This window comes from Chionomys nivalis, chromosome 8 (assembly GCF_950005125.1).
Source record: "Chionomys nivalis chromosome 8, mChiNiv1.1, whole genome shotgun sequence".
Lineage (NCBI taxonomy): Eukaryota > Metazoa > Chordata > Mammalia > Rodentia > Cricetidae > Chionomys > Chionomys nivalis.
This window is the reverse complement of record NC_080093.1, coordinates 57902194-58188622: the sequence shown is the minus strand read 5'-3', so window position 1 is coordinate 58188622 and position 286429 is coordinate 57902194. Positions and strand designations below refer to the sequence as shown.

Here is a 286429-nt window from a genome sequence, read left to right as displayed (position 1 = left end):
CTTGGCATCACCACTCACTGCACACCTTTACAGCCTCATGCTCTGGTCTCTTCTCTCTCTCCCTCCTCATCCCTATGTGGCATCTTCCATCAAAGGCATAGGGCCCTACAATCATCTGCTAGAGGACAGAGCTCAGCCATAGGCTCAGCATAAGCTCAACATGGCAACTGACCAGAACTGACACCATCTCGAGCTATGGACTCACATAACCTCTTCTTCATGACATTTCTCAGTCTCACAACTTCCCCTGCCTCCTCTCCAGGCTAGAACATATGGGCTTGGGTCATTCCTTGGCTCTCTAACATTAGATCACAGCCGGCTATGGATGCTCACAGCCAGACAAAATGCTGACTGGCCGTCCACAGAGCACGGTGGCATCTGGACACATGCTGGCACAGGCACTCTACTCTTACCCCTGTGTGGTGCCCTGAGGCTCACCCAGCTATTTGCAAAGTTGATATTGGCTAGGACGCATCAGCCAATCAGGATCATCAGGCAGCCCCCTCTAAGACCAAAACCCAATAACCTTGACTATGACCTCTGTGCTGTGAGTGTGCAGTCTCTCAGCCACGTGGAGTGATTTTAGGTGGGAGAACTCATCAACCAGCGCCAGGGACAGTTTGCACGATTCTTTCCTGTCCAACTTTACATGCTGGACATTTCTCCAATAGCAGTAGTCTCAGGGGTATAGTCATTTCCTTGAGAAATATAAACACGTCAAGTTCAAGGCTCTGTAGTGTGAGTTGACCTCCATTTATGAAGCCATTTATGGGAAGAGGCCAGCAAAGACTCCACAGACTATCTCACTTAAACCTCCAAAAAGTAAGTCTCCCCTTTTCCACCAATGCCTTCACTGGAGCCCCCAGATTCAATAAAGTTCTTGTTAAGGGTTGATCCCGGGATCCCCCAACATTGCCTCCCACCCACAACAGCAGGAGAGACCCTGAGTACTGGCCTCTGAGTCACTGGTGCCTCCTGAAACCCCTTCCAGTCTAAGAACAGGCTGGCGTAGCCCATTACAGAAGGCAGAGGTGACACAAGGTGACTCCTGACACTATGTCTCGTGAGATGATATTGCTGTCATCTTGTTCACTGGACCGGTCACACTGGAGCCACTGAGTAAGAGTCCCTCCTTTGACAGAACCACGTGTGGCCCCTTATCAGGCTTCAAGTCTTCCCAGCACAGGCACCGGACATGGTGAAGTAGAGACCTCCCAGCTCCACTGCTCTAGGGCACACCTGCACCCTTGTGAGCCAGAGAGCCACAGAAAATAATGGCTGCGGGTGTGGGTAATTTGTTACATAGCAGCTGCTCCTGCACCACGGCATGCAAGGCCTAAGGTGCAGTGCTTTGGATGAGAGACTAGAGAAGTCATCTTAGCAAGGTTTTGTTCTCTTGTGCCAAAGCGGCTGGGCTTTCCCAACATAAGCCAGCTGCTGCACAGCTCCCTTCCTTCCTACTGCAAAAGAGGAGAGGCCGGCAGAGGCCAGCAGAGGCCAGCAGAGGCCAGCAGAGGTCAGCAGGAGAAGCCGCCAAACCTCACAGCCTGGCCAGGCAGGTGAGTGGTCCCATTCCACTGTGGCCACACACAGCTGGAGTCAGTTCCCAGGCTACTGGTGACAAAGCAGCATTCTCGGTGGGCTTCCTGGGATGTTCACTCCTATTTTTCCCTCCTTCCCTGTGGCAGCCTTAGGCAGTTTCCTATCGACAAACTAAGCCTGCTCTGAAAGTTAGGCCTTAATTCAGCGTGGGGAAGGGGACTCTCGAAGCATTTAACACGGCAGCTTCAGCTGGCGCTCCATTTAGAGGACGCTTATTGTAATAACACGGAGATGTTTCTTCAAGGGTGTTTGACAGGCAGTCTCTAGAGGCCATCTTCCCACATCAGTATTTTTCCCCCGCCTAGAAAAGAAGATACATGGTAGTTATGTCTTTACTGTAGCAGAGGAAGATTTACTTTCTTAATAATCGAGACCCTGATGCAGCTAGGCCTTGCAGCACGCTGCAGTTAACGCTTGCGTTTGTGGTGCTGTTCCGTCGTGAGGGTTTAATTGACAACTTGAGATTTGCCATTGCGCAGACATGAAACATCTGGGAAGCTTGAGAGACACGTGTTTTTACAGCCTTAAGGCTACTCGCAATTTGATAAGCATAATAAGATATGGATGATCTAAATGCTTAAGCATTTAATTACTAGGAAATGGAAGATGTTTTGTTTTGTGTTGTGTGGCTTATCCTTTCATAAGTTTTCGTTTAAGCATCTGGGAACAGAAGCCAACTTTCCGTCTTTGCCTGGCTCCACTGTCACCCTCTCCTTAAAGAGCAGTGCACAGCACACTCCAGGAAAACAGGATTCTGCCCTATGCTTCCAAAGCCTTGAACAAAATCTCCCGAGGCCTGTGGCAACCTCCACTTCACCATGGCCCTGAGAGCATCCACCGTCAGTAGTAAGGGAGCTTCTCTTCTCCTCCTTAAACCCCAGAGCGGTAATAGTGTGGCATGAGCAGTCAAAGGCCTCTGCATGGAGGAGACAAGGCTGCAGGCACAACCAGGAGATGCCCAGTGTGGGGAAACCAGGCATCTCTGGGTCCAGAGAGTGAGAGCCGATCTTCCCCATCGAGTACCAGCCTCGGCTTCACTCTTGATTTTTAAAAGTTCAGGATATAAAAATCCAATGGCAATGTAAGTTTTTAAATGTCTTTATATTTACATCCACAGATGTATCATTTGGCAAAAGTGTACCTGTGTGTCTACAACACAGTACAGACGTGAACCCTGCCTTTCCCTTCCCTACTGTCTTACACGCCCACTTCTCCTTTCTAATGCTACTCCCTCCATCCCTTTCTGACCTCTCACCTCCCCCAGAGAGCCCTTGGTAGAAGTGGCATGTAAATTTGTCACAGACCTTCCAACATGAGTGCCTGACTATTCAGGCAAAGGCACATTTAGAGGGGCTTCTTCCTTGTTAATTCTAGGAATCATGAGCCTGGCGAGCGCATTTTTCCGAGACTTACCTTTCTCTCCTAATAGCCCATGTGGCATTCCATTTTTAGTGTTAGGGTATCTCTTTGTCAAACTCTGCCCAGGATCCATGGACAGACACAGGCTGCACGCATAGGATTTCATTCTAGAATGCAGATTCCCAGCAGGGTTACCTACATCAGCGTGTGCGCTGTCATTGTCGACAACTGTTATAAGCTAGAGCAACATTACAAAGTGACTCCAACCTGTCAGGCCAACACATGAACCCCACCACTGTCAGATATGGCAACAGCCACCCCAGCCACCTCCAATACCATCCTTGGCTCTTGATAGGGCAGGAATGAACTCTGGCCCAAATGCCCAAGCACCACATTCCTCCTTTATCCCAGAATCTGAGACTTGTGAGCCTCACCAAACAAACCCCCAAAAAGCTTCCAGCTCTGACCACTGTAGTCTGCTGATGGTTCGACAGGATCACCACTGTCCACTTGGAGCTGGTACCTCTGGATATCCCCTGGGGCTTCCACACTGGGCCTCCCTCCCAGGCAAGCCTCTTCTGGAACTTGCATACATGACGCTTACTACCTGGTGTTTTCCCAGGTGGAAGGAAAAGGATGGTTCCAGAACCTCTGGGCCAACACTATGCAGTGAGAGCCGCTGAGTGAGCCAATCCAGGCTCAGAGAGGCTTGCCAGGTGTTGGCAACCAGGAAGAGGAAGACCCAGGAACTGTGATGGCCCATGGAGGAGGGCAAGGGCTGTCGGTCAGAGCAAGCTGAAGGGAAAGAGGAAAGAAGAGAGGTGGCCCAGCTGTGGCATTCTGACCTCCAAGCACAACTCCCCCAGCACACAGGGATACCACAGAATGGCTGCTCTGCCACTGCCTACCCCTGAACAGCAGGGAAGGCAGTCACGAGTCCTCCTGACACAACCAAGGGCTTCGGACCTGTGACCCCAACACCGCGCCATCACCCTGATCCATTCCAGGGAAGGTTTTCCATGCATGACCCTGAACCTGCACTTATATTTAAAAGTGGTTATTTTCTCCCCCAATGAAGTCAACAAGCAAGCACAGGCTGCGTGGGGAGGTCCCCACAGAGCCCAATATGGGGAGCAGGTAACAACTTCCCTGTCGCGTCTCTACCTCGTCCCGCAAGGATGACACGCGACACACTGGAGCTCTTCTTGCTAAGCAGTTTATTCAGGACCTTGTTAACAATTGTAAAATCTCTCTCTCTCTGGGCAAACCTCTCCCAGCCCTTAAGTAGGCATGGGCAACCAACCCCAGATTGCCAGGTGGGCACTGCCCATAGGTCCACGCATACGCAAGCAGCTGACAATCATTGCGTGATAATAGCATAAGTCAGGCCTAGTTGATATTAGGAGTTGATTATCACAGAGAGCACTCGCTTTTGGGATCGCGGAGGGCGGGAGCCAGCACCATCAGGTGCGACTCCACGCAGCTCTCTACACATAGCCATCAGGTGTGACTCCACACGGCTCTCTACACCTCCCGACACTGGTGTGGCTTCTGATGACTCACAGGGACACAGGATCTCACAAACGCAAACCTTGGGAAGACACTCAGCAATGTAGGGTCACCAGAGCTCATGATTCAGGCTGCCAGAGAGAACCTGGTCCTCACATAAACCCTAGGGGTCCTGACGCTAGATACTCGCTCAACATCAGTTCAGAGCACAGGTGGAGAAACAGCTGCTGAGATGTCACCCAGCCAGATCTCAGTGGATATGGATGCTTCCAAGCCACAGACAGGCCAGATGAAGTATCTAGCCTCTACTCCAGCACAGCAAGAGGCCCTGAGGCTTCTTCTTCTGTGCCCTGAATACACTGCCCGGCACAGGCAGAAAAAGAAGGCATGTGTCACCAAAAGCTCTGGATTTTATGACAGGTGAGATAATTCACCCCACACTCGGGACAGCACAGAGCTCCTGGCAGGCAGTGGAAGCGCATCACAACCGCAAGGCCTCCTGCCACTGTCCAGCCCCATGTGGCTCTCAGACAAGCCCACCGTTATCCTGTCACCAAAGAGTCGTGTTGACTCCTCTTCTTGGGTAAAAGTCAATGTTGTCTGGTTTTAAAATATTTGGCATTGGAAGGCGTAAAATGGCGCCAACCTCCATTGGAAACCATGTTCTCCTTGGGCCCCCTGTGTACCTCAAAAAAACAGGACAAGGAACTTGAGAAATGGCTTAGTCGTTAAGAACACTTGTTTCTCTTGTAGAGGATCCAGACTCAGTTTCCAGCACCTACACAGTGACTCACAACAAGCACGGACAAGAGCAGGGGATCCCCCTCCCCCCACATCAGAGAGAGAAACCAAAGGACAAGCATATAACACTTCGGAATCAACACCCAGGGACAGTGATCCCAAGCACAGCCAACTACCTCAGCTCCTCTCTGTTCCCAACCCCTGCTCAAGCATTCCTTGATGCTTCCTAGGAACTAGCGTTGGCGTCATAGCCTCAGGAGGTCAGTGCCTCTCTTGGAAAGCAGGGCTGTAAGTCAAGGACTTTCAAAACATATATACTAAGGGGTCAAGGGTCAGGCATGGAAGTACAGGCCTGCAACCCCAGCACTAGGGAGGCTGAGGCAGCAATATCTTGAGTTTGTGATCAACCTGAGCTACATATCAAAACCATGTCTAAAAAAATTTTTTAAGATAATAATAAATAAAACAAAAACATAAACAATACAGGGATTTGGACAGATCTGTTTCCCTGCCACCTTCCTTCAGAAGCAGGACACACTTCGGAAACCTGGATGCCACCCTGACTTCCAGCACGAGACAGCCTAGTGAAAAGTCATGAACACAGGGAGACTGTCTTGTTGGGCCCCAGGGCCCAGATGAGCTGGAGTAACTGAGCTACCTCTCCTCAGGCTCTAAGGACAGCAGGGGATGTCACAGTCAGCTTCTTCAGCAGGGCCTGTCCTGGGCAGGGACAATAATACCTCCTGAAGCTGGGTGCTCCATTTTTCTACGCATCTGGGTGTAGCAAGCTGCCTTTGCCTTCCTTCCCCATCTGGCACCTGGAGGTGTGGCAGGCTCAGGGGATGTTTTGGAAGACAGGCCTATTTACCACAGAAAGCACAGCCGGGCTTTCAGACATGCACGCTGCACACAAATGCTCAAACCACAGGGGAGGATCAATTAGGAACGTGTCTCGTACCTGAGAAAATAAGGGGGTGGTGGGAGCTGTCACTCTTGTTTTAGAACGAAGGATGCCTAGAGGAGAATCATAGTGAATGTCACCCATGTTGGGGACATGAAGGGGAGAGGGTAAAGTTTGGTGGTCACCTTCCTCCATACTGTGACAGACACGGGGATTTTTCTGATCACACTCAGGACCCAAGTGTCTGCATAAATTGCTCATGTAGATGCAGTGGTCTCCACTAGGTCTGGAGAGACAGCTCAGTCAGTAAAGTGCTTACCATGGAAGCATGAGACCTGAGTTCAATACCCAGAACCCACATAAAAAGCCACATGTCACAGCATGCCTGCAATTCCAGCACTGGAGAGGCCAAGGCATGGGGGGAACCCCAGGGCCTCCTGGTCAGTCAATTTAGCCAATCTGGTGAGCTGCAAGTTCAGGGAGAGAGCCTGTCTCAAATAACAAAGTAGAGAACAATTGAAGAAGATAGCTAATGTCAGCCTCTGGCCTCCACACGCCTGCATGCATAAACACGCACTCACACACACACACGCCACACACCATGCACGTACGTGTACACAAACACAATAGCTCTAGATATTCCAAGATGGCCCAGGATTTGGACTACGCTCTGCAAGCATGCCTGGATATGCAGCTCCTCCTGTCCCTGCTCTGCCCATCTTGGTGAGCCACCAGGGAGACAGCCACCTTAGCCAGCCCCAGCGGAGAACCAAGAACATACCTTGCTGGGAAGGATGCCCAGGTTCTGGGTCAGGCAGCTTTGGTCATGGATAGCTTCAGCACCATCATTTCAGGGCCAGGCCAATCCAGTCCCCCACTTCCCAAGTTACCCTTTCTCTCACGTGGGCTCCAATTCTAGGGATCTCCCTGGGAGCCTTGCCCTGGCTCTGGTCAGGGCTCCTCACACCAGCACTCTGGACTGTTTCACAGAGCTTTTGATTATTATTCTACTGTGTGACCCAAGGCAAGATGGGGAGAAAAGGGTTTATTTCATTGTAGCTTACAGTTTGTCATGAAGGGAAGTCAGGGCAGAGACTCAAGGCAGGGATCGGAAGGCAAGAGCCGGAGCAGAGGCCATGGAGGAATGCTGATTACTGACTTGCTCTCTGACTTGGTTTTTAATACAACTCAGGCCCACCTTCTAAGGACTATCACTTCCCACAGTGGGACTGGCCCTCCCACATCAAACATCAATCAAGAAAATGGCCCATAAACTTACCTAAAGGCCAGTCTGATGGAGACATGTCCTCACTTAAGGCTCCCTCTTCCCAGATAAACTCTAGCTTGTAACAAGTTAACAAAAACATAACCATCACAGCTCTCCAGGTCTCTGACACAAGACAGCCTGACCCGAGTGGAAACCACAGATGACTGGCCAGTCTCAAGCTAGCCACCCTCTACCATACACCCCCACTCTGCCTGTGACCAAGAGGCCCCTGGTGTGGCTGCTGCCCCCAGCAGAAGGAGTATGAAAGCTTTCCTGGGAAGAAGTGGAGCTGGCCACCTCCACGCATCTCACGCGCAAGCCGCCTGGGGTGTTTGGTCCAACCTGATCACACATGCCTCCCTAAAACAGATGCTCTTGAGAAGCAGCAGGTGTCAGGACCAGCTGGAGGACCGTGGAGGCATCTGCCACTCATCCACTGCTCCTCAGGAACCCTTGTCTGAAGGACTCGCCACTGATGAACCCCCAAGTCAGGCAACAGTAAATGAAAATAACCACAGGCCTCGTGTGCTCATCCCTTTAAGGCAGCAGTGGCAGAGCCAGCAGACGGCATAGAGCAGAGCTGGGGAGGGGGGACTTTCCTCTGCAGGCACCTGCTCTCACGGCCCTTCCCTTACCAATGGGTGACGCTGGTCTAGCATTCCACACCTGGATGAACTCCAGCTGTGACGGATGAAGAATGCAGAAGCTGCACACAGGAGGATCCACTGGCTGACCTGCTGTACACATCTACTCAGAAAGTTCTAGAAGACACAGTCCATCAAAATGAGAAATAAAGTCAGAGCAAGAAAGAGAGGGGAGTCGGTAAAGTGTCAGACACAGGAGAGAAGCAAAACTTAAAAAAAAAAAATCCAGAAAGGTGGGGTGAGGAACATCCTCAGGCAAGGGCCAGGGTGGAGCAGGAAGCTGAAAAACTCAGAAAAGCCTCAACCAAATAAAACACACATTGGCCTCACAAGCGCTACATGGCAGCTCCAAGGAGCTCAGTTCCCCTGAAAGGTCACTGAGTAAGTATCTGGGACATTGTTACCTTAGAATGTGATATAATTTTTCTAACTATGCTTTGGTTAAGCAGCTAAGGCTAAATTTAAGTAGAATGGACCCAGGTCAAAACGGCAGGCAGGCTTGCTGTTGTGGCATCAAACCAGCGGCTGGATGGAATTTGAAAAGGTTTTCACCGTGCTGCAGGAATCAACAAACTGGGATTAGTGCAAGGTGATGCAGTATATGGGGATAAAGATGGGAAAGAGGCCGTAAGAATCTTTCTGGGAAATTTATAATGACAGAATATTCCGCATTAAGAGAGCCTTAGACCCGACTACAAGATCTTGTCTTAGGAACAGGGGGTCAAAATAGGAGGAGGATGAATTCTACCTTGAGCCTCATCTGAAAGCCATTATTCAGGAATGAAAGGGTAAGACCAGGCAAAGGAATCTCGTAGTTGAGATCTATGTGTGGCTGGTCTCAGGTCATTCTTAGGAACTTAATTTTCTGAACCCCAATTTAAGAATTATTTGCTTTGAGTTTGCATCCAGAACCCTTCTTCCTTCTGCCCCCTTTCCTCTTTGGGCACATAACACCATCCAGCTCAGTCTGTCTGGCGCTGGGGGCAAATCCTCAGGGCAAGTAGGCAGGCGAGACTTCCTTTGTCTCTCCAGCCTGCCTGCATCAAGCAAGGTAAGGCCTTTGTTTACAAACTACCCAACCTGCACGGAGATCTGATCTAGGCACCAGGAGAGACAGCAGCGGGGTGAGTTTGTGACCTGACTGGCGGCAGCGGAAGCAGCCCTGGACAGGGAACTCTGAAGTTCCTCATCCCCCACCCTATACTCCCTGGGTTCCCTGCAGGGGCTCTACAGCCTGCATACTGCCTCTCTCTTCTTGTCCCACCCAGTTTGCATCCAGAACCCTTCTTCCTTCTGCCCCCTTTCCTCTTTGGGCACATAACACCATCCAGCTCAGTCTGTCTGGCACTGGGGGCAAATCCTCGGGGCAAGTAGGCAGGCGAGACTTCCTTTGTCTCTCCAGCCTGCCTGCATCAAGCAAGGTAAGGCCTTTGTTTACAAACTACCCAACCTGCACGGAGATCTGATCTTGGCACCAGGAGAGCCATCAGTGGGAGAGCTAATCTTGGTACCAGGAGAGCCGTCTTTGTGCAAGGAGATCTGATATTGGTACCAGGAGAGACATCACTGGAGCACCAGGAGAGCTATCACTGCAGGGTGCCATCACTGGGAAAGTACATCAGTAGGCAAGGAGACCTGATCCGGTAAAAGAAGATCCATAGGGGAGCATTCGGAGAAAGAGATGGGCAGGCGCCAATGCAAGAATTCACCCAACAATCTGAAAAACTATATGAAACCACCAGAACCCAGCAACCTCACAACAGGAGGACATGAACACCTTAATCATGAAGAAGTAGATAAAATTGACTTTATGAAAGTGATTGACGCCCTTAAACAGCATGTAAAAAATGCCCTTATAGAAATGGATGAGAAGTATAACAGAAAGTTTGAAGAATTGAGTAAATCAGTGAATGATACCCTAGGAAACCAAGGAAAAACAATCAAACAAATAATGGAAACAGTTCAAGACTTAAAAACTGAAATGGAGGCAAAGAAGAAAACACAAACAGAAGGCCAGCTGGACAGGGAAAATCTAGGTAAACGAATAGAGACTACAGAAACAAGCATAACCAACAGAATACAAGAGATAGAAGAAAGAATCTCAGATTCTGAAGATACCATAGAGAAAATAAACACGCTGATCAAAGAAAACAGCAAGGCCAACAAATTCTCATCACAAAACATTCAGGAAATATGGGACACAATAAAAAGACCAAACCTAAGAATAATAGGAATAGAAGAAGGAGAAGAAGCGCAGCTCAACGGTCCAGAAAATATATTTAATAAAATTATAGAAGAAAACTTTCCCAACCTAAAGAAAGATATACCTATGAAGGTTCAAGAAGCATACAGAACACCGAATAGGCTGGATCAAAAAAAAACATCCTCTCGCCATATAATAATCAAAACACAAAGCATACAGAATAAAGAAAGAATACTAAGAGCAGCAAAGGAAAAAGGCCAAGTTACTTATAAAGGTAAACCTATCAGACTTACACCTGACTTCTCTATGGAAACCATGAAAGCCAGAAGGTCCTGGATAGATGTACTGCAGAAACTAAGAGACCATGGATGCAAGCCCAGACTACTATACCCAGCCAAGCTTTCGTTCACTATAAATGGAGAAAACAAAATTTTCCAGGATAAAAACAAATTTAAACAATACGTAGCCACAAATCCAGCCTTACAGAAAGTAATAGAAGGAAAATCACTAATCAAGGAGTCCAACAATGACCACAGTAACTCAGACATCTAGAAACCCTTTACCAGCACATCTCAAAGAAGGGAAACACACAAAATCTACTACTAAAAAAAAATGACCGGAGTTAACAACCACTGGTCATTAATATCACTTAATGTCAATGGACTCAACTCACCTATAAAAAGGCACAGACTAAGAGATTGGATACGAAAACAGGATCCAACATTCTGCTGTTTACAAGAAACACACCTCAACCACAAAGACAGGCACCTACTCAGAGTAAAGGGCTGGGATAAGGCTTACCAAGTAAATGGACCTAGGAAACAAGCAGGTGTGGCCATACTAATTTCTAACAAAGTTGACTTCAAACTTAAATCAATCAGAAGAGATGGAGAGGGACATTTTCTACTCATAACAGGAACAATTCATCAGGATGAAATCTCAATCCTGAATATCTATGCCCCTAATATAAAAGCACCCACGTACGTAAAAGAAACATTGTTAAAACTCAAGGCAGCCATCAAACCGCACACATTAATAGTAGGAGACTTTAATACTCCTCTCTCACCAATGGACAGGTCAAGTAGACAGAAACCTAACAGAGAAATAAGAGAATTAATGGAGGTAATGAATCAAATGGACTTAACAGACATCTATAGAATATTCCACCCAAATAGGAAAGAATATACCTTCTTCTCTGCAGCTCATGGAACCTTCTCAAAAATCGACCACATACTCGGTAACAAAGCAAACATTCACAGTTACAAAAAAATATTAATAACCACCTGTATCTTATCAGATCACCATGGATTAAAGCTAGAATTCAGCAACAATGCTACCCCCAGAAAGCCTACAAACTCATGGAAACTGAATAGTCAACTACTGAACCATACCTGGATTAAGGAAGAAATAAAGAAAGAAATCAAAGTCTTCCTTGAAGACAATGAAAATAAAGAAACAACATACTCAAACCTATGGGACACTATGAAAGCAGTCCTGAGAGGAAAGTTCATAGCACTAACTGCCCACTTAAAGAAAACAGAGAAAGCACACATTGGAGACTTAACAGCCCACCTGAAAGCTCTAGAAAAAAAAGAAGCAGACTCACCTAGAAGGGGTAGAAGACTGGAAATAATCAAACTGAGGGCTGAAATCAACAAAATAGAGACACAGAAAACAATTGAAAGAATCAATAAATCAAAAAGCTGGTTCCTGGAGAAAATCAACAAGATTGATAAACCCCTATCCAAACTAATCAAACGGCAGAGAGAGAATTTGCAAATTAATAAGATCAGAAATGAAAAGGGAGACATAACCACAGACACAGAGGAAATTCAGAGAATCATTAGATCTTACTACAAAAGCCTGTATGCCACAAAACTGGAAAATGTAAAAGAAATGGACACTTTTTTAGATAAATACCATATACCAAAGTTAAACCAGGACCAGGTGAACAACCTAAGTAGACCTGTTAGTCGTGAAGAATTAGAAGCAGTTATCAAAAACCTCCCTTCCAAAAAAAGTCCAGGACCAGATGGTTTCAATGCGGAATTCTACCAGAACTTCCAAGAAGACCTAATACCTATACTCCTTAAGGTATTTCACAATATAGAAACAGAAGAGTCATTGCCAAATTCCTTTTATGAAGCTACAGTAACTCTGATACCAAAACCACACAAAGACCCAACCAAGAAAGAAAATTACAGGCCAATCTCACTCATGAACATCGACGCAAAAATCCTCAACAAAATTCTGGCAAACCGATTCCAAGAACACATTAGAAAAATTATCCATTATGATCAAGTAGGCTTCATACCAGAGATGCAGGGCTGGTTTAACATACGCAAATCTATCAATGTAATCCATCATATAAATAAACTGAAAGAAAAAAACCATATGATGGTTTCATTAGACGCTGAAAAAGCATTTGACAAAATTCAACATCCCTTTATGATAAAAGTCTTGGAGAGATTAGGGATACAAGGGTCATACCTAAATTTAATTAAAGCTATATACAGCAAGCCGACAGCTAATATCAAATTAAATGGAGAGAAACTTAAAGCCATCCCACTAAAATCAGGAACACGCCAAGGCTGTCCACTCTCTCCATACCTCTTCAATATAGTTCTCGAAGTTTTAGCAATAGCAATAAGACAACATAAGGGGATAAAGGGGATTCAAATTGGAAAGGAAGAAGTTAAACTTGCATTATTTGCAGATGATATGATAGTGTACATGAGCGACCCCAAAAACTCCACCAAAGAACTCCTACAGCTGATAAACGCCTTTAGTAATGTGGCAGGATACAAGATCAACTCCAAAAAATCAGTCGCCCTCTTATACACAAAGGATATGGAAGCAGAGAGGGAAATAAGAGAATCATCACCTTTCACGATAGCCACAAAAAGCATAAACTATCTTGGGGTAACTCTAACCAAGGAAGTGAAAGATCTATTTGACAAGAACTTTAAGGCATTGAAGAAAGAAATTGAAGAGGATACCAGAAAATGGAAGGATCTCCCTTGCTCCTGGATTGGGAGGATCAACATAGTAAAAATGGCAATTCTACCAAGGGCAATTTATAGATTCAATGCAATCCCCATTAAAATCCCATCAAAATTCTTCACAGATCTTGAAAGAACAATAATCAACTTTATATGGAGAAACAAAAAACCCAGGATAGCCAAAACAATCTTATATAATAAAGGAACTTCTGGAGGCATTACCATCCCTGACTTCAAACTCTATTACAGAGCTACAGTAATGAAAACAGCGTGGTACTGGCATAAAAACAGAGCAGTCGACCAATGGAATCGTATAGAAGACCCGGATTTTAACCCACAAACCTATGAACAACTAATTTTCGATAAAGGAGCTAAAAGTATACAATGGAAGAAAGAAAGCATCTTCAACAAATGGTGCTGGCACAATTGGATGTCAACCTGTAGAAGAATGAAAATAGACCCATATCTATCACCATGCACAAAACTCAAGTCCAAATGGATCAAAGACCTCAATATCAATCTGAACACACTGAACCTGATAGAAGAGAAAATGGGAAGTACCCTACAACATATGGGCACAGGAGATCGCTTCCTATGTATAACCCCAGCAGCACAGACATTAAGGGCAACATTGAATAAATGGGACCTCCTGAAACTGAGAAGCTTCTGTAAAGCAAAGGACACTGTCATTAAGACAAAAAGGCAGCCTACTGACTGGGAGAAGATCTTCACCAACCCCGCTACAGACAAAGGTCTGATCTCCAAAATATATAAAGAACTCAAGAAACTAGACTTTAAAAGGATAATTAACCCAATTAAAAAATGGGGCACTGAACTGAACAGAGAATTCTCATCAGAAGAAGTTAAAATGGCCAAAAGATACTTAAGGTCATGCTCAACCTCCTTAGCGATCAGAGAAATGCAAATCAAAACAACTTTGAGATATCATCTTACACCTGTCAGAATGGCTAAAATCAAAAACACCAAGGATAGCCTTTGCTGGAGAGGTTGTGGAGAAAGGGGTACCCTCATCCATTGCTGGTGGGACTGCAAACTTGTGCAACCACTTTGGAAATCAGTGTGGCGGTTTCTCAGAAAAATTGGGATCAACCTACCCCTGGACCCAACAATAGCACTCTTGGGAATATACCCAAGAGATGCCCTAGCATATGACAAAAGCATTTGTCCAACTATGTTCATAGCAGCATTATTTGTAATAGCCAGAACCTGGAAGCAACCTAGATGCCCTTCAATAGAAGAATGGATGAAGAAAGTGTGGAATATATATACATTAGAGTACTACTCTGCGGTAAAAAACAATGACTTCTCAAATTTTGCATGCAAATGGATGGAAATAGAAAATACGATCCTGAGTGAGGTAACCCAGACCCAAAAAGAAGATCATGGGATGTACTCACTCATAATTGGTTTCTAGCCATGGATAGGGGCCACTGAGTCTATAATTTGTGATCCTAAAGAAGCTAAACAAGAGGGTAAACCCAAGGAAAAACATATAGATATCCTCCCACCTATGGGAAATAGACAAGATTGATGGGCAAAAAATGGGAATCTTGGGGGGTGGGGTGGGATGGGGATGAGGGGAGATGGGGAGAGAAAAGTGTGAAGGAGAGGATGAGGGGAACTGGGGGAATCGGGGTGATTGGGGGTAAAGGAAGGTTGGATGGGGGAGCAGGGAAACTCATACCTTAGTTAAGGGAGCCACCAAAGGGTTGGCAAGAGACTTGAACCTGGAATGGCTACCAGAAGCCCAGGGCAATGTCCCCAGTTAGTTCATTGGGGCACCTGAGGATAGGGAACCTGAAATGAACCTATCCTATAATCATACTGATGAATATCTTGCATATCGCCATAGAACCTTCATCTAGCGATGGATGGAGATAGAGACAGAGACCCACACTGGAGCACCGGACTGAGCTCCCAAGGTTATAATGAGGAGCAGAAGGAGAGAGAACATGAACAAGGAAGTCAGGACCATGAGGGGTGCACCCAACCACTGAGACAGGGGGGCCGATTTATTGGGAGCTCACCAAGGCCAGCTGGACTGCTACTGAAAAAAACATGGGATAAAACCGGACTCTCTTAATGTGGTGGACAATGAGAGCTGACGAGAGGCCAAGGAGAATGGCACAGGAACTTTCATCTGGCGATGGATCGAGAGAGAGACAGAGACCCAATTTGGATCAACCGTCTGAGCTCTTAAGGTCCAAATGAGGAGCAGAAGGAGGGAGAACATGAGCAAGGAAATCAGGACCACGAGGGGTGCACCCACCCACTGTGACAGTGGAACTGATCTATTGGGAGCTCTCCAAGGCCAGCTGGACTGGGACTGAATAAGCATGGGTTGAAACTGGACTCTCTGAACAAGGCGGACAATGAAGCCTGATGAGAAGCCAAGGACAATGGCACTAGGTTTCGATCCTAATACATGAACTGGCTTTGTGGGAGCGTAGCCTGTTTGGATGCTCACCTTCCTGGACCTAGATAGAAGTGGGAGGACCTTGGTCTTCATGTAGAGCAGGGAATTTGGACTGCTCTTCAGTATCGAGAGGGAGGGGGAGTGGACTAGGGGGAGGAGAAGTGGAGTGGGGATAGGGGGAGGGGAGCGGGGGGAGGGGGCAATATGTGGGAGGAGGGGGAGGGAAATGGGAAACGGGGAGCAGTTGGAAATTTTAAGTAAAAAAAAAAGGAATTATTTGCTTTGTAGATGTATTTCTATAATAATCTATATAATATATAGTATTATATATACATACATGTATATGTATATATGTGTGTGTGTTGAGATCATTTTTAAAGTAGAATGGCCATTCACAAAGACATCTAGAAAGACGGCCACTACTATAGGGTTAGCAATTTGTAAAAGGTAGCTTAAATATCCAATCACAGGCATAACCCTGTGAATTTCACAATATCTTGGGGTAGGCAAGGGGTCTGTCTCAGGAGCCATTGTAACTTAAATATGCTTTTTATTGCATAAGATTTTGGAATCCCTCAAACAGAATCCAAGGAAATCCTCTGGGTAGGGCGTCCCTTTCCCTGTCCCCTACCTCGTGACACTTGTCTTCTCAGGGACAACTCTCAGACCTGAGGTATTGATCACTCTGCCCAGTCCCAACCACATGGTCATTGCATCCTTAATGACAAGTTGATTGTGTGTCTTTGAACGCCATGTGTGTCAGGATGTTAACTCACGGATCAGGAATGTCCATCCCCACTGAACACCTGGAGGTCAGAAGCTCGTGGCTGATGACCAAATCTTGCTTTACACTGAGCTGGTGAGAGTTCCCCAAGTGCTAATGTCCCCAGATAGACTCTATTCGTGGACCATGGCCCCCTCCAGAAACTGAGATGGAAGCCCACACGTGCAATGAGACAACCACAATCTCCATGTTGCATGCTCTGGATGACTTTAATCTCCATTCGACACATGGCAACGGCCGCTGTCTCTGGGGAACTAGCGGCAAATTTCATCAGTCTCTTGATATTTCCCTGAGTATTTCCTTGCTATTTTCCTCTCTTTGTCTCCATTTTTTTATAACATGATACATGACTTCTGAAACTGAAAGCTATTTCCAAGGATATGTTCAACTTACATCCTGAGAAACTGTGCCACAGTAGGAACCACCGCTAGGGGACCCTGACACAGGGTTCAGCCTCCTTCAGGGAAGCTCTAGACTTTGTGAGATGTTGGGGAACTCGATCTGGTCTTGGGAAAGTGGAGCAAATGATCAGAAACCATCGTGTTGGACTGAGGATGCAGTCGGTAGAGTGCTTGCCCAGAGTGCATGAAGACCTGGACCACACCCTCTGCATCACTTAATCCAGATGTGCAAGGCTGGCTGTAAGCACGGCACTCAGGAGGGGCAGGCAGGAAGATTAGAAATTCAAGGACATTCTTGGCTACAAAAGTCCTGTCTCAAAAACTTAAAATTTACAAAAACATCACTGTCTCTCCCCACTGAGGGCAGAAAGCACTGGGCTTTACCAGCATTGAGGGTGTTCCAAAACAGGCCTGAAGTTCACTGTCCCTGACATCCCAGGGTCCCATGGGAACCTGTCCCCACCTCAGACTTTCACAGAGTCCAAGACAACCACAGGGATCTTTCTCAGGCAACATAGGGACAACCATCTTTGATCTCCAACAGATAACAAATTGAGATTGCAGGTCTCTTCCTGACATAGCTACTCTGGAGAGTCTCAGAGCAGCCTGGGATCTGCGTTGGGACACTGCCCCCTGTGGCCGCTACAGCAAACAGTACTGCTCCTCCCACCTCCCTCAATGGAGCTGGCCAGCCCCTGGGGAACCCTTCCTCAGAGACCCCCTTGGGTTATAGGACAGGACAGCCCCCTTGCTCCAGGAGCTTGGACACCAAGCACCATGCACCGTGCCTTTCCCCAGGACCTGCAGGGTTGAGGCAGATGAGGGAGGGTGATGCTGGGGTGGTGCGACCTCACCCAGCACTACACACGCGCACGTACACACACGTACACACACATACACACACATACATACACACACACTGCCCTCACCCTCACCTTGCCTCCCCATAAGCAGCCCATGGAGGGAAGTGGAGTATAGAGTGGATGTGTCAACTGACTAGTTAGTGAACTCCTACCCACACCCCACCCACAGGGATAATCACCAAAGTCAAGGAAGAAAGTTTCTTTGCCGGCCAACCTGAGAACCCCCTTCCTCTCCTATTTTCCCAAGTCTCTGAATGACCCTACCTCCCCTTCACTGACAGTAAACTGCAAGCAAGTTTTAAATTAAAAAAAAAAATTAAGAAACTGGCACCAACAAGCATGGACATAGTTCCTGTACTTCTGGGAATGAAATGGCTATACAGCAGCAAAGTCACCCCAAGTTAGAGGCCAAGGTGAAGCTCGTGAGGAGGTGTCGCTCGCACAAGCAAGCCAGGTGCTGGTGACCTGAAATTTAAAGAGGAGGGCTTAGTCACTTTTCCTTGGACAATGTAGACCTGTCCTCTGAAGTTAGCAAAAAACCACCCTTGCTTGTTTGCCACTTTAAAACATCAAATTCACACAGGTCACACTGCCTCCCGGGCTGGTACCCACTAAATTCAGCTGAACGGTCATCTGAAGCCAAGCAAAATGAAGAGCCACTCTCCAAGCTGGAGGTGCACAGCCCCACAGTGGCAGACATCTGAACCCATACTGGGGAGAGGCTCATATCAGAGGGCTTGCCTGAACCTGCCTGGGTTTCGGGGCCCTTCCTGCCATTCCAGGACCTTCTGGAAATGACAGTGGGCCTTCCTATGTTTCTGTCAACAGGCACCTCCAGCTGGAATGGCAGGAACGCTGGGCTCCACTGGGACAGCACTCAGGACGGACTGCAGCACCTAACTGCTAGATTAAAGGAGTGACGCTGCCCCACCCCCACCAGTCAGAAGCTCTGTGGCCAGCTGAGTCCTTTCCCATGGCCAGATCCTACTGATATCTGAGAGAGACAACCAGACACTGCCAGTGAAGTCTAACCAGTTACCCTCAGGGAACCCAGGGGTGGGGAGGATGGGGATTACCTGGGAAGAGGCCATGGTGCTGCCTCTCACTCTGTAGCTGGCCTAGAGCAAGCTCAATTCATCTTGTTTGTGACAGTTTGAGGCTCAGCAAAGCCATAGAAGCTGGAGATGATATTTTGAGGGGTCACCTCACCAAGGTCTGCCCACTCACCTTGGCTCCAGGCCAAGGGTCCCCACGTAAAGGTTTGGCAAGGAACCAAGCGAGTGTGTGCAAAGGCTTCGTCAACTGTCAAGAACTAAATAAATGCTGGGGTTGTTATTTCTTGCCAAGTTCCCCACCTGGGTTCTCTAATTGCCAAGCACTCCTGAGCAGAGCAGATCTGGACACCAGGGCTCATTAGGAATTCCAGGCGATTCCATGTCTTTTGCTGACCTCTGCATTAATTCTTGCCCCTTTCTCCCCTCATTAAATCCTATTCCTGAAGCTGGCATTAGCTCCCTAGTCTCTCCCCTGATTAAATAATGACCAGGGATCACTCATTTTAGGTGTTCCCCACCTTCATGACACCACCAACCTGAGGCACCCATCTGCGGATGTGTCTGCTGTTGTGGGTGCTGGCTGGCCTGGCAGATGTCACTAAACCACCTCTGCAATATCTTCAGGCGGATGCCAATTTTTTTTTTAAGCTTGCAGCTTTCGTGGGGGAGGAAGCTATACTTCTATAAATAATTAGGTTGGGATTTGATCTCCCCTGCAGTAAAAGGACACTAATGAACCCATTCTGTCAGCAGAGTTTTTATCTTGAAGGTTGGGATGGTTTGAGATGCTCTTCACTGAAAGCCATGGGAGCCTTGTTCTGGGGTCTGCCTAGGACCCTGCCTCCGCATTAGCCCTCTGCTGGTTAGCCAACTAGTGTTTACTAAGTAGCCCTTCCCAGTCCCTGGTCTGGCCTCTTTGAGTGTTTCCTGGCCTGGATTAGAAGTTCCAGCTCGAATTTCTTGCAGGTACAAACACAAATCATTTACAAAAGCAGTATTTGTAAATAATCAACAACCCAATTCAAATACAGGCAAAGGACTTGAGCATCCCATTTGACAAAGAAGGTTGTGCACAAATGGTGAATGAGCACATGAAAGATGCCCCAGGCCACCAACCTCCAGCTGATCAAAAGGACAGTGTGGTCCTGCTTCCCACTGTCAGATGGTCACGGCCAAAAGGTGGGAAATGGTAAGTCTGTGGGAAGATAAAGAGAAAATGAAACCTTGTGTACTGCCAGGGAAGTAAAATGGGATGGCCAGCGTGGAAAAAACACAACCCTTCAGAAAATTAAGAAGAGGGTTTGGGAGGTGGCTCAATGGGTAAAGGGTGTGCTGTGCAAACATTAAGAACCTGAGTTCAGATCCCCCACACCCACATAAAAAGTCTGCCATGGCACATATCTGTGATCCCAGTTCAGGAACTGGAGACAGAAGGACCCTGAGGATTGAGGGTAGCCAGTCTAGCCAATCAGTGAGAGACCTTGCCTCAAAAAAATGAGGTGGAGGGGGCTAGAAAGATGGCTCAGAGGTTAAGAGCACCGGCTCTTCCAGAGGTTGTGAGTTCAGTTCCCAGCAACCACAGGGTGGCTCACTACCATCTACAATAAGATCTGGTGCCCTCTTCTGGCATGCAGGCAGAACACTGCATACATAAAAAATAAATCTTTTTAAAAAAATAAAATAAGGTGGAGTGTAATAAAGGACAACACCTGACGTCAGCCCTGGCCTCTACCATATGCACATGTGAGCACGCACACGTATGCACCCCCCGCCCCACACATTGAAAACACAACTACGTTATGATCCAGAAATCCTATTTCTGGTCAGACACCCCAAAGAATTGAAAGTAGGACCAGGGGTGTTGTACAGTCGTTAGAGCACTTGCTGGGCTTGAACATGCCCCTTGGTTCAAATCCCCAATTCTGAAGAGGAAGAATAAAAAGACCTGAAAACAGACTGAGCCACATAGTTGTAAACCTTGTGCACAGTACTGTCATTCACGGCCCAAGTACCCACCAGTAGGTAAGTGACAGGCAGACAGATAAGGAACATGTTGCTTTGCTCGGTTCAGATTGTCATAACAAAATGCCATGAATTCAGTGGCTTACAAACAACAGCTCTGGAGGCGGAGGTGTCCGAGATCAAGCCACTAACCGTTCGACAGCCAGTGGGCCTGCTGCCTGCTTCACGGGTGGCACTTTCCCACTGTCTTCCCACAGAGGAAGACACAAGTGAGTTTCAAGCGATGAAGCAGGGCACAAACCACATCCACAAGGTCTTGGTCCTTGTGGCTTAACTGCCCCTGCAGGCTCAGTCTCTCAACACTAGCGCCTGGGGATCAGGTCTCAGGGAGACACCAACCCTCAGGTCTATATATGACTGTATATTCCCTGTATATGTCCATGCAACATTGCATTAGGCGGCCTTAGAAAGGAACGAAATTCTGATGTTCGAATGACCCTGGAAGACACGATGCTGAGTGATGTTTGCCAAAGTCAGGGATTCTCCTCAACTACGAACTTTGTTACCAAAAACTGCCCCATGTCACTTACGGTCCGGGAGTTCTAGAACTGCGCATGATGGATTCAAGTCCTGCCCTCACCAATGCATGCCATGTTGTTGCAAGGGCCTGGGAAGAGATGGCTCCAGGCTTCTCAGAACGCTAAGGATAAATCGGGCCATGAGTCACCAGAGATTGGTGTGTTAGTCGGGCTTTCGTTGCTGTGACAAAATGCCTTAAGTAAACAATTTCAAGAAAGGAAATATCGTTTGGGCTCACAATTTCAGAGGGTTCTATCCTCGGTCACTTGGCTCCACTGTTTCTGGGCTGTGGGCCACATAGGGTGAAGCAGAACAGCTCACCTCATGGTGGTCAGGAAAGAGAAATCAGGGGGGAAAGGGGGCCAGTGACAAGCAAGGTACACCCTTCAAAGTCAAATCCCAGCAAACTTCTTCCTCCAGTCAGGCCAGACCCCCTAATGCATCCAGCTGTGAACTGAGTAGTTCACCCCCATGAAATCAGTGCCTTCCTGAAGCAATCGCCTTTCAACAGCGCCACCTGCTGGTCATCAAGCCTAAGCAAAGGTACTTGCTGGGCACACTGTATCCTCAACCCATAACAGTTAATCATAATAATCAAACAAATATATTAAATATGCATCAGTGGAGATAACAGGAAGCTGGTTCATTAGAAGAATCAAAGAGAGGGATGGTCAAAGGGTGGACCTGCAATGACAGAGACAGTTGTCATTCAAATACTAGTCTCTCTGGGGTCCTTTAGGGAAGCAGATTTTCCTAGCATGCACAGTGGCATCCTGGGTCTTCCTTAGGAGGAGAAACCAGACCAGATGCTCTGGAGATTCCTTGAAGTTCTATAAAGAGAGGTCCACTCCAAGCCTCCTGCTAGAACTGCACATTCCAGCAGTAACTATTTGGATGGAAGCCTCACTCCGGCTCCTGTCATCCATATATCCAAAGAGTCTGGGATGTTTGGATGCAAGCCTCACCCCAGCCCCTGGCATCCATATACCCAGAGTCTGGAATGTTCAGGTGGAAGTTCCATTCTAAGCCCCACTCCCTTGGAGTTGTCTCAGTCCAGATTCGCCCCTGAAAAGGCCCTCCAAACAATGACACCTCCCCAGAGATGCTCAAGACCACTCCCACAGGGTACTTAAACGGCCACCCAGAGAACAAGCACATGGTTTTCCAGTCTTCCTTTCCTGACTCCTCTCTGGGGGGCTGGAAAGCCATCCAGGAGTGTTTGTATCCATTAAACCTGGGCTTTTTCTAATTTGATTTGGTCTGATTTGGATTATTGCATTGGTAGTGAGGCTTATTGGGGTGCAGAAATTTTTCAGTAAGCCCTGGCTACATATGGCCACTTTGTTTCCATTCAAACAAATTACAACTGAATAAAATAGCGTTTAACCAGGTCCCAGGAGTCTTGTTTCAAGTCCTCAACAGCTGTGTTGGGCTAGCAGCACACACTGAGCTGCACAGAGACCTCTCACAGAAGGCAGTTCTTCCATGGGGCTCTGCAGCGCCTCAGGACCACATAATCCCAGCCTGTGTGGTCAAGGTCATCTGGAGAAGAGGTGGGTTCAGGTCTCCTCAGCATCTCTAGGGCACTGAGGAGTCCCAAAGGCAGGAAGCAACACAGAAAGGTCACCCTCCTGCCCAAGGATAGGCTCCTGGGATGGACCCAATTGGAAGCAGCAAATTGGGTCTCTGGCATGCTGGTCTCCCGGGAAGGTGAAAGGCAAGTTCATAAGGCTGGCTAGAGAGAAGAGCACTGTTGTTCTCCTGGCGAGTACTCTCAGGTGACAGAAATCCATGTTTAGTCATTTAAACCTCCAGTCTCATACACATAAGGCCTAGCACTGACCTTTGGCCTCCTAACGCCTTCATAATTGCTTTTATTGTTATGCCAGAATTTTATCTCAGTTGAGCGTTTCTTTTTTTGCACCCTATTAAAAGTGTTAATAAGCTGCATTTAAGACCTTACCTCACAATTATGTTGAATAGGCTGAATAAATCAACACTGGCTCTTAGTCCATTTAAGGGGGAAAAGTGAACTGCTGTGAACTTAAATATTTTAAAAGTCAGAGCTGATGAACATATTAATGCTGTCCAAAATTAGCTTGCTTAATTTACGGTGACAAACAGGAGGCCAGTCCCTGCAGAGCCAGGGGGAGTGGAGGAAGAAGCACCAGAAGGCGGGAACAGCCAGCAAAATGCATTTGGCAGAAGGCTTCTTGGAGCTTAATGGGTTCCTGGTCCATGGTGTCTCCTTAATTACACTCCAAATTCAGATGAGAGATGAGAAACCCCCTTTCGTGTGTCTGTGTGTAGGGTGGAGAGGGTGCCTCCTGCAACCCAGGCTAGTCTTGAGTTTGCTCTGTAGCCAAAGACGACCTTGAGCGCCTGCTCCTCCTATGCCTGCTACCAGAGTGCTGGAATGACAGTCCTGCACCACCACACTAACCTGAGAAGCAGCATCTTCAAAGCCCCTGGCAAGAGCTGGAGAGATGGTTCAGAGGGTAAGAAAGCCTGCGGCACCAACATGAAGACATGAGTTTGGATTCCATGAACTGCACAAAAGACAAGCACAGCCAGGTGTGCAGCCTGTAACTCCAGCACGTGGTAGGGGGTCAGGGGTGGCAGAAATAGGAAGATCACTGGGGCTTACTGACAGCCAGCCTAGGAGTCAATCAAAGGGATATGGCAGGGAATGATAAAACAGGACACCTGACATCCTTCTCTGGCCTCTGCAGGAGTGTACACACAGATGCAGGCCACACCCATGCACACATACTTGTACACATGCACCACACATATAAATACCATGCTTACACACAATAACAACAATAATAAATAAAAGCCTCTGGCAAGGGTTTCCATGGGAGCCATGCAGCTCTGGACATTCTGCCAGCACTTTACGAAGCTCAACTCATTCTCGACCATTCTCCTCTCTCTTCCCACTAATACGGTAGAATGCGCCTTGAGAGTAAAATCCAAATGGACTCCAAGACCAAATGGCTAACATACTTGGCCTGCCACATCTTTAGTGCAGAGCTCAACAGGCCAAAGTTGAGGAGCTGGGGAGATTTCTTAATGGATAAAGTGCTTGCTGTGCAAACATGAGGACCTGAGTTCGGATTGCCAACACCCATGTCAAAGCTGAGCATGGTGACGTATATATAACCCTAAAACCCTGTGCAGAAGAGACAAAGACAGGAGGACCCTGAAGCTTACTGTCTAATGTAGCTAAAATGGTGACCTCTGGGTTCAGTGAACAACTATCTTAAAAAAAAAATAAGGCAGAGAGTAATAGATAAAGACAGTGTAAACCTCTGGCCTCTATATGTGCACACACAAATGGGCAGGTACCTAGGTACATACATAGGCATACATCAAACACACATGAGGGGGGAGGGGGCATAGTTGGAGACTGGATAAGTAGCCCAGTGGCAGAGAGCTTGCCTAGTGTGGCAGTTAATCCTCATTGTCAACTCAACTGGATTTAGAATTATCTAGAAAACACAATTCAGGGTATGTATGCAGGAGGAGGAACAGAGAAAGCAGGAGGAGCAGAGGGAGGAGCAGGAGGAAGAGGAGGAAGAAGAGAAGGACCAAGAAGAGGAGTAGGAGGAGAAGAGGAGCAGGAGGAGTAGAAGGAGCAGGGGGAGGAGCAGGAGAAAGAGCAGCAGGAGGAGGAGGAACATGAGGAGGAGCAGGGGGAACAGGGGAAGGAGCAAGAGAAGGAGGGAGAGAAAGAAATCTGAGCAATAGCACTTGTCTCTCCTCTCCCCGACAACAGGAGCAGTGTGACCAGCTGCCTCATTTCTGCTGCCCTGCCTTCTGTTATGGTGACTACACATCCAAACTGAGTAAAAATAAAGCCTGCCTTCCTTAAGCTGCTTTATTCGGGCATTTTATCATAGCAATGAGGAAAGTAACCAAAAATAACTAGCATGTACAAGACCCCAGGTTTCAGCCCCAACATAGCACAAAAGGTCAGAGTCAGGTCCAGGGTGCAGGAGCTCAGTGCGAGAGTGTTAACCTGGCACTTGAAAACCCTGGGAGATTCCCTTCACTACAAAAGCTGGCACTAGGTTCAATCTCCAACACCAAAGAAAAACTAAATAAACCAGAGTGGCTGGCTCCAGGCTGTGGGGAAGGGATACCAGGCACAGGCCTGCCCATGGGGTGGGTCCCATACTCTCACCTGGTGAGGATCTCCAACTCTGAGTAACTTGACTAAGAGGATGGGGTGTTGGGGGGATGTGGTGGGAGGTGATAAGGGGGAGAACACAGATGATGACAGTGCATGCCTGATACAGGCCGGGGCTGTGGAGCTTTTGGACAGAGGGACAACTGGATACACTGTAACAGGCATGTGTCCCATCCCCTCCTCGAAGCTGACACTCATAGGAAAAAAAACAGCTTAGTTGTTTCTTTGTAAATGTCAGTATTTTGAGATATATAACATAGTCCTTAATTATGTCACTGGTTAATGGGGTCTTTGTTTAGTTTTATTCTGAAACAGTTTCAACAATATGTAACCCTGGCTGGCCTTATACTCACCATCCTCCTCCTGCCTCAGTCTCTCAAGAGCTGGGATAACGATATGAACCACCATGCGAATCTCCTTCATTTTAATACAGAAAACAATATGTGAGCAAGTTCCTGTAGAGCAAAAACAGTGTTCTGAGAAGCTCATCACTTTTCTCCAGGACAAGGACCGTTTCTGAGACATAAGACAGACAGAGAGGATCCACTCTGAGAGGTGTGACTAAGCTCTGCCCAGCAGGGGGAGTTAAAGTCAAGCGTGCAATTTTTTCCCAGCAACTATTTCACAGCAGCAGTAAGGTGCCATTAACAAGGTCCAGGAAGCTTCCATACCTGTACTAGATCTCTCACCCCTCCTAAGTTCAGAGGCAAAGACCTTTGCCATCAACTACAGGACCCAAGAGCTACAGGGGAGGGAGGGGAAGATGTGGGACCCCTAGAAATCCTCTACCTTCAGCACAGGTCAACAGTCATCTAACAATGACAGCATGCACAACTCTAGGCTGCCATTCCACTTCAGCATTCTGTAAATGTACTCAAATTGCTTATGTATTGTTATTTATTTTATTTATGGAGTCTCGATTTTCCAAGTACATTATTCTCTCCTGACTCTAATATATGAGTTTGAAATGACAAGCGTTGCAACATTCAACATAAAATGAGTTCTGAATTAGAGATGTGAGTCTTCAGATGTGGGGATAGAAATGTCCAGAAAGCCATTTGAAGTCTGCGTATTTAAAATGTCAAATAATAGAGAGGGTTAGTGGAATTTAATGAGTTACGGCCTCATGTTCCTTAAAATAGTTTCTGCCACAGAAAGGCTACTCAGACTGTAAAGCCCCCAGGGAGGAGAGTCTTGCATGCCCACACCATGAACACTGCCTATTTCTTTCTTTTTTATTTATTTATTAAAGATTTCTGTCTCCTCCAAGCCACCGCCTCCCATTTCCCTCCCCCTCCCCCAACCAACTCCCCCTCCCTCAGCAGCCCAAAGAGCAGTCAGGGTTCCCTGCCTTGTGGGAAGTCCAAGGATCTCTCACCTCCTTCCAGGTCTAGTAAGGTGAGCATCCAAACAGCCTATTTCTAACTACAGGCTTTCAAACTGTTCACTGGTCACATCTAACCACGGGTAACTCAGGTGACCTGGCCAGTCACTCAAAAAGGTCTTGCTCAGTTCCCAGGGCAGCCTCTGGCCCATGATTCCCAAAAGGTCTGCTCCTATGTTCTAGGACATTTGTAGCCCTGGAGAGAGAGTCACTACTAGGCAGGAGGATGAGTGCACACTAGGGGACAGCTGGCCTGCCTACGAGTGTAGCGGGTCCCCAGAAGCATGCTGGAAAGAAATCTAAACAAACCAAGCAGTCCACCAAGAGAGTGACCAGGTGCTAAAACAAAAGGTGACCTGGGGCTTTTCAGTTCTGGGCTTAAGAACATGGCATTCGGTCTTACCCAAGAATGTGTGGAACTAACCCAAGTTGGTCCTGTTGCCCTGAGGGACAGAATATGTGTGGCTTTTCCAAGCAGTCAGGGCCACTGGCCAGTCCCGATGTGTTCAGGTCCCCCCAAGGCTCCCTCATACAAGCTTTCTCAAAATAATTTCCCAAGCAAATGATGGTGCTACACACGACAGACAGGCAGCGGGAGTCGAGTGCTGCAGGACTCTGAGCAATGACTTTGCTCCAGCACCATCCAGCCCATGTCCCTGGCAGTACTGAACAGATCCCTAAGGGACTGGGACTCATTCTGAACCAAGGGTAACATATTGTGCCACACCGTCTCCTTGTCTACACTCCGCAGGCACTCCCTTAATGTTGGTCCACCAGAGTATACAGGGAATGCACAGCTGACAGACCAACAGGCAGATCCACGGGAAGTGTATACATACATGTCCACAAGGAATAACTCGTTTTGCAGAGCTTTGGGAACACTTCTCTTGGAAAAGTCGCTGTCATCTCTGTGGAAACCTGTGAAGCCGTGATTCTTCCCTTTGAAATGGGAGTTGACTTCTGCACAGAATGACCTTGCTCCATTTCCCCTCTACCTGGAGACCTTGGAGTCTTGACAGCCACTCTCTGTTCTAGCAGTAAAATTTACACAGAGTCAATCCCATAAAATTGCCTGATACCAGACCACGTAGGAATTTCTACAGAAGACAGGCACTGAGTGGGAAGAAAGTAAGCCCCACCTTTGCTAACTAACAAATCTGGATGTCCCCCAAAGCTGGTTATCACCAAAGAGATTAGATAAAGAGAATGGGTGAAGCCAGGATCCATGGGTATTTAGTAACTTTATCTAATCATTTGGATTGCCAGATACTTCCTCTTGAACGCTGGCTTTTCCTGGGTCGGGTCACCTGTTCCTGTTCTGGGGTACTACTTTGTCAGGTTTTACCTGCCCTCTTTGTGATTTTGATATGCATACTGTCATTGTCCTTGCCTATGGAATTTTCCAACTAAGTATGTAAAAAACTAGAAACCTCGAGGAGATCAGCCCTTACTCTTCTTTCTTCTTATTCTTCTCCAGGTCCTTTCACTTCGCTTTCTCCCCTCGCATGAAAAATAAAGAACACAGAGGTAACATATTAAAAAAAAAAAAAAAAAAAAAAAAAACCTCAGATCCTCCTGAGCCCTGAGGGGGTATTGAGGCTGATACTCAAGGCCCCCACACCCCATTGCCCACTATGAAGTAGAAGATTGTTCAAGGTTTGGAAACACTCAGCCTGAGGCCAGAGGTAAGAAGCCTGTTATCCAAGCAGAGCTTCCTAGAGGCCAGGAGCATGGCTGGAAAATCCAGGAACCCAAAGACCAGATGCTTGGGCCAGGCTCAGTGCTAGGAGACCCAGGGCACAATCCAATCCTGCAGGTGAGAGCAGAGGGTCCCCACCACTCCACCCAATAGGAAGGTGCTCCTTCAGTGTCTCTCTTGGTTGCTACAATCTAGACAGAGCTTGCTCACTGTGGCCTTGCCCTGGAATTGGCCATCTCGCACTACCTCAGGCCACAAGACGTCCCATTCTCAGGACTCCTCATGCTTAGTTTTGGCCTTAGTGAAGGATCCAATCCTGCACTGCAGCTCTGCACAGGTGGGGCCTTGAGAACTATAATTCTATCAATTTCACCTGCAATTTGGTAAATCGGCTTTGAGACAGTCTGGTGTAACCCAGGGGCCTCAAACTCACTATGAATCGAGGGTAGTTTCGAGCTCCTGATCCTCCTGCTTCCACCTGAGTGCTGGGATTACAGATGTGTAACATCATGCCCGGTTTATGTGATGTGGAGATCAAAGGGCCTTATGCATGCCAAACAAGCATATTACTAACTGAGCTAGCGCCTAGCCCATAGCTTCTTTTTAAATGTTTATTATTTATACTCATGTGTGTGTGTGCAAGTCTGTGTGTAAATACGCACATGAGTCCAGATGTCCGTGGAAGTCAGAGGCATTAGGTCCCCTGGAGCTGGAGTTTCAGGGTACTGTGAGCGGCCCACAGCTTCTTTCCTCTTTAACAGACCTTTCTCTAGTGCCAAGGCGAAAGAAAACTTCTAAACCTTTTGTTACAGAGCCTTTTGGAAAACTCACTAATGGCACATTTCTGTCTATCTAGGAACTCTAGAGGAAACTAGATTCCTCTTAACAAATGAAACCCAGATGGAATATTTAGCGTTTCTTTAGAGGCCACAGCAGTGGGGAAATGTAGCTCAGTGTTCAGGATCCCCAGTCCAGTTCCCAGTGCACAACTGTGTGCCCTTTCCCCAGCTCATCAGACGTCTCAGAATCCAACAAATCCAATAAACAGTGAGCATCTTGTTCCTTTTTTCTTGCAGGGGCAGCCAAATGACTCACACCTGAAACAACAGACGCTAAGGAGGAAGAATATGAAGGCAAGCCCAAAGTCACAGCAGTACTGCATCTCACTTCAGGCCTCCTGTTCATCTTGCAGATAAATTAGTTTTAAAAAAAAAGTTACCTTGGGGGGAAAAAAAATCCTCTTAAAATGAGATACAAGAGCGCCACCCTGTGGTGAGTCTCTTTCATCATCTCTGTGTTTCCTACCACGGTCAGTATTTTCCTTCTAACAAGGTCACATGTAGCAGCACGTCACCCACAAAGTGCATGTAGCATCTGAAAAGGGGAGCCTCTCTGAGGCAACCCTGACACCCCAACCAAGGAAACTTGGTGAAGGCGGAGGAGTGCCTAACTGGAAGGTCCAGGGTAAGGGGTCTCAGAAGAGGCAGGTGCCAAGCTTCAGGGACAGCTTCTTCCTGGTTTAGGCCTGGTCTTCACTAGGAACCCAGGAAGTGTTGCGGCCCTGATCACTGGTCACTGACCTGGAAGAATAGGGACAGATCCTAACGGAGAACAAGGGTACTGGGAAGCCCTGAGCTGTTGTTGCTTCTGTGTCCTCTGCAATAGAGCGGGCCAGAACTTGATGCTGGTTGATATACTGGTGAAACCTGAGTGCCTAGCTGTCCCTTGAAGGTGCCCCACTAACAACCAAGCCCACAAAGATGGACAAAGTCCAGAACAAAAAAGTTGACTGGTGGTAGTGTTTTGTTTTTTTTTTTTTTGGTCTTTTTGTTTTGGCAAAACAACATCATACTATTTATTACAGGTATTACAGGTGTGCCTTTTATCCCCGCTGACAAAAATCACTTTGATTCTGCATTGCTACGCTGAGAATTAACATGTAATATAGTCATTAAACATAACAGCATCATTTTTGGGTCAGTAGTATTGTGCCCTTGTTGTTTCCCCAAGGTCTCAGCTTCATGAGTTAAAGTCTTGATGTCTCCCCAAGTTACTGGCTTACTCTTCTTCTTAGGACGCCTCCTCTTGATGAGTTTGTCATCTACCTTCAGTTGCTTCGTTTGTCCAGTGGTCTCTGGGATGCTCTCCTGGCTGGATGCCTCAGGACGGGAAGAGCCACCTGGCACTTCGCTCGTTTTATCGGGGCCACCAGGCACTGGCGGAGTATCAGAAGGTCCTGAAGGTACTTGGTATGGATTATTTGGAGAAGAACGGGGTCCTGGTGTGGGATATGATCCTGCAGGGGCAGTATATGGTGCTGGTGGTCCCCAGGCTTCCGGTGGCACAGTACCCCATGGAACAGGCAGTGCTCCTGACACTGGAGGAAGAGCTGTGGGATGCTGCCCTCCCATTCCTGATGCCCAAAGTCCAGAAGACACAGATCCCCGTGGACCTAAAGAACCAGCTGCAGCTGGATCTGTGGGTGCACCATATGGCTTAGGTAGCTCTGGAAAGGGCATATTTGGTGTAGCATATGGCCCTGTGGGACCAGGGCCCCGTATAGCAGGGGCTGGATAAGGACCACTAGGTTGGGGACATGAGGGTCCAGGAGGAAGAAAGGATGCTGGGGTTCCTGGTGGTGGTCCAGTTGGAGGAATGGAGGGATATATTCCTGTTGGTGCTGGTCGAAAAGGCAAAGCAGAGGGTGCTGCACTTAGTGGTAGTCCAGACAGCACAGCTGGTGGAGCACTTAGGTTACTCCGAGGGCCGGAACCTAGCCAGCCTTGAGGAGCTGGGCCAGCTTTTATGTTGCTCACATATGCCAACAAAAATTCATCTGACATTCTCCCAGCAGGACCTAAACCTGAAGCATGACGCATAGTGGTGATGAATCCGAAGAGACAGGCAATGGAGAAACGACCTGAGCAAGCTGACGCTTAAATCTGCTTCATAAAGGAAACTTTGTCCTAAACAAAACAAAACAAAACAAAACAACTGGTTGGTTAGATCCCATTTTGAACCTTTAGTTGTCTGGCTACTTTTCCAAAATGAAGAAAAGGCCTGGGAAAGGCTCAAGTGGTGGAGACTGGATGGCTGAGACAGAGAAAGGAGGGGCCAGTCTGTAGGGAATGGGGTAAGGACAACATCTACAGAGCAGTAGTATGGAGAGAGATGGTTCTAGAAATGTCTCCACTGTTGATTCTGGAAAATAGTCTTATAAACTGATTTTAAAGAAGTAACCTAGTAAAATTCTAGTAGAGGGGCTGGAGAGATGGCTCAGTGGTTAAGAGCATTGCCTGCTCTTCCAAAGGTCTTGAGTTCAATTCCCGGCAACCACATGGTGGCTCACAACCATCTGTAAAGAGGTCTGGTGCCCTCTTCTGGCCTTCAGGCATACAGAAAGAATATTGTATACATAATAAATAAATATTTAAAAAAAAAAATTCTAGTAGAGTGGAAATCCCCAAATTAAGAAAGAAGAACATTTACAAAAAAAACTAATGTTGGTTTCTTCCTGACTGGTGAGAAAGTAAATTATTTCCACTTGTGATCAGGAAGTACAAGACTGGGAGCCAATGTCACTACTCCTTCTTGGCATCATAGAAGTCCCAGCTAATAGAAGCTAAAAGAATACAGAAGGGAAGGAAAACGTAGGGAGATGAACAAAGGAAACAAAGTCTCTATTCCAATTATTCGGCTGTCTGTGTGGAAAATTGCAACGAATGGACAACAGAAACACCTCCCGGAAGATATAAGTGATCATAGCCAGGCTGCACGAAAGAGTCACCACACAAAATCCCATGCCTTTCTGTGTACCAGTCCTACAAGAGTGCATAAGCACCAAAAGGGTTAACATCAGAATTCCGGAATCATAAAAACAGAGCAAAGTCAGAGGTTCGACACTACCTAACTTCAAATAAGTCTATATAGTGACAAAAGGCAAGACAGCATTATACTAAATAAATATAAACAATGGGATGAAATAGTCCAGAATTAGGCTCACACAAGATCCTTTGACAAAGGAGCTAAGACATAGCAATGGTACAAAGAAAGCCTATTTCACAAAAGGTGCTGAAATCCCCAGATGTCCACAGACCAAAATCAAGTAACTCAGCCAAATATGGACTCCTCTCACAAAAGTAGATCAAACAGATTACAGGTATAATAAACACAGAATATTTAAAAAGAAAAAAAAAATAGACAAGACCTTTGTGACCTCAGGTTTGGCAATGAGCTTTTTAGACACAATACCAAAACCACAGTTGTGGAAGGAAAACTAAGCTGGAGTTCTCTAAAATGCAAAGCTTCTACTATGTGAAAACCTGTCAAAGATGGAAAGAAATGGTCGGACTGTCCAAGAGACAAAATATACAGTGTACTGCCGTTGTCCTGGATTATCACCACTCCCTAGGAGGGGAAGGTAAGCCCCTATTGCTAAAGATACCATGCACTGAAGATAGCTGTTCAGAAACTAATTCCAGAGATCCCTGACCTAGAAATGACCTAAATGTCCCCTCGTTGAGGGCTAGCTTTCATGGTACAAGAAGACACTGTGCAAGCTTCCAAAGGAGGGAGTTAACCAACAGTCCTACCCAGCTGTGACACTTATGAACCACATCGATGACCAGCACGTCACAATACCCTATGGGTACAATAGTGGCACATAAACCTTGGCAGTAACCAGTAGCTCTCTAACTGGACTCATTCAAAGAGAAAGAAATGAGGCCTGGTACTGGAAACCTAGCCAACTACTCAAGTACCTGTGAAGTTATAGATATTGGAGGAGAATCTACAACCACAAATTTACTAAACCACAATAATCCCTAACAATAATCTAAACATTTGTCTGTTTTTATACCCAAAGGTAAGTGTAGTCTTCAACCATCATCAAGGAAACTTCTGTTTGCAACAGAGTTCACTACAGAAAAGCACAACCAATCAAAATGCAGTTGTAGAGCCCAGTCCCAGTGAATTTATGTACAAAACACTCCTGCACCTAAGGCTCAGAGAACATTGTAGAAGAGAGGGCAGAAAGACCGTAAGAACCAGATGATCAGGAAGTTTGTTGGCTATAAGAGCGTGTCTTCTGGCAATATCAGAAGCTACACCCGTAACGTTTCACCAACGTGACTTCCCAAACATGAGTTGAAAAAGGACAGCACCAATGGACATGCCAAAGTGGACAGGGAAAAGCCCACAAAGCCCCAACCCTACACAAAGAACTAGAGGCAGCTGAGGAAAGCTGGCAATGGGAGAGGTTGTCTTCCCTAGGGAAGGGCACACTAACTGGTTGTCTAGTGCCAAATGGTCAGCCCTGAAAACATATATGCAGGTAGCATCATATTATATTAGGAATATATATCTATACACATACATACATACAATAGCAATTAGTTTAAAAGGAGGTCATAAACTTGAGGGAGAGTGGGAAAGGGTACATGGGAGGGTTTGAGGGAGAAGAGTTGCAATTATAATCTCAAAAATTAAATAAAATAATACCTCTGGTAAAGAGTTAGTGTCAACAATCACAAGGAGCCCAGAGAAAGAAGGGTGTTACTGGCTATTCAGCTACTCTAACAAATTGCCCATGACTTTCATGACTTTCAGCAACAGAAGTGTGCTCTTCCTCAGCTCAGGATATCAGACGTTCACAAGCAGCCTCACTGTGGGCTTGGCTAGGCTTCTTCCAGGAGGTTCTAAGGTCCTTCCTTCAGCCTTCTAGCCACAGAGACAACTAGACTACACCACTGTGGTAGCACCAGGAGTCTCCATTTCACCTGCTCCGCTGTTTTTCTCCCTTTGCCTCTACAATAAGATCACTTTCCAGGGTACCCGGGGTTAGAGATAACCAGGTCATCATCTCAAGACCATCAACTTGGACTGAAGAGATGGCTCAGCAGTTAACTGAACCCTGGCTGCTCTTCCAGAGCAGCCTCTACAAGAACTAGACAGATGTGATACACAGACATAATGCAAACAAAATACCCATATGCATAATAAATAAATTAATTTTAAATATCTCTCAGTTTGATTATATTCAAAACCTCATGTGCCAATGAGGTCGCACTCACAGTTCAGGGAATGGAAGCATTGATACATCAGCTTCAACAGTCAGCACTGGAAAAGGGTTAGCCTATGGAGAAATGGTATATCAGATCACAAGGAGGCATAATGGGGCCTAAGGCTCCCTGGCTGGCTTCAACGTCTAGGTAAGGTTTAGAGGTGCTCTCACATTTCATGAGGAATCATGGGAAGTTTCACTAACAGCAGTTTTGGACAGATGCTGGGGTTGTGTTGTTGTTTTGGTTTCCCAGTGTAACCTTGGCTGTACTGGAACTCACTCTGTAGACCAGGCTGCCTACCTCTGCTGGGAGGAAAGGTGTGTGCCACCACTTCCCAGCTTGATGCTGGGTTCTTACAGTGACTCCTGCAGATGGTTGACAGGAAGGCTGAGGAGAGACAGGTATCACTAAAAAAAAGTCAGTCAGACATTCTAGCTCAGAGAGAAGCTAGGGCAGAAGCTGCCAGATAGGCTCTGTCTCCCCAGAGAACCAGTGGGCTTGGCTTCTGCTTCTCAGCTCAGACCAAAAGGCTTAGCCAATCTAAGTCTCCTGCTTCAGCGGAACAGGGGACACTATGCCTTCCCCTCTAAGTTGAGACTTGATTTCCACATCAAAATAGTAATAAACCACAAGGAGTACAAGGGGCATGGTTTTCCAAGGACATGGGTTACACTTATCAAAACCAGTCACAAACAAGCTGCCTGGCCAAGGACAGCTGGGTCTCCTTGTGAAGACCTAAGCCCCAAAGTCTCATCCTTGAACCAGACACAGAACAATCAGCCATGCCTCAGAGGCAGTCGCGACATTTTCCCTGGAACCCCAAAGGGCAGAGACATGGTCTGCTTTGTGAGGACAACTGGGCCAGGTCATCTGTCAAGGATGACACACACACACACCTGCCCTCCTTCCACTCACTTTTCTCTCCCTTTTCTTTCCTCCCACTCCCCCATCTCCGGCAGCAGGTGAGGGCCAAGGCCAAAGGTCAGGGACAGGGTATGTCTATAGCTTAGATGCATCCTATTGACCTCACTGCCCCCCCAAAGGCTGATAAAAGGTTTCTGTCCAGGATCTTACAGTGGGTTTGCTAATGTGTTCAGATTCTGCCAGCTTACAGGGGTTTCTGATCTTGAGGAATTTCTGTTCCCAGGATTTTTTTTGTGAAAACAGAATTCCAATCATCTCCACCCATCCATTACCTTCGTCTCCTTCAGGATTTCAAGGTGGCACTGAGCTGTTTCCCCTGTCTCGACCAGCAGAGGGCAGAAGTTCCCTGATGAGGAAAGCACCAGCTGCCAGCTTTGTGCTTAGGGAAGCTCCTCCAAGGGCTGGATCAGGCATCTGGTACTTCTATGGAGATACATACATATATACATACATACATGGACTGGGGACCCATAAATGATTCCCACCTCTCTGAAGCTCAATAACAAAATATCTCTCACTGAGGCCACAAATAAGGTTTACGTAGAATTTTAGTTTACTTTCTGGTGCCCTCCTACCTCCTTCTGCTAGGCTATACCTGTTACTCCTAACTACTTATGATGAGAAGCTAGTTCAGAAACGTTAGAGAGGCACTGGTGGCACACACTTGTGTGTTAGCATATACCTGTGTGGTGGTACACACCTGCAATCCCAGCATTGGGAAGACAGAGGCAGGAAGGGTTGGGAGTTCAACAGCATCCAGGACTACAGAGTCCAAGGTCAGACTGGCCCACGTGAGAGTAACAAGAGAGGGGAAAGAAGGGTGAGTCTGGTGGAACAGAAGCTTCAATTCCCGACTTTGTTGGGATCCTGGCATTGCCCACGAGGGAGACACCCTCTATATTCACCTAGTTCTTGCATGGGAGTGTGGTGGTGGGAACTGCTGCTTCAGCTGGACACTCAGATTAGGGTAAGTCCCAGGAGCTTCTGTCAAGTTCATAAGACCAAGTCGCCTGGACATCCACTGTGTTAGTTCTAAAGGCTCTGAGGAAAGGGCATGGGGCCACCGTGGGGTTAAGTTTTGAAGAACACATTCTTGCATACCTGTCTCTTCCTTGTTCTGGATGGGTGGGAGACTCTGAGTCACTAGGCTTGGTGTGGGTTCTGTTCCTGATGGTGGCATGTTTCTCAAGGTGACTCATGGGGTAGATGGCAGGTGCTTATATGAAGAGGGTGCCCTAAAAGGGCTTTCCACAGAGCAAGCAATCAGAGCTAAGGCAGAAGAGAGAAGCCTGTGCACTGGGGCTCTCCTCACAGCAGCCCTCACTCCCCAGATCACATCAATCAAGCTGACATTTCCTCCCACGAGAAGATGAGACAACGCACATTGTTAAGGAGCTCTGATGTACAAAGAGCTTTTCCCAATATACAGGATTCCTAAGTTACTAAGATAAATGGGGGAAGATTTGACATTTATTGTGCATAATTTAAGTTCAAATAGGTTCCCAGTGAAGAAAAATTGCAAGTTGCTGAGCTGGGTCTGTGCCTTCAGCTCCATGCCTTCTGCTGCCATGCCAGGTCTGCACTGCGCTCAAGCTGCCTTCATCTTATAATTCAGAGAACAAAGCCGTATTGCAGAATATTGGGAAGCTGTATTTTTATTTTTGAAATTAAGTTATGCCCGTCTGTGAATTTTTTTTTTTCAGAAAAGCACTTAAAATGAGCAAGTGTTTTCCTCTCACTTTAAAATACGGAATTCAAATTTTTTTTTTAAAAAAAATGCATCATACCGGGCATTGGTGGCGCACGCCTTTAATCCCAGCACTCAGGAGGCAGAGGCAGGTGGATCTCTGTGAGTTTGAGGCCAGCCTGGTCTACAAGAGCTAGTTCCAGGACAGGCTCCAAAGCTACAGAAAAACCCTGTCTCGGGGGAAAAAAAAAAAAAAAAAAAAGGTATCTATCAAATTTAGAGAGGAAAAATTTTCCCAAGCCTCTAGGCCAGCCTCCCAGAGTCCTGCTGTGCATGGATTCGATGAAGTGTGAGCTCTGCTCCTAATTCAGGGCCTGTTCTGTTGCTTCAAAATATGAACAGAGATGCACCTGAATACTCGTGTATCAACTCAGAGTGAACAAACCAAGCTGCACCCTACTATGTCAGCAAGGACAGGAGGTCTCAGCACTCTGCTTCCCTTTCAGATATGGCAGGAACAGCACCATGGAGGGCAGCAGATGCACTGCCATAGGCTAACACCATGGCCTTGGGAGTTCCTGAGTTAATGCAGGTAAGAGGTAAGGCAAGAGCTTTCTACTGACACCAGGACTTATGGAACTCTATGCTGAGTCTCCATTCCTAGGTAGGAAGCTAGGGTGTGGGGAGAGGTCTGCAGTAAGTGCCTGATTCATACTCCAAGCTCTTCAATGGCCTCTAACTTGCCAACGACATACATGTATAGATACCAGAACATCTTGAAAATCCAATGAGTACACATTAGGTAATGTACCTGCTTCTGACACCTTGGGTGACACCTAGAGATTCCAAAAGTGTCACTGGACTCTGGCCAAAAGCAATCTCAGGAATTCCAGGCAAGCAGACTGGCAACTGGGTTAACAACCCCAGCAGAGTATAATTGTCCCAGGACTCCTGCCTCTCCCTGTCCCCAAGGCTTCTCTATGCTCACCCATTCTCTTCTCCAAGTTCCTGACCAGCCCCAAGGAGCTCCAAAGTCTGAATCAGCATGGTAGCTTATACTGAAGCTGATGTAGGCATATAGCTGTGTGAGTCAACCAAGTTTCTACAGCCGTGATTAGGTCATGCTTCTCCCACTCAATTCCTATTATCAGGGTTATCAAAAAGCCTTGGAAACCAAACCCTTTAAGAAACTGGAGACTCCTGCTAACCATGATCCTCCCTGCTGACCTGCTCTGGCTACCTGACTGCCCAGAACAAGGACTCAGACCAAGGTAGCAGCAGCCCGGGAGCTTCACCCTCTACAAGACAGGAGTGTTGCAGGGGCCTCAACTTCCTCCTCCAGGTTCTATTTCCTGCAGCGGAAGCCTCTTGGAGGGTGTTCCCCTGCGCGTGCGTGTGTGGGTGGAGCCAGTTCCTTATGTCTCCATGCTGTTCCCCAAAGGAGACAGTCTCATCTGAATGACACCCACTCCACTCCTACTTCAGACACTGAACTTTCCATGCCTAAAGTTAGTTACATCACCACCTCTGTCCTCTCATTCCTTCCTCAACCCCTATCACCCATCAAGCTCACTGATGTGTCGCCGTCCCCCTCCCCCCATAGCCTCAGCACCTACCTTTCTGGCTAAAGCCCGTATCTCCACTCTTTGCTGAGCTCCCGTGGACTCCCTCCTGTCCCACTCCTTACACAAGACAGATACAGCTCAAAGACGGCCTGCTCCTGATGGACTCTGAGCTCCTGTGCACAGAACTGCATCAGTCTCACTCAACAAAGTATCTGTTCCATTCACTACCTACAGATGCTGTGAAGACATTAAGACCAGAGAAGGCAGGGGCTAGAGCACAGTAACTTAAGGTCTCTAAGGCATGACCCACAGTTCTCATGAGGACAGGACCAACTGAGAGAGGAGGACAGCAGAGACAACAGAAGGAAGTGGGGATAGAGTGGGGGTGGGGAACAAAGGCAGGTACCATCTTACTCCATATTAAAGTAAGCAGTCAAAAATGATGAGGCTGGAGATGGCTCAGGGGTTAAGAGCACTTGCTGCTCTTCCATAGGTCCTGATTTGTTTCCCAGCACCCACAACAGGCAAATCATAACTTCCTGTAACTCCAACACCAGAGGATCCAACATCCTCTTCTGGCCTTAGCACAGACATACATAAATTTAAAAAAAAAATTATATTTGCGGCTGGGCGGTGCTAGTGCAAGCCTTTAATCCCAGCACTCAGGAGAAAGAGGCAGGAGGATCTCTGGGAGTTCGAGGCCAGCCTGATCTATAGAGACAGTTTCAGGACAGTCAGGACTGTTACACACAGAAACGCTGTCTCAAAAAACAAAAACAAAAAAATAATTAAATTTGGCCTTTTATGTTGAGACACAGGGTAGAGGAGGGAGCCTCAACTGAGAAAATGCCTCCATAAGACCTGGCTGTAGGCAAGTCTGTTGGATATTTTCTTAATTAGTGATTGATGGAGAAGGGTCCAGCAGGTTGTAGGTGGGGCCACCTCTGGGCTGGTGATACCGGGTTCTACAAGGAAGCAGGCTGAGCAAGCCATGATGAGCAAGTCAATGCGCAACATCCCTCGATGACCTCTACATCAGCTCTTGCTTTCAAGTTCCTACCTGTTTGAGTTCCTGCCATGACTTCCTTTAATGATGGGCTATAATGTGGAGTTAAGTCAAGTAACCCCACCCGAACTTGCTTTTGGTCATGGTGTTTCATCACAGCAATAGTAACCCTAAGATAGTGGTTCAAGTCTTTAAACCCAACACTTGGGAGGCAAAGGCAGAGGAGTCTCTTGAGTTTGAGGCCAACCTTGTCTAGAGAGTTCCAGGTCGACCTAGGCTACATGGTAAGGCCCTGTCTCAAACAAAGAAAAAATTTCAATTAATTTGCCTTTTAAAAAAGAAAATAAAACGATCAAAGTCAAACCCATCCAAAGTCACTGTAAGGAGTCTAACCCCAATGACAGCAACAACACAAAGGTCAAACTGTGACCCAACACTTTAAAACAAACCACAAGAGCTAGTTCAGCACTAAAATCTGCTCTTCAACACCTAGTGATCTGTGACTACACCAATGGTCACAGTGCAGCTATGCAGAAGGGACTCTGAGATCTGGGTAAGGATAGTCCATTTAAGAGGGGAGGAAGTTGAGGTTCTGAGATGTGATCTTCACAGAGTCTGTCTGGTATCTAAATCTCCGCTCACTGTCACAGTGCTGCATCCAAGATAGAGCTTGAGCTGGGGAGGGATGCACAGAGCAGCAAGAGCCTGCTCTCCAGATTCTTCAGATAGAATGTGCAGAAGCTATGTGTGCCAGCTGCAAAAACGGAGTGACACCCACTCTTCCCTACTGCACTTCAGTGATGTCAGGCTGATAGCAATAAGGGTGGTAGTGATGGCTATCTCCTCCTGGTACTCGCCCTCCCCTTGAGCCTTCTCCTCCCTCTTCTTTATACTCAAGAGTTCATTTCACAATACACATTGCCCATCACTAATTATGAGCGCAGCTACCTACAAGTCTGCCCATTCTGTCTACCATTCTTCATAAAGATGCAGGCCAGGCCCGACGGTGGTGGTGCACACCTTTAATCCCAGCACTGGGGAGGCAGAGGCAGGTGGATCTCTGAGTTCGAGGCCAGCATGGACTACAGAGTGAGTTCCAGGACAGCCAGGGCTATTAAAGAGAGAAATCTTGTCTCAGAAAAAAAGATAAATAAAAATAAAAACAAACAAACAAACAAAAACAGAACAAAAGATGCAGCCCAGGGCACATGGACACACATCTGACAGTGGGAGCCATTTTAACTTTTGCATGTTTTAGACAAGCAGCTACAATTTGGCAGAGTGGAATGTTTCACAACCCTGGTGTTACTTGAAATATCCATGCTCTACATGGAGTCGGAAAGCACTTAACTTAGGCCCCAGATCTGCAAGCAGTCTCCTTGCAAGGCTTGGAATTCCTTCCTCATTCCCTTTGGTTGCCCAGGGTCAGCTCCTCCCCAGCATGTCCTCCCAGGATTATACGTGTGCTCTCAACAATCCTGAAGCTCTGGGGTGTCACCTGCCACTATTCCCACACCCTCAATGCCCACGTCCCCCCTCTTATTCTTTCTTCTCCAATTGTCTCACATACCCAGACACCTGCAGCTCATTTCCTCCTCCTACTTACCGCAGTTTCTTTCAGAAGCAGCCCTAGGTGTTGCTGACAGTAGGCACTGTTCCATCATGACTCTTCCTAACTCACAGCCAGAGTCAGCCATTTCATCAGAATCCACCTCCTAAAAATGGCTTCCTGTTCTGTCCCCTTGCCCCTACCTCCTATGACTAGCCTTCCTCGGCCATTTTCTCCGGTTTCTTGCTGCCCCTTAAACAAGTTAGGTGTGGTGGAGGCCAGCCTCAGGTTACATGACAAGACCCTAACCAACGTGCATGTGTGTGTGTGTGTGTGTGTGTGTGTGTGTGTGAGAGAGAGAGAGAGAGAGAGAGAGAGAGAGAGAGAGAGAGAGAAGGAGGAGGAGGAGGAGGAGGAGGAGGAGGAGGAGGAGGAGGAGGAGGAGGAGGGAGACTGAGACTGCATAAGGATAAGTTCAAAGAACGAAAGAAGAAAAGGTCAAGGTGGACCTGCGTGTGCACTGGCTGTTTCCACTTTTAGCAGCTGCCCAGGACTTTGCAGGGCTTGCATTCTTGTCTCCTCCAGATGCTCTCTTAAGACGCCAGCTCTCCTGTTCCTATATCCTTTCCCCCCTTCGCTGCTGTATTTCTCTGTGCTCTACCTGACTGTCCCCATGTTTTTCCTATTGTCTCTTCTCCACTGAGAAGTAAGCTTCACCAGGACGGAGGAATCAACTCTACACAAGCAGCACTCCAGGCAAGACAGAGAGAACAGGCAAGAGCCTGCTAAAAAGGCAGATCAGCATTTGTGGAGAATGCTCTGATTTGGAACAACTGCCCTCTAGTGGTGCAATACGCCCACTGCCAACCTCACAGTATCTATGAAAATTGATTTCGAATACGTCAAGCCCACCAGCGAATAACACTTCTGTATGCTAGAAAAACCACACCCACAAATAAAGCAAAAGACGACAACGGCTCCATGGGGCTATACTGCGAGATCAAGGACCCTCTGAAGGTGCACTCTCATGCTAACGGTGCGCAAAAGCTAAGAAAGATCCTGGGGCAAGAAAGCGTGGGAGATGGGCAAAATTACGCACTCAGGTGCTGGGCTCCAGATGCTGGAAGACTCAGAGGCCCCGCCTGCCCACGGCCGAGCGCTCTCTATTGGCAGATTCACGGAGGTACCGCGTTCCCGTTGGTTCAGCAGTGGGAAGGGTCCGGGCCTACCAGCAGCGAGTCCAGCCGGCCGCAGAAGCCAAATCTGAAGCCCTTAAAGACGCAGGGGTGTCGCGTCCTGGCCCTTAACACAATTCGAGAAGGCCGCCTGTACCTGTCGGCGGACTATTCCAAGACACTCTTTCCACGGCCCGCAGCGGCTATGCGGTTCCAGCCTCGAGACGGCTCGCGCAGACGCAGTAGGCGCACGGTGCGCCCCCGGCAGCCCCCGCGGCACTGGCCGTCGGAGGAGGCGGAGGGGGATGACGTCATCCAGCGGGGCGACGGGCATTGGGCGCCATTTTGAAAAGGGAAAAAATTCCCTCCCCGGCGGCGGCGGCGGCAGCGGCGGCGGCAGCGGCGGCGGCGGCCGGGGCTGAGCGCTCGGAGCGCCTCGGTCGGCCGCGCTCGGCTGGGCGCGTCCCGCCCGCTCCATGGCAGGTGAGGGCCGTGCGCGAGCGGGCGGGTGGACGGACGGCGGTGGGACGGGGCGGGGCCGGCCTGACGGGCGCGCTCTGTTGCAGGAGCCGGAGGAGGCGGCTGCCCGGCGGGCGGCAACGACTTCCAGTGGTGCTTCTCGCAAGTGAAGGGCGCTGTCGACGAGGACGTGGCGGAAGGTGAGGTCCGACCGAGACCCGGGCGCAAGGTCACTCTCGGCCGCCGGCCCTGATGTGGCGGCCTTTGCCCGCCTGGCCGGCGCTGTCCTGGGAGACCCTCTGCCGGCCAGTCGGCCGGCGGCTGAAGAGAGGAAGGGGCGGCCGTGGGGAGCCGGCTGGGGACGCCTGCGTGGGGAGAAACTGCAGTGGAGGCCCGCTCGCGGGTCTGTTGGGGAGACGGCACTGGACGCTAGTCTCGGGAGGCTGTGGGGAGATGGCCATGGACGCCGACCTCGGGGGTCAGTGGGCAGATGGCCGTGGAGGCCAGCCTCGGAAGGCTGTGGGGAATCCGAGGAGGTAAGGCGGGAGACACAGATCAAGGCATGCGGGGTAAGGTAGGCTTGTGGCCACAGGTCTCTGGAGTCTAGGGTGTACAACTGTCTTGATCGCAGGCCCCCAGACACTGTAGGGAGACAGGGCTGTAGACACTGAAATTGAGCTAGGAGTTGGTATTATAGGATGAGATGAGGCCCATTGGGGCGGGTGGGGGGAGCGGGTAATGGTCCTTAGTCTTGAGGCCCTGTGAGGTGAATCAGGTCTCAGACACTGATGTAGGGGCCCATGTACTATAAAAGGGGACCATGGACTCTGTTCTCATTGACGCTTGTACAGGGAAAAGGAGATCCATGCAGGGAGGGTTATTGGTCTGGGCCCCTTCAGTGTGAGCCTGAACTGTGAGACACTGGCTGCTCCGGGTGCTCTCCCCAGTGGGCCTAGGTTTGCCAGGCTGCCCGATCCTGTCTCGGGCAAGATAGACACTGGTCTTGAGCAAGAGGGACTTACTTGGCCATGAGGTCTCCTGAAGCTCTGCAGTAGTGGCGTTCCACTGCTCAGTGTTTTCTCTTCCTCCACTGCTCTTTCAAAGTCACTTCCCCAGACTGCGTTCTAAATTTTTGTTTTAGTTTGTTTGGTTGAGAAAAAAGTTCTTGGTGCTATAGCCTAGGCCTTGAACTCCAAGGCAATCCTGTCTGCCCCGTCCTGCCCAAGTGCTGGGATTTCTCAAGCACACACTTTTCTCCTCTACGATATTATTTGTTTATATTGTGTGTTTGTGGGTGTGTTCATGACCCTACACAGGTCGAGGTTAAAGGACAACTGTCAAGAGTTGATTCTTAACCAGGTGAGTCCCAGGTGACTTTACCTGCTGAGCCGTCATACCATACCCTCCTCCTCACTTACTCCTTCAAATTTACTTGTTTTGTTTGTTTGTTTGTTTGTTTTTGTTTGTTTTTTGAGACTGGGTTTCAAGTAGCTCACACTCCCTGTGTAACTGAGACTGGCCTTGAATTCTCTCTGAAGCCAGGTTTGTACACCAGGCTGTCCTCAAACAGATCTGCCTGCCTCTGCCAGAAATTGAAGGTGTCAGCTACCTGAGTGCTGGGATTGAAGGCGTGCCCTGCCACACCCGGCTTTGGCCTGGAATTCTTTGGCGCTCACCAGGTTGCTTTATCTTTCCCCTAATCACAACTTTAAATGAACCTTTGTTGTGGGTCAGTAGGCGGGGAACTGAGGGAGCTTGAGGAACAAAACCTTAGAGACCTGAGCATTAATTTTTATGTCAGTCCTTGCAACTTGTTCAGCCATCTAATAAACCTGGACCTTTCACCCACCTTCCTTGCCACCAGCAGCCACTCCTCGGGTGTCCTGTCCTGCTTCTTGTTTCCCTCCCTCACCCTGTCTCTTCCTGCTAGTGTCTCGCTTGACTCTTGACCCTTGAGAATTTCTGGAGGCCTGTGGTCCCAGGGGACAAGACCAAACCATGTTGTCTTGGCCCATAACTGCTCTCCGAAAGATGCAAAGGTACATGGTTTGAGATTGAAGCCAGATGACTTTTATGTGAAGTAGTTTATTGATTTTGTTTCTTCTGTATTGGCATAAACTATATTACTGTGTTTCATTTTGCATGTGCCAAGTAGGTGATAGGTCAGCCTTTCTCCTGTGATTTATTGTAACTGTGGTAATAATGGTGAGTCAGCCTTAATTTCTGGTTTCTGTGTGGTTTTATTTTTTTTAACTGATAGGTTAAATGAATTTAAACTGACTTTATAGAAAGTTTAAATTTATAGAAAATGGCATTCTTGGGCAGTAACACACGCCCTTAAATCCCAGCACTCGGGAGGCAGAGGCAGGCAGATTTCTGTGAGTTCAAGACCAGCCTGGCCTACAAGAGCTAGTTCCAGGACAGGCTCCAAAGCTACGGAGAAACCCTGTCTCGAAAAACCAAAAAAAAAGAGAGGGAGAGAAAATGGCATTCTTTCCTATAGAAATCTTGGCAGAAATATTTTGTTGCTTATGTTAAAACTGATTAGATTTTTTTTGTGTGTTGTGTTTTAAGTTTTGTGTTTTTTGTTTGTTTGTTTCTAGACAAGGGTTTCTCTGTAGCCCTGGCTGTCCTGGAACTCTGTGGACCTGAATGTCCTTGAGCTCAGAGATCTGCCTGCCTCCACCTCCCCAGATTAAAGGCTGTGTTCACGTACCACCTCTGCCTGACTTTTTGTTGTTGTTGTTGTTTTGTTTTGTTTTGTATTTTTTAACCCCCTCTGCCTGACTTTTTGTTGTTGTTGTTGTTTTGTTTTGTTTTGTATTTTTTAACCCCTATTTTTAAGTAAAACTTGAGTGCATCTAAAATTTTAGTTGGCACGTCTTTTGTATGTGTGTACAATACTGTGGTAATTACCTGTGTTTTTCTTTTTAATTGTATGTTCTGTGTTTTAATCCACATACTTCTTAGTCCATCATTTATAATATCATTGTTTTTATCAGACGGAACTGTGGTGTTGTTTGAGTTATCAGTGATGGTTTAAAAAGGCAAAGGTATTGGCAACTAGGACTTGTAGCAACAAGAATCACTACCCCAGTCCTATCCAAACTCAAGCTTGAAGAAGAAATGTTAGTGAGAGATAATTAGAAGGTGGCATTTCAAGGGGTTTATTTCATGTGCTGATGCCTGGATTTGAGAACCTAAGGTATGGCCAGATCTATCTGTTGAAACTTGTAGCCTATGAGGCTTTTTGTTCAGCTCTGCAAAATTCCATATAGCCCTGCTCCTGACTTGTCTTTCTGCCGTCCTGGCCACAGACAGTCAGATGTGTCCACAGACAGTCAGATGTGTCCTAGAGATTAAGTCTGAGGTCTTCTGACCTGGCAGGTAATACCCAGAGAGCAGGGTGTAAATGGGCAAGACTGGCAGGGCAAGATGAAAAGGGCTTTTGTTTCTTTTTGTTTTTGTTCTGTTTTTAACCTCTGATACAATATTGAACTGCATACACCTTATTTTTATGTGTATAAGAATTAGAGCAGGCTGGAGAAATGGCTCAGTGGTTAAGAGCACTGGCTACTCTTCCAGAGGTTCTGAGTTTAGTTCCCAGCAAATATAATGGTGTCTCACAACCATCTATAATGGGATCTGATTCCCTGTTCTGGCACACGGGCATACATGCAGACAGAGCACTAATAATTCATAAATACAAATACAAAAAAAAAAACAATTTTCTGTGAGTCAGGTCACCATTTCTGCTCAAAGTCATGGTTTCATTGTGTGAGGTCTGTGAGTTTCATATACCCACAAATGGAAGCAAGCTGGGCACGCAGGAAAATTAGTAATTGTCCTACTGTTGGCCAGATGGGAGCGTGGCTGACAATAGTGATTGGCTTTTCTTCCCGTGTTGGAGAGTAGACTAGAAAGGAAGAATCAAATTGGCAAACTCTGGGGACTTACAAGTACTAGGCTTTAGTTACTGCTTTGGGGTTGGTTTTTTGGGCAGATTTTGTGATGTGCAGTGACTCACAACTAGCTCCTACTCTATCCCTGAACTTGCTTCCTACTGGTGAATATTAACATGACATTACAATCTTTTTTTTGTGTTTGGACTTGGTATACTGAGTCCTCAAGACTAGAGACTGGCTGCCAGCTCCCCTTTCCTAGGCCTTGCACGGGATCTAGTCAAAGTGCAATGATAGCTAACATTAATGAGTGGTTTGTGTGCCAGAAATTGTACAGAGGCACTACCTGTGCCAGTTAATTTTACCTTTACCCATCTGAAATGCTGCTCTTCCCAGTTTCAGATGCACAGACAAGGCTCAGCTCCATAGCCATACCAGAACAGAGTGAGGGTGTGGAATTATGCTCCTTGTTTCCAAAGCTTGTGTGTGCCTTGCTGTTCTGGGAACCAGTTTTAGCTAGCCTTGGGGAAGCCCCTTGTGGAATCTAACTGTCCATTTAGCAGACATTGTACCACTAGCAGTTGAAAACACAGGGAAACTTCATGCTTTAAAAAGGAATGCTTATAGCCTGGTGTGGTGCACACACCTTAGATCCCAGCACTCTGTGAGATCTCTGAATTCAAGGCCAGCCTAGTGAGTTCCAGGTTAGTCAAGACTACACAAGAAACCTCATCTTGGAGGGGTGGGGAGATGCTTATCAGATAAAACAAGGTCAGTAGTAAAAAGTTTAAGTGTCTCCTCATTTTTTCAAGCTTAACGTCAAAAAGTAAGCGTCACAGACAAGTACTAACTGGAGCCCTATAAGACAGACTACTTTTTTGGTTTTTCAAGACAGGGTTTCTCTATAGATTTGGAGCCTGTCCTAGAACTAGTTCTTGTAGACTAGGCTAGCCTCACAAAGATCTACCTCCCTCTACCTCCCAAGTGCTGGAATTAAAGGCGTGTGCCACCACCGCCCGGTGCCTGACTACTCCTTTTAAAACAAGTTTTCAGCCACCTCACAGGGAACCTGAGAGCCTCTCCTTTTTTGTGTTTGTTGCTTTTTCAGAAGAAACTGATGAAGGAGAGGAGAGTCTTCCAATGAATTTGGTGTTTTTGAGCTTTGTGTGACAAGATCAACCAGTGGGATAACAACTAGTTTCATTTCAGAACTTGAAATTTTAAATGTCTTGTCTTTGTTTAGTAACTTTGTTGTAATAATTTGTTTTTCTTCATTTATGTCATTTCTCAGCCTCTTCCAATTCCTCCTATATCCCCCTACTACCTCTCAAATACTTGACCTCTTTCTTTAACTGTTACAGACACACCCACATACATAAGGAAGAATAAATACAACCTATAGAGTGTATTTAGTAGTGTTGCTTTTATGGGTATGTTTAGGACTGGCCACTTGGGGTTGGATAACCTGTTTCTTTTTAAACTTTTATATTTGGAGAGCAGACATCAGAAGACAATTTAGGGGAGTGGTTCATATGGGTTCCAGTAATTAAACTTGGTTCATCGGTTTTGGTAGCAAGTACCTGTCCACTGAGCTATCTTACCAGCCCCGTCATTTCTTAATTAATCCATGAGGTATTGCTTTAACTTCAGTGTTAGCTTTTTTTGTTGTTTTTTGTTTTGCTTTTAACCTAAGTTAAGGTAAAGGTCTATGTGCTTAACTCCAGGGTGAACCCTGGTGACTGATTATAAGTGACTTGGCAAACTGGGTGATCCCGCATAAATGGGGGGGGGAGCCCTCCTTAGTGATCATGTGGTATTTTGTTGAGAGAGAGAGAGAGAGAGAGAGAGAGAGAGAGAGAGAGAGAGAGAGACCCTCCTTAGTGATCATGTGGTGTTTTGAAAGAAACCTGGAATGTAACAAATGAAGGGAAATTGGGCTAAAGTCAGAAAGTAACTATGATTCATTGAATGTAAAATATCTCAGCCCTGCAGTGGTGTGCTGCTGGGTTAATCGCAGCACTCAGGAGACAGAGGCAGGCAGATCTCTGAGTTCCAAGCTAGCTAGGGCAGTTAAGTTACACAGAGAAACCCTGTCTCAAAACCAAAAAAAAAAAAAAAAAATCTCATAGATAGTTAAATATGGGGAATGTGGTGTCTGGGATGAGATATTTAATCACAGTCTTTATGTGTTAGGATTGATTCTGCATACAGAAAATGGAAATTGGTGGTTATCATGGTCTGTCTACTTTTTCCCTTTCTTTTTCAGTGGCACAAGGTGTTTGGGAAGTTGAATTATTTCCTTTCTGAGTTCTGCACACTGTTGTAGCGTTTTCATTCTGCCTGTAGGAAGGTGTGTCAGGGAAAGCATCAGTGAAGCAAGTGATCAAATAGTAGTAAGTTTGCAGTGGAACTCAGCCGGGGAAAAAGAAATCAGACACCCCCTCTCCCCAAGATCCCTGCAGTTCTTCTTCCTTACTGGGTCAGCCACTTGAATCTTTAAAGTTAGATCTATGATCAAAGAGTTGGCCTGGTCACAGTTACATAATCAGGTGTAGTTTCCAAGATTGTGTTTACCATTAAATGAACACTGTCTTTAGTCCTTGATGTGAAATTTTCTTTTTAAAGGGAGATCCTGGGTTCAGAGTGTGTTCAGCAGTTACCAGTTGTGAGGACCCTGCTGCGCCTTGATTGTCTAGAAACCACACCAAAAGATTTATGATCAGAAAAGTGCAGTATTTTTGTTACTGGTTACAGTACTAATCTGGTTGTTAAATAACCAACTTGAAATATTTGGATGTAACTGTATTTAAGCAGGGGTTCCTTTTCCCCTCTGCAGTCTATTGAATCCTGTCTCCTGGACCTATCATCTTGACCTTTTTTCGCTGTTACCCTGTGATGTTGCCATCCTTGCGTCATTACTCCTGCTTCTTCCTGTTCAGGATTATTCTTTTCCTGTCTATTCTCAACAGGCCACTGATCCTTCTTATTCCATCACATTGCACCTTGTTGGTAGATCCCTGCTCTAGCTGCTCTTCAAACCTGCCTGTGGACTGTGGCCTGTCCTTTTACTTGATGTCATGTTGGGCTTGTCTCTTCAACTTGATGCCAGTCAGTACAGAAAGGCAGGATGCATGGAAAGGCATTGTGCATAGATGTGGGTACAAACCCTGTTTCCATCCTCTTACTAGCTCTGTGTCAGCTTAGCAGAATACTTCTATTTCCCCATCCAAAAAGTGGGGACTCTGACCGTTACAGAGTCGATGAAATTCCTGAGAAATCAGAAAACTTTGGCAAGCAAGGACACACAGCTGGTTCCTAGGGTTTACCATAGAGGAGCTGACCCTGTGCTGCTATGGGAGGCATGGGAAAGGAATGGTGGTATAAGGCTAAAGAAGTCAGCACAGTGCACTGAAGGGCTGCCCATGGTTGGCCTGGAAAGTGCAGAAATGAAGTTTAGTCAGTGGGTAGGGCATTGCATCCTTGCTAGATCTAGGATATGTAGAGAACCAGATAGAGTGAGCACTGCATAGAGGAAGGTAGAGGTGGAGGGGAGGAAATCAGGGCATGAGAAGAAGAAAATTATGTGAGGTAAAGATTGCTTTGTGGAAAGACTGGAGAGATGCCTCAGTGGTTAAGAGCGCTGACTGCTTTTCAAGAGGTACTGAGTTCAGTTCCCAGCACCTACATGGCGGCTCACAGCCATTTAAAATGGGATCCAAAAAGCCCTCTTCCAGCACTCAGGTGAACATACAGACAGAGCACTCACACATACATACATACATACATACATACATACATACATACATACATACATAATTATCTTTAAAAGGCTGGAGGGGGAGGGGGCTCAGAGGTTAAGAGCACAGACTACTCTTTCAGAGGTCCTGAGTTCAAGTCCCAGCAATCACATGGTGGCTCATAATGATCTATATTGATATTTGGTGCCCTCTTCTGGTGTGTAGGAATACATGCCAGAACACTGTCTGCATAATTAATAAATGAATAAATCTTTTTAAAAAAAACGTTTTGTGGAGAGGTATAAGAAGCGTGGCTTTCTGAAAAGTAAGAGAATCCGAATTGGGCCTTTGGCAAGCAGAAATACCTAATAACACAGTAACAGTAACTATATGAAGGTGAGACTGGCTGTGGGTGGAGGAGCACAAGTTCTAGGGAGAAAAATCAAGCTCGGGAATTTGTACAGGTTTCCACAAAGAGCCAAATGGTAATAGTTCAGGCTTTGCACTCTGGACTGTCCTTTCACTTGGTCTGACTTTGTTTGGACGGTGTCCTATGTCATGTGTTAGACTTGTCTCTTCAGCTTGATGCCAGTCAGAGTACAGAAAGGCAGGACACATAGAAAGGCATTGTGCATCAATGTGGGGACAAACCTTTACTTGGCTGACCTCAAACCTTCTTACAGAAGGAAAGTAGCTGCAGCTCATCAAAAGGAGCAGACCTGCTGCTGCCCAGGTAAAGGTCTACCTTGCTGACTTCACTATAAATCCTGATTCTCAGGCTTCTTACTGGAGACCCAGAAAAGCCCGTGTGAATTAGACCTGTCAATATTTACTATATCTGAAACTAGAACAGCTTAATTTTTTTTAAAAAAATTTTTACTATTAATGAAAAACAAATTTTATGAAACAGGTTTAATGAAAAGAATGCTATTTATTGTCTTACACTTAGCAATTCCTTTAAATGCTTATTAAGAGACAACTGGTCCTCAGATCTGTTACCAGGTTGGGTCTGTCACAGTTGGTTGTTGAAGTTCATGAAGAAAATTTGACTTCAAAGTGTAGTTAGCAAATGGAGAAGCGATTACTCTTTCTAGGGAATGGTGGGTGTTCTACTCCTTAGTTTGGGTTTTGTTCTTTAGCTGCACCTTGGGATCTGGACCATCGGGGTTTCGTTTGTGTTTGTTTGTTTTTGAGTCAGGGTTTCTTTGTGTAACCCTTGCTGTGCTGTCCTGAAACTCTCTCTCTAGACCAGGCTAGCATTGAACTCACAGAGATCCTCCTGCCTCTGCCACCTGGCCATAAGGGAGCTGTTATACTCTTGTCTGGTCAGGCTCCATAGTTCTTGCTCTTGTGGAAGTGGGGCTTGGGACCAGCAGCAGTAGATAGAAGCTCTCCAAAGTTTAATGTATTTTTGAAAACCTGGGTTTTATTACTGACGACAGATTTTATTCATACTTTTCTCTGAAGTAAAAGGCTCACTTCTCATTTTCAAAAAATCTACCACATGTCAAAGTCTGAATAACCAACATTGGTAAGTGGTTCCAAATGAAGATAGCATTCTGTGGAAATGATGGCAATGAGGTGCCTTTCCTGGAGACAGTTGTGCATGAAGAAGTAGCAAACAGGCTTTGTGAAAACACAGAAAAGGCTGGCTACAGTGTGGGAAGCAAGTCAAGTCAGTAGTTCCAGTGTTCATGGGGGACAGTCCTAAGGAAAACTGGCTCTTTGCCTTTTCTTTGGTCACATGGATGTCCTGCAGAGCTTGAGGAGTGCTACTGCAGCATGGTGCTAGGCTGCATGCCTGTGGCCTCTAGAGGGCAGCAGTGGTTCAGCAGATCACAGCTCTGTGGAATTGTCAACAGAGCTTTGACCCTTGGGGCCTCCAAGGGTTCATAAAGGTTTCACAGACCAAGCTTGAGTCCCACTGCCATAGAGGAAGCTATTAACAGTGGAATGACCAGAACAAGGCAGGTTTGAAGAAATCGCATCTTCTTGTCTAGCTAGATTTTATTGTTTTTGTTCCAAAACACAAAAATACAATGTTATTTATGGAAAACCAAATGGTAGAGCTGCAGAAAGGCTAAATGAAGCCTCTCTTGGTCCTCCCACTGTCCTTGGAATCCTTCCTAGGTCATCACCTGTAATTAACAGTGTAGATATTCTTAGCCGTCCTTTGTACTTATCTGTTTATATTTTATGATTAATTTATTTATGAGCAGCAGCTCCTCATGGACTCCTAAATTCTGTTTGTGACTTTCTTATTCGTGTGTAATTATAGAGTTTCTCTTGGCAGGTAGTTTTGTGTTTGACTCCTGAAATCCTGGCCACAGCCCTTCGCTATAATTGCTTCATTAGTGTCATTTCACATGTAAAGAAATTGATTCCCAGGAAGAGTGGGCGGGTCACTCTTGGTTGCTGTAGAGCTGCAGGTGTTCCAGTCAGGAACACATCTGTCCAGGTGTGTTTACCCACTGTTTGTGCTCAGATATGCTAGACCACCTTTATTTTTTTTTTTTTTTTTGGGGGGGGGGGGTTTTCGAGACAGGGTTTCTCTGTGGTTTTGGAGCCTGTCCTGGAACTAGCTCTTGTAGACCAGGCTGGTCTCGAACTCACAGAGATCCGCCTGCCTCTGCCTCCCGAGTGCTGGGGCTAGACCACCTTTATCTGTGGCTCCAGTCATTCTTCATGGTAGCTAGCTGCATTGTATTTTGTATATAGATGTCTAAGTTAGCATTTCTATTGTTGTGAAAAGACACCATAACCACAGCAACTCTTATAAAGAAAACATTTAGTTGGGGTGACTTGCTTATAGTTTCAGAGCTTCAGTCCATTTTCATGGCAGGGAGTATGGCAGCATGCAGGTCCAATAAAGCTGTACCTACTCTAATAAAGCCATACCTCCTAATAGTGCCACTTCCTATGGGGACCAGTTACATTGAGACTACCACAATAGGTGACCTCATCCATCAAACTGTACTCGGTACTACAAGTATTACCATAGTACAATCTTGTTCAGACAAGATTGTACCTTTAGACATCAACCCACTGAGAAGTAGGCACATATTAGTAACTATGTGAAATGGTAAGAATTCATTTGCTTAGCATTATAGAATCTCTCTTTGCTTATGTTTAAAGGACAATTGGCATCTGTGTAAAAAGATGAGATCCCAGCGAGGCATGGTAGCACATATCTTTAATCCCAGCATTTGGTGGGAGCAGAAGCAGTCAGAGTTCACTGAGTTAGTTCAAGGTCAACCTGATCTACGGAGAAGAGTTCCAGGCCAACCAGGGCTATACAGTGAGACCCTGTCTCAGTAGGGAGAAAAACCCAATAATAATTAGGTAAGTAAATAAATAAAATAAAAGACATGGAACCCCGTGGTTCCATGTAAAGGAATCCTACAGAAATGTGCTAGCATTTCACCAAGAAGTACTTTGCAGTTGTAGAACCTAAAGGCAGGGAAACAGTGAACTGGTGAGAGCAACATGGCATGTTGAGTGACAGCACTTGCCAATCAGTGAGCCTGTATAAACTGTGGTAAATACCCAGGTTAGGGTAGCACTGGCAGTTACCATATGTCACATGTGAATGAAGATGGGGGTTGCCATTGAGGAGGTCTTTGCTTTTACTTTGCTGCACACCAAGATGCCTTTCATTTTATAAATAGCAGCTAAGCAGTGGCAGGTCTCCTGTGAACTCTTAGTGAAGATCTTTGTGGATTGACAGTCCATTTTTCCAAGGCACACTGGCAGAAGATCCTGAGGTATGCGTTTTGTTTTAAGAGTGGAGCCACTGTGAAGACAGTGTGAACAAGTGGTCTTGGAGGACTGACTGTCTGCATTCTGAACTTAGCGTTTTCTAAGTGGTATCCTGGGGTGGGGGTGCTACACTGAGGTCACCCAGCGTCTCAGGAACAAGAAATGGGAACAGCCCCAGGGAAGGCTTCTCTAATTAGACTATCTGGCCTTGGAGCACAATAGCTGAAATTGTCTCAGTGGAGTACTGTGGACGGTCAGAAAGGCCTTCTGTAGCAGCTGGACCACCACCTTTACAGTTAAAAACCTCAGTGGTCCCTGCCACCACAGTGAAGTTGCAACCAGTTCTGTGTGAGCACTCTAATAGGCAAATTGAATAACCTCAACAAAGAATATAATTTAGAAATTGATAGGTGCCCTGTGTTAACACCATGTTTATGATTTTAACCTTGGTCTCCTATTGTAAATTGGCATTCATCAGAATGAATTGAGGTTGATTATTTAAATTTTACTGGTTTTACAATCTGTTCAAATTTCATGTGTGCATTTTAGCTTTAGAGCTTATTTAATCTTTACAAAGAGTATTTCCATCTTTAGGATTGTAATGATCTTTCCTGTCCCTTTAAGAGACAAGCCCCGCCCATACCCTTTCCCTGATTATCCCCCCCCCCCTTCTCCCTCACCCCAGTCCACCACCAAGGCAGGCAGATCTGCCTGCCTGCCTGCAGCTGGAGTCTTTCTTTTCCATCTCTACCTCTCTCCCTTCTCCCCTCCCCCCCTTTCTCTGTCTCTGTCCCTCTCTGCTCTGCTCTTCTCCCTACTCTTCTCCCTCCTCCCCTTCCCTTTTCCCTCCATAACTCACTAAATAAATAATCCAACCTCACTTTGCATGGCGTCCCTATCCACTGTCTCACCTCACCCGCCACTGCTGCAGCTCCTCATGGAACTGGGTGCCCCGCCACACGGCTCCATCCCTGGGACCTGGCTGCCTTGGTGGCCCGCTTGGCCCCATACCCGCTGCCACCACTCAGGGAATGACACCATTTTATTTTTACCATTACACTCATGCCTCTACTTCCCAAGAGCTGAGATTACAGACATGAGCCTCCAATGCCCAGACTGGGGTACTTTGATTAGAGGCATACACTTCACTCCTGCATTGAACCCAGTGTTTTGTGTATAGCAGACAAGTGATCTACCACTTAGCCACACTCTAACCTATTACCCTTAAATTTCTCAAAATAATTTAGTATGCTTAAATGAAATTAAAACTTCTTCTATTTGTCTCAAAAAGGACTAAATCTGTGTCTTTTATACCCAGAGGATAGACACTTACATAATTAATGGTGTTTTAGCTGTCAGTGATTTTCAGCTTAATTAAAACAAACCAAATCTTTTAAGAGAGGAACTCCCAAGTCTATCCAGTGCTGAGAAATAATTTCCATTAAGTCACAAATTATGTACGATCCTTGTTATGGTTTAAGTAAAAATGCTGCAGGTTCCCTGAAGGGTGCAGTGGCAGAAATGCTGCATATCCTCGAGTGGCAGCGGTGGGCAACAGGCCACAGGCCATGAGAACATGCCGCAGGTCCCCAAGCAGTGGTGGGTAGTGGGCATGAGACCACGCTAGCCCACCAAGGCAGCCAGGTAGGCAGGGAGCCACGTGGTGGGCAAAAGTACTCGGAGGAGCAGCCATTCCCAGGAGGAGCTGCAGCCCTGGCAGGTGAGAAACAGACGGATAGGCACACCATGCAGAGTGAGATTGGATATTTATTTAGTGGGCTATGGAGGGGAAAGGGAAGGAGAGAAGTGGGGAGAAGAGAGAGGGGCAGAAGCTACCTCTGAAAGAGACTCAGGTCTGCCTGCCTTGGAGGTTGGGGGGAGTAGGACAGGACAGACCGTTATGATGAGGATTAGGAGTTCAAGGTCAGCCTGAGCTGTGTGAGACCCTCTCTCAAAGAAATGAAAAATATAGTCCAGTCCTTAACCAACTGAAGCATTTTGAGGAAAGTAGCCCCCACAGTGGGATCAGCAAGTAATTACCCATATGGTCAAGTCAGCTCTGAGATGTCTACAGGAAAACTACTGGCAGTTACTTGATTAGTACACTGTGCAGTGTTAAGAGTGTTCTGTCAGAAACACAGACAGATGTGTTTCTGCCTTTCCACTGTGTTAGAGTTTTTTGAATAACAAATTCACAAGGTGTAGTAGTTTCATTGGTTGCAGTTTGCCAAATAATCCTGTTTTCTTTGACAGCTGAGATAAACTGGTTCTTTTGTTCCCATTGTAATTACTAATATTAACACTCAAATCATGCATTATGCATCATTAGTAATATCTCTATACATACATGAAGGCTACAGAGGTTTAAAAGGCCCTAGCAGAATTCAGGGAGTTGCAAAGAAGCCTGGGAAGCAGAAGCTAGTGGAGAGGCAAAGAAGTAACAGATCATACTCAAACAGGGGCCTGCTGGAGATACTGCTACCACCTTAGGATCAGAGTTAAGCTGCAAAAGTGAGGTGTGGGAAGGCTGGAGACGCAAAGTATAGAACCAGATCCAGGTAAATATATGGGAAGATGGTTGATGGCAGGTCCAGACGGTACTGGGTTGAATGGAGAGACAGCAGTTGGAGCAGGTTACATCATAGACCAGGCCGACCTGAAATCCCTGAGGCAGTCAGGAGTTTTCTGCTTTGGGGTGCCTTGGTGCACACCCAGGCGGTCAGATGACAGGTTGGTATGGCCATCGCATCACAGTGTAGGGTGCCTATCTCTGTAAAGGTTCCATTTGAAGGAGCTGCACCTTTTCCCCAATCTGGAAATGCCAGGCTTGCCTTTCCTGGTGATGATTTAATATGCTCTTGTGCTTCTATAGTCCTCATTTACTTTGATAAATTTACAGGATGGCACCCTTTCTACTTTTTATCAGCTCAACTTGAGTCTGTGGATGGTACCAGGCAGATGGTGTTTGTTTACAGTATCCACCCAAGTACAGAGTTTTCCTACATTCTCATAGTGGAATCAAATACTTGCTTATAAAATGGAGTCTCTTGGGACAGGGCATAGCCTAAAAGGATCCAGGTCTTTGGTTTTTGTTTTTGAAAACAAGGTTTCTCAAAAATCACTTTTCCACAGTAAGGAGTAACTTAGAGCAGGACACAGTTTGATCTCATCTTACAGTTCTGCATCTAGGAGGCTGGAGAGATGGCTCAGAGGTTAAGAGCACTGCCTGCTCTTCCAAAGGTCCTGAGTTCAATTCCCAGCAACCACATGGTGGCTCACAACCATCTGAAATGAGATCTGATGCCCTCTTCTGGCTGCAGACACACAGAATATTGTATACATAATAAATAAATATTTTTTTAAAAAAAAACTGCATCTATTCACTTGGGAGTTCTTAGCAGTGGTCTCAGCCTTTGGTGGTTCTCACTTGTGGAGAAGGTGCTTACAGCTGTGTTCTAGTTGCCTTTCTGTTGTGACAAACACTGTGGCCAAAAGAAACTTGAGGAAGAAAGGGCTTATTTCAGCCTATAGGTTATAGTTTATCATGGAAAGTTACCAGGGCAGAAACTTGGGGGCCGGGGGAGCAGAAACCTTGGAAGGAAGCTTCTTGCTTGTTTACTCCCTCTCACTTGCTCAGCCAACTTTCTTATCCAGTCAGGGCCAACAGTGAGCTGTGCCCTTGAATATCAATGAAGAAAATGTTCCACCAGGCAGTCGCACACCTTTAATCCTAGCACTTGGGAGGCAGAGGCAGGTCCCTTGGTTTGCATAGAAAGAGACCCTGTCAACCGCCATCCCCACCCTGCTTACTACCACTACCTAGAAAAAAGAAAATGCTTTACAGTTTGGCCACAGGCCAATCCGATTGAAGCAGTTAGCTGAACTCCCCTCTTGTCATGTAATTCTAGTTTTTTGTTGACAGCTGTTACTGACCTGAAAAGCTGTAGGGTATTTATCTCTGCAAACTTCTACTTTAGTATAGTTTGGGAGACAGAAACACAAAGATCTATCTACAACATGACTGGCCTCAAGGCAACTGTAGTAAATCAGCTATCCTACCGCCACATGAACTACAGAGTCCCATCCACAGGATATGCCCAAACTGCCTCAGATTATGTCCAGCCTTGTTGTCATTTAGGCAGCAGGTGACACAGCTGAAATGTGTAAGGCTATCCTCCAAATCTATCTCCAGATCTACCCTAGATCCTTTTCTGGACATACAACAGCTTTCTCCCCCTCCCCCACCACGGGAATGGAGCCGATTTCTTTCCCACCCCCCCACAGGGACACACACCATTTGCTCCAGAGACTCTTGCCACACCTTAAAGCTGGAGAAGAGCTCCTATTCCAGTTTGCTGAACAGGGTGGCCATAGTGCCTGGGCTTACCCAGCCCACAGCTGCAGTTCTTAGCTGTAAGAGTGAGCTCCCAGAGTCAGAGCTCCCTTGTAGCCTCTAATGACTTATCAGGGAATCTTCCTGCTTCTCACATAAGAGGCAAGGCCAAACTCCACCAGCAGCTGCAGTGAATGTACGCTGCCCAATCTTGGCCACTTTCTCTTCAAGGGCAGAGGACGGAGTCTGCAAGGTTGCGTGTGATGCTACACTACCAGGCCAGCTATGCTACCCATGACTGATGTAGGCCTTGCAGTGAACTGAGTGCCTTCAGGGACACCCATAAAGACACAGAGGAGACACTGGGCCATGGAACATATTTCTTGACCTAATGTATTATAAGTCTAGACCTGATGTGGAATATTTGCTTAATGATGCAAAGGTATGTTGCATTCTAACTCTGTGAAGCTGTGTTACTCTGCCTGTCTAAAATACCTGATTGGTCTAATAAAGAGCTGAACGGCCAGTAGTGAGGCAGGAAAAAGGCAGAGAGAATAAATGGAAGAAATCTGGGGAGAAAGGAGGGAACAGCTGAGAAGAGAAGGAAAGAAGGATGCTGGGGACCAGCCACACAGCCAGCCATGGAATAAGAAGGAAAGAAAAATACAGAAATAGAGATAGTTAAAACCCAGGTGCATAAGGTAGACAGGATAATATAAGAAAAGCTGGCTAGAAACAAGCCAAGTAGAGGATGAGAGGAGAAAAAACAGCTACAACCTACTTTCTCCAAACACCAAAGAACTTTTTCAGTGCTTATTTTGATTGGTCTTTGAACCCATAATCTTTACCTCTGGTGAACCTACTCAAGACTAAACATTTTTGTGTATGTATGTCTTGAAAAATTTTGAGGATTCTCACTGTCTCATATGATAATACTGATAATAAATGGTACAGGACACTGACATGAACTGTCTGTAGTTTGTACAGAGGCTAGCTGAATAATATAACTGTTTTGATACTTATACTTCTTTATTTCTGTTTTAATACTCATGCTTTCTGTTATTATTGTGTAGGAATCAAATTTAGGAAGCTGGAGAGGTAATGCAATGTTTAAAGAGCACTGGCTTCTCTTGCAGAGGGCCTGGACTCAGTTTCCAACACCTGTATGAAGGCTCACAACCACTGTAACTGAAGTCTCAGGGAATATGCCACCTTTTTTACTATCTGAGTGTACTACATGCATGAGGTACACATACATGCCTTCAACCAAACATTCATGTGTATTAAAAATATTATTTATTTACATAAGGTATTTTAAAATTAAGTACCATTTTTCTAAGACCAACCAGGGTGCTTTATGTTGTTATCCTTAAAAGTTATTTTCCAGGGCCAGAGAGATGCCTCAGCAGTTAAGAGCACTGGCTCCTCTCCTAGAGGTCCTGAGTTTAGCTTCCAGAAACCACATGGTGGCTCATAACCATCTGTAATGGGACCTGGTGCCTTCTTCTGGCAGAAAGGTTTTCGTGTACGTTAAATACATACATACATACATCTTAAAAATAAAAATTTCCTGCCAAGTGGTGGTGCCACACTCCTTTAATCCCAGCACTTGGGAAGTAGAGGCAGGTGGATCTCTGAGTTTGAGGCCAACCTGTTCTACAGAGCAAGTTCCAGGACAGCTAGGGCTACACAGAGAAACCCTTTCTCTAAAAACCAAAATAATAATTTTTAAGATCATATCCTACTTTTCAAATAAAAGCATTCTAGTCTAGACAAGTTTGTGTATGCTGGGACACCAGGTATTAAGTCAGTGAAATCAGACCTCCAGAGTTCACATGTACTGGTGAACTCTTATCTTAGATCCAAAAAGCAGCCAAGAAGTCTTTAAATTTGTAATGGGATGTTTTGTTTTATTTAGAGAGGGAGGTTGTATGTGTTCATTTTTTGATCCTCACAAAAACATCAGTTGTGATTGACTCTGTCTTCTTTTGACAGCCGATATCATCTCCACCGTTGAGTTTAACTACTCTGGAGACCTTCTTGCAACAGGAGACAAAGGTGGCAGAGTTGTTATTTTCCAGCGGGAACAAGAGGTCAGTGCTTTACAGTCCACAAATCAAATGGCATCACTATACTCTGCATATACTGCTTACCAGAAAGGAAGCGTAGTTTTCGGTATCTGGTTTTCTTGGACTCAGTCCTGTTGCGGTAACTGTGTAGAACAGAACAGTTTTTCAAACCCTACCCTGGCAGAGGAGGAAGAAATCTACTTCTTCTCACTGTGAGTACTGCTAAGGTGTTGATGCCTTCATCCTGTTGCAACAGGCATTTAGAAAATATTTTTGTTAAAGACACATGCCTATCTTATGTAGGTCCGTAAGACAGTTGAAAAGAGTATAAAAATATGGTATCTCATATCACTCGTATTTGACTACTTTCCTTTGGGTTACCTGCTTCCTTGTGTCATAATCACATTAAATCACAATGATAAGTCATTGTCTTTATCCTTGGATTTCAGGAACAGCAGAGCTAACAGGACTACACCCTAGACATGAGCAATTATCCACAGGGCAAGGCTGCACTGCAGAGCAGAAACTAACATCTCCCGAGAGCCAGTACAAATAATTGGAACCAGAGTGGACACTAGATAAAATCACCCTGGCCAAGACTGCCAGGCTACACATATCTCTTGTGTTTTGATACTGGGTTTTTTTTTTCTTTTCTCTATTTAAATTTAAAGTTCATATCAGTGCCCTATAAATGAGCCATTAGACCTTTCTGCTTTCCTTGATGTGGCCACTTTAAATCTTTGTGTTTCTTGTCTCGCTTTATTTTGTACTGGCATACTGGAACTGGTAGCCAAAGCTAGCTGGCAGGGGCTGCCAGAGGTAGGACTTGGGCCCTAAAACTTTGCTTACACTGGAGACTTACAAGACTTGGGGTCAGTTTAACAATTATAAACAAAGGTGGAGGAGGGGAGCAGGTCTACAAACAAGCCTAATCATGTCCACACAGCTGCTTGCCCACTGCAGAGAACACCTAGATGTGCAGTGGAAGGCTACAATGCTCTTTATTTCTTCCAAGTGCATTAAAGTAAACTTCAGCAGGTTTTGAACTGAGACCTTTCTTAACTTAAAAATATGTATGATCATTGAATGCTCATGTTGATAGTAGCAAAAATGTGTCCTCATTGTGCTTTGTTCATTAAAGAAGCTATCATGTTTCCTTGCAGAATAAAGGCCGCGCTCACTCTAGGGGAGAATACAATGTTTACAGTACCTTTCAGAGTCATGAGCCAGAGTTTGACTATTTGAAAAGTCTAGAAATTGAAGAAAAAATTAATAAAATCAGGTGGTTACCGCAACAGAATGCTGCTCATTTTCTACTCTCTACAAATGGTGAGAATTGTAAAAGGCTATTTGATTTAATCTTTAATTATAGTGTGAATGGATTCTTATTTCAAATAATTCTAAAGGTTGTTTCTGCTTTAAACTTTGGAGAGGATGAATTGTCAGCTAAGGTGAAAACAATAGCTAGGAAATTCAAATTCTGAAAAAAAGTGTTGTTTTGTATATTTCTCTGCATCTTTAGTTTTTGTATGTGTATGACGTATGTGCATATATGTGGTAAATGCTTATGTGCTTCTGAAGACCATTGGGTGTCCTGCACTGTTACTCTCCCATTATTCTATTGAGTAACCCCAAACAGTGCTGGGGTTATAGGGACATGGTGAGGGATTTGAACCTGGAGTCTAATGCTTGCTAAGCAACCACTCTTAACCAGTGAGCCACCTCCCCAGCCTACCAAGCTTAGACACCAACTTAGGCAGACAGAAGTTTCCTAGAACAGTCAAATAATAGTGATACATGTTATTTGTGGTTTTTCTTTTAATATGAAGAATAAGGTTTTTATTTGCAGATAAAACTATTAAATTATGGAAAATAAGTGAACGGGATAAAAGAGCAGAAGGTTATAACTTGAAAGATGAAGATGGACGACTTCGAGACCCATTTAGAATTACGGCACTACGGGTATATGCTGCATTTTCTTCCTTTTTTTTTGGTTTTTCGAGACGGTTTCTCTGTGGTTTTGGAGCCTATCCTGGAACTAGCTCCGTAGACCAGGCTGGTCTCGAACTCACAGAGATCCGCCTGCCTCTGCCTCCCAAGTGCTGGGATTAAAGGCGTGTGCCACTATCGCCTGGCCTTATGCTGCATTTTCTTTAACCTTTCCAGCACTTTTCAAAAATTAATCCAAAGCAGTTATATCAGTTGTTGAGACTACTGTTTCGTGAAGTATGACAAGGTCTGCCTTGCTGGATCATCTGTAATAATAGCAGTGTCCCTCCTCGCTGTGTACTTGTTGAAAATGGCATTCATCCGTGTCACCAAGGTCACAGTCTTCAGAAATACGATGGTGCTGAGGGGAAAAACTCATGTTTGGTTTCCTGGCAGAGCTTGTGTTAAGAAGGACCCAGGCCAGCTGGACTTCTGTGGTAGAATCCAGAGTACTTGCTCATGGAGTGACTGATGAACCAGTGAGACGTTAGCAGTGGAGTTGCTGAAATTTCCTCTGAGCTAATATGGGACACTGGTGTTTTTTTAATTCTTCAATTGTTGGACCTTATCATTGATACTTTTAATGGTGGGCTCACTACAAACAATGGCACCTGGGAAGGAACAGAGCATAGCTATATTTTATTTAGAAACAGGTGGGTAGCAGGTTTTTCAGTGAAGTTTAAGGCTTTGTTGTGTTGTTAACCAAGTGATGGTGTGGTAGTGTTGAAAGTAGCTATCTCTGGTATCTGGTAGCCTTTTTTTCTGTCCTGCTGGTTGCCTCAGGCCCAGCAGCCACGTTCTTGAGAAAACAAGAGAGTGATGAGAGCTGTCCCTTAACAAAGATGGTGGACAAAGCAGGTCTGATTGTCCAAGGACAGTCTTCCTCCTCTACCATTTAGCCTAATACCAGGCCGAAAAAAGGAGATATTGTTTGTTCAGGTGTGAGTCATAGGAACCCAGATAGATGTCTTCTTCCATACTGTTGGTCAGTTTTGGCATAGTGTGTTATGTTTGCATCTCTGACTTAGTGTGGTCACATTTTGTTTTAAATCTCCCATGGTGTAAGGTGCTAGTGCCAAGTTCTCGGAAACCTCCTGCTCTGGTCTTACCTCCCCGCCACCATCAGTGCTGTGAGAACAGAGATTTGTCTGTTTCCAACAAGACCCTATTGCCTCTGTAATGCTAACAAAGAGGAATATAGCTAGGAACAGATAGCTTTCCACTCTATGCTCTGTAGCAGCTCTCCTGGTTTGAGGTGTTACACAGCTATAGAAAACCTCTGTCCCTTTTCTTGTCTAATACCGTATGCAATGCTGTTATGACCTTTGTTTTGAATTCCTTTCTCCATTCCATTTTTAGGTTCCAATATTGAAGCCCATGGACCTTATGGTAGAAGCAAGTCCACGACGAATTTTTGCAAATGCTCATACATATCACATTAATTCCATTTCAGTAAATAGTGATCATGAAACATATCTCTCTGCAGATGATCTGAGAATTAACCTATGGCATTTAGAAATCACAGATAGAAGCTTCAGTATCCTTTATTTACCAGGTACTGTCTCTGCTTGGTTCTGTGGTCATTGTGCAGTTCTCATGAGCAGCTATATCCCAGTCCCTCAACACTGACCTTTTGAATGCATGATGTTTTAGAGTAGTGGCAACATAAGGTCTTTGTGATTGAGTGTTCCTAAAGATACATATCTCTGCCTGAAAGTTCATGTGAGAAACCTTCAGTCTCCTTGGATCAGCCTCTTCCTTGCCTCTGGCTCCTGATACTGCCATATGCCTCCCACCTCTTGCACTCAGGTCCTCCCTGATTGGTCTACCATCAGGAGTTTGTGGTAGCTATAAAGTACTGTAGTTCTTGTCACCATAGAGGTCACAGTACTTCATCTTGCCCCTGGCTGCCTTGCTGTCCCTGTGGTCAGTCATTACTCACACTTTCTGTGAGGTCTCAGAGTCTTGACTCCTAGCTGCCTCTCTAGCATTTTACCCTGTAACCCTAGCAGCTTCCCATCTCCTTAACTTAAGGGTATCATCAGACTCTTAGCTGGGTCCCCTCTCTTTGGCAGCCTGACAACACTGACGGGGCACCTTGTGGCTTATGCTGTCTCTAGTCTCTCTGGGTTCTTGTCTCTTAATTGTGGCAGCCAATGATCAGATAGACTCATACATTGTGTATTATTTTTCTTAGTTTCCATTGGCTGATCTCTGTGGTTGACTTCCTGCTGTTAATATTGTTCTGACAACCCCAAGTAACCTCTTAAAGTCAAATAATTAGGAAAACAAAATCATTTGTGATTTGATAATGTTTGCATGTTTTTTGTAGATAGCACTGCTTGCCTTTGTTGTAGATGTCATTCAGTGTGCTCTGTCATGGTCAGACACTGTTCCTGCATCCACCTGAAGCCCCTTGCTGTGGGCTCGCTCCTCTGTGGCAGTATATATGGTCAGTCTCCCGCAGCTCCTCCCTCACTGCACAGCTGTCTATCAAATTTCCCTTGGATGGCCAAGTATTGTGCCTTAACTTCGCACTCCAGACATTGTGGACATCAAGCCAGCTAACATGGAGGAGCTGACAGAAGTCATCACCGCCGCTGAGTTCCACCCACACCAGTGCAATGTGTTCGTCTACAGCAGTAGCAAGGGGACCATCAGGCTGTGTGACATGCGCTCCTCTGCCCTGTGTGACCGGCATGCCAAGTGTAAGTCTCCTAGGAATACCCTTGCTTTCCAGAAACTAGCTGTCTGCACTGATAGACATCGTCCATGTCCTTTGCAGGCCTGGAGGATGAGGAGGCTCCACGTGGACCATGCTAATAAAGAGATGTTCCATCAGCTTTCTTCTACTCTGATTCAGCTCAGCATCTGCCCTAGCTCCCCCTTACCTAGGTCCATCCAGTGAGCACCATCATCATGGTCTCTTTTGTGTGGCAGGACCTGGGCCATAGCCATCAAGAGTGCATTCTACCTATGTTTTCTGTAGCCATAAAGAACTGACCCAGGAGATAAAAGGCTATGTGCCTGGGGTCTCAGCTACTCAGGAAACTGAGACAGAATCACTTGAGGGCCAGGAAAAGACTTAAGACTCTTAGGAGACTGGGGATGGAAAGATGGCTCACCTGTTAAGTATGTGCTGTTCTTGCAGAGGACCTGACTTTGGTTTCTACTACCCAGTTCAAGTGGCTCACAATTGCCTCTAACTCCAGCTTTATCTCAAAAACAAAGGCATGCCCTTAATCCTGGCTCTCTGGAGGCAGAGGCAGGCAGATTTCCAGGCAAACTCCAGCTTTATCACAAAAACAAAGCCATGCCCTTAATCCTGACTCTCTGGAGGCAGAGAAGCAGGCAGATTTCCAGGCAAACTCTGTGTCTGTGGGTGGGTGGGTTGGTGGAGTTCAGCCAGGGCTACATAGTAAAACCCTGTCTTAACAACAAAAACTCTCCATTTCCAAGGGGATTCCCCACACTTTCTGTACACACAAACACACACATAACTAAAATTTTAAAAATAAAACTTTAGGGCCAATGAGATGGCTCAGCAAATGAACTTACATGGTAGAAGAAGAAATCTGACTCCTGAAACTTGTCCTCTCTCTTACATAAGCAAGCCCTCTCGCTGAACTATATAAATAAATGTATTTTTTTAAAAGGTCCTACTTTAAAGCATACCATGGTCGGTGTTGTCCTGGTATACCAATCTTAGAAATCCACCATAACTCAGTTGCACATAACTGAGCAGTAGAGCTTCCCACTCGCAGACTGAGGCACTTTAGCGTACAGGGAAGCAACTGTCGCTCAGCCACTCAGGAGGGTGGCGCCATGAAATGTGTGCAGCACCAGTGGTGCTTGATTAGCGCGTTAGTCATGTGATTAACACAGTAGCTGAAAGTGCTCACTTTGTTTTTCAGTTTTTGAAGAGCCAGAAGACCCCAGCAGTAGATCCTTTTTCTCAGAAATAATCTCGTCTATATCTGACGTCAAGTTCAGCCACAGTGGTCGGTACATGATGACCAGAGACTATCTGTCGGTGAAGGTATGGGACCTCAACATGGAGGGCAGGCCTGTCGAGACCCACCAAGTACATGAGTACCTACGAAGCAAGCTCTGCTCCTTGTATGAGAATGACTGCATCTTTGACAAGTTCGAGTGCTGTTGGAATGGTTCAGACAGGTGAGGCTGCCAGCGTCGTAGGCTGGCATCCAGAAGTGCTGGTTCCTTCAGGATCTCTAGCAAATCCCTCAGACTGAGTGCTACCAGAAAGAGCATCTCAGTCAATTACAGAATACGGAGAGGATTGTATTCTCCTTTTATTTGTTCATGATGTATGTCAGAGAAACCAGTCATTTGAGCAGACCTTTCCTCACTGCCAATGCACCGTGGTTCATAATAGGTGGAAAGTGTTGGGTGAATGATGACATAGATAAGTGAAAGGAAGGAAGCAGGAAGTCATTTATTAGTCCATAAGGCCTCTTCTCAGAGAGGTTTAGGAAACAGCTTTTAGGCTACAGCACTCCTGTACACTGCTCTGGCAAATGCTGCCTCATTGCAGTCTGAGGCTGCATCGTTCATCTCCTGCACATTCTATAGAGATTACACTGTTTAGTGCTACTGTGGGGTCTTTGAAATCATCCCAAAAGAAGTCATGTTTCAGATTGTGGAAGACCTCACACCAAAGCGCTAAATGCTTACCCAGGGGCAGAGCTGAGCATCCTTGAACATACCTTTTCTTGGACTGCTCATAGATTAACTAGCATGCCAATTTAAATGTTCAGAGGCCATGCATACAGTCATTGGACTACAGCAAGCAGCGTGAACTTGTGTAGAAGCCCACCTCAGTGCAGGCACTGTCTGTCCTAATTGAGGACAGCTGCTTGTTACTGTGTCAGTGCACCAGAGTTCGCACCCATGCTCATGATAAGATACTTAGTCCTGAAGAACACCTGGTTGCTCTCTGCTTTCAGTCCTTGTGGCAGTTGCTGTTGACTCCACTCCTGCCCTTTCATAAGCATTGGCTCCATGCAGAAATGGAGAGGACTGTAGCAGCGGGTCCTCTTCTACAAACTCAGTCCTGCACACTCATTTCAGGTGCTCTCTCGAGAGTGTATCAAACCATAATTCCCAGCTCCAGCCCCTCTGTTACCACCTATTCCTGTGTTTACACGGTAGTTTTGAATGAACAAGAATAGCTGTGTAGGGTTTTTCTGAGTTTGTTTGGTGTGGAGTTTGGGGCAGAGTTAGCCAGACTGTAAAAGTATTTACAGTCAGCTAAGAAGAGCCCTGAGCAATATAATAACTTGAAGAACTTAGACGTTGTAAAGACCACTAGCCATGTAGTAATAAGAGAGCAAGACATGGCGGTCTGGATGGGAGTAGGAGAGCTTGAGGTTTTCCAAGGAGAAGACAGACGAGATTGACTGGTCTTCACTTGCCAGGGAAGTCAGAGGGCAGTGTGAAATGTATTTTGTTTTTGTTTTGTTTTATCTGAAACAGTATTCTGTATTGTGTAGCCCAAGCTGGCCTCTAACTCGCTATATAAGTAGGCGTGTTGGCACATACCGCATTCCCTGCATTTACAGGAAAATCAGGAATTCGTGGTCATCCTCTACTACATAGCAAGTTTGAGACCAGCATGATGCTATGTGAGATCTTATCTTTAAAACAGGGAGGAAAAGTCCTCACTGTATGGCTGCTGCTCGCCATCCCAACAGTGGAACATAATTCCCACAGGGACAGCAGACACAGGATCTCAGGGGCAAGCTTGGCAGCTAGACTAGTCAGAATCAGAGCGATCCGATTCAGCAAGAAACCCTGCCTCCTCAGTAAGTAAAGTGGAGAGCAGTTAAGGAAGAAACTCTTGTCAGCCTTGGGCCTACGTGCACACATGGACATACCTGTGTTTAAACAACTTGCAAACCAAATACACATTCTAAAATATAAAATGTAAAAATGGCCCCTTCCAAAGTCATGGATCAAATTGCTCCTTTGACTCCTGCCCCAACTGTCTGGGTGCAGATATGCACCATCCACTGTACCTGGCTGTGAAAGAAACTTAGAAATTAAATTAGTCACACTGTTTGGTAACTGAGTTGATCTCCATTGGGAAACATGATCAGCATATGACTAGTTTTGACTTAAATTTGTTGATGAGATGCTCCAGGCTCATAGTTAACTATCATACCAGTTCATGAGAGTTTTTACGGGGGGCGGGGATAATTGAATTTTTTGACACAGGGTCTCTTACGTAGACATTGGTGTTCTGGGACTCATGTGTAAACAGACTGGCCTCAAACTGACAGAAATATGCCTACCTCTGCTTCCCAAGTGCTAAGACTAAAAGTGACTTGGACAAAGTTTTCTTCCCCTACCCTGATCTTCCTAAGTTCTACTCTTCCACATCCCCCCTCCACCTCTCTTCTCCCCTCCCCTTCAGTACATTAGTTTAACTAAGAGAGTTGAAGGAATTCTGTTCCCAGCCCCCGTGTCAGACAGATGACTACCTCCTGTAAGACCCACTGCGGGGATCTTACACTCTCTTCTGGCCATCATAAGTTTGTATTTAAAATGACGGATCCATGACTTTACTTGGACATGAAAATATGTGATGAAGTTCACTGCAGAATCTGCAGTGCATTTCTTTCCTGATAGTGGAGAAATTGGGACTCATGTAGGGAGGGTCTGTGCTTCATGCCTTGCTCCACTGGTACTCAGTGTTCCCCCTTTTCTCTCTTGAACAGTGCCATTATGACGGGGTCCTACAACAACTTCTTCAGAATGTTTGATAGAAACACGCGGAGGGATGTTACACTGGAAGCCTCGAGAGAGAATAGCAAACCCCGAGCCAGCCTGAAGCCCCGGAAAGTATGTACAGGGGGTAAGAGAAAGAAAGACGAGATTAGCGTGGACAGTTTGGACTTCAATAAGAAGATCCTTCACACAGCCTGGCACCCCATGGAGAGCATTATTGCTGTAGCTGCCACCAATAACTTGTATATATTCCAGGACAAAATAAACTAAGGAAGCTGACTGGAGGACCAAGTGTTGTCTTGCATAGTTAAGCCAGTCGTTTTCCTGTCACAGAAAAGGCGTTGTCCTCTCCATTGAGAATAGTGATGCACTTCCACTTCCTCATAGACACAGGAGAAGAAGGGGTCTCAGCTGGAGTCTTGGGAGCGATGAGTGCCACTGCTGAAAGGAAAGCCTACTCGAAGCTGAATTGGTGGACTTTGTTCAATAAAGGCCGTTCCTCAAATGTATTTATTTAAGTCTGAGCCTTCCTTTCCAACTTACTTAATAGACCAAAAAACTAACATCTGAGAGGATAAAAAGCTCATCCCATCTCTGTCCAGCTCTTCCCTCTGTCTCTGCCATCCATCCCTGGAGCCCCAGTGGACTGCATCACCACTGGTGCGTGGATCCGCCCGAGCAGGCTCAGGCAGCTTTACTCACCCACTGTATCTGCCATCACACCTCTGTGGAGCTACTTAATAAACACAACACACTGTGAAGTGTTTTTAAACCCAAACGCCATTGCAGTCTTTTTATTTGTTTCAGTTGCACATAATGAAATTATTCAAAATATTGTACTTTGGAACGAATTGAGAACTTTTTGACTTTGGCAGAATGGTTGAGTTTGTACAGAACTTCAGATTCTAAATGTAACTATCCTAAATTGCCACTTGGTTTCTGTAGAAAGCTCATCTTGGAAAGCCATAGTTGGGTCTGAGAAAGAAAACTAGATGAAAGAGCAGCAGAGTTGCTGCTCTCAGGTTAACACCTGGTTTAAAGTAGACCCCAGAGCCACTACAGCTAGTGTGTATGTACTTCTTTTAAGTACTTTGAAGAAAGCATACTTTTAAAATATTGCTAAGATTATGTGCTTGCTGGATTTCATACTATGTCAGTAGAACTCAACAACTGTAGTTGGGAAATGATGTCACCTGTACCTATGATTCATTTTAAAACATGTTAGAAAACAGGGCCAAGATTTCCTGATAAGAAATGTAAAAGTTAAAAAAAATGTAAACGTTGCAAAAGTTTAAAAAAAAATGTAACAGTTAAGTACAAACTCTTACTGGGCAGTGGTGACGCAGGCCTTTAATCCCAGCATGTAGTGTCTCTGTAAGAGTCGATCAGTGACCTACTGCATGTCTGGCAGCAGGGCCGGCTGAAGTAGGTAAGGTATACTGATGACTGCTGATCTCTACAAGGCCAGCACGCCTCACCATCATGGGAATAATGTTAATGCTGCTCCCGTTCACATTGCACTAGAGACTGAGAACCTCCAAGGGACTTTATCTTAAAAGTAATCACACTCTGCCGGGCACATGTCCCTAATCCCAGCAAACAGGAGACAGGAGTAGACCTGGTTTCCAGGTCAGCCTGGTCTACATATCTAGTACCAGGCCAACCAAAGATACATAATGAGACCCAGCCTCAAAGGATAAAAGCTATGTGTTTAATGCCTTTAATCCCAGAACTAGAGAGGCAGGGGCAGGCCTGGACTACATAGTTCCAGGACAGTCATGACTACATAGACTCTCTCTCTCACACACACACACACAAAATAACTGTCCTGAATCTTGACTGTGGCAACTTACAGTGTCTGAGATAATGCCAACATCAGTCCTAATACAACAGGACTGTTCATATGCCATCTGTTCTACCAAAAAGTTTAATACATTTAAATGTTAACCCGAATTTGCCCTGGGTATTTAGAAAACTTTCCATGTCATCCTCTTGTAGAAGAAAGGTGAGCATGCAGCTTTCTGGGAGCTTAGCTGTCCCCCTGGGTTAGAGGCCTGAGCCTGCAAGCTCTTTCCCAAGGAGTCCAGGCTGTTCCCATCTCTGGACACCCTGCATTGCTGTAGTGTAGGATATCAGGTGCTTTTGATGCAGTTACTAGTGTTGGTTAAAAGGACTCACTTCTGACAAACAGGCCCTCTCTGAAGTCTGGTTCTGTTTCCATACAAGATTTTTAACTGTCCTCAAACTTGAGACCCCTCTGCGTCAGTCTTCCAGGCACATGTCACCATGCCCGGGTAAGAATCCTGCAATTCTCAAATTTAAATTGGTCTTCTTTATTATATTCGAATATTCCCTTTAAGAAAGTAGTGTCTGTCAAATGTTTTATTGCTATGCTTCTGGGCTGAGGATCTAAACAAGAGAAAGCATGTGGATTTGTTTTGGAAGTGAAGACAGGTCTTACTGTGTGGCACTGGCCTGGAACTCATCACTGTGTGGAGCAGGCAGACATCAAACTACAGCAGTCTTAAGTGCCTCTGCCTCCCAAGTGCACCACTATGTTTGGCATACATGTGGGATTGTTTTTATTTTTGAGACAGCATCTCACTGCCTAGCCCTTGCTAGCCTAGAACTCTGTTTAGTCCAAGTTGACCTTAAACTCAGAGATCCTCCTACCTCTGCCTCCATAGTGCTGGGATCAAAAGTGCACCACCACAATCACCCTGTACATTTGAATAGTTCTTGCCTAAAGGAATGCAATCCACATACATGGAGGAGGAACAGGAGTATAAAGTCATCCACTGATAATGAGTTCAGTTAAGTCAACCTGGGCTACAAGAGACGCTGTGGGGTGGGAGTGGGGGGTACCTAAGCATGGTGGCACATACCACAGCACACAGGAGGCAGAGACTGATGGATCTCTGAGTTCCAACCAGCCAGGATTACATAGGCCCTATTTCAATTTTTTTAGTTAATTAAAAGAGGCTAAAGAGATGACTCAGCAGTTGAGAGCACCTGGTACTCTTGCACAGGATCTTGAGTCACTCCCCAGCACCCATGTGTGGCTCACAACCTGCTGTGTCTCCCAGTTCCAGGGGATTGATTCAGCAGTTCAGTGCCCTGGAAATACCAAGCCTGCATATGCATGTGCATAAACTCACGCTCACCCCTCCTACAAAGAAAATAAAAGAGCTCACTTTTAAAAAAATTTTTCTGCCAAGCAGTGGTAGTTCACACGTTTAATCCCAGCACTTGGACTTGGGAGGCAGAGACAGGTGCATCTCTGATTTCGAGGCCAATCTGGTCTACAAAGCAGATTCCAAGCCAGCCAAGCCAGGGCTACACAGAAACTCTGTCTTGAAAAAAAGTGAAATTTTTCTAAAGCTGTGCTTCTATGGCACAGTTATGTATCAGTCATGTCAGTTGACAGGACAGTGATGGTTGCATTCAGAAGTCGCAGTAAAACATGCCAAGTGGAAACCATCCCAGTGGTCCTGGGCAGTCCTCTCAGCTTCTGAATGTGGAGGAATGGGGGGGCCTGACACTGTTGCCTGCCCTTACTCTTGGGCCCTGTCCCACCTGCCATACCTAGAAAGTCTTGTGCAGAGCTAAGTGTGGCAACTGGCTTCTAGTCAGATGTCACACACTGCTCTCCTCAGCTAAGGGCCTGCAGTAGGAGCCCAGCGCAGTGAGACCCAGTGGAGGAATGGTAGGTCCTGCTGTGTGCCTGCCAGTGTTCTTCTGTGCCACTGCTATTATGCCCTGTCCCAGCTGCCATGCCTTTGAAGTCTAAAGAGCCAAGGTTCTTGTGTGGGCTAATGTGACAAGCTGCTAGTCCTTGGGCATTACAGATAGAGGAGATACCCAACGGTGTTGCCTACCAGTCATTCTCTGCATGCAGCATAGCTGGGTGCTGGCTCGAGAAGTGGAAGGGCAAAAGTTCCATTCTGGGGAGCTGTCTGCCAAGTGACAATGGGATGCGGATGGTGCAGTCACAGCACTTCTAGGGACTCGGCAGCACTTGTAAGAACTTGCTACCTAGGCCTGGTAGTGGTGGTGCGGGCCTTAATCCCAGCATTGGGGCAGATCTCTGTGAGTTCAAGGTCAGCCTGGTCTACAAAGCAAGTGCCAAGACAGGCTCCAAAGCTACAGAGAAACCTTGTCTCAAAAAACAAAACATTTAGCCGGGCGATGGTGGCGCACGCCTTTAATCCCAGCACTCGGGAGGCAGAGGCAGGTGGATCTCTGTGAGTTCGAGACCAGCCTGGTCTACAGAGCTAGTTCCAGGACAGGCTCCAAAGCCACAGAGAAACCCTGTCTCGAAAAACCAAAAAAAAAAAAAAAAAAAAAAAAAAAAAAAAAAAACATTTTAAAAATGGAGACTAGTACCTAAATTTACCCATAGCAGACAGGACCCTGCGCTATCAAAGTGATGGGGTCAGAGCTTTTTGACTCCTCAGTTTTGTGGCTCTTTTGAGATGGCGATTAAGTAAAATGAATGGGACTTTGGTGGCAGTTTGAAGATACTTTTGAAAGTTTTTGACTTTTGCAAAGCTTGTGGTCTGGCACAAAACTGCATGCCACGATGTGAGCAGCATGACTCCTGGCTCTTGTGGCTGGAGGGCACTGTACAATGGCCCCTGTACCAAACGCTACCCTGGGAAGAGCACAGCCAAGAATGACAGGTTGTAGAGCAGAGGTTCAGTGGCCTGTCCAAATCCAAACCATGACAGTGAGACTTACTTTCAGATTATTAGGTGAATTGGGTGTTGTAAAGCATGCCTGTGCTTGAGAGCCGGAGGCAAAAGGCTCACAGTGAGTTTGATGCCAGCACGATATACAATGAAATCATGCCTCAAAAAGAGTCTGTGGAGGAGGGATAGAAAGGCTGGACATTGTGGCACAAACCTTCAATTCCAGCGCTCTGGGAGGCAAAGGCAGGCAGAAATCTATGAGGTTGAGGCCAGCCTGGGCTATATAGAGACCCAGTCTCAAAACTAACCCTTTTAGAGTTGTCTCTTTATCTCAGGCCAGCCTCAAGCTCACTGTGTAAACCAAGAATGACTGAACCCCCGGAGTGTCACCTCAGCTGGTTTATGTGGTGCTAGGGATCAAACCCAGGGCTTTGTGAATGCCAGGTGAGTACTCTGCCAGCTGAGTGAGCTTCATGCCCCCAGACTTTGTTTTATCTTGCTGTTTCCTAAACTGGCTTGAACTTGTGATCCTTCCATCTCCAGGAAATGTTTTAAATATTTGGTTATTTTAGTGTGTGTGACTATATAGCATATACATGCCCAGTGCATGAGATCAGAAGAGAAAATCCAGTCCCTAGAACTAGAGTTAAATAAGGTTGTGAACTACCACATGAATACTGGGAACCAAATCTAGGTCCTCTGCAAAAGTAGCAAGTTCTTTTAGAACTACGGAGCCAATTCTCCAGCCTCATTTTTCTCTCCCAAGTAGGATTACAGGCAGGTGCCACCACCACTGTCCAGTTTTAGAAATGCATTTTTGTTTTTTTTTTTTTGGTATTGTGTTTTGTTTGGAGACGGTGTCTCTCTACATAGTCCCGACTTGTTTTTTGTTTGTTTTACTTTTTTTGTTTGTTTGTTTTTGATTTTGGTTTGTTTTTGTTTTGAGACAGGATCTTTCTACATAATCCTGGCTGTCCTGAAATGCGCTCTGTAAACCAGGCTGACCTCAACCTTAGAGACCCGCCTGCCTCTGTCTAGATTGCTGGATTAAAGGTGTGTGCAACCATGCCCAGCAAAGATTCTGGGTTTTTTTTTCTTCCTTTTACCTTCTCCCCCTCCCACTCTTCCTCCTCCTCTTTTGTTTTTTTGTTTGTTTGTTTGTTTGTTTTGTTTTTAAAAAAAGCAGGATTTCTCTGTGTAGCCCTGGCTGTCTTAGAACTCCCTCTGTAGACCAGGCTGGCCTCAAACTCTTAAAAGCATAAGGACCACCACCAGCTGGCTGATGGGCCTTTTTCTTAATTAAGTTTTAAACAATACTGTATAGACTCTGGAGGCCCTCAGAGGAGTATGTTAAGGTTTTACCCTATTTCTGACCCTTGTAATTATTTCTCGAATGTGCCTTTGGTATTTCAGACAACCCAGTTTTATATGCGAGTAGCTCCACCTGTCACTTCACAGAACCTCTCCTTTCTCTCCACAGGAGCTCAAGCACACAGCTCTGACTGGAGGGCGTGTACCCCAGAATCCACATTTCCATAAATGTTCTGATGCTGCTGGCCCAGGACCACCGTAAGTAAAAGGCACCGCTTACTTTGTTTTGCTGTGGAAGAATTAAACAGATGTCAGGACACTCAGCTTCCCTGGTGTCAGCGCAGTCAGCGCTGTCTCACTCAACCACACAGCTTTGGCTTGACTGGGCCTTAAATGTTCTTTGTCTAGGCACATTTTCTTTTTGTCTTCCGGTCTCTGTCTCTCACAATCTTGAGAGTTTTGAAGTGTACAGACAACTGTTTCATAGAACTCTCCTTAATTTAGACCTGTCTATTTTTATCTAATGATTAAATTGTAATTATGTATTTTAGGCAAAAGCTGTGAAAACAAAAAACTTGATGTGGCCTCAGCATCAAACCACCAAGTTTCTTTACATAAAGCTACAATTCTGAGTAACTTATGGGAAAAAGACAAAAACAACTTTTTTAAAAAACTTACGGGTGCTGGGTACATGGAGGTCAGAGACCAACTTGTAGGTGTCTGTTCTCCCAGCCCAGGAATAGAACTCATCAGGCTTAACACCAAGCCCCTTTATCCACTAAACCATCCTGTCGGCCCCAGAATGTCTCTTCTTATCCCAGGGTAACATTGTTTGCCATTGGAAAGTCAGCAGTTCTGCAGTTTACCTAGTAATTTTCCATTCCCATCATCCTCTCCTTTCGTATTAACTTGGAATTCTGTTAGGAAGAATGATCCCATCTGACCAAACATGTATGAATTGGAAGGGTACCTGCTTTATGCTGTGGGCAAGAAAGCATTGTTGTCATGATCTCACAACTCACGTGACCCACTGGGTCCCAGTTTGACCAGCTGCAAGCCCGTCAGGATGGGCACACAGGTGTCTTGGACTTCAGTGGTTACTATCTGAGCTCTTCCTTTCTGGCAAGTTCCCCTAATTATTAACCTCCCTAGTGAGCCAGGCTTTTCTCTTTAGAGTATGACTCTAAATGTACGATCTACTGTTTAGTGTCACTGTGTCTGGGTGCCCTAAGCAGAGTTGGCTGGACTCATTTCATCTTTCAGACATCCAGTTAGATCCCACCATAGGCTTCAAGCAGCCTACTCCAGCCTGATTTCTTTGTAAAACAAGTAAAAGCCTGGGCTTTTATTACCCTTAACTTTGTGTGTGTGATCCCGTGGAACAAGTGATAAATAGTTGTGAGTCACCATGTGGATGCTGGGAACTGAAACTAGAACCTGTAGATCAGACAAATGTTCTTAACTGCTGAGCCATCTCTCAAGCCCCATACCCTTAGCTCAATTACTCAGTATTTATATACAACCTAATTTCACAATGCATTCCCTTATAAGAAACAAATTTTACAGAAGCAAGAAACACCTATTTACTATAATGTCCTTGTAGAATCTAGTCCAGACACTACTTGCCTGAGACTGAACTCCTGCTTTTTGTGTTTCAGCCCCCACAGCATGCATTTGTTACATTCAGTGAAGTGCCCTTGTGTGCTTCTGTCTGCCTTCCCGACCTCCTACTCCTTCCCATCAGCCTACTCCACCTGCCACTCACTTCCTCCTATACCATACATCTCATTCACTTCTGGCTTGTTCACCTCAGATTTGGACAAAAATGAGGAAATGTGCTAAACTGTCTTTGGCTCTTTCCACCTAAGGATGAGTATTTCCTTTGGTTTGAGCAGTAATGTGGGCTCAACTGCAGGTGGCATCATCAGGGCTAGAAGACCATCAGGATGTGTCAGCAAGGTGAGCTGGCCAGCATGCTTCCAAGCCATTGGCTTGCAGGTAAGCCTCTCCACTGGGCAGTTTTATCTCTTCCCAGCACAGAGTCTGGGGTCCCCAACAGAAAGTAGCTGCCCACATTAAAACTTGATGGACCAAGGAACTAGGATACATCACTTCTTCCTTGTCCTATCCATCAACTTGTTCAAAGGCCCAGGAGAGGGAACATACACACCCATCAGAAACTAGAGTAAACCTGCTTTAGAACTATCAGACTTCTATATCACTCAGCTTCAGTACCCTTTTAACAGTCGTGTTTTGCTTGCATTTTTCATGTTTTATTTGCTATGTCCCGGGAATAATAAATCAGTTCCTTCTATTTTAGCAACATGTTCCTTTGTGCTAGGGCTTCATGAACCAGCCTCTTTATCCTACACAGTAACCTCTGAGGGTTAAATAGTTTCATATTCTTGTGCTTGTTTATTTTGAGTCTGTGTTAAGATAGCACTTTCATATGCAGACCAGACTGTTGTGGAATATTGCTGTAACTATGTGAAGATGTGTTCCATTTGTTTGTGCTGCATTTGTTTAACTCTGTGAAGATGTCCTGCTTTTGTTTATGCTGCATTTAATTTGTAAAGATGTGTTTGTAAATGTTTGTTTGTGAAGATGTTGTGTTTATGCTGCACTTGTAAAGATGTGTTGCTATTTTACCTTGTCTACCTCAGGCACGTGACTGGTCTAATAAAAAGCTGAGCAGTCGATAGCTAAACATTAGAGGGCTAGGTGGAGCTGGCAGAGATAATAAATAGGAGACATCTCAAGGAGAGAGGGAGACGCCAGGAGTCAGCCAGACAGGCACAGAGGATGCAGGAAAATAGGATAGTAGTAAGTCTCCATGTCATAATTTGGGGTCGAGGTCTGAGACTGCCTGCTACACAAGAAACAAAAGTGCTTATGTTGGGTTCTTGTTGTTTTCAGATCTTTGAAATATGCCATATGCATGAAGATCAGATAAAGATTAGGTGTGAGATCTCCTAGAACTGAAGTTATATGCCAATGCTTATAATAACCACTGAGCATCCCTCCAGCCTACCCTGTTTTAAGGTACTGCCCTCTAGGTCTTCTCCACAGCTGAAACCACCTTCACGCTGCCATGCCACATTCTACAGTATGTTAGCTCAAATCTTAAGGCCCTTGTAGTTCTACATCATGAACTCCATTGTGGCCAAAAACTACTGGATTTTACTACATTTTAAATTTGTTATTCAATAGCTGAGCAATAGTAGTTATTTTTAGGTATATGAATGTTTTGCCAGCATGCATATCTGTACCACTTCTGTGTCTCGTGCATGAAGGAACTAGAAGAGGGAGTTACACATGGCTGTGAACCACCCATTTGGGTGCTGGAAATGAAACCCAGGTTCTCAGGAAGAGCAGCCAGTGCTCTCAAACACAGAGCCATTATGTCCATCACCCAAGCAGTCATTTTTTTATATATTAGGCTTGGTGTGGTGGGACAGGCCAGATCCCAGAGGCAGAATGATTCTAGAGCCCCAGGCCAACCTAGACTACATAGTAACTGTCTTACAAAACAAACATGCATACCCAGACTAGAAGCATAAGGGCTTGTGCAGCAAGGAATCTCACACCTTTAATCACAGCACTCAGGAGGCAGATCTCGAATTCAAGGCCAGGTTGGTCCACATAAAGAGTTCTAGAATACACAGAGAAACCCTATCTAAAAGAAATAAAGTTTTCACTACAGCCATTTGGAAATGTATTTTGTCATTCTATCTGAAGGCTGAAGCATGGGAAAGCTGGCCTTTTACAACTATGGGTTTTGAAAAAAAAAAAAAAGAACAGTGGGAAGATGCTGCAGGAGAGATGGTTCAGTTTCCAGAATCCCTGTAGGGTGACTCACAACTGATTAACGCCAGCTCCAGGGAAATTCAATGCCCTCTTCTGGCCTCAAAGGACACTGCACTCATATGCTAGTATACTATTTAAAATAAAAATAAAATATTCCAGAGCCAGGTATGATGCTGTATGCCTTCAATCCCAGCATTTAGGAGGCAGAGGCAGGCAGATCTCTGAGTTGCAGGTCAGCCAGAGATACACAGTAAGACTGTTTCTAAAACAAAAGAAAACAGGATGCCATCCCACCATGTTTCTCCAGATGACAGGGATATGAACTATTTTGAATAATCATTTAAATATAAACAAAAGACCGTTAAAATGTTTCTTTTATTTTAACTCACCTGAGTCAAGTGTGGAACAATGAAACAAACACAACAGGATATATACAGCATGTCAAGGAGGCAGCCTTTAAAAACATGCTATAGAAAAGAGGAAGACTGGGAATATATCTGGATTAACAGAAGCACTGGCCACTGATTAACCCATATGCAAATCCAGTAATCTCCAAAGGATTTGGCAAAGATTTATTTTCATTTCCAGTCTTTTAAAGTAGACAGATTTGCTTACAATACAGCTGATTTTAAAAGCACACAAAATTTTAGTAAGAACAATGGGATTTAAAATCAACAGAATGATGAAGGTGCCTGCAACAAAACTGACCACCCAAGGCAGTGATGGCTGACAAGGAGGCTGGAATCATCCTACAAAGCAAGAAAGCGAGGAGAGAACAACTACCCAGTGGGGTTTGTTGGGTAACCTTAGCTTCTACTTGCTACTTAATTCACATAGGAAGAGGTCTTTACAGATAACCCACCCCCGTTTAATTAACCATGTAGCATTTTCTACTACATAATAGGATTATAAGGCCACAATATTCCTTTGGGACAAACCCTTTAATGATTTTAATTTCACTTACTCATTCTTTTGAAGTGTAAAGTGTCTTAACTGGATTACATTTTCAGATCATTTTTAAATACACCATTGCTACTATATTAAAATTATTCATACTATTTATATCTAATATTCAAAAAAATTTACTAATAAATGCTACAATAGGCATCAGTCTTACATGCTTATTAATTGATCCCGTAGGTTTAATTATAGGTCATGATATTAGAGTCTATTCTGTCTCACTAAATCAGGAACACTGCATTTACAGAACAAATAAACACACGTAGTGCAGACACCCAAGGATCATGCTAGCTCTTCAGTTATCTGTCACAGCTCTGACATGAATCCTCACTGTGTGAACGAAAGTCAGATCCAATTCTTCCATCAAAAGGTGCTAGTGGAAGTTGTCAGACGCCTTCCAATGTAGATCCTAGACAGAAAAAAAAAAACAACAGCCATCAGGTCTCACACAATTCTCAGGTGACTCTGCACAGTTCAAACAGAGCAGACCACTATGGTTACAGCCTGTGGAAGGGAACTAGCCACCTTAAACTTAATAAAGTATGATTGTCTGTAATCTTTATCAAGTATTTTAGTCATCAGATATGTATTTCAAATTGGTCTAATTTTTCTTAATTGCCATTAAAATTATATTTCTGTTTTTTCAATTATATTCTAACGGCACAAAAGACTGAATAGTACAAAAAAAGAAGAAACTAATAGCAGTAATTGAAACTCAGTAACAGAGCATCAATCTACCATACACAAGTTCCCAGGTTTAAACCCCATAACCACCCCCCAAAAGTACAAAACAACCCCAAATGCTATCACTATAAAGCTTCGTATTCCCTTCAGTGTGCAAAATGAGCTACACACCTGCACTCCAGGACAGGTGGCTTCTTCACCTCCAGTTAGTTCATTACCACTAACATCAAAGCCCAACCAAGGAATAAGTAATGAAGCCTCCCTTCTCCCTAGTCAAGTAGAGGGGGACTGAAAGTCTCTAAGAAAAGAGACAGGAAAGAATTCCAGCTGGCCAGGTCTATGGAGTAGTGAGAAAAAAAGACTGTGGGCAGTGAGCTATCTGGAACTAAGGAGGGTTCATCTCAGAAGACTGACAGTTGCCAAGAGTGGTGGTACCAATAGTGGACAATTGCCAGGAGTGGGTAGCATGGAACCATCAAGCTCTGAAACTGGGAAGGATGAAAGGACAAACAGTAGGTAGGAGCTGAATGCAGAAATAATTTCCTGAAGAGAAACTCAGCTTAGGTTCTGAATTTGCAGATTACAAGGCCCTATCCACAGATCCTCCCCTTGGTGTTTCTGTTCTGTTTTTTTGAGATCAGGCCTCAGTAAGTAACCCTAGCTGACCTGGAATTTAGAAATATCCTGCCTCTGCCTTAAGTACTACTTGCTAGTTCTGAGAAGAAAGTCCCAGGTGATGGGATGCACCTGACCATGAGACCAGGCGCTAGGACAGAACCACACATGGAGAAGGAAGGGATGAAGACAGGTAGGGTTCACCTCAGCAAACTCAAGAGAAACAGGTCTGTAGTGTAGTAGTTAAGGGTAGTGAAAACTGGGATTGATGTACCTATGAGACCCACAAACTCCCAAGGTCTCAAACATGAAACAGACCAGGTGCATTGAAACACATGAACACCTTTTTTGGGTGGCGGGGAGGTAGGGTGGGATAAGCAGACAACAAAGCCTAGAAGCCCACAGTAGCAGCCAGGCCATTCCAACAAACTGAAGCCATAAAACACACACTATAACTTCTTGTGAGATCACCCCCATGTGGGCAGGAGAGGGTAGGGGTAGGCCTAAAGACTAAGGGCTAGTGATGTAACTCATTTGGTAGAGTGCTTGACCTCCATGTATGAAACCCTAGGTTCAACTCCAGGGCCATATAAACTGGGTGTAGTGGCACACACCATTATCCCAGCACTCAGGAGGCAGACACAGGAAGAGCAAAGCCCAGATTCATCCTTGTGAGGCCAGCTGAAAATACATGAGTCCCAGTTCCTAGTGTCCCCTTCATATATTGCTGGGACCTAGAATCACCAAGGCCCACCCTGCTAGTACTCACAAAAAAAAATCACTTACCCCAATCCAATGGCCAGCAGATGAGACAGCAACAGAGATGGAAGAAAAACCTTAAGAAAGTCTGCTGAGAAAATGCCCCCTTTCTTCATAACACTTGTATTTCTCATGCTGAGAGTAGTTGTTCGCTTCGGGTGTTTAAAAAGGAACTCCCTGGGGTGGAAAGAAACTACCAATCAGTGTGTCCTCTTGTCAAAGGAAGAGCTTATGATACTGAAAACACTTACTTGGGGGGGATATTTTCTGGCCGACTTGACCAATCCCATATCCAATCCGAGTTTTTCTTCAAGATGCTTTCAACCTCTCTTCTTCTCTCAATATAGTCTTCCTCAGACTAAGAAAAAGTAAATTATAAAGCAAGTGAGTGTCCTACATCCACACCAGAAATAAAGTAAGATCAACACAGTTCCCCACAGACTTTGACCTTGTTGAGGCCTTTTGTCAGTAGAAGGTATGGCCCAGATTAAAGGTGGATCTTCCCACCTCCAAAGATCTAGATTAAAAGCTTATTATCTTCCAACCTCAAAGTGGGTTTTATAACCTCAAGTGTTTTATTAAGAAAAAAATCCCTCCAAGCTATGCCTACTCATTTGGGTTTTGGTTAATTGCAGATTTGTTAAGCTGACAACCAAGAATAGCTATCACAAGCCCATTCCTTTTGCTGAACACACAATCATATCTCCTTATGTCATATTTAACTTCCAAATGAACAGTAACTAGACCATAATTATACCCAACATGGTATTAACTGCAAATACATTGCAAATTTAAATATTTAAGTAGTAATGTCCCTTGAGGGACATTCTTAGTATCTCAAACTAAAACAATAATCATTGACATTCTCTTAACCATTACATTACATGATAAATAAATCAAGTAATGGAAGCAAATACCTGTAAACACATTTTTAACAAAATATGACAGAAACACTCATCAATTATAATCTTCATTTCTAGAACTGGTCACATGGCCTTAGTAGCTGATATTTAAGAACTACCTTCCTCTACTACCCATTCTGTATTTCCTCCATCTTCATTGATGTGGGATGTCTCTCTGTATGCTGTGAATGTTTTAGTATCGGTGGTTAATAAAGAAGCTGAATTGGCCAATAGCCAGGCAGACTAGAGCCAGGAGGGAAATCCAATAGAGATACAGGAAGAAAAGGGGCAGAGTCAGAGAGATGTCAGAGAAGCAAGATATGAGTTAATAAGCCACAAGCCTCGTGGTAAAATACAGAATGAAAATGTATTAATTTAAAATGTAAAGACTGGGCCGGGCGATGGTGGCGCATGCCTTTAATCCCAGCACTCGGGAGGCAGAGGCAGGCGATCTCTGTGAGTTTGAGACCAGCCTGGTCTACAGAGCTAGTTCCAGGACAGGCTCCAAAGTCACAGAGAAACTCTGTCTCGAACAGTTGATATATCTGGCTGTCCTTTTTATAATACAAAGTGAGAACTTTCCCTACTGTGTTTGATAAATGTAGTCCAGGTTCCATTGCCAAGAATGTGTTGTCTAAAATGCCTGTTTAGTTTTCAAGGATGGAGCTCCACCCTTTACTTGGTTTTAAGTATGTATGGAATGTTATGATAGGACATAGTAATAGTGGTGGTCAGATGTGGAAATGGTAGGGAGACAAATATACATGTGAAATAAACTCAGTATTTTAATAAAGTAAAAAAAAAAAAAAAGAAAAACCAAATAAGTAAATAAATAAATAAAATGTAAAGACTGGGGCTGGAGAGATGGCTCAGAGGTTAAGAGCATTGCCTGCTCTTCCAAAGGTCCTGAGTTCAATTCCCAGCAACCATATGGTGGCTCACAACCATCTGTAATGGGGTCTTCTGCCCTCTTCTGGCCTGCAGGCATACACACAGACAGAACATTGTATACATAATAAATAAATTTAAAAAAAAAAACAGAGCAAAATGTAAAGACTGGTTAGTAATAAACCTGAGCCATCAGCCAAGCAATTTGTAATTAACTTAAGCTTCTGAGTGGTTATTTGGGAATGGCGGGCAGGAGAGGAACCTCCATTTACACCTCTCAGCAAGCACTTCAGTGAGTCTTGACTCTTCTTGAGGAAGTGACCCATAACTTCATTCCTGAAGAGTTTGTGCCCTCTGTCATCCTGCGTGGATTAGATTGTTGTTTCCCACCAACTTTAATCACAAGACATGGAAGCATCAAGAGATGTCTTGCACTCCATACATGTTTCTTACCACTATCGTGGAGAAGCAATTCAATATTCCCCTGGTAATCTGGATTAGTCACCCCTCCCAACACTTTCTTAGCCTTGGAATTTTGCCTTCCTTGGCTTAATGGGATCACAAAATTAGCTTCCTTGGAATGTTTGCTGTGTCTCCTGGCAGAACAGCCCATCACCAACAACCACAAAAAAAAAAAAAAAAAAAAAAAAAGTCACGGGACAGGAACAAGAAAACAAAAAATTCACTAGCAGTAATCATGAGTGGAACTATTCCCTTTTCCACATCTTGATTCATGGATCCTGGTTATGGAAGAAAATGTACCATATTAAATTGGGCACTGATTTGAGGTGTATACCACCTTCTAGAGAGGCTGCTGCCACCTAACTGGCCTTGTGTCGACAACAGCTTAGTCCATCTTTCTATCAGGCCAGCTGCTTCAGATGGTGGGGAACATGGTAATACCCGTGATTCCATGATCATGGGCTGACTCTCTGGTGATATAGTTTTTTGGTCAGAAGCAATGCTGTGTGGAATACAGTGGATAAGGCATTCTGTAAATCCACTGGTGGTGGTTTTGCAGAAGCATTACATACAAGAAAGGCAAAGCCACAACCAGAATAAATACCTACTCCAGTAAGGACAAAGCACTGATCTTTCCAAAAGTGGTTCTATATAGTCAACGTGCCACTAGATCTCTGACTCGCCCCCCTGGGTCACAGTGCCATCCATATCTGGGGCTCAGTGTTAGTGTCTGCTGTTGGCAGAACTGGCGCTCAGCAGAAGCTGTAACCGGATCATCCTTGGAAAGTGGCAGTCCATGTTGTCAAGTCCACACATAACCCTCATCTCTGCCACCTTGGCCTTTCTGTTCATAGGTCCACTGGGTAATGAGACATTGGTAGGCTAACTCTCCATCGAATGGGTTATCCTATCTACTTCATTACTGAACTCTTTCTCAGTTGAAGTCCCTTTTCAATAAGCATTTACTTGTATTTTCACCTCGTTTTCCCATTTGGAGAGATCATACTCCACACATACAGAGATCATACATTGCATACTCCTTCCTGAGATATCCTTTTCACCAATTTTCAAGTAATGCTTTTGATCCAGCCAATCCAATGGCCATAGTCTATGAATTCAGTGAACAATAGCACATCTGGCCATTTCTCTTTCAAAACAAAATGTGTGACCATGTATGCTCCCCAAAGTTCTGCCCACTATGAAGACTGCCCTTCTCAGGTGTGTCTTTCAGGGCTGTCTCAGAAAGTGGTTGTAATGTTGCAGTTGTCTACTGAGTCACTATTTTCCCTGACAGAGGTAAGGCGAAAGGCTTTCATTTAGCTTTCCAATCATAATAGCCCTCATATCACAAGTCAAGAAACCAGTGTAAGAATTCTGCCAACAGTTTACAACTGTAACTCCAGTTCCAGGGGATTTGACATCCACATCAAGACATACATTAAATAAATAAAAAAAAAAAAGCATACATGCACGCAAAACTCCAATGTGCACTAAATAAATAAAACTTAAAAAAAAAAATCTAACAATTTCTAAGTATTTCCATCTCAGTTAAACATTCTTGGACTAGGTAAATAACCACAGGATGAGTTCAGGGATCAGAGAACCTACCCTGAGTCAGACTTCAGCCAAAAATTAATTGCCTCCATAATCCCCTACTTTAACTGGCATGTTTGTTTTTTTGTTTTGTTTTTTTTTAGGTCTCCTGGAATCAACATCAATTTGATCCTGCATCCAACAGACCCTAGAATGTCTGATTGTTTCCTTACCCCAGTGTACAGTTTCCTACTCTTGTTTCACTCAAGCCAAGGCATGTGTTCCTCCTTTACAGATACATCCATTTTGTCCAAGTCCCACTCAACTCTGTCAATGTAGCAGGTTTAGAGACTGGAGACATAGCTGAGTTAGCAAAGCACCTCCCTAGCATAGCACAAAGAATCCTGGGTGTTCCATTCCCAACAGCATGGTTCAGTGGCCTCGTGTACAGAATGAGTTCCAGGATAGCCAGGACTGTTTTACAGAGAAACCTTATTTCAAAAAAAACAAAACACTGTTCTGATGCCATGAGGACCTAGATAACAGTAGCAGAACCTATCCTAACGGAAGAAAATGAGAACAGGTGTGGCTAAGTAAGGGGAATATTGTATATAAGAAGCTAGTTTAAAGGTGCTTTTGAGAAAAAGCAGACCACAAACAATTTCAGCTACTTTTAAAATTAACAGCACAAAATGCTAATTAAGATGGTCTCCAAAATAGGAGATAGGAAATTTTCTCTTGCATTCTTAAAATTCTAGAACTGCATACTTAAGAGGGGATGGGGAGATATTTCAAATAAAAAAAAATTAAAAAAATATGACTGATCCAAAAGTGGACATGCACTCAAGTGTATAGAAAGCTGGATAAATTCCCAAAGTCTTTGATGCCCAAAAAGGGGCCAGACAGAGTTCTCTGGAGAAAGCCAAGGCTAGAGGTAAAGCCAGTTTCTGGGAATGGGACACTGATAAAAACTGGCACATAGGCCGGACGGTGGTGGCGCACGCCTTTAATCCCAGCACTCGGGAGGCAGAGGCAGGCGGATCTCTGTGAGTTCGAGACCAGCCTGGTCTACAAGAGCTAGTTCCAGGACAGGCTCCAAAACCACAGAGAAACCCTGTCTCGAAAAACAAAACAAAAAAACAAAACAAAAAAAAAAAACCTGGCACATGTGGAAACGCTTTTTAGTAGAGACCCTGCTTCCTAAGACAGCTGCTAAACTATTACAGAAGAAATTATTTATCTTTACCATATTAAATACCATGCACAAGGACTAGCACTACTAGATAAAATTGCACAAGATTCTACTGCCTCAAACTACTATACAGAAATGGTATGGATAAGAACACTCAACTTCAGCAATAATCCATCTACATGTCTCACCACAGTTCTGTGGTAGTTTGATTAAAAATGGCCCCCAGGATGTGAGGGCGATCTGGCTGTGACATCTGTCACCCCATGGATCACCAGCTTTGATTTGGCTGATCTGGCTGGCTAGGCAGGTGTCCCACTGTATGTATGTCCCTCCTGAAGCTGTGTGCTTGGTTGAAGAGAACAACCTTCCCCAAATACAGGAGAACCAGTCTACAGGTAAGGTATGAGTAGCTGCACTCCCCTGCCTAAACCTCCAAACAAGCTCTCAAGAATGGTTAATCTGATCTTCCAAAGGACCCAAATTCAGTTCCAGTACTCAGACCAGGTGACTGACTGCTGCCCATAATTCTAGTTCCAGGGGATCCAATACCCCTGGCTTCTGGACACCTGCAGTCATATGCACATACCATATAGACACAGATACACATAATTTTAAATAATTAAAAAAATATATTAAAGCTGGATAGTGGTGGCACACACTCCCAGCACTCAGGAGGCTGTGGCAGGGGGAATCTCTTAGTTTAAGGCCAACCTGATATACAGTGAGTTCCAGGACAGTCAGGGCTACACAGAGAAACCCTGCCTAGAGACAAACAAAATAACTCCATTTAAGGGCGGGGGTGGGGGAATAAAATGCTTACAGCACATGCATCAGGCCCTCAGTTCAGATCGCCAACACCCGTGGTACACACCTTTATTTAATCACAGCACTCAAAAGGCAGAGGCGGGTGGATTTGTGAGTTTAAGATCAGCCTGATCTATATAGCAAGTTCCAGGATAGCCAGGATGAATAGGGAGTCTCTATTTTAAATAACCCAAAAAATGGGGTTAAAAATGCTGTTCATGCAGAGGTCCTGAGTCTGGTTCCCACCACCCACACCAGGCAGCTTATAACTGCCAGTAACTTCAGCTCAAGAGGATCTAATGTCCTCTTTTGAACTCCTCCAGATATGTGGCATTCTCATAGACACACATATATGCATAAATAAAAACTTTAAAAAAACACAGATCCCCAGCACTAATGTAAAAACAAGAGGCATGCTGGAACACTTCTGTGATCTCAGCCCTGGTAGGCAGAGGTAGGAGGATCACTAGGGCTCACTTGCCAGCTAGTCTAGTTAAATCGGTGAGCTCCATGTTCAATGAGACCCTTCCTCAAAAACTAAGGGGGAACAAAGGTAGGTGCGCGTGTGCATGCATGTGTGCGGGAGGTGTGTGTGTGTGTGTGTGAGTGATATGAAAAAGTCACCAGGCTGATGATGTACTGTATCATATAGCATGCCCCTACTGCCTATGGCTTACCAGAGTGCTGTTTTTCTCTCCAAAGCTGTGAGTGTCTATTTCAGATCTGTTGGTATCTTGTGGTGTCTGGGAGCGAGGTGGGCTTGATTAGGAAATGGACAAAACAGAGCAGCATGTTAATTCTGACATAAGAAGCATAAATCCCAAGCAAGACTACTGCCTCAGTAAGGGGGAGGGCTCTCCGCATGCCTCTTCAGTCTAATACCAGACCAGGGCCAAACTACTCCTCAGTCTTTTCAAGTGAGTGAGTATTCAGGAATCAGCTAGACAGTTCTGAGGGAAGCTCTACCCTCCCACATAATCTGTTGCATAGCCCTCAGAAGCATCTGACCTTCGATCACTGACTCTCAACCACGCACCTTGGATTCGTTCCCTAGTAGTGCTACCTAGGAACATAAGTCAGCTGGGAGACATGAACTTGATTCAGATTCAGACTTGACATTCAAAGTGAACAGTTTCAAAAAGGGGGGCATATATTAAGGAACTTTGTTTTTTTGTGCCTAAGTTTAATCTGGTCCCGCCAGACTGAGCCCCAGATCACTCCCTCCCAGCAGATTCCAGGGTTCCTTCTTTCAGGACTGCTTCCGAGTTACTCCCAAACGTGGCCTTAGACCTAGAGCCCCACCCATAAAAGCATGCACAACTGTGATTATCCATCCACTAAGAACATCAACACTGCAAGAGACATCCTGCAAACCTACCTGTCACAGTGAGAACTCTTGGAGCTACTTCGTCCAGATTCATGCTGAGCATCCAGCAGTATTTTTTCCATGTCCCCATTATACATAGAGACAGAGGCTGGAACACTGCTCCCATTCCCATTGCTGAAGTGCAGTTCTACCCAGGAGCCTGAGACACAAAAAAAGGGGGCAGTTAGAAAACTTCCCATTCAAAGGGCTTGATGTATGCCTTTAGGCCCAGTACTGTGAGTTCAAGGCCAACCAGGTTTACAAAGACCTAATTTCCAAAACTATAAAGATAGATAGATAGATAGATAGATAGATAGATAGATAGATAGATAGATAGATAGATAGATAGATAGATTTACAAAGACCTAATTTCCAAAACTATAAAGATAGATAGACAGACAGACAGATAGATGGATGACAGAAAGACTTGCCCACTCACGTTCCCAGGAAATACCAAGGGCAGCACATGATTAGAAATCACTCTAGTCCTACTTTGATGCCACATTAGACATTTGCATTTCTGGTCTGCTGGCCTCTCTTTAGGACAGTGGGGAAAGTTCCTGAGGCTGAGACACTGCACTGTATCTTTTGCCCTTCCTTTATTCCGTGCAGGTGTTCTACAAACCTGTTGCTTTCTTTACCAGAGGCCAAGATGGAAGTCTTGTTTAGGTTGATAAAGCAAACTAGGCTTACAGTCATGAGTCAGCATGTCTTACTAAAGATTTGTTGTGGGATGTCCTGTATGTGCTACCTTTATTGGTTGATGAATAAAGCTATTTTGGCCAATGGCTTAGCAGAGTAAAGCCAGGCATAAAATCCAAACAGATGTATAGAAAGAGTAGGCAGAGTCAAAGAGACACCATGTAGCTGCCAAAGGAGAAAGATACCAGAACATTACCAGTAAGCTACGGCCTCATAGTGATACATAAATGAATATTAATGGGTTAATTTAAGATATAAGAAAGAGCTAGCTAAGAATACTCCTGAGCCATTGGACAGTGTTATATTAAATATAGTTTTTATGTGATTATTCAGGTCTGGGCCCCCGAGAAACCAAAGTACAGTTTCGGTCTATACAAAAGACTATTTCCACATTCCAGAATCATATGGCCCCGAGGCTCTGTGAACTTCAGGTTGTCGGGCCTGAGAGCAAGTACCCTTCCATCTCATTGGCCCCTGGTGCTTTCTGTGGTAGAAACTGACTGTATGTTTAATTATATGCCTCATTCTGGGCCTGGGAAGATTTCTATATTTTCATTCATAGGTCCATTTGTTTATAGAAAATCCTTTGTTGAGCCATTAGAATGTCTCAGTGGGTAAAGGTGCCTACTGCATGAACACATGCATGTACACACTCAAAGGCAATAACAAAAAGAAAATCCTTTAATAGATAAGAGGTATGGTGGGCATAGTGGTGCATGACCTTAATCCTACCATTCAGGAAGGTAGAGGTAAGAGGATCTCTGTGAGTTTAAGGCCAGCCTGGACTGAGAAATCTTATCTCAAAAAACACACACGTGGGCACACAGACACAGACAGACACACACACACACACATGGAAAGAAGGCAGGAGGGAGGGAAAGAAATGGAACCACTTAAAATCAACTCAGAGTTGGGGATATAGTTCAGAAGTAGAGCTTATAAGAGGCCCTACTTTCCATCTCTGGTACCGAAGGGAGGAGAGGGGAAAAGGCAAGAGTATCACTTTTAAGTTCAAGGCCAGCTTTGGCTACAGAGACTTTGTTTCTAAACCACACCACACACATATCTCCAAAAAGAAAAAGGAACTATGCATGGTGGCACACCCAGTATAGATAGGACTTCAGAGTTCAGGGCCACCTTCAGCTCCCAGTTTAAGGAAGTCTTTCTTTGCCCTGTGCTACTTTTGACCTCTCTAAAACCAACAAAATCCCCCTTAAAAAGCTAGGCATGATGGGGTATACCTGCAATCCCAGAATTCAGGAGAAAGAAACAGAACTGTTGCAAGTTTGAGGACGACCTGTTACATAGAGCCAGTTCCAAGCCAGCTAAAGGTAGATAGCAAGTCTCAAAAGCAAAACACACATGTTCTTGGAAGCAAGAACAGCTATACAGCTTCTTAACACTCAGAAGTCTGGCCTGTGTACTTGTTGCAGAATGTGCCACCCTAATCAGGGAAGAAAAAAAAAACTGAAATAAACTGTGGTTTACAGTTTATACCATCAACAGCCTCTCAGTAAGTTAACAAGTGATCATATAGCAGAAACTGGAGAATAAACACAACTTTCCTCATTAGCCTCTCAGGTTGCCTCGTGGAGAAGCAGGCCTATCCCAGCACAATGCCAGCTCAGAAGGGAAGTGTCCAGAGCCCCTCTGCAGCTGTACACAGGCAAGTCCCCACACTCCAGCTCCAGATACTCTAAGGTCTTCTTTTTTTTGTTTTGTTTTGTTTTTCGAGACACGGTTTCTCTGTGGTTTTGGAGCCTGTCCTGGAACTAGCTCTTGTAGACCAGGCTGGTCTTGAACTTACAGAGATCCGCCTGCCTCTGCCTCCCAAGTGCTGGGATTAAAGGCGTGCGCCACCACTGCCCGGCAACTCTAAAGTCTTCTGTTGGCCTTCCTCCCTTCACTGGCTAATGACACTCAGAAGCCAGGGATGGTGGCTCATACATACCTAGAATCCCTGCAGTTATGAGTCACTAAGGCACGAATGTTGGTCTGAGTTCAAAGCCAGCCTGGGCTACAGGGTAAGCTCCTAAACATATCTACTGTGTACATTGCTGTGGTATAATGCTTATACACTGTAAAAATTTGTCACTCGTATTGGTTTAATAAAACACTGATTGGCCAGTAGCCAGACAGGAAGTATAGGCAGGGCAAACAGACTACAAGAATTCTGAGAAAAGGTACCAAGCCACATGGCTAAACCTAGATAAGAATTATGGGTTAATTTAAGTTGTAAAAGCTAGTTAATAATAAGCCTGAGCAATTGGCCAGTTTATAATTAATATAAGCCCGTGTGTTTATTTGTGACTGAACAGTTGTGGGACTGTGTGGGACAGAAACTTCTGTCTATAGGACATAGCAGCTTCAGGTATGGGTAGTGTAGGCCAATCTAGTATTCAGAATCTGAGCCTATCCCAATTCACCTGATCACATTTATCCAGATCTTTTCTGGTATCTACTATAAACGGAAGTTTGAGGTTGCGTTATCTTCTACCCAGCACCATTCTGAATGGTAAATGTAGACTTTTTTCCCCGCACCAACTCCCAATTTTCCAAAATCAATCAGAGGAATGCTAGGATTCAATACTATTCTGACAGTATCTCCTAAAATTAGTAGCCAAAGTGGGAACCCACAAGGATGACACATATAAGACACTAGCCACAAGCAGAGTACAAGCTATCCATTCTGCTGCTCAATTACAAATTTAAAAAACAAGCCGGGCGGTGGTGGTGCACGCCTTTAATCCCAGCACTTGGGAGGCAGAGGCAGGCGGATCTCTGTGAGTTCGAGACCAGCCTGGTCTACAAGAGCTAGTTCCAGGACAGGCTCCAAAACCACAGAGAAACCCTGTCTCGAAAAACCAAAAAAACAAAACAAAAAAAAAACAAAAAACAAAAAACAAACTCAGAGTTATCCATATCCCCCTCAGATTTGATATTTTGCTAGAGCTCACAACTCAAGAAAACACGTTGCTCAGTTTGTGATATAATTCACAAAGAGCCAGATGAAGCTCACACACAGGACAAGGAACACCACCTTCCTGCTGCCCATTCCAAAGCTCCATTTGTTCTGGTTCAAAGTTGGGCTGTAGTGGCAGTTTCTTTTATTTTTAACAGCCCAACCTCCAACTCCTTCCCCTCCCTAGTGGCCCTAAATTTTCACCTGCTGATAACTTCTAAGTGACCAAATTCTAGCCTAAGGCTAGTTATTCTGGGTCCCCAGTAAGTCATCTCATTAGCATAATCTTATGGGGGCTTCTTACAAAATGGACCTGAGTAACAGGATCAAACTCCTAGCTAAGATTAATTTCTTGTCCCTGTCAGTCCCAGTACTTGGAAGTACTAGGACTTCCGGCCAAACTGGTGTATAAAGTAAGACCTAGTTCAAAAAATAAAATAAAATAAAATAAAAACGAAAACCAGACACTTAGGAAATCCCACCAAGTTTAGGAGCTTGTGTCAGGAACTGAGCCAACAGCCAGATGTGTATGTATTTACTACACAAGAGGCAACTGAAAATGCTGTCCTGAACTAGACTGCTATAACAGTACACCATGGGCTTGGTGATTTATAAAGAAGTTATTTTCACAGGAGTGAAAGCTAGCAAGCCCAAGCAAGCTCCAGTCTATTGCTGTCCGTAAGCCAATTCCCCTCACAAGACCCTTCACCTGGGCTCATCACAGTGCAGCAGGGTCCTGGTCCTGCTGTCCTCATACTGGTAGCACTGGATTGTCGAAGAGACAGATTCATGTCATAGAGGGCTTTCAAAAATCATTAAGAGGCCCAGCACTTTTAAGGGGAAAAAAAATTCCGTTCAGAATGATCTGCTGCAAAAACCTTGGGTCCAAAAGCTCCGTCTCCAGGAATGATTTACTAAGGAGCGAGTTTTATCATTAACCTGTGGCTGGATAGGTAGTGTTAAGTCCTGGAAACAGCAAAGACGCTATTCATTTACACACATCCTGCAGTTATTTATCAGGGTGTTCCATCATTTTAACAAGAAAGGTGGTGGTATGCACCCTATAATCCTAATAGAACACTTGGAAGTTTAAGGCCAGCCTGGACTTCATGAGCGAGAAAAATAAATAAAATTTAAAGTAAACGGTTCTGTAAAGGGAAAGAGCACAGGATTGCTTCTTAACAAAAAATTTCCTCAGTTAACACACAATTTATTCCATCAGAAAAACAGAAGCGCTGCTGGCCCCAAAACCCTCATTTCTATTTTCCACCCCTCTCTCCCACTTCTGAGCTATACCAACAAGACACAGGTCAAGTACAACTTACATCTCCCTGAGTGTCTAGAACCGCTGGGAAGTGAACTCAAGTGCCCTAAGAAGCAGAATGTGCTTTTTTTTTTTGAGACAGGGTTTCTCTGCAGCTTTGGAGCCTGTCCTGGAACTAGCTCTTGTAGACCAGGCTAACCTAGAACTCACAGAGATCTGCCTGCCTCTGCCTCACAAATGCTGAAATTAAAGGTGTGCGTCACCACCACCACCACCCGGCTTATTTCCCCTTTCTTTATGTGGGAATGAGTTCTGGATCAAATAGTCTTTCTCTTTGAAGATTTTTATTTATTTATGTATTTGTTTATTTTTGTTTTTCGAGACAGGGTTTCACTGTAGCTATCGAGCCTGTCCTGTAATTTGCTCTTGTAGACCAGGCTGTCCTCAAACTCACAGAGATCCGCTTGCCTCTCTCTGCCTCCCAAGTGCAGGGATTAAAGGCTTGGGCTACCACTGCCCAGCAAAGCAAGTAACAACACACACACAAAAAAAGCGTTTTGCCTGCATGTATGTTTGTGTACCATATAAGTGACTGGTGCTCAGGGAAGCCTGAAGAGTGTATCAAATCCCTTGGAACTGAAGTTACAGGTGGCTGTGAATCAGTAAGTGCTCTTAACTACTGAGTCATCTTGTTAATCCCTCATTTGGTTCTGGGCACAGAATCTCACTATATAAGCTAGGCTGACCACTGTGCTAGTTGGTTTTAATTTGTCAACTTAATACAACTTAGAAACAACTGAGAAAAGAGGGCTCTCTGAAGTATTTTATCTGAACTTGCAGGAACTGGTTCTTTCCTTCTACCATGTGAGTTTCTAGGGACCAAACTCACACACACAGATCAACAGGTTTGGCAGCAAGCACCTTTCCCTGCTGAGCTATCTTGCCAACCCCATAGGAAGTGGACCTTACTGAGCAATTAGATCAGGTTGGCCTATGGGTTTATCCACGGAGAACCTTCTTCATTGTTAATCAATATAGGAAGATCCAGCCCCTAGTCAAGGGGTCCTGAACAGTTCAAAAGTCAGAAGGCTAAATAGAAAACTAGCAAGCAGGCAACATGGGCACACTCAATCCTCTCCACTCTTGAGTTGGTCCCTCAACTTCCTCAATAATGGAGTGTAAGCCAAATTAACCCTTCCTCTCCTAAAGTGTTTTTGGTCAGAAGTGAAACTAGGCCAGTCATCCAAGTTAGGATCCTCCTTGAGTGTAGACCAGCTGATCTGAATACTTGAGAGTGCTTATTTAGACCTGGTGCTTTATGGCACCACACAAATGGTGTGTAGGCACATGCCTACAATCCTAGTGCTCTAGATGCTGAGGGAAGAATAAAGTTTAAAGTCATCCTTGGCTACATGCTAATGTTCAATCAAGGCCAGCCTGGGATACATACCCATCTCAAAAACATTTTTAATAAAGAGGATATCTCTGCCTTATTAGTCAGGCATTGGGGTACTGAGATTAGAGGGTTGCTCTACCAACCTGTCTTCCAAGCTGCTTATATAACAACAATCCAGGGAGTCCCTACTATATCCCAAGGCAAACTTGTAGACTGTCAGTGCCTAAGGATACCTACAGCCAACAGAACCCTGTGTGAAGGAAATACAAGGTCCCTATTCAAGGCCACCCTAATTCCTGGGAGTGGCAGGAAGTGCTTTTTTCCCATTAATTTCCAGAAGCTGAACCCAACTTGAAAACAGAGTTAGAGGTTCAAGCAAATATGCTGACAAGCTCGAGCAGGGACAACATCCAGCCAGATCTAGCAGTCCTCAGAGAGGAGCAGGTAGGCACACAGCTTCCAAACAGGAACATAATGCCAAAGGAGAATTATGCAACTGATATAGCATTCCGAGCAAGGGATCACCAAGTCTGGGGGACGCGGCGCTCCCAAATCACACAGGGCTTCTCCAGACATGGCTTCTGCTGTCAAGATTTAAGAATAATTATGGCCGGGCGATGGTGGCGCACGCCTTTAATCCCAGCACTTGGGAGGCAGAGGCAGGCGGATCTCTGTGAGTTCGAGACCAGCCTGGTCTACAGAGCTAGTTCCAGGACAGGCTCCAAAGCCACAGAGAAACCCTGTCTTGAGAAAAAAAAAAAAAAAAAGAATAATTATGAACAGAATCTGCCCAGTAGACAATCCAGGCTACTGGCTTCCTTTTCTGTCACACACACACACACACACACACGCTTTATTGACAGTGTCTTATGTAGCCAGGCACGCTTTAAACTCCTGATCTTCCAGCCACCATCTCCCAAATGCTGGGATTACAGGCTAGCATCATGTCCAGTTAAACTCCTGGCTTCTAAGACTAGTGAGTGAACTTGTCTCTCTGCCTATTGCCAGGCTGTGCCTGAGGCATCCTGAGTCAGGTGCCTCCAGGTAACCCCCAGGTACTGAGCAGTCTGTGGCACGTCCTTAACTCAGGTAGTCACCCTTATTCCCACTTAACCTCTGGCTCTCCCTGTGACAGATGTTCAGATAGAGCTAGGAGAAACCCCTTCAGTCTAGTCATGTTTTCCTCTTTGTACAAGCCTGCCCTAGTTTGCCTGCAACCACAGAATCACCTATCAGACCCAGCTGCAGACAGGGCATCTGAGTGAGGAGTTACAGGAGTCTTTATAGTGGGCCTTTCAGGCAAGGGTAGCAAACACGGCACAGAAGTATCACAAAGCTTATCTTCCCTCCTGAAGGCCAGAAGTCATAAAAAAAAAAAAAAAAGAAAGAAAGAAAAAGCCAGTCCAGTCTCTAAACACCTTTCAATAAGACTGACCAGAGGTTAAAAGGGAACAGAACCAATCAGGGCTGTGGATAACACCTTCAAGAAAACTGGTCCCAGAGGTTGCTAAGGGGAATATTTGCTGTCCCACCTACCAACAAGGCTTGCACAGCTCTCAGCCTCAGAAGTAAACAAGAAGCGAGCAGAACACGCAGGCAGAGGAGCTCAGACTCCAAGCTGGGATTCACATTTCATAGGGCAGCTGAGATGCGCCATGTGACTCAAGTGACCCCTCCTACCCTGAACCAGACGGTGAGCCAGTGCTGAGCTGCACGTACACCCCAGACAATGGCCCAAATCCTTAGCGTGAGTTTCCACACGGTAACCATCTTTTTATAGAATAAGCAAAGCAGAAAAACAAAAATCGTCTTAACCCTCAAAATGACAAATGACAACCTCACGTTGCCAACGAATGACTCAGCAGTCGGAATAAAGTGTATGTCAAGGTGGTAACTGAGACCTCAGAGTACCCAGAAACTTCCAGAGATGGAATCTAAGTAACAGTGTTAGAAATAAAATCTCAATAACTATAAAAACAACTTTACAGCAAACATTATAAAACATCCCTTGATTTCATTTTACGAGAAAGAACAAAAAAGCTTCTTAGTCTGTCAAAGGAGAAACTGCAACTGTTTGACGTTAAGGAATAGAACCTGAATTACAAGGTTTTTTCCAATGGGGCTGTAATTTTAAAATACAGACCCTGTAATGTATTGGTCTGGTTAAATTCTGCTTGTTCAGAATAAATAAATGCAGCTCACTAAATCTTAATACAAGCTTTTTAAAAATTTTTAACATAGCCCACCACAATGCTGTACCATTTTGATTCCAGCACTCTAGGAAACAGAGGTGAGTAAATCTAGGAGTTCAAGGGCAGCTTTGCCTACACAAGTTCTAGGACAGCCAGAGCTACACAGAGAAAATATGTCTCGAAAATCCAAAAGCAAAACAAATCTTCACACTTTAACGGCAGCACTGGTGCGGCAGAGGCAGGGAGTTCGCGACTAGTGAGACCCTGTGTGAGAAAGAGCACCCCCTTTAAAGGCTGAGGTGGCCCTTTGTTTATTTACAAGCTCATTTTACTCAGTGAACTCTTGCTTCAGAGAATACAAAGGTCAACATGATCCTCCTCCAGTTCTTGGATCCTTAGAAGAAAAGGATGAGCACTTAACTCAGCCCCACCAGGTAGCTCTCAGAAAGGTATGATGGCACACACCACTCAGGGTGGCCTCACAAAACTAGCAGCTGTCTTTTCAGTGCTAACAGCCTGTAAAGGCTGCATGCCAAAAAAGCCTTTTTGTTGTTTGTGAGACAGGGTCTGGCTACACACCTCTAACTTAGCCCAGCATTGCTAACCTTGAACTTGTCAAGGCTCAGCTTCCCTCCCCAAGACAGGATTTTAGGTGTGTCACCACACCCAGCCTAGCGTCCATCTTCTTAACCAACAAATCACTTCATTGCTTACAGTGAGCCTACTGGGCTGAATAAGCACTTTACCCCACTTTTGTGCTGTTTATAGCTCTCTTCCACACTGAGCTGCACAGCTCCTCTCCCCTCTGGGTTTCTCTGTGTAGCCCTGGCTGTCCTGGAACTCTGTAAACCAGGCTGGTCTCAAACTCAGAGATCCTCCTGCCTCTACCTCCTGAGTTGAGGTTAAAGGCAAGGGCCACAATTTTTTTTGTTTTTTGTTTTTTTTTTTTTTGTGACAGGGTTTCTCTGTAGCTTTAGAGCCTGTCCTGCTCTTGTAGACCAGACTGGCCTTCAACTCAGAGATCCGCCTGTTTCGGCCTCCCTAGCAGGGATTAAAGGCGTGTGCCACCACCACCCAGCTATTCCAACATTTCTTAAAGATAACAATCTTTTGACTCTAAAAGATGACAGTGGTCCAAAGCCTTACAGCCTCCCTCCTCTTCCATTAGAAAGAGCTGACATAACAAGCCAGAGGTAAAGACGGGGCTGTAAATTGCAGCTACTCCAGAGGCTGAGGCAGAAGGATTCCAAGTTCAAAGCGACTATGTCTTCAAGCATAAAATGATAGCAGGTAGTGTTCCTCGGTGGCTGAGCCCTTACATCGCACCAGGGTCATAAATACTAATGAGTTCAATCAAAGCACTGAAAAGTCAACCTGCAACCTCTGGCTCACTTCAACAGTGTTGAGCCAGGCGTGGGGGAAGTGCAAGGCCTGTACTGAGCTATTCAGGATCGCGGGGAGTTCGAGGCTGACCTAAAGAGACGGTGAAGTCACAGAACTCTAACAGCGTGAACAGACCACGAAAGGTTCAGCCCGGCCTGACTATAAAAGGGACTGTCTGTAAGATGCATCGCGGCCTCCACGCACGACACCCGGGCCCACGACCCGGCCACCCCCGCGACACCCCCCTCGGTCTACAGCCTCACCCTGCAGGTTCTCCTCCCCGCTCTGCGACATGGTGGTTCGGCAGAAGAACCCAAGAGCAACTGCGGCAGGCCTCAGCGGTGGTCACCGAGAGATATGAGAGCCGCCCGCCGCCTGCTCAGCTCTGAGGCCAGGCGACAGGGGGCTGAGGGACAAGGGGCGGGGCGGGGCGCGACGCACGCGGCGGCGGCGCCCATTGGCTAGGGGGCGGGGCCTGCAGGTGGAGGAGGAACGCGGGGCGCGTGCGGCACGTGCGGCGCGTGCGCGGGGCGGAGCCTGGGTGGGACGTGGGCGGGGCCTGGGGTAGGAGTGCGCTGAAGGGCGGCCTTCTTTAAGCATTTGGACAGAGGGGGCTGGGGGCGGGGCCTGAGGTTAGAGCAACTGGAACCGCGATTTGCGCCGGTCTGGGTGAGGCTAGGGGCGAGGCTGATGCCGGAGCGTTGGGACTCCGAGGTGCAAGCATTGCAGGGGCGCTAAGGGAGGGGCCTGAAGTCAGGCTAATGTAAGCATGGCAGGGCGGACCCTGAGGAAGGCGTGGCATGGAGGACCTGCTACCAGGCTCTGTAGAAGCTGGCATGGACTTATGGATCCTGCCCCTCCTGTCCGCGGTTGACCCACTCTGTGCCCCTAGCTCCAGAATCTGCGGGTGCCAGCCACGGGAGCACGCGATGGTTTCGCTGTCTCTGTGCCCGTTTACAGATAGGGTTGTTGGTTGAATTAAAAAAAAAAAGTCTGGAGTGGTTGTGCATGCCTGTAGTTCTGGGTCAGGCTGGGCTGTCTAAAAAATAAAGCAAAACAAAACAAAATTTGCCAACATTCTGCTGCAGCAACAATGGCGAGTTGGGGAAGAACAGGGCATTTTTGGATGAAAATGGAATTGGAAGGACAGTGCTTAGACTCTGCTTTGTCCCTGTACCCTACCCAGTAACGCTGTTCTTGGAGGTTGGAATTCCCTCTTGATACAGTTCTGGGATAGAGAAGGGGAATGCCAACCTTAGGAGAAGCTGTCTTAGCAGCAATGGGTCAGATCACAAGAAGCAACTTCGTTTGGTGGTTTTCATTTACAAACCGTTGGCCTTGAACTGTCTGTGTAGGTGGCACACCCCTTTAATCCCAACACTCGGGAGGCAGTGGCAGGTGGAGCTGTGTGAGTTCAAGGCTAGCCTGGCCTACAAGAGCTAGTTCCAGGACAGGTTCCAAAGTTACAAAGAAATCCTGTCTAAAAAAAAAAAAAAAAAGGGGGGGGGAATAAGACTATAGATGATTGCCTAGCATGCATGAAGCCCTGCGTCACAGAAAACCAAGTGTGGTGGCACCCCACATTCAACTGAAGCAGGAAAATCTGCTGTTCAAGTGTTAAGGTCAAGTCTGAGTTACATGAAACTGTCTGAACAAAAAGACTGCGGGTATAGTTCAGTGTAGATTTCTTCCTTAGCATTTAAGAGGTCCTAGGCTCAATATCTAACATTGAAAAAAAGAAAAATATCTAGGTGACAACAGCTTAGAAACCAGGATCAAGTTATCCTAAGTGACTTTCTACTACAAAAAAAAATTATTACTTACTTACTTTCTTACTTACTACGTTTTTGAGACAAGGTCTCTTTATAAAGTCAAGGCTAGATTCCAACTCATGGATGGCAACATTACTGTCTCAGCCTCCATGACACCAGGATTACAACATGGCTCTTCCACACCCACTTAAAGTTACAGAAACTTTGACAGTCACCAAAAAGAAAACCAAAAATCAACGTGTTTACAAAATGCATAGGTGAAGGAGGGGGGGTGGAGATAGATAAGAGGATGATGGGAATACACAGGATTAGAAGCAGCCCTTATCAAATTCTGAGCCTGAGGGCAGGGAGGCTAGGCAGGCAAGCTGAGCTAAACAGTCCAAGAATGTTATCCTTAGTTAAGAGGATGTTAGGGCAGATCCTGAGGTGGATAGCGAATTCCTTCTACAGGGAGCTAAAGATAGCCCAAGATCATTATGGTTCTTGACTTACAGCTAGCTTTCCGTCTCCCAAGTCAATATGTTCATAGCCAAGGTCAGTCACTGCCAGAATCTCTAACGTAGGTTCTGCTTCTCCAGGATTTCAGCTCACAAAGCATTTTCTTAAAGAAACACACATGTAAAAATAACAGTTAAAGGGCTGGAGAGATGGCTCAGAGGTTAAGAGCACTGGCTGCTCTTGAGGAGGACTCAGATTCAATTCCCAGAACCACAAAGGGCAGTGGTTCTCAACTTTCCTAGTGCTGTGACCCTTTAATACAGTTTTTCATGTTGTGGTCACCCCCAAACCATAAAATTATTTTCACTGCTACTTCATAACTGTGATTTTGCTACTGTTATGAATTGCCATGTAAATATCTGATATGCAAGATGTCTGATATTTGAGCCCTGGGAAAGGGTCTTTCAAACCCCAGCGGGGTTGAGACCCACAGGCTTGAACGACTGACATAGAGGCTCATCACAGTAACTTCAGTTTCAGGGGATCTAATACCCTCTTCTTGCCTCCCTGAGCACTGGGCAAACACATGGTGTGCAGTCATACATGAAGGCAGGACTGAACTCAGTAAGTTAGAAACAGGGGGCCTATCTTGTTTGGCATGGCTTTATTATTATCAGTATTATTGGGGGGGGATCGAGTTGTCAGTGCTGGGGATGGGATATAGAGGTCAGAAGACAACTCTGTGAAGTCTCTCCTTCTCCTGTGTGTAGGTTCTAGGGAATCAAGCTTAGACCAGGCATTTTTTACCAGCTGGACCATCTTACTGGCTTTTAGAGACCTTTTTCTTCTCTAATTGACATGATCAGCTTTACAACTTCTGCTTCTGCTTCCTTCAGCCCCTCTTAAAAATCAACTCTTCTGCCCAGCCCACTGGCACACTTATTCTGTGTTATTATGAAGTGTTGCCTAACTCCAGAACCAAAAATAACAGTGCCAATTAGTAAGATCTATAAACTAGCCAGGCAGTGGTGGCGCACGCCTTTAATCCCAGCACTAAGGAGGCAGAAGCAGGCAGATCCCTATGAGTTCCAGGACAGCCTGGTCTACAAGAGCTAGTTCCAGGACAGCCTGGTCTACAAGAGCTAGTTCCAGGACAGGTTCCAAAGCTACAGACAAACCTTCTTGAAAAAACAAAAACAAACAAAAAAAGATTTATAAACTAACCAGGGGTGGGGACATGAAGCACACCTTTAATCCCAGCACTGCAGAGGCAGGTGGGAAGATCTCTGTAAATTCAAGGCCAGCCTGGTCTACCAGAGCTAGTTCCAGGGAGAAGGAAGGAAGGAAGAAAAGAAGAAGAAAGTAGGAAGTTTAATAAGAAGATTAAGGTGGTTGTAAGGTTATCTGTCATAGGGTAGTCTTATCTAGGCCTTGTTAACATTTCCATCATGTAACTTTCAGTGACATTGGTGATGCGGGGCCACTAGTCTGTTTCTCTCTATGGAAGCTCTGCCTGTACCAAGGCAAGCATATCTTTTTTTGTTTGATTTTTGACACTGTTTCATTTTGCTTTGAGATATGGGATAGGGTCATAGCCCAGACTGACTTCACGTGGTTGCTGGGAATTGAACTCAGGACCTCTAGAAGAGCAGCCAGTGATCTTAACCTCTGAGCCATCTCTCCAGCTCTCAAACTCACTAAGATTTTGAGCTGCTGACCAGATTACAGTCCTGCATCACAACACCTGGCCTTGAGGTGAGCTTTTTTTCCTTACAGGGAGTGTCTACAATCTGAACCCAAGCAAGCAACTGAGCTGTAGACTGTGTCTACAGTCTGAACCCAAGCGAGCAACTGAGCTGTAGACTGCATCACCATGAAAGCTGAGTGGTGGCTGTCCCAGAAGCACCACCCATATTTGGGGTATGTGGGTGGAGCCCCCTTCCCGAATCCCCTCTCCTCATTTTCTCTTAATGCTCACACTTAGATTTATATCAAAGCTTGTTTCTGCTCTTGGCACAGGAAGTAGAAAAGAGAGTACTGCTTTCGTTTTGTTTCTGTTGCTGGTCTGATAAAACCCTGCTTTGAAGAAATGGTTTATTTTAGCTTACAGTTCCAGGTTATGGTTTATCATTGCCAGGAAGTCAAAGCAGGAGCCATGGCATCTGGTCACACCATAGCCTCTGTCACAAGCAGAGAACAATGAATGTGGGCACCTAACAGTCTGCCTGATTTCTCTAGTCTTAGAAGGTCTAAGGCTCCCAACCTAGAAATTGTGCCTTGCACCTTTAGGCCTGGTCTTCCCATAACAACTAAGGCAGTCAAGAAAATTCCCCGCAGGTATTCCCACAGGCCAAGCCCATTTAGAAAATTCCTCATTGAGACTCTGGTCTTGGGTGATTCTAGGTTGTGTCAAGTTGACAATTAAAATTAACCACCGGGGCTGGAGAAATGACTCAGGAGTTAAGAACACTGGGTACTCTTCCAGGACCAGGGTTTAATCCCCAGTACCCACAAACATCTAAAACTCCACTTCCAGATCTGATACCCTCTTCTGGCCTCCATCAGCAATACACACATGTGGTGTGCACTCATAAGCACAGGCAAAACACCCTTACACGTTTATGGGCAAAACACCCATACACACATAAAATAAAAATAAATTTTTTTAGCTGGGCGGTGGTGGCACACACCTTTAATCCCAGCACTTGGGAGGCAGAGGCAGGTGGATCTTTGTGAGTTCGAGGCCAGCCTGGTCTAAAAGAGCCAGCTCCAGGACAGGCACCAAAGCTACAGAGAAACCCTGTCTCAAATTACCAATAAATAAATAAATAAATAAATAAATAAATAAATAAATAAATAAATAAATAATCTTTAAGTGGCTCAGCAGTTTGGAGCACTTGCTGCTTTCCCAGAGAACCCCAGTTTGTTCTCAGCACCCACATCAGACTGATCACCACTTTGTGAAACTCTAATCCAAGGGGATCCCACATTCTCTTCTGGCTTTCAAAGGTACCTGCACTTACCTGGAAGACTCTTGCATGCACATACACAAAAATAAATAATTTAAAAATAAAAAATAGAACTAGCCATCACAGTAGACCTCCCTAGTAAACAGTGCAGTTCTCCTGAACACAGGGCCAGAATAAAACTGAGGGTTCAGAGGGCCACACTGGTCACAACATAATAATCACCATAGTGAGAGCCCAAAGGGAAAAGAAGACATAGTGCATGAGCCAACGGTGACAGAGGTGACAGATGTGACTTTCACCCAGCTGGGAGAAGTCACAGGGCACTGGGAGAAAGGAATAATAAGGAGGATTTGTTTCTCTACAGTTTAAAATCAGAAGCGGGTACCAATCTGAACGCAGCCCTGCTGGCTGTCAACAGGAGGCGGCGTGCCTCTGGCGTGGGAGATTTGGAAGGGCAGTTTAGTTCCAAAGAGCCCTCTGGGAGCCTTCCACCTTTCTGGCTGGGTTCTCCTGCCTCGGGCCTACTGACCACTTTGTTCTGGCTCCTTCCCTCCTCCAGGACAACAGCCACTTTTCCAGGAATTTACCGTGACGCCTGTGCCACACAAAGTTATTTTTAGAAACTGGCATGATGAAATATTCAGAATTGTAAACAACATGCACACACGTTAGGTCCCACGTTCGCACTTGTGCCGCGTCCCTGTTGGCTCCGCAGGGAGCTCCCGGGGGAAGGGGAGGGTGTTCTTTGATAAAAGCCTGGACTGTACTTGCCAGGGAATGCTCAGAACAGGAAGCGCTCTGGCTCTGAAAGTCAGACACAGCCGTGCTCAGACTGGACAGTGTCCCCAGGGACCTATCGGGGAGTGCTAGGCTGGGGCCCTGCTGTTTATTTGTCCTTGCTTGGTGAGGCAATAACTTCAGGCCTGCTGCACCGGAGATTGCAGAAGTGGAGTAACTCAGATGGCCTGAGACCAACCTGCCAACAACTGTCTCAGGGCGAAACGTGCCCGGCAGCACATCTGTCATGAAGCCTCTCAAGGTACACATCCATCTCGCAGGGAGTGAGGAAATGGGAGGCTGCTATCTTAAGGAAGAAGGAGCTTTTTTAGGGAGGGAAGGTAGGTGCCAGGGGACTGTCAGCAGGAAGATGGCACTAGGCAGCCTCCAGACCCCAGTGTGTCTCTTTTTTCCTCTCTTCCTGAAACATTTCAATTGACCTTGATCTCTTGGGACAAATTCCTGTCATTCTTTTTTTATACTTGTTTATTTGCTTGGTTGGATTTTTTGTTTGTTTGTGACAGTATTAATATGTAACCCACTTGGCCTTGAACTTGCAGTAAATCTTCTTGCTTCTTCTTCCAGAGTGCCAGGATCACAGATGTGTCCCACCACGCCTGACTCAGTAATCACTTACCATTATTAATATTGTTATTATTATTATTTACTCATTTTTAATGAGGCAGGGTCTCTTGTGTCCCAAGCTGGTCTGAAGCTCACAGTATGGCTGAGGGTGATCATGAACTGATCCTCTTACCTCTACCCCTCTACTCCTGAGTCCTGGGATTAGAGAGGCATGACCACTCCCAGTGTATGTGGTGCTAGGGACCAAATCCAGGACTTTGCTGATACTTGGTCGCCAGCACTCTGCGACATTCCTAGTCCAATCTTCTGCTTATTTTATAAAAAAACAAGGCTTCCACTTTCACAGAAAAGCTGAGCATCAAGTACAGAGATTTCCCAGATGCCCTTGACATCCGTACCCCTACCTGCATGGGCCCCCTCTATCAGGATTCTCACCAGGGGGATGTCTTTGTTTAGTGGGAAACCCACAGAATCGCCATTGGCACCAATTACCCACAACTAACCCTGCTTTTGGTGCATGTTCTCTGGATCTGACAAGTACAGAATGGCATTGGCTACCATCTAAGTCCCCACTCTGTGCCTCAGCATCCCATTCCCTGGCATTCCCCAGATTTTTTCCTGTCTTCACAGACTTGTCTTTTCCTAAATACCATGGGTTAGAGCCTACAACAAATCATTTTCAGACTCGCTTATCTCTGTGGTGTATTTTGTTTGTTTGTTTTACAAAAGGTTGTCACTTATAGTCCTGCCTGGCTTGGAGCTCCCTATGTAGGCCAGGTTGGCCGTGAACTCACAGAGGTTGGACTTCTTCTGCCACCTCAGTGCTGGAATTAAAGGTGTGTGCTGCCATGCCAAACCCAGAAATATGTACTTTTCTTAAGATTGCTTTATGTGTATAGGTGTTTTGACTGCATGTATGTTTATCTGTGTCCATATGCATTCAGTACCTGAGGAAGCCAGAAGAAGGCATCAGATATGGAACCTAAATTACAGATAATTATGAGCCACCATGTGTGTGCTGGGAATTGAACTCTGGTCCTCTCCAGCCCTACCGAAAGTATTTTGTTTTGGGTTTTGTAGGTTTGTTTTGTTTTTTGAGACAGTGTTTCTCTGTAGCTTTGGAGCCTGTCCCGGTACTCGCCCTGTAGCCTAGGCTGGCCTTGAACTCACAGAGATCTACTTGTCTCTGCCTCCCAAGTGCCGGGGTATTAAAGGCACATGCCACCACTGACCAGAAGTTGTTCTTAAGGGTCCTGGCTCAGTAGTTCATTGTTGAAAAACCTTCCACTGTCTGTCTGGAACACAGTGCATACTCCTTCACCTACTGAAGGGTATCTCCATGCTCCCAGGCTTTGGCTGTTAACACCATAGCCTCCATGCACACCAATGTGGAGATGTCTGTGAGGATGCAACCCTCCTCTGAGCTCTCTCACACTGGTCCTGCTCTGTTATCCCCCAGTCTTGCCCCCAATCTCCTGACAGGACTCTCCTTGCCCTGGCTGGTCCTTTACTCCAGATACTACAATAAGCATTTTCTCCTGACTCCTTGCCACCATGTCCTGTTAACTCCATTTCTGGGCTGTTCAAAATATGCCATTTAAATGTTTTAATAACTTAGGACTTTTCATGAGAATGAGATACATATGCTCCTGGCACCACAAGCTACTTCAAGAGGAAGATGGGCATTGAAGAGGCTCCTTATGGAGTTGGTTAGTCATTTGGGCAAGAAACTGCTCTTTCCTGGACTGCTTCACTGGACATTCAGGACCCGTAGAGAAATGCCTGCTGAATTTGCCTAAAGATGAGATGATCCTTCGGGGTTCCTGCTTCATGAAAGAGTCTGCAAGACATTCTGCAGGACACAGAAGAAAGTGACTGGCAAACTGCCAATATAGGCAGTCCTGTCTTTGAAATTTCCTGCTTCATGGAAAAGTCTGCTGGATACTATGGGCCTGTAGGCTGAAGATGGATGCCCCAATGGTACAGAAAAACTTTGGGTGACTGTCCAGGCAATAAGATGTCTCTGTCAATTCTAAAGTTTTAGAAGTTGCTTACAATGTACTTCCTGTTTACTTAAGTAATATTATATCCTTCTGGAGTCTTTGGTGGAGTTGAAGAATTTATAGTTATAGTTTTTCTTAGTTATGATAAAAAATAAAATAGAAATAAATATTGCAACTGTAATTTTTGCGTGATAACTGTTTTGTTATATGTAATTTTACTATGTTAAAGATAAAGCCTTCCATCTTGTTTAAACAGAAAAGGGGAAATGGTGTGGGAGGTCCTTTTGTTTATGTGTTGCTTTCATTGGTTAGTGAATAAAGAAACTGCCTTGGCCTGTTGATAGGGCAGAACTTAGGTAGGTGGAGAAAACTAAACAGAATGCTGGGAAGAAGAGGCAGAGGGAGAAACCTTGGATACTCCACCTGAGACAGACACTGGTTAGAATCTTTGCTGGTAAGCCACTGCCACATGGCGATATACAAATTAATAGAAATGGGTTAAATTAATATAAGAGTTATCCAATAAGAAGATAGAACTAATGGGCCAAGCAGTGATTTAATTAATGTGGTTTCTGTGTGATTATTTCCATTCTGGATGGCCAGGACGAACAAGCAAGCCCTTCTCCTACACTGGGCATGTGCTATCTTAAGGGATGCAGTCTCCACAGGACAGATTTCTTCAAATCTAAGGCCAGAAAACTTAAAAACATTAGAGAATGGCCAGGTGGTAGTGGAACATGCCTTTAATCCCAGCACTTGAGAGGCAGAGACAGGTGCATCTCTGTGAGTTTGAGGCCAGCCTGGTCTACTGAGTGAGTGTCAGGACAGGCTCCAAAAGCTACAGAGAAACCCTGTTTCTAAAAATCAAGCCAAAACAAAACAAAAGAAAAACACATAATTCTGATGGTTATATATTGCAATAGGTTTCTGTTGTTGTTGCTTCTCTGTTGTTGTAGCTCTTGCTGTCCAGGAACTTGATCTGTAGACCAAGCTGTCCTCCAACAGGTGACAGACCTGCCTCTGCCTCCCAAGTGCTAGGATTGAAGGTTTTTGTTTTTGTTTTTGTTTTTTTTGTTTGTTTTTCAAGACAGGGTTTCTCTGTGGTTTTGGAGCCTGTCCTGAAACTAGCTCTTGTAGACCAGGCTGGTCTCGAACTCACAAAGATCCACCTGCCTCTGCCTCCCAAGTGCTGGGATTAAAGGCGTGCGCCACCACCGCCCGGCGCTAGGATTGAAGGTTACACCACCATGTCTCACTTTGTTTTTGTTTTCGTGTTTTTTTAAACAGCAACAGCTGTGACTGATGATGAAAATATATAAAGACACTACATGGTTCCCCCAGCTCCTACCATCACACATTCTCTCACCTTGGGCATTGGGGATACTGTTCAGCTGTGAGGAAGTAGCTGCCAGTGTTGGTGTTTCAGCTAGATTTGGAGTAGGGAGGGAGCCTGCACTGCAGAGTTTTGCCAGATCTCAAATGAGGACCATAACATAGCCTCATGGGTAGAGAGAGCAAAGTAGGAAGATGTCACCATGCTGTTCTGATGTTCACTCCTGTGTGAGCACAGTAGGTGAGTGCAGGCAGAGGTTTTTTGTTTTTGTTTTTGTTTTTATTTTATTTTTTTCTGCTCCCAAATCAAATATTCACTGAGAAACTTAATATTAATTGTAAATGCTTGGCCAATAACTCAGACTTATTACTAGCTAGCTCTTATATTTTGAATTTAATCCATATTTCTTTTCATTCTTTCTTCCCTTTTCTTTTTTTTTTCTTTGTTTTCTTTTTGTTTTTTTGAGATGGGGTTTCTCTGTGCAGCTTTAGATCCTGTCCTGGAACTCACTCTGTACACCAGCCTGGTCTTACACTCACAAAGATCTGCCTGCCTGTGCCTCATGAGTAGTAGGATTAAAGGCATGCACCACCATCACCTGGAAACCATATTTCTTATCTATGCTTTGCCACATGGCTCTGATGTGGAATGCCCTTCCGTAGGCTGTGAATATGTTTTATTTCCAATTTTTTTTTTGGAACTAGCTCTTGTAGACCAGGCTGGCCTTGAACTCACAGAGATCCGCCTGCCTCTGCCTCCCAAGTGCTGGGATTAAAGATGTGTACCACCACCATCTGGTTTTAACCACCATTGGTTAATAAAGAAGTTTCTTTGGTATATGGAAGGGCAGAATATAGCAAGGCAGGAAAGCCAAACTGAATACAGGTAGAAAGAAGGCAGGGTACTCGAAAAATCAAAGAAGGAGAAGGAGGCAGGGTCAAGAGACGCCAGCAGCTACTGGAGAAGCAAGATGTGAGGTAACAAGCCATGAGCCTCATGGTAAAATATAGACTAATAGAAATGGGTTAATTTAAGTTATAAGAGCTAGTTAATAATAAGCCTGAGTTAATAGCTCAAACAGTTTGTAATTACTATTAAGCCTCAGAATGGTTATTTGGGAATTGGCGAGTGGGAGAGAAACCTCCAGTTAAATGGCTTTGTATTTTTTCTTGATATGGCATGCCCATCTTGCTTCTCTCTGTCTCTGCTTACAACTCTCCTGACTCTGCCCTTCTTCTTCCCATCATTCTCAGATTGGCTCTCCGGTCTAACTTTATCCTGTTCAACTCTTGGCCAGTCAGCTTCTTTATGAAACCAATCACAGCAACATATATTCACACAATGTAAAGGAATATTCCACAGGTGATTGAAGGAACATGGTGGATATCAGGATGAGAGGCAGCTGTCTCACTAAATCTGACATTTATCCATTGCTCTCTTCATGCATTAGACTCCAGACCACTTCTTGGCTTAGATGTAGCTCCCCAGAAAACAACAGACAGGACTCTCCTGACTACTTCTTTGGGAACTACCTGAACCCTAAACCTTAATGACCTTTTTAGGGAGGCACACACACACACATGGACGAGGCACACAGAACTATATCCAGAGGGTTTTTTTTTTAACTTCCAGCTCCCAAATAATGACATGGAGACTTTTTTCTTGAAGATTTATTTATTTATTTATTTATTTATTTATTTATTTATTGTATATACAGTGTTCTGCTTGCATATAACCTGCAGGCCAGAAGAGGGCACCCAATCTCATTACAGATGGTTGTGAGCCACAATGTGGTTGCTGGGAAATGAACTCAGGACCTTTGGAAGAGCAGTTAGTGCTCTTAATCACTGAACCATCTCTCCAGCTCTGACACGGAGACTTCTTATTAATTGTGAAATCTTGGCCTTAGCTTAGGTTTGTTAAAAACTAGCTCTTATAATTTAAATGAACATGTTTATATTAATCTATGTTCTTCCATATGGTTTGTTACCTCTCCTCCATGCTGTATGTCCCCTGTCTGTGTCTTCCCTTTTCTAAATTCTTGCCTCAGCTTCTTCCTGCCTAGTTACTGGCCATTCAGGTTTTTATTAAACCAACCAGAAGGTATCTTGGCAGAGATACATCTTCACAGTGTATAAAAAAGATTATCCCACAACATTTCCCTGCTTTGTCTAAGTAAAAAGGAAAGGGTTTAACTCTAACACAATAAAACTATATGGAATAAGAGCAATTATCAGGTAAGAATTGCATTCACAATGTTTGGCAAATTCAGAGAAAATACTCTATTATCTGTCCTGTCTTGGTAAGTCCAAAGTTTTATACCTAAACCACTTTCTTTTTTTCTTAAATTTATTTACTATATATACAGTGTTCTGCCTGCATATATGCCTGTAGGTCAGGAGAGGGCACCAGATCTCATTATACGTGGTTGTTGCTGGGAATTGAACTCAGAGTCTCTTAACTGCTGAGTCATCTCTCCAACCCCCTAAACCACTTTCTATCATAATTTGTGTTACCAACATAAAATTATGTTTAGATCTTAAAACTTTTTCTTAGATAAATCTTTTAAGCTTTTTAAGCTTTTATGTCTCTGAATCTTATAAACCTTATGTCTCTTTCATAATTTGGTAACAAAGAAGATGGTATAACTATTTAGTCTTCAACTCCCATCAGAGACCTGAGGATTATAAAGTAAACAGGAAGTGCAGAGCAAACAACTTCTAAAACTACAGAAATGACAGAGACAGCTGGCTGCAAGGCCAATCAACCAAGATTCTTCAATATTCCTCTGCAATATCGGGGCATCCATTTTTTTTTTGTTTTGTTTTTTGTTTTTTGTTTTGTTTTTCGAGACAGGGTTTCTCTGTAGTTTTAGAGCCTGTCCTAGAACTAGCTCTTGTAGACCAGGCTGGCCTCGAACTCACAGAGATCCACCTGCCTCTGCCTCCCGAATGCCGGGATTAAAGGCATGCACCACCATCGCCCAGCCAGGGCATCCATTTTTGCCTGCAGGCCTTGAATATCTGACAAACTTTTCTGTACAGTAGGAATTTTGAAGGATTGTTCTACCTTGACTTGGCAAAGCTCAGCAGTCACCTTCTTTTGTGTCCTGCTTGTCCAATTTGGATAGCATACTGTCAGCAGTTGAAGCAAGGGCAGTTTCTTGCCCAGTGACTAACATTGCCCCAATGAAAACAAACTCCATAGGTTCTTTGATGTCCATCATTGTCTCTGAAGTAGATTGGTGCTGCAAGGAGCAGATGTATTTCAGTGTCATAAAAAAAACCTTATGTTATTAAAATATTTTTTTTTTTTGGTTTTTCGAGACAGGGTTTCTCTGTGGCTTTGGTTCCTGTCCTGGAACTAGCTCTGTAGACCAGGCTGGTCTCAAACTCACAGAGATCCGCCTGCCTCTGCCTCCCGAGTGCTGGGATTAAAGGCGTGCGCCACCACCGCCCGGCTTATTAAAATATTTTAAATGTAATGTTTTATCAATCTCTGAAGTGTATTTTATGTTTCTATCTTTGTTTAGTCTTGAAAACATCACTAATATAAATTTGATTGTTATAAATGACTAACTACTAACCTGCATTTCTTTTTTCATTAATCTTTCAGATAAAGACTAACATGCATTTCTTAATTATCCTAAACAGTTTGTAATAATAATATTCAAGGACTAGAACTTTACATTACATTTTAAATGAGCTATATAGGTACAATACCTTAACCAAGAGTAGAAACATATATACAGCATATTATAACAAAAAACTTAAATTTGTATCATATAGCAATACCTGAAATAAGAATAGAAACATATATAGTATGTATAAGAAAAATAGCTTTACATTTGTATCAATATACAAAGACCCATACCAATGTAAATTATTTGAAACTATTAATTGCTTTTTAGTTTAAAAATAAATTCAATAACCAACCTTTTATCCTATCATTCCTACAGAATGGTGGCTTCCAAGCTTGGCTGCATAGCAAGCAACCCCCATCTGGTGGATATGTTCAAATCGCAAATTCCCAGGTCTAGGGTCTAGAAGTCTTCTAGGGTCTAGAATCTATATGGACAGATTCTTCAGTAAGGTTTTTGTTGCGAGCTGCCATGGGAGTATACAGCAGGTGACAATTAGCGTTCAGCAGGTCAATTCATCAGACACATGATTGCCTGGTGTGGAAGCCCACCTGCGAAGGTCGTGAGGTCACTGGCTGTGGAAAACAGTTGTCCCTGCCTGTAATTTCTCTTATGAGTCACTTCATTTCTTCCCTCAGAACAGCTTTGGGTGTATTCCCACTGTCTGTGTGTTTATCTCATCTATATATTCCATCTATTGGGCACACATAGCTGTGGATGATCAGAAAATGATTTTCTGCTTTAGTTGTGTAATACTGAAGAACAGGTTTAATGCTAGGATATTTTTTCATAACTCAGACTGACGTAGGAGATTTCTCAGCTACAAAGACAGCCTTTTACACATTTAGTTAAGACCTCAGCACAGTCTCAGCAGACTGGTTGCCCTGAGAGACAAATACACAAAGTCAATTTTCCAGGTGTTGTTTTGCTGATTCAAAGCCAGAGTTTAATGCAGCTTTAGTCTGCACGTACTACCTAACCTCAGTGTCCAGCTAACTGATTATTATTCTTAAGTCTTGATTTCCAATGTCATTTTCTGTCTGGGAACTCTCACCAGCTTAAAGCTACGTGCATGAGTCAATGTGACATTCATAGCCTAAGAGAAACTCTGTTACTTATCTTGCGTTATGAGAATGGGTTGGGTCCTGAAAGTGAAACATGTAATTGTCCAGATTTTGGCTGAAAAGAAAATAGAGAACTAGACAGAGAAGAAATGGAGCTGTAAGTAGTAGAGGCTACGTGAGGCTAATTAGGAAACTGTAAAAGAAAACTATGTAGCAATGCGGAGACAGAGAGATTCTCAGAGATTTTTTTTTTTTTTTTTTGGATTTTTCGAGACAGGGTTTCTCTGTAGCTTTTGGTTCCTGTCCTGGAACTAGCTCTGTAGACCAGGCTGGTCTTGAACTCACAGAGATCCGCCTGCCTCTGCCTCCCGAGTGCTGGGATTAAAGGTGTGCGCCACCATTGCCCGGCTCAGAAAATATTTTTTAAGTTAAAGTAAAGAGAAAGTTATCATCAATAGCATCTGTGTTTCATTGTTTTCCCCTCAGATCGAAAAAGTCTAGCCTTGAGATAGATAAGAATTTTTCCTGCATGGCATTGGTGGCACACACCTTTAAGCCCAGCACTTGGGAGGCAGAAGCAGGCAGAGCTCTGTGAGTTTGAACTCTACGGAGCAAGTTCCAGAATGACTAGAGCTGTTACACAAAGAGAACCTGTCTCAAAAAACAAAGCAGAACAGAAAAAGAATTTTTCTTGACCCATGCTATTCTGAAGTCTTCTTTTTCACTGCCCTAGAGCCAATCATGGGAGCTGGTGATTCTGGACCCACAGACAGTGATCTGCTCTTGCTGTCAAACCCATCCATTCCAGGTCTTCTTCCCTGCAGCAGAAGCTCCAGTCTCTGGAATCGGAAGTGACAGGAAGCACAGTGCCCCGAAGAAGATCTATGTGAGAAACACTGTGGCCCAAAGAGTTTGTCTCCCAGAACTTTAATCTGAGGGACCTGATAGAACATAGTGGAGACTCCCCAAGGGTGGTACCACGAGCAGCCTCTATGAGGAAGATGTTTACTGGAACAGAACTACGTAGGACCCAGCTGGCCAATATGAGGTCCAGGAACCTGAGGACCTTCACAGGGATTTATCTGTTCTCATTTCCTCAGAGGCCTCCTTTCAACAAGGATGAAACACTTCATGCCCAGTCACCAGCAATGACCCACGGACAGCTCATCTTTCTGTAAGCACCTTAATAGTGATATTTTATTTATGTTTTAGAAAATAAAGCTTGCCTAAGATCAGAAGGGCAAAGCTAAATCACTAGAGGTCAGGCAGTAATGGCACACACCTTTAATCCCAGGATTTGGGAGACAGAGGCAGATGGATCCCTGTGAATTCAAGGCTATACTGAACTACACAAATTCAATGTAGAAACAAATCCAGGCGGTGTTGGCTTACACCTTTATCCCAGTACTAGGGAGTCATGCCTTTAATCCCAGCACTAGAGGGAATATACAATGGGAGGAGAGAGAGGCTTTAGTGTGGTTAGTTTGTGGTCACCCAGCCTTGGTAGAGATAATACTTCTCTAGTGGCTTGGCTGTTTTGCTTTTCTGGTTTCAGGGTTGAACCCCAGTTCTATAATTTGTGCTTCATCCTCTGTGCCCAAGGATAAAAGGTTAGATTATTGAATCTACTATGAAAAGAAAAAAGGGATGATATAGATATGATAAGATAAAAGGTAGATTAGTGGATCTACTTTTAAAAAAACAACTACTAGTTTAAAATGTTTTACACTGGATTGGACTTTTGTATATTGTATACAAATTTTGTATATTGAGAGTAATTTTGTTAAAACATACTGTGTATACATTTCTAATCTTGTTCAAGGTATTGTACATATACAGTTTATTTAACAATGTAATGCAAATTTCTAGATTTCTAGTCTTTTTTGTTTGTTTTAGTTTTAGTTTTTTTTGTTTTTTGTTTTTTTGGTTTTTCGAGACAGGGTTTCTCTGTGGTTTTGGATCCTGTCCTGGAACTAGCTCTTGTAGACCAGGCTGGTCTCGAACTCACAGAGATCCACCTGCCTCTGCCTCCCGAGTGCTGGAATTAAAGGCGTGAGCCACCACCGCCCGGCTTTTGTTTTAGTTTTTTGAGATAGGGTTTTTCTGTAGCTTTGGAGCCTGGCCTGGATATAGCTCTTATAGAACAGACTGGTCTTGAACTCAAAGAGATCTGCCTGCTTCTGCCTCCCAAGTGCTGGTATTAAAGGCATGCTGCACCACCACCCAGCTGCAAATTTCTAGTCTTTGAAAGTTATTATTTTCAAAGACTATTTAGGATAATAATGAAATGCAGGTTAGTAATTAGTTACCTATTATAATCAAACTTGTAGTCACATTAGTTATGCTTTCAAGGTCAAACAAAGATATATTTTAGAAAGATAGGTCATCTTCAAACACTTCAGAGATCTACAGAATGTGGCATTTAAGACGTTTTAATAATATAGGCTCTTTTAATGACAATAATACATGTCTGCTTCTGGCAGCACCAATCTACTTCAGAGAAGATAATGGGCATAGAAGAAACTCTACATGGAGTTTACTTTATGGCAAAAGTAAACCACTGGGCAAAAAAAAAAAAATGCCCTTACCTCGACTGCTGACAGTATGCTGTCCTAATTGAACAAGGACACAAAAGAAGGTGACTGCCAAACACTGTCAAGACAAAGAGGGACACCCTTCAGAATATCCTATTTTAAAGAAAAGTCTGTCAAATCTGATAAGCCTGTAGGCCGAAGATGGATGCCCCAATGTTGCAGAGGAACTTTGGGTGACTGTCCAGGCAACTAGATGTTTCTGTCATTTCTCATAGTTTTTTGCAAGTCACTTGCTCACACTTCCTGTTTGTTCAGTTATTATTATTTCCTTCTTGGGTCTCTGGGGGAGTTGAAGACTAGAGAGTTATAGTTTTCCTTGTTTACCAGATGCAGAAAGAAAGTTATGATAGAAAGTAAATTAGGTACAAGACTTTGAATTCATTGAGATAGAATAGGTAAGGAGTATTTTCTCTGAATTTGTCCAATGCAAATGGACTAGACATTGTTGATGTATTTATTGCCTGTATATGTTGTATGCAGTCTTAGTATTTATTGTATATAGTTTTCTTATATTAGTTATAGCCTTCTTTTTTATTTTAGACAAAAGAGGGAAATATAATGATATTTCATTTGTATTTTTTTTTTTTTTTTTTTTTTTTTTTTTGGTTTTTCGAGACAGGGTTTCTCTGTGGCTTTGGAGCCTGTCCTGGAACTAGCTCTTGTAGACCAGGCTGGTCTCGAACTCACAGAGATCCGCCTGCCTCTGCCTCCCAAGTGCTGGGATTAAAGGCGTGCGCCACCACCGCCCGGCTTTTCATTTGTATTTTAATAAGTAAAGTTTGCATGAAGATCAGAGAGTAAAACAGCTGTATTGGTCAGCCTTATAGACCAGGCAGTGGTGACAGACACCTTTAATCCCAGTAGTCATATTAGTTTGCCATAGAATCCAGGCAGTGCATGCCTTTAATCCCAGTGGTGCACACCTTTAATCCCAGTCCTAGAGAGGATTATAAAATGAGACGAAACAGCTCTCAGTCACAGTCTCATTCTGAGATTCCTGGAGGCAGGATCATTGCTTCAGACTGAGTTAGAGGTAAGAGCCAGTGTCTGGCTGTTTTGCTTTTCTGACCTTCAGGTTGAACCCCAATTTCTGTCTCTGGGTTTTTATTAATCATGCTACGTGACCCTAGAAAGTAAATGACTCACTGCCTTTTTGCCCCACGAAACAGCACAGTTGCTTTCTCTCCTATCCTTCATACTATAAACACCCACTGAAGTACCCGGCTTCCAAGGGTCTACACACCAGAAAAGCCAGCAAGTCTCTGAAGATGCCACTTTCCAGAAGTAGTGTGTGCCAAACACTGGGGCTAGACTGGATCATTGGCCAAAAATAAGAGCACTAAATTTTGACTGCATTTTGCTTAAAAATACAGAGAGCAGCCAGGTGGTGGCTCATTTCTTAAAGCCCAGCACTCCAGAGCAGAGGCAAGGTGATCTCTATAAGTTCAAGGCTAGCCTGATCTACATAGCATGTTCCAGGCCAGCCCAGGCTACTTAGTGAGAGTCTGTCTCAAGAAAAAAGGAAAAAGCAGAGAGCAATGCTGACTTTCAGGTTTAGGCATAGATTATCCTCTGATGGTTAGACGCATCCAGGTAGGCAGAGTACTTGAGATTCCAAAAGCCCTCTTACAGAGCTCCTTTATCTACCCACAGAAGAGCTTTCCTGCCGCATTAAGAACTCATGACTGAAAGAAAGAGAAAAGGTATCCCTGCAGAAACAAAAGCCTACAGCACAGGGACACGTTCAGTACAAATAAGTGCACATTTAAAGTCAAAGAAAATGGGGCTGGAGAGAAAATGGGGCTCAGAGGTTAAGAGCACTGCCTGCTCTTCCAGAGGTCCTGAGTTCAATTCCCAGCAACCACATGGTGGCTCATAACCAGATCTGGTGCCTTCTTCTGGCCTTCAGGCAGAATACTGTATACAAAGTAAATAAATAAATCTTAAAAAAAAGCTTAATGATCATGCAAAGCTTTGGCAATAATTGTGAGTGTTCAGCTGTGGATGGTCATTTATATCACCCTCTGCCCTGCCACACACACACACACACACACACACACACACACACACACACACACACACATCCAGGGCTCAGGGATCATCTCAGAAGAGTGGTCTCTAAGTGCTAGAGAGTACAAGAAAGGACTGGCATGAGATGACTGCTGCGCACATCAAGTCTCAGCAGCTGTGCCTCCCTGCACGGGATTAGCACTCCAGCACCGATGGGGGTGGGGTTCCTGAGGACCTGCGCTGAGTTGAGGCGCTAGCGGCATTTTATCTGCTGAAGTCAAAAGCCTCAGTGAGCATACGGGCAAAGCTGATTGATCTCAGAGGGTTAGAGAGAAAGAGAGAAAATGTGAAGTTGGGAGGAGGTAATGATAGGGTGGAAGGGGGAGGGCGTTTGGAGATGTTAGAGCAAGAAGGGGGGTGGATACAACCAAAATGCATTGTACACATGTATGAAAATTTCAAAGAATAAAGAACCTTATTTGAAACTATTGTAGCTGTCAAAGTTCCTTCTTATTGGTACACTTAGGTCTTCCCAAGTTTCAGAACTGAGAAGATTGTTCTTCCAATTGAACCACAGATACTTCTGAGAAAATCTGAGCCCTGAGCTCTCCAGGTGGCCATTTGTCAGCTCACTGACACCCTCTGCTGTCCAAGATGCAGAAGTCTGAAAGGAGCACAAGAAAGTGTCCTAGATGGGGAAGCTGTGTACAAAAAAAAAAAAAAAAAAAAAATGTCTATAGCATTTTAACCAGAACAGACATGAACTTAAATGGTCCTCAGTGCCCTCCACAGGAGAACAGGCAAACAATGTAACCCCGCAATAGCATAACGTCTAGCATGTTAGGGCTTTCCATCACTTTGACAAACTACTTGAGAAGCAGGCTTATTTTGGCTCCTGGTCAGCCTGTTCCATTGCTCTGGATTTTAAACAAGGAAAGAAAGGCAGAGAGAGAGAGAGAGAGAGAGAGAGAGAGAGAGAGAGAGAGATCCCGAATATCACAGGTCCCAGTGACTTCCTTCCCCCAGGTAGCCCATCCTGCTGTGTGGACTGGTCAAAGGATTACTCTGCTGGTGAACTTACAGCCTTCTCACTGACTGGTATCGAGCCCTCAACACACAAGCCTTTGGGGACAGTTTATGTTCAAACCACAACACCCAGCAATAAATAGGAACAAACCACAGAAGCAGGCTGTAGCTTGACATGTGAATGATCACGTGCTAGCTCTCCATATCTTCTGGTTCTGTGTCCAAGGATCCAGTCGATCACAGATTGCAGGGTTGGGGGTTGGCTCAGTGGTAGAGAGCTTGCCAAGTGGGCGTAAGGCCTAGGTTCAGTCCCTAGTTTGGCAGTGGGAAATCAATCGCAAATTGAAGATTTATGTTTTGTTTTTTTTTAAGACACGGTGTGTCAATTAATATAGTTAAGTCCACGGGTCTAGGCCCACCTAGAAGATGCGTCTCTGGACATGCCTGTGATATAGGTTAGGCTAGCTGTGATAAGAATACTCACTGTGATTGTGGTCAAGATCACCCCACAGACTGGGGTCCTGGACTGATAAGAGAGTGAGCTGAGACACATATCTATCTGCTTGCTGAGTGGGGACAGTGCAGCCAGCAGCTTCATCCTTCTGCTCCCCCGCCTTCCTTCTTCACCATGATGGACTTCCCTTTGAACAGTGAGCCCAAGCAATCCTCCCTTCTTTAAGTTTCTTTGGTCAGATTTTGTAGCAAGACAATGAGGGAACCAACAATACACTGGGTTTTGTTTTATCTCTCTGACTGGCTTGGTGTTTGGTATGTGGCCCAGATAGTCTGCCCTCAAACTCATGACAATCTTCCTGCCTCGGGCTCTCCAGGACTGGAATTCCAGATGTGTGTCACCACTCCTGGCAGATTGAAAATACTAAAAACAGAGCAGGAAAGCCTGTATTGCTCTCACAAAAGACTAGAGAGCCCAATTTCCACCACCCACATTGATGGCTTTCTTGAGAAATCTAGGGTTTCTGGCTTTTGGTGGTACCTGCAAGCAAATGCGCGCGCGCGCGCGCACACACACACACACACATACACACACTCAAAATTAAAACAAAAACGGGGGTGCTAAAGAAATGGTTCAGCAGTTTAAAGCATTGGTTGCACTTCCAGAGGACCAAGGCAGTCCGAGCACCCACATGGCTACTCAAAACCATCTGTAACTGCAGCCCCGGGGATTTCTTTCTTCTGACTTCCACAGGCACCAGGCACACGTGTGGTGCACAGACCTACATGCAGGCAAAATACCCACACACATGAATTAAAACAAAAATAGAAACTAAAAAAAAATCTTTCAAAAATTCTATTTGTTTATTTTTTCAGTTCTGGGCTTAAAGCCAAGGTCTCATACACACTAGGAAGTTCTGGAGCACTGACCTACATCTTAGTGTCTTACTTTATTTTCCTGTTGCCGTAATATAATACCCTGCTAAAAGTAACGCAAGGGAAAAATCATGATATAAGTGGAGGGGATGAGGGATGGAGGAGATGGATGGGATGAAAGGACGGAGGGATGGAGAGATGGATAGGGTGAGAGATAGAGGAGATGGGGGGTGAGGGATAGAGGTAATGGAGAAATGAAGGGATGCAGGGGATAAGGGATGTGGGATGCAGGGGATAAGGGATGTGGGAATGGAGGGGATGAGGGATAGAGGGGATGGAGGGATGAGAGATGAGGTAATGGAAAGATAGAAGGATAAAGGGAATATATGGATGGAGGGATGACGAGGATGGAAGAATGGAGCAATGGACAGGTAGAGAGATGATAGAGGGGATGAGGGGATGGAGAGATGGAGGGATGAGTGACAAACAGGAAACGAAGCTGCTCGTAAGTGCACTAAGTTTCTTAGCAAATGTAGGCAGTGAGTGCATTAGCCTGGAGAGAGACACACTGGAAGCCAGAGGACCCAAATATTCACAGGAGAGAATGGCTGCTGGGGCATCTCAGCGACAGAGCATTTGCTCTGCCAATCAAAAGTGAATGTCAGAGGAGAATCCTCCCAACAATGACTTCAGTTAGCCATAAGATAGTGCCGTCAGAGCCCTGTGCCTCGGCAAGCCCTCTAGTTCATAGATCCACACATCAGTCAGCTTTCACAAGTTTGACTTTTGATTGGTAGAGGCTGGGTGCCTCAGTTTTCACATCTGCTCTTGACGGTGGGGGTGACCAGCTGTTCACATTCCTGCCTTGATTTCCAAATAATGATGAATCATAACCTGGAATTATAAGATGAGTAAAGCCTTTCTCTCTCGTATTTCTTTTTTTTTTTTAAATCAGGATATCTGATCCAGAAATTGAAGTGAAACTAGGACAGTCTCGGTTAACCCAGACTGGCCTAAAGCTCTATACGTAGCCTTCACCTCCCAGTGCACACCACGCCCGATGCTCAGAGCTTGTTGTATGCTAGACAAGCTCTCCATCAACTGAGTCGCAACCCCAGAACATCTCCACTGCTTTTGATTCTACTCTCTGTATCCACTCTTGGCTGTACCACCTAGTGCGCTGCTTTAGGTAGTCTTTAATATGATCTCATGATTTATAATTTTATACATTATGTTTACTACTATATTAACATATTTACTGTCTGTGTTCTTTTGTTTGTTTGTTTGTTTTTGAGATAGGGTTTCTCTGTGTAGCCTTGGCTGTTCCTGGTAACTTACTCTTCAGACCAGGCTGGCCTCTGACTCAGAGATCTGCTTGCCTCTGCTGGGATTAAAGGTGTGGTCACCATAGCCAGCACCATCTGGCTGTTCCAGTTTTTCTTTGTGGGGGTGTTTTTTTTTTTGTTTGTTTTGGTTTTGGTTAGTGAGGTTTTGTTCTTGTGGTTTATGTTTTGAGGGAAAGTTGATAACCTCACCCCAGTTCAGTTTCCTGTGTGTGGTTGAGATGTGACCTCTCAGCTTCCTGCGCCTGTGGCTATCCCGCCTGCCGGTTGCCACGCTTTCCCTGATGTGACAGGCTCTGAAACCACAAGCCAAGATCACGTCTTCCTTGAGCTGCTTTTTTTGTGATGGCATTCTATCACAGCAGCAGAAATGTGATGATACAAGGCCCCATGCCATCTAAACCGTTTTATACACACAACCTAGGAAAGTACCGTCTGTGCTTTATATCTCTGCAGAGCTGAGTCGTACTTCAGAGAGTAGATTCGCTATGAGTGGGTGCTTGCTGGTTCCACAGATAGTGCCTGTGGTGAGCGCTGACCTTCAAAGTATCAGTCACATGACTCATATCACCTGAGTCCTAGGCTCTACAATTTTGCTATCTACAAAGACTGGGAGCCCCTGCAAGACTGTGTAATACTTTCAATAATGTTGTGTGTTTTGACACTAGTGCACATTTTGTATTCACTAACTTTTGAATTGCATATGATAGCATATGTCCATAATCCTAGCATTCAGGAGACTGAAACAGTAGAATTTAGGTCAGCCTAAGCTATATAGAGAAACTCTATCTCCAAAGCATAAAAAAATTAACAAAAAAACACCAAAAAATAAAATTCAAGCCCACACAGATTTTCATCTTCGCCCCTGCACATTGGGTTGGTAGAAGCTGCCAATGAGGCCATCTGTGCTTAGGATTTTATTTGGGGAAAGATTTATTTTTTTAAGCCATTGATTCAATATCTCTAAAATCTTTTTTAAAGCTAATTTTGTTACGCTTCCAGAGTTTTTCGTTTTAGCTTTAATTTTCAAATTTACTGGCACAGAATTTACAAGACCTCTCATTTCAAAATATCTGACACATTTTAATAAATGTGTCTGAGATTTGTGAATTGAATGGTATTTGTGTGTATTCTGGAGGCATTCACTTGCAGGTGTGTGGTGTATCCACTCGTGTATGCTTGATGTAGAGGTCAGAGCAAAACAGATGTCTTCCTTTATTGTTTAGGATTCTCTCTCTCTCTCTCTCTCTCTCTCTCTCTCTCTCTCTCTCTCTCTCTCTCTTTCTTTCTTGAAACAAGGTTTCTCTGTAGCTTTTTGAGCTTGTCCCGGAACTCTAGTTGTAGATCAGACTGGCTTCAAACTCACAAGCGATCCACCTGTCTCTGCCTCCAGAGAGCTGGGATTAAAGACATGTGCCACCACCACCCAACTATTGTTTAGTTTTTTTGAGACAGGGTCTCTCACTCAACCTGGAGCTCAGAGAGCTCCCCAGGTTTATGTGGGTGCGAGGAATTGAGCTCAGGTCCTTACTCTCACACAGCAAGCTCTTCTTTATCCTCGGAGCCATCTCTCCAATCCCTTTATGTGTTTTGGAGATCTGATAATTTCTTTGTTACTCTCAAAGATTCTTACTTCTGCCTGGACTTAGAAGTAGCAGCTTCCAGTGAGGACAGTCTCTGTCTTTTGTCAATCTGTTCTTGGCATTTTTCTTTGACTTCCTTCATTCTCTTGGCCAAAATTTTAGTCCATTACACAGCCTCCACCTTATCTTTCTTAGTGAGCTATTTCCTCGGAGAAATGTGGCGGCGTCTGTGTTTCAGGGACGTGGAATAATAGGACACTGAGTCTTGGGTGCTTTGGTCCTGGGCTTCTTACCCTCTCGAAGGGCTTTCTAAAGACGTATCAGCAGACATCATCTTTAGAGAGATGGAAAAGTTTCCGATTCTGCTAGTTTCTTCCAGTCCCATCTGCCAAGGCATGGTATACATCTGTCAGTCCAAGAGAACCCCTCGCCTCCTCTTCCTTCTCTCCTTTTTATTCACCTTCTTCTTCTTTAAGACAAAAACCACATAACCACATTGAGAACATTCAGATTAGCATCAGAGTGAATACCCAAACAGACTTGTACTTCCTGTTCATTTTTTCCTTGGTTGACAATACAAGAACAGACCGTACTCAACAGCAGGCACACCCTGCCATGAGTCAAGAAGTCTTGCTTCTTGGGAAAACCTTGCTTGTTGTTCCCACCACTGATGGGAACCACATAACCCTTCCACTCTTCACCCAGAGCATCAGCAGCTACTTTTGTGGCCATGTGCTTCTCATAGACAGTATGAAGTTTTCATTTTTCGTTCATTTCAGTGAGTTTCTGACAGCCAGCGTCTGGGGTGCATACACTCTGCTTCATGGACTGCCATAATAAAAGAGCGTCTGTGGGTATTTTTAAAGTAAGCTTCTGACTTAGTTTGTTTTTCTATTGTCCTTTCCCTCCTATTTCGTGAATGCTGTCTACAGTTACTAACTCATCCTTTCATTTCATTTGATTTTGGTTTGTTATTTTTCTAAGTTCCTAAAATAGACACAAAAAAATCCTTGAGTGTATCAACAGCCCTGCCACAAAGGTATCTTGTTTTTCTACTAGCTAAAAAAAAATAGGTTTGATAAGGTCAGGCATGGTGGTACTCACCTTTAATCCCAGAACTTGGGAAGCAGAGGCAGGCAGATCTCTGTGAGCTTGAGGCCAGCCCGGTCTACATAGTAAGTTCAGAAGGAACTATGTAGAGACCTTGTCTCAATACGTGTGTGTGTTCCCACTAGCACACACTCACTGTATGTGGTACTGTGCTACAGAACATTTTCATGTAGATGCACAATGCTCCTTGAGCACACTCTCCAGAGCTCTCCCCTCCCCTTTCCCAGCTCTTAGGGGCCTTCCTATTAGCCTCCTTGGTTTCCCTAGATAGACTTCTTTCTACTTTCTGTGTATATTTCATGTATCCATATAAAATCAGGTGTGTGTTCGGAGTGAGTGGAGAGATGGCTCAGAGGTTAGGAGTGTTCTCTTGCTTTTTCAGAGATCCCGAGCTCAGTTCCAGCACCCAGATTGGGCAGCTCACAATCACCTGTAACTCCAATTCCAGGGGTTCTGATGCCCTCTTCTGGCCTCTCTGGGCACTGCACACATATACACAAACCCACTTACATGCACAAACCCACACTCAGATACACTAAAAATAAGTCTTTAAAATTTAGGAACCACATATGAAAGAAGACATTTGATATTTCTGGATTAACCTGATCTTTCTGGATTAATCTACCCACTTAAATGATTGTCTCCACTCACACCTGTTTACCTGTAAATGATATAATTCCAATCTTGGGCTTTTTGTTTGTTTGTTTTGTTGTTTTTGTTTCTTATTATTTTTTGTTTGAGACAGGCTTTCTTTGTGTATCCCTGGCTGTACTGGAACTCACTCTGTAGATCATGCTGCCTCTGCCTCCTGAGTTCTGGGATTAAAAGTATGCACCATTACTGCAACTCTCTCTTTTGGGAGTTTTTCAATATAGGGTTTCTCTGTTTAACTTGTATAATAGTCCTGGCTGTCCTGAAACTCACTTTCTAGACAAGACTGTCCTCGAACTCACAGAGATCCACCTGCCCCTGCCTCCCAAGTGCAGGGATTAAAGGCGTGCACCACCACGGACCAGTCAACATTTGATTTCTTTTTTGTTTGTTTGCTTGTTTTTTGAGACAGGGTTTCTCTGTGTATTTTTGGAGCCTGTCCTGGCACTCTCTTTGTAGACCAGGGTGGCCTTGAACTCACAGAAATCCTCCTGCCTCTGCCTCCCAAGTGCTGGGATTAAAGACGTGTGCCACCACTGCCCGGCTGCATATGAATTTTAAATGTGGACACATGGAATAGTAACTTTGTCATTGACTGCATAGCCCCTTTCTTGCCTTTAGCTACTTTGACCTGGGCTGTGGAGAACTGGGAGTGACTTTCACAGTGTCTCACCTCAATAACTACAGTTTCCATCATGGCATTTTAAAAAGCGTTTTCTAACACATCATGTTTATTCTTTGACCAAAATGTGTTATTCAAAGTGTATTTTTTATTTTCAAGCATATGGCTACACTCTGGATATCTTGTTACTGATTTCTAGCTTAATTGCATTATGGTCAGACAATATGCTCTATGTGATTTTAATTCTCTGAATTTTTAAAAGAATTGTCTAGAATATGGATGGTATTTAGAATTTCTGCTTGTGTTTAAAAACATTATGTCACTGAAAGCAGCTTTCTATATGAGTCTTTCAGGTCAGGTTTATTCATTCTAGTCAGAATTTATGTGTGGTTAGGACCCATTATTTGTCCATCTGATTTTTCATATTCATTTTATTTTATTCTATGTGCATATATATTTTCCCTGCACGTGTATTTGTGCACCGTGTGTGTGCTTGGTGGTTGAGGCGGCCAGAAGAGGACTTCGGATCCCCTAGGACTGGAGTTATAGGTAGCTGTGAGCCACCATATGAGAACCGGAAAGGAAACCCAGGTTCCTTGGAAGAGTAGCCAGTGCTCTTAGCCACGGAGCCATCTCTCTAGCCCCCTTATAACTTTTTGTTTTTAATATGGTATCACAAGGCTGGAGAAATGGCTCAGAGGTTAAGAACACTGGCTTCTCTTCCAGAGGTCCTGAGTTGTGAACCAGCAACCACAAGCTGACTCACAACCATCTGTAATGAGATCTGGTGCCCTCTTTTGGCTTGCAGACAGAACACTGCATATGTAATAAAAAATGGGTTCTTACTAAGTTACCCAGAGTGCTCTGGAATTCTTGAGATCAAATTGTCCTCCTGCCTCAGCCTCCTAAGTGCCACTATGCCCAGCTTATAATAATTATTGAAACAGGGGCATTAATTTTTCTCATGGTTACATGGTCATTATAGAGTTTTGTATTTGCATTTTTCTTTCTTTTTTCCTTTTTTTTTTTTTGTTTGTTTTTTCTTTTTGGTTTTTTGAGACAGGGTTTCTCTGTGTAACAGTCCTAGCTGTCCTGGAACTAGCTCTTGCAGATCATCTGGCCTCAAACTCACAGAGATCCACCTACCTCCTGAGTGCTGGGACTAAAGGCGTGTGCCAACACCGCCTGGCGAGTTTTGCATTTATCTTAATACTTTTGCTAAATTTTACTTTTTATGTTTTAAGTTTTATCTTTTGTGTACATATACGTTGAAAATCTGTATGTATTCCTAACGAGTTGAATTCTCTCTACTGAGTGGTCATTTTTATTTCTGGAAATGCATTTTGACTATGGTCTATTTTGTTAGATGGTAAGTAGATTCACCTACCTTAGGGCAGGGTTGCTGGGACTTATCCACAGTTTACTTTCTCTTTTTCATTCACTTTTACTTTTAAGCTGCTTTTAAATTTTCGAGGTGTGGGGAGTGCTGGAGAGATGGCTCAGCAGTTAAGAACACCGACTGTTCTTCCATACAATTCCAGTTTGATTCCCAGCACCTACACGGGCAGCGACAACCATCTGTTACTTCTGTGCAAGGGGATCTGAAACCCTCTTCTGACCTCCCAGGCATAGCACACAGTGGTACACAGTCAGACATGTAAAACACATACAGATAAAATAAAAATAAACCTAAAAAGTTAAAGATAATAAAATGTAGGACTGGAGAGAGAGTTCATCAGTTAAGGATGTTTGCTGCTCTTGCAGAGGACCTGAATCAGTTCCCAGCACCCACATTGAGGGATTCACAATTGCCTGCTCCAGGGGATGCAATGCCCTCTTCTGACCTCTGTGGACACTGCACACACGTGGCATACGTTTTCACAGATTCACACACATCCACAAATAAAAATAATAACATAGATCTAAAAAAATAAATTTCAGAGCCGGGTGGTGGTGGCCCATGCCTTTAATCCCAGCACTCGGGAGGCAGAGGCAGGTGGATCTCTGTGTGTTTGAAGACAACCTGGTCTACAAGAGCTAGTTCCAAGACAGGCTCCAAAGCTACAGAGAAACCCTGTTTCAAAAAACAAACAAACAAATAAACTTCAGGCCACGTGCTGGTGATGCAAGTCTTTAATCCTAGCACTTAGGAGGCAGAGGCAGGTAGATCTCTGAGTTTGAGGCCAGTAGGTCTACAGACTACACACACAGGAACCAATAAATAAATAAATAAGTTTTAGAATATGCCTTTGTTCCCAAGTACACTTTTCCTATTCTTTGTTTTTCTAGACAGTGTTTCTCTGCATAGAACCTGGCTATCCTGGAAGTTGCTCTGTAGACCTGGCTGGCCTTGAACTCGAATGGCAGAGATTCACCTGCCTTTGCCTCCCGAGTGTTGACACTGAAGGTGAAAGACTTTGAGGCACCTTAGCACTACTGCACCCCCCTTCCTGGGAACCAGGACCCTGGTAACCAACCACGCGTGCACAAGAGCTCTGAGTACTTTCCATCCCCTTTGTAGTCTTTCTTCAATAGACCCGGACCCTGGAACTGGGGTGAGACGACCTGCAGGTGACCTCCTTGTAATCGCCATAGCATTGATCAAGTAGAGTTAGCTGACCATTGTATGAACTAGTCAAAATAGTTGACAAATGATTTTTGGACTTTCCCTTTGATTCTGTACTACCCCCTCCCTGATTTTGTGGTTTTGCCTTTAAAAGAGCTTGTAATAGACAAAGCAGGCGACCTTCTCCTCTCGAGGCTGAGGGACCTCTGCCGTGACAGAATAAAAATTCCTCTTGCTATTGCATCAACCGTGCTGAGAGTGTCTCTTGGGGCGACCTCCTCCTTGGTGGGGCTTTAGGGCCCAACAAAGGAGCCACCATACCCATCTAAAAATGTCTTGCTTCACTTCCGTTTCTGAAGGGGATATTTCTAGATATAAATTTCTAACTGCTCTCTCTGATTCCTACTTTTCCTTTTTATTCAATGTAGCCCAGGATACCCTTGAAGTCACAGTAATCCTCCAGCCTTAGCCTAAGTGCTGAATTGCAGGCATCTGACCCAAGGATTCTTTTTCTTTTTAAAATGCAGAACCCTCCGCAAGGTTCTGTGTCTTCCTGGCACAGGGAGCATGCTAACTGTGTGCCATTCCAACTCTGGAGCTAATACAAGCGCTGCCATGGCGAACGCTGAGACTCCCTGTATTTGGGAATTCTAAGAAGATTATGTCTCGCCTGTCTTCCATGTGTTCTGCTTAGTGATTTGTTGGTTCCCTAAGCATGCTCATTGTTTTCTCTCTAGCTGCTTTCAAAAAGAAAAGAGAGAAGGAGGAAGGATGGGAGTGAGGAAAGGAGGGAAAGGAAGTACTTGGGCATGCTGATTCACGCTTGTAATCCCAACACCAAGGAGATGGAGGTAGGAAGATTGTGAGTTTAGGGACAGCCTGGGCTACGCGAGACCATGTTTCATGAATAAATAAATAAAATAATAAACAAACAAAGTGCAGTTAAGTTCTTCAAGGATGAAATGCCCCACCCTTGGTGTGTCCTCTACGGACTGGACTGTTCTTGCTGCACATCCAGGGTTGGGTATTTTCCTCATTGCTCTGAAAGCAAACAGTGTTTCCCTTTTTGAAGCTACCCCAGAATTAGGCAGTGGAAGTTCCTTCTCACCACCCATCCATCCCAGTGTAAAAGAACTGTGCTCACTCGGGGAGGCAGTGTGTGTTTGGATCTGATGCCCTCAGGCTCCTGTGTTTGAACACCTGGTCTCCAGCAGGTGGCGCTACTCTAGGCGTTTGTGGAACCTTTGGACATGGAGCCTAGCAGGCAGATGGGAACTTCTGAAGGCCCTGAAGGTAGCAGCCACTTCTGGTTCTGGCCTGAACTTTCTGCTTTCTAATCCTCCAAGATAGAAAAAGTCATTTCTGAAGTTTCTGCCTCTACAAAAAAGAGCCTCTCCAGCCACTATACTTTCCCCACCAGATGGACTTCTCCCCTCTGAACTGAGAGCCAAATCAAGCTCTCCGCACTTAAATTGCTCCATTAGGTTTTTTATTTGTTTGTTTTTGTTTTTGTTTTTCGAGACAGGGTTTCACTGTAGTTTTAGCCTGTTCTGGAACTAGCTCTTGTAGACTAGGCCAGCCTGGTCTCGAACTCACAGAGATCCGCCTGCCTCTGCCTCCCAAATGCTGGGATTAAAGGTGTCCGCCACCACCGCCCTGCTTCCATCAAGTATTCTGTAATAGCAACTAGATGTAACTACTATGGTGTGTCTTCATGGGCTTGATTCAACAGCTTGCTAATTCTGCCAACTCTTCCCCGGGCCACAGTGTAGTCCCGAGGGACCCAGGCCAGCGACAGAGTCCTCCTGGCCATGTATATTAGAAACAGCACATCTACAGGTTCCTCAGGAAGAAAGCAGCTGCTACTCAGATGCCTGGTTGAAGACACAGGCATGTCAGGACGCGAGACCAAGGGCCTGTCCCAGCACTAGTTCCCGGGAGCCCACGGGACTGGGGCAAAGTGAGAGGAGACAGCACGGCGCAACTTATGTCTTTCAACACAAAAGGTGAACTTTGGGGACACTATGTATAAAATTTGTGTGTTTGTTTCTGTTCGCCAAACAAATGTGAGTGGAACTCAGAGTGGGGATGTGCTGAGGAGCCTGTAAGGCAACACCCTTCCATTTGACCCCTTTCACTAATGAAGCTAGTCGTGTTCCAAGTGTCTGTGGGACATAAAAACATTGTGTCATAGACCTTGATAGGATAAACACAGTCAAGGCCTATGGAATGCATATATATGCACATACACACATTATACATATATGCACACAGTCACAGCTTCCACAGGGGATCTCAGCAGGCAGTAGATCTTACTATAGTTCAGTCATCACTAAGACCACGTAATATAAATAGCCAATTATTACTGGGTATTATTGGATCCACCAAACTTTGAAGATAAGTATGTAACACAAAATGCCCCTGTAACAGGAGGAGGCATGTTTGAGATGTGGTATGGACTGAGTTATCTCCCACAGCCACCAACAATTTATAGGTTGAACCCTCGCCTTCAATGCAACTATTTGGAGATGGGTCTCTAAGATACGGGGATATATAGACATAAAAGAAAGACTATATAAGGACACAGCAGGAAGATGACCGTGTGCAAACAGAGGTCTCAAGAGAACCCAATGCCACCAGCATCTTGGCCTTGGACTTCTGCTCTCCAGGATCGTGGATGATGACTTCCTGTTGTCTGAGCTAATCAATCTGTGTAGTGTTATTAAGAGAGCAGAGACCAGACTGACCTGCTTAGAATCTGTCCGAACAGGCCCAGCTTTGACGTATGTCTGTTTCCTAAAGCAACAGCCTTGACCCAAGTCGCGTCACTTTGAGTATAAGATGCCAAGAAAGGCCGACTCTGTAAATCTGGTTTATACAAGACGCGGCCACCATCTGTCAGCAAAGCAAGGACACAAACCGGCGAATAATTTACTTATGTCAATCAAATGTGCTACCTGAAATAACACCAAATTATGTCAGGAACACCAGATGCACAAGCTTTTTTTTTTTTTTTTTTTTTTTTTTTATTTTCGAGACAGGGTTTCTCCGTTGCTTCTTGGTTGTGTCCTGGAACTAGCTCTTGTAGACCAGGCTGGCCTTGAACTCACAGAGATCTGCTTGCCTCTGCCTCCCAAGTGCTGGGATTAAAGGCGTGCGCCACCACTGCCCGGCTAAGATGCACAAGCTTAACAACCACAGCAGATGTAACTCTGTCACAGGGATTATAAAAAAACTACTCTCCCAAGTCTGCGCTGTAGAAGGAAAGACTGCTCACCTGGTCACTTTCATGAACCTTGTCCAGGAGAGCCATCAGAGGAAGGCACTCCTGCCTCTGTCCCTGGGCTCCAGCCCAAGAGGATTTATCTCCTGACTGACACTCAGACCTTACTAAACTGGCTGTAACTTGAACAACCCAACACCAGAGACACCTGACATTGCTGTACCTGCATAGCTGTGGTCACAGGTCAGTAAGGCTTCTTATGGGACCCTGCGGACTGTTCCCTATGTCTGCAGCCTGTGTCACTGTTGTTCCCCACACCCTCATCCTTGTGCGAAGTAGAATTGTCATCTGAAAAGCATTATTAGAAGTTAAGATTGGAGTGTAAGGGGCAGGGAGCTGGCTCAGTAGCTAAGAGCCCTTGCTGCTCTTGCAAACAATCTGAGTTTGATTCCCAGCACCCATACCACACAGCTCACAACCTCCTGAAACTCCAGCTCCAGGGGATCTGATGCCCTGCTCTACATTCTGCATATGATTCTGAATATAATCACACACACAGAGACACACACACACACACTCACTCACACACGCATGTAAATAATAAACCTTTAAGAAAAGATTGGTATGATTAGCAATGGACAGCTATCAAGCAAAATCAAAACTACTTGGTCCATTGCAGTCAATGAAACTGATGTGTTTGGGAATTTTCAAATGCATTTATGTTTCTGATATAACTCTCAACAGCCTAATAAACCAAGGTAAATACAAGATTGTTTCCATTTGGGTATGCCTGTGCAATCCCAGCACTTGGGAAGTAGAGGCAGGAGAATCAGGATTTTAAAGTTAGCCTCAGCTATATAGCAAGTTCAAGGTCAGCCTGGGCTACACGGACATCTGTCTCAAATAAAATGTTTAAAAAACAAAGGATCTGGGTATAGTGGCACATGGGTTTTAGCACCTCAGGGGTGTAGGCAAGGTGATCCAGAATTCAATGCCATTCTCAGCTGCATGGCCTGAACCTCTCCATCTTGTGGCACAGGCAGCTTCTCTCTGAGTGCGCTTGCTTTCCTGCTCCCTCCGTCCTTTTGCCCACAGTTAGAGGTTTTTTTTTTCTTTTAAAGATTCATTTATTTATTTATTGTATATACATAATGTGTATACATGCATACATACATCCTTGCAGGTCAGAAGAGGACACCAGATTTTGTTACAGGTGGTTGTGAGCCACCATATGGTTGTTGGGAATTGTACTCAGGACCTCTGGAAGAGCAGCTCAGTGGTTACTGAGCCATCTCTCCAGCCCAAGACAGGATTTTTCTCTGTGTAGCCTTGGCTGTCCTGGAACTCAAATTGTGTAGGCCAGGCTGGCCTCGAACTCACAGAGATCTGCCCGCCTCTGCCTCCAAAGTGCTGGGATTAAAGGTTGGGTATGACTTCTGAGATCCAGTGGTTTGACCTACCCCCCATGTGTTGCCTCTCAAACTCAGTGCCTCACAAATTTTAGGGAAGCACTCTATCATGGAGCCAAGCTCTCACCAGCTTGTTGCCATTTATGCTACCCCATCTACAACTGCTTTCGACCAAAAAACCCAAAGAATCTAGGCACTCTGCTGTTCATGGAACTTACAGTTCTTTTTGTTAGCATGTTTATTTTTCTCTTTAATCAGAGTCTTGTACCACTCAGACTGGCCTTGAACTTGAAATCCTTCTGTTTTAGCTCCTGAGTGCTGGAATCACAGGTAAAAACCACTACGCCTGGCTCCGGGTACTTACACTTCTCCCCATGTAGCTGTAATCTCAGAACCTTGGAACAATTTGTCTATGGGCAAAGCTGGAGAACAGAACCCTGTGCTATCAGATACAATTTCCTGCAAATGGTTCCTGTTTCCTGCAGCCAGGATGGGAGACAGCGGGAGCTTCGGGAGAGGTCACCCTCATCATTGCTCCTAACGGTCTACTTGCAAAAGTACTCGCTTCCCATGTCCAGCACTCTGTGCTTTGCTAACTTAGAGCCTTGGCAGAGGTGTGTGTGTGTGTGTGTGTGTGTGCATGTGTGTGTGTGCATGTGCGCACATGTGTTGTGTGGTGCATGTGTTCTGTAGGTCATGGTCTACTTGAAGGAAACTCTTCATCAAATGTTCACCCTCCCTGGATTGTATCTCTTCTAGGTGAAGACCCAGAGTATTTATATATTGTGAGGTCTGTTGCTGTTTCCAGACTGAATCGTATTCTGTAACCCATGCTGGTCTGATATGTACTATATAGCTCAGGCAGACCTCTGACAGTCCTGACCCAGCCTTCTGGAAAGACAGTTTGACAGTCCTTCTGGACTGGGATTCTGCCATCACCCTTGGCAGCATTTAAGAGTGGGAAGGAAAACTAACATGGAGGTACAGACCTGTAATCTCAGCTGCTTAGTCTGAGGCAGTTCAAGAGCCGCCTGGATACATAGACAGAGGAAGATAGTGAGATCTGTCACAGACAAAAGAAAGAAAGAAAGAAAGAAAGAAAGAAAGAAAGAAAGAAAGAAAAAAAGGAAGGAAGGAAGGAAGGAAGGAAGGAAGGAAGGAAGGAAGGAGGCCAATTGTCACATGCCTGTAATCTCAGCACTTTGGAGGGATTCGCTGTAAATTGAGGTCAGTCTGGTCAACATAGTAAGTTCCAGGTCACCCAAGGAGCCTATGTCATGGCTAGATTATTTTATATTAATTAATTAATGTAAAAATAATGTCTTATTGTGCTTCATTATGTAGCCCTGGTTCTCACTATGTAGTATGCAGACCATGCTTAGAAGATTCTGCCTGCTTCAATCCCCCACCTGCTGGGGTGAAAGGTGTGTACCATAATGCCTGGATGTAATGACTATCTTTATTGTAATAGGCACAAGTTAGAGTCACCTGGGAAGAGAGTCTTAGTGAGGGATTGTCTACACTGGCCTGGCCTGTGGACATATCTGTAAGAAATTGTCTTAATTAATTGATGTGAGAAGACCCCGTCCCCTGTGGGTGGCACCATTCCTATGCAGCACCCTCCCTCAACAGTATAAAAGTGAAGAAATGGAGCTGAACACAAGCAAACAAGCACGCATGCTCGCGAGCAAGCATTCGTTTGTCTCAGTTCTTGACCACAGATAAGATGTAGCTAGCTGTTCAAAGTTCCTGCCTTGATTTTCCCAAAATGATAGACTGGAATCGCAAGCTGATAAACCTATTTGTTCCCTAAGTTGCTTTTCATCAGGAACTTTGTTATTATAGCAGCAGAAATGAAACAGGACAAAACAAAAAAAGTGAGGGAACAAGAGGGTTGAGATATAGCTTATTGGCACAGCACTTGGCCCTAGGTTCCATCGCCAGTATAGGAAGGGGCAGGGGGCAAAAGTGAAGCGGGGAGTACTGAACTGTGAATGTCAGAATCCGGAATACCGTCTGCTCACTGAAGCCTGAAAGCATTCCTCTCCCTACAGAGCCTTGGAAAGCAGCTCTTGGAGCCGGGAAGCCAAGGGTTAAGGGTTGGAACACCCACGTGCAACTCGCGGGCGCTGCTCATGGCTGCTCACATCCAGCACGCAATGAGGGTGAGTGATTCCTACCACGGATAGTCCCTCGTACGCGCGTGACCCTCGGCGACCCGCAGGCACCTTTAAGCTGGGTGGTTTTTAGAACCACGCCTGGCGCAGCAGGGTCCTCTGAAGCTCTAGGGTCATTTTCAGCAATGTCATTTCTCACTTTAACGGACCCGAGACTTGTTTCTTAAAGGAATAAGCGAAGCGATCTGGTGAAGCCAGGGGGCGGGCGACGCTGGGCCGGCGCCGGCTGGAGCGCCCGCAGGGGCGGGCCGGGGTTCGGGGCGCTGCCCGCGGTGACGCGCGGCCCCCGCCCGCCTCAGCGATATTGCGATGGTTGAGCCCGGCCGTCGGACGCCGCCGCCCGAAGCCTGATCGTGGGGAACCTCGGTGAGCAGTGGCGCGGTTCTCGGTTCCCACGCACCCCACAGCTGACCGGGGAGGGGACGAGGGGCGCACTCATCAGGGCCCTATACACTCCGCCTGGCGCCCGGCACCGAGTATCTGGGGCCGGCGGATGCCCTGCGGTACGGGCTGGAGGTGGCGCAGGGTGCCGGGGATGACACCGGGATGGAGTGAAGTGGTAACGCCCAGGGTGGCGGAGATGGCACCGGTATAGAAAAGGGTGACGACGGGCGGATGGGATGGCGCAGGGTGGCACCGGGATGAAGCAGGATAGCACCGAGATGGAGCAGGGTGGCGGGGCTTGCTCGATACTCCCCCCCACCACCACCGTGATCAGGGGTCCGGAGGCTTTGCCCAGGTTGGGGTCTTCTTTGCCTCTCTAGGACATTTCTTGCGCTCCATTGGCCATTTATTTCACCGCACCTGTTTCCCGCGGTGTGCGGGAGCAGGGCCAGCCCTGCGCAGGCCTAGGGAGCCGCCGGTGACGCTGCCGCTGGGTGTGGACGCGCAGGTGCGCCACCGCCAGGGACGAGCGACTCGTCGTCTCCACAGTACCTCCTCCAGGATGGTGCTGCTGTGGGGGGGTGTGTGTGTGGATTTTTGTTTTGGGGGCAGATGGCTTAAATTTTTCCCAGGCCCACCTTTCCAGGCTGGACATACAGCCGTGGGATGCTAAGGATGTGCGGAGGCCACTGAATTACCGTTTGCTTGCGTTTGGGAGTTGATGAGAGAGGACACTGGCCTGGCCAGTTTTCCTAGGGAAAAGATCTGCCTATCCGCTGACCTTGCCTGTTTTGAAAAACAGTTGGGATTTAAAAAAACAAAACAAAACCTTCTGTGTCCCAGCTAGATTCAGGCTTTCTCCACAAGGCGGTGAAACGCTCCAAGCCCCCTTTGCAGGCTGCCTGTAAATACAGTAAGGTGGTGGTGAAGCCCCGCGCTGACTCACAGATCTGGGTGAGCACTGGGAGACCAGCAGGACACCAGAAACCATTCTGGCCTTAGTTGTGGGTCCCAAACTAGAGAACGCAGTTGTGTGAGGGGCTGCTTCCAGCTCGGGTTGTGGGTGGAGCGAAGACGCCAGAACCCTCTTTCCTCCAAGATATGGAATCAAAAAGCAGAGCCTTCTTGGCCCTCTTCTCTCAGGAAGCGTGTGTTTGTGAATTTATACCCTTACAGCAGTCACCTGCAGTGTTTCGCTCTACACTGGGGGAGGAGGAGCCTGGTTTACCTTCTTGTAACCAAGCTTTGAGGCACAGAAACACGGAAGGCATTGGAGTGTTTCCTGCAGAAAGAGCGCTGGCCAAGCCCATGTGGTTCCGTGTGATTTCTGTGTCTGTGAACCTGTGTCCCTTGCCAGGGGCTGCCCTGGTTCCAGGACAAAAAGGAAGTGCCATACAGACTGGACTGACCCTAGTTTACAGGATTCAGACATGTGTGAGTCCCCACAGCTAGTTCAAAGACTAGATAAGTAAACACTGTAATTTGGAGAGGAAAAGAAGGATAAAGGCTGCGTCCTGATGGCTCAAAAAACTGTTCCTAACGGTGTTTGCTGCTCTGCTTCTCCCATTTCTTACACTGGAAGAATCTGCCACCCACAATCTGACCATATGTGGCAGCTGACAGCAGTCAGCCAGCCCATCCAAGGTCTGGAGTTTGGGTACTTAAGTTTGTGTTTATCGTAATTTCAAAATTCAGGAGAATGAAAAAAATGCTATAAAAATTTAAAAAATATTGCTGGATGTAGTGTCTCACACCTATAATCTCAGCACTCTGGAGGTTGAGGCAGGAGGATTGCTTTGAGTTCAGGCTGGGCTGTAAGGTGTGTTCTGCACCAACCTGAGCTCCAGATATGCTTTTGTCTCAATCCTGAATTTGATAAAACTTGTTATGAGAAACAAAAAGACAAGAAAGAGGAGCCCTGTCATAAATAGCAGTGCAGGCATCGTCCTGATTCTCTTACTGCTGGAGGTAGCGCATGAATCCCTCACCATCACCTTGCCTCGATCTCTAGTGAGAACAGCATGGCCTTCTCTGTCAGAACAACCAGATGGGCTCTTTCCCCACCTCCCTTCTATTTTTGGCTTTATTATGGCAGGTGAGAGCACTCTTCGGAATGTATGTCCTCTTAGCAGATTCTAAACCTCATTGTTTCGGTGGGAAATGTCTCCCACAGGCTTGTGTGTGAACATCTTCTCTTCAGAGTCCCAGCCGCCGAGCCCCCCTGCTGCGAAACTGAACTACAATAAAATCTCTCCTCCGTTAAGTTCCCCTTGACCTAGTATTGGGTGGCAGCAAAGAGAAAAACCACACACCAAGTTCATAACCCTTCCAGTGTCAGTCATGGCCAGCTGGAGGCACAGTGCCCTATAGTAGATCTCTAGAGCATGTGTCCGCTCCTACCACCAACCATTGCCATCTTATGAATGTCTGTCTTGACCATGGTAGACATCTCGTAAGTGGAGTCAGGCGGCTCTTGTCTGTCTGTGATTGGTTTGTTTGGCCTTCCATCATGTCCTTAAGCAACCTTCAGCCATGCAACCATACATGGTGCGGTTTCCTTCTATGTCAAAAGTCAGTATCTCCCCCCTTGTACCCCACATTTTCCAAACCCTTCTCGATGAACACTCATAGCCCATGTTATGTTAGTGGATTTGCTATGGGTCACTTCAATATCATGAGTGTGTTTTAGGGAGTCAGGAGTTGGCTGGGAGGGAAGTGACCTCAAGAGGGCTATGTGTGCTCCGTTGGGCTTGCCCTGTCCTGGCGTGGTTGTGAGTGGGAGCCAGGAATGGTGCTGAGGAAGAGGACGACATTGGGACTGTGTTTCTGGAGCCACTGTCCCAGCGTCAGTACAGGTGCCGCTGTCTGGAATTGAGGAGAGCAAGCCCCTGGCAGTGTTCACGGCCTGGTAGGTGCTTCCTTTGAGTGTTAAGAATATAGGAGGCAGGGCTGGAGAGGTGGCTCAGAGGTTAAGAGCACTGACTGCTCTTCCAGAGGTCCTGAGTTCAATTCTCAGCAGCCACATGGTGGCTTACAACCATCTGTAAGGAGATCTGGTGCCTTTTCTGGCCTGCAGGTGTACATGCAGATAGAACACTGTAACATAATAAATAAATATTTTAAAAAGACTATGGGAGGCTTGGTTGGGGGTGCAGCCCACATTGTCTGTCCTAGGTCAGCAAGACTACTACTACATCGACTGGGTCCTCAAACCCCGCAGGTTGGTGGTTGTCCAGGAGTAGATAGGTTTGAGCACAAGTTTTGCCTGGTACAGTAAAGGGAACAGCTGAGCTGCAGAGGGCTTAAACTGTCAAGGACAGTTCTATTGTGGTGTCCATAAGGACTTTCACCTCTTATGAAACCTGGTCTGCCCTGCTGAGACCCTGGCTCCCTTTTCACATTGTGCATGTCTTTCTTCCCTCTGCTCTGTAGTAAGTCAGGTTGGACAGAGTCGTGTTTCTCATCCCTACTGGGACTGGAGGATAAGAGGGCAGGTCCGGCTTGGAGCAACTGGCGACATCAATCCTTTTACCCTTGGGGCCTTGCTGGCCTTACAGCTATGCTTTCATACTTTGGGTTCCTCTGTGGCTCTGATTCCATGCAGCCTGATGTAGCAGAAAAATTAGTCAACCCAGTCACCCTTCAGATAGCAGACATAAGCAGTAGACATACGCACTCAGAAAGCCCCTGAGTCGGCACCAAACAGTGCCATGACGCTTCCCTTCCTACTGACTTATTTGCTTTCCTTCTCTCTCCCTTTCTTTTCTCTTTCGTGTGTGTGTGTGTGTGTGTGTGTGTGTGCAGTCATGCATGTGGGTGCACACATCATATCACACATAGATGGAGGTTAGATGTAAACATTGGTCCTCAACTTCCATCTTGAGACAGGGTCTCTTGTGTGCCAGTGTACTGGCTAGGCTAGCTGTCTCCAGAGCCTTTGGAATTCTTCTATCTCCAACTCCCATCTCATAGTAGGGGCGCTAGATCACAGATACACCTGGCTTTTTCACATGGGTCCTGGGGACTCAAACTTGGGGTTTTTGTGCTTTCGTAGAGTGGTTAAGGCCTATTGAGCTATCTCCCAAGCCTCTTTTTCTTTTCTTTCTTTTTCCTTTTGTTGTTTTGAAGAGGCATCTCATTGTGTAATCCAGGTTGGCTTGGGGTGAACTCTCTATCTAACCCAGTTTGGCCTTGAATTTATGGCAATTCTCCTGTCTGTGTCTCTTATGTGTGGGAATTACAGGTGTACAGCCCCACACCTAGCTTTTTGACTGCTTACTTTCTAACTTGGCTATTTTCCCTCTGCTGACATTTTATGGCCTTTGTATTGTATTTAGTTTTGTTACACACACACACACACACACGCACACATCTCGTATACCCAGGCTATTCTAGGTTCTGGGTTGGTGTCCTTTAGAGAGGAGAAATGCAGAGCTGAATTGTGTTCCCGCAGTGCTCACCTTTGATAGGAGGCTGGCAGGTGCATGATTTTTGCCACTTCCAGCGACTGCTGAAGCCGATGTCCTCGGCAGTTCAGAGTGCAATGTCGAAGAATCACTAGGAAGCCTGAGTAGGGGAACTTCCAGCCACCACCACCCTCCGCTGAAATTTCAGAGAGATGAAACCTCCAAACCAGGGCTCAGGAGCCTGTGTGCCCTTCCCTGGGCTCCAAAGCTAAGGATCTTCAGTCTCTACCTGCCCCCCTCCCAGAGTTCTTGAATCAAAATCTCGGGAGGATAAGAATGTTTTGGAAGTAAGCCAGGAAGTAAGTCCATGTGGAACTGAAATTCAAGATTCTTTTCCTTCTGCACACATGCCCATCATAAACCCTGACTTCATCTGAGGGTGGGAACAGGCCAGGTAGGGCCACCCGGGGCAAGGTTTGTGGAGGCTCTTTCTGGAGGTGCCATAGGAAGCTGCTCTCTCCTACTGTCCCTAGAGATTCCATTAGATGACAGGTTTAAAGAGGGATAAAGGTGACTTTGTTGGTTGTGTGTGTTTTAGCTGTGGTGAAATATACAGCCTATAAAATTGGACACCCGAACCTCTTATCTTGAGCAGTGCATGGTTCTGTAGCATTAAGTACACTGATACTTTTGCAAAATTATCACGGCCATCACCCACCTCCAGCTCTATTTTCTTCTTGCAAACCTGAAACTTTAGGGCTGGAAAAACAGCTCCGCAGTTAAGAACCCTTTCTGCTCTTCCAAGTGGTAGAAACAAAGAATAATCTTGGCATCACACAAAGGAAGTTTTTTGGATAAAAAAAAAAACAATTGTTTTTGATAAAACGGTGTGCCGTGACCCAAATAGGGCTAGCAAGCACATGGGGCAGGATGACATTTGGCTTTTGTTCTAAGGTGGGTGGTGACCACAGGGCTTTTGTGTAAACCACAGTTTTAACAGGTGGGGGAGATTAAAGGTGGGAGAGACTTGTGGGATATTGACCTGTGGCAGGCTAGCTACCTCTGATAGAATAAATCTCATTTTTCTTTTCAAGAGAACCTGAGTATAGTTCCCAGGACCCATGCTGGGCATCTCATAAGTGCCCGTAACGCCAGCTCCAGGAGATCTGACACACTCTTCTGGCCTCTGTAGAAACCTGCCCATGTAGACACACAGGTATACAAGTTAAAAAGTAACAAAAATATTTTTAAAAACCATGAAACTTCATCCCCTTTAGATGCCAACTCGCCACTGATCTGCCCTGTCCCCGTCTCTGATCTGACTGTTCTGGGGACATCAGAAGTGAAATCACAGTGTGGACTGGCTTATCTCACCAAGCGTCTCACCAAATGTCTTCAAGTCTCACGCGTCCTACGCTGTGACGCTCGTCTATGTTGCTGAGTGTGTTGGCATCCCCTTCTGTCCTTTTATTTTTAATTAAAAAATTTAAATTCGTGTGTATATGTCTCTGGAGCCAACAGTCTAGAAGAGGGCATGAGGTTTCCTGCAGCTAAAGTTGCAGGCAGTGGGGAACTGCCTGACGTGGGTGCCGGGATTTGAACTAGTATCCTTTGGAAGCCCTTCCTTCCTTCCTTCCTTCCTTCCTTCCTTCCTTCCTTCCTTCCTTCCTTCCTTCCTTCCTTCCTTCTTTCCTTCCTTCTTAAGGCTGGGAGGACCATTACCATTTGCATTTATCCTTTAGTGTATGTGTGTGTTGTCCACATTTTTACCTTGTGTATGGTATCCCTGTGGACATGGATTTGGGAATGACTGTGGCTGTTTTTATACTTTCTATGTCTAGAGTCCACTATGAACATAGCTGTGTGAATGTCCGAGTCACTCTGTCTATCTGTCTGTCCGTCCGTCCGTCCGTCCGTCCGTCCGTCCATCCATCCATCCATCCATCTATCTATCTTAAAACAGGGTATCACTATGTAGCCCTGCTTGGCCTCAAACTCACAGAGATCTACCTGCCTCTGCTTACCAAGTTCTGGGAGTGTTCCCTGCTCATCCCTGAGACCCTCTTTTTTGTTTTCAGTTTTTGTTTTGTTTTTTTAAGACAGGGTTTCTCTGTGTAGCATTGGCTGTGCTGGAACTTAGTCTGTAGACCAGGCTGGCTTTAAATTTAGAGATACACCTGTCTCTGCCTCCCAAGTACTGGGATTAAAGTTGTGCACCTCCACCCCCTAGATGAGACCCTATTTATTTATTTATTTATTTATTTATTTTTTATTGAAAAAAAATTTCCGCCGCCTCCCAGCCTCCCATTTCCCTCCCCCTCCTCCCCCTCCTCTCTCCCTCTCCCCACTCCTTTCCCCCTCCCTCTCCAGTCGAAGAGCAGTCAGGGTTCCCTGCCCTGAGGAAAGCCCAAGGTCCTCCCCACTCCACCCAGGTCGAGGGAAGGTGAGCATCCAAACTGGCTAGGCTCCCACAAAGTCAGAACATGAAGTAGGATCAAAACCCAGTGCCATTGTCCTTGGCTTCTCATCAGCCCTCATTGTCCGCCATGTTCAGAGAGTCCAGTTTTATCCCATGCTTTTTCAGTCACAATCCAGCTGGTCTTGGTGAGCTCCCAATAGATCAGCTCCACTGTCTCAGTGGGTGAGTGCGCCTCTCATGGTCCTGACTTCCTTGCTCATGTTCTCCCTCCTTCTGCTCCTCATTGGGACCTTGGGAGCTCGTTCTGGTGCTCCAATGTGGGACTCTGTCTCTATCTCCATCCATCACCAGATGAAGGTTCTATGAAAAGTAAGACCCTTTTTAAAAACACAACAGCATCAACAACAAAGAAACAAACCCCACCAAAACCCCAAAGCACTACCTTCACCCACAATGGAGCTCCAAGTTATATGGCATTCTGTTTGAGGTGCTGCCGTGCTGTTCCCATGGTGCCAGCCTCAATTTTCCATTCCAACCAGGGGTATAAAAGGTTGCAATCGCTGTGCAGCCTTTGCTTTCTGTCTATTCTGTGGGCACTCACCATCCTGCGGCTGCAAGGTGGTGTCTCACTGTGGTTTTGATTGACAGGTCTGTGGTGGTTACTGACAGTAAGTATCCATTCCTAGGCTGGCTGCCATCTGTATGCTGGTGTCTTTCTTTCTCTTGACATCTTTGTGGGGGGACAGCCACCTGCTTCTTCCAATAGACTTTAAGCTTTTTCAAGGCGACCCACACTTGACTCTCGTCCCCACTCACTGGGTGCAGTTAAGGAAGGCTACAGGTATAGGACATGTCTTCCAGCTGTTAGAGGCTGGAGTGTAGTGAGCAAAGGAAGTGAAAAATGAAGGCATTCGTTGAAAGTGCCTTACTAAACTAAACTTTATTTTTAGATTTTTGGGGGGGGAGGGGTAAAATTTACATAGTGGCATCTCTTGGCACACCTTTTCTCCAGGGGTTGCATAGGTGTGAGGACACATATCCCAGCACACATAGGAGAACCCCTACGCCAAGAGCCCTCCCCAGCCCTGCTGCCTGGACAGGAAGAGGTAGATCTGTTTCCTTGGCGCATTAGCTCAGCCCCTGCACTTCAGAAGAACAGACCCACCAGGCTGTGCCTTTGTGTCTGGGCTCTTTCAGGAGTGCTGCGTTTCTGGGCCGACACACTTTCATCTGTGTCAATAATTCTTTCATGGTTGCTGAGTAGCGTTCCATTGTGTGGTCACATCTTTCTTTCATCCGTTCACCTGCTGAGGGACACGGGGCAGCTGCCGGTTTCAGCTCTCATAAAAAAGTGGTATTCTTTTTCTTTGCTCTTCCTCCTCTTCTGCCCTGGCTGTCCTGGAACTCATTATAGAAACCCGGCTGGCCTCAAACTCACAGAGATCCACCTTCCTCTGCATCCGAGTGCTGAAATTAAAGGCATGTATCACTATGCTTGATATTGTTTTTCTAAAAAGCAAAGTTTTATTTTTGCCCAATTCTGTTTTAGTTTATTTTCTAAACATTTGTTTATTTATTTGTGTGTGTGCGCGCGCGCATGCGCACGCGTACGTGTGTAGGCAGAAGGACAGTTCTCAGGAGTCAGTTCTCTCCTTCCATCACGTGGTTCTAGCAATTGAACTCAGGTCATCAGGCTTGGCAGCAGGTGAGTCATCTTGCTGGTCCTAATTATTAATTTTTCAGTGAAATATTTTAGATTAGCATACAAAGTAATGAGTTATACCAGGGTGTCTTCACTCATATGCTAAAATTATAATTCGGTTTTGGTTGGCATATGAAGACATGGGTTTCGCTATGGCATTTCCAGACACAGACACCATGTTTTAGTCTTATTCCTCCCCACGTTCCTGCTCTGTCCCCTCTCCTTTCGGCTGGTCCCCTTCCTCCCCAGCTCCCCATCCACCCCGCTCCGCTTTCATGTCACATTTACCCTAGTGCCATCTCCTCTTCTACTTTCCCTCCTTTGGTTGTAGCGCTCAGGAGACAGAGGCAGGGGGATTTCTGTGGGACTGAGGTCAGCCTTGTCTACCTAATGAGTTCCAGTCATGGCTACATAGTAAGACACTGCCTTACAAAAAAATGAAAAATGGACTATCAACCTATCCTTATTTTATGTCCCAGAGTCCCATCCTGGTCCCCATATTGCACCAGTGGTATGTCCTCTGCCCAGCCTTTCTGTTTCCCATGGCTTCGAGGTTTAGGAGGCCACTACTGTTATTTGGAGACGTTTGTCTCTTGAGTTTATCTGATGCGTCCTGATCAGAAGGAGGATGTGATCTGGGACAAGAAAGCCTCATCAGGGACATTGGGTCCATGTGTTGGACATCCTGTCATTCCCAGGACCAACGCCCCTGCCCTGTGTGAGGTGCTCTGTAAGGCGGCTACTTTCCCTTGCTAGCTGGTAAGTGTCACGCTGAGCTGAGCCTGTGCAGCCATTTCCCGCTTCTGCTGCTGACCGGAAAGCCGCGCACTTGCATCTCGTGGGCTCTGGCGGGGCGCTCCCAAGGCTGCAGGTCCCTTCACCCCATTATACCCACTAAGTGGAGCTTTGTGGTGAGGGACAGATGGTTCCCACTCCTTAGTGATGAACTTACTTCCATCAGCAGAAGACCTAGGTAGTGACTGTGTGCCAAGGCTAAATTCCAGTGATAACAGCCTTTACTTAGCTCTTAAAATGTCTCTAGCTTTGGATTTCAGAGTCTGGGAGGCCCCTGCGAGCTTTCCACAGCCTGAGTCAGGCTTTCGCTTGTAGCCTAGGCTAGCCTTTGGCCTCCTGCAGTGTTGGGGTGATGGGTGTGCACTCATTGTGCCTAGCTCAGTATCCAGGGCCTGATGCCTGTTCTCGTTTGCTGCTGGAACTTAATTGATCTTTTAGCTTGAAAGCCTTGAAGACTCTGTCTTTAGCTTTGATGTCTTGTAGTTTTACTAGAAATGTGTTGAAATCAATAAACTAGATTTAATTTTCTAGGGACCTGGTGAGCCCTTTGAAATTCAAGGTTTTTCTAAAATCTATATGAGAAGCTTCTTTGTTATGGCTTTAAATTTTATTTATTTATTGATTGATTGATTGATTTATTATTTTTATGTGTATGGGTGTTTTGGGATGTTTATATGCCAGTGCAGCATGTGTGTGCAGTGTCCAAGGAGGCCAGAAGAGGGCACTGGACCCCCTGAAACTGAAGTTATAGGCCGTTGTGACCCTCCATGTGGGTGCTAATAATACATGTAGAGTAGCCAGTGCTTTTAACTGCTGAGACCATTCTCCAGTTCTCCTGGTTATAGTCTTCTTGTTTGTTTGTTTGTTTTGTTTTGTTTTTTGAGACAGGGTTTCTCTGTAGCTTTGGAGCCTGTCCTGGAACTTGCTCTTGTAGACCAGGCTGGCCTCAAACTCAAAGAGATCTGCCTGCCTCTGCCTCTGCCTCCTGAGTGCTAGGATTAAAGGCATGTGCCATCACCACCCGACCTGGTTATAGTTTTTTTTTTTAAATATTTTTTATTATGTATACAATATTCTGTCTGTGTGTATGCCTGCAGGCCAGAAGAGGGCACCAGACCACATTACAGATGGTTGTGAGCCACCATGTGGTTGCTGGGAATTGAACTCAGGACCTTTGGAAGAGCAGACAAGTGCTCTTAACCTCTGAACCATCTCTCCAGCCCCTGAATATAGTTTTAAATGCTCTCTGGCCCCTTTGTATGTCTGTCTTTGCCTCTGTCTGTCTCTTCCAGGGACATGTGTCTCTATCTCCTCTCCTCTCCTCTCCTCTCCCCTCCTTTCCTTACCTTTCCTTATGCTGTAGCCCAGGCTGGCTTGGAATTCACTGTGTAGCCCACACTGGCCTTGAACTCATTATGAATTCTACACAGTCCACTCAGGTAGCTGAAGATTAAAGGCCTGAGCTCTGTAGACCAGGCTGGCCTTGAACTTGGAGATCCATTTGCCTCTGCCTCCGATGCTGGGATTAAAACATATGCCACCACACCTGGCCCCTTTACTATTTTCTCTATGTCACTTTATTTTCTTGGCTTTCCTGCCTTATTGTTCTTCAATATTTCTTATTAATTTTTCATTTAAGTCTTTTCTCCCTTGAGTATCTTAATATTAATTTCTTATTTTCAGATATTTTTTCTTATCCCAGCACTTGGGAGGTAGTGGCAGGGGGATCTCTATGAGTTTGAGGCCAGCCTAGCCTACAGAGTGACTTGCACAACAGCCAGATTTACACAGAGAAACCCTGTCTCGAAAAAAACAAACAAGGGCTGGAGAGATGGCTCAGTGGTTAAGAGCACTGTCTGCTCTTCCAAAGGTCCTGAGTTCAATTCCCAGCAACCACATGGTGGCTCACAACCATCTGTTATGAGGTCTGGTGCCCTCTTCTGGCCAGCAGGCATACACACAGACAGAATATTGTACACATAATAAATAAATAAATAAATTTAAAAAAAAAAGAAAGAAAAAAACAAACAAAAGGGGTATTTTTTTCTTCTTCTAGTCATTCAATAATTCTTTCATTTCTTTTTCTTTTTTATGTCAATTTTGGCTTTGTGGTTTTTCTTGTTTTACCCACTCACGACAGAATATCCTGTAGTCGGCCTTGAACTCATTGTGTAGCTGAGGCTAGCCTTGAACTACTGATCCTCCTGCCTCCACCTCTGCTGGGATTACGGGTGTGTGACCCTGCTTCTCAGGTTAGCTTCTGAACCGTGGGTGTGTTTTTTGTTGTTGTTATTGCTGTTTTTGTTGTTGCGTCCTCAGACTGTCTTGGAAGTTGCCTTTTCTCTGTATAGCTTTTCTGCCTCAGGTTGTTTTAGAGACCAGTGTGTGCCTTGCTCAGTTTTCCTCAAGGGAAGTCTCATTTCTCAGTTTCCCCAATTCTCTCCCATGGACTTAGCTTTCCTATACAAGATTGCTCTGAGGGCACACTGTCAGATTGGTGGAATCCAGGCATTTGAACGACAGCTTTCCCTTTCTCCTTTTCTTTCTCTTTTCCTCGATTACCCCCACACCCCTCCTCTTCTTCCCTTTATGTAGCCCAGACTGACTTTGAGCTGGCCTGTTCTCTGACTTCAGCCACTTTGGGTTAGGATTACAAGTGTGTGCACTATGCCCTTGCCTCTTAAGGCAAGAGCTATGGCACTGAGATACCATTCCAGACCTTAGATTTTTATGGGTGACTCTGGGTATTGAACCTAAGGCTTCAGCAGTCTAGGCAAGCCCTCTGTTGCTGAACTACATCCACGTCCCTACTCTTACCTCTCTCTAAGTGATACATCTTCATGTCTGCTCTTTTCCCAGGCAGTGGCCTTCTGGGTTCTTTGAGATTCCCCGCTATGACCTGGCCAGCAGCTGCCCAGTTTTCTCTAGCTGGTGGCTTTCACTCACCTGTGTTGTGCGCACCTTCCTTCCCTGTCTTCCTTGTGAGTTCTCCAAGCCTGCCTTTGCTTTTCAGGGCCTGAGGCTGGAGTGGGTGAACAGCAGGAGGGGTGCAAACTGGGATCTGTTCCTTTGCTTTTTCACTTACGTTTGCTTGGCAGTTTCGATATTTTCTGTCTTTAAGTGTAGATCCGTGAAGGCTTTTTAAGGCCATGGAGTTATTTGTGTGGTTAGATATGTCTGATCTTCCAGAGTGACTATTCTTGTACAAGTCTGTGCACATGTTAGTATTTCTGGGGCAATTCCTCAGAGTAGAACTGTTGGCCCATATGATAAGTATGTGTGTGTGTGTGTTTGTTTAATGTTTGTGGTTGTGTATGTGGTTGTGTGTGTTTATATATGTGTGGTTTTGTGTGTGGTTATATGTTTGTGGTTGTGTGTGTATGTGTTTATATATATATATGCGTGTGTGTGGTTTTGTGTGTATGTGGCTATGTGTGAGTGTGTGGAGGTCAGAGGTGTCTTCCTAAGTCCATCTTTGCCTTGTTTTGGGAAACAGGGTCTCTCACTAAATCTGGAGCTCACTGATTTCACTAAACTGATCGGCCAGCAAGCCTTGGGCTCCTTCTATTCCTGCTTCCCACCCAGCTGTTTTAGGGCTGGCCACTGGCACTCCTGCTGTTCCTTCTGTCTCTCCAGGAGCCTTTCAAAGGCTGTGAAAGTTGGGCTCTTCCCTGGGAAGTAGACAGCACACTCTTTCCACAAGACCCCTTTGGTTCTGGGTAGGCAAGAAGTCAGTTCACCTCCAAAGGACTCTAGACTCTCCCCAGGGTCCTCACAGAGAGCCTCAGAGAGGCTGGAACAGGTGTGAAAGTGGGCTTTCCCAATACCCATGACACATGTCCTCTAGTGACCCACAGAGCATGCACTGAGCTGTCCTTTGGTACCTCGTGTGCAGAAGAGAGCATCAGCAGCATTTGAGACTGATGTGAGCCAACTGAACGCAACCTTTCTCCCCCAGCATCAGAGGGTACCGGATGCCAGTCAGCTTTGCCAGAATGCCTGGCAACTGCAGGGGAACCAAACGGAGGAAAGAGGGATTGTGGCAAAGCACTGTCATGGTCCACATGGCAGCAGAACCAGCTGGCAGGAGCTGGGCCTGTAAGTTGCCTCAAGTCTCAGCTCTAATTAATGCCAGCTCGACTGTGTCATGTCCCTGCCTGACCTTCCTGCTTCTTTCTGCCTGACATCTTAAACCTTTTGTTTGAACTTGGGAACCTTGTCAGCAGGAGCTTAGCGCTGGTGTCCTGGCTTTGACTCCTCTCACACCGAAGTTTACGTGCATTCATCCTAATGATTAGTCTTCTCCCCATGGGAACTGTGAGTCTCAAACCCCAATTTCTTCATCTGATTCCAAGACCCTGAGGAGAAATTTCAGCCCCACCTATACGCTGGAATTTGACAGGGAACAAAGTCATTCCAAATGAATTTCAGGGTGTTGTTGAGCCCGGTCTACCTGGGCACTATTGTGCTGCCCTCGTCCATCTGTCTGTTTGCTCTTACCAGTACTGGTTACAGCTTGTCATTACGTGTGGGTGTCTGGGTGAGTTTTCTGGCCCTGTGCCATGCAGCTTACAAAGAAGACAGGTTTCTTGGGGCTCATGATTGGCGATGCTGTGAGTTCATTAGGGTTACTGAGAGAGCATGGGGGACTCACTCCTGGGAAGTCCCCTGGGTGACTCACAGACCGCTACACTTCTGTATGTTTCCCAGGCAATTTATTGGCTCTTACATGGTGGCAATTGGAATCTTGGGGAGTTTAGAGACTACCTGTGGATCTCAGGAAGGCCTCGTGAGTTCTGGCTCTCTTCCTTCTACAAGAGAACATTAATAGACATGGTCTCGTGAGATCGCGAGTAGGCCATCCCAGCTGCTCTGTGCCAGATGCTGATGGTCATGACAATCAAATCTAGAGGAAATAGCTGTACACTTCGCTTCATCCACTCAATACCTGGAAGAGCTCAACATCACACTCCCCAGGAACCATTGGTGGGATTTTACATCTCCTGTGGTTGCTGTCACCTTGGACCCTGTGTCTGACATCCACGCTTCTCTCTCCTGCTACATACAATCTTTGTGGTGGGTAGCTGTAGATCTGGGGGCTAGGGGTAGGGAGAGGAGGGCAGGAGATCAGGGTGTACTTGTGACTAGTCCATGTGGGACTATAATTCTTCAGAGATGGGCCCTCTCCTCATCATGTGGGCTAGGGATCTGTGACGAACTTTGAGCTAGCGTCTGGTGAGACTTGAGGTGTTCGGCAGTGACATAACACCTTTGCTCCCTCAGCAGTGGCGCTCTGGCATCAAGCAGATGTTGCAGCCCCTTACTCCATGCCTCCCTTCCACCTCAGGTGAATGTTGGATGCCAGGGACAGGACCATCCCAGGCCCAGCAGCAGCAGGGGCTTACCCAAGCAAGCATGACAAATATTCTTTCAGAATCCCACCCACAGAGTGGCAAAATCTGCGCAGGGTTCAGACTCCCAGCCTGGGTTCCAGACTCCCACCTTGAGTTTCAGATTCCCACCCTGGGGTCCAGCCTCCTGTTCTAAGATCCAGATTACCACCCTGGATTCCAGATTCCCATCCTAGGTTCCAGATTCCCGCCCTGGGTTCTAGACTCCTACCCTAGGTTCCAGATTCCCACCCTGGGTTCCGGCCTCCTGTTCTAAGATCCAGATTCCCACCCTGGGATTCCAGACTCCCATCCTAGGTTCCAGACTCCCATCCTGGGTTCTTGACACCCACCATAGGTTCCGGATTCCCGCCCTGGGTTCTAGACTGCCATCCTGGGTTCCCACTCTGGGTTCTAGACTCCGGCCCTAGGTTTCAGATTCCCACCCTGGGTTCCAGACTCCCATCTTAGGTTCCAGACCCCGCCCTGCATTCCAGACTTCCATCCTGGTTTCCAGGCTCCCTTGCTGGGTTCCAAACTCTCACTCTGTGTTCCAGATTCCCCCTTAAGCTCCCAGAACCACATTCTGGAGGCTTCTACTTCCAGTCCCTGACCCCAGGCACAAGCTGTCAGCCTGCATCCCACCAGAGTTCCTCTCCTTCTCCTCATTAGGATTTGAGACAAGGCTTGTAGGTGTTTTAGGATGGGACTCCAGGGAGCAGAATCAGGGATGAAAATCACTTCAGGGAGGGAGGGTAGTATTTTTATTTGGCTATGGCTATGGCTGCATTTTGAATGTAATTCCCTAGCAACAGAAGCAGGTGAGAAAAGACTCCCATTTGCCATCCCCAGAAAGGAAAGGGGAGTGCAGAGTGTCCTCCTGACCCTGTGGGCGGAACATTGCCTTGAGTGAAGGAGACTCTGCTTCTAGAGTGCTGAGCAGGCCTTAGGCCACACCCTGTGGAGGCAGCAGAGCTGGAGTCCAGAGTGTGCAGGAATACATGGCCAACGGCTCCCCTGTCAGGACGTCCTGGACAGAGTATGTTCAGAACACGCACACCTCACACCCTTCCATACGGAGCTCACAATTGAACCCCACATACAGCCGAGACCAGGAGACCAGCAGGTGGGACATGACAGGTACTGTTTGAACCCTTTGGCTTTGGTCTTTCCACAGCCCACATACGGTCACCTCCTCCCTTCCAGTGTGGCAGAAATGTGGGGCCCTCGGCTCTGGGCACTCGGGGCTGAAGGCAGCAGCTGTGTCCCATACTAACCCTCGTGAAAGCGGCACCATCCTCTTCTCTGCCCCACCAGCATGAATGCCGTGCATTCTCTGCTCTGGCTTACGTGACGTATGCCTATTAGCAATGGACATAATGGCGCTGTGTTCACTTTGGGTACTGAGTACAAGTAAGGGAGAGGGACTCAGAAGGCATCACAGTGAGAGAACCTGCTGCCAGCACTTCCAGGGTCAGATGGGGGTGTTGTGGGATCCTCAGCCCTCTTTCCTGTGAGTGTGTACTGGCCCATATCCCTTCCGGGTACTGCTCAGATTGTGGGGCTCCTGGAGATGAGATATGGTGCTGCTCCCAGAGCCTGTGGGTGCCACTTACTCCAAAGTGGGCCCAGGTCAGGGCTTGGTGCCTAGCTAGTGTGATATATTGGTGAATGACTTCAATTGTGTGTGTGTCTGTGTGTTTGCACATGTGGGAAGGATTGCATCAGGGAGTAGGAGATCACATTTTTCTGGGTGGACGGCACTATTGAAAATGTACACCTTAGGTTCCAGAGTCCTAGCAGCAATCCACTGGCCACACCTTCCAGGCCTGTGGTGTTCTCAGGTTCAGGGGACCTTCAGGGCTGGGCATGGCAGAAGGCCATTGTAGGGCTATCATATCTCCATACAGTGAGATTGCTGGGTGGCTTCGACGGATGGTGGCTTTAACCTGTCTAACCCTGGACAGTTGATCACAGTGAGGACAATTGTATTTTCAGCTACGCACCCATACTCGAATCCTCTGTGGGTCTGCAGGTGTGAAGAAGAGCCTCTCTCCCTTCTGACCTTTGCTTCTCCTTCGGGAGGTCCCAGTGCCCAGCAGGCAGGGTGAGGGCATCATGGTGCATCTCAGTGGTGCTGTCTGTGCCGCCATCAGCCTCTGTCACTCAGAATGATGCTGTGGAGTGTTGTCTTTGTAGAAGCCAAGCGTTTCTGTGCACAGGGAAAGGGACTGAGGGTTTGAGTCAGGAGGTGAGGACCCTGAATGCCCAGTGTCCACCTCTCTCTACAGGAAGTGTTTAACAAAGCTAACATGGCCACAGTAAGGAGGCAACTCTGACCATGGATGGAAGGAGAGGCCAGGACTAGGCCCACCACTTCTGTCTTTCCAGTTCCACCTCCACAATGATACCCCAGCCTCAAGTCCCACACTGAAGCCATTTTTCTTTCATAAATGGTGTATGAGTGCCCTCAGGAGAACATGGCAGCTGATAGTATGCAAGTTTCAGAGACTCTGGCAAAGGCCCTATCTACTCACAGTGGAGGCAGGAGGACAAATTAGAGTGATGGCCTGGGCTACCTGCCACTATCACCAACTACAGTGACTCTCAGGAGTCAGACATTCAGGAAAAGGCTTATTTGAACCCTGAGGGCTGTTGGGAGGTTATTCCTGTTTTAAGCTTTTATTGTCAGAGTATAGATGCTACTTAAGGCAGTAAATAGGATCGCTGGCAAGGTCTCAACCATGCTACATTCTCCTCCAGCTCTCTCAATGCTGGGCTTAAATGCTGCTGGAATTGACTCGAGCCCAGGGTTCAGGAGGGAAAGAAGAAATCGAGAAATAGATAAGGGAGAGAGGAAGGGAGGGGCTGATTTAGGCATCAGAAATATGAACCCTGGAGCTAAAAGCCCAAAAACCAGAGCTGTAGCTACTTAGGCCAGAGGCAGGTCTCCTCCATCCCCAAGTGTATTTTCTTACCCGTTCATAGGCTGGGGTAGGAGGGCAAACTACTGTAGGGAGCTGCACCTTAGACCCTGCCCAGTGCTCTGACCCCACCCCCAAGAGCTACCTGATATGATATCAGACTGAAAATTCCTACTAAGCCCCGAGAAAAACTCGCCTGTCAATATCAGCTCTGCGTGGAAGCATTTTAGGGAGACTGTGAAGAGCCAGGCCTTTCCTCTCCCACATTTGAGGCTCAACTTGAGATTTTCCAATGCAGAGGCAATGGCGAGATGGGTCTGGGTGGTACCCGGGCACGGAGAAAACAACATAATGATTCTTCTAATAGATACTAAGAAAATAGCTCGGTAAATTGCAATATCCATTCATGATGGCAAAACACAAGCATTTAGCAAACTCAGAACACAGATGGGTTGGTTCTTGGTCGCAACGAAAGGCGTCCAGTGGATCTGTGGCCAACATGGTGTTAGGTGGGAGACTGTTGGGAATGTCTCAAGTCAGAACAGTTAGAGGCTCTCTTACTGTTCTCAAGTATTGCTGGAACAACTCCAAGGCCATAGAAGGAAGATAAAGAGTAGAATCGGAATGGAAAAAAAAATGAAGCTGTTTTCCACGTATGATATCATCGATGCAAACGGAAAAAGGGTGTGGAACAAACTCTCAGAACTTATTAGTTTATCAACTTTCTATCCCAAGGTCAATTTCAAAAGGATTACTGGTGTTTTAGTGAGAGATTTCTAGAAGAAGAGAACCAATGGAGTTTGTGTGTGTATACATTTATGTACATATACAGACATATGTATATATGAATTTATTAATTCAGCTTTAAAATAATAACAATAGCTAATCACACCCAAGATGCTGAGAACCGGGTGGTTGTGTATTCCTTGAGGCTAAACACCTCAACAGTCACATGATAACTGTGTCTCCTGGGGTAATAGCTGTTACAAGTCTACAAGGCAGGTTCTTCAATAGTTCCAATCTGGTGCCAGGCACGTGGAAGCTTCCTAAAGAAAGGCTGGCTCCTAACCCATGACGAAAACTTGGAAATGCTGGTTCTGTTCACAGTGAAAGAATTGACAGCAGCAGGAACAGGGCAAAGCAACTCAGCAAAAGGCAGGATGACCCTCTTGACACTGTTTTCAGCTGCGCTGCTACCAGAAGGTGTCACCCACAATCAGGATGGGTTTTCCCAAGTCCATCAATCTTTAGATCAGATCCCTATTCAGGTGACTCTAATTTATAGCAAGTTGAGGTTTAAGCCAGCCATAATAGCTGGTGTCCCCACATGCCACCTTCTTGCTACTTATGGTAGGAAATAGTAAATATCTTCCACATGCTTCTCAACTACTAGGCACCTGTTTACTTGCATTTGAAGTTATGTACAACCTTTTGGACAAAATTATATAACTTCACTAATGCGGTGGTTAATGTTAATTGTCCAGTTGTTCAATAGACCGAATCTTAGGACCATCCAGAGATAGGCCTCTGGGAATGCATATGGATGGTTTACATTAATTGTGGTGGGAAGATCTGCCCGCTGCGGAGATCCTGAACTGAATGAAGAAGAGAGAGGGAGCAATGCATGCATTCACTGCTCTCTGTTCCTGATGGTGGCTGTGATCTGACTGTATGTATGGCTGATATGCTTCAAGCTCCTGTCTATCACCATGACTTCCTTATTGTGATAGACTGATCCCTTGAACTCTGAGCCAGAATAGACCCTTTCTCTTTCTCTTAAGTTGCTTTGGTCAGGGATTTTTATTAGTGATATGAAAAGGATCTAAAACAACAAAAACAGTGTGTCTGCGTGCTGTGTGTGTGTGTGCATGTGTGCTGTGTGTGTCCGCTCGCATGTTGCTAGGGACCAACCCAGGGCCTTCAGTAGTCTAGGTAGACCCTCTACCACCAAGTCGCATCCCCATACAACTTCAATATAGAACATTTGAAAGCTTGTAGATGCGATCGGATGATGCTATGATGCTGTACAAGAAGACAATGTCCCAGAGACGTCAGCTTCTTCCTAGAGACCCGCTAACCTCAAGACAGTCCCAAAGTCCAAAGAGGACTTCACCAAACCTGGTAAATTGGCTCAGAGAGGTTGAGTCTGAACAAGAAGGCAGAGGTTTAACTTTCCAGACACCAAGATTTTGTTCAGCCTTAGAACGGCGGCAGCGCTGGTGCCGATGCCAGAGCCAGCATGCTTGGGGAACACCAAGACTAAAAAAATATTCCAAGAACTCCTAAAGGTTTTTTTTTTTTTTAAAAAAAACTTTACACAATGAAGATTTCTTAAACAATAAATGAAAACATAAAACACAGAAAAGATGGATAAAATGATTAACGTCTCTGTAGAGAGAAGACAATCTAAACCCTGAAGGAAAAATAAAACTAGTGGCAACCAGTAAAGGGTTAATAGCCAAGAAAGCCTTATTTAAGACAGTAAATGACAATTACTCCCACAGAGACAGAGGGGGAAGGAAGGAATCACATGAGCCGTGGACACAGAGGCCAGAGCAGCCAACAAACACATCTAAGATGGCTCTCGTCTGTCACTAGGGAAAGCAAATCAGACTCAGTCAGCGTGACTAACACGGAGCATAGCCAGCTGTGGTGAGGAGGCAGTTTACCATGACTGGCCACCACTCTGGGGACAAGCTCCAACATTTAACAAAGTCAGGATTCCTGTTCCCCTTTGCTAGCCACCGCCCATCCCTGGGTACTCGCTTCAATGACACCTGAGCAGGTGGGTGTCAGAGTCATAGCAGGGTTTCACTGTAGCACCATTTATGAAAACATAGAAATAGAAACCGCCTCACTCCTCATCGGTAGAGAGGAGGTGGAACTCAGTAATGTGATTTTTTAAAACATCTGTGGGAATACAGTAGAAACAAATGGAGATCTACACGCCCCATTGTGGATAAACATCAAGAGCACAGTGCTGGGCAAAAGGCCCTGCAGAGTATGACATCACTTCTGCTTATGCTCCATAGCACACGAAGCAATAACTGGATGGTCGTGGATATAGGCTTGTGAGGTGACAGTACAGAGCCCCCCATGAGAGTAATGAAAATGGGTCTGGGGTACGAGCAATTGCCATGGGAGGCGTGGCCAGGGGTGGGACATAGGAGCCCCTTGCTCCTGGCAGAAGCTGACGGGTGGTGGCTTAGATGGGTGGTGGGGCTGTGAGGTGCAGGAGAGGCAAGGGATGATTAGTGGGTGGCGGATCAGGAGCCGAAGTGAAAGGGAGAATGGACTCTTGGCGTGGGGGAAGATTGTCTGAACTTTACCGGTCTGAGACATCCCTGAGGGATCAGAGGGAGGATTATGGAGCTGGGTTTCTAGTGATGAGGTGGCAGGTCTATGAGTCTGGGACTCACTGAGTACCCAAGTTCTCCTGAAGAGGGGACAGTGACCTCCTAATGGGAAGGGCGAACAAGGGTGAGGCTGGCAGAGGTTAATCGAGGGGCCTCTTGGTGACAGAAAAGACGACACAAGATTCCCTAGGGGGCAATTCGCAGTTGTCCAAGTGCTGAGACAGGAGTGGCCATTCCTCAGGTTGGCCCTAGGGCCCACTCCCGTTAGTCTGTTGGGTCTACTCTGGGGGCTGAGACCTGGTTCTGAGACCTGGAAGGACTTCTGCAGGAGGTCCATGAAGGATTGCTGTTTTCTTATCATGCCCGTGTTTTCCCAGTTCTCTACAATGAGTAGATTTATGTTTTTAATTATGTATATGAGATTATGAGTATGCATATGTGTCTGTGCACATGAATGCAATTGTGAGCTACCCGGCATGGGAACTGGGAAAGGAAATCAGTCCCTCTATAAGAGCAGTGCATGCTCTCAACTGCTGAGCCATCTCCCCACCATCTCCCCAGCCCCCAGAGAATTCTTTTCTTAAAGGTCAGAGTCTCACTGTGTAGCCCCCTGACTGTCCTAGAACTTACTTTGGAGCCCAGGCTGATCTCAGACTCATAAATATTCATCTGCCTCCTATCTCCTCCCCTCCCCTCCAAGCACTGGTTATATTTTATTTTTATAGTCAGGAAACAGATATGTTTTACATCAGTTAGCTGCACTGAAGGGCATGCCTTAGTGTGGTGCCCAGACCCTGTCCCTTTTACTCCCTTTCAGCCTGGGGACTCTAGAAGGGTGTCCCTTTCTGAGGCTGAGAAAGGACAGCCTTTGGGGGACACTTTTGTTGCGGTGACAAGTGAAAGCACCTGGTTAACACATTTGAATAAGTTTGTTTTAAAATGAAAAGTAGATTTTCCTGACATAACAATACATATTCATAGTCTTACAATGCATGTAATCCAGAAATACATAAAGCAGAAGGTCAAGTCCTCTGTGGGTTTCTGTGACTTAGAGGTAAAACCATGTGATAGTTTGGTATATGCACGTGTAGACCTTTTAGACACAGTGAGTAAGATAGGAGACTCAAGTTTAGGGCTTGTGCCTTTACCTGCTGAGCTATGTCCACAGCCTGTACTTTTTATGTTTGTGACTTTTGTGGGACTGTTGTGAGGAGCTCACACAAAGGTGCACATGTACTCGTGGGCACACACATGCACACACACTTTTTCTTTCTCACCGTGCTGGGACTTGAGCCTGGGACCTACCATGTGGTGGGTGTGTATATACATTTTTCAGCCAACTTTTCAAAAGCTTAGCAGTAAGCTGTTTCCATCTCACCCGTTGACAGCACAGACGTAGGGACCTGTCAATGGTGCCATTACACACTAGTGTTTGCCTTTTGAGGTTGGGGTGGATTCTTTCTCCATTGTTGGACCTTTAGGTTGCTTCCAGTTTTATGCTCTTGTGTTATTGGAAACATTGCTACAATTCTCTTCCAGTGAGCCATGTTTTGTTCTAAGAGCACTGCCTGGCTCAGTGTGTAACCATGTGTATTGCAAAATAAAACAAAACCTGTGTATGTTCCAATAGTGGTCTGCTCCAGACATGGGGGAAGAGGAGCTGTCCTCCAAACTTGGACTGAGATTCAGACTGGCCTCACGGGGTTGATGGTCTGGCTTCATGGTCCATCTTGTGCTACAGTCCAGGGAGTGGTTGGGACCCTGACCTCAGACTCCCCATCCCACATCACACTGATTAGTTGTGGGGTGGAGGGCAGGAGGCTTGGCCTAAGATTCCTCACCTGTGAAACAGGAAGAACCTCAGTGATTGGCTGTGGGGCTGCCGTGACTGGCAGGTGAGTTAGGACAAAAAGGGGCATAGGACAGCATCTTCGCAGAGTGTTACTGTTGTCACCACAAACAGGTCATTTGTTCTAATAGATGGGAACTAGCCAGACACAGACAGACAGCAGGTAGGGGGCTTCCTGACTTAGTGGGCTACATTGTATCATTATCTGTCTTCTCTGTGGAGTGTGATGCCAGTTGGCTCTAGTTTGTTGGGAGGGCATGACTTTGGGGCCTGACTAGAAGAGGCCAGTGGGAGGAAAGGGTGGTACAGGCCAGTGCACTAGGGTTGGGGCAGGGTTGATGGGAGCAAAGTGGGCATGCAGGGTCTCCCTGGTTAGCGCTGGAGAGCCAGGCCTGGGTGCCCATATCTCCCCTGGATCCAGACTCAGCTGTAGTCACAGTTCTTTTCCTGGTGGTTATGCCCTGGCAGGGCAGTCAGGGTTATTTTAATTGCTTCTTCCCCAGTTCAAGCAAACCAGCTGGGGCCAGAGTGCCGCCTGCTGCCGGGGGAACCCACACTTTCTAAGAAATTGCTTTTCAGGCCAGCAGTGTTCCCCAGAGTCACTCAGACCATGGTGCTGAGCTCAACGGCTCTCTTCCATTTTCTTTATTCAGCCTCTCCCTATGTGCCCTTCAGAATGAACATACCCTTCTTAGTGGAAACACATTCCACTAGTGACCTTATAGTGACCTAAGATCTCTGTGGGGATTCGGCGTCCCAGAGGACGAGAGGAGCAGAATGTGTGCAGAAGCAGCTTGAGATTGGGACCCACCCAATCTCAGAGTAGGAGCTGTGCAGCACGGGTCTCTGCTCCTCCCTCTCCCTTTCATGTAAGGAGCTGTCTAGATCCTCTCAGGAGCCAGCCTTCCTCCCTTGGCTGTGCAGCTCAGAGCAGTCAGGATCCCCACAGTGGTACAGTGCCATCGCCTCCCCGGTTGTGGTCATCCTGAGCTCTGGGCCTCCATCTCCAGTGAGTGAGCCCAGAGTACGGCAGAAGCCCTCTGCTTTTGGAGGGAGCTTCAGCCATGCGGGCTGCTGGGCTCTGCTTAGAAACGGCTGGAGAAATGGTTCCTCCCCCTGGATGCAGTCACAGCGTGGTCAATCCCATCTGAAAAATAAAAGCAGAGTTCTTTGCTGAGTCACAGAAGCTCCAGAGCTGATTTGCACACGCCAGGCTGAGTCTGGGCAAACAGAGAGAGTTCCAGCGTCTAGATGAGAGATGGGCAAAGAGCAAAACCTGAGGCTTGAGACTGTGAGTATGTGTTCTGAGTACTGTAAATGCTTTGTCATTTTCTGACTGGGCTAAGGTTTGCCTCTCCAGGTTTATTCTGCTTGAATTCTCTGCTATATTTAGCATGCACATATACGTGCTAAAAGTTAGCAGTGTGGTATCTTGAGTGTGCAGGAACATGTAGAGGAAGATATTCCAGGTCTGCTTTTATCTGCACACTCTTGCACGAGCTTGGGGGGTACCTGGGCCTGATTCTCTCATAGTGTTCCTTTAAAACATGGCTGTCCGTTTAACTGACTCTGCAAGTGGAGCCTTGTCGCTGGCAGCTGGGATGAGCTGGAGGATCTGGGTGGCAACTTTGCTCGGTTCCATGGAGACAAAAATCCCATGAGCAGAGCCTCTGGAAACTCTGGGCCCAGCCTGGAAGCCTCCACTGCCTTCCCCTTCCCAGATGAATGGGGTGCTGGATTGGACTTGCCTCTTGTTTTCTTGTGTGGTTTTGGCTGCTTCCTTTCTTATCTTCTGCCGGTCCTATGATTGGAGAGTGTCTTCTCTTTAAAACTTAATTAGGAATCACTTTCCTCCTCCTCCTCCTCCTTCTTCTTCTTCTTCTTGTTTTGTTTGTTTGTTTTGTTTTTTCAAGACAGAGTTTCTCTGTGTAGCTCTGGTGCCTGTCCTGGAACTAGCTCTTGTAGAACAAGCTGGTCTCGAACTCACAGCCCTGCCTCTGCTTCCTGAGTGCTGGGATTAAAGGCGTGTATTGCCACCACCCAGCTAGGAATCACTTCTAAGCAAAGCAGTAGGGGAAGCAGCAGCTTGTATAAAAAGATATCCTCGTTATCTTAGAAAGGAGCCATCACTTTTGCAGGGTGCCTCAGTTTTTCCAGTTGCTCAGAGAAAACCCAGTGTTGACTGAGGCTGGCAGGGCCATATTAGAAAGGTATAGCAGGTAATTGGCAATAACTAAGTTATCCTAATGATGTCACGAGGCATCTGAGCAGCCACGAACCTGTGCACGAAGGCTACATTTGCAGGCCATCACCTGTCATTTTGTTATTGATTCATAATGTGAGAAGAGATTGCAAACAGGTTAATCTTCCTCATTCAAATGCAAGATCAGAGTTGGAGACCTGAGACTTCTTGGATTGCAGCCTTTGAGAAGGTGAGCACCAGCATGCAATCTCCTCCCCTAGACAACAGAGAACGGCTGAGCATCAGGTGATGTGAGGAGCACAGACTGAGTCCTCCATTCCTAGCCTAGCAGCCAGTGCCACTCACCCTGCCTAGGAAGGATTCTTCATCAAACACTTGACCAGATTGAAGGTAGCACCCTGCTTGCTCTGCACTGGGTTTCCCCTGGAAGACCCCAGGAGCTGTATTAGGGCAGCTATACTGTGATAGCTTGAGATGTGTGCCCAACGCTGTATGTGTCGTCATTCTGATGGTGTCTCAGGGAATGGGTGTCACAGGGACTATGTCAGCAACACAGAGATGGAAAGGCTGGACTCACAGGAACTGGATTCTTTGCCTGGTGGTTCAGTCCAGCTTGGTAAGAAGTATTCCACTCAAGGAGAAGGCTGAAGCAATGGGCCTAACCTCTGTGCTTGATATAGAGGGATTTCAGCTTCAACTGGGCAAATGGAATGGTTAATCCAAGAAAGAAGTCCGGTCCAAGGTGATGCTTTCCCTAGGCTGTGAACTTATTAATATTTTCTCTGGAGTCTGGGCGGTGGTGGTGCACGCCTTTAATCCCAGCACTTGGGAGGCAGAGGCAGGAGGATCTCTGTGAGTTCGAGGCCAGCCTGGTCTACAAGAGCTAGTTCCAAGACAGGCACCAAAAACTACAGAGAAACCCTGTCTCGAAAATCAAAAAAATAAAATAAAATAAATAAAATAAAATTCTCTCTGGAACCCAGGTATGATGGTGCATGCCTTTAAGTTCAGCAATCAGGAAATAGAGGGAGGTGGATCTTTGTGAGTTCAAGGCCAGCCTGGTCCATAGAAAGTTACATAGAAAGTTCTGAGCCAGGCAGTGCTACACAATGGAACCCAGTTCAGTAGTTTTGTTTGCTGTTTGTTTAAATGCTCTCTGAACTAAGAGTAGGGGACATGAATGCCTTAATTACTTTTCCTGTTGTATAATATTACCCCAACAATCTTATGGGAGAAAGAGCTTATTTTGTCTCACAGTTCACAAGTCCAGTCCATCATGGGGGAGGGGAGGTCCTGGCGCAGGAGCTTGAGGCAGCTGTTCATCTTGCACTTGCAGTAAAGAAGCAGAGAATGGTGGATGTTTGGACCCAATTTTTTTTTTTCAGTGTGGGATGTCCTGCCTAGGGGACAGTCCCATTCACAATTAAGATGGGTCTTTTCACTTCAGTTAATATAAGATAATCTCCTACATATGTTGTGGGAGCTGCGGGCTGCGTTCCTGCCACCCAGCTCCCGGCCGCCTGGCTAGCTTATGCCCCAAATAACAACACACAAACTGTATTCATATAAACATTGCTTGGCCCATTTCTATTAATGTGTGTAGCACCCCAAGGTACACTTACTGGGAAGATTCTAGCCTACGTCCATCCTGGGTCGGAGCTTCATCGCGTCCGCCCTGGAAAGGAGCAGTGGCATGGCGTCTCAGCTCGCTTCCTCTTCCTCCCAGCATTCTGTTCTATTTACTCCACCCACCTATGTTCTAACCTATGCGGCCAAGCAGTTTCTTTCTTAATTAACCAATGACCTTCCTCCATTATACATATATGAGAGATTTGTCTCCCAGGTGATTCTTGAGTCTGCGTAGTTGACAATATTAACTAGCACAGTACACCTGTAATTCTAGCCCTCAGGGGACTAAGGCAGGAGGATGGCTAAGAGTTGCAGACCAACCTACAAAAAGTGCGTGCGTGTGTGTGTGTGTGTGTATGTGTGTGCATGCGTGTGTGTGCATGTGCATATGTGTGTGTGTATGCACAGCATGGTGGCTGTGCATGTGGAAGTCAGATGACAGATCTGGGGATCAAAATCATGTCTCCAAGTTTGTGCAGCAAGTATGTTTACCCACTGAGCCATCTCACCAGCCCTGAACCATTGCTCTTATATACATGATCTTGACTTCTGGTTGGTTGACTGGGCTGCCTTTGACTCAGAGGAATGTTATGGTTTGAAGTCCCCACTTAGAAGTCTGCGCCACTATACAGTCAGGGTCAGCCATGGTAAAGTCCAGCCAACAGGATCTGAGCTGTGAAGAGCCCTGTGTCTGTATGATGCTCACATCACACAGGTCCACACCATTGTCTGCTTTGCATTAAGCTGAGATCCAGTGTCATTTTGGCTGTGGGAGGGGAGTCAGAAGTGGGGGGGGGCTTTGTGTGCTTCATTCCCCTCACTGAACCCCCGGTGACCTTCGTGGACCCCTGCTGAACTCTCCCACCGAGAAGAGAGAGGTAGGATTAGGATAGTTCCTGCAGCCCAAGGGCATGTTGGAAGTGACTCCCCATGATTTGCACAGGGCTAACCTCAGGTTTCTTTTCTTTTTTTTTTTTTTTGGATTTTCGAGACAGGGTTTCTCTGTAGTTTTCTGTGCTTGGCTTCCTGCTGTGCCAGCTGGTGAATCCCACTCCAGTTTATGAAAAAGCACCCTTGGCAGTGGTATAGATTTGGTTGCTTGCTCTCTGCCTTTGACCTCAGAGCAGGAAGGAAATGAAGTCAAGGGCAAAGGCCCTACTTGAGACATGGATGTAGGAAAGGTTGGAAACCTGGAGCTTTCCCAGACCATCTCTCCTGTTTTTGCATCTGCAAGTGTCCTCACCTGTCCTCCAACCTCCTCCTTTCCCTTCTCTCTCCTCATCTCCTTCCCATGCTTTCCTCTCTGCCCACCCTCCATGGAGTCTTGCTAAGTAGTCCAGGATGGTTTGGAATGTGTTATCTTTCGGCCTCAGCTTCCCGACCGCTGGATTATGGCGTTACCATCTCCATCCAGGTTTCCATTATTTTTGATCCTAAGCAATCTTTTCCTGGTCCAGCATTCTGAAGATGCTGTCTGCCTCCACCTTCACATATGCCTTTCTCTGGGTAGAGAGATGGCTCAGCAGTTAAGACTACTGCCTGCTCTTCCAAAGGTCCTGAGTTCAGTTCCCAGCAACCACATGGTGGCTCACAACCATCTGTAATGAGATCTGGTGCCCTCTTGAGGAAGAGACCTGGTCAGTCATCCTCATCAACTTAGACCATGAAACTCAATATGGACAAGTTCAACAGAACTGCCATATACGGGCTCCCGTGCATGCTTCAGCATTGCCAGGGCATAAATTTCATTCATTTCAGGTGGTCTCTAACGGTCATGGAGTGTGGTGCTTTGTCATGTAGATGGAGATGACGGTTCTAGCATGGTGCAAAGGCTGCCTTTTCTCCATTATATCGACAGTGGTTATTCATCGTTGTAGCTAGGTACCTGGCAAAATCAGCTTAAGGCAATGTGGTAGTTTGGATAGATATGGTCCCATAGGCTCTTGTGTTTGAATGCTTGGCCCATAGGGAGTGGCACTATCAGGAGGAATAGCCTTGTTGGAGGAAGTGTGTTCCTAGGGGAGCAGGCGTTGAGGTCTCGAGCTATGCCCAGTGTGGTGCAGTCTCCTTCTGCTGTCTGTGGATCAAGATGTGGAACTCTCAGCTACCCTCCAGCACCATGTAAGCCTGCATGCTGCCATAGTCCCCAACATAACAATAAACCTCTGAACTGTAAGCCAGCCCCAGCTAAATGTTTTCTTTGGAAGAGCTGCTGTGGTCACGTTCTCTCTTCACAGAAATAGGATCCTGACTTAGACAGGAAAGAGAAAGGACTGATTTTGGCTTAAGGCTTAGGAGAGCACCATGATGGGGAAGGCTCGACAATGCTGGTATGAGAGCCTGGTCGTGCTGCATTCAGTCAGGAAGCAAATGGGTGAATGCTGGGAAGAACTGGCTTCCCCCTTTCCCTTTGTTTCCATTCTGGGACCCCATTCCATAGGACAGTGCTGCCCACATTCAATGGTGGGTCCTCCCACCCCATTTAAACCTCCCTAAGAAATGCCCTCAGAGACACCTAGAGGTGTTCCTCCTAGGTGGCTCCAAATCCCATCAAGTTGAAAGACCAACCGTCACAAAGTTCTCTTGGACCCTCTGTCATAAATCAGTGACTACAAAGTATGAGGATGTGTTTCTCTCTCTCTCTCTCTCTCTCTCTCTCTCTCTCTCTCTCTCTCTCTCTCTCCCAGATGTATGCCAGTTCTTTTGCCAAACCACGCTACCATGGTTGTTATAGCTTTATTGTAAATTTGAAGTCAGATAGAAATATCCAAGTCCAAATTTGTCTTTTGTTTCCCATCATGGCTTGGGTAATTTAGGTACTTCTTTCCCAATACTTATTTCAGAAGCAGTTTGTTTCGGATTTTCACTGGCTCATTATTTTTTCAAACAACATCATAGCCACACCAAGTTCCCCAGTCCCTGATCGTGGTTCGTTTCTCTGTGTACTTCAGGATTCTTTAATTTCTCCTCATGAATGCCTCCTAGCTGCAAGTGTACAAACACTGTAACTATTTTGTTAAATTTATATCTAAGTATCTCGTTTTATTTTGGTGCTATAGTGTATTGAATCGTCTTAAAGCAAAATTGCTGTTGCGATATAGAAATATAATGGTAAACAGCATTGAAAAACATAAATTATTTTTCTCTGTCATCTTTTTATCATTTTAATTTTCCAAACTCTTGGTAGATTCTTTGGGCCTTTATATTTTGGTTGTGAGTCAAGCCTTTAACGGTTGAGCCATCTCTCCCTTTAGGCCTTTATATGTAGATGACCACATCCTGTGTGATTACCAGTGAGTCTTTCTCTCCCTTTAGCACAGCCTTTAACATTTTCCCCTGTACAGCTTTGAGCAGAAGAAATAAGGAGAGAGGCTCATGCATTGGTTTCCGTTTTAGAGAAAAGGAAATAGCAAATAGCTCTTCCCTCTTGGCGTGTGCTGTTAGTTATAGTCTTTATTACACGTTTGCGTTTATTTACTTTGTTGGGGGGGATAGGCACGCATGCCAAGGTGCACACGTGGAAGGCAGAGGGCACTGTATAGGAACTGGTTCAGTTTTGGTGGCAGGTGCCTTCACGCACTGAGCCACCTCGCCAGCTCAGCTATGGTTTCTAAGTAACTGCTGTTGACCAGCCTGATGGTATTTCCTTTCATTTCTAATTCATTTAAATTTTAATCGTGGATATATTTGGAATATTTTCAAAGACTTCTGCATCTTTTGAAGTTATTTTTTAGTATATAAGTATAGTGATAAATGGAATGGATTCACTTTAAATTATTTACCCAATTTTCTTTAATATGTCCCCATGTGATAAAACTTACTGGTGAATTGGAGTAGCTAGTTTTGTTACGAGATTTTCATCCATCCTCATGAGGGATATTATCCTTTTGGAATATTTTTGATAGGTGTGTGTGTGTGTGTGTGTGTGTGTGGTGTCCTTTTGCATGGACGCCAGAAGTCAACCTCAGGTGCCTTAGGAACCATCCACTTTATTTTTTGAGATGAGGTCTTTAACTGGCCTTAAGATCACCAATTAGGTTATGGTATGTGGACAACAAGCCTGAGGGATCTGTCTGTCTCTGTCTGAACACTGAGATTACAATCGCACACTACCATGCCCGGATTTTCCCATGGGTTCTAGGGATTGACTCAGGCCCCTATGCTTGCTGACTGAGCCATCTCCCCAGCCTAGTCTTGGTGGCAGGGTGGGCTGACCTCGTGAGATGATGTGGGAAGTGCTCTCTTCTGAAGACATCAGTACAGAAACAGAACTGGTACCATCACACTTTGAACACTGGGTGCATTTTGCGCTGAGGGTTCTTTATCACTTCAAAAATGACTCCAGGTGCCAGTGAGCATCCTTTTCTGGGGGATTTCAATGTCACAGGGTGATTGATGACACCTGATGTTGGTTTTGTTTCCTCTTTTTATTTCATCAGTTTAATCAGATATTTATCAATATTATTCTATTTTCTAATACAACTGGTTTTATTTTCCTGTTTTCAAATATATTGATTTCTGTTAATGGCTTTCTTCATGATTTACTTTTCTTTTTTCTATTTTCTTAAGAGAGGAGAATTTGCACATGATTAGAAATCTTTTTATGTTCCAGCCCGGCATGGTGGCACACCCCTTTAATCCCAGCACTTGTGAGGCAGAGAGAGGCAAGCAGATCTCTGTGAGTTCGAGGCCAGCTTGGTCTACAAGAGCTAGTTCCAGGACAAGCTCCAAAGCTACAGAGAAACTCTGTCTCAAAAAAAAAAAAAAAAAAAAAAAAAAACCAATAAAATAAAATAAAAAGGATTCCTTGGGGCTGGAGAAATGGCTCAGAGCCTAAGAGGTCCTGAGTTCAATTCTTAGCAACCACATAGTGGCTCACAACCATCTGTCATGAGATCTGGTGCCCTCTTCTGGCATGGAGGTGTACATGCAGGAGGAACATTGTATGCTTAATAAATAAATAAATCTTTGGGAAAAAAAGGGATTTCTTACTTTTTATTTCAAACCATTTGTTGATTGATTTGCATGTGTATGTGGGTGGGTGGGCGCACACGTGCCACAAGCCGTGCAAATCAGAGGACAACTTTTAGGAGCCAATTCTCTCCTTCCACATCTGGGTCCCAGGGATTGAACTCAGTTAGCTTTGATAGCAAATTATTTTACCAACTGAGCCATATTACCAGCTCTCCAACATAAGAATTTGCTTAATTAAAAACTGATAATAAATAAAACAGTTTATTGTCGTGATGGTTCCTCTTTTTTTCTACTTTTAACATGTCCCATAAATCTTGGTATATTGTGTTTGCATTTTTATTCAGTTCAAAAATATTTTTCTAATTTCTTCATTAGTAACTTCTTTGTATATAACTTACTTAGAAATTTTATTTGTTTTTGTTTAAATTTCAAGATAGTTAACTGGGTGAGGAGGCACACATCTGTAATCTCAGGGAACCACTATAATAACTGTAACTCACACAACACACAGTTTACCGATGGAATCAGAATTCATGAGACTTTATGTTTATGAATTAAGAACATTTCTATCAACCCTGAACTTTGAACCCTTTGGCAGTAACGTCCCTCATGTGCCTTCCCCAGCCACAGTGACCCCCACTGTATTTCCTGCCTCTGTGGCTTCACCCATTCTGGATATTTCATGTAAACAGAACCTTACATTGGTGCTTCATGCCTGACTTCTGTCACTGAGAACAGTGTCCTCAAGACTCATCTTGTGACAACGTATTGGTTCCCCATTCTTTATCATGACTAAGCAATAGTCAGTTGCGTGGATGGACCCCATCTTATTTGCTGTTTACTGGCTAATGATCTGGCCAACTTTTGGGTGGTTCCCACCTTTAGACAGAAATGAGTAACACTGCTGTGAATATTTACAGGCTTTTGATGGGACATAACTTTCCCTTTTAGCATGGCATTGCTTGTTTTCCTTTTGTTTTGTTTTCTAAGAAAGGGTTTCTCTGTGTAACAGTCCTAGCTGTCCTGGAACTAGCTCTCTCTCTTTCTTTCTTTTTTCTTTTTTTTTTTTTTTGGATTTTTCGAGAAAGGGTTTCTCCATAGTTTTTGGTTCCTGACCAGGCTGGCCTCGAACTCACAGAGATCCGCCTGCCTCTGCCTCCCGAGTGCTGGGATTAAAGGCGTTCGCCACCACTGCCCGGCTCACACCAGGTTTATGTGGTGCTAAGGACTGAGCCCAGGGCTTCATGTGTTCTAGACAAGCACTCTACCAACTGAGCTTTTATGTGTGTGTTGTTGTTTCTTTCTTTTGCCGATTTACTTATCTATCTATCTATCTATCTATCTATCTATCTATCTATCTGTTTGTTTATTTTGTAGCAGGATCTTTCTTTTATTTGCACAGCTTCCCCACAGATGTTTTCACTAGAAGGAACACAATTGTGAGATGTCATGACTTTCTTGTTCAGTAACTACCAGCTACTTATTTATTGTGTGTCTGACACAGTAAAACTCATTATTTTCCAGCCCTTGAGGCTATTTTAAGTAGCTCATAGTCTGAGCTTTTTTTTTCTTCTTTTTTTAAAAAATTGTTTTTATTGCGCTATACATTTTTCTCTGCTCCCCTCCCTTTCTCTCCTCCCTCCTTCTACCCTCTCCCATGACCCCTATGCTCCCAATTTACTCAGGAGATGTTGTCTTTTATTCCTTTCTATGTAGATCCATATATGTCTCTCTTAGGGTCCTCTTTGTTGTCTAGGTTCTCTGGGATTGTAGACTGTAAGCTGGTTTTTCTTTGCTTTATGTCTAAAAGCCATTTATGAGTGAGTACATATTATATTTATCTTTCTGGGTCTGGGTTACCTTACTCAATATGTTTTTTCTAGATTCACCCATTTGCTTGCAAACTTCACCATGTCATTACTTTTTACCGTTGAGTGCTCCATTGTGTAAATGTAACAATTTTCTTTATCTATTCTTTGTTTGAAGGGCATCTAGGTTGTTTCCAGGTTCTGACTATTATGAATAATGCTGTTATGAACATAGTTGAGCACATGTCCTTGTGGTATGATTGAGCATCCTTTGGGTATATACCCAAAAGTGGTATTGCTGAGTCTTGAGGAAGGTTGTTTCCTAATTTTCTGAGAAACCACCATACTGATTTCCAAAGCGGCTATACAAGTTTGCACTCCCACCAGCAATGGAGGAGTATTCCCCTTACCCCATCTCTCCAGCATAAGCTGTCATTAGTATTTTTGATCTTGACCATTCTGACAGGTCTAAGACAGAATCTCAGAGTTGTTTTGATTTAGCAGGATATTTCTATGTAGCCCTGGCTACCCTGTCCCAGACTGGCCTTAAACTCAGAGATCTACTTGTCTCTGCTTCCTGGATGCTGGTATTAAAGGCATGGACACCACATCCAGACCAAGTGAGCTTTATCCTTAGCCCTTTCTTGATTTTTTTTAAAAAGGTTTTTCTGTTTTTCTGTTTATTCATGTGCAAGCAAGTGTCTGTATGGACGAATGTCACACATCTGTGTGTGCCCACAGGGGCCAGAAGAAATTGTTGTAGCCCCTGGATCTTGGGTTACAAGCAGTGTTGAACTTCCCAGCATGGGTTCTAAGAACTAAACTCCAGCCCTCGGACAGCACAGCAAGTGTTTTTCACTGGCCCTATCTCTCCAGCTGCCTTCTCATGAATTCTAAAATCAATTTTACTTCTCATTTTTGTAAATTATCTCCTCTGGTATTTTATCTAGTAAGGTCTCTCTCTCTCTCTCTCTCTCTCTCTCTCTCTCTCTCTCTCTCTCTCTCTCTCTTCACAGCTTGTTAACTTAAAATGCAGACACTTCCCACGGCATTCGTGCAAAGAGACCCCCACTGTTATCGGTCTCCTAATTGCACTGCACGTCTATAATAAAGATCCGTGGTGTGAAGCTATCGATCTTTCCCGTGTGGATCCCTTTCATCCGTTTAAGCCTGGAAAAGCCTCTTCTCCCCAGAGCTTTGATGAATGCTCACTCTCACTTGGCCCCAGTAGCTTTCATGCTTTGATATTTTTTTCCTCCCACACTCAGTTCTCTTTAATCCACTTAGAGTTTCGCAGTAGAAAAATAACATCCATGAGGTTGCTTTCCTATGGACGGTGTTCTGTCCTTGCCCTTTGCCTTAGTTGGGTTGCTATTGCTACGATGAAACACCATGACCAAAGCAACTTGGGAAGAAAGGGTTTGTTTCCCTCATAGTTCTGTATCACAGTTCATCAGCAGAAGCGGTGAGGGCAGGAACCTGGGGTCAGGAGCTGATGCAGAAGCCATGGAGGGGTGCTGCTCACTGCCTGCTCCATCATGGCTTGCTCAGCCTGCATTCTTACAGCAACCAGGACCACCAGGCCAGAGATTGTACCACTCACAATAGCCTGGGCCCTCCGTCCTCAGTGACTAATTAAGGAACTGCCCTACAGCCAGATCTAATGGAGACACCTTCTCAGTGGAGGCTCCCTGCTTTGAGATGACTTGAGCTTGTGTTAAGTTGGCATAAAACTCGGCAGCACTGCTGGTACATTCCATGCCTACTAGAAGGTAGGGCCTGCTCCAAGACCTCTTGCTCTTTTACAATCATCTGGGTGCTAATGAAGTCATCCCCCCATGCCCTGTAACCCAAGGTAGCAAACTTACATTATTTAGAATAAAGAAATAATGATTTTTCCTGTTAGAAACCGTTGTTTCCTTTATAGGTCCGTGCTAAAAATTGTCTCTCTCAGAACCTCCACGGAAATTGTTTTCTGTTGCACATGTCCAGATTATGACTTGTGGGCCCTTCATGGAGTCTGAGTATTAACCAACCACAGCACACCAAGTTGCCCTTGGCGAGCTGGTATACGGTCAGCAGGCTGCCGCACTGGACAAGCACTGGGCTGGAATAGACCCGAGGGAACAAGTGCAGGCCTTGCCTGAAGAAATGACCCAGCCAGGCAGTGGTGGCGCATGCCTTTAATCCCAGAACTTGGGAGGCAGAGGCAGGCAGAGTTCGAGACCAGCCTGGTCTACAAGAACTAGTTCCAGGACAGGCTCCAAAACCACAGAGAAACACTGTCTCGAAAAACCAATTAAAAAAAAAAGAAAGAAAGAAAGAAAGAAAGAAATGACCCAAATGCTGGCCCCAGCCTGTTCTGTCATCTTCTCTATCCCATGTGCACCTGCAACTTTGTCTGTGACCTGCTCCTGGAGGAACTGGAAATCAGGCTGTGTTTGCAGATGCCTCAGGACAATGTGTGGTGCCGCCTGCAGGGGGCGACTATTATGTACAAACAAGAGTAGAGATGGTGTCAGGGGACACTAATTCATACCACTTCTTAAGCTTTTAACTCTCAATATAGATATGAGATAGAACTTATCATCCTTGTTCACAATCACACAAGTTAGTACGTTTAATAGATTCCTGTTTTCTGTGCAACAGATCTCCATGTTTTCCATCTTGGGAAGCTGAAACGTCTCCATTAATCAATTCTTTGTCCCCCTGGCAAGTCCTGTAATGCTAACTCTCTCTCTCACCCCCAGTGAGTGGATTCCCACGCCCTGTCTTTTTGTGGTGTCTTATTTCATTCAGCACAATGTCTTCATGGCTATCTATGCCCTAGCAGGTGCTCTCATTTCCTTCCCTTGTAGGGTTGAATAACTGTTGTGATATGGATGAAAAAAATGTCCCTCATGGGCTCAGCAGTTATGATTTGGAGGCTCGTGGAAGGAGTATAAAGCAGAATATTGTGGCAGGCAGTGGGTCAGTGGGAGTGGGTTTTGAGACTTCATTGTTCAGCCCTACTTCCTATCCTCTTCCTGTCTCCTGGCTGCTTACACCATGTGACCAACCACATCACACTGCACTTCTGCCTGCAGACCTTCCAGTGAGGCACTGTATCTCTTCCTAAGCATGAGCCAGAAGAAACCTGTTCTGAAGTTGCTTTTGTCATCACACCAATGAAAGTGACGAATGCAGTGACATTCCTGCTCCCCTGTGAACTACATCCACTCGTCTGTAGATGGGCTCCCGGGCTGTCACCTCTGGACTGGTATGAGTAATGCCGCTATAAACGCCGGCGTGCGGATCTCTCTTCAAGATCCTATTTTCAGTTCTCCCGAGTGTGTGCCCAGGAGTGGAATTTCCGGAGCCCACAGCACTTCTCTATTTTTAATTTTATAGAAACCACCAGACCGCACTCCACAGCAGCCACACTGCTTTACGTCGTCATCAGTAATGCACGAGGTGCCAATTCCCCACACCCGCCAATTCCCCGCATCCGCCAATTCCCCACACCCGCCAATTCCCCGCATCCGCCCCAGCAATAATTTGTTTTTGACAGCAGCCATCCTAACTAGTGTCAGGTGGTATCTCTTAGGGGTTGCTTACTTTCCTGACAGTAAGTGATGCTGAGCATCTTCCATGTGTTTGACTGCTGACTATCTGCCTTAGAGGACTATCTGTTCAAATTCTTTACCCACTTAAGTCTATATGTGCTTTCTTGTTGTGCCATAGACACCACCTATGTGCTGTGGCTATAAACCTCATGAGCTCCATGTTCTGTCAATGTTCTCTCCCCTCCTGCGGGCATGGAAGGTTTGGCTCCAGTACAATTTGTCTTATTTTCTCTGCTTTGGTGTCGGAGAAATAATCACTGACTCCAAATGTCGTGAGGAGTTTGCCCTGTGTTATGTCTTCAAAGCCAGTGATTCTCAACCTTCTTAACGCTAGGACTCATTAATATAATTCTTCATGTTGTGGTGACCCCCCAAACATAAAGTTATTTTTATTGCTACTTCATAACTAAAATTTTGCTACTGTCATGAATCATAATGTAAGCATCTGTGTTTTCCAGTGGTCTTAGGGCAACTCCTGTGAGAGGGTCATTTGATCCCAAAGCGGTTGTGACCCACAGGTTGAGAACTGCTGGTCCAAGAGTTTTGTGGTTTTATCTTGAAGACTCGTCTGCTTTCGGTTAGCTGTTGTATGTGATGGAGGCCGGGGTCCAGCCAGCTGTGCTGTGGTGCATACAGGTCTCCAGTTTCCTCAGCATCGTGATCTGAGAAGTCTGTCCAGCCTCCCCTGAGTAAGCGCCCTTGTCAAAATGCCTTACTCATATGCAGCCTACAAAAAAAGCTAGTGCAGATCAGAGTCTGTGTATAAGCCCACACACTGGAGGCTTTCCTTCAGGGTTCATTCTGTTGCATGTGTAGTTAGCCTTACACTACTCAGTTCTTTTTTTTTAATTTTAAACATTATGTGTCTGTGTATGAACCATGTGTGTGTGTGTGTGTGCATGAACCATGTGTGTATGTATATATGAACCGTGTGTGTGTACATGAACCGTGTGTGTGTGTATATATGAACCGTGTGTGTGTGTGTACATGAACCGTGTGTGTGTGTGTACCGATGTGCACATGGGTGCATGTGTAGAAGCCAGAAGACAGCTTCTTTTTTGGTGGGGGATGGGGTCAGTTTTCCCCTCCACTTTGTTTTGAAGCACTGTCCATCCTGCCTCTGCTGCTGTGCAGTGCAGTTGAGAGTCCCCTGTCCCGTGATTCTCCTGTCTCCCGTCTTACTCCTGGGTTTAGAAATGCATGCCATTGCATCTAGACTTTTTCATGGGTTCTGGGGATCAAACTGAGATTGTCAGGCTTGAATAACCAGTATCTTTATCAGGTGAGCTGTTCTTATTAGACTTGCCACTCAATTTTTATTCCCAGACTTGGTGATAGGTTTGAAGACCCTCCTCCTTTGCTCTGTGTCATCTAGAGTCATGTGCTGGTCCTCAGGTCCAGCAATAGCTCTTACTATATCCATCTGCCTGAACCTGTGTGGAAGATGCTTCCTCTTTAGGACTCGTATGGTTAGATAGAGCCACCTGACATCTAGGTCCTTAGTCATACGTGTAGTACTGCTGTGTGGTACACACAATCACAGGTCTCTCCAGAACTGCGGACAACATTGGGACATCATTATTCTGCCCAAACACACAGAGTATCTCCAGGGTGTTTGCTGGGTGTCCAAACCTAGCCATTCACTCTCTGTCCTAAACTAGTGGATTCTCTAGCTGTGAGAAGAACCGTGTGCCTGAGAAATCTTATATTTAAGACAAACGCTTTATCTAAATGGGTGTACTGTCAGTTTTCTCGTGGCTGTGGTAAAATACCTGGCTGAAGTAGTGCTGTAAGGGGAGGGTTCATTTTGGCTTACGGTTTGAGGAAATGCAGTTTCATGGCAGAGAAGGGGTGACAGAGGATATTCACCCATATATGACTGATGTGACTGTCATGTAGCCTGCTCCCATCTGGGCTGCTGAGCAGGAAAAGCAGAGACCTCAAGTCACAACAAGGCAGCTATAACCCTCTAGTTCTACCCCTATGATTGCCCTAAATCCACCAGCTAGACCCATTACACAAAATATTCCACAACCCTCAAAACACTACCACCAGTTGGAAACGAAGTGTTCAAATGCATGAGCTTGTGTGGGCTATTTCACATTTAAACCAACTTACTGGGCATGAGGGTGGGAATCCCAGCATTCAGGACACTGAGACAGACAGATTGCATGTTCAAAACCAGCCTGGACTGCACAGTGAGTTCCTGGTCAGCCAGGGGTGCATACCAGAACCCTGTCTCAAGCAAAACATAACTAAACCTATCTAAAATAAATTGTTCCCATAAAAAATCCAGGGAACTATTGGACATGTTCCCATAGATAAAAAAGGCAGTGGCTTTGATTGATAATAACAGTGATATGATAATTTTATATAAAAACTCACTGATAAAGGCATTTTTATTGATAACTAAATGACATGTGCTAATTAGTAAAAATAGACAAAGTCAAACTTGCGAGGTGTGCAGTGAGCTTGGCAAGCACAAGCCCACACCAATGAAGGAAGTGCAGGGGTTTCCAGGGGATCGTGGGGTTTTTATTTCTGCCAGAGGTCAATGACAGCAGTGCTTCCGGGCCAACGGACCCACCTCTGAAGCAGCCAGTCCTTTTGAACTGTGAATTCCGGGAATTAGTCTCTGATGTGTGATACTAGTTATTAGGAAGTTGTCGGACCAGTGGCAGCCTGAGTGGTGTCCACACCTGTACTTCCTCAACCAAACAGACAAACTGCTGTACAGGTACAAAGATGCCCATGTGGTAGGAAGTATCCTCAGCTGGGTGTTGAGAGGCATGTCAAACAAGGCCCTTGTTTTTTTTCTAGAGAGCAATTTTTTTTTTAAAGATTTATTTATTTATTATGTATACAGTGTTCTGCCTGCTTGTATGCCTGCACTGCAGGCAAGAAGAGGACACCAGAACACACTGTAAATGGTTTTGAACCACCATGTAGTTGCTGGGAATTACACTCAGGACCGCTGGAAGAGCAGCCAGTGATCTTAACCTCTGAGCTGTTGGGGACTGCAGACCACCAGACCCTGGATTTCCTGTAAACAACTTGTTTTCCTCTGCTCTGAGCAGCCTGCAGCTGCTCTGAACACAAGACCCTGATGGCAGGGGAGTGATTTCTGATGGGCATGCAGCTGAAAGATCTCAAGAGCTGGGGTGTGGCCAGAGCACTATATAAGCTGCCCCTGAACACAATAAAGGGGGCATTCTTGTATCAAGGATGACCCGTGTCCCCGTAGCTGTGTGTGTGTTTTTAAGTCTCCAGCCTAGTTCCCGGTTCGCGTTCCATCCCGTAGAGCAGGCGCTACACTAAGCCATCTCTCCAGCCCCATCTTTTTCGTTTTCAAGACATGATTTCTCTGTGTAACAGTGCTGGCTGTCCTGGAACTCTTTGTAGACCAGGCTGTCCTCGAACTCACAGAGATCCACCTGCCTCTGCCTTCCAAGTGACTGGGATTAAAGACATGAGTCATCACACCTGGATGTGCTAGAGATCAATTTTAAGGGGAAAAGTTTGAGATTCAGGGGCTAGAGAGATGACTCAGTGGTAAGAGGACCCCAGTTTGGTTCCAATCATTCATGTCAGGTGGCTCTCAACCATCTGTAACTTTAGCTACCCCTTTCTTTTTGCCTCTTTTGGACACCTACATACACATGACAGGCACACATACACTTAAAAGTAATATATATGTATATATTTGTATAAAAGTACATATATGTAAGTATATGTGTGTGTGTGTGTACTTCCCAGCTTGAGTGTTTTCTTCGACTCTGGCTGTTTCATGATTCTAAACATATGTCAACAGTTCTTCATGTAGCCTCTCCAGTAGGTGCAATCTTTCACTGAAGCAGAGGCCATAGATCACAGGGAACACATACATCCTCAACAAAGGTGAAGTAGGATAGAGCACAGGGCATCACATCACCCTCAACAAAGATGGAGTAGGGCAAGGTGACGCATGCTAGATACTTGTTTTGGGGTAATAAAATATAAAATCTCAACCAGGTGGTGGTACACACCTTTAATCCCAGCACTTGGGAGGCAGGGACAGGTGGATCTCTGCGAGTTCGAGACCATCATAGTCTACAAGAACTAGTTCCAGGACAGACACCAAAGCAACACAGAGAAAACCTGCTTGAAAAAAACACAAACAAAATAAAAACAAAATCAAAAAAAAATATGTAAAATCTCTTTTGAATGGTTAGATCCTCATCTAGACCCAGTAAAACTTCAGGAGAGGTAGGAAGAATTGATGTAACTTCAGATAGACGTCTCCAGGAAGGAGGAAGTGTGGGCTTGCCTTTATCCACCCATCTGCCCACCCCTGTCCACCTCATCTCACCCAGCCATCTCCGTAAGTCAGTTAGGGCCATGGCGCTCTGGTTCATGGTGGCTGTGGCTTTCAGTCTGGATGGCGGAGTCCCTTTCTTCCCAAGACCTTGTGAAGGTCCTGAGCTGAGCGGAAGCCTGGCCTGTTATTCTAAAACATTTCATGATGTCTGAGTTTGTTGCAGGCTTTCATTTGGGCCACCAACCAGCTCCCAAATCATGACACAGAGACTTACTATTAATTATGAATGCTCGGCCTTTGCTTGTGCTTGTCCCACTAGCTCTTATAACTTAAATTAACTTGTTTCTCTTCATCTACGTTTTGCCTTGGAGCTTTTTACTTTTCTTTTATTCTGTATGTCCTATTCCATGTCTGGCTGGCTGGTAGCTGCCTGCCTGACTGGCCCTGGGCATCTCCTCCCTTGTTCTCTCTCTTTCTGCCTCCTCCCACTCTCTCGTTCTCTCCAGCCTAGATTCCTTCTACTTATTCTCTCTGCCTGCTAGTCCCGCCTATCCCTCTACCCCCTAGCTATTGACTATTCACCTTTTTATTAGGTGCCTTAGCAGGAAAGGTTAAACAGCAACCCATCTTTATATAATTAAACAAATGCAGCCTAAGCCTAACTAACACATCTTTGCCTAGTTAAAAATGCAGCATAAACAAATGTAACACACCTTTACACAGTTAAAGTGATAGTCTGCAACGTAAACAAATGTAACACAGCTTTACATAGTTAAAGTTTCCACAACATGTGTTCACTGGATAAAACAACTGTAGCTGCCCATTTTCCCCTTCATTTATTTTGTCCGCACATGGCATCCACGTGCCGTGTCACATGTGTGGATGACATAGGACAACTTGTGAAAGTCAGTTCTCTCCTTCTTCCAACTGGGTCTCCAGGATCACACTTGAGTCATCAGGCTTGGTGGTAATAATCTTTACCTGCTAAAAAAAATGTTGTACATTTATTTATTTATTTATTTATTTATTTATTTATTTATTTATTTATTTATTGTGGTGTGTGTGTTCGCGCACTGCGTGCCTGTGCACACATGTACACATGTCATGGTGTGCTTGCGGCAGTCAGAAGACAACTTGTAGGAATCGGTTCTCCACCCCTACCATGTTGGTCCTGGTGATTAAGTTTAAGTTGCTGGACTCAGCAACAAGTGTCTATATGCTGTTTTTATAAACATTAATTTTGCTGGTTTCTATGGCATAGTGGTTAACAAATTTGTCTTACATTTAATTTCTTTGTGCACATGTGAAGGTCAGAGGACATCTTGCAGAGCTGGGAGTTTTCTTCTGCCAGGGGAGTTCTAAGAATGGACCTCAGCTTGTGAGGCTTGGCATCAAGTGACTTTATGTGCCATCTTGCCAGCTCCATTGCTGCTAATCCTTATGTCCCAAATAAAGTAACTAGACCAATTAAAACTATTAGGGAATGTTATTTTAAGGTGTATTACCTTTGTTTATGCTGAATTTGTTTAACTCTGTGAATCTGTGATTCTTTCCCTGTCTAAACCGCCTGATGGTCCTAATAAAGAGCTGAATGACCAATAGCAAGGCAGGAGCATGGAGAGGCGGATCTAGCAGGCAGAGTATAAATACAAGGAGAACTCTGAGATGAATAGGAACAAGAGAGCAAGGAGAGGAGAACATCAGGGGCCAGCCACCCAGCCACCCAGCTACCCAGCTACCTAGCTATACAGCAAGCCACGGAGAAAGAAGCAAAGAAAGGTATACAGAAATAGAGAAAGATAAAAGCCCAGAGGCAAAGGGTAGTCAGGTTAGTTTAGGTTAAGAAAAGCTGGCAAGAAAGAAGCCAAGCAAAGGCCAGGAATTCATAACTAAGAATAAGTACCTGTGTGTGATTTATTTGGGAGCTGGGTGGCAGCCCCCTCAAAAAGCCAAAAGAATAAAATGTCATACAATATAGAACTGCACAGCTTGCAGCTTTGCGACATACCCTGAAGATGACAATTCCCTGGAGTCCAAGGGGAACCCTGTCTTCCCACTGGATGGCGGGCTCTGTGATCATTAATGTCCACCTTCCACTTTGGGAAGAGCACTGGAGAATTTTAAATCATACCTACTGTGTAAATAAAATAATTGTAAGTGTAAGCCCAAGATCTCTTTCTTTGATTAAAAAGCTATATCAAGACTGTGTATCTGGGAAGATGCAGCCAAAATGTGTGTTTTCCCTTCTGTTAGTACAGTCTTTGGACTGGAAAAGCAGTACAAGAAACCCTGAAGGAGGACAGAGGGAGCTGACTAGGGTCCTGGTGACCCCAAGAATCTATAGCAGGGAACTCCAAATTTTCCTTTTGCCTCAAAGATTCCAGAGGGGGAGTTGAAGAGACCATCAATGAATGGATAGATTATACAGCCAAGGGGGAACAGCAGGAGCTCTCTACCACGGGAGCAGGGAATGGCAGCCTATAGCAGATTTCTCATTGGGTGAGCTGCTGCCAAGAAAGCTGTGCAAACACACCTGAGTTGTAAGAGAAATTCAAATAACTGTAGTGCAGCTTTACCTACTGAAGTGGCTAAAAAAAGAAAAGAAAAAAAGGTGACAATATCATTTCCTCAACTGAGGTTCCCTCTTCTCAGATGACTCTACTTTGTGTCAAGTGACAAAACTGACCAGCACAAAAACGATCTCAAACTAAAACCTTTACCCAACTCCTGTCAATCATAACCTTGTAGTGGGCGTGGCTTGTCTGGCTGGGTTGTGAGAGCCTCACAGAGACCCCAGACAGGAGCTGAAGCTTTTTCTTATTGAAGGGTTCTTTTCTTCTCCCATTCTCACCTTGTTTTCTGCCATCTTCATTTCTCCCAGGGGCCTATAAACGATCAATATATACAAATATAAACAATCAAAGAAACCAAAAAGTGATTTCTTTTTATTGTGGTTGGAAATGAGGCCACAACCCAAACCTTGGCTAATCCTATCTTTCAGCCGGTACACTGACAGCCGTCACGCCTGTTTCCAAGGGCTGCTGTCAGCTCGTCACGCAAAGCAGGCTTTCACACGTTCCATTGCACCTGCAGCTAACTGTCTCATCGATTGTCACAGCTGAAGGACAACATGTCAGGAGAAGTCCGTCAACTTCCTGATGGCTTTGACAGTACTCAAACAGAATATTTTGTTTTTCTTGTCAAGTTGATGATACGTTACTTCCTGTAAACTGTGGAATGACAACATAGCACAGTAGCGTTCGTGCACTTGAATGCAGGACAGAAGGGACAAGGGAGGTTACTCAGAGGAATTGTGACTTGGTGTCCAGTCTTATAGACCAAAGAGGAAGTTTCTTCCTGGTTGGGGCAGCTTAAGCAGGTGCCTGACTGTGTTCTCTCTGTCCGAGGAGGCTGAAGGAAGTTAAAGCCATGATGCTTTGGAGAAAAGCCTCACTTTGGTGACTGGCTTATTATTGCCACTTGCCGGGGCCTTTGGACGTCCACGAGAGCCATCTGCAGACATCAGGCTGCAGCCCCTCAGTGCCAGAAGCCAATGCAGAATTCCTAAGAGAAGGAGTGGTCTTCCCAGTTACTCAGCTGTGGACTCTTCTCATTCCAAACATAGGACAAAGGGCAGGTGTGGGGATTTAGAGGCTTGAGCAGGAGCCTGGTGCTAGGTCTGGCCCTGGAGGTGCTATCCTGTTGGACACACAGTGACTGACTTGCCATCCTGGAGCCATTCCTGTACCTGGCCAGCTAGGGGGCTGCCACAGAGTGACCGCACGTCTCTGCTTCTACTTGGGGCCTCTGCCTCTAGCTTCAAGGAAACACATATGCAGCCAGACTTGCCTGGATGTCCTTCAGTGTACTGCCTGTTTCTCCTGTGATAGTGTACCCCACATAGGACTCCGGGCACTATGCTTTTAGTCAAAGGCTCTCTCTTGGACTAACAATGGCTGCAGTTAGCAGAGCTGGGGGAAACTCTAGACACCGGGATTCAGCACATCTAGTCAGACCTCAGACTTGCTCTAAGTTGCTATTCACCCTCCTATGCCTTCCACCAAAGTCCTGCTCCCTCAGCATCCGGCTTCCTATCAGCATTTAGTGCCAGTCCGTGTTCCAGAGGTGCACCACTTCCAACAGTCCCCCTTGCTAGCCTCCACTCCCTGTTCCACCTACGCAAGGTTCTCCCTCTGGCTTCTGGGTTGGATCCTCATCTCTGGTAGCCAGCGCTGATTTGCCCCTCTGAGTGACGGCTCTGATTACAGGACTTTAGCTGCGGTTGAGGTGTATCTGTTTGACTCCTGAGGGCCTCACCTGGTCTGTAACCCTGGAGGAAACTCCGGTGTGGATCCTGCTGCTCTCCCCACTCCCTCTGTGGGCAGCAGGGTGAATCACCGTGTGCCTCCTGCTTGACACGGAAGTGCTGGCTCTGTGGCCCGTGGCTCTTTTCTCTCTCCTAGTTGCTCTCTCAGATCCCAAATTTGGTGGACCATTGTCACCTGCCTCCCTCAATGTCACTTTAGGTTTCCATGGAAATGAATTGTCAGAGTCATAATCTCTTCCTCATAAACAAATTAATCAGAAAATACTAGCCTGCTTTTTTTTTACTACTCAGCAGTAAAAAACAATGACTTCTTGAATTTTGCATGCAAATGGACAGAAATAGAAAAGACTATCCTGAGTGAGGTAAGCCAGACCCAAAAAGAGGAACATGGGATGTATTCACTCATATTTGGTTTCTAGCCATAAGTAAAGGACATTGAGCCTATAATTCGTGATCCTAGAGAAGCTAAATAAGAAGGTGAACCCAAAGAAAAACATATAGACATCCTCCTGGATATTAACCTTCATCAGGCAACGAAAGGAGACAGAGACAGAGTCCCACATTGGAGCACCAGACTACAACCCCAAGGTCCAAACCAGGAGCAGAAGGAGAGAGAGCACGAGCAAGGAACTCGGGGCCATGAGTGCACCCACATACCGAGACAATGGGGATGTCCTTTCGGGAACTCACCAAGGCCAGCTGGACTGGGTCTGAAAAAGCATGGGATAAAACCGGACTCACTAAACATAGCAGACAATGAGGACTGCTGAGAAGTCAAGAACAATGGCACTGGGTTTTGATCCTACTGCACATACTGGCTTTGTGGGAGCCTAGGCTGTTTGGATGTTCACCTTAATAGACCTGGAAGGAGGTGGGAGGTCCTTGGACTCCCCACAGGGCAGGGAACCCTGACTGCTCTTAGGGCTGATGAGAGAGGGGGAGTTGATTGGGGGAGGGATATGGGAGGTGGTGGCGGGGAAGAGACAGAAATCTTTAATAAATAAATAAATTAATTAAAAAAATCCTTTTAACTTCTATTAATTGTGGATTTCACATCATGCATTCCGATCCCACTTATCTTCCCGTTCCCTCGCATCTGGCCTTGCAGTCTCCCCTCAAAAAAGGCAAAAACACAACAACAACAGAAAACAAAGGAGAGAAGAAATCTCATCATGGAAGCTGTAGTGTGGCCAGCTGGATCACACGGTTTTACCCTTTGGTCCATTCATCTTACAATTGTTCATCGTCATGAGTCATTGGCCTGACTCAAGGCCTCTGGTCAAATCTGCTTTAAAGACTGCAAGGCTATGAGTCACCGTCCAGACAGCATGAATTACGGGGCAGACCAGGAAGGGGACAGTGCTCCAAACGGTGCTGGATGCTGAAGACTTGCTCTGACTTCTCCTTGTCCTTTAGGTCACACAGTGACATCAAAACACATATCAGAGCTAAACATCAACTAAACCTGCTGGCAAGCAGGGACAGAGAGGGGAGGGTAGTCTTTCCCACACAGGCCTCCAGTGAGCACCCTGCGGTTTACAGTGGTGATTAACCCACCCCAGAGGTGCATTCATCAACCATAAAGCTGTGCCACCTGCTGTATCTCATCCCAGAGAGACTGGCAGAGGTCAGCCCAACCCTTCTACCCTGGTCTTGGGAAGAAAATTTATTACTTCCATGGAGACCCCAAAATAAAAGATGGTATATGGAGCTATTAATTTAATGACTTTACCAAAGAAAGCATGAAAAATTGAGTTCTGCTCAGTGCTGACAGCAAAACGGCACTTGCCTGGGAGCTGAGAAGTCTGGGATAGAGCCCAGGTTTTCCTTCAGACCCTGGGGAGAATGTCTAGGGCTCTTTATTTCACTAATGGTCAAGCACACTTTAGCAAACATTTAAGATACTCAGCATATTCTTTTAAAGATTTGTTTGTGTTTTTTGGGTTTTTGTTTTTTGTTTTTTGGTTTTTTTTTTTTTTTTTGGATTTTTTGAGACAGGGTTTCTCTGTAGTTTTGGTGCCCATCCCGGAACTAGCTCTTGTAGACCAGGCTGGCCTCGAACTCCCAGAGATCCACCTGCCTCTGCCTCCTGAGTGCTGGGATTAAAGGCGTGCGCCACCACCGCCAGGCTAAAGATTTGTTTTTATCATATGTGTATGGGTATTTTTCTGCATAAATCTCTGTATGCAATGGTTGTGTATGGTGCATGCAGAAGCCAGATGAGGGCATTGGATCCCCTGAAACTGGAGTTACAGATGACTTTGAGCTGACATTTCAGAGCTGGGACTTGAACCTGGTTCCTCTTGAAAAGCTGCCAGTGCTTTTAGACCCCAGTCACCCCCCCCTCTATCTCCATAATCAGTGTTTTTGTGCTAATTCTGCTTCAAACAGAACAAGTTACAGATGCTTAACCAGAGCCACTAGAAGTGACTGTCCCTTGGCTGTCCCTGCTCTGTGCCCCCCTGCATTGAGTGCATATTTCAGGACTGCCTAGCTCCCTGTGACTCACCTCTTCACCCTTCTGCATTTGTGACTAGGGCTGAGCTGACATGAAGCTAAGGACATCTTTAGTCTCCAGGTCTCTGCATTTCTGGGTCTATCCTATGGAAACCCTTGCTCTATCATAGCCTGCTGCTGACTTCTACCGCCCAGTGCTACTTCAGGCAGTCAGAGTTTGGCAGAGCTCCCCCAGTAGTGGCTCAAGATGGCCCTTCTCAGACCACATGGGTCTGTACTGTCTCATCAGCATAGGATCTTGGGCTGTGAGCACTGGGCTCCTGGAAACAACCCTGGTACATGCCCCGTGTGTCTTCCTTGTTTCCTCTCGAAGTTGGTTACGTGTGTGTGTGTGTGTGTGTGTGTGTGTGACTAGTGACATGGTTTTATCAAGGCAAAGCCTACAGATAATTTTTCTTTTTCTGCTTTTTGTTTGTTTGAAACAGGGACTCACCATGTAGTCTTGGCTGTCCTAGGGCTTGATCTGTAAACCAAGTTGGCCTTAAACCTAGAGAAATCAGCTTGCTTCTGCCTTCTGAGTGTTGAGATTAAAGGTGTGCAATACCACACCTACAGAAATTGGTTTCATTTTGTTTGCTGTTTGTTTAATTGTTTTTTGTTTGTTTGTTTGGTTGGTTGGTTGTTTTTGTTTTTTGTTTTTGTTTTTTGAGGACAGGGTTTCTCTGTTTAACAGTTCTGGCTGTCCTAGAACTCTCTTTGTAGGCCAGGCTGGTCTTGAGCTCACATAGCTCTGCCTGCTTCTGCCTCCTGAGTTCTGGGATTAAAGGTATGCACCACCATCACTGCCCGGCAAGGAGTTTTATCTTAAAATAAGTTTTTAAAAGCTCCTGAAGACACTAGGTAAATGTCGGTGCCTTGGCATGGCCATGGTGGTCCTACGGGGGCCCTGAACCTTTCTGGCAGCTGATGAGGTAATGGGTACAGGGAGGGGGATAAATTAAAGCAGGAATCTTATATAATGGTTCTGGGCTGTCTGATACCGTTGGCTGGAAGCTGGTACGGAATTGCCCTGCTGGGATGTGAGCAGGATGGGCAACAGGCTTTGCAGGGTATGGAGACCCAGATGCTGGAAAAAGACTATACCTTGCTCACAGAGGTTAGTGAAGCAACGTTAGGGGCCCATGGCTTCAACAGTTCTCAACCTGTGGATTGTGACCCCTCTGGGGTGGAACAGCTGTTTCAGAGGGGACACATAGATATTGTGCATGTCAGGATTTATATTACAATTCATAAGAGTAGCAAAATTAAAGTTATGCAGTGGCAAGGAAATAATTTTATGGTTGGGGGGTCACCACAACATGAGGAACTGTATTTAAGGGTCACTGCATTATAAGGTTGAGAACCACTGATCTAAACCAAGGCCTAGGGAGTCCTTGCCAGACAGTGAGTGAGTCCACCATCCACAAGAGCTCCCTAACCCAGACTTTCTGGATACTTGCATGCAACCAGTCATTTTGCTCAGTCACTTTTGTAAGCTGCTGGTGTTTCTAACCAATGGTTCAAACAGTAAACTTGAGCCCATTTAAGAGACCAGCCTAGGCTCCCAGATCCTAGACATGGGTGATGGACAGGCAACTGGGAGGAGTCACAGCTAGTTGCATAGCAACAGAGAGTTCACACCCAAGGCCGCCATTCCCAGGAGGGAAGGGCAGCAGGCAGCTGCCCAGGCTAAGCTGGGATCTAGTGCTCCAGGGAGCTCAGCCAGGGTTTGTGGGTTCTTCCTTGGTGAGCTGGTACCCTACTACGTGGAAGTACAAATACTCATTGAGATCTGTGTGCCCCTTTTCCTTTATTTCCCTCTCCTCCACTCACCTCCTCCTATTTCCCTCCTCTCCCCTCCTCTTCATTCCTCACCCCCGAACCCCTGTGTTTCCTGGATGAAGTTTGTGGATCCCTGGGACGACCCTGAGTTGTGGCCACTACTCCACCATCTATTCTTGCTTTGTTTTTGTTTTATGTACATTGGTGTTTGTTTGGCCTGCATGAGAATGTCAGGTCCCCTGGAACCAGAGTTACACACAGCTGTGAGCTGCCATGTGGGTGCTGCGACTTGAACCCTGGTCCTCTGGAAGGACAGTCAGTGCTCTTAACCACTGAGCCATCTCTCCAGCCCCCTCTACCATCTGTTCCTCAGCTCATGGTTTGCACTCACTGTGGTCATCATGGGCCTCACACCCACATATGAAACACTGGAGTTGCATACCAATCTTTTCTTAAGGGAGCAAAGGACTAACATGTCCAATGCACAGAGTCCCTGTCTGTGGACACTGTCCACGGCAGATGCCTCTCTGACCAGTGTTGGTCTTCAGCAAGCACAGTCAGGACAACATCCTCAGCTCTGGGATGAGAATGGATGAGGAGCCGGCTGTGCCCACACCCCAACACCAAGGCCCTGAGTTCTAGGCTGAAGGTGCATGACCGAGGGGCTACTGTAATGGTCGGCCATATACAACCTGCTCACTGGGAGTGTGCTTTTCCTCTAGGTGAGTGAGAAAATGTAGCGGAGTGACACCTGCCAAGAGCTTGGCGTGGATACCCTGGCCCAGACGGAGCAGCTGCCCCTGGGCGTTTTTCTGGCCATCCAGCCTCACCATGTCAAAGAAGGGCGCAGGCAGCCGGGCCAAGGGAGACAAAGCGGAGGCACTCGCCGCATTGCAGGCTGCCAACGAGGAGCTACGAGCCAAGCTCACGGATATCCAGATTGAGCTACAGCAGGAGAAAAGCAAGGTGGGCGCTTAAGCCTCTGCCCCAAGTTCCCTGCCCTGAGCTCCTGCCCCTGGAGCCAAATGGTCTTAAATAAAGGAGGATGTGGCCAGGTCTCTGCACAGATGCCCGCTCCTTTATCCTGGTGGGTATCTTTGGGGAAGAGAATGACAGGCAGAGAGAGTTGGGAGTCCAAAACCCAGTGGGAGGGCATGGAGGGACCCCTAACCAATGAGACATCCCTCCCACAGAGGGCGTCTGCTGTGGGTCCGCAAAGGCCTTGTCAAATGGCACAGTCCTGGGGCCAACACTGTGTTTCCCATGAAGTATCCATAGTGGACTTGACCTGAACAAGATAAGTTGGTGTGAGTACACATACACTCAGTATTCCACAACCGCTTTGTGAAGCCAGCCTTGTGCCGGCACTGACTGTGCACTGAAAAATAAACCACGCTCTATGTGCAGGCAGGGAAAGATCAGTCAGGAGTTGAGAGCCTCTTACTGTGGCTGAACCACACCTGTGACCACACTTGAAGCCCCAGGCTTTTTGTTTACCCTCCTCCAAAGCATCTTGCAGATAGGAGAAATGACTTGCTAGGGACCCAGCAGTAGCAGTGCCTTCCGTTCTCCTATGACAACAAGGCTCTTTCCATCTAAAGAATTTGGGCCCGCGGATATCACCAATAGAGCATTTTTGTCATGACCTCAGCTTCTCTACATGTAAAACAACAGCAGCACGTGTTTGTTTTACATGTAGCTTGTCAAAACACATCTGTCTCACGACATCCTGATGATACCTTCGCCTGCTTATAGCATTTCAGCAGCTTCTAAGTTCCAGCATCCCCATCACTCATATGCACAAGACAGCTAGCAGAACAGGTACTTGCAAGATCGACAGCAGTAACAAGGTACCCCTGGGCCTGCAACGGACACAGAGCCCGCTGCAAGGACAGGTAGGCGTGGGAAGAAATCCCAGAAGCCAGATGTGCTCAGAGCTCTCAAGGGCAGATCAGTAGGATGTCATGGGCACAGCACACCACAGGGCATGCATCCCTGGCATCTCACCTCCTCCTCCAGGTGTCACCAGTGCTCTGCCCCTTCCTTTTATACCGTATGTATTCAGTATACACACGTCAGAAGTAGTCATTCAAGTCTCCCATGAGCTGTAGCTTCTCTTCGCAACTATAAACAAGATGAAAGGAAACTGTCAGGAATGCACGCGGAGCTCATGGCCCCACCCGCTTGCCACTCACCCGAGGAATATTTGCTTAAGTCGCTGTGTCAATTAGTTTCCTTGTTGCTATTACAAAATACCAGACCAAAATGACTTGAGGAAGGACAGGCTTATTTCGGCTCCCCGTTTGAAGGTACATCCATCATGACGGAGGAAGGCAGGGTAGCGGGATCTTGAGACGGTTATCTCCACTGCATCCCCAGTCAGGAAACAGAGATGAATGCTGGTTTATAACTTGCTTTCCCTTTTATTCAGGCTAGTACCCCAGCACACAGAAGGGTGTTATGCAAGTTTAGGATGGCTCTTCTGACCCTGACTAACTCAGTCTAGAAATTCCTTCCCAGGCATGGTCTGTGTCTTGGGTAAGTCTAGATCCTACCAAGTTTACAATATTAATATCATAGTCATGAGTCATGACCAACTAGGAAGTAAAGTATGACGTAGAACACTGCAGCCACTAGCAATGTTAGTTCTCAGTCTTTCTGGAGTTTGTCTGCCATAGGTGTCAAAACTAAGATCTTAGCTCCCACTGCAAGACAGAACTAGCTATAGAACTGGTAACTCCGTCTACTTTTCAAAAGATTCCAGATTCTTCGGAAGCTTCTGGTGGATAAGGGGCACCAATATAGGGCCAGGGAGACCCTTCCTAGGAAGGTAAACTCTCCATAGACCTCCAAGCATGTCTGGAAGCCCCTTGAGCCACCTGGAATGCCACTGGGCCTGGTGGTCCCCATGTTTCACTGGTGTTCAGGGCAGCTAGACCTGTGCTGTGGGTTGGGACACAGGCAGGACACTCCATGGAGAATTCGTGCGCTGGCAGAGCCTGAGCCTTCACAACCCCACGGGAAGACCCAGATTCAGGCCTACTGATAAAAAGGCACAGTTATAGGTTACATGATATCTCTTCCACTAGGTAACATGACCTCAGTTTAGACCTAGCCACCCCAATGTCTCAGTTGTGATCCTGGCCTAATACCTAGTGGGGGCCCCTTTCATTGCCTGGGCATTCTTTGTGCCCTGATGCCCTGCAGCAGTGATTTCTTACTCTGCAATACCAGGGTCAAGTGTGGAAGGAAGCCAGCAACTGCAGCAGCTTAAAGCTGAGCATCTTAGACTTCGCCAACAACCGGCTTCTTGTGGAGCAATGAGTGCATTAAGGCTTGTCAGTGAAGAACAGAAGGGCACCAAATCAAACTGGACCCCCCGCCCCCGCACTGGCTCACACAGTGGGGACTGGGTAATTCATTAATGGCTGTCTGCTGTCTGCACACTGGAGAGGTTGAGAACCTGTAAGGTCTATGAAGTCAGGTGCCTCTCTTGGCAGTCCTAATGTTGCATGGAAGGCCCGGAAGTTCCTTGGGTGTCACTGGCATTCAGTCTATGTAGGAAGGTTAGAGAAACTGAACTCTGAGGTCAGTGGAGAATGGCAGAAGAGGAGTAAATACGCTCACTAAGAAGTAAAGGAAGGCAGGCAACTCTGCTTTGCCCCAGACCTCTTTATATTTGGACTGTGTGGTAGTTTGAATAAGAATGGCCTCCATAGGCTCATGGATTTGAATTCTTGGTCACCAGGGAGACGAGGTCTTGTTGGAGGAAGTGTGTCACTGGGGGGTGGGCTTTGAGGTCCAAGAGCCCAAGCAAGGCTCAGTGGTTCTGCTCTTCCTGGTGTCTGTGGATCTGGATGTAGAACCCTCAGCTACTCCCACGCCATGTCTGCCTGTGTGCCGCCATGCTCCCTGCCATGAGGACAATGAACTAATCCTCTGAGACTGTAATCAAGCTCCAACCAAATGCTTTTCTCTTATAAGAGTTGCTGTGGTCAGCTGAGTGGTGGCTGTGCACACCTTTGATCCCAGCACTTGGGAGGCAGAGGCAGGCAGATCTCTGTGGGTTCCAGTCCAGCCTGGTCTACAGAGAAAGTTCCAGGATAGCCAGGGCTACACAGGGAAAAAAAACAACAACAACCCTGTTTTGAAAGACCAAAAACAAACAAATAAACAAGCAAACAAAAAAACAAGAATTGTTGTGGTCATGGTGTCGCTTCACAAGCAGCAGAACATTAAGAGAGGCTGCCTGTTGGGATGTGCCTCTTTTGTGTGTGTGTGTGTGTGTGTGTGTGTGTGTGTGTGTGTGTTTTCAAGACAGGGTTTCTCTGTGTTATAGCTCTGGGTGTCCTGGAACTCATTTTGTAGACCAGGCTAGCCTTGAACTCACAGAGATCCACCTGCCCCTGCCTCCCTTGTGCTGGGATTAGCGGCGTGCACCACCACTACCTAGCCCCTTTTGTTTTTTTAAGACATAATCTCACTGTATAGTCCTGGCTGGCTTGGAATCACTATGTAAATAGGGCTGGTAGCCTGAAATTCACAATGATCCACCTCCCTCTGCTTCCCAAATTCTGGGATTAAAGAGGTGAGCCACCATACTAGGCCACCACTCACTTGTGGTTTTTCAAGACACGGTTTCTCTGTGTGACAGCCCTGGCTATTCTGAACTCTCTCTGTAGACCAGGCTGGTCCCAAACTCATAGAGATCCACCTGCCTCTGCCTCCCGAGTGCTTTGATTAAAGGTGTGCTCCACCACCACCTGGCTCAAATGGATGTTTTAAAAATGAACAGTCTAGCAGACTGCATCTAAAGTTATACTAATTTGATCATTACATGCTGAGAGATGATCATAAAGACATATTAAAGGTTTTTCCCCCCACAATTAAGTCATTGTGTGTCTATATGAGCAAAAACTGCATACCATAAAAACTCAATAAATCTATGTATGCCCTGCATGTAAGCCCCAGAGTTTAGGCAGCATTGTCTGGTTCTGAGAATGACTGATACACTGTTTTGCTTAGGGAGAATCTGTTTCTGTTCAGGACAGATACAATGTTCAGTTTTGGATAGTTCCTATAAACCTCAGGTCCAGGGGGCTGAACACACATTAACAGATAGTTCAAAACACCAGCAGGCTACCGTGGGAGGAGCTGGGGAGGCAGCTTGAGGAGCTGGGAGGATGGAGAGGATGGTAGCTGGTCTGTACCCTGTGCCCTGCACAGACCCAGGCAAACGTGTGAGTATGAGGGTGAGCATGCATGCAGGATAGTCCCCAGGTTTTGACCTAAAGCACTGAGGGAAGTCTGGGTGAGGGGTTTTAGGGGATCCAGAGCTGTGGTTTGTCAGGTGCCTGGGAGACCTGCCAAAACATCCAGGTGGAGACCATCAGCTGGACCACTCAGTACTTCTGCCATTCCTTAGGGAGCACTCGGCCTAGTGTGGGCTGGTGTGGGAGTTGCCAGGTGTTGGGAGATATCAATTTGAGACTATATAGGAAGAAGGGGACTCAGTGCTAAGTGTGGAGCCTTCAGGTGGTTGGCAGTGAAGGAGGACAAGCACCAGCGAAGCCATATGGTGCTATGACTTTCTTTGGGTCTTTGGGTTTTTTTTGTTGTTGTTTTAAATTTATTTATTGTGTATATAGTGTTCTGGGCACCAGATCTCATTATAGATGGGTTTGAGTCATCATGTGATTGCTGGGAATTGAACTCAGGACCTCTGGAACAGCAGTCAGTTCTCTTAACCTCTGAGCCATCTCTCCAGCCCTGGGTCTTCATTTTTAAGTTACGTGCCTGATGAGCACATAACTCGAGCCTGCTTTCTGCAATTTATTGTACTCAGTCATGGCTGCTCCCATGTTTTTGTCGGCACAGTCCCAGGGGGCTGTATTTTCACAGCACTTGATGCAAAAAGGTCTTGGACTTAAAAAGAGGGAACTTGCTAGTGTTTCCCTGGAGAAACATACACATACTATTCTGGGTACTAATGTTTCTGTGCTCGTGGACTGGGAAAAATATTCCCATAAGGAGCTTTGGAGATTGCTGAGGCTCAAAAAAATAAAATTCTCCTTATTGCCCAGAGCCATGGCTCTTTCTGTGTGGAGCAGGCTACCTGGCTTCCCTGACCCTGACAGGGGCTAGCCTTGTTCTGCACATATATGAGACAAACCCACACCTTCAGCGACCTGGGTGTAATCCTCTCTATTCCTCATGTCTTTCTGCAGCCCTATCTGATTTTCCTATTTTCTTTAGTTCTCATAATGAAACAGACAAAAGCTTTTGGGTCTCTGGATCTGACAATGTAATGTGGCTAGGTTTTTCTTTTAAGTATTTTATATGTCTGGGTGTTTTGTCTGCATGTATGTCTGCATCACATGCATGATTGGTACCCTTGGAAATCATGGAGCTAGAGTTAAGGATGATTGTGAGCCACCATGTGGGTGCTAGGAATTGAATCCCAGTCCTCTGGACGAGCAGCCACTGTTCCTAACCGCTGAGCCATCTCTCCAGCCCGGTGGCTAGGTTCTGAGACTGCGACTTCACACTTTTTTTGTTGTTGTTGATGTTAGCATGGCCTACAGGAAGAATGTGTCTGCCTTGTGATTGCAACACTGCACACACCTCATCTCAAAGCATTTGTCACCCAGATTCATAGCCCACTAATGGTCTTGACCTGATTTTAGCAAATTAAGCTTCTCCCTTTAAGAAGTCACTAATCCAGCTCAGGGGACCATAGACAATGACCAGAAGCTCCAAGGAACACAAATAAAAGCAAGTGTCTGTATGTCACATTGTGTTAGCCTGTCACTAGTTCTCAAGTCCCCTGGTGGTTGGTTGGGTTAACACTCTTAGAAGTGCTGAAGACAGTGGAGCAGGTCCCCTGCTTTGCTGGTGACACCTTAGCAGGCACCAGGACATGAAAGATGCTGCTGGGTTTTCATTACAGTGTTTCCCGAAAATGTCTGTAGGAGAATATATTCAGAGATGTGCACAAATGTGTCGGGTACCAATCTCGGTGTGCTGCTTTGGGGCTTCAGGACCTCACTGGGAATGAGTGTTTGCTGATGGAGATACAGTTGCTGTATGGTTGAGGAGGCCTAGGAAGCACAGGCTAGACGTCTGTGCAGATTCCTCTTGAACTTGTTTGTTCAGAAGAACCTTTCCAGAATCATAGAGACACTTTCCTATGCTTTCTAATAGAAGTTCTCTCTCTCTCTCTCTGATGTGGTGTACATGCATGTATGCACTTGTGGAGCACATGTGTGGGTTTGCATGCATGCATGTGTGTTCACCTGTATACAGGACCAAGGTTGATGCAAGCATCTTTTTCATTTGCTCTCTGCCTCAGATATTGAATAGGCAGTGTCTCTCACTTGAACCCAGAGTTCACTGATGAGGTTAGTCTAGCTATCTAACTTGTCCGTTGCTCCAGGGATCCTCTGTAATTCCAAGCAGTAGGATTATGAGTGGTTGCCATGCCTACCCCACATTTATGTGGGTGCTGGTTATCCAACCTCTGGTCCTCTGGTTTTTGTAGCAGTGCTGAGCTTGCTGAGTCATCCCCAAGCCTAGAAATCTCCTATAAACCCTCTATTTTGCCTTCCATATATCCAAAACTCTCCTAGAGTTGACATTTGTACCTCATGCGAGTAGTGACTGCGTCTTCCTGTGATGTGGAATAGTTATGGTGCTACATATTTACTTATTTTTTAAAAAATTGTTTTATTTGGGGGGTTGGGGTTATAATATGGTTATATAATTCCCCTTCCTTTTCTTCTATTCACGTATTTTTTAAAAGGCTATAACAAAGCATGGAGGACACCCATATATGACCTCAGCACTTGGGATGGGGAGGCAGGAAGATAAGTTCCAGGCTAGCCTACAACACCTAGAAAGATCCTGGTGATAAAGACATGACCTTTTGCCTTGCACCACAGCACATGTTTAGAGCCAGCAGGAGACACTGTGTCCTTGCAGGGGCAGCACTGTGACGGCATCTTTTGTCCTCCCCAGTGAAGCCTCAGGTCATGTGACTCTGCAATCTTGCTTGACTTTGACAGTGCAGTAGTGACCTAAGTTTGAGCCTGGTTCTCTGTTTTTTTCTGTTTATCCTCTTGCCTCTGACATTATTGCAAGGAAGATACATCTAGATTAGCCACCACTCCCAAGAGAAGTGTCATTTAATCACTAGCTAGCCCCTGTCATTGTGAGCCAGGGGTCTGTTTTCTCTGTGCCTGTCTGAGGCTAGTTCAGTTCCTAACTTCCATGGCAGGACGTGATTCTGGAGTGGGCATGTTCTTGTTTTGCTCTTTTTCTTAAAGGCTGCTTTAGGGAGTCCTGGGTCTTTGTATTTCCAATTTTTAGAATGTACCTGTTAATTTCTACTTCCTTAGGACCCCTGTGGATTGGGTTACATTGAATCTATAGGGCATTCGGGGGAAAGCCGACTTTATAACACTGGGCATTTGGGTTTATGAACAGAACTGGTTCTGTTTATTTAGCCCTTTGGAATTTCTAACTGGCTGTAGCACAGAGGTCCTGAACGTGTGTCTTAGCATGTATCCACAGGCACAGAGGTCCTGAGCATGTGTCTTAGCATGTATCCACAGGCACAGAGGTCCTGAACGTGTGTCTTAGCATATATCCACAGGCATTTGATCACCTGATACATCCTAGCATTTTCATTCCTAATGACGCAGAAGTCTAATTGACTTGTTCACATTTGAATTTCTTGTCTCTCATCACATGCATTCAACCAATCTTTAAAAACACACATTTTGTCAGGATGTGAGAGAGCCAGAAGCCAGTGAGGGGACATGCCCCTAGTGAGGGAACATGCCCCTGACAAGCAGGTGTGCAAAAACATTTATGAGTGGTGCTCCAGCCCAATAGACAGTTCTTAGACACACCACGTGCCAATCTGTCCAAATTAGAACCATCAGCTAATCACAGAACACAGCTCTGAATCATCCTACAGCTTAGTTGGGGAGGTTCTGGGACTGTTCTGATAAATAGAGGTCACCTAAGGACACACACACACAAACACACACACACACAGACCAGAGAGACAGCTGAACTCCTCCCCAGCTAATGGCCAGATGAAGGCCTCAGCAAAGGCCACCTATCATCCCTGTTGCTCATTTGGGCCTTTCCAAGACAAAGCTTTGCTGCCAGTTCTTTTGATTATCTTCTAACTATCTCTGGTGAGATGAAAACAGACAGACCATGGGCACAGACGTGGCATGTGGGTTCAGGTGTGTGTGTTGTTTGGTGTCTGTTCTTATAAAGAAATCAGCCCTCAGAGAGTTGACTGGTAAAGATGACCTTGGATTCCAGAGCACTCATAGTTGAAGGCTTGCCGACAATTTTCACAAAAATATCCAGAGAACATGTACTTTCCAGCAAAACAAAAAAATGGCTAGTGGCTAATTAAGCATCTCTTTTGAGCTAAGCGGTAGGGTCACACCCTGTCATCTGTCTAATTTAAAACCTCACAACCGTCAAGCTGTCTGCAGGGCTCCGCAGCATTGTTAACTATTACTTGAGAGCCCTAAATACTTTCACAACATGAATACAGATGGCTATTGCATCTCTAAACAACTGTGCTAGAGGCCCCTGGAGGATGAGATGTGGATTCCTGGGGGTATGGCACCCTCCCTCAGGTGGGAAGTGATCGTCCCAAGTGATTCCAGCACCATGTCTGACCCAGGACCCCTGCAGCCTGCACTGCACTTTTGGCTCAGAGATCCACTGTTGTGAACAGCATCTTGCCAAGCCCTTCCATGATGCTGCCTCTCGAGTCCATGGAGCAGTGTGTTGCGTAACTACCTACTGCTTAGGAGACATTTATTTATAGACTTGTTTTTATGTGTTTGAGTATTATGCCTGCATACATGTGTATGCACTATGTGCATGTAGAGCCCACAGAGGTCAAAATAGGGTGTCAGATACCCTGAAACTAAGGTTATAGATTGTTGTGAGTAACCATATAGGTCCTGGGAATTCAACCTGGATTCCCTGGAAGATTAGCTAGTGCTCTTAACCACAGACCCACCCTCTCTCCAGCTCCTTAAGGAGACCTTTCTAAGGTGAGTGAGTTTCAGCCTCCCCTTCCATATAAAAGGAAGCCTAAGGTGTATCAGTCCACAGTATGAGGCAGAGGCAGTGTGCTAACAGCTGATGAAGTCAAAGGTCACGAGCCAGTGCTTGTGTTCTGAAAATTTCTTGGCTATTTTTTCCTTTTTTTTTTCTTTTTTAAATTTATTTATTTTTTTACAAGGCGGACAATGAAGGCTGATGAGAAGCCAAGGACAATGGCACTAGGTTTCGATCCTAATACATGAACTGGCTTTGTGGGAGCCTAGCCTGTTTGGATGCTCACCTTCCTGGACCTAGATAGAAGTGCTCTTCAGTACCTAGAGGGAGGGGGAATGGAGTGGGGGGAGGGGGAGATGAGTGGGGAGAGGGGAAGGGGAGTGGGGGGAGGGGGCGATGTGTGGGAGGAGGGGGAGGGAAATGGGAAACGGGGAGGAGGTGGAAATTTTAATTAAAAAAGAATAAAATAAAGAAAAAAAGAAAAAAATTATTTTTTTTAAAAAAAACCAAACATCTTTTTTTCATTATACATACCAATCCAAGTTCCCACTCCACTCCCTCCTCTCTTCCCATTCCTTCCACATACCCTCTCACCCTACATATCCTCTCTGAGGATGGATCCACTCCTCAGAGAGGGGAAGGCACATTGCTTTGGGGAAGGTCCAAGGCCCTCCCTACTATATCCAGGCTGAGCCAAGGTATCATCTAAAGAGAACAGGTTTCCAAAAAGCCAGTACATGCACTAGGGGTAAATCCTGGTGCCACTGCCAGGACTATTTTCTTACTATTTGTAGGTGGATGGTGGGTGGGTACGTTTTCTCCCAAGGATGTAAGTCTCAGGGAGTCAAAGCGAACCACTGACCTATAGTTCCTGGGTTCTAATCTGGGAGGATCAATGTGCAAGAATGGGTAGGAAATGGCTAACCTGGACAGTAGGTGCCCGGGTGACTTATTTAAGCAGATATGAGTACATAGCATATAAGATATAGAACTGGATTAAAAGTCCAGAAGCTGAGCTGAGTTGCATCTAGTGGCTTTTGTAAACAGAGACAGGAGATGCTAGGAGACCAGCAGTGTAGTGGTCATATTTGGGGCATAATTTCACAGTCTCTGTGAAAGTCTGGCTTCTGTAATTGGCCGAGGCTCAACTGCTTGGCTCCAAGAGAAAACACCTGTTATGTTGCAGTGTGCTGGAACATCCAGCCAGGCCAAAGTTCACTGTTTACAAAAGAACCAAAGTCTCTGTTTAATGGTTCTGCGGTGATTGTGTTATAGTTGGAGTTGGAGTATCGCAGCTTCAGTATCTGTAAGCAGAAGACACCCCTATGGATGGGGATGGAGGTATGCTCAGTGGTTAAGAGAACTTACTGCCTCCAGGGGACTCGGATTCGGTTCCCAGTACCCATGCCAGGTGGCTCACAACTGCCTGTAACTCCAGCTCCGGGGAATCTAGGGACCTCTTCTAGCACCTGCCAGGACTCACACGCAGGCACATAGGTGCGTGTACACATACATAAATAAAAATTAAAAAATATTTAAAACAAGGAAGCATGAGAGATGGTGTACAAGTTCAGCAGTAAGACGACAGGCTTGTAAGCATGATGGAATATTAAGAAGCTCTTTCGGTTTTAAAATGAAAGTGGTTTTCATGTGATTTTTCTATAGCTGGTTACAGTGAACATTTTGAATGGGGAAGAGGGCAAGAAAGGTCCACAATGAAGTATCACTGGTGCTCATTTCTGAGAAGTGTAATTTAGGAACATTTAATATCAAATGGGGCTGGCCTGTGACCTTCATGGCAAAACCTGCGTTCCTAGCCTCACATCACTCCCTCAGCCGCCACCCTGCCGCTGGGGCCTTGCAGACTTTGAGTCGCTGTGTCCTCTGTAGTTTGCTCCCCAGGAGAGAAGGCTTGAGGACCATGGTGGTTCTCTCTCTGGAGATGAGCCTGTTTCCTAGCCAGCCACGCTGGAATGCTGAGCTGAGCCGAGTGAGAACACGGGCAGCACCAGACACATGGAGAAAGGTGGTCATACATGTAAAGCACCAAGGAAGCCTAGCAGGCCCCACTACCAGGAAAGGGCTCTACTGTGTGAACCAAGCATCTTTTAAATGTGTTTTTTAAAAAAATAGGTATGGTGATAACTGCCAATAATACTAATACCCTGAGGCAAGAGGCCAGCCTGGGTTACCTGGCTGAGACTCTGCCATGAAATTATATGTGTTAGTGTGTATATACATACATATATTCATAATGCATGTATGAAGACAAATTATACATCTACATACATACACACATAGGAGGTGGTTACATGGCTTGCAGCTGCTGCCACACTGTGGGGAAGTAAGGAAGAAAATTCCAGAGCACTCTGTGTGGTGCAGGACACAACCCTCTAGGGGGGAAATATGAGGCAGGGTTGAGAGTGGGGGTGTGTTCAATGTCAAATCACCACTGGAGAATCTGAGATCGCATCAAGTTACTGTAGGGAGAGAACATGAGTAAGAAACAGAGAAATGGCACCACAGAAACGCTCATGCAGAAGAAGCTACGAAGGTTATGTACAATGGACCTGAAAAACATCAAAACAAAAAACAAAAAAGGTAGATAAGACAGTATATACGTTCAAGTTAGAAAAAAATACACAACTGACGTGTCAGGACACGTGAATTATAAGTGAAATTTTATAAATGTAGATCTAGAAGGAACATGAGCATATGAGCCCAACAAATAATACCTTATGAGGAATTGAAGGAGAGACTGATTTTTTTTTTTTTGATTTTCGAGACAGGGTTTCTCCGTAGCTTTTTGGTTCCTGTCCTGGAACTAGCTCTTGTAGACCAGGCTGGCCTCGAACTCCCAGAGATCCGCCTGCCTCTGCCTCCCGAGTGCTGGGATTAAAGGTGTGCGCCACCACCGCCCAGAGAGAGGGAAAAGACTTAAGAGAAAGCAGGTAAATACTGAAGATGAGCTACGTTACTCTAACGTAAGGGCAGTGGGGGTTCCTGAAGATGATGGAGACATAAAAGCAGAATACAGAAACACCACACTTAAGAAGAATGTGGCTATGTTTTAAAAGGAAGCAAGGGTTACTGAGATGGCTCAGAGGTTAAGAGCTCTTGCCACTAAGACTGGCAACCCGAGTTTGGTCCCTGGAACCCACATGGTGGAAAGACAGAGCTAATTTAACCTTCACACTTGCCTCCTGCCCAAACAAAGAAGTAAATAAATAAATAAATATAATTTTAAATTTTAATATTAATTTTGTGTGTGTGCATGTGTTTGTATGAGTTTATATGCACCACATACGTACAAGAGTCAGTGGAGACCAAAAGAGGGTGTTGGATTCTCCCAGAGTTGGAGGTAGAGGCAGTTAAAAGCCCCGTTGCGGTGCTAGGACTCCAATCTCTGCAAGGGTAGTGAGCCTTCTTAACTTTTGAGCCACAAAAAGGTTTTGCAAAGGAAACTGCTTGTTCAAAGAGCATCCACAAAAGCGAGACCCAGACCAGCCACCCCAGAGTGTGCGCTAGTAACACGAAAGAGACTGCAGGTGCCAATGCACACTGTCCGTGAAGCGAAGGAGACTTTGCAATGAGGAGAGGTAACAGAGCGACTACAGATGCAGAGAAGAATGAGCAGCAAGTGGACGCTGAGGGGCTCGTGTCTGACAACGTCTGCATCTGGTACGGAGGGGACATCTTGCAAGAATTCAGGTGGCATCATTCCTGCAGCTGCTCCTAAGGCTTCTTCAGACCCTGAAGTAGACAGGGACACAATCAGGCTATGTGCATGGGATCCAGAGCCCCTCTGTGAGTTAGACCCCAGTGAAGGTGACGTCATAGAAGCCACCTGTGACTTGTGCTTAGGGAAGCCAGGGGGGGGGGAGGGGAAGGGATAAAGAATGAAGGGAGAGTATTAGAATGGCCGTGGCGTTGGCCATGTGGGTGAGGGTGCAACTGTGTCATGTGGTGAGGGTGCAACCACACAATGTGGGCGTACGGAAAATGCAAGAGCACCAGCCATTCATGGTTATCACACCCAGTGGTGTCAGTGCCAAATCTACCAAGTCCTGAAACAGTTGTCTATATAATGTAGGTATGGGGAACGAGTGATGACATCACCTCCTGATTTCCTCGAGAACAAAAGTGCTCATCGTGAAAGAACAGAGATTCCGCTGTGCACAGGGCGCTAGACAGAAGTTCTGTGGGCCTGACTTTGAACTTAATGTTGATGTGAACTTGTATGGCGTATGTGCATGTGATACGTACATACCTACATACATACACATACACACACACACACATGCATACATACATATATCAGTAACCTATCCAGTAGGAATGAGCAGTCCTGGGACCTTGACTGTGACCTTGAAACATCACTTTCTATGAAAATGAAAAGCACTCAGAGCAACTAGAGATAAGCCAAATAAACCTGGATTATGCCACATTCCAGTCTGGGAAACTACTTGGCTCTCAATAAGAGGATTCAAGAGCCTCCTGAAGAGGCATTCGCTGGCCACAAAAGGGGCCAATACTCCAAGCCTCACTGAAGATGAGATTTACAAAGAACTGAGGCCCATCAAGTATGCTTGAATCCCTATGCTCCTCAGAAAACAGTTAGTTGGTACTCCATGGTTGGCAGGGAGCCAGTTTATTATTGCACAACTGAGTAGTTAGAGGAAAGAATCAATTGTTTATCTTGCTTTTTCACCACAACCAAACAGCAGCTGAAGGAAGTGTTCCCCCATCCTCCCCCCAGCCCTGAGTGAAGTAACCTCCCTCCCATTCCATGGTTTGGATCTCTTTGGAAGGCCAGAAGAACCAGCAGGAAAGGAAAAGTCATGGTATGAGAATCCGGGGCAGACCCTGGCAGGCAATGGTGGCTGCCCTATGCTGAGAAGGCTGTAGCGTTCTTCACAGTTTAATACCCCTGATGCCAGTCTCTGCCAGCTGCAGTTTTCTGTGGGAGTCCAGTCCTGTGATCATTAAAATGATTATGAACTTGGCTAGACAGAGGGACACCTGTATCAGTAAAGCACACCTCTGGGTGTGTCTGTGAGGGTGTCCAGAGCCAGGGGGAATGAAGAACAGCAGCTAAGAAAAAAAGCCGACTGTGAATCTGAATGTGGATGGCTTTTCCCGGTAGCCTTTGAGCAGGAGGCATGAGGAACAAAAGAGGAAGGCAGAAACTGGCCAGCATGGACTTCTGTCCACCGTGGGGTCATTCACTCTGCTCCCCGACCTGTCTCTCCGCAACTATGACGCTCTTCCTCCACACACATAAGCCTAGAAACAATAGAGCCAAGTGACCGTGGACTTAAACCCCTGACATTATGAGCCAAGATGATCTGTCCCCCTACCCCCTCACCCCTCCCTGGCATGTCTGTCTTTAGCCAGCTTCCCAGAATTCCAGGAGAGCTAGCTACCCTTCCTGTTGAGCCTTGAAGTTGCCTACTGGCATTTCTCCAGGGCACGGAGGAGTCTCCCAGGATCCTCCGGGGCCTAACTTCTGCTCAGCTTTCATGACTGTCCTGGGATGGGTGTCCCACTGTGCCACATGCTTTGTTGGAAGCTAGTGGCCCAGCCTGAGCACTGTGGGTGCTTTCGGAGGGGCAGGAGAGTAGAGGGCATCTGGTGATTGGCTGGATGATAACCAAGCGTTCCACACATGTGGCACAGGTAGCCTTTTCTCCATGGCGAAGTCTCAGGCCCTGGGCAGAAGTAAGCCCCTGTCTCCAACAGCTTAAAGGTGGGGTAGAACTTCACCCCACTTCGGGCTGTTTGGCTCACACTGCTCTCTGCTCTCAAATAATCTTCTCTGTGACACAGGATGCATTCATTTCTCTTTGCTCTTTCCCATTTGGGACATTTTCATGAGGTCTGAAGATGTATCTGCTGAGAGAGCAGAGTCAGGCTCCTGGGAGACTCCTCTGTGCTCCTGGGTCCATAGATACTGGAGTTGGTTCTGACCTACCATGTCCCACCCAGGACTTGATGCACCCTCGGGTCCTAACCCCCAGGAGAAACTGGCTATTCCTGCCCCACCCAGCCATTCATTCTTCCTTCCTTTAAACATATAGAATGTTCTGGAATCATCCAAAGGAACCATAGAGGAAGAGAAGGACTTTCTTCAGATAATTCAGAGACACTATGTGGTGGCTCACATATATAATCTCATCATCTTTGGGATGAGGCAGAAGGAGGAAGATCTCTGTGAGTTCAAGGCTAGCTTGGACTGCTTAGTGTTAGCTCCAGGCCAACCTCAGCTACAGCATGAGAGCCTGTCTCAAAACACTCAAACCAAACAAACCCCAGCTTTTTTTTCTCATATATGGGATTTGATTAAAACTGGAAGAGGAGGAGGCGCACATTAAATGGGCAGGTGGGGGTGGGGAGCTGGTTGCCTATTTGTTCTAGTTTCCAGTAATGGTCTTTTCAGCAAAACAGAAACCCACATTGCCGGATGGCTGCCTACTGTCCAGTGTGCAGGAAGGACAGTCTGTGAGAGGACAATAGGGTCGCCAACCCCAGTGCCAACTGTGAGTCAGTGTTACATGCCTGTCCTATGGGGAAGCAGCAGCCAACAGCCCCGGAAAGTTGCCTCTGGTGGGGGAGGAGGAAAGGCCAGCCACAGAGACAAATCAGGAACCGTTTGGATCTTAACTATTCCCAAAGACCCCTGTGTTAAAGGTTTTGTCCCAAGATCATGGCACTGGTGTAAGCTGGAGGAGCCCTTTAAGTAGGCTTGGGCTGAGGATAAGCTCAGCAGGGAAATGCCTGCCGTGCAGGTGGAGTGGGCAGCTTTGCTGCTGTTTGGTGGTGGCAGGCAAGGAAAGTGGGAGCCTAGAAGATGGCTCTAGCAAGAGTCTCCCCAAAGAATATAAGGAGAAGAAATAAAAGATGGGGGAGCATGCAAGGACTAAACAGGCACCCAGCACAGGAAGGACTCACAATTGGCTGCTATGGAAAAGTGGGAAACACCAGTCACTTCAGAACTGGTGCCCACTATGGCCATGAGAGCCTTGAAGGCAATCGAGACCTGGGGAAGCTGTTTGAACAAACTCAATATAGAGTGACTGGTTTAGGGTCCCAGCAGGGAGCAGGTGGATCCCCAGCTGGGTCTTTGAGATTCATAGAGGCCCAGTCTTCCAGAAGTGGGTATGAGAAGATGCATGCCCACTGTAAGCAGGAAGTTGATCAGAACAGTAGCAGCCTAAGAGAGGGATGTTTTCTCAACAGTGGCAGGCTGCTTCTCCCCTGGCAGTGGGATGCAGGGGGCTGTGACACCATGCCCATATCCTGCTGGGTCACCACTGGCTGATCCCCCTAAAGGGGCTTAGAAAGCCAGAATAGTCTTCAGGCACAAAGCAGGCTGCAGGTCCCTCTGGGTGCAGGTGATGGGGTGTAGCCCTTAGTGTCACCAAGTAAATTGGCCCTTGGAAATCTAAGAGTCAGGACCAGAGAGAAAGAAGAGTGTTTAGGGACCAGTGTATGTGGGTGCCTGGAGCCCTGGAAAGCAACAGAAAAGAAAGGAGTTGGTTGGGCTGCGGGTCTCCTCTGGATTGAGTGTACTGAGAGGCAGAGCTACAGAGCTGGGGTAGTGCCTGATGTGGAAGCAGCTAAGAGGGGCCTGTAGGTCTTGAGGAGGAACGCAAAGTCAAACGCTGCCAGGAGGACAGACCACTGTGGACTCCACATTGTGGAGCTTGGTGGCTTCATCTGCTCATCAGAGAGAACTGGGACTCTGCATGGTGAAGGCAGAAGGTAAGCGCCATGGACCACAGGGAGCTCTTCAGTTCTTCAGCCATGGTACAGATGGGGCAGATGGGAATTTTAGCCATTATCCATTACATATCCATTATATAGTACTTGCTATAGTGGGGTAACCACTCAGTCAGAGCCCCAAAACATCTGGATGAACATGAAGCACGTGGTTACATTGTTTCCAAAATGTAGACACGAGGTGTCATCTAGAAAGACAGCCTGGTTGCTAAGAGGTGTCACCATTCACCATAGAAGGTAAGTACAGCAGGTTCACTCTTTGTGTGAAGAAACAGAACCTGGAGGGAGGGAGCAGAAACTAGCTTGAAGGCTCTACACAGGCACGGACCTGCCGTGCTCCTCCACTGCTCCCGGGGGGCAATGTCCATTGAGAAGCTCTCCTTGTGCTCAGCTTCCTCCTAGAAGGACCTGGAGCAGATTTCCAGGGGCAGAGCCTGTCCACGGCCTGGACCTCTCAGGCTACAGGGCAACAGTGCGGGGCCATGTATGCCGCAGGGCCAGCATGCACATTCACGCCCTCCACCAAGCAGGGTGACTTCTGTTTTAATTGACAGTTAAAAACACATTTGGAAGTCAGGTAGCCCCCAAGTTTGCAGAAAAGCAATCCTTTATGTGTGCACGCATGTTTCAGCCACTGCAGATGTTCGGGGCTCCAACAGTCTCAGTCTCGCCTGTCTTTTCAGGTCAGCAAAGTGGAACGGGAGAAGAGCCAGGAGCTGAAGCAGGTGCGCGAACACGAGCAGCGAAAGCACGCGGTCCTGGTCACTGAGCTCAAGACCAAGCTGCACGAAGAGAAGATGAAGGAGCTGCAGGCAGTGCGGGAGGCACTGTTAAGGCAGCACGAGGCCGAGCTGCTGAGGGTCATCAAGATTAAGGACAATGAGAACCAGCGGCTGCAGGCGCTTCTCAACACCCTGCGGGATGGCGCGCCTGACAAGGTGAAGACGGTGCTCCTGTGCGAGGCTAAGGAAGAGGCCAAGAAGGGCTTTGAGGTAGAGAAGGTCAAGATGCAGCAAGAGATCTCAGAGCTCAAGGGGGCCAAAAAGCAGGTGGAGGAGGCACTGACCATGGTCATCCAGGCTGACAAGATCAAGGCCGCGGAGATCAGGAGTGTCTACCATCTGCACCAAGAAGAAATCGTTCGCATCAAGAAGGAGTGTGAGCGTGAGATCCGTAGGCTGGTACGTGGCTGCTGGGCAGGTGGGAAGGTGGGCAGCAGGGCACAGCTCGCTCTGGTCCTTCCCCAGGCCATTTTCTCCTCTCACGTACCTCACACCCTTCCTATTAGTTCTGAGGACTCCAGAGGTGCAGGAGTGCAGAGCCAGGTACCACAGGTAGGCAAGACCCTATCTGCCCTTCTATCTCAGCCAGCAGGGCCCCTGATCCCCACTTAGAAGAGGAAATTTTCAAGTCATCATGCCTGTCCTCTCCAAGGGGCTGTGGAGGTGTACCAGATTAAGCCAGGAGCCAGGTGAGGCTCATACACTGATGGCAGAAGGATTCTGAGCTGCTGGATGCCAGATCAAGAGAGGAGAGGGGTCTTCATATTGGTGAGAAGCCTAGAGCAGCTTTGAGGTTCCTGTGTCATGTGTACCTCTGGGAAGACAATCCCCTAGGCATGACCCTGTGAGATGGCCAGTTGTACTTAATGGCTGGAAGTATCTGTGTATCCTAGGAAGCCCACAGACCAGGCATCCTGACGCAAGGACTGATCCAGCCAGCATTCTCAGGCCCAGTGCTAAAAAGCCGAAGAGAACATTCAGGAGTTGTGAGGAATGGGTTGGGTGTGACTCCTCTCTTGGAAAGTGTGTTTCTCAGGGATGCAGGGAACAGTGGAGATCTACCTGAGAGACACAGCCCTTTGCTTCATCTTACACGTCACCGGGACAGTGTTGGTTACTTTCTATTGATGTGGTAAGACACCATATCCAAGGGAACTTATGCTGGGGGATAATAGTCCATGGTGGCAGAGTGGAGGTTAGCAGGTAGCAGGCCTGGAGCACCAGTTGGGAGCTCACATTTCAAACCACAAGCAGGGAACAGAAAAAGTGCCAAGGGGATGGTGAAAAGCTTTTGAAATCTCAAGCCTGCCTCCAGTGACACACCTCCTCCTATAAGGCCACACCCCCAATTCCTTCCCAACCATCCACCATCAGGGGATCAACTATTCAAATGTCAGGGACTTATGAAGGACATCTCATTCAAATCACCAGAAGGACCCTAGGCATTAAGGTACTCCTTAGTAGGATGTAGCCATCTTTCTAGTTAGGGCAGTCATCCTTCCTGTACTTCCCTGGGTTTCTGGTGTCCAGAGACATGCTACAGGCCACACCACTTTATGGAATTTAAGGAGATGGCAGCAATTTTCTGGACATCACCGGAAAGAGGAATGTGGGCATTGCGAAGGAAACATGACTTTGCCATGATGAACACAGGGTGTCTGCCCTATTCCTAACCTGAAAGCCCCGCCCCTTTCCAGAATGTTCCCTGCTCCAGTACCCCTACTCCTCTCTATCTGTCCAGAACCATATGTTGTCATTGCCTTTAGTGACCCCAGGATGTGGTCTGACCATATGATGTCACATGGTGTGGCTCTGCCCTAGCCTGTCTATCTGGAGCAGTAAGGAAGCTGACAGCAGACTGCTGGGAAAATGCACTCTGCCTGCTCCATCCGCCCTTTCCTTTGTCCTGCTTGGAGATGGCATCCTAGTGTCCGTAGCAGAGGAAGGCAACCTTACTTCTCCACAAAGCTTGTAAGAAAATAACTGTGCTCCACAGTCCCCTCCCACTCTGGTTTGGGTCCCTAGTGGCAAAAACCTGTGACCTCTCCAGCTGGTGGCCCTAGACTTTATCCCAGACTGTCACAGTATGTTTGAGCTGTTTCTTGCCTTTAGTCTATGCTGCCTCCTCTCTCCTGCATGCAATGCCTCCCTCCCAAAGTGCTGTGCCTTCCTTGCTCCCAGCCCGTCTTCACCATAGTGTACCGGGTACATCTCAGCAGGAAGTAGATGGTGTGTCCTCTGAGAAACCCCCAAGGAAAGCTGGAGAAAGGTGAGGAGGAGAGTCCTGGGTCTGATGAGTCTGAGGCACATCACTGGGTCTGGCCACTGGGGCTCCAGATCCAGAGGGAAGGGCAGCGCTCAGCACAGGAGAGCATCAGGGGCAGGACCCAGTCAGCTCCTGTCAACTCCCAACCCAAGAGGGAGCAGGGAGCACGTGTCCAGATGGCCCACCTCCCACTGACCCACAGACCCAGAGGAGACCAGCATGAAGGAGCAGGTGGGACCATCGCAGGGAGGACCAATTCTCCCATCCAGAGTAGGAGCAGGTGGGACCATTGCAGGGAGAACCAGTTCCCCCATCCAGAGAAGGGATTGAGTCTAAGACCTCACACATACTAAGCAAGCAGTATTACTGAGCCATATCCCTAGCTCTCCACCTTTTGGGTTACAGAGCCTGACAGGAAGGTAGAGAGAAGATCCAGGGGGCAGAGAGCATCGGGGTGCAGCTCTATCTTGGCTGAGGGAAGGATATACAGTTCCATTCCTGCTGCTGAGAGTTCCAGACAGTGCCTCAGGGTCCATCCCATTGTACCATCTAGCTCACACATCTGTATGTTTTCCTTTGAGTTTTTTTTTTGTTGTTGTTCGCTTAGTTTCCTAAGTATCTGTGTCCCTAATGCACACTACATTTCCAGTAGAATGGTGAACCTCTCAATGCTGTCAAAAAAAAATCAGAATTTCAGTCATTTGCCTTTGAGGTTCTGCTTTAAAGCTCTGCATCTCCTCCTGTCTCTTCACAAGTGCACAGCCGGACAGTGCTGGACCTTTCTTTGTTACTCAAATCCCCTGCCCTGTTTCCCACCAGCCCTACCTTCTCCTTGCGCTTAGGACGCCTCTGCAATGGCACTGTGCTGTGTGGATAGCACAGGCATTTGCTCATCTACTCCAGGCAGGCAGGTGCTCTCTCTGTCCTCAGCTGGGAAAACCTGCTGTCTGCGTCTAAATCCCCTTCTAGCCTCTCATCTCCCCTCCCACATCTGCTCATCAGAAGTTGGGCCTTTGTATTCACACTGAACTTATTATTTTTCTCCCGACCTTGGCTTTCTGTTCTACTTTTTAGGAAGCACCATCAACTTCCCTGCTTATTTCAATTATTCTAAGTGTCGAAGGTACTTGATCTCTGAAGTAAACCCCTTGGCTCCCTCTCCCCAGTCACCTAAGTGAGAGCAGCTCTTCTCTGAGAATGTTCCACTTTCAAAGGTTCAGCTCCTTCCTTGTCTGTGCCATGGCAGAGGTCCTGTCCACTCCTGGCTCTTTTGTTGAACAATTCTCTTAGCCTCTCCTTTACACCCCAATTGGGGAAACACACAGTGTGTGTGTGTGTGCGTGTGTGTACATGCATGCCTGTGTGTGTGTACATGCATGCCTGTGTGTGTACATGCATGCTGCGTGTGTGTGTACATGCATGCTGTGTGTGTATGTACATGTATGCCTGCGTGTGTGTGTATGTACATGCATGCCTGCGTGTGTGTGTGTGTGTGTAATGTGTAAGGGTTCTGATACCAGGCTCTCTAAAGTGAACTTTCAAAAATTACACAAGTGGTCAATAGTATTTTTTTTCTTTTCAAAGAAGAATTCCAGTCACTTTAGTTGGGGAAAGAAAAACTAAAAACATCAGGAAGGAAAACAATAATTAAACATTTTACTGCAGGTGAAGTGACTTTATGTGCCAAATATTCCAATAAATACACAAAAATAGGACAGAAGATTTAGCTCAGTGGTAGAGTCCTTGCTTCACACACTCCAGGTCCTGGGTTCAATTTTATTCCCAGAACACATTAAACTGAATAAGAAACAAGAGCCTATACAACCCAGAGACGGCTCTCAGATGCAATGTTCTCCATGATCATCATCCTCTCCACAGAGCCACAGAGTATCCAAGTGGAAGATACGCACATGGCACGCCTACGATTCGGCACAGTCCCCAGAGGCCCTGGCGTTCTAATGAAACAAGCTTTCCTGGTTCAAAGTATCTCAGGGTTTCGCCCTAGAGAATCCATAGTCACTCTGAAGAATGCTCTGTGCCTGTCATTTTATACACACCCTATTGACAAGGTACAAGGTCAGTACTTCGCTCTTGAGACCAAGACCGTGGCCCGGAGTCCAAGAGCTCCTCTCGTCATCCAATCCAGTCCAACACCAAAGGGTCTTGGGTTTGTTCCAACTGCTGCATTACTCACGATCCCCACCAGGTGTCACTGTTGGAGACCATTCATAGATTCATGCTGGGATGGGGATTTGCTTCTGACCCTTGACCTCAACTGCCCGTGCATAGCCATTGGAGGCGTAACTTGCTTCTTCCCCACCCCTGAGTCCACTTTCACACACTGCTTCCAGAGACTAGCCATGGATAGATTGTACAATTTGATGACATAATTAAAAAAAACTAAAGAACGGTCTTGACCAGGAGGCATGAGGCGCCAGAGCAAGCCAGTGTGGCCCTGGGTCAAGTCACTGTTACCTAGGAGTCCAGAAGCTAGGACTAAGGCTCCGGGTGTAGGGCAACCTCTTGTGACACTGGTCAATGGGGTCCTCCTTACTGATGGGGTCTCAGAACTGCCTTTATCCCTCGGCCTCTAGTTTGTAAGAGGATCTTGCTTTCTGAAACCTAACTGTGAAGTTGGGCTGACTCTCTAGACTCCACAGAAGCATCTGGGGGTGGGCATCAAGCATATAACAAGAAGACTTTGAAGGTCGCCTTAGAAGGGTGGGGCCCAGGTGTTATCGCTTGGGGAAAGAGGGCAAGAGCTTGGTATGAACAAAGAGTCTGAGGTATTTTTGAGGATACCAGAGATAGGAGCTGTCTGGAGCAGAAACTGAAGCAGGGCAGAGCAAAGGGGGGGGGGCGTGTCACTTATAGACAGGCTAACCCAGAGGCTGAGTACAGGGCTGAGAGTGGCTTTAGATCAGAGACAAGTGGAAAAGTCCCTGAGTCCCACCCAGTTCGGCACAGATGTTGTGTATAGATGTTGTACACCCAGTCTGTGTACAGATGTTGGCTGGGGCTTTGACCTAGAGACGGGGCAATGGCCTCCCTGGGCCCAGAAGGCCAGAGAAATCTTGTTCCTAAGTCCCAAGGCAGCAGACCAGCTCAGTTTACTCATGCAGGGAGATATGAGCTCCACAAGGCAAGATAAGCAGGGACTCTAGGGACCGTCCCCATGGAGAAACCTTGGCTACAGTTACATTTGAGAACCTTTAACTGTCTCTGTTCTTTGCGCTATCTGGCAGAGACTGCCATTTCTTCACTGGGCACACTAACTAGCATGGAGCCTTAGACCAGTGTGACAAAGGCTAAGAACTCCAGGTCAGGAGCGATGCTGCTGAAGGAAGTGGGTCTTGGGAGCTCTTCACAGACTGATGTCACCCATCCATGTGTCATCTAAGATAGGGTGTTTGAACAGAGGCCGTGGCCCCAAAGAGGATTGGCACATCAATCAGGGGGCAGGGCTACAGCTCGGGCTGCTGGGTGGCATAAACCTAGGAATCCTGCTGATTTCCAGGCACTGGGGCAGAACACAGTGGACCCAAGTGTTCTGGGTGGGATAACTGGGCTGGGGATGGGAACTGAGAAGGTTCCAGGTAATCTTAGAACCACCATAGCAGGCACTATAATTTGAAGCTCTGTCTCTCTGCTCTGGTCAGTGGCATTGTCCAAGGATAATTCAAGTCTGTTTGAGGTAGTGCTTTGAGTAGGTGCTCGGCTGATTGTCACATGCTGACCCAGGGCCAGGCTGAGCCACACCTGCCGTCAGAGCCAGCGGAGTGCTGGCCCCAGGGCCCTAAATGATGGGCTAGGATGTGGCCTAGTAGAACTCAGGCACCTCAGAGAAAGGCTGGTGGAGAAAAGACGGAAGAAAGCATGGTCAAGGTGCCACCAATAAACACCTGAGACACATTTGTCTCGGGTGCGTGGCGTGGCTTGTGATGGAAAGGCCTCGAGACTCCTATCTGGGTCCAGCAGTCTTCTCACTTGTGACCAGAAAGTTACAGTGTGGGGAGTGAGGATTGAGAACTGTTTGTCCACCTCTGCCCTTCATGGGAGGAGTTCGTCAGCCAGACCCTCTCTGGTAATGGGTGGGACCTGTATGACTCTCTTGGTTTCCTCTGTGCACAGCCTACTGCGGGCTCCCGGGTAAGCCAGTCCCTGGTGGCTTTCTTGGCCAAATTTTCAGTCATGTCACAGTGAAGTAAAAGGGATGGGGAATCTCATGCTCAAAGGTTCTGGAACATTCTGCACAGGATCACTGTGATCCCAGATGGGGATGTCTCCCACCTCACAGCCCTGCCTTCCTCAGAGTCTCCAGCCCATGATGCACCAAGGGCAGGGCTGTGCTGAGCACTGGAGCATCCATGCAGGGTCGCCTTCCAGTCTGGGAGGGTTCTGCTGTGCAAGCACATAGCAGTTGCACGCAGAGTGCATTTTCTAAAATCAAACCCCGGGCTGTTATTCAAAACTCTATAAAATAGAGGAATTACAGACAAAAAGCAATTTCCTCTCCCTCATAAAAGTCAGTGGCTTACAGTATTAGCCCCTTCTGTGCAGGCATTAGAACAGTTAGCTAATGTGCTGTGCTAATATGCAGCACTAATGAAAACCCTGTAAAAAGGCTATAAAAGTGAAGTCAACCCCCAAGGCACCAAGCACCAGCTGGAGGGCTGGGCCTGGCCTTGAGTTTCCATGATTTTGTTTCACCAAGGACGTGTGTCTTGCGGGGAGGTGTCAGAGAGGCGTGGAGGCCCTCTTCTTGTTGGAACAGGCAGAGTCACTAGTTCCTTTTGAAAACAATGCCACCAGATACAATGGTAGCTTTCCCAAGTGCTTGAACGCTCTCCAGGAATGCTTCCAGTTTTGCCAAAAGTCCACGAATTCAGTATAAGCCACCACAGCCCAGCTGCCAATCTCACAGCTGATTTGTCTATCTTCTGAGGAACATATTCCAGCAGACACTGCTGTGCAAGACTAGGTAAGATCCCAGGGGCAAGGTCTTAGCCACAGATGTCCACTGACCGCGCTTATTTGGAATGTGCTTAGGCAAATAAAGAGCGTTTTAAAAACGTCAATGCATAGATAGACAGTACACAGACATAACTGGAGTTGAACGCTGGGCACTCATACTTGCTTTTCGGTCCGTCTTTAGACCGAGGGATAACTGCTACGCAGGAAAGGCACAAGCCCAGAGGACAGTCCAGTGACTGCAGCTGGTATCTGTGGGTAGCCACCATTGAATTTGGAGACCTCGTACCTGCAAACACTTCCCAGAGATGGCTTTCCTGCTTATTGCACTCGCTCCTCCCACCTTCCTGGGAAGCACAGCAGCACGCTCCCTGGCAGTTCAGCCGTGTGTTAGCTAGCCATTCTTCCCTGAAGGAGTTCACGCTGCTTCAGGTTTGGGCTATTGCAAACATTCCAATCATGTCCTTGGGTGGCCTTGTGTACTGACTTCTCCTGCTATGGGTGTGGCCAAAGGGAGTGCTGGGCCACAGAAAGAGCCAGTGCCAACCTCAGAGGACTCAGTTGACCTAGGTGAACCTACTTCCTCCCCACCCTCCAGGGGCCAGGCCCCCTTTATTCCAACTTGGGACCACAGGCAGTGCTGCAGCTCTGTCACAGCAGAGAGAACAACCTCCCCATCCTTGTGCCATGGATACATTGTATTTGTAGAGTGCCTTTTCACATACATTGGCTCTTTTAACCCAGAGAATGTTTTTCCTGATGGACTTCCATACTTCTCTTGTATTCTGGCTAGCACAGGAGCCTTCTCCGTGTGGCTGCCCTGGACACCCCAGCAGTCTTGTGCTGGCTTGTATTACATGTCCCTATTGCTGTGGGTTGGTTTTGACCCTATCAAAATCTGTCTGCCTTTCTACCCAGTGTTAGCACAGCATCTTAATCCTGTCACCGTGAAATAATTCTTGGCATCTCACCAAGTGTCAGTTCTTCAGCTTTGCTCTTTAACTCCTACGATATCATCTTCATTTCCCCATACCATTTAGATCAATCAGTGCATCGGCTTCCACAGAAAAACGTTTCTCCCCGCCTTTAGGAAGAGGTGCAGTCTGCTGTCCTGCAGCTTTTCTTTGATTTCTCCCAGCCACGCTTCATGTAACTTTCTCTAGATCTTGCCTTCTTTTGCTGGATTTCTTTGTATTTGATATTTGGTGCTATTTGACTTGGCATTGCTTTTTTTCCATTTTAAAAGATCTTCCTAATTTTTGCTGATGATACATAGACATATCGCTCGTTTTTAAACTGATTTTGAACCTTGCAGCCTTCACTTGTAACTCCTGTCTGTAGATTAGCTTTGGATTTGCAATGGACAGCCAGGTCTGATGGTGCAGGCATACAATCCCAGCTACTCAGGAAGCTGAAAGAGGAGGCTTGTGACTTCAAGTTCTGCTCGGACAAGTTAGTAAGAGCCTGTCTCAAAACAAAAAGCGAAAGAGGGTCAAGGTTGTATCTATGTGATAGAACATTTACCTGTATGTGCAAGGCCCTGGGTTTAACCCTCACTACCAAAGAAACCCCATGCCTTTATGCATGCATTCACATCACCATGGATAAAGACAGCTTGATCCTTCCTTTGCACTTGCGTGCCTTTGGTTTCTAGTCTTACTGCACTGGTTCAGATTACAAGTAGAGTTTTGCAGATTATTTCCGGTTCTGCCCTCTCCCTGACCTCAGGGTAAAGGCACCAGCGCATACTTTCTCCCTGGAAATGCTGTCAGCTGCGGTGGTTAGGGAAACCCTTGTTGAGAATAGGAATGCCCTGAGGCTTTAATTTGCTAAAGACTCTTACCATGAGTGGCTATGGGATCCCATCAAGAGCTAACTCAGCATAAACTCAGATGACAGTATGGGCTTTTTCTTTATCTCATTGAGGAGAGAAATTGCATTCATTGCTTTGCAAATTCAAACTCAGCATGACATTCTTGGGATGACTCTTACTTGGGCATGATGCATTGTTTTGTCTTTCATTACCACACTGAGGATTCCCTCCCACTTCATTACAGGATTCTTGCCAGGTTGTGTGATCTAAATTTGGCTGACTTTATAAAATGATTTTTAGAAACATCTTTTTCCTACTCTCCTTATGAGTTTTTGAGGGGGTGGGCAGAATTTTGCTCTGTAGTCTAGGCTGGCCTTGAACTCACCACTGTATGAGTGCACAGCCTCCTGAGTGCTGGAATTACAGGAGTGGACCATCATCTCTGCTTTGAATTTCTTTTATTATTATTAGTCATAGTATATTTCTTTTTCCAGTGTTTGGACAAATTCACTAGTGAAGGTCATTGGGACTAGAATTTTCTTTGTGAAATATTTTCAAATTATGAATTGTTGACAGAAGTTTCTGTCCCACCCAGTCCCACAGCCATTCAGTCCCAAAGAAACACACAGTGGTCTACATTAATTATAAAATGGTTGGCCTAATAGCTCAGGCTTTCTTATTAACTAACTCTTACATCTTACATTAATCTGTAATTCTTGTCTGTGCTAGCCATATGGCTTGGCACCTTTTATCAGTGAGGCATTCTCATCTCGCGTCCTCTACATCTGGGTGACTACTACAGACTGAACCTTTTCTCTTCCCAGAATTCTCCTGTTCTGGTTGCCCCACCTACACTTCCTGCATGGCTATTGGCCAATCAGCATTTTATTAAACCAATAAAAGTGATAAATCTTTACAGGGTACAAGACCATTGTCCCACAGCAATGAATAAAATTTATTTAATAAATAGAACCTTTTAATATTTTCTACTTCTTGTGTCAAGTTTAGTAAAAAAAAAAAAAAGGATTTCTTAAGGAAAGTGTCCAATTCATATAAATCCTTAAATTGTATTGATATTAAAATTGCTCTTAATATTCTCTGACTATACTTTTAATGTCTGAGGAGTCTATGATGACATGAGTTCTCCTTCTCCCCCTTCCTATTTCTTCTTTCCCATCCCTTCCTCACCTTCTCCTCTGTTCCTGTTCCACTATTCAGGACCAGTAGAGCTTCTTGAATCTGAAATGATATCTTTCAGTGGGTTTGAGAAATTCTTCACCATTACTTAGGCAAATATTCCCTCCCTTTTCCTCTCTGTCCACTCACATGTATATTAAATGTAATATACTTTTTTTGGGGGGGGGAGCGTTAGTTCAAGACAGGGTTTCTCTGTAGCTTTGGAGCCTGTTCTGGAACTAGCTCTTGTAGACCAGGCTGGCTTCAAACTCATAGAGATCCACCTGCCTTCGTCTCCCAAGTGCTGAGATTAAAGGCATGTGCCTCCACCTCCTGGCTACTGTTATTTTATGCTCATTAGTCTTTTGCTTGCATGTATGCCTGTGTGAGATGTCAGAAGCCCTGGAACTGGAGATACAGACAGGTGTGAGCAGGTATGAGCTGTCATGTGGGTGCTGGGAACTGAACACCGGTCCTCTGCAAGAGCAGCCAGTGCTCTTAAGTCATCTCTCCAACCCCCACCCCACTCCTCTCCTCCTTAAGCATCTTTTTGTATCTCTCTCTCTCTCTCTCTCTCTCTCTCTCTCTCTCTCTCTCTCTCTCTCTCTTTCTCTCTATCTCTCTGGTTTTTCAAGATAGAGTTTCTCTGTGTTACAGCTGTGGCTATCCTGGAACTCACTTTGTTGACTAGGCTGGCCTTGAACTCACAGAGATCCTCCTGCCTCTGTTTCCTTAGTGCTAGGATTAAAGGTGTGCACCACCACCACTCAGCTCTTTTTGTATTTCTTTTCCCTCTTTACCTCCTGGATATTATCTGTGACTTTTTTTTTTTTTTTTTTTTTTTTGGTTTTTCGAGACAGGGTTTCTCTGTGGCTTTGGAGCCTGTCCTGGAAGTAGCTCTGTAGACCAGGCTGGTCTCGAACTCACAGAGATCCGCCTGCCTCTGCCTCCCGAGTGCTGGGATTAAAGGCGTGCGATTAAAGTTCTGTGACTTTTTATACTGGGTTTGTGATTCTACTGAGTCCAGTAAGCTAATAAAATTCCTAATTTAGATATTGAATGTTTTCATAGATTATGATTATCAACTGAATTGCATTTTAACCATTTTCTATCTCTATGAGGAAATATCTATATGTGACTTAAATGTATATTTGTGTGTGTGTGTTTACTGTGTGTGCTACATGTACACATATGTGCATGGGTGCACGTGCCCTTGAATGAATGCACACAAAGACAAGAGTAGGATGGATGACAGAATCCTAGTTGTATGACATTCCACACTCTCTCCTTGAGACAAGGTCTCTCACTGTACCTGGAGACAGGCTGAAGGCCAGCAAGCCCCAGCAGTCCTGTCTCTATTCTCTACACAATACTGGAATTGTTGGTGTACGTGGCCACACCAACTTTTTACATCAGTGCTGGGTTCCAAAATTCAGGTTCTCATGCATATACAACACGTCTCTTACCCACAAACCATCTCTCTAGACTCATTTTTTTAAAGGCAGGGTTTCACATTGTCCAGGCTTCCTGTTGTCTTGTTATGCAGCCAAGGGTGACTTTGGACTTCTAGTTGTTCTTCTGCTTCCAAGATGCTAGGATTGCAATGTGTGCTCTCACACCTGGCAAGAAAAACATTTTTTAAAAACTTTATTTTTTTCCTTTATGTGCATTGGTGTTTTGCCTCCATGTATGCATGTGGATGCCAAATCCCCTGGAACTGAAGTTACAGACAATTGTGAGCTGCCATGTGGGTGCTGGGAATTGAACTCATTTCCTCTGGAAGAACAGTCAGTGCTCTTAACTGATGAGCAATCTTTCTAGCCCCAAGACAAACATTTTAAGACACTAGCCCTATTGATGATTTTCAGTGTGTTGATCCCAATTACTTTTGCAGGTTCTGTTCTGCTAACTCTAATATCTCGTTCATCTCCAGGCCTGCTTTCACATCTGATTTATCTGATTTATCTCGTCTATCTCCAGGATTTTACATCTGATTTATCTCTATGACTGTTACTTTTCCGTGTCTTCCAACAAGTATTGCCATTTTGGCACATCCCTGACACTATGAAGGCAGGGTCATTACATCTCTAAAGAATAGTTTCCTTCTGGGTCTGGTTGGGTTTTAGAATGGATCTGTTTCACCCTCATTACTCTGAAGTCCTTGTTTATGGTGTGCTGTGTGGGCTCTGCAGCAGCCTTTTCAGCCTCTGGCCAAATGCTCACCCCACTCATCAAGGTGAGCTGTTTTCAGGGAGGGAGACCCCCAGAGAAAGGCTGACCAAGGCTCCCACAAGCATTTCTGTCTCCAGCATCCCACTCCCACACTGTGTGCTTGTTTAGTGCACAGAGTTGCTGACTCTGCAAGGCTAAGTGTAACGTCAACTTCCCCTCCATGTCTGGAACTAACATTTCAAAGGGCTTTTTCTAGAAGATTCCAGCGGGATCCACCATTGTCGTTCTGTTGACAGACTGCCACAAGATTGTGGGTACCTGAACATTCCATCCATAGTAACTAATTCTCAGCCATGCCACAAATCCTCCTGTGTCTCTGGAACATTGAGGGTGGAGTATGTGCCAAGTCTAGAATGTCTTAATTGCCCTCTCCATGCCAACTCTCAGACTGCCCCTAAGGATGACTTGAGGCTGGAGTAGCTGTCACTCTGACTTCCTCCGCTCCAGCTCAGCTAGTCCCTCTCTACTCTCTGCTGTCTAGGCTGCACCTGGGTTACCACCAGGCTCTCCATCTGGTCAGCATTTTTGTTCCCATCTCTTTTTTCACCCTTAACCCTCAAGGGCTCGTCCCTGCTCTCACCACCTGACTAAGCCCTTCCAGGAGCCACTTTTAGGAAAATGAGCCCCACTCCAAAGCACCGTGCCTTCCTCCTCACCTCCCACACACCCTGCGGAATGGCTGCATTTGCTGTTGTGGGGGTGTCATCTATCGAAGTTGGAGAGTCACTGGAAGAAGACAGATGGTGTGAGAGCCCTCTATCGTCAATGAGAAGCACTGGGTGCCAGGTGCCCGTCCTAGGAACTGGTTAATTCAGATGGAAGCAGCCACAGTTGTGAGGGACCCACCACGGTGGGTGGTGTGCCCTGAGTGGCAGGCAGCCCTGGTGGCCATTTGGGGGTATAAATAGAGAAACGATTCTCAGTGCAACAGGCAGGGGTGGATCATGTCTACTGTCATCTGTGTCAGGGGAACAGGGGAAGTGCCCCTAAGCTCTACCTCTGTATCTGAGGGTGAGGATCTGCCAGTTGACGGGGTTGGCAGGGCCCCAAGAAGTTCTGATGCAGAGCTTTTGGGTCATATGGGGGAAGCATCGTTATGAGCATGCTCTCTGAGTCAGGATATGAGGCACTGTAAGCTCAGGACAAGCATCCTCCTGACCACCTCTTCCTGGAAACGCATAGTCCCAGGGAACCCCTCTGCGGTTTCCAGATAATGTCTATAACTGAGAATTCGAGGCAGTGGCAAGAGAAAGGCAGGAGGAGTCCTGGTGGTAACTAGCAGACTTCAGCATGATCCTGAATGTCAGCCTGGAAAGGGTACTCCCATCCCAGGAGCACACTGTTGCATGTGTCCATGCTGATTCTGGTGCAGAGCGGATGGGGTCAGGAGAGGCATGTGCCAGTGTGTGGTATCAGGATGCTGCCCCAGGCATCTAGGAGAGGCAACAGCTTAGATGACCTGTTCCTCCAGGTTTCGTGGGATTTCCCAGGGTTAGTGGTGGGGACATGCTCAAGAAATCCCTTGGTCCAGACTCACAGGAAGGTTACTTGCCAGATGTGGGGATGTGTGTGGACCCAAAAGAAGGTAGCTATGTGGCAGAAAGGGAGAGAGGGAAGGAGGGAGGGGTGGAAGGAGGGGCAGCATCGGCCTAGGACCCCCAGCCTCCAGCCCCTAATGACACACGTCATACTTAGCACCCTCTCACAGAAAGGGAGGGACATTTGTGGGCACCAGTGTACCGTGGGCAGGAACCCTGTGTTGTTTGCGGTGGTGTCCTGGGCCATCTTTCTCTTTGCGGTTCAGTACATACAGTAGTGCCCGCCGTGAGTGAGGGGCCATCCTGCTAGGCAGAGCACTCTAATCTGGGCGGGGCCTGACATACTACAGATACACGCTCTCCTCCCATGAAGGCTTGTAGATCTATCCCAGCATGATTAGGAGACAAAAGGTTCAGACAGGTTCATCTTAAAACACTGAGTGAGTGCTGGATGTGATGGTTCATGCCTTTAATCCCAGTGTTTGGGAGGTAGAGGCAGGTCGATCTCTGTGAGTTTGAGGCCAGTGTGGTCTACAAAGCAAGTTCCAGGACAGCCAGAGCTGCTGCATAGAGAAAGCCTGCCTTGAAAACAGAACAGAACAAAACAAAACAAAACAAAACAAAACAAAACAAAACGAACAAGCGCCATTGAGTGAGAAAGCCACAGACTTGGGAGACCCGGTCACCGATCTCTATATGGGCATCCTGTGCCTATTGACCTCAAAGACAGGGCTGCCTTCACTCAGACCAAATGCTCAGGCAACCATCTCATGCTTGCATAGGGGCTCTTCTGTTCAGAGTCCCAGGGGAGACTATTAATGGATGGCTGGATGAGAACCTAGCTGCTTCCATAAGGTTTTACTGTTACCAGCTCAGCCCTTCTGCTTCCCTGATGGACCACGTTGCCCTTTCAGCACCATGGCGTGCACCACTGAACAGGAACTGAGCCAGCAAGGGTTTCTTTTATCTTGTTCTGCCTATGGCTTGCCTGGAATTTATGGTCTAGGTTAATTACATATCTGTCTGTGTTTCCAGCTAACTTCAGCAAAGACTGGCTTATTGGTATTTTTAAACCTTAAACAGCAAGCAAGGCTGTTTTTGGAAATCTGTTTTGAATTGGGTTGCTCCCCTCAGCGTCGTCCTGTTACATGCCTAGTGCTAGTTATGACCCTTACAGCACCCAGGTCCCTCCTTCCCCTCCCCATGTCAGGTCAACCTCAGGCAGAGCACGTACCTGCTTAGGCAGCCTAAGTGAGAGACCCAGGATACAGGCGGCATCCATGTTCCAAAGGGCTTCTTGCTGCCAGAATTAGGTTGATCACAAAGCACACTGCCCTTTGGGGAAGATGGGAGGGCCACCACTAGCCCAGCAGCATCCAGGGGCTGTGGCAGGTTAGATATGGTGGGTGTGGCCTTCTGGAGCCTACTTGTCCTTCTGCCCCCACTAAAAGCCTTAGACTTAAACAAGATTCACAGGAAGCATATGTGACCTGGAATGCATGGCTGTGCAGTGTTCAGCTTTTGGCTACACCTCAGAGTCACCTCCTACCTTCCAAAGAAGAGTCTTGTGCCCTTAGAGGCAGATGTGGATCTCCCAGGGTGAATCTCTATCTACTTTGCCCATTGTAGGAAGCAAGGACTGCAGGTCTTTCAAGCCTGCCCAGTGATGCCCATTGTCATGGGCATGTACAGCAAGGGATGGGGGTTTATGGTGGGCCACCCTGACTGTCAGCGCAAGGACACATGTTGCCTGGGGCCTGTAGAAGGGACTCCTCACTGGGACCAGCCCAGGGTGAGACAGTTGGATTTGGGTGGCCCAGGGCTGGGGTGTTGTCCAGCATGGATGCCCAGCTCTTATCCAGAATGTCTGCTTTTGCTTCTGGTCTCAGAGCCCAAGACGCTCGCTGGTGGGGCTCCCATCCCAGGGACTTTTTCCTCCTAATGCCACTCTGCCTGTTTCTATGGTAACTGCAGATCTGTACCCTGCCTGCGCATGTGATTGTGTTCTGTTCTCCTTGTAGATGGAGGAGATAAGATTTAAAGACAGAGCAGTCTTCGTGCTGGAAAGAGAGTTAGGGGTTCAAGCCGGGCATGCCCAGAGACTGCAGCTCCAGAAAGAGGCTCTAGATGAGCAACTTTCCCAGGCCAAAGAGGCTGAGCGGCACCCAGGCAGCCCCAGACGGGAACTTCCTTATGCAAGCGGTGCAGGAGACGCCTCAGACCACTCAGGAAGCCCTGTAAGCACCCCCAGGTCGTGTCTCAGCCATCCCCGAGTCACAGACACAGAGTGCCAAGTAGCCATATGACCCAATGCAGCAGCTCCATGTATCCAGCTAGCTCCTCCTGCCCCAGACACTGTACAGCCAGCCCCGACTTTCCTGACTCTGGCTGGGAGGGCTGATACATTGTCTCCCTCTATCATCAGCCCAGCAGAAGCACTGTTCTTGTTGCCTCCTGGGCCCCAGGTTGCTAAAGGTCACTTTCTGATCATGCCCTGCCCTTGGTTGGTGGGGAGAACCCACTCCAAGCATGAGCTGCTTTCCTTCCCTTCCATCCTCCCTGTGCACGGACTCAGCTCCCCTCCCCCATGTCTCTCTGGCTTGGCCCCTCTTGTTATGGTTGCTAGTGCTAGCATCACCAGTCACTGCCCACCTGCTTTTCATGTGACCATGACATTCTCTGCTCCTTCTCAGACTGCTAGTGACCCTGTGGGGCAGCCAGCAACTGCATAACTGTGAGCGTGTTCATTTTGTCTCCATGCCTCATTCAGACTCTCTGTGGTGGTCTGCAGTACCCTGGGAGACCCTCAATGCTATCCCTCTAAGTCTTCGGTCCCCAGCCTCTCCTGCACCTGTTGAATGAGGAATTGAGCCATGTCCAGCACATTCCTGGACGTTCTTTCCTTTGATTCAGGGACAAAAGTTTAAACTGATTCTGCCTTGGGCCTTTGACTTTGGAGAATATCATTTGTGATCTTGTTACAAATGACTTACTTGAGTTAGAACCAACTCCCTGGATGCCCTGGTTCTGTACAGACCACTGCAATAACTCTAGATTCCAAACATGCATTAGAATGTTTTCATTCATATTTTTTAATGTTCCTGTAGTTCCAAAAGTGAGTTTTAGAAACTCAATTTGAAGGGGCACACTTCTTGGGAAAACAATTCTAGAAAGTCTACAAGGAATGCCATCCTTTGAGAGTGACTTGTTGCTTGGAAGGGCAGGCCCGTCTGGAAGGCACAGCTGGGCAGTGGCCTAGAGGAAGCATGCGGCTGGGCCTCCCCCACACTGGGCCTCCCACACTTGCACGCCCTCACCCGCCACATTTGCACATTGCAGACATCTCAGCTTTCCCATCTTGCTGGGTTCAGTGAGTGCATGAGCTCCGGGCTAAGTGCCTCTGCCAGGAGGGCCCTGTGGCAGCTATTGGGAAGCAAAGGCAGTCACAATGTAGAAGCGCGTTGGTCTCCAGCTGGGGTGGGGATTGCCAAGGTTTGCACCTAGGACCAGTTATTTGCAGTTGATTTTTGTTTTAGGAACAGCAGTTGGACGAAAAGGATGCCAGACGCTTCCAACTTAAAATCGCTGAGTTAAGCGCCATCATTCGTAAACTGGAAGACCGCAATGCCTTGCTGTCTGAAGAAAGAAATGAGCTGGTGAGTGGCTGGAAGGGGGCTTTGTATTCCGTGGGTTAGGGCTGCAGTCCGGGGCGAGGTGGAAATATCCATAAGATTCCTTATGAAAACGAGGAGTGATGGTATCAGGGACAGGCTTTCCTCAAGGCTTCTTGGTCATGCTACAATAAAGCTTCCTAACAAAAACATGTGGTGGGCTGTATCGCACCCCCACTTGCCTACTGGTAAGCAGAGTATTGGCCCTGCCCTGCTGGTCTTCACGTTTCTCTCCATCTCCTGGTGAGCTGAGTTTCACCCCTGAGATATCCCTGGCTCACCTGGGTGTGGAGTGGGCAGGGAGCGGTGAGACTCTACCTGCAGCTTGAGCCCAACTTTCCATTTTGCACTCTGTACCTGTAAGCTCTGCACCTACAGGTTCTGAATCTAGAGATGCTGTATCCATAGAAACCCTCACGTACATATCCTGCACGTACAGTTAAGTATTGACAGGCTCCACACCTACAGGTTTCGTATGTGTCCGTAAATCCAGCCATGGATCAAAAATGTTTCTCAAAAATTTCATTCATCCTGCATAGTAAGACACACACACACACACACACACACACACACACACACTTTCTCTCTCTCTCTGCTTTGTTTCCCAAACAATATTATCCATCAACTAACTATATTTACTCTATAACTGGATTATTATAAACAACCCTGCAGTGTCCAGCACACCAGGACTGTGGTAGTCTCCGGGAAACTACCATGCCACTTTATACAATAAACTGTATACACCTGTAGCTTGGGGACCCTCAGCATTTCCATGTGCCCTACCCCGAACCCCCCGAGGTACGGAGCTCCGACTGGTCAGTGCGCTGTCTCAGTTCTATGTCACGTAAAAGATCACATTATGTAATAAATATTGTTTCAGCTAAAGCGGTTGAGAGAAGCTGAAAGTCAGTACAAGCCGTTGCTGGATAAAAACAAGCGTCTGACTCGGAAGAATGAAGACTTGTCTCACACTCTGCGGCGCATAGAAAGCAAGTTGAAATTTGTTACTCAGGAGAACATAGAAATGGTAAGCGCCTGCTAGGTCTGCAGAAACAGCCGTCTGGGCAGAGCTAGGCAGCGTCTCATCTCCTCTGTCCTCCTCTAACACCAGAGGCTAGGGCAAGCCACAAAGAGCCCTGAAAGTCCTGTGCACAAGGTAGCAAGAGGTCCTGTGTATAGAGAGACAGGACTTCCAGGCCTGCTGAAGAGCTCCAAGCCAGGTGTCAGGTTAAACTCCACTCTTGCCTCTGCCACTAAGCCAGACTGCAGTCTGTCTGTTCCTTCGTGCCCTGGAAGTCCCAGGGGCCATGAGGCAGGTTAGGTTAAGTGACTTCAATAGAATGTCACGGAGGCGTGTCATTAACCCTCCCATTCAAATAGCCCGTCTCCTCAGATCCTGACCTGACGGAAAAGCACAGATAATTCAGGTGGCGTGTCTGGGCTATCTGGGAAGCTGTCTGGGCCCTGATGCACAACCAAGATATAGGCCTTGGTTTCCCCAATGCTCTGCTGCAGGCTGCTCCAAGCCCAAGCCAAACGGTCCTTGTCCACACCATGGAAACCTGGACTGTTACTCAGGCTGGTAGGGAGGTCCTCCATTCTTACCCACCATGCTTGGTGTTTCAGAGGCAGAAAGCCGGAATCATCCGGAGACCCAGCTCCTTAAACGACCTTGATCAAAGTCAAGATGAAAGAGAGATCGAGTTCCTGAAGCTCCAGATTGTGGAGCAGCAGAATCTCATTGATGAACTTTCCAAGGTGAGCATGCTACACCCCTCTGCTGCCCTGTGCTCTCTGGAGCCAAGCCCCCCTCTCCCCTGTGTCCTCTGGAACCATGTCCCTCTGCTATCGGGTGCACCCACTGGAGCTATGCTTCCCTGACACTGCACCCCTCTAGAGCTGTACCCCTGCTCGACCGCATGTCCTCTGCTCCCATGCCCTCTGTCTGCACCTTAGCCCGTAGCCCCCGGTTCCTCTGTTACCACACTCCCATCTGCTGCATATCTTCTACTCTCTGTGCCCCTGCCTCATCTCTCTAGGGTAGAACTGAGGGCAAGGGGAAGCAGTGATGCATTGATGGGGTCTCCTCAGATGCCCCCCATCACGTCACTACTTAAGGTGACCTTCTTTAAACAGTTTTCTGCCTCTGAATCTTCTAAAACTGGGGACCTCAGGGCCCAAGGCCAGCAGCACCGCCCATGTTGCTAACAAGCCATGATAGGCAGGAAGCTTAAGAACACTCCATCTATTGACTCTAGGTTTCGGAGGCCAGGGACACGAGTCCAGAATCAAAGAGCGGGTGGCTGTACCTCATGCATGCACTCTGGCTGAGACCACTTCTTCCCCTGAGCAGCTGTGGACTCCAGCATTCCCTACTGTGGCCCTGTCTTTCCACTCAGTACCACCATGGCTTCCTCCTCTTCTGTTTCCTGTAGGACCCTTCCCACTGAGTTCAGGACCCATCCTAATCTAGTACGGCCTCCTCACAGCATCTTTGTTAATTATGCCTTCAAAGACCCTGTCTGGAAACCAGGTTCCATACACGGGTTTAGTGGATAGAGCAGGGGACAGCTTTTGGAGGCACCAGGCCAGTGGTTCCATTTCTCTGTCCCTGTGTGAGCCCCCACATCCCAGCATGGGTGTGTAAGTAGCGCTTCACGAAACCCTCCACCCTATCTTAAGAGTTCCTTCTGCTTCCTGCCAGGGTCCTGACTGAGTCCAGCATGAGGCTATTTCACAATGAGCTGCCTCCAGTCACTCTGTGTCCTTTGGGAGGCAGCAGCAGAACAGTGGCACTGATTTCTGCCTCTGGCCTATCTTGTAATGACCAAACCTACCCCCATGAAACTACACAGGAAGATCCCTCCCCTGACTCTCAGACCGAGGGTGCTCTCACCGAGACCTCACTTTGCTGGTCCTGCTGAGGACCTGAGTTCTTTTCTCATTCAATCTCAGCAATGATGATTGATGAGAGAAATAGGGGAAGGTTGAAATCCTGGTTGCCTACAGGTACATATCATGACAGTTTCTGAAAGGCCTCTGAGGATATCCACTGTGAACAAATACTCCTGGTATTCTGGAAGGTTTTCTAAAGGAAATCTTTAGAAAATAGGCCTCAGGAAAGGAGAAGAAAGAGTGTTAAGGCCCAAACATCCCTCAAGGGAGTGAGCGTGTGGCTCTTAGGCCTCTACCAGCCATTTAACTCTGAGGTTAGAGTTTAGAGATCCTGGGGGCCATTCTCTCTGGCCTCTGTAGAGCAAGGTCTTCCCTGTTCACTGTGACATCGTGTTCTCTTCCCCTAGACCCTGGAGACAGCCGGCTATGTGAAGAGTGTGTTGGTAAGTACTGGCTGACACCGCCTTGCTTGCTGCTCATTCCCCTTGCCCCATGTAGCTGCAAGGACCCATTCTGTGCCCATGGCCCTTTGTAGTCTAAATACAAGACTGTAGCAGTCTTGAATGGATTTATCATAACACTCCCTGACCAAAGCATGCAGTGTCCTGCGAGCCAGTTCTTGGGTCATATAAGAATGGGTGCCCCAGGTGATACAGCACCAGCTCCAGTGATTTTTCTGTGTACTTCCTAAAGGCCAGAACCAAGAGGCCACCTTTGCCACCCCTCCCTACCAGTTTCTCCCAACTAACATGAAAGACTGTGTTGGCTGGGCCTCTTCACCCTCATGACGGTGAAAACAGAGGCTCAGGGTTACTTCCCAACAGGGACGTGGGCACTGGTCTGTATGGTGTCTCAGGTACTACTTCTCCATAAAGACCCCTTTATGAACAAAAGGGGCCTGGACTGCCCATCTTCCTAGAATGTCAAGTTTTCCACAAGCCCAGGGCCCACCTACATGGGGCTTGCTTGCCTCAGGCTGACCGAGGATGGCTAGTGTGTATGATCTCCTTAACAAGTCTTCATGCCCAGCACCACCTTCTGCAAGATGCGGTGCAAACCTAGGCCTGGGCACTTTGCCAGACAGCCGTTCAGCTACTCAAACAGACCTCTCCACCTGGCTTTTGCAGGAGCGTGATAAGCTGTTGCGGTATCGGAAACAAAGAAAGAAAATGGCGAAACTCCCCAAGGTAAAAGAAGGGGAGGGCGCGGACATAAAACCTGTGTAAGAAGGTGAAGTTCTTCCTTTGCACGTGAAAATTTCATTAAAAAGCATTAGTCTGGAATAACTCATGTAGGACTCAAAGCAAGGCCTCTGTTTATCATTTTAAATTTTGTCAGGCCAAACCTACCTCAGAGAATGACCCTGTTTATCTGAGGGTTGCGGGGTCATAGTCGGAAGTGTGTTCCAGGGATTTTGTGTTGTTTTGTTTGTGGCCCTGGCTAGTTTTAGAATTTTCATTGATTCTTTGAGAATTTCATACATTTATACAATGTATTTTGATTATATCAACCCCCTGCTTTCCCCCCCTTTTAGCTCCTCCCCCATCCCTCTCCCCATTCACAGACAGCACTGATAGACTCAGTGGGTTATAAAGAGGCTCTGGCTGTCTTTACAGTTCAAACTCCAAGGCGGTGTTAAGTCCAGTGTCAGAAATGCCGATCATTCAGGTAAAATGGGAGACAGAAACTCAGGCTCTGACTGAGGAGTGGACATGCAGTCTCACAGTTGCAAAGACAGACAGTCGGACTGTTTCCCTGAGTTGACAATTGGCGAGTTCATGAGGCCAGTGGTCAGTGTGCACCAGGCGGTGTGTACAGCCAGCTGAGTTCAACAGTCAGGCCATTGGACACACCTGGGACCTGTTCCACCAGGACATCCCTACTCTAATCTCAGTGTTCAGAAGAAGGAAGGCCAGGCTCCAAAGGCCTGGAGGCTAGGAGACCTGGGGCCAGGAGCAGACACCAGTGTGTGGTGAGCGCTGACCGCCGGCCAGTGAAAAGCTGGACCACAAGGGGGCTGGTGGGTCGTCAGCACAGGTGCTCTTCAGCACCAGCTGAGTGGGACAGCGGGAGCTGAAGCCAAGAAGGAGGTGGAGTGGGCAAGAGTGAAGGTCAGAAAAAGGACAATGACAGGGAGAGTCCTGGCCGCCTGTGCAGTGCGTGTTTAGTAATCAGACATCAGAGGGGCTGAGGTCTAATGAAATTGCCTCAAGTTTGTCTTCATTTGTCTTGTTTGTTTTCTGTACATTCCTGTGGAGAAGCCTGGGAAAGACTGGGGTACACAAAAAAGGTTGGGGTACAGAGAAATCCTTCTTCTGAAAGGGCAGGACTCCTCTAAGCAAGTGTTTGGGGGTTGTTCAACTAGAAAGGTGGGGTAGCAGTCAGCTCTCTGGAGGAAAGCCCAGACGGCTGCTAGGCAGGAGGAAGGTGTGAGATGTGGGTACTTGGGAAGGAACACAGCCGAAGGGCTAGAAAATGGAGACTGGTGACACCTAGAGTTCTTAGTCCCAGGTACTTTCCTGGAAGGTTCTGGAAGAGGCACCAACAGAGAGACCCAAAGCCACAGTGGCCAACCACTACTTCAGAATTAGCTAAGGAAGGAGGGGACCCTGAATGTGGCCAAAAGAAGATGGGAGCCTTCTGGACCTAAAACCTAGATGAACAAAGCTAAGGATTTGAAAGGAAGAGCTTCTCAAACTATCTGGTCGCGGGCCTGGCTTTGCTTGGTTTCCAGTCCAATCTGTCAAGGATAGATACTTGTGAAAGTACAACAGAGACCTGTGGCTGCAGAGTGAGTGTCCAGCAGTATGGAACTCACTGTCCACCCTGTATGAGTTCAACAGGCACGAAAATCAGGTCCAGGAACTGCTTATCCAGGGACCATGGTTCACTTCCCCATCTACCCTCCATCATCCTTCCTCCAGGATAACCAAGCTGGCTAATAATGCCCAGACCTTCACCTTGGCCTGTAAGAGACCAGTCCCAGTGCTTCTTGAAGGACAGCAGCAAAACATAGAAGGGGGTGAACTGTATTGGAATTGGGGAATAGCTACTCACCTGTGACCCCCATACCAGGGCAACAGGAAGAAGAGACAGAAGGAGGCCTAGGGCTGCCAGCCATGCCTGGCCTGCGTTTGCACTAATGCATTGTTGGGTTTGCACTAAAGCATTGTTGGGTATGCACTAATGCATTGCATTTGGGTCAGAAGCCGGTTGTTGTGGAGACCTTCTTTGGCTATGATGAAGAAGCTTCCTTGGAATCCGATGGCTCTTCCATTTCTTATCAAACTGACAGAACAGACCAGACCCCATGCACCCCCGAAGATGACCTGGAAGAGGTAACTTGGGTCTCCTACAGAGTTCTTTGACTAGCCAGCCCTTGAGGGTCAGTGAGGCACTTAGTCAGGTGGGCAAGGGATAGGGTGGAGCTCTCGCGTGAAGGCTGCTCCCTTTGGATCTGGCCTGCCCCTGGCGGTCCTCCTGTTAGCACAGCGAGGAGCATCATTTGCACTGCTTGGGTGTGTGGCTGCTGAGGGCTACTCCTTGCCTCCAGTGTCTGGTCATGCTTCTGCCCTCCATGCAGCCTGAGCCCCTTATAGGGTTCTCCACTCTCTTAAAAGGCTTCTCAGGAAGGTCTGAACCTCCAAGCAAGAGGCCAGCACCAATCAGGGCACACCGGAGCCTCAGTGCACTGAGCAGAGCCATTTCGTGTATAAAAACAAACAGCTAGCTGTCCTGTCTGGCTAGGCTCTCCGGCCAGAATGATGGCCACCTCAAGTCCAGCAACCATCTCAGCTCCCAGACCTGAAAATCAGGATTTATCCTTATAGGGACTGCTCTAGCGTGGCCAGCCTCTGTGGACAGGAAGTGTGGTTCACAGTCTTGACCAAGTCCAGTGGCCTTCCCTGATAGATGCTGGAATGTGGTGGCCTAAAGGATTTGGACTTGCTTAGAAATCTAAGCGATCATAACACATTCACTCCCATCAGCCTTAGGTGAGGGACAGGGTGGGAGGACGGACTCGGCCACTCCTAGATACAGCCTGCTCAAGGTGACAGCCGACCCCCTTGCATCTGCTCTCTAGCTGTGGCATCAGGTGACATTGTAGCTAGCCGTACATACCCAGGGGTGAGCCAGAGGTCAGCGGTCTTGGCACAGGCCTGGGGGGGGGGCTGTACCTTTCCCAAGCTCAGTGTACTTCTCATGACACATTTCTGTCAGCAGAGTTGGGGGGTGGGGCTCATCTGTCATAAAGAGACCTTGGGGTCAGGGAAAATAGGAGTTCTAACTGAGCCTCTGGTCACTGGCTACCAACCAATGAGGCTTATCCTGGCTTCATCACGGACAGTTCATCCTCCACCCCAGGAACGAAGGGGCACCTGCCAGGAAAAGCCCCCTCTGTGCAGTCTTGGGTCCCAAGTAGTACCCCTCCCCAGAGGCTGCAGAGTCACTCTGGCATGCTTCTTAGACTAGTCATTGTACCTCCCTGGGAAAAGAAGAGCCCAGCTGTTTGGGGGTGCTGCCATGTGGCACCCAGGTTAACGTCATACCTCTCTTTGCACATGTGGTGCCTGTGCTGTGCCCACATGCTTCTCTAGGGTATGGCCAAGGAAGAGACGGAGCTGAGGTTCCGGCAGCTGACCATGGAGTACCAGGCATTGCAGCGAGCTTATGCCTTGCTGCAGGAACAAGTCGGCGGGACATTGGATGCAGAGCGAGAAGTTAAGGTCTAAATGACTTCTACTCTGCGATGTTCGGGCTCCCACTCAGCTCCTCCCTGCTTGTCCCCTACCGGGACGCTCCACTTGCTCAAACTTTTGAGCTAAGCCTCTTCAATCCCGCAGTCACTGGTTCCTGGGTGTTAGCACTAAAGACATTAAAGGCCAGGGCTGTGGAATCTGAGACTGGGTCAGTTCGAACTAGAGATGGAACTGGCATGGATGGTGGCAGTTCTGCTTCTCTGGACACGTCCCATCACTCAGCAGCATCCAGGCAACCCTGACTACCAAGGCTGGGCTGGGGGAGGAACTATCTGCCGGCTACTGGAGGCAGTGAGGGCACCAAGTCTCAGGGAGGGATGCAGGAAAAGGTATCCTCCTCACTGCTTTCCAGGGACAGCTGCCTTAGAACTGTGGTTGGGGCCGTGAGTAGGGAGACAGGCTGTGGGATGGTGGGGCCCTCCTGAGCAGAAAGCTGTGAGGTCTTGGTCCTGGTTGGCCACACTCTCCCTATTGGCCCGGCAGGGCAAGAGGCAATTCTGCAACTTAGGGTTTTGGCAACACTGCGCAACTCTTTATCAATTTACCGGACTGAGGCAGAGTGCTCTGCAGCCTGCCTCTCTGAGTACGTCTCTGTCTGGGCTGTTAGAGAAAATTTGATGTATTCTTCCTCCTTTCTTACAGACCCGTGAGCAGCTGCAAGCAGAAATCCAGAGAGCACAGACCCGGGTGGAGGACCTGGAAAAGGCACTGGCTGAGCAGGGGCAGGTGAGTTCCTTGGGTTGCTTGTGGGGTTAGTATCCTCTATCTGTACAGGGGATTCCTGGGAGAGGAATGGCCCTCAGTGGTTTCCAAGTTTCCTGTTCAAGAAGGATGGAGAGGGTGAACACATACCAGTACAGGAATTATTCACTGCACGCTGCAAAGCTGAGCAGGGATAGTATGTGGAAGTTTCTAGTATCCAGAAGGAATGCCTAGCAAACTGTTACGTGAAGCAAGAATCTGCCTACCCATGGAACAAGGCATCTCCTTGGCTTCGCCACCATTACTCTGAGCCAGGGCAGAACTTCAGGTCCTATGTACCCTCACCACAGACATCAGAGTCAAAAGTCCCCAACTGCCCCTGGTTTAGCCCCTGACCTGAGTTTCTGGGGACCCATCATCCCCCTGGAATCAAATGGCTCAAGGTGTTATCACACCTTCTCATACCAGAACACCACTGCCAGAATCTTCAATCCCATGGAGGGATCTGTCCCCATGCTCACAGAACCCACTCACCTCCACTTCTCTGGCCACCATGCATTTAAACCTGCATCAATGGTGTTCATACATGTGCAGCTTTCTCAGGCCAAGATGTGGTCCTGGCCCAGTCATCACAGCTGAGTTGTATCCCAGACGGCTGCTATTCTGTTGTTCATGTTAAAAGAAAAGTGACCAGGGAAAAGGGATGAGAACACTATGTCCCAAGCCCCCACCCCTAACCCAGAAGCCATCTCCAATTGATAACCATTTGTAAAGAAAAATTAGTTTTCTCCAATAGAGTTTCAGTGGGCATAGAAACCACCCATAAGGACAGGTTGAATGTCCAGCAGTTGATGGTCAACACAAAGCAAAGCCAATGGTATTGTTGGAGGGTTTTGGTCTTATAATGCTTTTTTTTATATAAGGTATTTTTTTCTTTAATTTTTTTTTTTACCTTACAGGTCTTTTGTTTGTATATTGTGGTTTCTGGTTTTGTGTTTTTATAGGACTTATGTGTGTGAAAATGTGTGTCTGTATGTGTGTGTGTCTGTCTGTCTGTCTACATATCTATATGTGTTTCCTGTAGCCCTGCAGTGTTCTCCTGCAGGGTATTCACGCCTGCATTTCAATTTCATTTTCAAGGATATGAAGTGGATTGAGGAGAAGCAAGCACTGTACCGAAGGAACCAAGAGCTTGTAGAAAAGGTATGCCCTGCCTCCCAGCTGTGCGTGCATGTGGAGTATGTGGTAGATTTTGTGGGCTGGTGGTAGACATGGGCACGAGTTCCAGGCCTTTCTGTGGTTCACCCTGTAGCAGCCCAAGGTAGCCCACTTCCTGGAAGAGGAAGCCAGAGCTGCTTCTCCCAGGTTCAACAGAGCTGTATCTGCAGCTATTGTGGTAACTCTCTGTGCTGATGGGTAAGGATGGCTGGAGAAATTGCTGGAAACACCCTGGTCAGAAGCCATGTGGGTTAGGAAACTTCTAGCAATGATCACCATGAGACTGATTGTCCTCAGAGTACAGCCCGCTTGAGAGTCCCCAGGTGAAGCTGAATTTTTGTTCCTGACTGTGCCCCGCAAGTAGGGCAGTACCTAATAGTATCTTCAGCTATGGGTTCTCTTGGTCTCTGATAACAAGAAATTAAAAAAAAAAAAAAAAGTTCGTTTCCCTGACTGTGACTTTATTGGCTGTAATGTTTTATCTGATTAAAACAGGGGAGAAGAGCCATGCTACTCTTTGTAGAGTCTTAGGGGCTACCAACACACCTTCCCAAGGTGGGCCTAGATAGGAGAGCTGTGACTTCCATTTGTGGTACACACTAACACTCATGCACACCCACACTTTTTTTAATTGATTTTATTGAGCTCTACATTTTTCTCTGCTCCCCTCCCTGCCTCTCCCTTCCCCTTCAATCCTCCCTCAAGGTCCCCATGATCCCAATTTATTCAGGAGATCTCGTCTTTTTCTACTTCCCATGTAGATTAGATCTATGTATGTCTCTCTTAGGGTCCTTATTGTTGTCTATGTTCTCTGGGATTGTGATTTGTGAGCTGGTTTTCTTTGCTTTATGTTTAAAAACCACTTATGAGTGAGTACATGTGATAATTGTCTTTCTGTGTCTGGTTTACCTCACTCAAAATGATGTTTTCTAGCTCCATCCATTTTCCCGCAAAATTCAAGGTGTTGTTATTTTTTCTGCTGTGTAGTACTCCATTGTGTACCACATTTTCTTTATCCATTCATCAGTCGAAGGGCATTTAGGTTGTTTCCAGGTTCTGGCTATGACAAACAAGGCTGCTATGAACATAGTTGAGCACATGTCCTTGTGGTATGATTGAGCATCCTTCGAATATATACACAAAAGTGGTATTATTGAATCTTGAGGAAGGTTGTTTTCTAATTTTCTGAGAAATTGCTACAGTGACACCCCAAGGGGCTGTACCAGCTTGCATTCCCACCAGCAATGCAGGAGTGTTCCCTTTTCCCCACAACCTCTCCAGCATAAGCTGTCATCAGTGTTTTTATCTTGGCCATTCTTACAGGTATAAGATGGGAATCTCAGAGTTCTTTTGATTTGCATTTCTCTGATGACTAAGGATGTTAAACATTTCCTTAAGTATCTTTCAGCCATTTTAGATACCTCTGTTTAGAGTTCTCTGTTTAGGTCTGTACTCCATTTTTTTATTGGATTATTTGTTCTTTTGGTGACAAATTTCTTGAGTTCTTTGTATAATTTGGAGATCAGACCTCTGTCTGATGCACACCCACACTTAAACACCTGTGGGCACACCTGTATGCTCATGCCCATTTAAAAATGGGTGCTCTCCAGGGAGCTGAAGAAATGACAGTAAGGAAGGAGCTTGCCAAGCTGCTTGAGGACCTGGGTTCAGATCCTGGTACTCATGTAAAGCTGGGTGGAGCGGCATGTGTCTATATCCTCAGTCCAGGGAGGGGCTCTGGGGCTTGTCGGCCAGCTGAATCAGTGAATTCTAAATTTAAAGCTCTATCTCAAAAACACAGTGGAGAGTGGTTGAAGGAGATGCTCTGTGTCCTTGTCTGGCATCCGTATGTGCACATGTAGATGGCATATCACACACACGTATGAGCACACACGTGCACACACACACATACCTGTGCTCTCCTCTGGATTTGATGAGTGCAGTGTCCCAACGGAGCCCTGCAGGTACTTCCAAGCTCCCAAATGTTCAGGACGAGAACTAGTGCTGTGGAAGGATCCATCTTGCTGCTCGAGCATCCTGAATATTAGACCAGGCTTAGGCATCTCTGAGTTCAGTGCTGGGAGAGATGGCTATAGCTGCCTCCTCCTCAGCGGGCATCCTGTGTTTATGGAGCTGCTGAAGATGTGAACCATGGGTGGCATGTGTTAGCCTTTGGTTTTGGTTTGTGATACCAGTGATCAAACCCAGAGCCTTGTGCACGCTAGGCATGTTCCCTGCCGCTTAAGACTGAGCTACATACCAGCCCCTGTGTGTTCATGCTCAGGAAGGTAGAATCTACGTCAACGTCAAGTTCATTCATTACTGGTGCTATCTAAACACTCCTAAGTTTCCTGCAGAAATCTAGAATGTGGCTAGGCAACCACACACCCATTCATTCCTCCCCTGTGCCGTGGACCAGCCTGAGCTCCAGGAACCGCACAGAGGACCCCTTGTCCTCAATAGCTTCCTTCCTTCTCTATCTCTGTGGAGCAGTTCTCTGGGCAGCGTCGTCATACGGGGCAAGTGCCCTGTTCTCACAGAACCAAACAGCTGTCCAGAAATCCGGTCTACGTGTTCTCTGAAGGAATCAGACACCTTCTCACCTCATCCACTTCCTATTCTTCAGATAAAACAAATGGAGACAGAGGAGGCCCGGCTGAAACACGAGGTCCAGGATGCAAAGGACCAGAATGAACTGCTGGAATTCAGGATCCTGGAGCTTGAGGTAGGGAAGGCTATGGGGGTGGGGGGAGAGACACACAAGCTGGCAGGCCACAGGGACATGAGCTGGGATCCTCTTCTCAAACCTCTCAGCTCCTGGGATGAACAAAAACCCAAAGGCCACCTGGGAAAGAGAAGAGGCCAGGTGGGGGTCAGCTGTATCCCTCCGAGGAAGGATGGGGCCGAGGTATAGAGTAAGGTCACTTGGGGTAGAGGTGAGGGGTGGCAAGCAAGAACCTAGCACTGTAAAGGGAAAGGAACGCAAACAAAAGGCCCAGGGCTTTATAGGTCCAGACCCATGACCTCAGCAAAGCACAGGGGCTGCAGCTACGCTGAGGTGACCAGTGGCAGGGACAGTCCCCAGGCCCTGGTGCAGCCCAGCAGACATTCATTCTAGTCTGTAGAAGCCTCTTGGTGGAGGAAAGGTACCATACAGGGGTCAGGTGCCCCTCAACTTTGCCCTACTGTCTCTGGCCTGTGCCCTCCTTTATAACCTATGGAGGAGGAGAGGCAGAGATCCTTGGGAGGTCAGACTGGGTTAGGCGGGGGGTCATGTCACTATGCCACCTTTCACTGTGAGGACAGATGAGCAATGTTGCTCACTAAGGTGAGAGGAAGTTATCACACAGATGTGTCCTTAATGGGCATTCCCACACAGCCCTGCATCCTCCATCTCAGTCCAGTGGGGGAAAGCCTGGTGGACTCTGCACAAAGTCCACCCACCCATCCACTTTCTGGGTCCCTGGAGGGCTGTGAAGCTGACTGGCTGTCCCTCATGAGTCCTCGGCTCCTGTGTCAGCCTCTGCACAAGGGCAATGAACCCCATCAGTGGTCTCCTCCAGTGCCCATTTTGCCAATCCTGTGGATGAGTCTACCTGACATCTGTCTTCTAAGCCTCTTCACGACCCCTGGGACTCGGGGATGAATGAGCAAGTGAAGAACCCTGGGATGGGTACCAGGAGGCCACATGGCCAAGGCTCCATAGAGCCAACATCCTACCACCTGGGGCAGCAAGCACAGAGGGACAATCTCCTGGCAAGTCCGTGGAGGTTTCTGCCCAAGGACTCCCCCAGAGCTGAGTTCGGGAAAACCACCTTGACTCCCCAGTGGGTGGTCTCAGTCAGTGTGCACCAGCTCAGCACCAGGGAGGGAGGAGACAGGGTGAGAACAGCCCCACTACTGCCATGCCCAGCCTTCTGCTTTTTGTCTCAGGAGAGGGAGAGGAAGTCACCTGCCATCAACTTCCACCATACGCCTTTCGTGGATGGGAAGAGCCCCCTGCAGGTGTACTGTGAGGCCGAAGGTGTAACGGTAAGTCTCCCCTCTTTCACCTTGCCTGGCCTCCCAAGCTGCCACTCACAAACCGCCCTGTCCCTCTGTCTGCCTCCTAGGACATCCTGGTCACGGAGCTGATGAAGAAGCTGGACATCCTGGGGGATAACGCCGTAAGTGTATGTCGCTCTCCTGACTTGTGCATGCCTCTTCATGCTGACCACCCCAGCCCACCCTCAGGCCCAGGGGCCCGGGAAGCCCACCCCAGTCCCATCCTAGGCTACCCTGAACAGAAACCTTTCCTGAGGTGAACAGCCTCCTTAGAATGGCCAACTGCATTTGGGGAAAATCTGATCTTGGCTCATTGTGGCTATATCCTTGGGGCTCAGTCATGTGTACTTAGTTTCTGGACTCTCTTTGGATCATAGCTGTTCTGTGACCATAGAGTATTGGTCGAGGGAAGCCTTGCTCATAGGCAACCCAGGATTGTTAGGAGTCTCAATTTTTTGATCTGGAGGTAGAAGCAGAGTCCAGGTAATCTCCAAATCGCATTGGGAGAACAGTTCCAATTTCTGCAGGACACTCCTTAAAAGACTCCTAATCTTCAAGTGAACAAAGTCAGTGCAGCCCCCTTCAGGCTACTTTTCCTAGCCTTCCTTCAACCCGTCATTCTGCCCTGTCCACACTCTATACATACATACAGATATCTTCCCCTCTTTCATCCACCGTCTCTCCAGCCACCCTTTGCCTGCCGTCTACCCTCCAGTTCCTTGCCTATCAGTGGTATTCTCTTCTTTAAATTGTTGCTGCCTTTTAATCCAAGGCTGTCAGCAGTGGTTAGGCTGCAAGGGCCGCAGCCTTCTGTTCCCTCAGGCACCGACTCTTTCAAAGGTATGAAGGGAACTTAACTAAATATCTGTCCCTCTAAAGAATTCAAGATTCAAAGTTTGAGGTGGAATTTTGTTCCACAGAGAGGTTGAATAACAAGTAGCTCACTTCCTCTCCTTGCGTCTCTCCAAAAGTCCTGGTGCTTCTCCTCACCCCTCCTTAAAAACCCTTCTCTGCGGATGTTGGTGGTGCATGCCTTTAATCCCAGCGCTCAGGAGGCAGAGGCAGGTGGATCTCGAGACTAGCCTGATTTACATAGTGAGTTCCAGCACAGGCTCCAAAAAGCTACAAAACAAAACAAAACAAAAAACCAACCAACCAACCAAACAAACAAAAAACTCTCCTCCTGGCTCCTCCCTACTACTTCCTGTCAGCTAGTTGCTGCTGCAACCTCCTGACCGCAGGTGAATTTTATTTAATTAAACACATCTTTGCATCATTAAACAAATGTTCCAGAGCATAAGCAAAACAATACACCTTAAAATAATATTCTATAACACATCAATCTATCCTTTCATCTATCTTGTGTCTACCATACACCACCCACCCACCTTTTGTCCATCCCCATCCATCCTTCTATCCTGTTTACCATTTGTCCATCCATCCATCCGTCCATCCATTCATCCATCCATCCATCCATCCATCCATCCATCCATCCATCCATCCACCCATCCACCCAGCCAACTTAATTCTATTTATCCATCCTCCTTCCCTCCCTCCCTTCCTCCCTCCCTCCCTCCCTCCCTCTCTTCCTCCTTCCACCTTCTCCCCTCTTCCCTCCATTAGCCCATCCTGCATCCACTCACCTATCTATCCTCCATGCATTAACACATACTTGCTTATCTCTGCCCCTGCCCCTCCCCCGTCAGCATTGGCATTGACAGGGGCCTTTCTCTTTCTCTTCTCATTTCCTGGGAAGCAGTGAGGAGCAGAGCAGGGAGAAGCACCTTCAGGGAGTTCCTTATCTATCCCTTAACCACTCTTGGTGGTTCCTTTATAGCAAAGATGGTAAGGTACCATTCACTAACAGGGGTAGCTGTGGTGCATTGCGCCCTGGGATCTATACTTAGGTGTAAGTTCTGTTGTGGATGCTAACTTCTGCTGCATAGCTAGAGAAACTGAAGCCTCAGAAGTTTACTAAGCTGATTTAATGACTATGGTGATAACCCCAGCTGGTTCTGTGTCAGGGTCCTTCCTTAACCCAGTAGCTTCTCACTTAAAAGTGCTAGTAGCTTGATTGCCCTAGGATCATCATACAGCCTCTGAGGTCACTCTCACAGACCACATAGGCAGAGAAGGATGACAATCAGAGAGAATATGGCCAGGTCTTACATGTAGGAGACCATGGCAGTTCCTGCCAATGGGCCAAGTTCTGACTGTACTTATCACAATGCAGCAATGTACTGTGAGATGCCCGAGTTGGTGAGTTCTGTCTGGAAGCATTTGGCGGCCCTGCTGGTGAGGAACCAAGTGACTGTCACTTTCATAGTTAGAATACGCGAATGTCATGGCTGCTATCACCAGACATTTCCTGCCTGCTGCTGGTTCCCCAGGGGCCAGGATACTGGGGCAGAGTAGAGAAATCAGTGGGGCCAGATCGGACGCCCATCCTTCATTGCAGGTGGTGCAGCTCAAGCTGCTGTGGTTACCTTGCTGTCATCTGGAAAAGAGAGGGCTGTAGACTGATCAAACAAAGCGGGGCACTAGGGCACAACCTCCAGGGGTCAGAGGTCAGACTGCCTACCACAAAATGACCCCAAGAGCACTACAATCCACTTTGATTCATTCAAGTAGATCCCTTCCATTACCTTGAAGCTGCTTTGTTCAACCTCCCAGTGTTCATCATCCTAGCCAGCAGACAGAGTTATGACCACGCAGCTCTGCCCTTTGTGGGTGAGGGGCTTCTAGAACAGGAGGAATGAAGGAGAGTAGGAGGGAGGAATGAGGAACGGTAGGATGAGGGGTCATGGGAGGGCTACGAGCAGGGATAAAGAGCACTGTGGTCCAGCACTGGGAGATGAGGCCCCCACTGTGCCCATCCCAGGCAGTGCAGCCCCCTGCCTCCCTGCCTGTTAGAGCGCTCACTCGTGAGGGACCCCATTCTGACTTGGAGGTTGAGGGAAGAAGGAACTACCTGACATTAGGAAGCTCATCTTCTAGGAGGGAAGGGCTAGCTCCCGGTGTGACTTGGTCGAGTCCTAGGGCTAGAGGCAAGCTCCCCTGTGCCAGCCTGAGCTGGCTGTGCTAGAGGCAAGCTCCCCTGTGCCAGCCTGAGCTGGCTGTGCTAGAGGCAAGCTCCCCTGTGCCAGCCTGAGCTGGCTGTGCCTCCTGCTCCTCTTGGTGCAGCTCAAGATCCAATGCAGATGGCAGCCTTACGCTGAGTGTGTGGCTGGCCACATCCAGACAAGGGACACATTTGTCCGCAAAGTCAGACAAACCCTGCTCAGAAAGACCACCTGGAGGTCCTTTGGGGGAAATCACGAATGCAGAAAAAAGGCAAAAGCAAATGAACACCCGCAGAAACTGGGGTCATTCACAGCCATGGTTACTTGATCTTCACCGTGGCTGCATGTGGGTAATGCTGGCTTGAAGTCAAGACTGGGATAGGGAAGCTAGAGGACACTTGTCTCTAAAACATGGCTTAGGGCTGCCTGCTGGTTAAGCTGCCCCAGATGGTTCTTTTAGACTTTTTGTGGTCTGACAGTGAGAGGTGATGTGGATAGTACCCCAGAGATGCAGAAGGGTGATGAGTAAAAATATCTGTTAGCTATAGCCCCAGCCCCATGTCCATTCACCACCCCCACTCACCCCACACCTCCCTCTGACACTGACTCTGTGTTCTGCTTTTGCACCCAGAATCTGACCAATGAGGAACAAGTGGTTGTCATTCAAGCCAGGACAGTCCTGACCCTGGCAGAAAAGGTAACAGGGACTCTGTGGATGTCTCAGAGAGGGAGGGGCTCCTATAGATACTCTCCATGGGAGAGGTGCCTTCAGGGCAGGGGCCTGGTCCTCTTGGTCTTGTCTGCCTGGGGAAACTGACCCACACAGGACAGACAGCAACACCAAGAACCTCTGCAAGCGGAGATTCAGCCAAACACTGAGCAAATAGCTCTGTCTCCACCCCTCCCACAGACACTGCCCCAATGCTGGCTTCACCTCTGCCTCCTCCAGGAGGTAAATTGGAAGCTGGGTTGAGTCTGTAAACTGGCAATGTATCTTGGTTCCCTGATCTTATTCTGGATCTTATTCAGCGTCCTCATCCTGGTCCTGCCCCCAGTCTAGACTTGCTTAGCAGGTCACCCTCACTCTCAGCCCTTTCTCAGACCTCCAGCCATGCAGGAAAGGGGGATCCTGGTAAACAAGGATTTAGGGAAACAGGCCACCCAACCCCTCCTGGCAGAGTTCTAAAATGTACTTGCTCCTGCTGTTCCCCAAACCAATTGTTCCTCCTCTCCCAGGGAAGGCAGGAGTGGCAGACATATGAACATCAGGTGGCATGGGTAGGGCCACAATATCAGCCCAACCCTAACTCCCCTTCCTTAGTCAGCCCCCCCCCTTGACCTTCCAGGCTGTCTCCGTGGAGTTGGGTGGGAGGCAGTTGGCACTGATGGTCATGTGGGGGATGCTAGGAGTCACTGTCACCTGTTCATTGTGCTTGTGCCCAGTGGCTCCAGAGGATCGAAGAGACAGAGTCAGCGCTACAGCGGAAAATGGTAGATCTGGAGAGTGAGAAGGTCAGTGGAATCTTCCAGAGTGCCCCTGAAACCAATTACACCAGGTCTGTATACCTAGGTCAAGGCCTGGCCCTCTGTGTTCCAGGAGCTGTTCAGCAAGCAGAAAGGCTACCTGGATGAGGAGTTGGACTACAGGAAGCAGGCACTGGACCAAGCCCACAAGGTGAGGGAGCAAACTGGTAGACATCTGCCAGCTTATCCACCCCTGTGAACATCTCAGAGGCCTGTGTGGCCAGGCTCAAAACTTTAGGCAGGCACCAAGACTCAGTGTGGGGTCACTCTCGGCTTTTCTCCGTCTGGGTTCTGAGGACATGTTACTGCCCATTCAGCAAATGCTTCAGAGGGCAAGCATGCAAGGACGCACATGGACACATGAGTGTAGGGACATGTGTAGGGACATTGGGAACTAATATAGATACAATAAATTAGTTGGTAGACAATTAATGAACGCACAGTTCATTTAGGAATTAACTGAAGACAACTGAGTGTTCATAGGGAAACATCATTCTACTGGAGACCCTCCTTTTGTTCATTCAAACTTGGAGAAATGGACATTTGGCCTGTTCTGTGTATCTGGTCATCCTTTGGGGAGTCGAGAATATCCTAAAGAGAATATCCCTATTTAATTATTACTTATTTATTATGTGTACAGTGTTCTGCCCACATGTACACCTGCATGCCAGAAGAGGGCACTAGATCTCATTATAGAAGGTTGTGAGCTACCATGGTTGCTGGGAATTGAACTCAGTACCTCTGGAAGAGCAGCCAGTGCTCTTAACCTCTGAAACATCTCTCCAGCCCCAAGTAAGAATATTCCTACTTAAGGATAACAATGAAAGATGTGCTCTGTGGTTGCCTCTATTAGTCTGTATCCTGTTGCTATAATGAAAAGACTGACACCAGGTAATGTATAAAGAAGACAGGTTTATTTAGTTCACGATCTGGAGGCTGCGAGTCCAAAATTGGGGAGTCACATCTGCTGGGCTCTGGAGAGGACTCTGCCTATATTCTGTCATGGCATCATGGTGGGGATATATGGGAATGAGAGAGAGATCACAGCAGGGCAGCCAAACAGAGGGATTTGGAGGCCAAGATTACCCCTTTTATAGCAATCCACGTCTGAACCCCCGAGAGCCACACTGATGCCTTCTAAGGACAGAACCCTGTTGACTCAGTGGTCTCCATAGGCTCTTAAAGGTTCCACCACCTTAGTGCCGTTATGCTAGGAGCCAAGCTTCCAGCACACAAACCCCCTGAGCTGCACTCCAGCCAGCCCTTGGTAGCATCAGCTTGAGAACCCAAGGAGATCCAACAGGACATTTGTCAACCTTTCTATTCCAAGAAGGACACTGAACCCAATCAAGTGTTGAATCATAGCTGATATAACAGGGACACTTAATGCCCAGCTGCAGAGACTCCCTAGGGGAACCAAAGGCCACCTATCCTATCAAGAGTTTAGTTATCCTTGTATAGGGTTGTTATCCTGTGGGCAGTGCCTTGTCCCATTGAGTATCCTTCAAGGCACAGAGAGGTGACAGCAGTAACTCAGGAAGAACACTTGGTGGTCTGATGTGTGGCTGAGGGCAGGTGTGGGTGCTGGAGTGCACAGAATGATCCTATGGTGATCCGAAGTGAGCAGCAGTCTGTAGGCCTTTGGGGTCATTCCCACATCCTCTGCTTCTCGAGGCTGTATGTCAGATGGTAGTGACATTTACTCTGGGGCCAATGCTAGTTCAAGACACAGTAAGCGGACTATCGGCTAACCGAAGGCAGGGAACATCCCTCTGGTGACCTAGGCTCATCTCCTGCTGTATCCTGTCTATAAACAAAGTCCAGATCAAAGTTCTCACTAGCAGGAGCGTACGAAACCTCTGCAGTGTTTGCTCTAAGCCACATGTACCACGCTTGTTTTCGAAGGCTGGGTCTCAGGATCTGGGTCTCACCCTCCTTGATAGTGTTGTTGCCTGACATGCCTGAGGCTCCGGGTTCCCTCCCCAGCACCAAATAAAGAGTGGGAGAGTGTGGTTCTGGTTTCCCTAAAGTTCCCTTTTCTCTGAGCAGTCGCTGAGGCAGAAACACAAGCACACTGTGGTACCAGGACATCTGCAGGGAGTCACAGCTGGTGTTTGGCCCCCACCTCTTCTAGGATGCCTGCTAGTTAGGAAGGAAGGTGTCTGTGACCCTCCAGGCCCTTCCCCCAGAGACCACTGGACACACTTCCTCCCCAGTAAGAACTCAGCTGAGAGGCAAGGCTGTCTACCGTGGAGCGAGTGGGCCCACTCCTGAAGAAGGGGAGGGCTGATGCCTGTCTCCTGTCCCCAGCACATCCTGGAGCTGGAAGCCATGTTGTATGATGCCCTGCAGCAGGAAGCCGGGGCCAAAGTGGCTGAGCTGCTGTCAGAAGAGGAGCGTGAGAAGCTCAAGGTGGCAGTGGAACAATGGAAGCGCCAGGTCATGAGCGAGCTACGTGAGCGCGATGCCCAGATCCTGAGGGAGCGCATGGAGTTGCTGCAGATTGCACAGCAGGTGCGGATGGCAGCAGGGTGGGGATAGAGGGTCAACTGCGCTTCCCAAGACCCAGCTTCCCGGGGGGCCACACGTTTAACAGATGTGTCCTCCAGTGACCACACGCTTTCTCACTGAGTCCGTGTCCCTCCCTATCTAGCTCCTAGTCTAGCAGTTGTGTTGCTAACCAAAGCCTTTGGGTGGTAGCTCTCCATGGACTCCTGGGTCTCCTACATGACACTGTCCCCTAATGGTAAGAGTGTCGTCTGTGGACAGCAGCTAACCAACCATTACCCTAGCCCTGTTATAACTGTCACAGCTTCTGCCTCTGGGGTTGGCCCAAAAGCAGTGTCTATGATTACAACTCAAGTCAGACCATCCTAAACACAAAAAAGCTCAGACTGCAGATTAAGATAAGCTCCTACAAGATGGATGCTACCTTCCCGTGATGGTCAGGAGGCCATAGGACAGGGCTTATCAATCACTAGGATGTGCCCATGCCCTACTGTGGGCCTACTATGGGCCCTCTGGGGCTCCAGGGTAGTCAGGGTTAGGCAGGTCACCCCATCCTTCTTGCTCCAGCTGTCATTTGGAAGCACTCAGCTACTTCCAAGTCCCCAGGCCTCAGCTGCAGAAGGACAGTTCTAGCTGGTAGCTCTATGGACTGGTTGCCTGTTGCTCTGTATAATGGCCCTGGGAGGGACATAAGCTAACTCCTTGCTCTTCCACTTAAACAGTACAGTCTCTGACCTGACTAAGTCAGAGGACATTGGTCCCATCAAAGGAGAAGTGATGAGCTGGGACTGGAGCAACGCAGTAGCTACTTTGTGGGCTATTGTCTACCAAATAAGTGAAGGGAACTCTTGACCCTCTTATATGTAGTACTCCAATCCTCTGTTTATTGAATATCTTCCTTCTTTTAACATTGCAGAGAATAAAAGAATTAGAAGAAAGAATAGAAACCCAGAAGAGACAAATAAAGGAGCTGGAAGAAAAGGTAAAGCAAATGAGTGGGGGAGGGTGCAACTGGAGGGTGTGGGGCGGGGGCTTGCCTGGTATCTATAGATAATAGAAGACAAGCTCGGGTCTCGCAGCTGAGACCTGGCCTGCAAGCTAGCCCATGCAGAGCAGAGGGGAGATGAGCAGCAGGGAGACCACTGGGCAGGAACTGTGAGTACACTGGACCAGAGCCAAGAGCCTTTGTACTGCCTCAGTTTCCCCTCTGGATCCATATGTTGGACCAGTGACCTAGGTCAAACTGGTGCTCTGGGTGGTTCAGAAGGGTTAACCCTCCAGGTTCATCACGCTTGTCTGAGAATCACATTCCTGAAAGATAGGCCATGGTCCCCAAGAGCTGCTCTCGGGGCTCAGAGACCTTTTGCCTCTGATGCCCAGGGAGTGTCTTCAAGACCAGAAATACTGGGGTGCCTGCTTAGGTGCTTTCTCTGAACCCTGACTCTATAGCCTGGGGTACAGGGCCTCTGTGCACTGTCATCCACAGACTCAGTGCTCCCCAAGTTGAAGGGCATGTGTCCAAAAATCCCTACTACCCACGAGATGCTGTGCTTTCTTTTCTGTATCCTGCGTGGTCTGGGCTGGGGCTAGTTCCCAGGTTTCTGGAGTCAGATGGAGTCTTGAGTCTTATGATTGTTCCTACATATAGATAGATCTCATCAAAATGATAAGATGCAGGAAGCGGTCAGTCGGACAGCGTTTGGGCAGGATACTGTCTAGATAATCTCCTCACCGCCCTTAGCCATGGCTTGGAGGTGTTCCTCCGCAGAGCAGTCCCCAGCAGTTTTCCATTTCAGCCGGCCCAGCCAGCCTTAGAAGTGACAAAAATTGCCATCTTTGGAGCATTTTGTTGCCCCTGTTCAACAGACCTCACATAAATTTCTAGGTCTACCATGTAGATAGTATCCCAGAATCAAGAAGGCATACGCTTTGAAACAAGGTCCCTACAGGGACTGCCTACAAACTCTAGGCCACGTGGTCAAACGCCCTACATGCGCACTGGTTGCCCAGTGATGCCAAGAGGGGACACAGTCTAGTTCACCTGAGTTTCTAACACTATAATTCTGACCTGACAGTCTAAGGACATTGGTGCCACCAAAGATGGAGCCCTGGGGAAAGACTTCCACTCTCTAGAGAAAAGTGACAAACTGGGGACTGCTAGGTGACTCAAGGCTAGGCGGACACGTTAGCTACTCTATGGGCTACTTACCCATCAAATAAATGCAAACCTATCAGGTGGCAAAATCTTCCTCAGACTGTATGCTTGCTTCATTCTGTGTCTTAACCCAAGGGCACGTGTTTGAATTAACGCTAGAGCAATGTTAAGGTTGCTGTCTGAGCTTTCTAATTTCATCAAATGGATGAATGCAATGCTTGATTTTTTTCTCCAAGTTAGATTGGCCCCTACCCCCATCCCAACCAACACTTCAAATCCATCCAGGGTATCGGTATATTTTGTTGTTTATAAATGTACCACCGCCAAAACAATAGTACTTGTATGTACTGGGTACTGGAAGTGTCTTCCTGTTCCGGTGTCATCCTCGGCTCCGTGACTCTCAATAGCCTCCTGGCCCTGGGGAGCTTGGTGTGCTGTGTGGGAGTGTAGAGCCCACAACTTAGCTTGGTGTGCTGTGTAGGGGTGTAGAGCCCACAGCTTAGCCTTAAATGGTGCCTAGTCCCCCAGCGTTATTTGGGGTAGCATTGTCACCCTAAGCTTAGGGTTCTCACAAAGCCGCTTGCACACCTCCTGTCCTTGCCTGCTCCTCCTGGCTGGCCAGGGTCCCTCTCTGTCTATGCTCATGGCTTGTTTCTGTACAGACATGCTACAAACTCTTATTTTTCTTTCTCTCTCCTTGTGTTTCTCCATCCTCCCCTTTCCCTTTCAGTTTTTATTTTTGTTCTTGTTTTTCTCCCTAGCTTTCATTCTCTGGTCATAGCTGTTGTGGGCACTCTGAACTGGTGAGTACTTAAGAGGCTGGTATCTCCTGCTCCTTCTTCTGGGAGATGATAGCGGTTCCTGCTGCCCAGTCAGCTGGCTGCGTGCCCTCATAGAAGCAGAAAGGCCCCTCTTGGGTCTTCCAGAAGGCTCCTTGAAAAGCTACCCACCTTTTAGAAAGCCCTTCTCCAGGCACTGGGTCCACGAGAAAGTACCAGGCATTCTCAAGACCAGCACCTACTCAGGAGTCAGTATCCACTAGGCAGCAGGAGGCGGCTTTGTGACTTTTCTGTATCCTCTGTGGCTCAGGTTCCATGTCCCCAAGTGCCTGGGTCACCTATAATCACAGGAAGGGCACTTATGCGTAGAGCCCCTGCACCAAGGCCACACACCACGCTTGGTCACCACTTTCCGGTGGGACACGATGACACAGCTCATCTCAGGCCCCTGGATCTGCCGTTTAGGGGATACAGAGAGATCTTTTCCAGGGGACCAGCCCTTCACCCCTTAAGTCCCATGCTTGTGTCTGTCTTCTAGTCCTTGGCAAAGGTGGACCTTTGTCCTCCACCAGGACCAGAGAGCAGCCGGTGCCAGAGGAAGCAGGATAAACTGGATCTCAACACTGAAGACTCAAAAGGGTTTGAGCGCTGTGCCCTGCCCTGCGGAGGATGAGGGCAAAAACACTGTGAGCTGCAGTCACTGTCCCCCTGGAGTGACAGGACTAGAATTTGTCTGGCTAAGTAGTGCTTCTCTAGGGGAGGCCTAGCCTTGGCTACTGAGTCCTGGTGACCTTCAGCCCCAAGAGTAGGCCTCCTCCCAATCACAGCGATGTGTAACGTTCCCTGCCATGCAGGGGTCAGAACTGCTCCTGTGCTGGAGCCCACACTGGACACCCCCCTTGTTCCCATAGTGACCATCAATACTCTTGGAAGAAGATCTCACAACTGCCCAGACTTGCCCCTAATGGCAAGAGGAAGGCTATGGTCGCCGTGGTGACCTAGGAGGGTTCCCTGTGACATCCTGAGTGTCACACTGAAATCATTCACTGTGGTCCTGAACACTTGCTGATGGACAGATTCCTTGCCCAACCTTGTTCTGTTATGTTGGCATCTCTGTGAGGACAGCTGAGAGTTGTGACCCCCCCCCCACAAACCTCCTACCCTACCCCCAGGCACAAAGGCTAGAATCCTATCCCCTTCTGCTGGCTGGGAGCTTAGTGGAATGACCAGAGGAAGAGGCCAAGGGGCATATGAGGCCTGGCCTGGAAGAATGAGGATCAAAGCACAGCCCAGACATAGTGGAGGCGTGGCTCTCCTGGCCAGGAAGACCCTCAGCCCGTGGGCCTAGCCGAGAACTGCAGGTGGCAAGGGCAGGTGGTGATGCTGGCTGAGAATGGCTTCGTCCAGAGCCTGTGCACACAAGAAGCCGGGTCCGGGAGAGAAGGTGAAGATAAGATAAACCAAAAGTTCCATGAACTTCAGAAGGCAGCCACCGCACAACGGCCTGCAGGTAGGTGGCAACATCTGTGCACTGGGGACAGCCCTCCTTACTGCACTATCAGCAGCCCACTACTCTTGCTAGACTGAATGAGCCCTTTGCGGTGTGAATGAGGTCTTCCCTGCCAGAAGAGCCTGGAGTGGCAGCTTCCCTGGGGAGTGCACTCCAGCCCCATGCGGTGCAACTTCCTATCTTATCTGTGGACCCCTCTGTGCCTGTAACTGGACCACACCTAGTGGGGGCTTCCCTCCCCAGTGCAGTGGTGCCTGCACCTAGTGGGGACTTCTCTCCCCAGTGCAGTGGTGCCTGCACCTAGTGGGGACTTCTCTCCCCAGTGCAGTGGTACCTGCACCTAGTGGGGACTTCTCTCCCTCCTCAGTGCAGTGGTGCCAGCACCTAGTGGGGACTTCTCTCCCTAGTGCAGTGGCGTCCACACCTAGTGGGGATGTCCTACCCCAGTGCAGTGGGGTCTATACCTAGTGGGACTTCTCTCCCCAGTGGAGTGGCATGCCCAAGGCTCAAAGGAGATGGGCAGGGGGCGGGGAGCACCTTCTTCCCCATCCCTGTAGATAGGAAACTCTGCCTTGAGACACAAGGTGCCCCATCCTGCCCAGTCCCCATGGCAGATGGCAGAAGCAGCTACGGTGTGGGTTAAAACTTTCCATCCACTACACACATAACATGGATCGAGCCCAGGGCCCGGCATATTCGAGGAAAACTCTCCACCCCTGAGCTGTCGCCCTAACCTTCTTTTTAGTTTTTATTTTCAAACGGTGTCTCATTAAGTTGCCCAGAACTCATTCTGTACCCCAGGGGTTGAAATGGCGATCCTGCTGACTCAGCCTTCTGAATAGCTGCGATGACAACCCCAGCTACACTGTGTGTTGAACACACAACCATGACAGGATCACCCTGTTGGCCCCAGGCCCTGTGACAAGTCAAAAGGGCTTGGTCCCCTCTGAGCTGCATCAAGACCCCTATGGGGAGGAGGTGACTGAGGACAGGTTTCCCAGAGACACCCTGAGGCTCTTTGGGAACTGGGCAGATGCTGTCTGGGTGTGTGTATCTCTTGGGACATCGAGGCCTGCCACAGTGGATTTCAGCAACCTCTGAGGGATGAAGATTGCCCAATTTGGGGAAGGGCATGGAAATTCCAGGTCCTCACATCCAGGGCTACCTGTAACTTGCAATGAGGCATTTGGCTCCAGTGTGGCTCCTTCAGCCGAGACATCCCACCACCTAGAACTGTATAAGGGCTCCTGGTGAGGTCACCTGTCCTGCCACTGACAGAGCAGAGCCTAGAACTTATGAGGGAATATGGTGGAACCTATTGCTGAGCCTAGGGGCAGGGAATGCATGGAGGCAGGGTTTGAACCTGGGGACACATCACCTATGGAGACCCAGCTCATGCCCCAGGGTGGTAGAGGCTAGTCCTCTTTCCATCGTGTAGCCTATAGATGAATGCTTTCTCCTGTGCATGCACATTCCTCCTCATGAGCACCTGCCTCATCTGGCTCAGCACCCGTGTGTTTGTCTCTCCCACATGCCTTCCCACTCTGGGAGGCCCTGTAGACTGGACCCTCTAAGCTGAGCCTCTATTCCACAGCAAGGGTGTCTATTGTTCAGTAAGACTAGCATGCCCTGTGGAGAGTGAGCTGGCCCTTGTGTGCCATGGTGGACTTCCCACCAAGCCTCTTCCTAGGGCTGTGGGCATGTCCCTGGTGGTGCTGTGGGCGTGTCCCTGGCAGAGCTGTGGGCGTGTCCCTGGTGGGGCTGTGGGCGTGTCCCTGGAAGGGCTGTGGGCATGTCCCTGGTGAGTCTATGGGCGTGCCCCTGGTGAGGCTGTCTCTGGAGGAGCTCTGGTGGGGCTGTGGGCGTGTCCCTGGAAGGGCTGTGGCGTGTGTCTCTTTGGGGCTGTACAGGAGAACTCCAGGCGACAGCCTTGTGAAAAGATGCTCCTGTGTGAGAACAGCGAGAGATTGTGAGACCAGTCTGATCAGCAGGGTGGGAGGAGACCCTTACTCATCTTTCATTTGGGCACATGTTTTTACAAGCATGCCTTATATAATTCCCTGGTCTTCATTGGGGGCCAGGCCCCCTGTGCAGGGCACTGTGTGGTCTCTGTGGCCTCTAGTGTCTAGAGATACAGTCAGAAAGCGGTCACAAAAGCTTGTTCTAGGCTGCCTGGCTCAGCACTACAGGAAATGCCAATGTGAGCCACACGGGGGCGCTCCAACCAAGAAAACCCAGCATGACTAAGCAACAGGTTGCACATGCTCAGGCCCCTGCTGTGTGTGTGCCTTTTGTACCCAACCCCACTCTGTCACTGGGGTGTTTTCCTACTTGCTTGGCAGGAACAATTCTAACCTCAGATCATCACGTGCCTGGCCTTAAAGTTTGCCAGAAGCTGGGTGAAGTACAGTAGACACAAGTCTCAATGCTGGCTTCCTGTGGAAACAACCCTAAATTCCTAGGGAGACTCCTAGGTGGCAGGGTATGGGTGTCCCATTGGTTGCAATCACTCCTATGCTTGTGGGCAGGTGGACCTCTAGGTTTACAGAGTTACTGAGCCTTAAGTCCGAACAGTTCCCACATGAAGGCTATATTAGAATTTGTGCTGCTTTGTTAAACACCATGACTAAAAGCAACTTGGGAGGAAAGTAGTCCGTGATCCAGGGAGGTCAGGGCAGGAGCTCAACCAGGGCAGGAACCTGGAGGCAGGAAGGGATGCAGAAGCCATGAAAGAGTGCCATTTACTAACTCAATCCTTCTGGCTTGCTAAGCCTCTCCTTGTTTTCCCTTTTTCCTCTTCCTCCTCGTGTGTGTGTGTGTGTTTAATGTGCATGAGTGTTTTACCTGCATTTATGTATGGGCACAAAGTGAAAGCTTGTTGCTCTCAGGGCCAGAAGAGGGTGTTAGATCCATGGCACTATAGTAATGGATGGTTGTAAGCCATAGTGTGGGTGCTGGAAATCTGGGTCCTCTGGAAGAGCAGCCAGGGTCTTAACCACTGAGTCACCTCGCCACTTCTTATATACTCTAGGACACCTGTCTACGGGCAGCACCAACCACAATGATGTGAGCCCTCCCACATTGTTCACTGATGGAGAAAATGCCCCACTGGCTTGCCTACAGGCCAATGTGAAGCAGGCATTTTCTCAATTGTGGTTCCCTCTTCTCAAACAACTCTAGCTTGTGCCAAGCTCAAAACAAAACAAACAAGGACAGAGGCAAAACAGGGCTATGTAGGGAGTTCTAGGGGCGTAGGCAGGGCTGCCCCCTCAGAGATGCTTCCGACATTAGCGAACAGTGATAGACCAGGCAGCGTACTAGTTATGTTTGTGTTGCTGTAACAAAATAACCTGATGGAGCAGCTTCGGGGTTCCAGAGGGTTTGGTCCTTTGTGGCTGGGTCTAGGTTTCTGCGGCTGTGATGAGACACAGATCCTGATGGCAAAGCTGCTCCTCTCAGAACAGACAGTAAGCAACAAGGGAGAGGGACAGGAGGGGGACAGAGACAAGACCCTTCCAGGGGCCCATCCCCTATTACCTACTTCCTCCAGCTCTCCAGTTCAGACCTGCCTCCTGAAGATTCCAGACCCTCTCAAGGTAATGCCACCAACCAGGTTTGATGGCATAGACCTGTAATCCCAGCACTTGGAAGGCTGAGGCAGGAGAATCATGAGTTTCAGCTTAAACTGGGCTACATAGTGAGACTATATTTCAGAACAAACCACCACCAACAACAACAACAAACAAAAAGGATGCTACTAGCTAGTGACCAAGAATGAGTGACAACATGAGTTTGTTGGGGTATTTTGTGTTCAAACTGTAACTATCAGTGCTCCCCCCCCCCAAAAAATAGCATTTTGTGAGTCTGGGCTCTACTCAGACCATCTCCTGCTCCCTGGACACTAAAGTCAAAGTGGTCAAGGTAGAGGGAAGGAGAGTGAGAAGTCATGGCTACCTCTTAGCTAGTGTGCCAGCATGCTACAGAACAGCTCAGGAGCCAGAGCCAGAGGTTCCCTGAAGCTGGCTGCATTGCCTGTATATTATATAATAAAAGGAACCAGCGATCGTGGAGAATGGATTGATTCCAAGCGTGGTACAGGGACAAGCAAACATTCTCCTCATTCCCCCAATCAGAGAGAGGCCGCTCAGACACAGCAGGTAAGGAAAAGTGCATGGAGCTGGGGATCAATACTCTAGTGCCTGCAGCAGTACCAGCTCTGGAGGATCAACAAGGGACAGTCACCACAGGCCCACAACTCCAGTGGGTCAGAAACCTACCCAGCAGCTCCCAGAGCTGCAGGGGCCAGAGAGGTAAGAAGGTCAGAGCCCTGACTCCTGAGGCTCCAAGTGAAGAGGCCTGGAGATGGCTATGGGTGTGACCACTGTGACATCCCCTTATCCTACCTGAGGCTGCTGCACTAGGGTCCGTTCCCATGGCTGTCAGTCTCCAGCTGTTTGTGAGGATTCTATGCTGTAATCCCAGCTCTTGGCTGTTGCACGGTTAATAACTGGTCTTAATAATAAAAACCCAGAGTCAGATATTAGGGGGTGAAAGCTGAAAGATCAGAGAAGCAGAGCAGCCAGCCACTAGTTCTTACCTCTATGAAATTCTCAGACTGAATGGGGCATCCTGTCTCTACAAGTTCTCAGACTGAATGCCCTGAGCTCCTGTCTCCTCCCGCCTTATATTCCTCTCTCCACCGAGCCATATCCCTTTCCTGTCTCCACCTCCCTGGTGCTGGGATTTAGGGCATGTCACTCCCAAGTACTAGGATTAAAGGTGTGAGCCATCACTGCCTGGCTCCGTTTCTCTTTTAGACAGAGTCAATCTCCTGTTGCCCAAGGTGGCCTTGAACTCACAGAGAGCCGTCTGCCTCTGCCTCCCAAGTGCTGGAATTAAAGGTGTGTGCCATCACTGCCTGGCCTCTCTGGCTAACTAGTGGCTAACGCCACACTTTGATCTTCAGGCAAGCTTCATTTGTTAGATCACAAACAAAACATCACAGCTGGCCGAGAAAACCTGAGGCCCCTCTTGTCTGAGGATCAAATCCAAGGGTCTGTGCCTGTTTCTGCCCCAGAAGATGCCACTCTAGGAACTGTTGGCTGGCGCACGTGTGATACAGAAAATGCAGTGACAGAGATCACCTGCTTCTGACTGGGCATCACCATTCACCCTGTGAGCTCTTATTTTGAAATGACTTTTAGATTAAAAAAATTACAAAAAATAGGTATAGAGAGGTTTTTTTATTGCTTTAATTTTAAAATGATGTATGTATGTATGTGCACGGGTGTGCCACATTCTCTTCATGCCATGGCACCATATGGAGGTCACAGGTCAGCTTGCAAGTTAAAACTCTCTCCTATCATAGGAGTATGGGGTAGGAAGTGAACTCAAGTCTCAGGCTTGGTCAGAAGTGCCTTTACCAGCTGAGCCATCTCTCTCTCTCTCTCTCTCTCTCTCTCTCTCTCTCTCTCTCTCTCTCTCTCTCTCTCTCTCTCTCTCTCTCTCTCTAGTTCAGACTGGTCTTGAACTCATTATTCTCTTGCCTCTGCCTTCCAAGTGCTGGGATAACAGGTGTGTGTTATGACATCCAGCTGTGGGAGTCCTTGTGTGCCGTTTGCCTAGCTTCTCCTGATGTTAGTAGCCTGCATAATAATCTTAATGCATTCTGTTCCTGGACTCCAGGATGTAGCTGACGTCTTATCTCTCCACTCAAAGGTGTCAATTCTCAGTGTTTCCTCATCGTGTCAGACACGACACGCTGATAATAACCTGTGGGTTATTTTGTAGTGTCCCTCAGTCTGATCTGTCTTGCGCTTTCTCATGTTTAGCCTGAGGTGAGCACACTGCACAGCGAGAACCTTTGTGTGCCAAACAGGGGTGCCAGAGGTCAGCTTGGTGAATCCTGTGCTCACAGAACTGGGAGCCTGGGGTGATGCTTGCGTACAGCGAGAAGAAGGCAGTGACACAGTATAAATCTGCTTTTCCTCCCCAAACTCTTGTTCACCTGTGGCAGGTTCTTATGGGAATGCTGTGTCCTAGTCATTCTAATCATATCACGTATTTTCTTGAACCTCAAGCATTCTTTCAGGTTGATGCTTGTCCTATCTCCATGTCCCTTCCTTTCTCATACATACACTTTCTGTTACCACGAGATACTCCAGGCTCATCTTTTGTCCCTGTTCTAGGCCTGAGATCCATCCCTTCTCCAAGGAGTGCTTGCCCCTGTTGGAGAATAAGGTTAAGAAATCAAGATCTCTAGGTTCAAGTCTGCTTGCTGCTGGCGTGGCTTCACTCTCCAGCTTCTCATGGGCAGAGCGTGTGCCTCAGTCACTGTCCTGTTGCTGTGAAGAGACACCATGACCAATGCAACTCTTAAAAAGGAAACATTCAACTGGGGGTTTGCTTACAGCTTCAGAAGTTTAGTCTAATGACAAGGAGCATGGATGTGTGCTTAACTATGTAGACTTACCTATGTGCTTACCTATCTACTATATCTATTTATCATCTATCTATCTATCTATCTATCTATCTATCTATCTATCTATCTATCTATCTATCCTTCCATCCATTTATCTATCTATCTATCTATCTATCTATCTATCTATCTATCTATCTATCTATCTATCTATCCTTCTATCTATCTATCTATCTATCTATCTATCTATCCTTCCTCTGTTTATATATCCGTTTATCTATCTATCCTCTGTTTATATATCATCTATCCATCAGCTACTTATGTTACTTTTATTTTCACCGTTTTATACCCCTCCATTATTATCTATCTACTTTTACTTCTTCACCTATCAATCACTGTTATAACACCCTGAGTTCATAACCACACCCCCAGATTCAGACCAATGGCACCAGATTTGCTCTAACCCCACTCTCTTCTCGTTTCCAACCCCTTGCTTTGACAGTGGCGGGGCATGTGGCTCTTGTTTACCCTTCAGTTCTGGTCTATCTGAAGTCATCTCAGGATCACTGAGGCACACGTCACTCCCTAGAATGCAGCACGAATATAGTTCTGGTTGTCCTCGGTCTTACAGTGTCCAGACAAAATGTTTTTCTCCAAAATAACTATCTTAGCCAGAGTTATGGTTGCTGCAATGAAACACCATGACCAAAGCAACCTGGGAAGGAAAGAGTTTATTCGGCTTATACTTCCTTATCACAGTTCATCAGCAAATGAAGTCAGGACAGGAACTCAAACAGGGCAGGAACCTGGAGGCAAGAGCTGATGCAGAGGCCATGGAGGAGTGCTGGCTGCTGGAACCCAGGACCACCATGTCAGGAATGGCGCCACCCGCCATGGGCCGGGCCCTACCCCATGGATCCTGAAGGAAACACCCTTCAGGCTTGCCACGGTCTTATAAAGGCCCTTCCTTAACTGAGGCCCCTCCTCTCTGATGACTCTAGCTCATGTCAAATTGACATAAGACTAGCCAGCACAATAGTTTAGGGAGTCCTTTTCTGCCCCCCCTCTCCAGGGCAGTTATGCTCTGTCCTGTGTCACATCCTGTATGCTCTCTTTACCCCACATTCTGATATTTTTTTTAAAAAAATTTGCATGCAATAGTGTTTACTGTTTATGATGTGCAGTAAGTGTTCTCTGGGTTTTGACACATTGTCCACCGCCGTCTTGACAGACAGACCCCTTCCTCAGCCCTTTGCTATTGAGCCCCTCAGCCCATCCTGGGAGCCCCCTTCAGTCTTGCCATTTCAAGTCATATAAATAGAATCGCATAATCTGCAGTATTGGGACCCGACTCTCCTCCGTATTGTTTTGTGGCTGACCAGGGCATCCCTTTAAACTTGGGAGCATCTCCAGCTGAAGGGCATCAGGGCAGCATCCAGTTTAGGGCAGTTACGAGCAGTGCTGCCGTAGCACTTGCGTGCAGGGTTCGATGTGTGGGAGCCTTCATTCTTCTTGGGTCAATACCTATGATGGGGCTTCTGGATCGCCTGGGCTGACATGGTTCGTTTTATGGGGAACTGCTCAGTGTCGCAGCGCACCACAGTTTGTGTCCCACCAGCAATGCAGGAGAGCACCTGTATCTCGGTGGGGCTTTGCATGCTTGGTTTTGCAGTATCTTATTTTGGTGTAGTTCGCATTTTTCTAATGGCAAACAGGGTTGAATGTCTTTTGTAATGATTTTCCATCCGTGTATTCTCTTTGGCAACATTCCTCTTTTTTTTTTTTACCATTTTTAAATGGGTTGTTATATTCTCCTAATGCACCGTTATAAGCTTTTTTCCCCCACATAGTATAGACACATTTGTTTATCGGATATATGTATAAAATTCAAAGATATTTCCTTTTTTGTGGTTGTTTTTTGTTTTTCCAGATAAGGTTTCTCTGTATAGCTTTGGAGACTGTTTCCAGAACTCGCTCTGTAGACCAGGCTGGCCTGAAACTCACAGAGATCCACCTGCCTGTGCCTCCTGAGTTCTGGGATTAAAGAAGTGCACCACCACCACCCGGCTTTTTTTTTTTTTTTTAAAGAAGTCTTTATTGGGAGATGGCTCAGTTGATAAAGTGCCTGTCCTGCAAACAGGAGGACTTGAACGTGACTCCCAGAATCCACATCAAAAAAACAAAACAAAACAAAAAGCCAAGCAGTGTGGTACGTGCTTGTAACCACAGCTCTGTGGGGACAGATCCACTGCCCAGCCAGCCCAGTTTACATGGCAAGTTTCAGGTCAATGGAAGAACTCATCTGAGAAATAGCTGAAGAGGAGATGGTGCCTGAGAAGTGACAGCCGAGGCTGTCTTCCAATCCTCTTCACACACATGAGCACATATGTACGCATGCACCCATGTGCATACACCCGCACACACATGCATGCACACAGATAAGAAAGGTCTTGCTGGGAAGTCCAGGCACTCACTGTGTATCCCAGGCTAGCCTCAGCCTCCTGTGCTGGTATCACAGGTGTTAGCCGCCATGTCCATCCCCCAGTCCTTTGTTTCTCTTGAGTCTCTCGAGGGCGTGTCATATAGAACTTGTAATTTTGATGAAGTCTAATTGATCAGAGGGGATTGCTCGGCGGGAAAATGTTCAATGTGCAAACATGAGCGAGTGCAAAAAAAAGAAAGAAAGAAAGAAAGAAAGAAAGAAAGAAAGAAAGAAAGAAAGAAAGAAAGAAAACGTGAGCGCTCCTAGGTGTGGTGGAGGAGAATGTTTATTGTAGATACACTACGGGAGAGCATAGCCAGAGGCAGGGACAGGGACATTTAGGAGAATCCAGGGTGGTTGTGACCAGACTGAGCTGTGCCATGTGGGGAGAGGGGGAGGGGAGCCAGTGCAGCAGCCAGCAGGTCCGAATGCACAAAGAGCAGGTCACAAAAATGGTAGGATTATATAGGGAGGAGCAATCCAGCCACCCTGGGCTGGAGAACTTCGTGCCAGGTAGAAGGGTCCTGTAACAGGTAAGGACTGAGGGATGTAGGGACAACCTGGCAGCCAGGTCTGCTTTGATGTATTAAATTGGCACTTCAGCCTTTTGTCTTGGTTTGGAAACTAGCAACGAGGGCTGGAGTTTCCATGCCCAGCTCCCACGTAAAATCTGGGTCTGTGTGACAACCTGCCAGGAAGCTCTCAAGATGGAGGTCAGAGACAGGGACCCCAGAGCGAGCTGACTAGCTAGGCTGTCTGAATCAGGGAACCCCAGGTTCAATTAGAGACCTTTCCTCAACATATAAAGTAGATAGTGATGGAGGAAGAACCAGATGACAACCTCTGGGCTCCACCTACATACATACACACATTTGTACCCATACACATATAAACATGAATGCATACACACACACAAACATAGAGTCAAAAAAAGTATCATCTTTTTTAGTAGTGAACTTTGTGGTATGTAAACAAAGAAAACCCTGGCTTGTTCTAAGTAACAGATCTTCTCTTCCTTGATTCCTTCCAAATGTCCAATTCCTTTTGTGCTGCAGGCACTGTGAAGGTAGTTCAATTTTCAGGAGTGGCCTTGTCCCCTGAACCTCTTATAGGGAGCTCCTCCTCCCCTCCCTGATTAGCCCTTCTGCTTGTCTTGAATAAGCCTCCATTTGGTGGTGCATCCTGGCTGGAATGCCTCTGCTCTGTGACCATACTGGGGTGCAGACAGGATAAAGCTGCTGGCATCTTCCTTGTGGGTCCAGACAAACTCTCTGATTCCGTTTGATCCTGGGGGTTGGCTGGATCTCCAGGGACTGCGTTCCTTCCAGCTCTGGGTCTGGAAGCTCACAGAGTGTGAGATTAATTGTCAGTAGCCTCAGATTTACAGCTCCTCATGAAGCCAGCGCCCGAATGCCAATGAGCAAACCCTTCTGAGTGCAGTCTCAGGCTGCTTCCAATGTGCTGTGGTCCAGGCCAGCCAGAAGTGGTGGCGTCAATCCTCAATCCAAGGACAAACTTCTCTCAGAAAACACCCATAGTCCATGAGCATTGTGTAGACATAGAATAAAAATTAAAAAGTAATATTCTCCATTTTAACCCAAGGAACAGATCCTCCTACTGACTTAGTATATCTCATTCAGAAACAAAAAGGTACAGTAGTTTAGCAATGGTTCCCTAGGTGTGAACACTGAGTCTGAGGCTGGCCTCTCCTAGATTGGCAATTGCTATGTTTGAAGAGATTTCCTCTAGCCTCTAAGGAGCATCTAGTCCCTGCCTGGCAGCCTGCCCCACCCTGCTATAGGGGCCTGCCACACAATAGTCACAGGATCTAATCAGTAATTGGTGTTGGATCCTTTCATATGTGTGCCCTCTGTAGGGCCATTACATACAGCCAACACCCAGGTTTGACATATGGCGCAAGCCTAGCTGGCCCTTTCCCCCAGAGCTTTGCAGAGAACTCCGGCACGGCTAAAAAGATGGCTCTCCATGGTTCTCAGGTCTTTAGGAAGGCCCCCGTGCATACTGACTTTGTACTTCACATCACTGTGCTGAAATTCACCCAGAAACATCCCGAGATGTAGGTGACTCCCTCCCTGCCGGATGCTACCTCTCACCCTGTAAACCTGCATGCTATATACCAGTGAGTGGTGCTTCTTGTTCTGGGGGAATCTCGTGTGTGTGTGTGTGTGTGTGTGTGTGTGTGTGTGTGTGTGTTGTCTGTGTACCCACTGAGGATTGAAGATACTGGGTCAAGTGACACCAATATCCAGCTCAGGGAAATACTTCATACCCCGTTCTAATTCATCCCGGCAGCAACGCTTTAATTTGTGCTCTGTCTACAGTCTTCATTTCTCCTGGCAAAGACATTTCTCACATGTTCCTGAGTGTGCTGCACAAAATCTCAGACCAGAATGGAACGACTGCTGGGAGATCGAGGGTATCCCCTCCCCCTTGCTGCTCCATTGTCTAGTTCGCTCTCTTCCTCAGGAGCTTTCGCCTGGGGAGCAGCTGCCGCCCATCTATAACGTGACCATCTTGGTCTGTGCAATAATGGATCCTTTCATAGCGCGGCTGTGAGGCCATTAATAAGAGATGTCACTGCTAGAGAGGTCAGTGTCAGAAACGTAAGCAGGACACCCCCACCGTCAGCCGAGAGCAGCTGCCTGCAGCCAAGACGGGAGAAGAATCCCAGAACCAATAGGAAGCAGGGGAAAAGTGCCCACATCTGTGTGTGCCGTGGAGGGCTGCAGGGACAAGTGCTTATGTATTTGATTATGTGTGTGCACCTGCATGGAAGCGCCTGTGCATTTGGTTGTGTGTGTGACACCCACCCATCGGGTTGGTTATAGCTAAGGCGAAGGGAGGCTGAGCAAGGTGCTTAGTATCTGTCTGTCCATCACGAACAAAGGCCTGGAAGTGCCTAGCCTGCCTCCACCCCTGAAATTGTTCCTTCCCTTTATTCAGGCAAGGCCTCTCCCTTTTAACAGTCCTCTAAGAGTTGAGGTGGGGGTCCCCCGGGTAGGAACGAGCCCAGTGTCTCCGTGTCTCCAGACTAAGCTGACAGGGTAGGAGGAGGGATACAGGACCCTGTGTAGTCACTCTGCTGCCCCGTGCTCTCCAGATCTCAGGAGCTGTGGCACCAGGGCTCTGACTCCAAGCCTTTAGGCGAGACCACTGTGCTACCTGATGAATGAAAGTAAGCCTAGGGCACGGCACAGATCCCACGGTACAAATCCCCCTCCCTGCCTGTGCTGTGCTCTCTTGTCTGCCTCCAATCTCTGCTTGCCTCTTTATCACGGTGCCTAAGGTACGGCACTCTGTAGCAGCAACCCATTCTGTCCCTGTCCTCTCCAGGGCCTCCCCTATGAGGACAAAAGAGAGATCACTTGAGGCCCCTACTGGTGCACTTTGGGTGGGAACAATGGAAATGTGAGAACTTCTAGGACCCAGGTTGTGGCCCAGCCTTTCCCTGCTTCTCCTGCCTGCCCCCTGGGGAATGGTTGGAAGACTTAGCCTAGGGAGGTCAGGCTCCTGGATTTCTACCTAAACGAGGTGTCACTCAGATTCTTGAATTGGGTTCTCAAAGAACTGGGGTCCCAGAGGCAACCACAACTGTTTCCTGGAGCTTCTGACCTTGCTTAGCGGGGAGGACAGCAGCGAACCCAGGGTGAGCCTCGTCCTCTAGAGAAATAGCCCACTGAACACACATAGCTGTATACAGAACAGGCTGATTGCAAAGGTTGGCTCATGTGACCCCAGAGGCTGAGACACACCCCCCCAGTCTGCTGCCTTCAAGCTGGAGCCCCAGAAGGAGGGGCTGAGAGGGTTGAGCTCGATTCCCAGTCCTGCAGTAGCAATTTAGATGCTTCAAAGGGAGAAGGAGTTTCAAAGGGAGCTTGAGCCAGGGATCAAGCTGAGCCCTGCTCAGGAGCAGGGAAGTGAGTTGCCGAGCAGCAAGAGGCCTGGCCTGTGCAGGATCTGCAGCTGTGCCTGCCAGCTGGCAGATATCAAAGCAAGGAGACCTGCGACCACCCCCACCCCCCATTCTGGTTCACAGGCGGGGCACTTAGGGCCTCAGAGAAGCTTCTGAGCTGGGGAGAGAGAACCATACACACAGTTGTCAGCACCTCTGGGAAGCCCCAGAGGGAGGCCAGGAGCATCTAGTCCCTGCCTGGCTCTAAGGGGCAGTCCGTGTGAGCAGCCAGTGCTCTTCTCAGGAGAGCAGGTGAGGGACTGGACTGACCTGAGGCTATAGGGAGCAGGCCACTGAGGGAAGCTGTGGGGACTGGGTCTATCTGCTAGACCAGTGGTTTAGTTGGAATGGCTGTGAGAAAGGAAGAAGATGCTAAATCGCTGTCTGATCAGGTTGATATTATCCTTGATATTATCCCAAATTAGAGTGTTGGGAATGCGGCTTTGGCTCCAAAATGGCCTTGGTGTGCCGCTTGGTTCTGTCTGGCCTGAACTTATTTGGCTAATGTGACTGGACAAACAGAGTTCACCAGGAAGATTCTGCTTTTAGCCCATCCTCTAGTGTCTTGTGGTCGATTACTCTGGGAACCCTGGAGCATAGTGTTTGGGGGCTGCAGGGTCCTAACCTTCCCAATAGGCTCCCCAGATGGGACCTCTGTCTCTGTATCCTGACTGAGACTGTGGGCCCCCAGCTTTTTTCCAGTGTTACCATCTGCAGCCATTGATTTCGATCCAAGCTGCACTCCTGGGGACCCAGGAAGGTGTTCATCTCCCGTGCCAACAGCTTACTGTTTCCCAACAGCTGAGAGCCTGTGGAAGTTCCCAACGCAAACACAGGCCGCTCCCTGACTCTGTTTTGACATAAATCAGCGTGCTGTTTCCCCATCCATATGCCAGGGCCATTTCTTGCGCTACCCATGTGTGTTGCTTCTGCAGCTCCAAAGGAGTCCTCATGCCTGCTGGCTGGGCTTCCCACTGCAAGTGCAGGGGGCGGGATCAGGGACAGCCCTCTTGTTACCATCCTACCCTCATCTCCACCCCACATTTTTGGGTTCATGAGTTGAGTCCCTGGATGTGTTACCAACTTACTGGGTATCCCCACTCTCACTGCAACCCAATACCGAAGTTTCATTACCTGCTCGCTCACCAGAGAAAGGGCAGGCTGTGGCCCAGAGGCTGCCTTCTTTAAACGTGTCACCCTGCCACGAGGCAGGTAGTGGCCTCACAGTCTCCAGTTCGAGGGGGCTCGGAGCTGGCAGGGGACTCCCAGTTGTGTTCTGTATCCTCCGCAGCCAACATCTCTCCTGGAAGCTGGCCGGTCAGTCAGTTCCTCTCGCCTCTCTCCGTAAACTGTAAGCTCTAAAGGAGGTAAGCGGCCGGCAGTGCCTCCAGGCGTCACTGTGAAGTCCTTGCTATGACTCCTGATACACCCAGATACACACTTACTGCATGAAAGGGCAAACCAGCAAATGGCTATGCTCATGGTGGCTAAGGACCGTGTCCTGTCTGACCACAGCCTCTTGGCCCGCTGTGCTTCCCGGTGGCAGAGGAAGTGGAATATTCTAGGGTCACCAAGACCACCCTATGCTGGACAGCGCAGAAGGATCCACGGGACTTGACACATTGTCCCACTGTGGTTGAGTCATCACCACAGCTGTGTCATTGCACACACAGGGGAGTGGGGAGCACAGGCAGGGTAACAGGGTCTTGGGCAGGTTTCTGTGCTCTTCCCTTCCCATGATGTTTCTATGGAACATACTCTCCACAGAAGGGAAACACAACCACATTTATGCAACGCTTCCGCTGGTGGAAGTCCACCTGAGGTGCATAATTCTAGGCTTTTGGGAGGTTTGCTTGGTTGGACACCCAAACCTGGTCCACTAAGTTTCAGAGCTGGGAGGGAAGGCAGGGCCTGCTGTCGTCTGAGCCTATATGTGGTCCAAGCAGGTAGTCTTGTTTCAGAAGGTGTATTCCCAACTCCAGGTTGTAGGCAGGAGAGTCGCTTCAGACTTCCTGACTACAGAGGCCTTTTGAGTGAGGAGTGGAGGTCTGAGCTAGCACTGGGCCAGTGGGTGCATGGAACATTGAGGATCCCTATGGGCCACAGATACCGAGGCCAGATACACAACATGGTTTTACTCTTTCTTACCCTGTGCCCTGCACGCCTCCAACCTGACTGAAATCTTGAGCTGAAGCTGACCTAGTGTCCAGAAAGGGAATAAATGGAGAAAGAATAGTGTATTTTCAGAGGCTTGAACTTGGGGAGTGGGATGGAAGGGGACTCAGGAGGACTAGAACCTGGGATCAAAATGATGTCTCTATGTATGCACCCAGAATGCATGTTATATGGACGTACGGATGCATGCATTGTGTGGTGCAGTCATGGGTGAGGGAAGAAATTCAGCTGTTTTAGAAACTGTGCATGCAGGGCTGGAGAGATGGCTCAGAGGTTAAGAGCATTGCCTGCTCTTCCAAAGGTTCTGAGTTCAATTCCCAGCAACCACATGGTGGCTCACAACCATCTGTAATGGGGTCTGGTGCCTTCTTCTGGCCTGCAGGCATACACACAGACAGAATATTGTATACATAATAAATAAATAAATATATTTTAAAAAAAGAAACTGTGCATGTGTATATGGGTGTACACTGTGTGCCTGTATATATATATATATGAATGTGCTATCTGCATGTGTGTGCTGTATTATGTACAGATGTGCACCAGTGTACAAGTATGTTCAGTGTGCCTGTTTAATATGGCACAGTCATGGCTGAGGACAAAAAGCCACCCACTCTGAAACTGTGTGTGCATGCGTGTATGTGTGTGTGTGTTTGCACATGTGGACCTGCACATGCAGTCACAGATGAAGGCAGTGGTAATGAATGGAGTGTGTGAGCAAAGCGGAGGAAATACCGACTCAGAAAGCGATAGGGGGAATGGCCCCAGGCAATCGAATGCCCTTTGTCCGTCCGTCTTAGGGAATCGCTATTTAAGATTCTGAATTATTTTCAGTGGATTTTTGTTTCTTCTTGTCATGTGTAGTTCATACTCTGCACAGCTGATCCCATAATTCATGGAGTCAGTGCGTGGGGTGGGCGGGCTGATGGGTATGTTGGTAAGAGTCTTAGTGGGGAGGGTGGAGAGTAAATCATCAAGGCCTCAGGCCTCCTCAGCCGAAGTGTCACCATGGGAATTCCCCCTTAGCCTCCTTGGAGCTTTGATTTTGTACCTGCAAAATTAAAGGTCTAGAATGGAAAGAGTCCCCCTCCCCCCATTTGAATGCTCTAAAAATAGGTGGTCTATAACAACTCATTTAGAAGTGAATCAAATTAAAGGCAGAGAAGGTGTTATCATAATGACAGCATCGATTCCAACTCTAATGTGTGCAGAAGTTAGCATATGTATAATGTGTCTTTTTAGCTCTTTAAAAAATTTTAACCTTTACTATTTTAAAAGTTTTTATGTGTATGGATTGTTCTGTCTGTCTGTGAACAGCGTGTATGCAATGCCAATGAGGCCAGAAGAGGGGGCTGGATCCCAAAGAGCTGGAGTTATATTAGCTACCACAGGGGTTGTAGGAATCAAATCCTGGTCCTCTGGAAGAGCAACCAGAGCTTTTTAACCACTGAACCATTTCTCCAGCCTCTATTTTTTTAAAAAATTCTATGTGAGGTGGTATCCTCTTAGGTTAGTGTGAGCGTCTGTCCTGGGTCTTCCCTCAACCCCTGCATCAGGGACTGATCTACTTGAAAGAATCCTTAGAAGCTCCTTTGGTGGCTAGACACTTTAAAAATCTGAAGGGCATAAGAGAAAGTTAGAAGCTAGCAGAGGTACTTTTTTTAAGCTCACAGAAGAAAAGGAGATTGAGAAGAAATTGGTATCCTCCAGCAACCACCGAGGGAAGGTTCAGCTGAATCCTACAATGAGAAATACAGACTAATTCCACTCTGTCTATGACTGTGCTGTACCCTAGGAGGTGTCTGCTCAGCAGAGGCTCCGGATATGCCAGCACCACCATAATGGGACACATGGCCCACGGGAGGAGCCAGTTTGATTGCAGCCCTCACTCTCGGTGATCCTCTTGACCCAGCTTCTTTGAGCGCTGCCCCACATTCTGAACACTCCTGTGTGTGTCTCAAGTACGTTACACTAAAGCCCTTGTTTCTACTCTTTCTTTTCCAGAGAGAAAACGGTGCACCTATGAGGACCGTTCAAGTGAGATTTCCATTATTCTTGATGGGCCATCCACAGTCCAGGAAAGTCTTCCCTTGTGTGGACCAGAATGCATCCCTGACTGGAGAAGGCCCCTTCTGTCCTCATCACACCCTTGATAGTCTAAGGTTGTCATCCTCTGTGCTGAAGTTAGAAGGGTGCATGAGTTTGCTCAGTGAAAGGTCGGTGAATGGATTAGAGCCCTTTCAAAGCACCTAGAAGTTGATTGCCCTGGATGGTGAGCTATGCGGCTAGGTGTGACCGCTGCATTCAGCACTGTATATTCCAAAGCCCAGTAGGCAGGGGGAGGAATAAGAAGGTTGTCTGAAAGCATTAAGTTCATTTTACATTTGTGTCAGGAGAAGTGATGCGGTGTGGTGCAGATGACCGAGTGGTTATAGACCCCTAGGTCAAAATCAGAGGAGAGCTTACAGGATTGGACACATAGGCCTTTTCTTCAGTGGCTGCAGGATTTCTGCTGGGAAATGCACTAAGTGCACTTGGTCCTTCCTGTTGTTGTTCATGCCGTAGTTTCTGATGTACTTGGACAAGGTTCTAACCCAGTTATTGCTTCCCTAGCTGAGTCTGACATTGGGTTTGGTCTTTGAGTCTGAAATCTTCAGTCCCGAGTGCATGGTATTGTCTGATTTAAATGGCTGCCTTCTCTTGGTCCATTTTCTGTACTCAGCACTGAATGGCAAGAATAGCCTATATTGGTGATGCTGCCAGATCTGTAGGTGAGAGAAACCACTGGGTTAGAGACTGATGGACTGTGCAATACAGGCATCTAGAAACTGTCTCAGTTCCGTGTAGCTCCCTGCCTACCAGAGCTCCTGGCCCAGCTCTAAGTGAACCTGCAAGAGACCAGTAGCTGATTGGGAACAAAAAAAAAAAAAAAAAATTGCACTGGAAACTCAACCCACCTCACATCCCTCTGTTTCAGTTGGATCATGGCTTTGCATGTTGTGTGTGTGTCTGAAATGATTTAATAATAACCCCGACACTCTAAAGCGCAGGTCTGGGAACTTCGGTATTTGGTGTTGTTTGTTTTAAAGAAAGACTGCAAGAAAGAGAGGCATGTAGATAGGTACTAGTGCCCATGAAGTTATTATTGTTTATGTGTAAAGTATATGTACATAGAAAGGAAAATGGCTCAATGAATGTTAGGTGATATCCCACAAACCAAACTGCGTTTCCACCCAGCTGTATTCCTGAAAGCACATGATTAGCTGGACAGCTGTACTCGCTTTAGATCTCATTGTGGTTACTCATGTGTCATAAGCACCTTCTTGTCACATGATCCCAAGGTCGGATATGAACTTTGGGTGCATGTGTGGGGGTGTACATGTGAGCCTTGGTGACCAATTCTTGCTGCCAATGAGCGTCTGAAGAGCTCATGCATTTCAAAAGTAAGGTGCATTTTCTAAACCCCAGGCTGAACCTTTTAACCCCAAGTGCTGGGTTAGCTGGGATTCCCTCCCACATTTGAGCTCTTGCTGTTAGCTCCTAAGAGAGGACATTTGTGTACAATGGCAAGAAGAGGGACCCTGGCGTGTCCCCCAGGAGCTCAAACTGTGTCACTGAGGTGTGGGCCTCCACTTTGTGTTGCGTTAAGTTGTCAGCCCGCTCACTCTGTGCCTGCACGACCCCGAACAGCATAAGCATTTTCGTTCATCTAAACTGGGAATCCACGGAAACTGCAGAGTCCTTTGTGAACAGCCATGTGGTGTCTACTTTGTTTCCATGGTCTAGCGTTCTGTTGCTGAAGGCCTATGGCTGTGACTTAAGTCTCTGCCCTCGCAGACTCTGTAGCCTTCAGGAAACCCGAGTGCCTTACACGGCTTGTAAACACCACCTGGGAGTCAGGAGGGAGGGTGGAGAGTGGCTTCGAGGCACTGATAGTTGGTCAGCTCTTGCCGTCGCTCCGTCATTGAACCCTTACGGTGGGTTGTGTTATTACACAGTGATGGATTTAAGTTTAGGCTCAGGAAAATCGTATTGTGAATATATGTATCAAAGCATATATTTATTGTATCTTTTCTAAAAAGCTTTATTGTAAACTTATGCAAAAAGGAGCAGAACTTGGTTTCTCGTGGCAAAGTGCCAGGCAGTATTTGTGTTCAATGAAGCGATCCTTAACACCCCTCTCTAAACACATGACCTTTCCGTTCAGTGCTAAACAGTATTCCCAGGCTTAAACTAGGTTTGTATGGTGGTCAATTATAAATTTTACACATATTTTTGTATTGTGGTTCCTATAATATATACCAGAGAATTTTTACTTATTTGTAAATTATTGTACAGTTTTAATAAAACCTGTTTTAAATCCTAACTCAAGGTGTCTCCATGAATATTATTAAAGTATGAATTTATTATCTGTGTTAGCGTTTCCTGTCTTTACCATCTGGCCAGCAGTGCCTCTTTCTATTCCAGAAAGGGAAATTGAATCTGTGCCCTTTGGGGAGGGAAGTATACACCTTATCTGCAGCCTCTTCCAGAGATACCTAAAGTCATTGGAAGGACAGTCCTTTAGTAGGGGGAATCTGGCAGCGACTTGCCTAGAGTGGTGACCAGGAAGGTCTCTTCCAATGGCTTTATCCAGAATGTAGCCTGGAGAAGAATTCAAGTAGCTAAGGAAGGGAAAAGAATTTTGGTATCTCAGACAGCTGGCTACATCCATTGTGGAGACTCTCACACTGCTGAGGAGTGGAGGCTTACAGGGGAGTGGGAGTCCCGTGGCAGGTGGGAAGGAACCTGGATGACAGGCCCATGGGCCCCCAGTAGAGTGTCATAGCAACTTATTGTCCCAGCATGTGGTTGAAAGGAGTTGACTGAGTGGACAATGTAAAGGTGGGGGTCTTTTTGTTCAAAATCCATCATTGTAGATTCCACGGTGACAACAATGATTGTCCTGTGACCTTCTGGACTGGGAGTGTGTCTGAGAGCACCTCTTCCCTGTCTCACGGCAAATCCTTGACCTTGGCTTTAGAATAGGCTGTCCTTGCAGATCCTTAGATCCTCTTCTTGATCCTGACTCAGCGTGGACGCTCCCGCAACACTTGGAGTAGAATAGACGCCATTTTCAGGGCTCTCGCCAGGCCTTCTGAGTGTGGGGCAGAAGTTGTGTCCTGAGGGCAAACCACCAAGGTCCTTTAGGACAATAGGCGTTTCTGGTCCTGCCCAGCTCATTCAGCACCCTCTGCGCATGGACAGCATCAGCTCAGAAAAGCTTTTGTGGGAGAGAACCTGAGGCTGCTGCACGACCGGTTCCAACCGGTTCCACGTGTCTTGCGAGCAGACCTCATGCTGAGGACACCTGGCCTCAAATCTCCCACTCCCACCTTGATGGCCTCGTGTCCCTAAGTGTCTGTGAAGCCTCTGTCTGAACTCAAACTCGGCGTCATCTTCCCTGCCTTGAGGACGCCATGGAAAACAAGGTGCTACCAAAGAATGCAGCACTTGGCAGGGCAGAGATCCTCGAGTCAGGGAGCTACACCGGGAACCACGTGACCCCTTGGAACGACCCCGAAGTACCAGCAGAGATGATCCAAACAACACAACCTGTTTCCGGGGCCTGCCCAGCGTGGACTCAGCCCGTGGGGCCCAGCAGGTAGAGGAAGCAGGAACCAGGCTGTGGGCAGGATGTCGTAAGGTGTACCCGAGAGAGACCGGGTGTGTGTCTGTCAGCTATCGGTTCCACTGGATTTCTCTACCCCGAGTCTCCACCTCCGTCTTTCCCTGGCAATCCCCAGACCAGCCCTTTCATCTCTCTCCATCTGGGCTGTTTGTCTCTGCCCCTCCAACTTGTTCTCTCCCTCCTGCCCCAGATTGGTGTGGCCTGCCAAAGAACAGTATGCCTAGCCACCACGGTTATGTGGTCGCGTCAGGTTAGGCTCTTGCGTTCCAGCCTGAAGCCATTCCTTAAAGATGTCTGAATTTTGCTAGAGATACCAAGCGAGATTCCGGCTCCTGCAGAGCCTCCGCCCAGATGTGAGAATTGGTTTTGAACCCTTGAAGCCTGGGGTGCCTCAGGCCACCACAGAACAAGGCTAGGTGGGACCAGGCATCCCTCCTAACCTTCCCCAATGCAAACTTCATACATGTTTGTCCCGACAAGTCACAACCCATTCTTTTCCACTCAGCACAGGCGGAGTGGGGTTCAATGCTCACAGCCTGTGATCTCTAGGGTGCTTTTTGGGGAGGGAAGGATAGAAGGAAAAGGAGAGGGGAAGGGAGAGAGGGAGAAAGGGAGATCCGGAGCAAGCGAGCACAAACGAAATCAGGAAGGAGGGGCCCGGATGCAAATGAAATAGGTAGGCGGGGCCCACATGCAAATGAGTTAATAGGAGCCCTGCGCCCGGCTGGCTCACAGTTGGACTCTCTAAGCTCCGCGCGTGTCCCCGCCGGCAGGTCCAAGCCCACGCAGCCCCTACTGGGGACTCACAACCCTCCCGCGGATCAGGATGTCCTTCCAAGGCAAGAAGAGCATTCCCCGAATCACGGTGAGTCGAACCCCCGCCCCCGCCGCGTCTGGCGCCCCTTGCCCACGGCGGGAGTGGCTTGCAAGCGCAGCCGACAATCCTCCGGGCCCTGCCTGTGAGTCCCATGCCTGCTTTAGTCCCCGGCCAGGCGCCAGCCTTCCCTTCTTCTCCTTCGTCTGCTGCCAGCAGCGGAGAGAGCTCTCCAGGCCGCACGGAACCCATTCCTCAGTCGGTACACAGGCCCGCGGTCCGCCAGCTCTCAGGACTCTGGTGATTGACTTGGATAGGCGGGGTGAGCGGCCTGCTACCCGGAGCGTAGGTGGCCGGTCTCCTGCCGGGTCTGGCGTGGGGCAGTTGGGGATCAAGCGAACATTGCCTGGAGTTCTGTCTCCAGGATGACCTGCGGTCGCAGCCTTTGTTGGCCCCGGGCCTGAAGGCACTACGATGTCCGATGCTGTTCCTAGAGCAGCCCGTGGGCAGCATACCCCCTGGACGCGCCGCTTCGGTGTCTTTAGTGCTTTGTCCGAGACAAAGCGATTTAGCTCTGACTACTAGATCGGGTGCCCCTGGATTCCCCGAGCCCCTGAGCGAAGCTGGGTTCGGAGACTCCACGGGAGGTGAGTACCAACTGACCGCTCGAACCAGCATCCCTGCAGTACTCCCTTTCAGGACAGACCTCCCCAAAAGCAGAAGGTCAATGTGTCCACCGGGCCGGCCAGGAAACAAAGCCTTCCCACGGGAGGGGGTGGAGGACGGCCCGAAGCCTGGGAGGAAGAGAGGGAGGCTCCTGGGATCAGCTGGACCAGGTCGGGAGCTCTAGGAGGTCTCTAAAAAGCTCTGGACTTGTTCCCAGCCTAAGAGCTCTGGAGTCTAATCAGGCTGTTGGGGAGGTCAGCTTCCTAGCCTTCTGGGGGGAGTCCTCTCCTTTAGAAAAAAAAAAAAAAAAAAAACCTCAAAGAGGAAAGAGGCCTCACACATAGGGACCAGAATTAGTTCCTGCCTCTTGACTGCCTACTCCTCCTAGGGATCCAGGCCTGAAGAGGAAGTGCCATTAGCCAGCTGGCAGTGAGTGGAGGTGGTGATGGCAGATTCCTGCCTAGTCAAGTGGTTCTGTTCATGGAGAGGGAGATGGCTGAAAGGAACCCCCATCCCCCACTCATCTAGATGGGGCCTATCACAGTATGACTTGTTCTCCCAAACTCAGGAGGACCCAAGAATGCAAATTCTGCTGCCCGAACACAGGAGTCTAAATAGGGACCCCAGAACTCAAGATTTCTGGCTCAGTGGTTTCTTCTAATGGCTGAGTTTTCCTAGTTTTTTTCTTTTTTTTTCTGAGAATGGCTAGAACAAGGGGGAAGAGGAGGGATGTGGTTCAGAGTGGCAGCCCTGTGAAGTGGGTGGCTGTGATAGGCCTAGGTAGACACTACTGCTCAGTGGGGCTAGTCGCTGAGCAGCTACAGACATTTGAAGAGAGACTTGAGCTGCAGCCAGGCTATGTGTGGTCAACAGGCTACTTCCACCATGGGCCAGTCCCTTCAGCTTCGTGTCGGACCGTACCATGTCTGTCTCACGTAAGGACTCCTGGACAGGGTGGTTTCATGGACATGAATGAATCTATGAACTTCACCTGTCGACACTGGCACGTGGATTCTGTAGAATGTTTACAAGTTATTCTTTCACACACACACCCCAATATAAAACTTGAAAACTCTCTGTGATTCTGAGCTGTACAGGCAGAGGGCTGGGTGGTGTGGGCTGGGACATAGTTGCCAGGCCTTTGGAAGAGTGTGATTGTGATAATGGGCAGAATAGGAGAACTCACTCGGCTGCTGGGCGGAATAGGAAACTATATAAAAGAACCCCCCATCCCCCGCCCCCATCCTTGCAGGCTCACAGGGCTCTGCTTACCACACTCTCAGCTGGTTCTCCTGGCCTCAGATGGGATGATATAACAGAACTGAAGCTGGCCTGGGTCTGGCCCAGCTGCCACATGGGTCACAGAAATTTAGGGCATGTGGCCAGGCTTCCTTATTTAGTGTCAAGTGCGTTCCCTGGTTAGTTTTCAGGCAGAGCTGTGGCTCATGATGGGTAGAAAGGGACATCAGTAGGTCTCCCCTCTCACATGTGTGCCCCCCATTTCATGTGTGTTTCCACTGTTCTCCACCAGAGCCAGACCATCAATTCTGAGGTCCGTGCACAGTTAGTTCATCCGCAGTCTCTGCTTTCTGCCTGACCCATCCCTCCTAGTTGGTGCTCGAAGTGTCTGTCTTATGGGTGCTAAGCACTGGAACCAATCAGATTCCGTGCCTCTATTTTGCTGAAGTTAGCCAACAGGGAGCTGTCCTTATCCACAAACCCTATCTTCACACACGTGAACATCTTCACACTGCAGCAAAGCCTGCGGCCATTTGATCCACCCCTGCTCCCCCACTCCCTCTGCCCCCCCACTCCCTCCCATCCCTCCACGCCCATGGCCTCTCTATCCGTCAGTTCTCTCCACCAACTCCCAGCCCATGTTTTCTCGTGCTTATGTCCATAACACTGGCCAAGAGCCTCTCACCTTCCTGAACAACCTATGACGCCACTTAAGCAGCAACTGTGCCCCTCTTTCCATATCATAATCTGTTTTTTCCCTCTGAGAGCCCAGGTGATCTCTGTATCAGTCAGAACTAATCTGATGCTCTGCCCCCAGCATCCTCCCATGGATTCCAAATCCTCTGTGTCCCAAACCTGCACAGCTCTGATGCCTGCCCTTGCTCTTTCCACTAGCTGTAGCCCTTGTGTTCTTTTGAGAACCAACCCAAAGGTTTTCCTGCCTTAGGGGCCTTTGCACAGCTGCCTCTAGCCTGGAACAATCCCCCCACTTCTGTCACGCTGCATGAGTGCCCCAGAAAAGCCCCTGTGATGCTCAAGGTGGCCTGAATCCCTCTCACCCTTTCCCTGTGCTCTTCTCTGGGTTTGACCTGTGCCTTGGTGGAGAGTAGCAGAGACACACTGCCTCCATCTGTCTATCTCTAGGCTGTAATCTCTGGAGCCAAGACGAAGATGTCTGTTGTCTGCTCCGCCCCACTCCTTCTGATACCACCACGGGCCTGTGACATTCTGATGTATCAGCCTGGCTCTGTTTTGCCCACTTAGCTTTGTCAGTACAGGTGGGAGGGAAGCACGCAGGTGCCCCTTGAGAACGGTTAGGTCACCAGGTTTTCCCTTAGGCCCATATTTTTTTTTCTGATAGTCAGATGGCAGGATTCAACAAAGCAGCTGCTTCTCTGCCATACTTTCACCAACACAGCCTTGCCCTGCTGTTCCCACTCCCCCCCACCCCCCCCCCCCGCCTTCAGCATCTGCCGAACAGTTAGTACCAGGGTCATGCTGGACACTGTGCTGAGCACCCTGTTAGGAGTACTTAAATAAACCTTTGAGCTGGTTCTTATGGCTGCAAAATGCATCAAAACATCTCAGTCATTCTAGGGGAAGAGGTTCCTAGTGGTCCGGAAAGTCTCTATCGGCACCCACTGTTTTTTCTCTTGTCAGAGTGACCGCCTTCTCATCAAAGGTGGGAAGATTGTGAACGATGACCAGTCCTTTTACGCTGATCTGTATGTGGAAGACGGCCTGATTAAGTAAGTTTCTACACGGGGGCATTTATAGATATGTGAATGTGTGAACGTTGGTTACGTGGCACTGAGGCATCTGCTTTGGGGTGAGAACCATGCAGATGCTTTTTTCCCCCAAACCCCTGACCGTGGGAACCATCCTCGAGGCATGCTAGTCTTTCCAGATAGCCATGAGTTCTGGAGCAGCACAATGGGACCAGTGTCCATGTATCTTCATGTTATCACCGCACTTAGGACAAATCTGTCTGGGCTCCTGCAGACGAGCAGAAAACACTGACCTGCTCTCCCCTCTGCTTTCTGTGTCACGGAGCTCCAGAACAGGTGTGCAGACAGCAAACAGGGACCCCAGTTATGGTCATTAGACAGCAAGCAGGGGCTTCAGGGGAGACCAGGAGGAGAGCCATGTTGGCCCAGCACTGGGCCCTACACACTGCCCTCCTGAAATAGCAAGTTTTATTCTCTAGTTTCTGGGCCCTCGGCCTGTTTTTCTTTCTCATGGTCGCGACTCCAAGCCCTCACTTCTTAGAGCCACTGCCACGGAGGGTGTTTGAGTTCTGATCTGAGCTCTCTATAAAGTGATGACTCTTTTTATTGCTTTCAGACAAATTGGAGAAAACCTCATCGTCCCTGGGGGCATCAAAACCATCGATGCTCATGGCCTGATGGTACTGCCTGGGGGAGTTGACGTCCACACCCGGCTGCAGATGCCTGTGCTGGGCATGACCCCAGCTGACGATTTCTGTCAGGGCACCAAGGCGGCCCTAGCGGGCGGGACCACTATGATACGTGAGTGTGCAAGCCACTTGCCAGGTAGTCATGAAGCCTGAATAGCACACTGGTTCTGGCTTCCGTGCATATTTTTGTGTTATCACAACACTTAGTACGAGACTGGGCTTCTGTGGATACTTAGGCACGCTGGGACAGTGTGTAACCCATCTCCTTGTTGCATGAAGTGGTTTTCTCAGTTCTGTTTCAATATTATAACTCCATCTAAAACATGCTGGGCACACCCGGGCTTCTCTTTCTGAGCCAGTTGCCCGGGCTAGCTCTAGGATGCTGTTAGGCTCTGGATAAGCAGATGTGTGCCTACTTATTCCTTCCAGGGGGCTGGCTGCTGGCCAGGAACTGGGGTTCAGAAATCCTGGTGCTCTGAACCAGGAGAGTTGAGCCTGAACTCAACTCTAACCTTTAACGTCTGTTTGAAGTAAGTTCTTGCCTATGTTGAGAATCGAGGCTGTGGTGTTTGAAACAGGACATTTATACTACCCTGCTTGATCCCCTCCTGTGCACATCTCTATTTGGTCTCAATATTATGACCCCACATACTCAGGTTTGTATGCCTTCTCGGCAAGAGGAAAGGGTCTCTCCTCTCCTCTAGAGTCAGAGGATGAAAGATTTACCACACAAATTTCTTTGTGCACCTGAAACACAGTAAATACCGTCCCCGCTGCTACTAAGGAGTACTGTTTAGGAGACTCCGGGCACTTCCCGATGACACGCAGCCATTGCTACAACCACGGCTTGGCTTGGTTCACTCTGTCAGGCTGAAGGAAAACGAGCAGCAAGGTGGGCCACCTCAGGCTCCTGTGGCTCAAGTGCATGCGGTGAACCAGGTGGGCCAGCACAGCTGCTCTGTTAATGCCACCCGTTTGGGAGGTGTCTCCAGAAGCACAAATGGCATGCACACAGGGCTGGAGCATCGGCTATGTGGTGCATATGCCTGCGCCCAGGGTCCTGGCTGGTGATCTGAGGGATGGACAGATGGGATGGAGGTACAGGGAGTATGGTACGGAGATGAGGCAGCCGCTGGTTCCTGAAGTATATCATTTTGTTTAGCAGCCCCTCTGAGCACGCATCCCAAGCTTGGCCAGTGAGCAGTGTTTGGACTTTGGAATGGGAGGGAGACACCACGGTGGCCATGTGCAGGAATGATTTGTACTGTTGGGGGCAGGTGGAGTCAGTGAGGCCATGGACACTGACTCAGTGGAGGAAGTTTTCTGGAAGCATGCGTGTCCACAGGGTCAGCACTGTGGACAGCTGACAACCCCCCACCCCCAACAGTCACTGCTGTCCCCTGAGGAGCCGAGGTCTAGGAAGTGGGGGGTTTGAACTCAGGCTCCCTGCTCAGTGCTCTACTCAGAGAGGCTGGAGGGGTGTGGGGGAGAAGATACCTGTGAGCTGAGTGGAAGGAAGAGGAAGGTGGTAAGACAGGACAGGCCCTCCCTTTGCTGTGTCTTCCTCAAACCCCACTCTGGTCTCCAGAACGTGAAGCCAAATCCCCCTTAGAGACAGTGGGACACCTGGGCCAGGCTTGGGGACCTGGCTGGACATGCTTCCCTCCCTCCCCCCACAGTGGACCATGTGTTTCCCGAGGCTGGTGTGAGCCTGCTGGCAGCCTATGAGCAGTGGCGGGAGCGGGCGGACAGCGCAGCCTGCTGTGATTATTCCCTCCATGTGGACATTCCCCGCTGGCACGAGAGCACCAAAGAGGAGCTGGAGGCCCTAGTCCGGGACAAAGGTGAGCAGCAGTGACGGGTGGGGGTACCCGAGGACCTCAGTGCCTACAGGCAGACTGAGGGTCTCCAGCCTGATCCCAAGGCAGGTGTTTAGGATTGAGTTGGAGAATCGCCCAAGGTCAGCTGTGCTCTCAGAGGCTCCAGACGAGGGGGGCCCATGCCATGAGCACATCCTGTAATTCGTCTTCCCACAGATGCTGCCCTGACCATGCTGTCCTTGGCTCTCTGTTTTCTAGAAAAGAGATGCCAGAAGACACATTTACCGTCACTTGGGGGCTTTCTCTTAAGAGGTTCTTTTAGGCTCTGTATTGAAACGGACTCATCTGTAAATAAAGGTTGGCTCCATTCTACATTATCATCCTAACGCTAAAAGCACACCAGAGGTTCTCAGTGGGCTTGACAAAGTCGTACCGCACTGGATGCTCGCCTCACTGCCTTCCACGCGCTGTCTGTAGCTCACAGAAGAGCATACTCGTAAGGGACACTGCTGCCTGTCTGCTATGACCCCAAGGCCATCTCCTTTGGCTTGTGGTTCCCAGAGAGTGGCAGCCCTCACATTGGTGCCTTTTGGGGCATAGGGCCCACATGTCCTCCACCTGGGTATAGTGGACTCTGCTATCCAGGTAGCAGTTAGACCCCTGCAGCCTCGTGTCCCTGAACCAGGTGCCTGCAGAGCTCACTCTCCTTGTGGGGATTGCCTTCTAATCAGAAATTGCCCTCAGACGTCACACAAGTCATCACCTGATGACTCAGTTTTTCCCAGTGTGATCCACATTATTATTTTTTATCCAGCAAGGGGGTCATTGCCCTTGGCTGGGTGGGTTTGGGGCTTCCTTCAGGCCTCAATGGACCTTCATAGGTCCTGGTCCTGGAAGGTAGGCAGATTCTGGCTGTCCAGGAGTTAGAAAGGCTCAGTGTTGCTCCTGATTGGACTCTCATATTGTGGGCATCAGCCCCTCTTCCTCCTTCCTATGTGTCTGAGATCCCAGCCCTGAGACTCTCCTGCCCCTCTCAGAGTGTCGTGAACATTCACTATGAGCTGTGGTATTGTGAAGCAAGACTCAGGACCTGTAGGCAGGTGATATGACAGATGGCCCAAGAGTGGCTCCCCAGCATGCCAGGCCTGTTGCTTTTCCTGAATACAGCTTATGGGACTTGGGTCACAAGCCAATTGCACTGCTCTGTGTCCTGCAGGAGTGGAGATCTGCCTGAGAGTTGGTGGTGAGATAGGTATATTCTTATCTGTGTGCTCACTGGGTGAGCAAACAGTCCCAAACGTGAGCAGCAGTGAGGCAATGGCTGGGGCATAGCCAACTCTGTCCATGTAGCCTGGCTTGTTGATGGGGAAGACTTGCCTGCAGAATGCTATGCTATCTAGCTCAGCTTCTGTGGGAGAAATGTCCCTGTCCCTGGGTTCCTCTCCAGTGGCTGAGCCTCTCTAGCCTCTTTTCCAGGTGTGAATTCCTTCCTGGTCTTCATGGCATACAAGGACAGGTGCCAGTGCACTGATGGTCAGGTGAGGCCAAGTTCAGACGGAATGAACAAGTGGGGTGTCTTGGGCTGTTGCTGGAGAGACAACCCTACAAACACGGGACTCTGCCTTCTCCACAGATGTATGAAATCTTCAGCCTCATCCGGGACCTGGGAGCCTTGGCCCAAGTGCATGCAGAAAATGGGGACATTGTGGAGGAGGTGAGAGAGGTTATGCCACCCACTGGATTGGATGGGTGGGTCAAGCTGATGCCTAGTTTGTGAGCCCCAGTGGGCAGACAAAGCTGGGTGGAATCTTATGAGAGCTGTGACCTCTGTGACACTTGTATGGGAGAACGGGAATATTAAGTCAAAGGTCAAACAGCCCATGAGTTAGGAGGTCTTAAAAGACACTGAAACCACAATGTGGCTTTTTTTTATGATGGTCACAGATCTTGTCAGAGTACCCCTGCCAGTTCCTTGGGAGACTGCAGTGTGACACCCAGGGTCTGGAGGGGCAAGAGGGCTGGCTGCCTACCAATAGCCTGAACCTTGGGCCAGCCTTCCCCAAGTCCACTCAGCTATGCATTCTTTGTGGTTGCTCTATTCTGGGATGGTCAGGGATCTAGGACTATGCTCAAGGTATGGGGCTTGCTGCCAGGCACCTCATGTCCAGGGTTTGGGATCCTTGGGACTGGAGCAAATCATCCTATTGGTCATTTAGGAACAGAAGCGCCTCCTGGAGCAGGGCATCATGGGCCCTGAGGGCCATGTCCTCAGCCACCCAGAAGAGGTAAGTCTGCCCTACTGAGTATATCATTGCCCCCCTGACCCTGGGCTAAACTGACCCTGCTTCATGGCCTGAGCCGTACCTTGCTCATCTTGTTCTCACCTTGGGGGCTTAATGCAATGACTCTCTGCCTGTCCAGTATCCATCTCAACCACTTGTCACCCCACGATCCTTACCTGAGGCAAGAAGGCAGTGCACTTGAATCCTGAGAACCGTGTGTGTCAACCTAGATTCCAGACACTGGGCCCTAGGCTGGGCTCTTGCTCCAGCAGAGATGCATGTCCCCAGTGCCTACAGTCTCATGGGTGATCTTTGGGTGTCCCAGAACTCACCTGGTCAGGAAGTCTCAAGGCTTCTCGTGTTCTGATTGTCCTCTCCCTTCACCACCTTCAGGTAGAGGCCGAGGCTGTGTACAGAGCAGTCACCATTGCCAAGCAGGCCAACTGCCCACTATACATCACCAAGGTGATGAGCAAGGGAGCGGCTGACATGGTTGCCCAAGCCAAGCGCAGGGGTGAGTGCCAGCGCTCACTTCCTACATGTTCCTAGCCCCCCTGAGCTCTGCTGACAATCGAGGACCTCTGGGCACTAAGGAGGGGAAGACCCAATGAAAAAGTAGGCCTCTTTATGGGGCACCTACTTATGTTAGTCCTAGGGGCGCAAGCTCAGGGGAAGTTTAGGAGCCTTGTGTCCCCTTGAGGGATGGAGCTAGACCTAAGTCTCCAGCCTTGTTAAAATAATAGCTGCCTACTAGGGGTCTTTAGCAAACTGGAGCCCTGTGTATCTGTTCCCAGGAGACCCAAGGGCAGAATTCTCTGAGTATGTGTCTAAGAGGGGTTCTTGATTCCACAGGAAGTCTCACTTTCCTATTTGCTGTGGGTTCAGGAGCTGGGGTCCACATTCTGATGGCTAACGGGCTCCATGACTGTAACACCTGGACTAGCTAGAGGCAGACACCTATGTCCTGGCAGATTCATAGCTGTGGTTGCCAGGGGCTAGACTGTGCGGCTCACAGAGAGGCTGTGAGCTCTGAGGGCCAGAGAAGCCCCTGCGGTCACCAGGGTACGGGAGAAGGCCACGACTGGATTGGGGCGTAAGTCCAAGGTCATGTATAAAAGAGGCAGCCTGTTGAAGAACAATGGAGGATCTGGAATCCATTTCCCCACCCAGTCTCATAAATGAGACCTCATTTCCTAGCCGTGCCATGAGACTGTGGAGTCCCTGGGGTGGAAGTGGATGCGTACAGGGACAAGTTTTCTTCCCAAAGACTGACACAGAAACCCATCATGTTTACAAGGGAGAGGATCAGTAGTGTTGCCAGTACAGGATGAACAGACCCTGCATGGCTTACCCAGGAGCTTCACCACTCCTCCCAATTAGCTACTCTGCAGTAGGACCAGTCCCTACCCCACTGAGCCTGGGGCTTATAAGAACAGCATCAGCCTAGTTCAGAGCTCTGGTACAAGGCCCAGACCTGGAACTCAGGGCCTCTCTGAGTCTGAACTGCCAGGTTTAATTGGTTAAGTCCTACTCTGTGGCCCAGCGGGAGTGCCCAGCAGTCTGACCCTCAGCAGAGGTTGTGGTATAGAAAGGATCATTGTCTCAGCGGCTGTACCTCCCAAAGAACCACCCCACAGGGTCAGCGACTACTCAGGGACTCCAGAAAAAAAACACAAACTTTTCCTGGTCATGAAAGCAAAGGACAGAGAGGTCGCCATGTGAGACCCATGCTGTGGGTGCAGGTTGGTGGGGTGCCTGCCATAATCCTTGCTCACTTTAGGGGTGGTCGTCTTTGGGGAACCTATCACTGCCAGCCTGGGCACTGATGGCTCACACTACTGGAGCAAGAACTGGGCCAAGGCTGCGGCCTTCGTCACGTCACCCCCTATCAACCCAGACCCTACCACCGCAGACCACCTCACCTCCCTGCTGTCCAGGTGAGAGCCACCCCACCAAAGCTCAGGTCAGCCTGAGGCCTCCGAATCTGTGCTTCCTCCGGGAACCCCCTGAGGAATCCCAGGCTTCTTCAGGAAAGCCAGTTGGGGAGGCACAGGGCTCTCTGGTCCCAGCTGAGATTCCCCACCTCTACGCCCTTCTCTTGGCCCCTCATGAGTCTGTCCATGGCCTTTATATTGTGCTCACATTGTCCATTCTGGACTTAAGTACCAGCTCAGATCCCTCACAGCCTTAGCTGGCTGCCTAAGAGGCTGGAGCTGACCCAGCTGTCGCCAGTTCTGGAGGGCCCATCCCTGGGCCACTCTGACTCTGGCTTGTTCTCAGTGGGGACCTCCAGGTGACAGGCAGTGCACACTGCACCTTCACTACTGCCCAGAAGGCCGTTGGCAAAGACAACTTCACACTGATTCCGGAGGGTGTCAATGGTGTAGAAGAGCGCATGTCTGTGGTCTGGGAGAAATGTGTGGTAAGTCTAGGCCTGGGGGTGGTTGTGGCAAGGGCTGTCAGCAGCGTGCTGTGGGGAGACTCCGCCACCAGAAACGCTCATGAGAGATACCAGCCTTATTCCTTCAAGCCTTAGCTTAGCCGTCCATGGCACCTAGATTCTCCTTGGGATGATATTATCACATTCATAGAGTCCCCTCCCTGGAGGTTAATGTCATATCCATCACCCTGCACACCACAAATATGAATTGTTACATGTTAATGAAAAATTTTACATTTTTGAAAATTTAAACAAAATGATATAAAATGGAAAGAATTCATTATAGCCAGGCAGAGTGTTGCAGGCCCGTGGCCCCAGCACTCTGGAAGCTAAGGGGGGAACTGTTTGGATTTTAAAGTCAGCCTGAGCTACACAGACAGGCAGGCAGGCAGGTGTGTACACAGGCATAGGCTTAGAAGGTAGGTCTCCCTCCTCTGCATGCTGGCCCCTCTCTCGAGATCATCTGCCACACCTAAAAACCAGGGTGACTGTCATAGTGTCTCAAGGGACATCGGTGTTAGTATCAAAGCATCCTCATTTATTCAGAGAGGCAGCGAGAAATGGGGCTGTGGCCACAGAAGCAGCCACAGAAGCAGCCACACCACTAGTCTGCCTTGGCACTGCCATTGGGGCCCTGTCTGGGGGGCGGCATTTGTACCACTATTATTGCCATGGTGAGGCCATGGCTGGAGCCCCTCCTGAGCTTGGGATACCCTGTGACATCCACAGCCCACCCTCCCCCTCAACTGGCTCTCTGAGCTTGCGATGCCCCGTGACATCCGCAGCCCACCCTCCTCCTCAGCTGGCTGTCTCACTTCTCAGGCTTCAGGGAAAATGGACGAGAATGAGTTCGTTGCTGTGACCAGCACAAACGCTGCCAAAATCTTCAATTTTTACCCCAGGAAGGGGCGTGTGGCTGTGGGCTCTGATGCTGACCTGGTCATCTGGAACCCCAGGGCCACGAAAGTCATCTCTGCCAAGAGCCACAACCTGGTGAGAATGCCTCCCTTCTTAGCAGGGCCTCGCTGGACCTGCTTTCCAGGGGAGCTACCAAGATAGGTGGCAGGTGTCCACCCTCAGTGTGGCTCAGTGGGCAGCCCTGACCTAGGCAGAGCACATCTGCCCAGCACCTCACTCAGCCAGTGTCTCATCTGTTGTCCCCAAGGGGGTGTGACTGGGTTTGTTGACCCATCCTACAGATAAGGAGACTGAGGCAGAGGGTGCCACACCTGTCTAGGCAGGAACAGGCAACCCCCTCACTCTCCTCGCTATGACAGCAGAAGAATGGCGTGACTGGGGGGCTGGGTTGGCTGAGGGTCATTCTTCTGTGTGTCACCTGTCTGTCTCAGTTGCTTTTTTTCTGGGTGGGGCCTTAGCACAGCGTGCAGGTTACCTGTAGTGCTGGCCAGCTGGGGGGGGGGCGGGGTCAGGGCTGAAGGAAGCTGCACCTGTGGGCCTCTCCCCAGAACGTAGAGTACAACATCTTTGAAGGATTGGAGTGCCGAGGAGTGCCCACAGTGGTCATAAGTCAGGGCAGAGTGGTGCTGGAGGACGGGAACCTGTTTGTCACTCCAGGGGCTGGCCGCTTCATCCCCCGGAAGACGTTCCCCGACTTTGTCTATAAGAGGATAAAGGCTCGCAACCGGGTAAGAGGCTGACCTGGGCTGACAGGACATCGAGTGGGTGGCAGGCTTGGAGTTCCCGATACAGTCTGTGAGCTCCGGTGTGAGGTCCTCCTGGCTGACATGGCTTTGGAAGGCAGGATGGAAGCCATCACTTGCCCAAGGCCTACTAGATCATTGCCTGTTGTAGGGGAAATGGCCAGGAGGCCAGTGGCAGGCCTGGTCCTCCTGTGCCCATCATCAACTGCCTACTCGGTGATGGTGGTATATCCTTTTTGTCATAGTGGTCTATAGGAAATATGGGTATAAGCTCATTTATAATCACCTCCCTGTATAAATTCCCACGAAGACACTAATGCGGTCCAGAGCACATCACCAATCTCCACTCCCTCTGAGGGGTAGAACAGGAATGGAGACCCTAGGAGGAACCTATAGAGGACAGCTCTGTATGAGGAAGGCCCAGTTCCATTTGCAGGGGGAGAGGGGACCATGATGGTGGAAAATGGTTCGGTCCTGCCCACTGTCATCTGCTGGGCAGTGACACCCCTTTCCCTTGCCAATAGTATCTAGTCCTCCAGGGCTGGCTGAGACTACATTGTTAAGTAGGCCCAGGAGCCCAGAGGGGGGTGTCAGCCAGGAGGACAGGCCCATCTGACGTCACTCTTGGGATCACTGGTCCATGCTGGGGCCCTGGGAAATGCCTCAGACTTTGGGAGCCATTTTCAGGGCAGGCAGAACCTAGAACCTCATTCCATGCTGCCCCCTGACCACAGTTGGGACCTGGATCTGGTTCCAGTTCCAGATGGGGCTGCTTTGCTCTTAAGTGGCCTTGCCTGAACATTTTTGTGACTGAGGTTACACTGATCTGTGTGTGTGTATGTGTGTGTGCACGCACGTGCACACGTGCACTCAGGAACTCCTGAGGCACCGGTGTAACCACATGTGTTGGCTGATTGCTACATAGGGAGAGCACTAAAGAGATGTATGAAGCTGTGTGTGCTCCTCTATGCAGGAAAACATGGGATTACTGAACTGGGATGAGTTGGGGTGCAGAGCAGATAAGCAGGGTACTACCCTCCATCAACTTAGCTGACTAAACCCCCAGCTCTCTCGGCCCCACAGCTAGCAGAGATCCATGGTGTGCCCCGAGGCCTGTACGATGGGCCTGTCCATGAGGTGATGCTACCTGCCAAGCCAGGGAGCGGCACACCAGCTCGTGCATCCTGTCCAGGCAAGATCTCAGTGCCACCCGTGCGTAACCTGCACCAGTCGGGGTTCAGCCTATCTGGTGAGTTGGGTCTGGGCATGGGGTAAGAAACTCTCCTGCCAGGTCCAGCCTGTGCCCAGAGGGCTCTAAGCTCAGCTGGGAACCCAGGCCTGAACATACACAGGGCACATCTCAGGGGTGGACCTGTGGATAGCCAGTCTGGATACTGTAGAGTAGAAGGTACTGACCTTGGTGAAGAGCCTCATTTGGGGTCTTATGAGGGGCAAAGAGGTGTGCACCCCTCCTGTGGAAGCCCATTTCTGTCCCAGCATTTGCCTTTGGGGGGTGCTGTTGAGATGAACGAACCTGCACCTTGAATCAATCTTGGAGAAGACATGTCAGCCCAGAACTTAACATAGAATGTTCAACCTCCATGGGAGGAGAGGTGGCACCTCTGTGGGGACCCAAGCTATAATACAGCTTCCTCAGCTCCACAAGCTAAGAATCACCAGTGAAGTATGAGGCATGGATCTGAGCTGTGTCCTCAGCCCTTGGGGACACTCTAGAATGTACCTGCCATGTTGACCAACAGAGTTGGCTTTTACTGAGGGGCTTCCCAGTCCCCCATCTTGCCTACAGACCAAAGCCAGACCCCCTCCACCACTTTCCTCACCCTTGAGTGGGGGCTACGTTGCTATATTGTCTTTGTTCTCTCCTCTCTCTGCTTGGGAGGTGATAATAGTTCCTGGTCACTTGGTAGGATAAGTTGGAAGTCCTTCAGAATCCAAGATCACTGTGAAGGAGGAGACAAGCTCCCGCTATCACCAAGGGCCCACACAAAGACCAAATAGGGAAGGGTTGGCCTTTGCCTTCCTGTCATCACAGATTGTAGGGTCTTTGCTTATACTTTTCAGCCATTCAGATAAGCAGCCTGCCTGGCCACCTTGCTCTATCAGCCATGGCTTTGGGGAGAAAACCCACCCTGGGAACACACTACATGAGGTTACATAGTTTCTTTATGGTCCTGGTTTAGTGGGTACAGCCAGCCACGTCTACCTTCCCTTTTGGATGGAAAGAGAGAGCCTTACCCTCCCTCCCATCCTTACCACACTTACTTGCCCTTTCTTCAGGGTCTCAGGCTGACGATCACATCGCCAGACGTACAGCTCAGAAGATCATGGCACCCCCTGGAGGACGCTCCAACATCACCTCTCTTTCCTAGACTTGGGGTCTGGTGCTTTCCCCACTGGCAGGGTGTGGGGACCACTCACTTTAGTTAGCCTATTCCTTTGTAGATGTTATCGTGAAAGGTGCTCAGCCTTGCCCTCCTGTACCCCATAAACTCTCCCTTTGGAGTCCCAGATCCCACTATGAGGTACCCCCTCCAGAGGACTGAATCCAGGGAGAATTCACTGCCAGAGAGAGAGGACTAGGCATGGCAGTGAGCTGGTGCCTCTTGCCCACCTGGCCTTACCCGGAAGGCCCTCCATGAGAATTCTCTGCCTTGAGCCTGTAAGCTTTCGGGGGTCTGGGTCTAGGCAGGGTGGGCATTTGCTGCTGCCTCCCCCTAAGGAATCACTGCCCTGTGGAAGCTCCCAAGCTTCCACCAGCTCCATGTTTCTAAGGTGCAGCCACTCCTTGGGGGCCTGTCCCCCTGACTGCCCTGGTGTAGGGAGGAGAGCGGGCGAGTGGAGCCTATGTCTTGCGGAGCTGCTGTGACTTCAGGGATCCACCAGTTACTCAGTGCAGGGTAGCTCCCTCCCACATAGACACTTCCAAGGACCAAACCTGAGCTCCTATAGCAGCCCCCTCTAGGGGGTTTTATGATCCCTTAGCTAAGACACTTTCCTTTTCCTACAAACTGTGTTTCCATAGGTTTATTAGAGTAGCAGTTTTGTACTGTGAGGAAACCATAGCCAGGGATCTGCATGCTGCTGTACCAGATGCCGGCCACCGACCACACCTGGCGTGAGTCGGGTCAATAAAAAAGTCTGGGTTAGAAGCTGCCTGTGTGTTGCCAGCCAGACTTCCTGCCCTCCCAAGCATTTGCACAGGGACCAGGGAGCCCCTTCTGAGGCTGCCACCTCTGGTCAGCTGCCTGCTGTCTAGTAGAGTGGTCTCTGCCTGCTCCGGGCCACGGGCATGGCTGGATCTGAATGGTGGGAGGTGGGCTTCCTCCTAGGGTCTTTGGCTGTGATCCTCAGCCAGATGGTCAACAGGAGAAGAGCCATGTTCTGACTGGCCGGACTCAAACCACTCCAGCTGTGATGAGGCAGTGAACAGAACACTGAGTCGTACTCTGCAGGTGGGATGTGGTGTAACGGGCAGCCCAGGGGACCAGGGCAGCCGCTCATAGACGGGCCCCACCCCTGGAAGGCAAGCAGCTAGGCAGTTCCTACCAGTGCCTTCTTGCGGTTGGAATTGCTGGGCTAGCCTCCTGGCTGCAGCCTCTTCTCATGGAGGTGGGTGGGTCTCAAGTTCTTTATCTCAGGCAAGGGATCCCCCTAGAGGCAGGAGTTCTTTCCCACACTGCTTGTCCCTTCTCCCCCCAACAATCCATTCTCAGCAGCAGGAGCATGTCCATGGGAGCTGACTGCACTGTGGACATCCAGGATTGTCATAAAGTTTCTCTGGTCCTAGCAGTAACCCTACTGAAGGCCCAACCTGGCAGCCCTGCCACTGTTTTGGGAGGTCATGTCCTTTGGGCCACATACACATGAGTTGTTGTTGTTGTTTTTTTTTTTTTTTTTTTTGAGACCCAATCTTATTATGTAGCCTTGGCTATCTGTAGACCCGACTGGCCTTGAACTTAGAGATCTGCCTGCCTCCCAAGTGCTGGTATTCAAGGTGTGCACCACCATACCCAGCAGCTTTAGACTTGAACCCTGGGCTTTGGTCGGCTGCTGTGCTCTATGGCAGTGTTTTTCTGCTTCCGCCGGCAAAGACAGGGGTGATCAAGGACTCTCCACCCCTGCCACAATCAAAAAGGAGAGTGCACTCTCACCAAAGTCACCCCTTACACACTTGTACAGACCCCCAGGGTTATTCCCTTGGGTGTGCCTGACCTTGCCAGTTTTTCACTCAGAACCTGGCTACCTGAAGGGGCTGCATGGAAGTGGTAGTGACCTGGGTACTTTGTCCATTTGTGTGCTGTCCATCCGCCTTTGTGTGCCGTGCTGTACTTCTTAGGTGTAAGCCTCACTGGGAGCCCTATGGTTAGTCAATCCCGCTGGGGACTGGGGTGGGGTGGAACCAGAACAGGGCTCGGAGCTGCCTTCTCAGTCCTGGGGCTTTAGCTCTGTTCTCAGCACAGTCAACAATTCAGACACTGTGGTCACTTCACAGCCTGGCTAGGCAGGAGGACAGCATTTACTAGGGTTTATGGGAACCACAGACATAGGTACAGATTCTTTGTATGGTAACCAGGGTGGCAACTGCCCTGAGAGGGCACCGTATGTGACGTGGGATCTCCCAACTGCCCTGAGAGGGCACCGTATGTGACGTGGGATCTCCCAACTGCCCTGAGAGGGCACCGTACGTGACGTGGGATCTCCCAAGTGAACCCACATAGGCCTGGGAAGCCCTGGACTGGAGGGGCAGAACTCATCCTCAGACAGGAGAGGCCAGGACAGTGGCTTATTCAAAGTGCCTCTGTGACCACAGAGCCCTGGGGCAGATGTCATATTTTGGGCTGTGAGCCTCATGCCCAGCCCTGTAGAAGCCAT

The 286429-nt window shown here is 47.2% G+C and overlaps 5 protein-coding genes across 31 annotated transcripts; 3 read left to right on the top strand and 2 right to left on the bottom strand.

The window, feature by feature from the left end:
• Nucleotides 1-29890: 29890 nt before the first annotated feature.
• On the bottom strand, nucleotides 29891-42797 carry LOC130879412 (MAPK-interacting and spindle-stabilizing protein-like). Of its 11 annotated transcripts, XM_057777923.1 has the most exons (7): nucleotides 42477-42797; nucleotides 36672-36839; nucleotides 36476-36554; nucleotides 36271-36352; nucleotides 35843-35993; nucleotides 34656-34717; nucleotides 29891-31550 (listed from the first exon to the last, which is right to left on the bottom strand). In XM_057777923.1, the coding sequence occupies exon 7, from the start codon at nucleotides 31461-31463 to the stop codon at nucleotides 30486-30488; it is 978 nt and encodes a 325-aa protein (XP_057633906.1). In that variant the 5' UTR covers nucleotides 31464-31550; nucleotides 34656-34717; nucleotides 35843-35993; nucleotides 36271-36352; nucleotides 36476-36554; nucleotides 36672-36839; nucleotides 42477-42797; the 3' UTR covers nucleotides 29891-30485. The 11 variants fall into 11 exon arrangements, with proteins under 11 accessions (XP_057633906.1, XP_057633904.1, XP_057633907.1 ...); XM_057777921.1 differs by lacking the exons at nucleotides 36271-36352; nucleotides 36476-36554; XM_057777924.1 differs by lacking the exons at nucleotides 36271-36352; nucleotides 36476-36554 and having other exon boundaries at nucleotides 42710-42793.
• Nucleotides 42798-42893: 96 nt separating this feature from the next.
• Ppp2r2d (protein phosphatase 2 regulatory subunit Bdelta) lies at nucleotides 42894-70313 on the top strand. The gene is made up of 9 exons (XM_057777920.1): nucleotides 42894-43035; nucleotides 43119-43211; nucleotides 60738-60835; nucleotides 61975-62140; nucleotides 62661-62773; nucleotides 64160-64337; nucleotides 65344-65508; nucleotides 66715-66976; nucleotides 69541-70313. Exons 1-9 carry the CDS (start codon nucleotides 43029-43031, stop codon nucleotides 69818-69820), a joined length of 1362 nt encoding a protein of 453 aa, XP_057633903.1. The 5' UTR covers nucleotides 42894-43028; the 3' UTR covers nucleotides 69821-70313.
• A 9403-nt stretch (nucleotides 70314-79716) lies between these two features.
• Bnip3 (BCL2 interacting protein 3) lies at nucleotides 79717-99826 on the bottom strand. The gene is made up of 6 exons (XM_057778485.1): nucleotides 99687-99826; nucleotides 89537-89684; nucleotides 88836-88917; nucleotides 82629-82735; nucleotides 82405-82554; nucleotides 79717-80728 (listed from the first exon to the last, which is right to left on the bottom strand). Exons 1-6 carry the CDS (start codon nucleotides 99715-99717, stop codon nucleotides 80683-80685), a joined length of 564 nt encoding a protein of 187 aa, XP_057634468.1. The 5' UTR covers nucleotides 99718-99826; the 3' UTR covers nucleotides 79717-80682.
• A 35752-nt stretch (nucleotides 99827-135578) lies between these two features.
• On the top strand, nucleotides 135579-266871 carry Jakmip3 (Janus kinase and microtubule interacting protein 3). 16 transcript variants are annotated; one of them, XM_057777752.1, is made up of 24 exons: nucleotides 135579-135635; nucleotides 186716-186959; nucleotides 204557-205054; nucleotides 220673-220888; nucleotides 222188-222307; nucleotides 223203-223349; nucleotides 223949-224080; nucleotides 225625-225660; nucleotides 226345-226404; nucleotides 228427-228555; nucleotides 229816-229944; nucleotides 230620-230703; nucleotides 231820-231882; nucleotides 234524-234622; nucleotides 235831-235929; nucleotides 236010-236069; nucleotides 239635-239700; nucleotides 240447-240515; nucleotides 240601-240678; nucleotides 242838-243041; nucleotides 243952-244017; nucleotides 245952-245993; nucleotides 246508-247479; nucleotides 264532-266871. In XM_057777752.1, the coding sequence occupies exons 2-23, from the start codon at nucleotides 186825-186827 to the stop codon at nucleotides 246640-246642; spliced, it is 2667 nt and encodes an 888-aa protein (XP_057633735.1). In that variant the 5' UTR covers nucleotides 135579-135635; nucleotides 186716-186824; the 3' UTR covers nucleotides 246643-247479; nucleotides 264532-266871. The 16 variants fall into 16 exon arrangements, with proteins under 16 accessions (XP_057633735.1, XP_057633737.1, XP_057633738.1 ...); XM_057777754.1 differs by lacking the exon at nucleotides 135579-135635 and adding an exon at nucleotides 135695-136013 and having other exon boundaries at nucleotides 236010-236063; XM_057777755.1 differs by lacking the exon at nucleotides 135579-135635 and adding an exon at nucleotides 135695-136013 and having other exon boundaries at nucleotides 242880-243041.
• Nucleotides 266872-268912: 2041 nt separating this feature from the next.
• Dpysl4 (dihydropyrimidinase like 4) lies at nucleotides 268913-284706 on the top strand. Of its 2 annotated transcripts, none has more exons than XM_057778423.1 (14): nucleotides 268913-269063; nucleotides 272577-272665; nucleotides 273261-273445; nucleotides 275013-275177; nucleotides 276630-276691; nucleotides 276787-276867; nucleotides 277370-277438; nucleotides 277829-277949; nucleotides 279216-279372; nucleotides 279716-279857; nucleotides 280698-280868; nucleotides 281342-281521; nucleotides 282620-282785; nucleotides 283835-284706. In XM_057778423.1, exons 1-14 carry the CDS (start codon nucleotides 269025-269027, stop codon nucleotides 283924-283926), a joined length of 1719 nt encoding a protein of 572 aa, XP_057634406.1. In that variant the 5' UTR covers nucleotides 268913-269024; the 3' UTR covers nucleotides 283927-284706. The 2 variants fall into 2 exon arrangements, with proteins under 2 accessions (XP_057634406.1, XP_057634407.1); XM_057778424.1 differs by lacking the exon at nucleotides 268913-269063 and adding an exon at nucleotides 269098-269659.
• The last annotated feature ends 1723 nt before the right edge of the window (nucleotides 284707-286429 follow it).

Bases quoted from the DNA above. Each gene is read 5' to 3' on its own strand.
- LOC130879412 (XM_057777923.1), bottom strand. From the start codon at position 31,463: ATGCGTCATGCTTCAGGTTTAGGTCCTGCTGGGAGAATGTCAGATGAA.
- Bnip3 (XM_057778485.1), bottom strand. From the start codon at position 99,717: ATGTCGCAGAGCGGGGAGGAGAACCTGCAGG. The intron at 82,736-88,835 runs GTAAGCCATAGG...ACTTTTTCTTAG, and splicing joins GAGAGAAAAACAGCACTCTG to TCTGAGGAAGACTATATTGA. The intron at 82,555-82,628 runs GTAAGTGTTTTC...TTTCCACCCCAG, and splicing joins CCAGAAAATATCCCCCCCAA to GGAGTTCCTTTTTAAACACC.
- Jakmip3 (XM_057777752.1), top strand. From the start codon at position 186,825: ATGTCAAAGAAGGGCGCAGGCAGCCGGGCCAAGGGAGACAAAGCGGAG. The intron at 205,055-220,672 runs GTACGTGGCTGC...TTCTCCTTGTAG, and splicing joins AGCGTGAGATCCGTAGGCTG to ATGGAGGAGATAAGATTTAA. The intron at 224,081-225,624 runs GTGAGCATGCTA...CTCTTCCCCTAG, and splicing joins TCATTGATGAACTTTCCAAG to ACCCTGGAGACAGCCGGCTA.
- Ppp2r2d (XM_057777920.1), top strand. The intron at 62,141-62,660 runs GTGAGAATTGTA...TTTTATTTGCAG, and splicing joins TTTTCTACTCTCTACAAATG to ATAAAACTATTAAATTATGG. The intron at 65,509-66,714 runs GTAAGTCTCCTA...TTTGTTTTTCAG, and splicing joins GTGTGACCGGCATGCCAAGT to TTTTTGAAGAGCCAGAAGAC.
- Dpysl4 (XM_057778423.1), top strand. From the start codon at position 269,025: ATGTCCTTCCAAGGCAAGAAGAGCATTCCCCGAATCACG. The intron at 276,692-276,786 runs GTGAGGCCAAGT...CCTTCTCCACAG, and splicing joins GCCAGTGCACTGATGGTCAG to ATGTATGAAATCTTCAGCCT. The intron at 277,439-277,828 runs GTAAGTCTGCCC...CACCACCTTCAG, and splicing joins TCCTCAGCCACCCAGAAGAG to GTAGAGGCCGAGGCTGTGTA.